Raw genomic sequence first — 251,502 nt, 5'->3', positions numbered from 1 at the left:
ACCTGCATAAGCACCCTGTAGTACAATCACAACCCATACAACCTTAATTTATAATCAGGTTATTGCTATAATAAAATGAAATAAAAAAAAAAAAACACAATCAACTACAAAATAGATAAATACATCCCCACCAAGGCTAAAGGCTTGTCTCTACCCCTTACAGATCCACACACAGGTTCAGTAATGTAATACAATACATGTATATTGTTAAGTCAGTACAGTTAAAGCAGTAACCTCAGATTAAAATGTGACAAGACACAACAGTATCCTTCGCCTCACAGACTAAAATTCCCAGTCCTCCCCCGGGTTTGTGGGTGTTAATTCCCAGACTTTAATAATAGAATTTGTAAAAAATAATAATCGGCGATACTTAAATAGTATGATTTGCTATTTATTGTTAGCAAATATATATTGTATTATTTCCTTTAAAAAACATAATTACTCTTAGAAAGATCATTTGAATGCATCTGTCATAAAAGGTTAACAACAATAAGCATGTACTACTAGTGCAGTTTATAATTATACTTTTTGGTTTGTTTATTTCACTGGGGAGCAGAGGGAAAGGATTGTAGATATTTAACATTAACAGCTGGCGTTATAACACATAAGACAGCAGTGCCATGTTTGCTGTGCAGCACTGAACCAATCCTCAGTTTTAAAAAGCGCGCTCCTGCCTCGGAATGTACGTGCTCGCTCTCGCCACAGAGCGTCGCGACGTTACCCTTCCGTCGAGCGGCGGCCTCACGGTGGGTGACGGGACAATAAAGATGGCGTCGGCAGGATCCCTGTCTATGGATTACCGGAGAAGATGACGACGATGAAGCTGTTATCTCCGTCTGACACCAAAGTGTCCGCCGCGTACACCTTTAAATAACCACCCGAAAGGATCCCCGCATATACAGGGCGTATAACGAGACAGAGAACACACGACGACATCCAGAAATATCCAGCGACCCATGGAGGATATCAACTCCAACATTAACGCAGACTTGGAGGTGCGGAAGCTGCAAGACTTAGTGAAGAAGCTCGAAAGGCAGAATGAGCAGCTCCGGAGCCGGTCCACTCTGCTCACCTCGGTGTCGGCGAGTCCCAGACCACTCAGTGCGGGGTACGAGCAGCCCCAGCCAGCGGGAGCCACCGAAGGGCTGGCCGGGCTCCCTGGGGTGGGGTTCGGTGGGACAAGGGGCTTCGGGGTGCTGGAGCACGTCCGCTGTCTGAGCCCCAAACGCAGGCTGGAGAGCTCGGGCTATGGCAGCGTGTACGAGGCCGAGGAGGCATCCGTGGCCTCGCCCGCTGCCAGCTCGTTATTTGGGGCTGTGGAGGACTGTGTTGAGGAAGGGGAAACTTCTATTTTGGACGAAGTGGACCTCCTCGATCTGGAAGAGTTGGATTGCCTTGAACAAGAGGAGGACAGCTGGTGAGTTCAGCCGGGGTGTGGGGTGATTACATCACTGGGGAAGTAGTTGGGCTCTTGAGTGTGTTGTGAAGCCGGCTTCGTGGGCTGTGGTTGTCTGAGCCAAAGGCATTGTATATGAGATGCAGCCTCAGGATCGTACTGTATGACTTGAAACGTTTTAACTGCTATGGGATTTTCGTATTTTAGATCCCATGCAACTGTAACTGTTGGAAACGGTCTTATTTTATAGCATAGTGCATTGTTGCAGGTATTTGGTAATGCTATTTAAGAGCTGAAAATAGATCAAGCATTGTGCATGTGCATGCAGGGGCTGTCCAAACGTGTTTTAGGATGGAATGGATAAAAGTTTCTGCAAGGGGATAAATACAGAATCACTGCGCAGTGACGCTTTGATGCCAATTTTGGTTTCCAAGTAACCTAAGTGGAGTGTAGTAAGCAGTGACAGCATTTCTTCAGGGATTTATCTATTGTAAACAGTTCAGGGCTTGGCCGGAATAAGATAGCTACAGTTATGGGTATGATCTCACGCATTGTCTCAGGGGATGAAGTCCATTTTACTGTATGGAAGGAATGTTTTGAATATTCAATGCTGGATTGGTTTTGATAAAACAGTAATCTATATATGAAACTGCAACATGAGGTTGTATGCCTATAGTGGAGGGGTGTGTGGCTTGCATTACTTTGATAGCAGAAAGGAATAATGCCACATTTTAAACACCTGAACACCTTGCCTCTTATATTTTTGGGTGATAAACTAATATTTTTGGTTTCAGGTAAAGTATTTTAGTTGCATTAATGCACACTTCTTTAGAAAATGATTGTGCAGACAGTGGAATCAGGTAATTTAGAAGTTAATACAATGAAAATCTTTCCATAATTTTCCTTTTAAAGCATATATCCTTATCGAGGGTGACCTTTGGCATAGTGCACACAAATGTATAGCAATAAGATATAAAATACAATAGACGTCCTAGCTGATGTAAATGCATAAAATGCAGAGCAACATTCCATGAAGGTGTAGTAAAGTAAATCAGAAACCTAGTTTATTAAATCAATAACAATGTATCAGATAATACCTACCTTTTTATTAAAGATATCTTATGTTTTATATGCCTGTTATATAGGGAACAACATTTTAGAATTTTACACATTCTCAATATGAACATTCACTATAAAGCAGGGAAAGGAATTTGCACTTGACTCTGGCTTCATAGGCACTTTTCAACTGTCATTTCTGATCAGGGGCCAATGCCACGGTAGCATTAATGCGGTCCAAAGCCTTCCTAATGTCTCCCAAAAGGTTCCCGTCGTTGTAATGGAATGGCTTACTGTTAAAAGTTTTGCACACCTCCAATCACACTGACCTTGCTGGTCAGAGCTTATTAAGCAAAAACAAATGGATTTAGAACAAAAAGGATAATTCGGAAAGACTGCCGGCTTGCTGTTATATTGAATGTTTTTAAAGGCCTCATAGGTTGACCTTAAACTTTTTTTGAAAGGCTTGGGCATGCGTCAGACTTCTCATGTGTTTAGATGCAGCCAGTAAACATTTGCTTTGATCCTGCATTTGGGGGATCAGCTTGGTACCAATAACCTACACCCCAATGATTTTAATAAGTTGTGTGTTTTCATAAAGATTTGAAAACAATTGATTTTGTACTTTTACTAATACCATTGATTTATCTCTGTTAAGAGTTCTGTTTTAATTCATGCTCTTGATCTACAGGAAAATAGACCCAGTGTATTGAGAGCTGGGAAATAAATCTGTAAACAGCTGGGGAATGGTGCGAGTTAAAGTTAGAATGGCTGGCCAGGAACGCCAAGAAACTTTAACAGCAGCAACTGGCCTGGAGTGGAAAAAGCCAACCTTGCAGTTTGATGCTACTACAGCTGTTTAGTCACTACAAATCAAAACTGCATGACTGATTGATAAAGGAAGCTGTCAGTTTATTGTTTTAGGATTCTAATATAAAGATCAAAACTATTTTCTTTAGGTTACACATTTTAGAAGAAAAGTATATTAAACTGCCTACTGTAAAAATGTAACACAGTAAGCATTGATTTAAAGTTTTTTGTTTAATTGGAAATCAGGATAAACACCTTTACAATAACATCAGCATCAGTGAAACTATTAAACACTGCAACACTTTAATCTTAAATTTAATTCAATAACAATTCAAATGCATATATTGTCACTTTAAAACAGTACCTTCCCAATATATTGAAGTCTCCATTGAGGTTTTGTATCTAGACTTTGTTTTGAAACCTCCTCCCTATGATAGCAGAATGGTGTGTTTGCTAACTCAGGTAATGCAGACTGCCCTTTAATGTTTGTGAACAATAAGTCTACAGAAAAACCTGCTCAGAACAAGGATGCATGAAATCTTCATTATCTAGAGTGTTTTGAAGTGGACATGCAATTTGAAATTCACTGGTTTGTTTCCTTTCCGTTTGTGTTGCAGGTGGCTCAGGATTTACTTGTTTGGAATTGATAATCCTAGTAAAGTACAATACTGGATTGAATCATGTCTGTGAAATGCAGAGAGGGGTACTAAACAGGCTGACCGTGACATCTGATAATTTGCTTAAAGGGGTAGAAAGTGCAGATGAGAGGATCTATCTTGTCTTCAGATCTCCTCATTCATGTCAGGACTTGCAGTGCCAAAGGATAATTGGAATTTCACTTTGGAGGGGAGAAGGAAATCAACAACAAATTAAAAACTTACACAGCTCAGATTTGATAGAATTCCTTGTTGGCAATTTGGAGTACAGGATAAATGTAGTGGTCTGAAATCTACTAGGTGATGTCAAGATCAGTAACAAGCAGAATCAAATAGGCTTTATGGTGCAATTTGTATGGGGGTGCCATTTATAATTCTGGTCCTCAAGGGTAATTCTAAACTTGTGTTGATAATTAGTTGCTTTTAGTATCCATGGTAAAGAGTGGAAGCTTTTGACAAACTTTTTAGGTGCTGTTGCATTGAATGCCTGCATGATGCAAATCGTTCAGGATTTACATAGACTAGCTAGTCTGACTTTGTTTAAACCTATTGATGCAAATGCTTATCATAAACGTATATTCTTCAAATTAATAACGTGTGTATGTGTGTGTGTGTATGTATGTATGTGTGTGTGTGTGTGTGTGTATATATATATATATGTATATATGTATATTATTGTAATTATGTTTTAATATATTCATATTCCTTTAGAAGTTATAAAATATAGGGATTATAGGTCACTGCACTTGGTACAAACAAACAGACACAAGTCAAATCCAGACCTTGGAAAGCATGACTGACTCTTGTTTCATCTGTTTCTTGGCTGAAAAGCACTTTAAATAAATTCCATAAAGAGGAGCAATTGAGAGATTCAATTGCTCTGTGTTAGTTTGTGTTACATTGAAAGTATTCAGCTGATTAGCACATCTTGTCGACATCCCTTGCACAGTCTTGACTTTTCAGCTGACCTGGCTGTGACCCAGTAGCAGCATTGTTCTCTTCCTAGGGCAATACACACTGAGCGTGGACTACACTGCTGGCTGTCAATGGGTGAGGCAGATGGGCATAAAGGAAGCCTTTGAGAGCTGCCAGTTTGAAAGGCCAGGATTCTTTTCAAAGGAATCGATGTGTCCAGATTGAGGAGAATCTAGCAGTGTGACTTGTCTTTCCAAATGTTGTTTACACACAGGAGTCCTTAAACTTTATTGAAGCATAGAGACTGGAGCTCATTTGTTCAGAAACATTGAGATCAGCTGTTCACAAAAGAAAGGTATGTTTAGATCAGGTCTTAATAGTAGCTGAAAAGGCTCTTTTCACATAAAAGTTCTTGCTAGTTTCAGTGGGCTCAATGGTATGGTAACCACTCTAACATGTAGTCTATTCCTCCTGAGCTTTTCACTACTGGGAGCTGGGAGCCACAACTATATTTGAGTCCGCTGTGAAGGCTGGACGGCATGTTGCCTCTAAAGATGCCAACACGTGAGTGAGAGGAAGCTGGGGTGGCAAATTACTTAATTTAGCTCCCTATCATCTAAGGCGCTTTTCCTTGCAGCAACCCCCCCCCCCTAACCCTCTAAAGAGATTACATGGCAACCCTTTTATTCATCCAGTTAAGCTGTAAATTAGCATCAGAAGGGATTTGCTGCCGTCTAGACTTGGAGCATGCACTCCCTTTCCATCTCCAGTATGATTTACATTTTTAGGCAGTTTAGTTTAATTTAAAACAGTGTTTTCTTTGCATGTGCTAAATTTCTCTCTTGAAAGTAAAAAGAAAGCTATTTATATCGTATGCATTCCATGATAAATATAATAGCACCGTGCAGGAGATTTGGGACTAGTTGACAGAGAGCCTTGGGAAATCTTTTTAGTATTTGGAACGTTGCTGAGGTTGAGAGTCAAGCTGCAATCTCTAGAGAGGTAATTATAGAGAGTGCTCAGGAAATAAAATAATGGATCGTGTATCACAGAAATGGTATAGTGATGTCGGCAGCAATCAAGGAGTCGTATTTTAATCCATAACCTTAAGGATGCACATCCTTCAAATTCCTTATCCTTTGTCATCTTAAGTCAAATCAACAAATGGTCCTTAAGCAGTAGAACCATTGTGGTATTGTGTGAATGTTAGTAATGTAATTCACAGGATGTTGGGGATAAGGGCTCCATTTTACCATAATGCTTTCTGGGTTTGCTTTTGTTGCAATAAACCTAAAAACAACAAATATTAATGGGGACGCTCCATGAAACAGAATGGGCATACGTTAATACATCATACATCAAAGATTGAGTTAACTTCTGGAAAACTAAATATTTTTCCTCTGAAATGCTGTCAATATGATACTGTGAATTGCCCTGCTATATGTAAGGGTATAATAATAATAATAATCAGTATTATATGCCAAGTTATGGAATTATACCCTTTGGAAAAAAATGGTATGTCATAACCATTTTTTGAACTTTTGTCTTCCTGATTTTTCACACTGCATGTATTGCACTGTTATGTGTAGTAAAGTTATCCATCTTTATTATTATTAATAATAATAATAATAATATTTTATTTAAATTTGTTTGTTATCCAAAATAAATAAATCTTCATCAATATAGAAATGTTGCTTTGTTAGGCGCGTTTGTCTCATTACTGGCATTACAGTTCTCTGGGTTATTTTCTGAGATTTTGTCCAGACTGTTGAAGCTAGTTAAATCTTCAAACTAAAACGTCTTCTCTGACATTTGGAAAAGAAAAATATGTAGGCCTAGGTCTAAGGAGAAATTACTGGTCTGTCATAGCACTATAGTAACAAGGGGAATTGAATGTAATTGCAAGCTGTTTTTATTTAAAATTCCACTTTTTTTATTTAAAGGGGAAGTTTTTACATTTCTGCACTAAGACCTTTGAAATTTTTTAGTTTTTAAAGTATTTTCTGTTTCTCTTAAAACCCCTGCCAACCCTCACTGGTGCCTGTACTGTAATTCATATTTGCCAACGATCGGACCTCTCGCCCTGTCCCCCTATAGATGTATTTCTTTATGGAATGTGATTAGAATGAATCAATTTATTTATTAGCAGATGCTACCCAATTATTGGGTAACATGGAATATGAGACTTACAGTTTATGGTATGTATGAGTGTATGAGTACTAATTACCTGATATGGCAAAAATAATAGAACAATTAGGGCCTACTTGTCAGTGATAGTGATATTTATAGTACAGTGTACTTTTTGGATTGTATTCGTCTTTGAATGGGTGTGGCTGTTAACGTGGCTTAAAGCTGGGAATAGGTCAATTGTTTAAAGCAGGTTGACTACACCTTTAAAGCCATGTCTTTGTTGTGTTGTACATTTATTTACATTCTCATATTTTAAATTGTATTTAGGGAAAGATTTCCAGATGTTGTCTTCCCCTACATGTATTCCTTTTGTGCCTGCTGTTTATGTTTTCCTGTGGAACCAAATAATATATGCGTAACTCAACCCTGTGTACCAGTCACCGATCACTTATAATCTGAAGGCTGCAGTAATAACCTTGCAGGATTTTCCTTTCCTTATTGCCCAGGGGGGAATTGGAGCAGGTGCTAAATCGCATTTGAGTGTATGCTTGGCGTCCCAGTAGTTTCCAATTTCTCTGGCTTGCTTACCTATTTAGAATAGTTCATTACAGACATAAAGAAAATCTTTTCACATGTCATTTGCTGACTGCTGTTTGGATTGTGTGCATTGGTACTGCTCATTAAAGTCAAATTCCATTTCTGCCTACTGCAGTGATGTATTGAGTATCATCCAGAGTTTGAGACACTTTAACAAAAAAAAACACACAAAAAAAAAAAAAACACACAACAACCTTATTTTGTAACTAATTTTAGCCTTGGAGTAAAGGATTCTAACCGTTGTCAAATTAAGGAATGAATCAAACCCAAACTACAATCTTAAACAGTATTGTTTTAAATGTAATTTTACCACAAGAATGTGTACTGGAAGGATCAGCCTATTAATAATAATAATAATAATAATAATATTATTATTACTTGAATTCTTAGCAGGATATGACATTATTTTTTACATTCACCCGTTTATACAGCTGGGCATTTACTGGAGCAATGTAGGTAAAGTACTTTGCTCAAGGGTACAACAGCAGTGCCCCACTGGAGATTGAACCCACAACCCTGTGCTCCAGAGTGGCAATTCAGATCAGATTGTTGTCTCAGCCTTGTAAGGTACATTTATTCGAGATTGGGTTGCAAGGTTATGTAAACGGGCTTTTTAAATACTTTACTGTTCATACACAACACAAGTCTCGTTCCATAATCAAACAAATAATGTTTCAGAATCCTGAATCATGCTGGCAAAGACTCTATAAAGATAAGAATACAAAGCAAGCCAACTTCATTTCAGGGCTTCAAGCCAGAATGGCAGGCAGCCTACCTTAGCTGGAATTTTTCTTTCATTGTGCCAGATGTTTTCTGTGCAACAGAGTGAGACCCTGTAAAGCTTCTAGTTGAAACTTCATGGGTGTGTTCCGGGTACCCTGATCTAATGCACATCTTCCATTTTGATCTGTGTCTCCATCCACATCTGAGGGTGGTGATCAAGCTACCCAGGTCAGCTCAATGTGGAAGGCACTTACTGCCATTTGAAAAGAGTTTAAGGACAAACACTAGTTACCCTTTTAAGCATTGACAATTATGACCGCAGTAAAAACAATTCCACAGGTTTGACCTATGCTTCCTGTTTGGGGAGGGGGAAACTATCTTATCTGAAACCTTTTATTTAGCCCCACCAAAACATTTTAGCTCACTGACTCATTTTTGTTTGGAGCCCCAGGCTACCCATTGCAGGAGCATTTTACTTGTTTTTTTGCTGTGTCAGTCAATGACTCAATGTTCTGCATAACTGCAGAGAGATGCACACCTTAAAGTGCATTGTTAAAGAAAGGTGTTTCTCCACAATTAAGATTCTTGAAAGACGTGTTTGCACTGATAAAACAGTGTAATGTATTTATTTTTAGTCAGTTAACATTTTGATAGTTATGTAGAGTGGAATTCACGTTAGCAATAATATGACAAATATAAAGGACACAATTTTATTCTATGCATCCTCATCATTTCCAAAAATTCCAACTAGAGTAAAGGGTAAATGTACTTTTTTTCCACTGTATTCTGTGGATTCTTGCTCTGAAATAAAAGCAAGTTCTCCCAGTTTCTTGATTAGCTTTGCATACTAACTACAGTCTGTGTGGCATCAATATGTCAGCTTTGCATTTGTATAAGTGGTACGTTCTCAAGACTGCTGTTTCTGACGTCTCTCACAGCAGCTGGAGAAATGCCATCTGCAGCCACTTGAATCATATCTACAAGACAGTTTGGGAAAAGGTGTTTCTGTAGCAGCTGCACATGACATAATCACAGACAGCAGCTCTGAGGTCACCACCCCTGCAGGAAAGCAACCAGACATCTTGATATTGATAGCATGGCACTTGCATATGTTTCAAATGTAGGAAAAACTGTTGAATATATTACTGTTTTTTTTTTTTAAGCCCACCATTTTTATAAAAGGCTAATGCTTTGAATGTTAAAAAAATATCAATTTGAATAGATTGACTAGAAAGTAACTTATATAGTTATCTATAAAAATCTTAAATTCTTTCTTTTTCCTCCTAGGTTGTATGAAACGACCAAGAAGAGTTACAGTCCTTTGCAGAGAGCTGTCAGTCCCATAGCTTGGTGTAGACAAGTCCTGGATCATCCGTCTCCCGATATAGAATCTGCTAAGAAGTCTTTAATACAAAGGCTTGATCTGACCATGTCAGGTAAATAACATTGTTCTTTACCTCAAGGACAAGATGCTTAACACTAATTTGTATTGTACAACTCTGAAATCAGTGGCTACGTTTCCATTGCAGTGGATTTATTTGATAAAAACTAGTGATTTAAACACAAATGTGCTACAAGGTCCATGGAAATGGGTATAGTTCGAAATGTTTTTGTTCAGTTATGCGAATTTCTAATTCTGTAAACCCTACAGTATTGAAAGTCGACATTCTGTTTCAGTATTACATGATGGATTGTTTTTAGATGACGACAAGTAGCAAAAAGAATCTAAAACATTCAATGTGTATTGCTTGTTATATCTAATTAAGCTAAAGGAATCCAACGGTGGGCTTCTTTAAATAATTCCACAACATTCCGAGGAGCTGAAACGGAGCATCGGATTATTCAACCATGCTCACTAGTGTGGCACTATTTCAGATCCTATAGCTGCAGTTTGAAATCTGCATGTATCGGTTCTTGAAGAATGCATTACATTTCCCATGGTTAATATTGACAAATGAAGAAAGTTATGTCATATTTTATGTTATCAGGGGAAGCTCTAAATTGTAATAAATGTTGTGCTTTGCAATACGGATACATTCCTCAGATTTGTCAGCTGGGAATAATTTGGGTAGTTTCTCATTTGAAATGTATTAAAAAATATAACTAGGAAATACTAACCAAAAGACTGATTCAGGCAGCTTCAGCCCTGGTCTGTGGATGTTGTGTGGAGCAGGGGCCAGATTTCAAGCCCTTTGAACAGTATTATGCAACACCGCGGCTTGTCATTGTTGACGGAGCTGTGTGTTCGTATGGTTGCTAATTTTAGATGATGCTTGAGTCTGGACACGGATCAAATTCAACACGCTCAAATGAAAAGGCCATGGCCATTTCTATTAAGGTATGCTCATGTGATGGAGGTCATGCATGAGGAACAGAGAACATTTAGAGGTCCTCTGTTCAAGGTCCTGTATTTACTGTTAATTGACTGTGCTGTGCAAGAGTGTTGCATTGTCTACTGACCTTTGAAATAGTTTGTCTGAAATAGATGGAATGGGGTTTAGTGACTACAACATCGGTGATCTGTAAGAGACTGTTATTGTACATCTAAATTTCCAATGCTAAATGTAGGCCTGTTTAACTTCTGCTAACTACTTCTACACATGTATCTTTTCTGTCCATTCATATCCAAAGGATACATGTAAATTATATTTGCCAAGAGTCAGCAACTCATTGTTTTTCATTTAAACCATACGTAATTAATCACTTTATTATACGGCTGGTTCCACCTTTGTTCTCTGTATATTTTTAGAGTCTTTGGTAGTGCTCTGAGGCTAGTGGGTTTGTTTTCTAAATGTTTTGCACTGTTTCTATGGAACCGCATTTTTTGTAGAGATACTGCACATTTGTTGTGGCCCTTTGAAGACCGTTGTATAACTTTTTTTCCGCTGTTTGAAAAGTACTGTCATGCTTAAAATTATGCTACTTCTAATCATACTAAACTACATTCATCATAAGGTTATATTTTCAGTTTGTTGAACACTGATTCTGCCTAGAGGGAATGGAATATTTTTTATTGATCTAAATGTCATAAAATATAGTTAAATTGATTTAACAATAGAAGCTCCGACATTTCGAACTACCTACAAGTGCCATAGCTGGTCATTGTAACCAATAGCTCTTTAACAACTGTGATATGATAATCAAAGGCAAACCATTGTATAAAACTCAGAAGTTTTATTCATGAACATCAAATCCAACATTTACATAGCACAAATGCAGTATTTAAATTTAAATATGATCATAAAACATTAATAATAGCTATAAATAACAACACACTTTTTTCTAATTGGGCACACTGCAGTCAAAACATGAATAACTATATAGCCTACAATAAGCAAAAAGCTCAAAAACAGCATACAATAAGAGAATGAAAAAAGTGTAATCGTAAATATTGGAATAATGCTCAAAAGCAATATTTTATAGTTCAAAAATAACTTGCATTTATCAAAACATAATTGTACACTAAAGTAAACATTGTCAACACCATGTAAACTTTGTTTTCAACATACACAGCTTTTATTCACTGTAGTTTATTTCAATAAACTATGTACTATATATTTAGCCTGCATACCTGACAGCTCGTACAGTCCACAGAGGACACGTTTCTGCACTTTCCCTGCATGAGCTCGTACCTCACACTGCATTGTGACAGCCCTCTCCAGGTTTTACTCCATGAATATACAGCATTGCAATGAATGCTCCTCCACTGATTATGTCCGTGTATCATTATTTTGGTGGATGTGCTGCGCTATTGCTGTCTGTACTGTGTAGTAGTGATCGCGTATTGATCAGTAGAGTAAAAGCACTCGGTGCCATTTGGACCTGCGTTTCACTCGCAGTGTTTTCACAGCACTGGCACAAATGATCTGTCATTGCCAGTATCACTGAAGCCCCTGAATCAGTCATATTCATATACATGGCATTTCCAAAATGAGCTCTCTTCAGTCTCCGTTTCCAATCTGTGTTTATTTTGCGGATAATCACTGTATCAGCTCTATCTGAATACAGCTGTAAGAAAACACCTGTAATGCTGTACAATGCGTGTGTTTTTCAAGCACATGAAAGACTGTAGATAGGTAGAGATCAACACTTGAGTGACACTATTGTAAAGGGAAGACAGGATTATGCATTATATTTGTTTTATTATGTATTCAAATGACCAGTCAAAATAAACCGATTTTGGCTATTCTAGGTAAATGTGTTTATAACTTATTTTGTGTTTATGCAGCTAAAACGCTGTAGGCATGTTTAATGCATATATTTAAGAAAAGTCATGAACGGGTATGCGCAGTGTATTTAGGAACACGGAGTAATTCAAATTTTAATTACCAAATCGGTCAAATTGACCGGCTTCGCGCTTCTAGTGTTAAATGAAGTATGTGAATACTTTCAAATTCAACTATAAATATAAAAAATGAAATCCATCTTAAATGATTTATCTGTGATTATCTGTAGTATGTGCTGTAACTCAGCTGCTCTTCCATAAGTTTGTTACAATTGCAAAGCAGACAAATTGGTTGGGTCACTATGCTTTCACCTCTGGAGGTCTGGGTTAAATCCATCTCCGATTACAAGTGAAATGATTCTAGCCAACCAGATACAGCTCCAATGGGAACTGAGCTACTTCACCAAGTCCTAATACCATATGGCACAGATAGATACTTGCTCATGAATTGACCAGAGATTAGTTCAATGGTTGATGAGTATTGAGTGTGAACTCTAATGCCATACAGATCAGTGCTGAGCCATGTTTTCTGGCCAAGAGAAAGCTCACTGTAGGGTTGTTGTTTTTTTTGCTAAAACTTTTAGTGAGACTTATGAATAATTGGTCAATCTGGGACAACTATAGAAGTAACCGCTAATAAAGTCATTTTCACAAAACTTGTATTGCCACCTATTTCACTTATAGTTTGTCAGATGCTGTTAGCATGGCAATGTTGTTCATGTTTTTGTATCATTCATCAGCGATGCATCCCCTCAGCTTTTCCTGTCACCTTGCATGTTGGGAATTGCCCGAGTCTGTGAGAAGTCTGTTGCCATGTTACAGTTTAGGAATCGCATCCCCATCAGAGAATAAATATCACAGAGGAGTGTATCCCACTTTTGGTGTCTGGCTTACTTGTAATTTTAGTTTGCCCTTTTAAAAGAACCGAGCATCTCTGTAGTTTGAGGGGATATTCTCAGCACATGTTTCTGATTTGTGCAATTGCTGTGGTGTTTGAACTCCTATTGTATTTCTCTAATTTCTTTGAATGGTTCTATTGTAAGTAGTCTGCCTTAGGGCGTTAATCAAGGTATTGTATTTCCGTATTATAGAAGGCAATATGTCTACAGTCGCTGCCTTTAGTTATTAACTTACAGCATATTCATTGCTTTGATTTATTTGATTAACTGACTATATTAACCGGAATATCTAAACAAGGAATGCTTGTTGTAATTGAACAGTGAAGTAAACCACCCAGCGTTCAGTGTAATTGTATGATAGAACTGGGTTGTGTTGTGCTGTTAAAATCGGGACGGGTTCAGTGTAGCCCTGCCTGCTAAACCAGCGCAGTGTTTGTGTCTTTGATATGTATCCATAGTAACCAAGCCTTCCCTTTCTTTTCCATGAGGAACTTGGAATAACAAGAGCATAAGTCATAAAGCTCTCATGCTGTGGTTATACTATGCACTGTACAAGACAAGAGACTGTGGGAATACTTTACTGTTCCTAACTGTCCAGGACCAGGTTCCATCCTTGCAGTAGGAAACCCTGTTTCATTAAATTCCTTTATTTTACCCTGTACTAATGAACAGACAGTCCTGTTTATTTTAAACTAAAATCACATCCTCAGTTTTATTCACTTGGCATGTCAAACTTACTGTTGAAGATGTTTTTCTCTAGCAGATATTTGTTTTAATCTCATAATTCCACAGAAATTGCATTTAGTCATTCGGGGGAAAAGGGTTTTGGCATTGTTTGTACACTTGGCGAAGCTAGTGGGAGTATCTGTTGTCTGAATACTAATGTATATAGTTGCATTAATGAGTTTATTTTCCTTTGAGTTGCAAAGAACAATGGTATCGACACAATTGCCTTGCAAATCTGACAAGCTTCCTGATATGAATAAAAGGCAACACCTAAACCTGTTAACAACTCTTTGGATCGCACTTTCCTAACCTGATTCACAGAAAACACTGCAATTTACTAATCTGCTTAAAGGAAATTCACAGAAAATAATGTTTTTTGTCAAATTGCTACAATATTTCTGATTTTACAGCAGGAACAGAATAATCACCAAGTAGATCACTGGTGTTAACTTACAGCTTAATATCTTAAAGTAAACCTTAGGAAAAAACAAATAACTGCTGAGCTACAGACAATGGTGTGTCTGACAGACGGTGACGGATCACCGCAGCTTTCAATGGTTGGAAATGCCATTAGCACACTGCTCGAGTTATCAGTTTATCTCCCTGTCCTGCTTGCTCTTCATTAATGGAGCGTCAGTGTTCATAACACAGTGCTGAACCAACTGTGGCCCTGGGGAGTCACACTTCTGCAGCTTTACAGGTCTATCTACATTTTCAATCACTGTTTACCTTGAACACAGTAATTTTGAATAATGAAGCCAGACCAATAGATACAATCTTTAAGTTCATGGGTTAGATTAACCATTGTTAGCACCACTCGATGAAAGAACCCCATTAAGTTAAGTTAATTTGAGTTTAACTGAATCTGTGAGTGCCGGACACCTCTACGCCAGGGATAGTTAATTATTTTGTGTCAGGGTCCAGAGTTCTTGGTCAAGGTATAGTCGAGGTCCAGACAAAGTACAAAAATAAAACCTTTAAATATAAATATTAGTATTAAAACTTTTAATTTGTTAAAGATTATTGTAGGCATATAGATAAACATAACAGAAACTTTCAAGCGTTTTGTGTATTATTAGATTCAAGTCTTTACCATTCCCCTTTTTCCCCACTGTGCACTACACAAAATTGAATGTTGAAAAATCAACTCGCTAACAGAACACGAGCTCTATATAGGACATCCCATATTAATACGTAACATCCTATTGGCTAATAACCAGGAAGGGCTGCTACTAGGGTCCACACAATAACAAGTGCAACAAACCTCTGTATCATTACATAACTTATTATCATCAAAAAAAAAAAAAAAAAGGTAATTTAAAATTATTCTCGCATTCCAGTCAAAAGCAACTGGCGGTCTGGATTTGGCCCGTGGTGTGCCTATTGACTACCCCTGATCTAGGCTATATTACCTACCTATTTAATGACCATTTATAAATGTCACATTCTAAGAAACGCTGAGAAAATTGTATTTAACAACATAAAGAATATTAACGGAATAAATGTATTAAAAAAATAAATAAAAGAATGCCTAAACACTAATTTAATTAAATTCTTAATTAAGAACAGTGGGAATAATAAGTAATACCTCAGGATTTACACAAACATTTAGAAATTATTTATAATGGAATATCCTTCACAGTCACCTCAGAGTACACTACACAGGTTATACAATCATAAGAAGTATGGGTTAGCTTTCTTGTTTAGTCTACATTTTAAATTGCTTTCTTTCATATATTTTTTATAATTAAACATGAAACCCTCAGCAAGAATTAACAAAGCGTTTCAGATTATTGCTATTATATTTTTAATAGAAAATGTAGTGACCCATAGTATTAATCAATGCCTCTATTCCAGTCAATCTGAAATGTTCCAATGTGTTCACCTTATTCCGCTATGCTGTGTGCCTCTTCATTCAGAAAGCTTGTTTCTGTATCCAGTCGAGTATTCCTGACGACTGTACACTCGCAGAGACCACAACGTCGGGTCTGATGATGCAATACAAATGTTTCTCAGAATGTTTACAGTGTCTTGGTCCCTAGTGCAGCTCAATCTATGAGTAACATTATTAAGAAGTCAGCTAATATTTTTGAAGCTTTCCACCATAGGAGACAAGGAAATAAGCACTTCAGATAATACTATGCCCACACAGAGACTGATGCCTGTGGCAGGCTCTTAGCCAGATTGTGTGTATTTCTCTTTGAATGATCAGTCTTTCAGTGAAGTGTCCATTGCATCCTTACTGCACCAAAGGTATAACGGGAAAAGTAACTCCAATAAGATCTCTCTCTTTCACTTAGCGCTGTTGTGTAAATCATTGTTTACTCAATGTCATGTAAAAATCTATAATAAAATACACTTAAAAGCCTCTCTCTTAGTCTTTATTTTTGCTGTGCTGCCAAAAGACTGGACATTACATGTGGACATGAGTTCTGAAATTCAGTAGCTGTTGACGCATGATGCTGTGATCACACATGCTCTGTCACAGCTCCTGTTTGCTGGGCTTTCCTATTTCAGAGCATTATTTCATGATCTTGGAGCACTGAGAACCATTTAAAGCAGCTGGCAAATGCAAATTGCAGTCATGGCATAGATCACATCTGTGATTTCCATAATGGACCATGGATTTGAGATTGCTTGTGGTTTACTGTCTGCAGGGCAGTATTGCAGGCTCAGTCTGCCTAAAGTGCACTGCTTATGAGTAGTGATGCAGTTTAAAACAAAAATCAATAGCAAAAACCATATGTAACAGACTTTTAAGGACATAAAAAAATCGCTGTTCTTTTTGCATTTATCTTGTAGAAAATAAGTCTTCATGGACACATTTTGTTCTAATATTTCTTCATTCAAGTTTATCATATTTGTCAATTTTAGTTTAGCTTTCATTTTAACAGTTCTTTGTTCACAGTTAAATTTTTTGCGGAATTCCGACATTTGGGATATCCTGCGGTACATTTGAGAGAACTGCAAAGCAAATCCAATGAGAGAAAATATAGGAGGGAGGGACTTACTTTGCATGCATATGTGTATATTTACCACACTTTTACCATTATTTACTATTTGTTACTATTATTTTACCTGATTTCTACCACAATTATACCAAGCTACACCACACTAGCCTTACTATATTTTTACCAGAGTGCACCACACTACAATCTTGTTAGGTGATAAGTGTGAAAGCCTGGCCCATGGTCCTATATGACATTTCTTATTTCCTTATGACACTTTTAATCTGCCTTCTACCACATAATGTTGATCAGGTAGTGTAAGCTGTATAGAGCATAATGCAGAGCAGTGTAAGTATAAACCAGCTAAGGATATGTAATATAAACATATACAGTGGAAGCAGCTATTTGTTGGGTCTCTGAGACCGAGCCGTGTTTTTCAACCTCTGGTCTTCCTTAGGAAGTCAGTGAGTAGGGCAACACAACTGATTTGTTTCCTAAATAATTTAACAGGCCAGAAAGCTTTCAGTGACTTATGCTCCATTTGTCTGTATACTCTTTAAAGTGACTGCACAAATAAGTCTTGTAAAGCCGCCTTCTGGAAAGATTACCCAGGTGCTTTTATTTATTTTTGGTCCTTTCAGTGTTTAGTTGTGCAATTGATAGTATGGTAAAAATAAAAGTTTCAAATTAAAAAGTAAAAGAAAACTACTGACCAGTATGTAAATACTGTGTATAGGTACGGTGTGCCACTGTTCCCGGTTTAAAGACCTCCGTAAAAGACTGGTAACTCTGAGGTTTGCCTTGATGGGAGACAATCATATTATTGTTCCAGAATCCTACACAGTCTCTAGGAAATATGCAATTATCCAAAATGTGATGTTTGCCAAATTAACAAATACTAATCATATAATGTGATCTGAGTAATTCTTCCTAGATTGTTTTTATTGTGTGCATTGCTGCCACATTCTGATAAATCAGTTGAGACATTGCTTCAGTGGATAAGTGAAGGGATGGGTATCATTCAAGTCCATTCATATAACGCATACTTTCAGAAAAATGCTATCGAAAGTATTTTTGACCACCATATTAAAGTTATTAAATGAATGACACTGAATGACAAAAATGCATTGATTCAGCCATTTTTCCACCCACTTAATAATTTGTCGGCCGTCTTGCTTAAACATTTCATTATGGTGCTTGCAGTTTGCTTTCCACACATTTCTGTGGTTGCGGCAATAACATGTTGGCAGAAATCCTCCCTGTCTGATAGCTAACTGTCACATGGATAACTACAGTTATATTTGGATTTTTAGATGAAATCCTTGATGAAAATTCAGCCATTTATCATAATATTGGGTTGTGTTATGTACTGGCTGAGTTTATTTTCTTTTGTCAAAATACAGAATGTCCTGCAGTTTCCTCTTGCAGTCTACAATAAGGTTTTATTGACTTCTGCCGGTCAGCTGCTAGTTGCGCACTACTGTAGCTCCCTGTGAGACTTGCTATGTTTTTGACTGTATTTTTTTTTTTTTTTTTTGTATTATTATAGCGAAGAGGAGAAGTCTCTACAGCAGCCCTTACAACTCCACAGTTGGTTATGGCAGCCCATACAGCCCTAACGCAGGAAACAGTCCCTACAGCAGTGGCTTCAACTCCCCCTCCTCCACCCCGGTGCGAGTGCCCATCGTCAAGCAGCTTGTGCTGCCGACCAGTTCAGGTACCTCAGATCCAGCCTGTTTAAAAGTGAGTTCACATGTACCAGAGGAGATCAGAGTTATGAATCGCTCATCTCATCTCATTTCAGGGCACTACAAAAGCTCCACAGAACGCAACCCTCCCATAAGTCCCCAGTCTTCAGTGGACAGTGAGCTGAGCACCTCTGAGATGGACGAGGACTCGGTGGGGTCAGGGTACAAACTCAACGACGTCACGGACGTGCAGATTCTAGCACGGATGCAGGAGGAGAGTGAGTATTGGGATGGGTCTATGTTTTGAATAGTAGAACCAACCAGACTCTTTGATTCCTCTACATTCTTACTGGACATTGTCAGGGGGGTATTCTCATGTTCAGCCCTGTTCAGTTGCATGTTGTAGTCAACAGACATTTGAATTGTTAGATGTAGAGAGTAATGGATAAATGAGAGATCTCTGGATTGAACATGGAGGTCCATCTGCGCAGTGGTGAAGTTTAAATTCCAAATGAGTTCCTATGAAGGTCTTTGTGCTGCTGTCATTGTGCAGGTCTGAGACAGGAGTATGCGGCTACCGCATCCAGACGCAGTTCGGGCTCTTCCTGTCACTCCCTCCGCCGGGGCACCTTCAGCGACCAGGAGCTGGACGCCCACAGCCTGGAGGACGATGAAGAGGCCGTTCACCCTGCATTCCACCCGCCCATCAACCGCTTCTCGCCCTCTCCCCGGCACTCCCCGCGCCCCTCGCCCCGCCACTCGCCCCGCAACTCCCCGCGCTCCCGCTCTCCGGCCCGCTCCCTGGAGTACAGCCGTGCCTCCCCTCAGCCAGTCATCAGCCGGCTGCAGCAGCCCCGTCTCTCCCTGCAGGGACATGCCCCCGACCTGCAGACCAGCGCTGTCAAGAACGAAGGTAAGGAGCCGGAGTCTGGGCCTTCAGTTACTGCCAGGCGCTGGAGTAATGTCTGAGACTACCTGTCATTAATGATTGCTGTTTTTTTTTTTTTTTTTTTTTTTTTTTTAAACAGATCCTAGAAGATTATTAATACCTTTGCAAAAGTACTTGCCAAATAACCTGCCATATGTGTTTTCACTATAGTGTTGGTAACATGCTACAAAAATCTTTTTGGTCAAATTCGGCTTTTTTTTTTTTTTTATAGTGTGTAGAACATTCAAATAAGCCTAAAATGACTTCTACAGCTCATAAATGTATGACGTGACGATGTTTTCATAGAACAAAAGGCAGAAGAGACTCAAACAGATGCAATACTCATCTTAAAACCTGCTTCACATACACTGCTCAGATAGCATCGCCATATAAACATGACCGTACAGGTTAAGGCTGCAGAAATAAAGGACAGGCATGACAGGGACATGTTGCACCAGGCACATGGTTTTGTAAGCAACATGTTCCTAAGGCTGTTGTAAATGTAAACTTACAAGTTGTCCTTCAGAACCACCAGTTAGACTATTATGTAAAGCAGAGTGCAAGTTTTGTGTGTTCAGAGCCAGTAGTAAAGCCTAGAGATTGTATAGCACCTGTATACCATGGGAGAAGGATGGGTGTCTGTCTGTTGTCATGGCCTGTGTGTGTGTCTGGGCCAATCGGTACAGCAACAGAACCACTGCTGCACCTGTGGTGTGTTAGTTTACAGCGGTCACTCTTTGTTTACTCATGAAAAGGATGTTGTTATTGTTGTTGTTATTATACAGATATTTATTTGAGAAAAGGGGCAGGGAAGAAGAAACTCGAATAGTTTTTATCAGGCAAACTAGGTTTAATCAAAACCAGTAATTTTAATGAAAAGTGTTTTCAGGAAAAGAAAGCATAAAAATGCTGGGATAGACAAGCTAACACCGTATTGCTCTCCTACTGTGTGGAACAGAACGACATAGTACAATACTGCTAGTATCAGTGCTTTGCTGGGCAGTGTCAGGATTGAACCCCAGGTCACCTTTGTTGTTGTTGCCATTTAGTATTCTGATTGCTGGCTGCCACTTTTTCTTGCAAAAATTGAATGGCCATATGTTCACCCATCACAGAGCATTTCGGTCACAGGTCAGGTGGATTGCATTAAGAGCTTGACAGAGATGATGAAAGATAAGCTTGGGAAATATGCAAATATACATTGTATATCCCTCACATACAGTGAGGTTCATAAATATTTGGACAGTGACACAATTGTCATCGTTTTGGCTCTGTACACCACCACAATGGATTTGAAAGGAAACAATAAAGTGCTTTAAGTGTAGACTTTCATCTTTAATTTGAACTGTGTAGAAATTACACACATTTTTATAAGTGGCACTTACAATTTTAGGGGCTTAAAAGCATTTAACTAACATAATCATGAATTAAATTGTGAGTTTCAATACTTGGTTGCAAATCCTTTGCAGTCAATGACTGCCTGAAGTCTGGAACCCATAGACATCACCAGATGCTGGGTTTCTTCCCCGGTGATGCTCTGCCAGGCCTGCACTGCAGCTGTCTTTAGTTCCTACTTGTGAAATGCTGCTCAATTGGATTCAGGTCAGGTGATCGACTTGGCCATTGCAGAACATTCCACTTCTTTACCTTAAAAAAGTCTTGGGTTGCTTTCGCAGTATGCTTTGGGTCATTGTCCATCTGCACTGTGAAGCGCCGTCCAGTGAGTTTTGAAGCATTTGGCTGAATCTGAGCAGATAATATAACCCTAAACACTTTAGAATTCATTCTGCTGCTTTTGTTAGCAGACACATCATCAATAAATACAAGGGAACCAGTTCCCTGGGCAGCCATACATGCCCATGCCATAACATGCTTCACAGATGAGGTGGGATGCTTCGGATCATGAGCAGTTCCTTCCCATCTCCATACTCTTCTCTTCCCATCATTCTGGTACAAGTTGATCTTTGTCAATCTGTCCATAGGATGTTGTTCCAGAACTGTACAGGTTCTTTAGATGTTTTTTGGCAAACTCTAATCTGGTCTTCCTGTTTCCTGTTTACATCTGGTGGTAAACCCTCTGTATTTACTCTGGTGAAGTCTTCTCTTGATTGTTGACTTTGACACAGATATGCCTGCCTCCTGGAGGGTGTTCTTGATCTGGCCAACTGTTATGAAGGGGTTTTCTTCACCAGGGAAATAATTATTCTGTCATCCACCACAGTTGTTTTCTGTGGTCTTCCAGGCCTTTTGGTGTTCCTGAGCGCACCAGTGCATTCTTTCTTTTTAAGAATGTACCAAATAGTTGATTTGGTCACACCTAATGTTTTTGCTGTATCTCTGATTGGTTTGCTTTGATTCCTAAGGCAAAACTGAAGGCACAACACCCCAAGAACAAGCAGGAACTACAGACAGCTGCAGTGCAGGCCTGGCAGAGCATCACCAGGGAAGAAACCCAGCATCTGGTGATGGCTATGGGTTCCACACTTTCAGGCAGTCATTGACTGCAAAGGATTGCAACCAAGTATTGAAACTCACAATTTAATTTATAATTATGTTAGTTTGTCCAATTACCTTTTGAGCCCCTAAAAATGTGTGTGTGTGGGGGGGGGCAATTTATATTAAAGCACATCTTGATTTTATCCTTTCAAAATCCATTGTGGTGGCATACAGAGCCAAAATGACAATTTTGTCACTGTCCAAATTTTTATGGACCTAACTGTATGTCCTGTCATGGTTTTCTTTGTGCTGTATTCACCGCTCCTGTGTATTTTATTAAGCAGTGTGAGGTACTGCACAGGACAAGCACTAATTGATACTGTGCTGCTGCTGTTTGTCCAGTTTTGAATTCTCAATTTGGGCGGTGAAGAACCCAGTAAAGAATTGAAGTCTTAAAGCACAAAGGATAATGTATTTATTTAACATGCCACGACATGGAAGCTCTCCACCTGAGCGGAGTCTCACTGAACAGCAAAATGTAACCGCCTTGATAGAAAGCATGACGTGGTTCTGTGGGCAGGGTCAGTCACATGCTTCCAAGAAGTGTTGCTTTGAGGTCGGGTCTCTGGCCTTTGGATTGTTTGTGGTTGTCTTCTTGGGGAAGGTGTGGGATGCGGAAACCAGATGGCTTGCTTTGATATACTCCAAGAACTTTGGTCCCATGGTCATCATTAACAACTGTCAATCAATCACTATGATGTGACCTCTCCAGCCTTAAGATAAGCTACAGAAAACCATTAAGCAAATGTTGGGAGGGACTTCTGCAGGGTCCGCACACATAACAGCCTTGCTAACATTTGACAAATTAATACAGTTGGCTCTGACACATTAGTATTTCTAATATTAATATAAAATATATAATGCAGCTGTTTTACATATAATGTTTATATAAAACATTATACCGGCTGTTCAGGCAGGATGCTCATTTTAAACCAGTGTGAGAGGCACTAATTAGCCAATTTAAACCTGTTAACTTGTAACCAAACTGGAAAACAATAAGTGACGAAGACCTGCTGGTTTTGTGATCATTCTTACAGGGAATTTGTATTTCAAAGAGCTGGATCTACATGAGATACTTTGAAGTGCAGAAATTGTTCGCCACACATCTGTTCAGTAGCATTTTATATTTGTATTAGTATACTTCCATTATTCGTCTTTATGGTGCTGAAGAGCTTTGCTAGTGATCTGTAATTTCTTGTTAGTTTTCTCTTCTCCTTACCGTATTTGAAAGTTCTAGATTTATGGAGGGAGAGCAGATTGAGGAAGGAGGTTTCTGTGGTTCAGCCCCTTGATTCAACAGTATAATGCAAAACCACCTTTTATTATTTTGAACCCTTTGAATTACAAAGATCTCTCAACATCTGATTGCAAGATTTTGTGTTCTCAAACCACACAGAAATATATATAAATTGCATTTCACATGTCCATGCAATGTAAAAACCATTGCAGATAGTCGGATGCTGCACAATTCTTGAAGCTCAAACTTTTTTCCTAAGGGGAGGAAGCATTTGAGCCTTCAGAATTGAAACCGATATGCAATTCTTTTGATTTAAGATCATTAGTCATGCATTATTGCTTTTTTTTTTTTTTTTTTCAATTTTGTTTTCTTCCATGTTTCAGAAAAGCTCAGACGTAGTCTTCCAAACCTGTCTAGGGCAGCTGGTGTCCAGGCCGCAGAGCCTGTCAAAAACAGCAGAAGCTGCGACTCAAATCTTCAAGTGCCAAACGGAGGAGCGCCTCGGCTGCAGCAGCAATCGGCCAGTGAGTGTCTAGACACAGCGTGCCCCCTGCTCACAGCATCACAGCCCGTAACCAGACTGTGCAGCCCTTTCAGACATGACTCCCTAGACAGGGCTCTCTAACAACTACGCTTTTCTAATATAGGTGTAGAGCGCCTTTGCACCCTACCATCTCTGGCACACCATTGGTCAGGGCAGTAATATGGTAATTATGACAGATTTCAACAGTTATTGTTATATATTAACTAATTTGTCATATTTAGTGTTTCCTTCCCTGTTCTTCACATAAGAAAACCAAGGTGGAAGGGTATTTAAGTATGGCAGAGCTATGGCAGTGTTGAGGGGCATTGCTGAAAGCCCTTTTCAAGCTCTAATGCGAAGTTAATTAGCATGGATTCGTACAGCCATAATACCCACTCATATGTACAAAGACCATGCTGCCACAGATTTCTTGATTTGAATTGCGAAAACCACATTGGGTAACTGTGCTGCTGTGATTAAGGGTTAATCCTCAGAGACGCTCTGAGACAACCTTTCAGAAATGCATCGTATTGTTTGTTTACACGCACACTGTATCCAAGACAAAGGGTCATCATGTGAGTCATGGGAGACCAGAGAAGATTTTTAAAAATAAAATAAATACATTTCTACTCCAACACTACGTTCTGCTGCATCTAGTCTAGGAATTGTAAGGGAGGTTAGGCTCTCACATCGCTGGCACAACCACTCGTCTCTGCCCTCCAGTGCTGGAGCTCATTCTTCTGGTCTTCATTTAGCCACGTATGAAACCTCTGTTTGGAAGAACATTTGGTGAAGATGTCATCAGCAGGGATTTTGAAGAGCTCTGACTCCTGTGATTACATATGCAATCATGCTTCTGTTTGTCAGGGCATTGGCGATTTGTCTTTTTCCTTAGATGGAGAATAAGGAGGTGACCTCAAACACAATGTGTTATTTGACCCCTAGGGGGGCTGCAAGGGCTGCAGCACATAGATATTAATAGCTGACTAGTTGATGCCAGTTGACCAGGTACTAGTGAAGTGTAAAGGCACATTTTCAACAACTAGGTAACTACAGGTGTTCACTATCTTTCTGATTGATTGATTAATTGTCAGCTACTTCTTGTAGTCCTAGTGTCAACTTTTAACTTTTTTTAACTTTGCAAATGAATGGATATGGAAACCCCCCAAACAAAAACAACTGAATGAAACGTAAACTACAACAAATGTATTTCATCCATCGTGGGAATCCATAAGATTAACTTCAGAACTTCACCAAGAAAGTTTTCAGAAAGGCACAAACCTGCGAGATGTCCAGGGCAAACCTAGGAAAAATACGTCAGATCTACTAAACTGCATGACCATTTCCCTGGAGCCACTGTAATGTGACCTGCACTGGTGAAATGAAGAAGGAACTACACATAGCAGGTGTAAAATCAACGAGTCATCCTCAAAACTGTGAAAAAATGCTTTTTTTTATTTTTATTTTTTTAGTTTTTTTAAATGAGATGAATTAATGCCATCCTAAATGTAAACGAAAGATGTAATTTTAAAGTGAATTCAAGAAACATACGAAGTTTACAAAGGAGAGGAGCTGCTGCTAGCTACTTCATGATCAAATATAGAAACCATTGGCATCTTTGTGCTAGAAAACTAGCTTTCAGTCCTTCTAAACAATGTTTTGCAGCACTGATGCTGATAGAACAGCCTCGTCCGCAAGAGAGAGAACTGCCAGCTCAACAGCACTTCACTAAGAGGTTAAAGCAGTGCCACCAGTTACAATAATCAAGTTGCAATATTGAAACCACACAAACGCAACAAACTGTTTAGATGCAGAACCATCCAGGTCTGAAACACACACAATAAATAAAGAAATAAGAAATAAATGTAATACACAGAAACCCATTCTTGCAGGAATACAAAGGTTCTTGGTTACTTGAAACATCAAGAAAAAGCCCATATTTTCTCCCTTTAAAAGTCCTAAAAGTATCTGAACATTCAGGACAATGTAGCGTATTCAGTGATACAATGTTTACATGTTTTTTTCATAATGAAAATTAAATATGCTGTGTGAAAACTCAGATCTTCTGCTTCTAGTTTGGAATCCTGATGGCTTTGGCTGAAAAATCTTTTTTATTATACTTTTTTTTTTAACTTTCCCCTTCTGAGCTTTGACTGCCTTTCATTTGACCTTCACCCTGAATTTTCTTTTGAACAGATATACAATATTAAAGTACACCTGAAATTTAACTGATTGAACAGCTAGAAGATAATAGGAAAGTTTCCATTACATATTGAAAACCATGATAATGTATTCAGAAATACTCCATAAACAATAGTTAAAGATTGTTAATTCTTCATTAACATTGAACAATTATGGCTTCCAGAAGCCATTTTACTGATAATGTTCTATATACTTACACAATAATGAAAGTGTATATAATAATCAGCAGTGAATTATTAATCTTAATTATTAGTCATTCGTTTTTGTAGGCAGTAGTGTATATTTTAGCATGAATACTATTATCTCATGAAGATTTGTAGACATGGAAACCTTTCAGATTTTTTACAAGTCAGTACTTTTGGGATGAAATACATATTGCTACAGATTCCTTACAAGTTTTAAAATAACATTCACTTGATATAATGCATTAAAGAAAAACAGCACTTTTAATGGTGGCATCCTTCCCTCCCTTCCTTTGTTTGCAGTAATAAAGCATGCAGTGCCTTTATTCTGTATTCTCTTTTCATCTGTTCTGTCTTTGAGTTGTAATCGGTATGGTTTCATTTTGAAAAGGTGGTGGATTTTCCCTTGTGGCTGTAATTAAACAAGATGCTTAGAAGTATCTTTTCACCCTTGGCTTTGGTGTTGGAATGAGTTTCACTGTGGCCGGGTTTGAGCGGCATCTGGTGAATTCTTTTGTGTTCTTGGTCCTTTGCCTTCCCCTCTCCTCCCTCCAGTTTCTGTCACTCATCTTGCTGGCTCTTGTAATGATCTCTCTCAGCCTCCTCCTGTCCCTGAATTGGCTGCTTGAAGGCTTTTGAGTCTGCACCTTTAGATACCTATTTCAGTGCGTAATATTTGCTTGTTTTTCTACAGCTCCACAAAGGTATACAAACATGATTCGCTCTTCCCCGAAAACCAAACCACTCCTCCAAAGTCAAGCTTCTTTAAGAGGTAACCCTCTGCCTCTGGCCTTCATCAGGGGCAGTCTTGGTGTTCTCTCCCCTCCTGCATATTATTTATTCTTGCACTGCTCTGTGACCCCTCATCAAATACAGATGTTTCTCCAGCTGCGAGGTTTGCAGGGCTGGTGGACATTGTCAAAAACCAACCCAACACAGAGGGAGGCCATTGCAAAGGCCACATTCTACTGTCACGGTCATATTATTACAGAAATCAATTAGTTAACGCATCTAGATTTTTGAGATTCATCCCCTGGGATGTTCCAGCAAAGATTGCATAGCACCACCCAGCCTAGGATTGCTCTGGTTTCAGGATTTTGTAGTTTCTACATGATTTATCCTTTAAACAGCACGGTTAATTAATCTTTTCAAATGTAAACTATTTATTTATATATATTTTGTAGCTTTCAAATAGTATTTGTGATTGAGGAGAGAAGGTGAAAACAAATACTGGTGTAATATAATGATGAGCCAGTGTGTAACTGAACCCTTCATCCCGAGAGAGTGCTGGTTTCCAGTACGATTCACCGTTATAAATTCACAACATATGTTTGCTAGTGAACAGTGACCTCAAGCGATTGTAGAAACCGCTTCTACTGTTTATTGGTTGAACAAAAGTTGTCACTCATGGCCAGCATTAGGTGTGTAGCGCATGCAGCCACAGTATGAGTTACGGTCACTGTGCTCTAAGGGTGGAGCTGCGTCGGTCTCCCCTGTGTAACCTTGCCTGTGTCAGAGTCACAGTGCCAAAGGAAGCAGTCTGGCTCCTGACATGTTTGTAGGCCACCAAGGTTGGTGTTGAGTGTAGTTCAATACCAATGTGCTGCTTCTGATTGGGTTCAAAAAAGCATAAATATATTTGTATGCATTTGTCGTCCTTCGCATTTTTCACACCTTTTGAGAGCGTGCAGAACCTTAGAAATGTGTGAATTACATAAATCTCAACCTTATAATTATTATTCTTGACAGTGAATCAACAAAAAACCTCAAATGGGTTCTCTTGAATGGGATTCAGCTTAAATTGCTATATTGTGGGAGGTGATGCTCAGAGATGGGACTTTGGGCCTCCTGCAGATGGCCAACTGTAACTGAATTCCAATTGCAGCAGACCGGTGAGATGACTGTATGAGCCGGTCACCTAGCCAGTGTCGCGCGCTGATCTCACCTCTTGAGGTCTGCAGGGTTGGCCTCCAGTACACTCGGCATGAGAGAGATCATCACACTCGGCATCCTCGATCTAAACATGGGGAGAAAATCATGATTAAGTGCATTTCGGTTTAATTCTTTAATTAAAAAAAAAAAAAAAAAAAAATTCTTCTCAAGGTAATCCGTACAGCTGTTTTAATTTTTACACATTCCGTTCACCATATTTGTTTTCTTCCCACCACACATCTGTTATACAATGAAAATGATAGTCATGAATGATGTTACTGGATCACATGGTTTATTAAGCAAAGGCAAAGGCAGATCGAGTACGAAGTCATTGATGCTGTACTGATTGGTTGAGCTGGGTTTTCAAATTCATATTCTGCAGTTCCAGTTCCTGCCATGGCATTATTCTAATTTGTAGTAGGAATATATATTGTAGATGTGTGTATAATATTATTGTACCTACCTAATATGGGATAAGCTAGCAAGACACGAGTATGAGACCAGATGGCTTGTATCAAGTCGATGCACATTGTAAATGAAATGGAAATGATCAGTCATCACTGACTTTGTGTGGGTCTAGAGCACCATACAGTCTTCCTTCTCTGAATAGTGCGACCTGCTTAGCTGTTGAATCTGTGTGCTGGTGATTTTAAATGTGCTCTTTGCAAATCATACCTGCATTTTCTGCAGTTTTATATTTCTGCAGTGAAGCTAAAACCCTCGGTCACGTTCAGAGTGTAACGGCCTGCCTGTGCAGCAGGTACTGCGCTTCCGTTTTTTATTGTTGCTGTTGTGTCAATGTAAAAGAGGGCATGTTCATTCAACATTTTCCTTAATTTCACATTTACACTAGGATATAAGCTATAAGCTGGTTTTAAAGTGACTTTTTATTTCCATTCCTTGCACTACTGTACTGGCATTGGCAGGGCACTTTTCACCACGTTGTCCCCAACACGTTGCCAGATACTTGCAACCTAAATGTTGATCGTAGGATCCAGGTAGTCGCAAGGCAGTGTGAGGCCCTGTATATTGTCACAGGAGGGAAGGCTGGCATTAATCACTGCGCTGAAACTAATATTAAATTATGGGTACAGAGTTAACTCGTTTGATTTTGTTATTTTATTATCGTGCAGAAGAGATGGATCGTGCAGAGCTTATTTTAAAATGCAATTGAATTATCATGAAAATAAGTCGTGAAAAATAACTTGATTGTAATTGAGAAACAATTCTAGCCTCCTTTGCAGCCCTCTGTCCTGAAATCTACCAGTTTACACTCGTGCATGACCCAGACGAGTTCTGCTGTCACACACTGTAGGCTGATTTCTCTCTTTCCATGTGGTTTCAGTACCATCTCCCAGCAAACTGCGTCCCCCGGCAGCCCCTTCCCCACTGGCTCTCCGGCAGCCTATCAAGGCCATCCCCGGCCCTGGCTCGGTGACCGGGATCCCCATCCAGACCTCTGGCTCGCCCACTCCCGCCGCGGGCAGCACTACCCCCACCCGCACCCTGGGGGGGCGCAGCGGCCTCCCGCGCCCCAGCTCCTCTGCAGGAGGGGGGATACCAGTGCCTCGCAGCAAACTGGCACAGCCGGTCCGAAGGTAAGGTTCTGGTACTTTGAAAAGGTGGCTTGGGAGATTACTGCGAATCACGTGGACAGAGGTATCTAACCAATCTGGATTTATACCATGGACACTTTCAGTAATTATGATTGTCAAGCATAGAATACTGAACTTAATCTTACTGTAAACTAGGGTTTTGTTGACCACGCTTCCCCCAGAGGTAATGCGACATAGAATAATTTCACTCACTACCCAGACATGATAAACAATCATTTGCCAGTTTACACCAAATAAAGGAGTAGTGTACACAAAGCATGAATTATAATAATTTGTATTAATGGTTAGAAACATCATGTCATATGCTTTTTTAGGATATTTTCTTTCATAAAGTCCATCTAACTTAAGCTTGACTTTTATTTGTTTTTTCCTCCATTTAAGATCATTGCAAGCTCCCAAGACCTATGGAGGTATGAAAGATGACAGCTGGAAAGAAGGCTGCTACTGATGTCCTCTCCACCCGGAGCCCTGAGCGCTATCTTCCACAGCCTTCCTCACCTGCGGCAGGCGCTCACATGCGACTTGTGAAATCTGAGGGGTGGCTGGGGGTCGAAACCCTGATCTCTGCCATTTAATCAGCACAATGTGGCAGAGGTTGCAATGCAGCACTTTACTGACATTGACATTTATTTTGTTTTAATTCTTTCTCATGCAATCAGTTTTCATGGAAGTCTCGTCTGATCTGTGCTCCTGTGGAACTCGGCATGATGTTCCAGACAATTGAGGCCAATGTCTGGGCTGATCCCCGGTGAATGCCAAAGAAATAAGCTGACCACAAATAGCAGTAAACTACAAGAGCAAAGACTGTTCCTCTGATCCAGCACAGCACAACGGCATCTGACAAAACCATACAAGATTGTGTAAAGAGATCAGAATTGGTGTACTGTTCCATCACGCGCAGTGCAAGTGTCAACAAGGCAAGAGCTTAATATGCAATGTAAACAGTGTGTGGATCTTGAGTAACGAGAAAAGGAGCGAGCAAACACTTAATTTGTGCTTTCAAAGGTAAAGCCAACTGTTATTTCAAAAATATGTTTGTAAAGGTTTCAAATGACATATCATCTGAAAGCGGGGATGCCAAAGGGCTGAGTATTAATTTCGAAGATCTTTTTTCCTGCACTGTATGTTTTGGCTCAGGAACAAGTTGTCAGTGGTGTGCAGCCGACTTCTAAAACGCTTAAGAAACGGGCCAGTGTGTCTGTGTGCGTTTTCAGTGACGCCTCGTCCGCATCTGCTCCATTCAACACCGCCTCAGTGCTTTCAGCGTGGAACTGCGTTAAAACTATGCACTCATTTCATACTGGCACAACACACACGTGTGAAATTAAACCCTGCCTCTCGAACATCCCACAAGCAGGGAGGTATCAATATATGTATAACACATCTGCAGACAAACATCTGTAACTTCAGTGGAACATATCGAGGTACTGTAAATACCTGCATTAGCTGTGTGGTTTAGACGATTTGCCTTGTACAGCCACTTAAGCATCATAAAACAAAAAAAACTTTAGTCTTGGCAGTGCCCCCATCCCATCATGCCTGTAAAGTGCCTGGGTTGATTAATTCAATCGTCTTTATTTTATTTGTGTGACACCCTGTACATGCAGTGTGTAGATACGAGAGAGCAACTGTGCTTGGCTGTAGGAAGGGGGTTGCCTTGAAACCTTAGAAGTGAAGCGTGATGTTCAGAGCACTGCCTGGAGTAAAGCCATAGGATTGACCTGAGACGGGGGATGTTTGTTGTCGATGTAGGTTCCCCCACATGGCACGTTTTTGTCTGATAGCAAACAGCTGCCAAGAGTTAATTTTCACTTCTCGTACAGTGCTTTAAAAATACAAAACAAAGATGCTGTTTGCTTCTCAAATACCTCACCACAGGTAGATCTGAGATTGCCGTTATATTGGTTCTTGACCTTTCATCCTTTAAAAACCCTGAGGTTGAAGATCTAAATATACCTATGTATTGGCAGAGAACGGGTGATTTATCTAATTGGACTTCAGTTAATCTGCTCACTCACAGCTGTCATTTTGCATTCTTTCTTTTAGGTACAATAAAGCCAGAGCTTGACGACATTGAGGGTTATTCTAGTTTATGAACTAGAATGTGTTATTTCAATTTGTAAGATATATTTATTTGAACTTATTTAAGAGATTTCCATCAAATTATTTTCTATTACTAGAATCTGAATTATTCTATTATTTGGTCTGCAAAAATTACAATTTAGAGTATTTTTCCATGGTAAATTAATCTAGTGTATTTATTGTTAGTTGCACTGACCTGCTTTTGTCTTGGGAAATTAATAAAACTTGTTCACAGGAGTAAACCAGTACATCATGATTACAAAAAGCTGTTAATGCATACAGATAACTATAATGCATCAAAATATTTCAGTAATTACTTAATATTTTTGCTTTACTGTATTTGCAAGCTCTATGAATAGTTGTGCTAGGGGGCATTTTTGCATTCTGGGGGGATAGGATGTTCAATATACTATTCATACAGCAGGAGTATCACTGACATCTTATCAAAATATGTTGCTGGTCAGAACTGCATACGCATAGATTTTTAGAAATGAAAATTGCCCAAATGCAAGAAATCTTCCTTTCAATTTCTAGTCCTATTCATACCACATGGTAAAACAACTGGAAAAACACGACCCATTGTGATAAAACTCATTAAGGTAAAAGTAGTCGTTCTTCAACCTTGCGACACCCTTGGTTTAGTAGCCGGTTTTGGAGTACAGGGCTTGTGAGTCACAATGTTATTGATGTATAGTCAAAGTGAGTCACAAATACCTGGTGTCGCAATGTGCACTGCAACCATTTCTACAGATTTCAACTGAATGAATGATCTTCGTTGCTAAGTCAGTCTGGGGTCTGTAAACATGAACACAGACTTTTGCTTTTTGACTGTTAAGCATTTTCAAAAGCTGCACGTTAAGATTTGATCGGAGGCAAGTAGGTTCCCTTTACTGTGGTACCATGTAAAATTGGAGAGCAATGAATACGTTTTTAAAAACTGGCAACACATTTATTTTCTAGTATTCCTTTCCCCAAAGGAAGGGATCCATGTTCATGTTTCAGGTCCAAAGCTCTCAAGGAATTTCAGATGGGTGGTATGATATTGTTTTCGTGTACAATATTATGGTTGATTTTTCTTTGCTGCAAGAACATTTGCTCCCCATTTTCTGAAATTAATGGCAAACATTTAAAGGTGCAAATCTAGCAAGAGACAACATTGGCAAGAAAAAAAATGTAATGTGTATTGATTTGGACTTGTGGAACAAATACTCATGACTTTTATGAAAGGGAATTATTCAAGTGGGAAGCTTCCATACACTGAGACTAAGTGAAATGGTTTTGTGGCTAGCTTTGCGTTTTCCTTTGTGTCATAATTATCATATTACGACTGGTTTGGAGAGAATTAATGCTGGATAACACATCTTCTGTGGGCTAGATGTTCATGCTCCCCAGGACTCCTCACTGTTAAACACATTATGCATAGGAGACTTTTTCACCATTCGGCAGGAAAGATGAGGAACATTAGAGTTTGATGCAACAACCACATATTCCAAGGTTAGCTGGGGGGGCTTTTCCTGTAATATAAAATTACTTCTTGTAGCGAAGCCTTTCCTAATTGGAATCCATAAAGTTGGAAAACTACAATATGCATCTGTAATAATATTCACCTCATTTGCACAAGAGATGCCATGAGCTTTAAATACAAGCTTCAGAAAACATCACTTGTGGGGTTGATTTACTGGAGCTGAATACTATTACAGTACAGATAGATTTCTAACATCGTACAGATATTTGAGCGTCTGTGCTCCCTGTGCTTTAAACTGTGATGTGTGTGTTAGACTCCGCTTATTAAACGGATACCATAAATGTTCAGCTTTTCCGGTGTAGCACATTTCTGTGGTGGAAGAGTGTGTGAGAAGGTGTGTGCGGGTTTCGATACAAAATCTAGTGCCTATGATTTACATGAGTTACACAGTGACTTTTTCTTTTGAATGTGCTTGTTTTGTGCCAACAGCTCGGATTTGCCATTTTATTTATGTAAGCAGTCAGGTTTTACTTTGGTTTGAGTTTTTTCTTAATGTGTTTGTTAGCATTGGTTTGTTTTTTTGCATTCATAAATGAATAATTGCTCTTGTAAGAAGACTGTAGAATATGCGCCTTGGTATTTAAAAATAAACGCTGAATCTGTAACAGTTACTTTATTTACACACGAAAGCAACAACTGCAAATGAAACGTTCTCATTGTGCTGGAGGTGTGGGCCACAAGAAGCTCAAGATATAAAGACCTACCATGAACCTGTAATTATTTTGTTTACAAACTTTTATATAGTCACCTACATTCATTTTTCCCATGTAAATTCACATTTCAAATAAAAGGAAAGAAAGGGGTTTTTGCCTTTTAGTATTTCAAACACGTACTTTCTGGTCTTTATTTTCTGTTGTGTACCAAAACAGTTTCTTAGTTCTATAAGCTGGTCTGCCTGGTCTTTGCTGAAGGCTCTTTTCAGTAGTGGGGCATTTGGTCCCATTTTAACACTTTTTTTTTTCCCCCCCCAAGCTTTTTCACCCATTTGTGAAAATCAATTGATCTCTCAACTAAATTTGCTATAATTTGACAGGATGTTTTGGTATCACATTATATTAACAAGCAACTAACAACTAATGAAAATGACAGTTCTAGTTACAAAATATAAAAGAGTACATTTAAAAATACTATAATGTGTGCACCTGTTAGCTGATTTAGTACATACTGTCCAACATCTAGTATTAGCAATTATGCTCTTTTACAAACATTGCAATACTATCCTTTCAAACTGCATGCACAAAACAATCTGAGACACAACATGTTAATAACTGATTACCACACACATTCTCCATGAAATAGAATGATCAATACATGTATTAAAGCCAGTCTGATGTATAATGTCCTTTCAGAAATGCATCTGGTTTCTAATTGGCTGCACCAGTGATGGGGGTGTTAAAACCACAAAGCAGACGATGGTGACACTTTTGCGAGTTCTCAAGTTCTTGCTCATAAACCACTATGGGGTTTTTATGCAACTTGACAGCCATGACTTTCAATGAGTAGGTCATAGATTTCCAATTCAAAATCTGTGCAATGATGTCTAACACTAATTGAATTTGTTCAAATTAAACCACAATTATGAAAACCTCAATTACTTAAGAACAAGTTTACACAAAACTGCCCCCGTCCTGTAGCTTTGTGTCGAGAGATTTCCAGTTCTGTGTACATGCTGAAGCGGAGAATGTAAATCTTGTCCTTCCGCAGTGCGGTTGTATGCAGACAGTGATGTGTATCCTTAAGAGATGAAAATGATCGTGTTTTCTTCATGAGGATTTGAATACAGACTAGTGTGTGAACACGTGTACACGACAACTTTGTTTTTCAACCAGGATGTCTCCTTGTTAAAAAGACTAAAAGTGCAGCCCAGCTTTTGAAAATAAATAAAAGGAAAAACTCAGGTCAGCGATCAGAGACTGTCTTGTTGCTAAATGCTTTGGGTATCAGCTGTATTAATGAGATGCTGTTACATGTAGTCTGATAACTCTTACCAAAACGAGTGATTTCATACACACTTGAATGTCTTTAATGGATGCCCTACAGCACAGAGATCCAAACACCATTTATTTGAATCAACACCAATAACGCACAAATCCAAGATAAATAACTCTAAAACTATTATTTTGTAAAAAGCCCTGTTTTATTAAACACTTTGATTTCTGCAATGCATTAAAGAGTTGGACAAGCGGACCTACACCGAAGCTGCCACAAGGTGGCGCCAAGAACGCACCGTTTCTACAAGTTGTCCTCATCAAGATACACACATCATTGGCAGTGCGTGTAATTTGTGTTGTTGATGGTGTTTAGCGGCAGTGATTACAGGGGTTGGATGGCTTTACCCCCAATAATGACAGTCCTGCTTTGCTCAGTCCTCGGTACTGTGCCTCAGTAGAGACATCTTACTGTTCAGGTGTTGCGCACTTCTCAACATCAGGACGCACTGACGCAAGGAACCAGCCACTGCAGTGTCGCCATATCAGATCCCCTGCTATAGATCGAGCACACACCTGCCCAGATCAGCAGCAGTGCTCCCAGTGCTCCCAGTGCTCAAATACCGCACTGAAGGAGTTCAAGCATGGTGAACATACCATCATTACAATACACTACACTGGCATGTGTGTGAGCTCCATACATCTGTTTATAATAAACGAGCCCTTACCCATACCGTGCACATGTATTTTTATAGTAAAAGTTTTCAAAGGCCTATGCTATTATAATGAATGCGTTTTTGAATGCTATTACAGCTTTTGTTAAAATTATATATATATATATATTAATTAAATCATGATATCATACAAAATGTGTTATTTTTAAACTACATTAAGTAAAATGATACCACATCTAAAAACTAGATATAGCATCAAAATCTAAACCACCTAGATTGGACTGATTTACAGTAATTCCCTATGAGCGGTAGTGAGTGAAAGTCATGACCAGGCACATTCAAGGGTGGAGGCTTCAGAGATGTGGGCTCCCAGAGGGCTAAACTACAGAAAAAGAAAAAAGCACACGGCAGTAAAAGATACCGCACATCAGACTGCCACACTCGCCTCACAGATGATAACCAGACCCCCCTCCAGCAACACTGCATTTGCTCGACCGACAGTCACTTATCTCCCCGAGAAGCCCCTCCACTGGGTGAAACCATCTCTGTGGACGTGTCTTCAGCGAGACAGCCCTGCCCTGATGTCAATGCTTCCTCCACCCAGTGGGACTGCTATTGTTCCCGGACGCTTGGCGGTGGATCATGAGGAAGAGCCGCTAGGGGACCAGTCTCCTCCGCACGGCCGCACAGGGACACGCCGGACCCCCTCGGGCTCTCAGGGGACACTCTGCCACTGCGATGATGGAGAACTCCAGTGTAGTAGAAACGGGGCAGCTGGCAACGCAGGGCTTCACTGAAGTTTTCAACTGGACGCAAAACGGGATGAACAGCACGCATGGCCCCCCTACGGACCTCCTGGGCAGGTACCCGGCGCCTCTGCTGGCCAGCACGGTGAGGACTACCGCGCCGGGGACCTGGGTGCCCGTGCCCTCCGCATCCCTGCCAGGCTCTGCCCATTTGATGGTGGCCTTCTGGGATTCTCCCCTGAGCCATGGCATCAACGTGTTCGTGGGCATTGTGCTGTGCTTCACCATGCTGGGGCTGGGGTGCACGGTGGAGGTCAACCAGCTGGGCGAGCACATCCGCAGACCCATCGGGGTGCTGCTGGCCCTGGTGTCCCAGTTCGTCATCATGCCGCTGGTGGCCTTCCTGCTGGCGCTCATGTTCTCCCTGGACGACGTGGCGGCGATAGCGGTGCTGCTGTGCGGCTGCTGCCCCGGGGGGAACCTGTCCAACATCCTGTCCCTGCTGGTCAATGGCGAGATGAACCTCAGGTAACAACTGCAATTACCAAACAATCACGCACTATTATGAGATAGCCCTAGACCCTTTTAAAGAGCACTGTGCAGACTAAGTGTGTGTTGGTCTCACCACTATATTATGTTGCAACTGCCTCGAACAACGCATCGTGTATTTTTTCAATATAATTTTGCGATGCTGCAGCTACTAAAAATCCTTAAATGTCTAGTTTACCATACAGGGCTATTTACTGACGAGGGATGTTCAACAATACCAGTTTCATATTAACAATAAATACACAGAAGCACATGTTAAAACACCCGCATGCTAGGTTATACGTAGAAAAGGATATTTGTAGTTATTTTAAAACCCAGGTTATGTCCGACATCCAATCTTTTAACATGCTACAAGGTTAATTGGATAACTGGCATAATTGATGGCAAAGCACAAAATAAATAGAAATAAATAGGTCTTAATATAAAAAGTGAAATATAACCATAACTCATACTAAAATCATACTGTTATACCGTAAACAAAGCTATGATACATGAATAAATATCATTAAATTATGGTTACATTTCACTTTATATTAAGACCTATTTATTAATTATCCTGTGCTTTTACTATTATTATGTATTTTACAAATCAACACCGGCTTGCATTTAATTTTTACATATTGTTAATTATTGCCTCATCCCAAAATTAACAATCCTCATTCCAGTGTGAAATTGTACCTAACAAAACACCACACAGTGAAGGCAGGGCACTAACACAGCCAACGGATCAAGCAGTTTCCCTCTTGTTGGTTGTAACGGGATTAAAAATGAATGCATTCATACATGTATAGCTAGTGGCTGTCATTGGTTTTGATGCTTTGCTATTGAGGTCGCTCACACATTCTGAAGACACCTTTTCTCCTGTGTCCCGTCAGTATCATCATGACCATTTCGTCCACGGTGCTGGCGCTGCTGCTGATGCCCCTGTGCCTGTGGATCTACAGCCGTGCCTGGATCAACACCCCGGTGGTCAACCTGTTGCCTTTCGGGGCCATCATCCTGACTCTGTGCAGCACCCTGATCCCCATCGGTCTGGGGGTCTTCCTGAGGTACCGCTACAACAGGACCGCCGACATCATTTTAAAGGTAATTACGGCTCTGGAAAATGAGCTCAAAACCTGGGTTATATTTGCGTGGGAGCATGTGATTTCTGAGTCTAAGCATCTGGGGACGCATCTCCTGACCAGGACAGTCACCTGATTTGATCTGTCTAGGACCACCTGCCTCACGTCCAGATTAACCACTGGATTCTGGATTGGTTGATTAAAGCCCATGCTAGTTTTTTACATAATAGCACCTTTACCATGGGGACGTTTCTGTCATATAGTCGGACATCTCTTCCTAATCACATTATTCCTAAATGATTGTGCTTTTATTTGAAAATATGCACTTGATAGGCTGTTAATCCACCCCCTCGCCCGTGGTTGTTTTTATGAACTAACACAATTGTTATATTCGCTTATAATTGTATAGTGGTTGTATATGTGTGGTGTCTGTCTACTTTACAAGAAAAACTATAATTTTACCCTTAAACGTTGATAAATTGAATGACTTCTTGATTCAGTAAATGTAAAAACATGTTAAATATAAAACCCTGGTTACAAAACTATAAAAACAGTGTTTCATTTAGTTTGGTTAACTTTTGAGTGTCATTTCCATCTGAACGTCAGACTGGTTGTATAAAAACAATGGGTCCAATATGTTAATCCACCATGAATAGATACAATTTGATCTGAGCTAAAAACAAAAGCAATTTCTGCAACCCAACTCTCAATCACTGTGTGTAATTAATGTTTAGACACTAATTCATGTTGTGTATCGACCCAGAGCTTTAATATAGGGTAGCTGAATGTTGCGCACTTAATACAATGCCAGCCCAGTCGATTCACTCATACACTATGTATACAAAAGCCATACACATACTACCGTGAGCAGTTGTCCCACCTGGCCTGCCTGTGTCTTCCAGGTCTCCCTGTGGTCTCTGCTGGTGACTCTGGTGATGCTCTTCATCCTGACGGGGACCATGCTGGGCCCCGAGCTGCTGGCCAGCATCCCGGCCTCGGTGTACGCGGTGGCGGTGCTCATGCCGCTGGCGGGCTACGCGGCGGGCTACGGCCTGGCCTCCCTGTCCGGCCTGCCGCCCAACTGCCGGCGCAGCGTGGCCCTGGAAACCGGCTGCCAAAACGTGCAGCTCTGCACCGCCATCCTCAAGCTGGCCTTCCCACCGCAGCTGGTGGGCGGCATGTACATGTTCCCGCTGCTCTACGCCCTCTTCCAGGCGGCGGAGGCCGGCATCTTCATCTTAGGGTACAAGATGTACAGGAAAGACGTGCTCCATAAACAAGAGCCCCTGGAGGAGGAGGACGACGACACGGACATTACCTACAAGAAACTGAAAGAGGAGGACGCCGGGGTGGACACAGCGTACGGGTCCGTGACTGTACATGAACCCAACTCCGTCATGATGGAAACCCGGCCAGGCCCCTCTCAAGTATAGGCCGAGACTCAACCCTGCCATCATCACTACATATAGGCTACCTGTGACTTAGAGCAACTCGTTTAATGTAAAGTTATGACGTGACACATCCATACCATCATTTCAACACAGCAAGGCCAAACGATGCACGACTGATTCATCTGCAACGCTGCCTATAATGATGGCGGTCATGTTGCGCAGATTCCTACAGGTCTGCAAGAATCCCACGATCCCATCGGTGGAGCAGGGCAGATCCGTGCAGACCTGCGGACATCAGCGCAACATGAACGCCACCATTGTAGTTCAGGTGTGAGATATAGGCAATATATAGAGAATAACCGGCAATACATAGGGGGTAGGTACGCAAATGCTTTTAAAGTGGTCCAAAATCTACATTGGTGAAGTAAACATGGTGACTACTTAGGTGTACAAGTATATCACTCCGCTATACATCCAATTATATCTTTAGTCATTAGCCATTAGCACGTTTCTCACTGATGGGCATAAGTTTCGGGTCTAGTTGTGAAAAGGAAATGTCAGAACAGCGAAGCAGCTGGACATGGCCCTTACTTTGGTTTGACTTCTGCCTTGTCGGGTTAATGCTGCCCTGCTGGGAGACAGACAGGTGTGGACAGCCCTGCTATGTGGTTGTTTCATTGGATTTTAAACACCCCTCTAATAAAGAAGACATCTTCTAACATGATTTCATAAGTAAATACTGTAAATATATCCCTAATATATAACAAATTATATTAAGTAAATATTGAGCTTTGGGACCATGATGCGCTTGACAGCCCAGGACCCAGTTGGATAATTACAGACCAAATGTATGCGAGTTCTCAGAAAATATAAAATAATAAAAGTGTAGTTATTGTTAAGGTGCTTCACAATTAATAATTGTTATCTCTGATTAAAAATGTCAAATAAACCATGAGTGTTTTAAAATGCAACATACAGCAGATTGCATTCAAATGAAAGGTACTATGCTGGCTGGAATACATGTATCCACAGCACTGAGAAAGTCAGCATATAAACACATTAACCTGAACAGTGAGTGGAAATCTGTGCTGAATGTAAGTCTGAAAGCATCAACGTTACCTGTTCATTTTCGAATGAAATCCATGCTTAATACGGGAGCCCTCCTGAACAAAATGTACATATGTATAAGTTTATGTGTATTATATTATATTCTACAAATAAAACTCGAATAATGTGGAAAGAATCATTTGGTTTGAGTTTTATTGTGTCACAATGGCTCTCACTGCGCTTCCCCCGAGTGCTTTAAGTGCTAAGACGTCCAATGAGCGACTGCTCAAACGGACACACCCACCAATTAACTAATTAGCGCAGCTACGCCTTTGGGGGTATTTAAAGTCCTCAGGGCGGCTGCGTGCGTTGGCTGAACACAATGGCTATGTACAACGATAAGTCAATGGACAACTACCTTTATTCTTCCTACAATCCCTACTCTTACAGATACCTCAATCCTAAACACAAGGGCGGAGGCTGGCGGCAGAAGAGTTACCTGTCCGGCTATGAGGACGCGGAGACGTACTTTGACAACCACCAAAGAGCGCAACTGAAGTCCATCTTGTCTCAGATTAACCCCAACCTGACGCCGAGGCTGCGGAAGGCCAACACCAAGGACGTGGGGATCCAGGTCAACCCTAAAACGGACGCCTCCGTGCAGTGCTCGCTGGGCCCCAGGACTCTCCTGGCGCGGAAACGAGAGGCTCTGCGGAGGAGGAGACAGGAGATCCAGGCCCCTGGGAGCCCCGTCAGCAATATCGCCAAGACGGTGCGCTTTCCGCGGACCCTAGCCCTATACTCTCCCATCGCCTCCAGGAGGCTGACCTCTTTCCTGGAGGAGGAGCCGGACGAAACGAAGTCCCCGGCAGAACCGCCAGGTACCTCCGAGGACGCAGGAGAAGCAGGCCGTGCCCAGGCCGCAGTGGAGGACCGGGCGGACACCGCGGCGGAGGAGAAGCCCAGCCCGGAGGCGGACGAGAGCAGCCGGGAAGCGCCGCCGGACGAAGCCGAGGTCCCTCCGAAAGACGCACCGGAGGCACCCAAGTCCAAAGCCCGAGTGAGGTTCCAGGTGCGTGGGGCTCGGGTGGGGGTTTCTCCGGCAGTCTGACGTCACGGTCAATTTCCAGCGTTTGAAGCGGATGGGATGTCCTTCCACTAGGCGTGATGAGTAAACCCGCATAGTACCACCCATACACCCGCTAGTTCACGATGAAATGCATTCAGTGTCTTTCCTTGTGAAAACGCCCGTTTGTCCCGCAGTTCTTGGAACAGAAGTACGGCTATTACCACTGCAGGGACTGCAATCTGCGATGGGAGAGCGCCTACGTCTGGTGTGTGCAGGGAACTAATAAAGTAAATGACCATACTATATAAATAATGCGTACATAATAGATTGCTCTTGTAAAACTCAAACTAATTACTTTTACTTCTGATTTTCTAAGGTTTATTTCAAGCAATTCTGTAGAACGTGCCAGAAATCCTATAACCCGTACCGCGTGGAGGACATCACCTGCCAGGTGAGCGCCGCTGGAGGGGAGGGGGTTCCCCGTCCGCCCGTCCGCCCCTCCGCTCACTGTGCCATATAAATAGGCGTTTTCCTAGTATAGTGCGTGTCTCCTGCCTCTGTAACTGCTTTATTCCTGTTGCCAGACCTGCAAACAGTCCAGGTGCTCCTGTCCCACGACCATGCGCCACGTCGACCCCAAGAGGCCGCACCGGCAGGACCTGTGCGGGCGGTGCAAGGGCAAGCGCCTCTCCTGCGACAGCACTTTCAGCTTTAAATACATTATTTAGGTTACTTTCATGATGGTTCCTGCAGGACTTGGTTCACTGCTGTTTTCAGAAGACTAGTGCGATGCTGCATTTCTCTCCATTGCTTAAGCTGTATGAAGTTCAAGACTGTGTTGGTCAATGAATGGAGACTTTATTTTTATTTTTTTGGTCCAACTTTTTTTGAAAACATAAGTGTGGGATTTTTGTTTCTTTACATGGAAAGAAGTCGCAGGAACTAAATAAATGGAAATTGGTGCATTTGGTTGGTTCATTTTTGCTTAGATCTCTAAACTGATTCTACTCTTCTCTTCAGTGAGAACTGGAGTATCTTAAGGACACTTGTCTGACGAGCTTCCACTGCGGATGGAGTTCTTTATTGCCACGGTCTACAAGGATCTGGGCCTGAGATGAGTGGTGTAAGGGGTGGCCCTCTAGGGTTTTAGTCTAACGCGAGGGGAGAAAACTCCCCCGCTTCCTACTCCTGATCATTTCCCGAGTGTATCGGCAAGTGCAGTCATGGGTGCGGTGAGTGATTCAGCAGCTAAATGCACATGGCAGCTGAATGATCTTATCTAGGTCATAGGAAGTCTCCTTGTCCTGTTCATTTAGGTGCTTTTGCTTCCCCAGTGCTGTACGTCTTGTCAAGGACCACATCCATGGATGTGGTCCATTTAAAGTACAATTCATTTGGTTCTCCAGCAGTTACTGTGAAGGTATAAGGCTTAATTTTAAAGAAAGTTTTCCAAGTAAAATTACAAATTATGTAACCTTCATTAACCATGAAAATCAAGATGAACTGCCTGCCTAAGAGAGATGTTTTCTGGGATAACTTCCTTTACTGCCTAAATAAATAAAGCCCAAACTTTTTTCCCCATAATCCAATACAATCCAAACCTCTGTTGCATTATGACCTATATATTGTACTGCAGCAGTGTGGAATGGAGACCCTGGTAATGAATGTTTAAATGTCATATTTGCATTGCTTGTATATACAGCTCTGGAAAAAAATGAGACCACTCCAAGTTCAGAAATCAGTGTTAAGTGGTCTCCCTTTTTTCCAGACCTGTATATTAAACTATGACTACTCAAGTTTTCAGAAAGTTAATACTCAAAGGTTAGTCACCTTTTCCCAGTAGTCACAGAAAATGTGATTAAATATAATTCATTAAAAAGTCAATTTTGTCTTGGTTAAAATGTTTTGAGATCTACATAAGATTTAGGTTTTTTTAATCAAAGACATGCTATGAAATGTGCATTATATCACTGCCCATGCACCAGTGTACTACAGCAACAAAAGGCAACAGAAATAATGTGAATCTTCTGGCACAAGGAAATGGCAGGGACTGACACTAAAACCTGGTTTATAAAGAGTTTCTTTTATTTAGTCTCTTTTGCTATCAAATAAACATTGCGTTTAGCCACAAATAAGTCATTATATTTACACCTTTATTTTTGAAGAAATTATTAAATATCATAGGTCTTGATGACTTATACAATTAAAGTCCCAAAGCATCAGTTTCCAGTCCTGCAAATAATAGACTAATTAGTGGACCAAACTCTGCAATAACTGACATTAAATAAAACCTTTATGAATATGGGTGGAAGACCGACATTTAAGGCCAAGAACATAACATGACAAATTATAGTACTGGATCCACAGATCTCAGATTGAAATGTTTTCATAATTAAAATTAATTACCCTGAAAATAAATAATGGCAAGAAACTGAAAGGAAAGAGTCCATGTGAGTGATCCTCTTCAATTGCTCCATTTGCACACGGTTATTGAGAGCGATGAGCCGTGAAAACGGATAGAGAAGAAAAAGGTATTTGCGATGGACCCAGGCATTTTCTGGAGACAAAACTCATCCAAAGTAGGTTTACAATCAATCAATTGCAGTCATTTCAACCCAATCCTTTTTAAATTGCATTTGTTCTCCTGATCTTGTGAAGACAAACCTGTGGGTTTCATTGGTTGACAAAGTATGGTCCTGAGAAAGGATTTAAATAATCAAACATGTTGAGCCCCTAGGTGGGGATTTGAATTCTGAGCCTTTGTGGTTAAATTATTTAAAAATCGATTGCTTGAATAACAGTAAGACTGTTCATAAAAATAACAAAAAGCTTTTATTATTATTACGGACTGTGATGTTTAGTATGATTAATTTAATTTATATGCCAATAGTAATAGAGTCTGCCTAAGTGGCTCTGCTTTAATTAACTGCTTTGCTCCTTAACTTTCCCTAGCAAAGCCTTGATTCTGGTTGGTGCCACACACATTTGCAGAACAAACATGAGCACAGTTTATTCTCCTATACAGGAAGAAGGCTGGTATTTGAGATGATGTGAATTAAAAAAAATAAGTGTAATGCACCTCTAAATAAAACTATTTCCCAGTAAATAATATTCATTAAATAATTAAGAACAGCATTCAAAAGTACCAAACAGCCAATGAAAGAGTTCAAATATCAGATCTGTGGACTTAATACAGTGATTGATAATGTGCCAAGATGGTTTCCTATAGTTCCTATTAGTAAGTAATATCCTGCAGTTGAAGATAGCAGTACATGTTCTGCAGTTGACCTACGTGCACAGTGCCTTCAATCAATAGTTATTGTCATTATTAGCACTTACAGGGACCCTGTCCCCAACTGAATGCAAAGCTAAAGATACATGGAGAACATCCTACGCTCCCGAGTACAGAGCCCAGTGGAAATCACAGTGGAGAGGAAAAGACGAGTCACAGCGCTGGGCCATTCAGAACGATGTGCAGGAAGGGAGGATCTACATTCATGTCTTCCACAAAATGCCATTGTGTGAGATCAGATGCCAGCAGCGTAGTTCGTTCCAGACACAACAAAGTTGATGCCCCTCGCCAAGTGTTCGGGTTATATTGAAATGTTAGAATATTTTGGCTTTTTTGATGAAGTCTTGAATAGATAATAATTAATGAAATTAGTGAATGTTCCTTGTTTTTTTGCATTAGCTTTATACATCTATTCCGCATTAACAGTGCATTGCACAAATATACAAGAAAAAAATACTGGTTTTACACTATACATTTCTAAAATATTTACAGAGTAAAATAAGTTATTGACATTTTCATAATGAAAGTTGCCGGTGTGCAGCAAAAAAAAAAAAAATATATATATGAAGTCTCTAGAGGCAGCTACTTTTTGGTTAGCTATTATCAGTATTCATTAAAGAAATGCTGTCCAGGGAAGCACTCCCGTTAACTGGAGAGCAATTCAATAAAGTTAACAGATATATTAATTCTTTGAGAGCCCTGGGAAAGCCCAGTTTAAAATTACGTTAAATATCCTATCATTTACACACTAGAGGGATGTTCGCTCTAATAAAAATAAATTTATCAAAACAGAGATTCTTGCAGTGCTTTCCTTTCAAGCATGCTTTGATTCCTTATATAAACCAAAGATGGCACGAACAGTCACATCACTCGTACATTCGCTCTCGCGCTCCTGTGACACATTATCCTCAGTGTGGCGCACAGTTCCCTCCCCGTGCCCCAGTGATGCCGTACAGTCAAGTCTGGAGGATGATACGATGTGGACTGTACAAGCGTTGCCATACTTTACCAGTTTATTTTCTATAGCTTAAGCATCTATTTTGGCAGGCCAGGAAGCCTCGCAGGTCATTCCGCCAAAAGCTCCCTATTCAGCATCATTCCACCTGCTTCCTCCACCCTCCAGCTGTTAGTTCACAATATTATTGCGCTTCAATATGCGGTTGGCTTATTGTGAGAGTTAATCAAACAAAAAAAAAAAGTCAAAGAAAATTCCCAAACATCCTTTAGCCCTTATTGATGAAGTCTTTCGTATTGCTGCCACCCCTGCCCCACTGCCGAGAGAGATGTGCTGGAGTCTGCAGGCGGCCAGGACCCCCCCACCTCCCTGCGCCACGTTCCCATCGGACAGGCGGGGGTGAAATGAGATGCAGTCCACTGTCCGTAGGCAGTGTCTGGGAGAGTCGGGGGCTTAGAATCCAGTGCTGACGACGGGGTCCGGGTGCTTGGCCTGGGCCAGGGGCTGGCACGCCTGCACCATGCGCAGAGACTCGCGGATCTCCATGTTGAGCTCCATCAACTTGGAGCTGGCCTGAGACAGGTCCTGGTTCGATCCCACCACCGCGAAGCTGCCGGTCTGACCCAGCGTCTGGTGGCGGAAGTAGATGTGCAGCAGGGTCTGGACAGCGTCGTCCGTGGTGCCTCCGAAGATGTCATTGGGCCACAGGGACCTGCGAGGACAAGACGGGGACAGACCGGCTTGAAATATCTGCTACTCGTTACATATTCATCCCTAATCACAGCACTCGCAGTGTGTACAATCTGACGGGGTCTAAAGAAGCTCTTGTGCTCCCGTACCTGAAGGCCTTGACTTGCGTGAGCGCCGTGCTGAAGTCTTTGTTTCTCAGGGTCTCGATGAGCGAGTGGATGGCGGCCTCAGCGCTGCTCTCTGGTGGGGCAATCTCCTCCTCGCTGCTCCCCGCCGTGGCCTCGGCCTCCTTCAGGCAGCTCTCCAGCACAGCCAGCTCCTCAGACATGTTAATCACCTGGAACACACCCACCGCACGGTCACCACACACCACTCACACTGCGCTTATGTTTCCCCACTGAGAAAAAGAATTTACCTCGCTAAACTGATGTTTTTACTTTAAAGCCAGGGGACACTAAAGGGTTGTGTAATCTCAGTTTACCTTGAGTCTTTTATTAAAAACAAACAAAACGAAGTATGATGGGAGAGGGCAACTGCTGGGCCTATTAAACCCCTCTAAAGCCACAGTCTCTCACTGACTGCTGTCTGAATCCCACTCTGACGGGATAAACTGCGGCCAGTGTAGCGTGACGGTTGTCAGCACAGATATCCCCCTGCTCTGGCGCTGAGATTAATTTGGTGTGCCTGTTGTCGATGTAGGTTTTTTTGCCACACTGTGAAGACCAATTAAAGTTAACAATGGCGGGGATGAGAATCTCTTCTCGAACTCCTGATCATGATCCACGGTGTTGTCCCCGCTGACCTTAAATGATTCAAAACGCTCCATCTAGTGAGTTTGGTTTCCACACTTCTGCACCGGTGATGATTTAGTACAAACGGCAGCTGACAGCGCCACACTTGTGCGTGAATCCTGCCCTGAGACCCGCAGCTCTGCCTCTTGGACAGCCTTACCTCGGCCTCTCGTTTGATGGTGTCCACGCGGCTGATCAGTTTGCAGTAGGCCTGGAACAGCAGCAGCAGCTGGAAGTGTAGCTTATAGAGTCGCCGACACAGCTCCAGCTCCTACAAGCAAACGCCGGTTATTCATATATCAACTCCACACAAACCAAATCACTCTAGGTGTTCCTTTAGTGGGAAATCGAATCAGCAGAATTAAAAGATGGTCACTTGTTAAAAGCAGGGAAAGCAATGGCAGTTATAAAGCAGGTAGAGTAAGAGCTTGATGGGCAACTAGCAACAGCTAATGTGATATGCTAAGGCAGCCACTAACTAGTCAATGCTACTGTTGGTAAAAAATGGAAATTTGCATTTGCAGTGGTGTTTGATCTGGTAGGAATTGCATAGACTGGATTCCAATCTGATACGTAATGAATGACATTCAGAAACAGGGATGAAGGAATGGGCATGCAGAAAAAATGAAATGAAATGAGAAATCTAAATATTTGCCGCATAATCCCAGTTCCAATGAGCATGGCTTCTTAAAATGTGTCAGTGTGTCTATATATACACATTTTAATAATCTGCAAAATCTAGAGAGAGAGCATGCTCTCTGGGGTATTCTACTTTGATTAACGGATTTCCTTGATGACAGATTGTCCTGGAAACTGTGTCATGAGGGATAATGTTAAGGTTTTCCAAAACATTTAAGTTAATGCATTAATAAACGGTAGTCGTTATGTTTTGATATTTTTCCAAACTTACAAAATGTGGTACTGGAGTGAGTTATCAAAAGGAAGGTAAGTGGGTGTTGACAGAAAGGGTCGGAGCTAGGGGCGGGTCTGTGCAGTTTTAACACAGCACAGGGGCGGGGTACGGCATGCCTGAACAGAAGCCAGGCACTGGAGGCTTGGCTGCATTACAGGGATGGACGCGACATAAATGAAGGTCAGTTTGCTGTCTGACATGATTAGAGAGTCCAAAATTCAAGAACCACTTACTGCTAGAATTTCCATTTGCTAAGCAAGAGGATGAGCAGGTCACAAAAACACAAAGAAAGAAGAAGATCAAGAATTAGTGAGCTCACAACATCAAACTAGAACAGACAAGGTCAATGTCAAGAAAGTGGGGGAGGAAAAAAACCCCAAAAATAATTAACTCATTACAGTGAAGTGAAGCCCATACAAGAGAGAAATGAGATCACAGAATTCTCTGTTGACTCTCCAGATGTTCAAGGTATAAATTCAAACTGGTGTGACTGGGAAGGACAACAATACTCTCTCAGTTTTCATGCAATAGCAAATATTACACCTGGAAATGGACATACATGTTTCAGGGGTTCTGATAAATACAGCTCAGAAATAATGCAAGAAGCTGTGGTAAGGGGCAGTGGCTTTTCAGGGTCATAAACATATCAGTCAATAGAGAGAGAACTGCATAATCCAGTTTTCTGTTTTTTTTTTTTTTTTAAACACATCAATGTACCATCATGAACTCTTGTAGCAAAAAAACATTGGCTCCAGGCTATTCTGTATTGCATATAACACCATTAAGTGCCTTGGAGTGAACAGACATCTATAGACTGAAGGCTGTACACCAACCATTGCTGTATGGTCGGTTTTTCAGTCAATTCATAGCAATAACACAATTGCGAAGTAAAGCAGTGGTGCTACAACACTGGAAACAAACTCTGTTGCATCACTTCTCTCTTCTGTGGAAAGACATGCAGCTAGGGTGTCTCGTGCACAGCTCTGTGTGTGGTACCTTTCATCCCCATTAGACATTTAGACATTAATTTCCTTTTTTAAGTGAATTTACTGTTGGCTTAAATTTCATTTTTGTTTTCACTGGTTTACATTCTTCTGAGGGCCACTAATCTTGACTTATCTTCAAGGGAACCATCCCCCTTACCTACACAAGAACTAACAGATAATGTATTGTTATTCTCATCAATGTCATAATCGATTCCTGTAGTTAACCTGCATCTCATCACAGGATTTCTGAGAATGAGACCAATTCCAGGGGTGTTCAGGTTTTACAAATACAAAAGCTACAAAGTTCACCCCCAGTGTGCTTTTCCAATTAATAAACATGAAGTTTCAATAAATCCAATATAAGCCTACTGTTGTCCTGAACATAAATTAATGTTGTTAATCAAGTATAGGGCTTGAGGACAAACATTTCTATTGCAAATCTATATTTTTTTAAACACGATATTGAATAGTCTTATTGAGAATGTCAGGTTCAATCTTTAAGAGGAAAAACAAAAAAAAAAAGCTATAGCTAATACATTCAGCATAGCTTGGAACAAAAGAGCAAGGAAAATAATTGCTTAAGTAATGAAGTAGGCTGGTAACAGTTCCCCTGGATGAAGCAGAAAAAGGCCACATTTTCACAACATGGAATATTGTGATTACACAAGAATTTCTTGACTTGTTTTAGAAGCACCTGATTACAGAATAAAGCTAATCTAATAACTAGCCAATTCAAGTGTAAGGCATAGTGTAAGTGGAGGGCTTTTATATATACACAATACAAATCAACAAACAATACACGGTTACAAAGCTGGGGTTTATAACATCTTCTGACAAGGTGTGTAGTTAGGATCCCCTTTACAGAATAGAAATCTGAAAATGACTGTCAGGTAACTGGACAAGTATGACAGTATGAGGGCAGGGTTGGTCTGAGTGATCTTTTACAGTAATCCAGGCCCAGAGGGTTTTGAATTTGAGGAACTGAAAGGTTCATCCACCGACTAGTAAAAAGGAGAGAATGTCAATTATATCTGCATAAAATGATACACATCAGAGAGTTCTGGACAGGCATCATGCTTTTATTTACATCATGGAAGCTGTATACCCACAGCTCCTAGGCAATCACTAGCATGCTAAATAGTTTTAAATAAACAAATGTGGTTTTAAAACAATTAAAACAACTCAACCTACACTAGTTTAAACAATAACTACCTAAAGAGTCAGTGCAGTGCTGTGGAGTGCGAGGCGTTTGTTATCATTTATATGCTTAATTGAACAAGAGCAGGGAGGGTTAAATATCTACAAGTCATGTATGGGACTCTGCTTACCTGGGCATCTGTGTTGGGTCTCTGGGCAGCGTCCTTCTCCCCGAAGGTCCTTTTACAGTTGTCTAACCACTGAAAGAACACAACAGGCAAGGGGGTGCATCAAACTCTCGGACCGCAATCGATTTCGCCTGTGCAGCACACTTTTCTACTGATTGAAGACATGCAAGATTTGGAGACATGAACTACTTTTCGGGGCGGGCTAAGCCATTCAGATTTGGACGGGTGTCACGACTGCATTGATTTTTATTTCTGAAGGATGCAGCTTGTTGAGGTTTTAAAGCATTGTGCTGGGAAGCTGGGAATGTAGCCTCAGAGGCAGTCCTTTGATCCTGCAGAGCACAAGCCCAGCAAGGCCTAGCAGAGCCAACGTCCCATCATGTGACAGTGGGGAGGAGTGTTCTGTAGTGAACATTATGCCAGAAATACACTAGATGACTATCATAATTCTAACATCACCGAGCCTAGACAATGTGGCACAGACGGGGTTCAAACAGTGCACAATTTATTGGCTGCTGCTGATCACATTTCTGAAAACTTGTCGTTGCGCCGTTCACACTACAAGAGCAATGCAGATTTTGTACCACTATGTTTGAAAATATCGGGATGCCTGCGATGGGTCAGTAACCGGATCGGTAGCCCTTGGATGGCGTCTCTAACCAGCAGACATTAAAAGAGCGTTGGTGACGTCGGCGAGCTCCGAGTAGGCTACAACAAAAACTGTCGGTGACTGCTACAATAAGGGCAAAAATCATATGCCTGGATTAACATAATAAGAATACTTACAAATACTTCTATATACGCAGGCATTCCCGTTATCTTTAAACCACCAAAGGCAAATGCATTTGCTCATCTTGCCCCCTCCAGCAAGGGATTATCTGCTGAAATGCAAGCGAACTGGATATCCGTATAGCAGAGTTTTTATCATTAGTACCTGTAGCATATGAAAGTGCTCTATAAAAATTGCTTAACGTCACCATTGAGAGGGACCAAGTGTAAAGTGTTATTTTAATAACAGGCTGTGCATTTTGCTTCTCTGTACAAGCCACAGTTGGACTAGCCTTTTCTTAACCTTGGTTGCAGTGGAAGCAGAAAAGGGGAGTGGAATGCAATTTCCTTTGCAGTAAATTTAATAAGAGCAGCGTACTTAGTGAATTAGACAGACCTGCATGCGTAAATGGGGAGGAGCCCGATCCCCCAGAGATAGTGCTGTCTGATTCAATTAGTGCCCCGCATGCCAAGGTCTGTTCGAAAGGCAATTTTTCTTCTTTATCTGACAGCTTCCATTTTTGCTGCTGCTCATTTATTTGACAAATCTCATGTAACCAAATTGGAATACAACTCCTAATTTATTTAACTAACTAACTTATAAATTACATATTTATAGTTCTTCCTAGAACTACTGCCTGAGGATGCTGAATGGGACAAAAATATGATACTAGTGGTCCCCAGAAGAGCCCATAGATTTATACAGGAAAAAAAAAAAAAGTGCAATTTAAAATACTGGTGACTAATTGGACTGTCTCTTTACATGGATTAAAGGGCTACTTAGATATTCACATTAAGGGATTACAAATCTGCAATCAAATTCTGTAAGGCTGAAGACTGACAAACAAGTTGTTAAAATAATAACAAATCATTTAACTCACAGAATAGAATAATTATAATTTAATTCCACTAAAATGAACACAACCCAGAGAAACTGAAACCCTATTTCTGGCCTGCCTTGTTGTTTGTAATTGGTGTTCTCTAAATCAATGAAATTATAGACCTCTGTGTTGTACATACTACAGCTGACTGCTCATTTATGCCTGCTATTAAACCAACACTGCCAGGAATAGCATTTTTAACGTACTAAAAGAGCACAGGAAGAAATTAAGGATATCTTTTGTTTAAAAGAACTTTATAGTAAAACAAAATAAGTTGTTAATCTTGTGTAATTTTGCCCTCATTAAAAGGAGTTGAAATCACTAAGATGTTTTCTGAATATGGTATTGTTTTTTTCATGGGATAAAACCCCTAAAATGATTGCAATGTCCCAAGATGTTCTCTACTGGGCCCGTTTGTCTCACCTGTTCGGCAGCCTCTCTCTTGGTGTTGTACGTGTCCAGGTGCTCTTGCAGCTCCAGAACACTGAACTTCAGTGTCTCCAGCAGGCCACATGAAACCAGCTGCCAGAGAAGACCGCCAAATGAGTTTTTGTAATCGTATAGGATTTATTTTCACAAATAAAGGGATTGGCGTGTCCGAGCGCCATCCGCAGCGACTACACTCACCGTTTCAGCGTCAACGAAAACAGTGGGGCACTCTGAGCAGGACATCATCACGTCCAGGGAGCTCCGGAACTTGGACCCAATCCGCTGAAGGCTCTCCCCCAGGAAACTCACTGAATCGTTGGTTATGGCTCCAAATTTCCTCTGCATATTCTGTGGTTGAAGACCGAGATGAGCTCCAATTTCAAGTTTTAAATGTCATCATTACAGATAAGGGCTCTCAAGTCTCAAACTCGCAACATACCTCCTAAAACATAGGTATCATGCATCAAAATACATTTTAATCTGTAAATGTTTGCTCTAACTCCTTAAATAAAGCTTATTCAGATGTACAAATACCTGCACTGTTTGCCTTTGGCATCTGCAGGCTGGCCATTCAGATTATGTAATGTTTCTGTCATTTCAAACCAGCCTCTTTTTGGTCTTTGTATGCAGTACTATAGAGGTTTTGAGAGCCATTGCTGACAGAGCCATTTAGAGGCCAAGCTCTCATCTGAAATTATCAGATTTTGCTTGAATCCATGAAAGTCTCTAAACTGAAATATTAACTAAAACGGCTCTGAGCCATGTGTGTACAATTCCCACAGAGCAGGGCAGCTCCTGGAGGTTGAAAGGTCTGTTTGTTAGCAGGTATCAGAATGTTTTGGAGCCTTCAGATGTTTGTCAAGGCATTCATGCAATACCCGATTTCTTCTCCTTCTTGTAAACCAAATCCGTTTCACAAAGCTTGTACAGTAAATCATATTAAATATATCACTCATTAAAAAAAATTGATACATACTTCCCATTATTTTTATTACATTACTATTTGTGTATGCTTGTGTTATCTAGAGAGTAAACTAACTATTGCATGTACCATATATACAGCTAAATATAGGGAAGTATTTACTGAAATGCCCCAAAAGCCTTTTTTATTTTATTAGTTTGCTTATTTTGTTCATTTCTCAAACAAACCAAAGCAATTTAAATATCAACTGTCACAGCTACAGGCATTAATACAAAATTAAAAAATGAAACTAAACTAAACCGGATTCTTCCTCAGATGCAGTAGCGCCTCTGACCTGAAACAGCTGAGAGAACACATGGAAGGTGTAGACGGCACAGGACCCGTCCGTGTCTGACAGCATCTGGTTGACGTGGCATCGCCAGGCATCCTCTTCATCATCATATGACACTGGCTGGAATGCCGCCAAGATGGCTGACAGAAATGGTGATGGTGGTGGAGAGGCCTGAATTTCTGGAAATCCCTCCTGGTCCCCTTCATCTTGACTAAAAAAATAAATAAAAAAATACCTTATTAAAACAGCAGCTCCACAAATAGCAGAGTAGAGCTCTCAAGATGCTTTATCCCATTTATCCTCTTGTACAACAGAGCTCTGTTCTCTTCACATCAAGCACATGCATGTTTAATAACAATTCCTAGAGAGAAAATTACTACATTCCCTAATCCTGTACTGTATATCTTTTGAATGCCATCAGCCCCTTTCATATTAAATGATCATAAATAAATATAAAACTAGACCCCATTGCATAACGAGGCAAAATACTTACAGGTTAAATTTCCCAAAAATCCTTACAAAACAGACAGAGTAAATGTATTTGAAGCTGGCTGTGCTGAGCAGAGTGGAAGATATCATCTCCCTGCTCCGGCCACGGGGCTGAGATCTGGGGCTGGGAGTCACCAGCATCTGCATTTGCAGTCTAAAGTGGTTACTCTGCTGCAGTACAGGTTTTTTTTTTTTTTTTTTTTACATATAAATTATCTAAAGTAATTTCTATTTTAAGAGAGAAGATAAATTGGAGAATTGCCATTCACACTAGCAATCAATGTAATAGGCTCTCTTCCCTGGTTCAGAGTCTCAGGGATGTGCTCTTTATCATATATCAATACGCTACGACAGTTACTTAGCTGATGCATTAATCAATGTTGCACTGAGAACGGTAACGCTAATTCAACGAGGCCACCACTATGACTCATGTCCTTTACATTGTACCGTCCCACCTTGACAATAATCAAACACTTTACGATTAAAAAAGAAACATTGCGTAGGTGAGGATTATTTAGGAGACATAAAAATGTTCCTACTGGGCTTTTATTTTTCTTGGTTGGTAGGGTGACAAGGAGTTCAGCCAGTATATGAGCCAGCCATGATACAGACTGCAAAATCAGAATGCAGACGAAGGTGGCGAACAGATTAAATGTGACCTTTATTAAACTATTAGTCTCTACTCAATAATACAGTGCATAAAATGACTGTAGGGCTGAAAGAAAAATAAACCCACACCTTGTTCTTTTTCCTGCTAAATCCATATATTTTACAAAAGATAAAAATCTGTCCTACTTGGTGTACTTGTACCCTGGGGACAGGTGGCGGTGGCTGGTTACCTCGAGAGGCCCGAGAAGTCAGCTTCCTCCTCCTCACAGCGCTCATCCAGCTCCTTCAGGGCCAGAGTCACGTCCTCCTCGCAGATGGAGCCGGGGGGACTGTCCGGGGGCGGGGGGGCAGTTTCCAGGCCGTCCTGAGGGTCCTGAGTGTCGGGGAGATCGGGTAATTCCGGGGGGTCGGGGGGCAGTGGGGGGGCACTGCCGAACCCCGTGTCTTCACTCACACTGCTGCTCAGCTCATCCCCCCCGGTGCCGCTGGCATCCTGTACAGAGAACAAATCCGATGTTCAAGACTCCAGTTCACCACCTCACCCTGGCAGTTTGTTATGCGTTTCTGAGGGATTTGTAGGATTTTATTATGACCTTCCTATCACTTTGGCTTGCGCTGTGTTTACTTAACCATTCACCAACCCCTTCCAACAGGGAAAATATGGTTTATACGCCTTTTGACAAAATAGAGGCACATTGTTGCAATATATTACAGAAGTTGTTCTATTGCAAAAGTGAAACTATATAATTCAGCTACAATTTAAAACTTAATAAAAACAAAAATGGCTGGTGAAGACTTTCTAATCTAGTCCATTTGTTTAAATAAATAAATAAATAAATAATAATAATAAAAAAAAAAAACGGAAAAGATGTGTATGTATTATTAAACATCATACACTAAACCTCCATGTGACATACAGCCCCCGGAATAATGGGGACACTGGGAAAAGGCTTTTAACTGAAAATCTCCATTTTGAATATGCATTTGTGGCACGCTGCCAATTTGCTTGTAATGTATGGTATTATCCAGAGCTTTTAGGGCAACATACTAATAGTGAAAGAAGATTAATAATAATATTGATTATTTTAATCTCAACCATTTCTGGAAGTCATTACATTACTGCTTGTCAGAGTGCTCTCCTTGGGTTCACAATCAGAACAGCAACTACACAGAATTAATTATTTTTCCAGCACATTTTGCCTTAAATTAATAAGCGGTAGCAATACATAAATAAATTAAATCCACCATATGAACTGAATGAGAAAAAGCTCAAATGCTTGGTTGTTAAAGGCTGACATTTCTGACCTTCTGCTGAAACAGAACATGATGTTCAAACATGAAGGCAAAATGGCACTCTTAAATAAGGTATACATCAAATAATTACATTATCTATCAAAGGGAATACCTGAAAAATGCATTTGTAAAATGATTCAGATGTTCCAGTGAGAAACACTTTTCTGAATACTGATAACGATGCCACTGAAATCTCTGAAACCAATTGTGCCAATCTGGGTTAAGTAACTTGTCCTCACACAACACAACATTATTTCAATGAGTAGATTAGAGAAACTGAGTAAAAACTGCCAAATCTGATGGTACTGAATTAATCAATAATTGGAATACCAGACATCAAGATTCCTGTTAAATGATGGTTCAATCAATAACATTAACATGGTAAAAAGAATACTCCTTCACCCTTTTTTCAGATCCAATTAATTCAGATATTCAGTTCAGATCTTAAGATTATTACATAGTTTATAGTTTGTATGCGAGTCAGAAGGGTATGGTGTTAGCCCCAGGTAATAGATATCACCACATCTGGAGGAAGTACAGCTACAGACAGAAGGCAGTAGGAACGTTTATTGTGCACCTTAAAAATGATTCCTGTGTGCTTCAGTTCTTGAGAATATGTAGTTTGTTTTTCCCATAACAGATCTATGTTAACCTGCTAAAGGAGGTGTATAGTTGTGAATGTGAATCCACACATCCCAAAACACATCACAGCCTGATCTCAGAGGCGGTCTTCTGCTGGGCTGAACCTTACCCCTGAAGGGTCCGTTACAGATCTGTAATTAAAACCTTTGTATAGAACTGTAGACATACCAGCTAGTAAATTACTATCATTAGCAACATCATTTCATTAAGTTTGTTAGATTTAAGGAACATGTTGATGGGAAATCTGCAGCAAACCCCCCACCTGTAAAGTTATTTGTGTTAGTATATCACAGCACACTGCATGTTAGTAGGTTAAACAGATTCTCACATTCTAATCACAGTCGGGTCTTAGGCCGTATGAAAGTTAAAAATGGGTATAAAAATACTTACAGACTAGGGTCAGCCAAGGAGGTAAGGTTTCTGGTTAGGTCCTTTGGCCTTTTGTCAAAGTAAGTTTTTTTTTTTCTTTTTTAAATCCAAGGCCAATGTATTTCATGCTAGCACAGCTGGCCTGAGGTGTGTTCCCACGATTGCTTTACCAATCTCACAGCAGGCAGTCAAGCAGGCAAAGCCCAGACAAGAAACAGAGCAACAGAACCCAGCTACCAAACCCCAGAGCGGCTGAACAGGTCAAGACTAGCTCACACAGAAAACGCTGCCTTGCCATCGGCATAGAGGGGAAATCAAAATTAGAACTGATAATGTAAACAACAATTATGGTTTAATCTGTGAGGGCACACTGATTTTGCCCAGTGCCTTCACAGCTTAAAGTAAGGGAAAATGCACACCCTCCACAAGGTAATACAAGGGAAATTTGCAAGTTAAGTGGCCAACTAAAACCTCCCAAGAGAAAGCAAAAGGAGACAGAAGAAAAGACTAAAAGGAGCCCATGCACCAGCTTTTATTATGGCTCCCAATTGGTCCCACCTCAGGCAGCTGGCTGTTAGTGCTATCTGGAGGAGTGGGCTCCAGAGAAGGGCTGTCTGCCCGGGGGGGCGGGGCGCTCTCCTCGGTGACGGCGCTGCTGGAGGAATCCTGCGACTGCTGCAGGGAATCCACGTGATTAGATGTGGCGTCATCCGTGGCAGAGTCACTGTTCAGCTGCAGACAGAGAACATAAAACGCCCTGTCAGAAGCGGCACACAGCATCTCCACCGCACGTCAAAGACAAGAATACACGGGTACAGTAGCGAACACTGCAGTAAAGGATGATGCCATCTGCAAAATTACAGGTTCGGTCATAACTAGCATTATGTTCTGAAATTGCAAATTGGATCTAGATGTATAGATGTATACACAAACACACACTAAATGAAATAGCCCATACATAGTAAGCAGATTAAACTACCATTCTCTCTCAAAAACAATTGTTTGAGTGGAAGTTTGCAATCACCATATACATCTTTCACTGACTTGAAACAAATGAAATGCTGTCAATTAAGATGATTCTTTTTCATCTGAACCAACAAGGTAAGCATTTGAATCAGTTTCAACACAGAGGATTTTATGATAAAACCACATCTTTCTGAATCGGAAGGTCCTGGATTTGTACAGGTCTATTTTAACTGCTTTTATAACCCAGATTATCGTGGCACTGTGGTAAAATGCTTTAGATACTGATACAGTTTACACAGTTCTGCAATTTAGGTTGACATTTGCTACACAGCAGCAGAGTTATAATATAGATCGGCATTACAACCACCTTTTCCAGCCACACATTGCATATAATGTTAAAAAGAAAGATTTCACTGTTGCCAAGATGCATTATGAAGCAAGTAGGAAGAAAGAGAAAGTCAAAGGCAAACTCCAAGAAGCTGCGGTTATTGTTTCTCTTAATCATGTTGATCTTTCTATACAAGTTGCATTTTCTGTTGTGTTAGTAGAGTTAAAGAAATACAGGTGATTTCAAGATAGAAAAGATGAGAAAACTGATACAGGATCATGCTGTTAATATTAAGTATTAATACTAAGTTTATTTGTCTTGTTGCAGTTACTTCAGGCATGCTCTTCTGCACATGTGTTATTGGACTATTAATATGATTTGTAACAGATGAACTAGCAGAGAAGTTCCAGTGCTTATTTGCTACAAAAGCCTCCAGGTATAATCAAGTGCATTCATGCAACAGTATTAAAAAACAAAAACTGTGGACAGGTTAGTTCCAGAAGTGGACACCTCTTCCCTGTAGGGGGAGAGTAGCTCATTCCTCCCTGGGCTCTCAGAGGGAGTCAGATGCACACGGATTAGGATTGGTTTAACTAAAAACCTGAACCAATTTAAAGTTTGAAGATCCCAGAACAAGTTAGGATGTAACTTACCTAGAACGCTATTAATTATTAAAAAAAAAAAAAAAAAAAAAAAAAAAAAAGTGTAGGTCTTGATTTTCAAAGGTCCAGTAAATGCAGAAGCAAGCAGCTAGGCCCGTCCATTCAGGGTCACTACACACACCATGCAGGGAGGGCATGCGAGCCCCGACAAGAGAACAGTGACTTACTATATGTGAGCGGGATAGTATCTGGCTAGCAGTCAGTACCTCCTCCTCCGATGACTCGTCCGTGTCCTCCTGGTTGGTGAGGTTGAGGCTGGGCGTGCTGCCCGAGTACTGACACTCCTGCAGGGACGGCGTGTCTCCTTTGTCAATGCTGTCCAGGGACCGCCTGCGCACGCCCCAGTTGAAGTTGTCCATGCTCTCTCCCTAAAGTCACCAAACACACACATTGTATTTAAGACACTTCAGCAGCGATCATTCACTAATTCAGTGCTTTCTCTGAAAACCGTTTCAATCAGAGGAACTTGATGACCATCTGTGTAATGCCTGATGAATATGAACTGCATTTCTTAAACACTGTAGACAGGCTCTTGAGGAGGAGTTGGAGACAAAATGTAACCTGGCCTCTTTTCAGGCGTATGTGGAACCCTGGAGAAGCAATGTGGTTGCCCACTAAGGGTTTCTGTTGTAAATTATATACTTTAAATAAGGGATTTAGAATGACTACAAGGGTCATAACCTAACTCATAACTAAAACTGAACTATTACCATTTGAATTCAGATTTAAACATTTTTAAATATACAACACAGACATGCAAGGTGAATGAAAATGGCAAATAAATTAAAAACGCTACACACAAGAATGTTCTGCTTGCATGGCAGAGCGAACATTCTTTCAGCCCAACTATAGAGATGCGATGCGCAACAAGGAACAAAAAAGCAGAACAATCACAAAGTAGTGGTGGGAGGGAACAATCAACATTTACTACATTTTAATTAATTGATTTAGTTGTTTTGTAACACTTTTGAGTGCCGGAGTTCACATCTGCAGGCAGATCTATAACCCATGACTGACACTCGGCCGATGAAGTGGGAATGACAAGTGTACAATGCACTGCACCAGGCTGCAACTTACCTGCAGCTCCTGGTTAGCCAAAAAAAAAAAGGAAAGAGACAAGTGAATTAGAAAGAATAGAAACAGTGACAGCAGAACAAGGAAGACGCTGTTAGATTCCATTGAAACTTGGGCTGATGCAGACAAACAAAGATGCGGCAAGGCCTCTTCTATCTTCAGGCACTGTCCACATGGCTACACTTTGATTGTCACATGAGAACACCAGTTCTTTCAGGTGATTTTATCGGTTGGCAAACGTCCTCACCCAACACTGATGTGCACAATTATGTCTTCATTACTGGAAAACTCCCACACCTTCTCATCCCTTCAACCCACTAACCAAAACAGTTAGTGAATGATAAAAAAAAGGGAATATCTGACTATACAAAATTTACCATCCTATTTGTGCCAGAAAAATCTATACATTTACAAAGCAGACTTTTATGGGCACTTTTGACATTTCATACAGCTTCTATTGCAGTATATACTGTATATGTATACTACACCATATTACCAAAAGTATTGGGACAATAGAAAACCATTCAGTGTCCAAAATGTGAAGTTGGCCCTCCCTTGGCCTTAATGACTGCTGCAAATTAGGCCCACTTTCCACAAATGTTGGTAATAGGTCAAAGGAATAGTGGACCATTCCTTCTATGAATCTGCAGGGTCAAGTTAATCACAGAGGTGTTCTGCAGGACTGAGGTGAGGAACCTGAGTGGGCAGTGACATGTTTCAATTTCAAACAGTATAACTTTTGCAGACTGACACAAAGAGCTCTGTGCCTTTCTGTGCTCTGGGAGAGTATGAAGCAAACACAGCAGGGGTGTGCTCATGTCCAGGCTTACCCAGAGTCTCTCCTTCACACCCTGCCATGTGCTGGGCTCAGGCCTGCCCCTTGCCACTGTGAGGCCACATCTCACCTCTGCATCTTCAAGCTCCACATCGAGGAAATCAAAGTCTTTGAAGACCCCAAACTGCTGCTCGCTGCTGGTGTCCTCCACTGCGTTGTCCTCCTCACGGATGGCCTCCTCCGTGGTGGAGATAAGGCTAGTCTGCTGGTCGCCTGCGTCCAAGTCCTCGTTAGAGGAAAACACCACCTGAGAGCAATGGAACATGAGGGAAGGAAACTAGTGAAGAGCAATACACAGAAGGGCACAGTTCTGAAATATTCTGGTCAATTTGCATAATAAATAAGTCAAGCTTTTTTGAAGAATATTATTATTTATAAATAAAATAAATAAATAAAACCACAACAATTTAGAAGAAAAAAAACTTACAGAAGGGTTTTTTGGAAGACCAGATTCTGGGCCACACAAGGAAAGGACGTTCATCAGCTTTTCTCTGGTTCTCCTCTGAAACACAAGAGGGGTCAGGACAAGGGTTAAACATCAATACAGCGCTCAGAAGACTGTTGTTAAATGCATGGCCACCGGCTGCCAGGAAAACCCTGAATGAAACATGATCACCTGAGAGAGCTGAGGCCTTTTCCAGCTGACAGGCACCAGGGCGTTGGAGTTGGACCCTGAGGAAGTGGATGAGGTGCTTCTCGTCACAGCAATCACTTTAGGCTTCCCGTTCCTCCCAGCAGCAGTGTGCTGGTCTCCATACTTGTGCCCTATGATGGGCGTCTGAAACATGACAAGGACAACAGTCTATAGGCAGTCTGAGTCTGGTCTTTGTGGATACCATTAATTATGCCCCATAAACATTTTTTTTTTTTTTTTTTCCCCCAAACTCAATTTTTCATGCAATCTTTCTGAAATGAGATGCAGGGTTCAAGCACATTTGCCAGTACCTCGGAGATGTCGAAGTGGAAGTCCAGGGTCTTCCCGGGCAGCTCTTTGGACGAGCTGTTGAAGATGCGAGTGAAGGCGATCTCGGGGGAGCCCGAGGACTCTCCACTGTAGGAGCGGTGCACCTCGTCTGGAACCACCAGGCTGGCTGAGCGAGACACCACCAGCTTCAGGATGTTCTGGGCCTCCTTCCAGTACGGACTCTGGGGAACACAGTTGAGATTATGAGGAATGCATCAGTGCTTTGCTTTGACCATTAGGAACTGTCTGCCACTGCATGTCTGGGATCGTAGACAACTGCAGCACACAAAACACTTTCATGCTGTATAGCAAACAGTTTCTCCAACCACAAGACTGACATTATAGTTGCTTGATATTAGTCATGCACGTGTGGATCTTCTGGGAAAAGTAAAAGTTTCATGAACATTTTTCCTAGATGTCAAACTAAAGGCAATGTAAAAAAAAAAATCATATAATTCACTTTGTTTTTGTTTTCTGACAGGTAGATAGATAATCAGCTATTGTCTCCAGCAGCAGACATTTTAGGCTACAAAAGCATATTAATTACAGTGGTGCTGAAACCTCGGACCTGAAACCAGCCTCCCTGCCCTAACCTTGTGCCCCAGTGCTCTGTGCTTCTCAAAACTTTGCTCCAGTTCCTTCATGCACTGCCAGCAGAGATGTAGTTAAATAAATGGCTTCGATTTCCCCACGCCTCGTTCTAACATGTAAACATTGTGAGGCTGATATCCGACACCACTGACAGCTCGGCTTGCCCCTGCAGGCGGGGGTGCCCCCTCATGTATGAAATGCCTCCTTCTCCGCAGTTCACGAGTACCATCCTGGGCTCTGACAACAAAGGCCTACCACTGTCCTGCCTTCCATCAAACTGGCCGCTTTATTATTCCCAGTGAGACGTGCTGGCTACATGACAGCTAAATTCAATCAGAGTAAAAGGAAAGGCAAGTCCTCCCAGGGTTAAACCTCCCTGGATGATAACCGAGAAACCAAGGACAGCCCTGCATAAAAATGAAGGCAGTATTGAATCATAAAACTCTGTCAGTCGTCCCCTGACTAGAGCACAATAACCAGAGTGCTCAGCTATCAATAATTCTGCCCTCACCACACTTCCCTTCACATTTAATTAAGATTTGAGCCCTTGAACTGCATTAATATAAATACATATACACACAGAAGCAGAGCAGATCCCTTATACAAATGGCAAAGCATTTTAGTGCAGTATTAGCCTAAGGCACAGTAGGGAGGAAAAAAAGATCTCAAGAAATTCAGGTATTTTAAAAATCACCCTTACAAATCACCCTTACAAAATATAGCTGAGTGTATCCTGGGGCTCTGTCTTGTAAATGGCTTATATAAAAGCCAAAGCATATTTTTTTACGGATTAGGATAATCTCATTTCAAATACAATTCCTCAGAAGTGAAAGGCAGCCAGCAGAAATGACTCAATGGTCTCCTTCCTGTACTGCTGAGTGGACACTCAGATGTTGTAGACATAGACATAGACATATTGAAATTATCCCAAGTTAGATATTCCAAATAAGTGGATACATTTTTACCTGGCGACTTTTTATTATCTATTGTTGAAAAGGATGTAGTAATTGAAGAATACAGTAAATAAACTGCATGTTCTTCCTCTAAATGTTACACCAACACAGCACAGAGAAATACAGAAGTGAGGCTCTGATTGTGTAACTGATGGAGCCATAGGATGTGTAAACAGCTGCAGTTACTTTTGTAATGCTGGGTATTCCATATTGTATTTGACTACATTTGCAGAGGTACATACAGAATTAAAGTATTAAAAATATTAAGATGTACAAATATTACATTTTCTGGCTACAGCTTGTACTGTGTGGAATGGGTTCAACGTCTTTGAAATAAGTCTAACCTGTGCACCTATAACCCGGTAGTGATTCTTCTGTTTGCGTGGTGGGGTACAATGGATCTTGTGTAAATTTGATACCATCAACTTCTATGCATCAGGAGAAAGGTTTATCTTTGAACAGAATGAACGGTGAAAAATGGTTTTGAAAGGAGGTCTGTTTCTGCTGCAACACTGAGTCCCGCTATGCCTCACCTGCACGTATTTCCCAATAATTTTCATGATTTCCAAGTTGAACTGCTTGACTGGAGCAGTGGAGAGCTCAATGTGACTCAGGAGGCTGTAGATGATCTGCAGCAGGGACTGCTGCATGCTGGCCAGGCCCTTCTCCAAGAGCTGAAAGACAATGAAGAGGAGATCTCGGATACATGCATGGTGATACTCCACCTATACAACCCCATTTGCACAATTAATAAAATAATATAATGAACAGCACATAATGTGACTGACCTTTCCCACAAGGATCAATAATGACCCATTTCCAGGGATCTCAAGAGCAAATACACATAACATAGGTTATAATCTCTCCCACACATTCATCTTCACTTACACAATATGAGTTTCCATGTCTATTCCATCTTGTTTCACATACATTAAGTAAATGAACACTCAGCAGCTCAAAGCCCCCAGAGGACAATACATTACCTCAGCAAGATAAGTGACCAGGTTGAAGGTGATCTCGGAGAATGAATCGTGGAGGTAACGGCACACCACATTGATCCAGTTGGAACAGTCCCGGGAGTAGCTGTGCGTGCTGTACAAACTCATCATATGGGCCAGGTTGGACAGAGTAGCCGACTTCTCTTCTGCACAGACCTGGGAGAAAAATCAGCTGAGATTTAGTCCGTGTTTAACAGACAATACTTGAAATTATTACAAAGTAAAAATAAAAATAATTTCAAGTTTTTTGTGTGTTTATATTGGGGCTGCAATGATCAGTCTACTTAGTCAACTTATTCGACTAGTAAAATACGTTGACTTCTTTTTCAGCCGTTGAATAGTCATTTAGCTACGATCTTAGCCGTTCTTATTAATACCCTTGATCTGAGCAATTTTGCCAAATATCCTTGGCCCATATTTCTAGCTCTGTGTGAGAACAACGGTTTCATTCCAAACAGCAGTAGGTGGCAATAATGCATCACTTGGTTTGTCATCCACCTGTATGCACCTCACTGGAAAAATGTCTGAACCCACATGTCGCAGCCAGCCACCGCACGAAAAACAAAACTTGGGCGAAAGCATCGAAACTGTGGGTGTATTTATAAGAGAGAGTGATAAGTGTACAGTGCTTTGTGGACTGTGTGAATCAGAATTAGCTTTCCAAAAGAGCACATCAAGCACAACAAGCTTGAGCTTGAGAAACACATGGTAAGTTCTTGCAACATTGCTAGTTAATAGGGCAATTGTGGTGTTAATTATGAAACTGTTGTATTTGCTGTGCTTGCCTCCAATGTAAGCTTTTCTCTCATGCTAATATATGCAAAAGTCTATATCCAAAATTAGACAAATTTGACATACCTAAACATGCACGTAAGCCTACACCTGTCTTCAGTCATGGCGCATGTAGACGCAATTGGTAAATAATGTCCCAGTTAAAATCAATTGGCTCTCTCACCAAAGCTTGTGCCTCCGGCAATCACAGCATTGAAAAAAATAATTGATTTAAGCTGGAAAGTTATGTTGTAGCCACCATGTGGGATATTCCACATACGTACTCCACGATGGAGGACACGTGGATTACGTGCATGTTTCAGACATATTAAAATGTACGTAGAATTTTAGTTATAGACTTTTGAATGACTTGAGTGCTATGGAGGACAACAGGGCTGAGCATTTAACCTCTTCAATACCATGGTGTACACACGCACTTCATATGAAAGCCCTCAGTACCATGTAGTTCCATGTCATTCCCAAAGCCAGTGTTGATCCTGTAGAATGTGAATTGAAAGCCGGGACCTCGATCATGCCATGTTTTTATCCAATCGCATATTGTTCAGAGCCTCCATGTACCTGTGCACGTCTAGAAATCTTCCGTCTATTGTGGCAATCCATTCAACTTTTACAAGTATAGAAATAGTTTTACATTATTATTGCTAGTTTTATTATTAGTTGTAGTTTATGTAGTTTTTTTTAGCAAGAGCTATACAGTGCTGTAGTGAGAGATGTTCAGAAAATAGTGCTGAATAGAAGGCAATGAAGCAGCTCCATCACAATGCTGCGTGAAGCCCTGTAGCGCATTTCTAGCCCATCCTTCCAAGCTTATTGTTGAACATTTCAAAACATTGTACAGAACAAGCCGCTGATGGCACAGGTTTTGAAAGATTGAGTTTTAATTGATAATTACAGTTCATTGTTTTATAGCATTTCAGTGCATTATCTTCATTTGCGTTTCAGTGTATTGCTTCATGTCATATGAGTTCCAGTGTATTGCGTATTATTAGTGTTTCAGTGTATTGTTTAATATTTATTTTCATTTTAGTATATTGTTTATGGTTTTTATTACAAAAGTTTATTTATTATAAAGTATAATATAAAAATGCAGTTGCATTCTTTGTTCAAACATAAGAAAACAACCTTGTACTTATCTCTTATCCCCTCTGAACATGAATATTTAGTACACATAGTAGCATAAAGGGGTAATAAATCATATATATATATATATTTTTTGCATTTCTATCATCTTATATTTAGATTTTAAAGCAATATCTGGCATTAAATCATTATCATTATAGTTGTTTCTTGTCCTTCTCAGGGCAAGCCCATGCTGTGATTTTTTTTTTTCCCCACCAGTAATCAGAGCCCTGTATTTACAAAGTTCGGTGAACTCAAGAATAGGATGCCATGTTGGCACCAGGACCCCATGAGAATGCATTGATAATTTAATGTTGTGATTATTCAAATAATTGATCGTTTTATGTATAGAATAATTGATTATCATAATAAATCGATAGCTGCAGCCCAAGTTTAAATTCAACAAGCTGCAAGTGTAGCTATTTCAATGCAAGTCTTACCTTGGCAATTTTATCAGCAGTTTCTTTACAGAAATGGGTAGGGTTATCAAAATGTTGTATGAGATGAGGCAGAAGGCAGAGGATATTTAATGGGAAACCTGTAATTTGAGAAAACAAATTATTAATAGTAAAACAAAAACATCTTCACTACAGAATACACTATTATTCCAGTCTGCAATTCAATACTTTGAAGACACATCTCACTTGAAATGGCTATGGGTGAATAATTGTCTGCATCAATGGTACATTTATGTTTTTTCTTACTTAAGGAAACAGAAAGCATCTCACTATGAAATACTATAGATGGATTGTTGCTATGAGATTATAATTTTAATTTATTTGTTTAATTAATTTAAGTGCAGTTGCCCGTTTTAGTTCTCAAATGCAGTGCTAATGGAAAATGTCATGAAGAACTATGCTGACAGGAACTATGAATGCAGATTTTAGAGATCAGCAATGGAACTCTACATCCCAAGGCTGTTTCCATTGGGATAAATGGACATTATAACAGATTCATCTTCTAAACATCAGCATCAATAAATATCAGCGTGTGTGGGTCAGCTTACCCGCCACCTGCGAGGGGTCCACCAGGGTGTGCCTGGAGATGCTGATGAGTTTACTCAGCAGGTGGATGGTCAGCTCTTGGGTGGAAGCTGAGGTGAAGCCCTTGAGGAAGAGCTGCTGCAGGCCCGGGAAGTTATACCACTTGAGCTTGCTCTGCACCTTCTCGATCTTCTCCCGGCTCTCCGCCTTGTCCAGGGGCAGCTGGCTCAGCAGCTTGTTCAGGAGCCGCAGGGCCAGGAGGTACTCGAACTCGTAGTCCGACTCCAGCAAGGAGGCAGCGATCCAGAAGATGGTAGCCATCAGGTTACAGGGGTCAATGGTCGGCTGCACATCATAGACCCCTCCCTCCCGCAGAGAGGAGAGGCTTCTAGTCCTTGCCAGACTGCCGTGGCTCATTCGGCCGTCTATAATATCCAGTGTGTTGCTGCGGCGCCGGTCGCCCTTGCGGTCCCCCATGAGGCTGGCCCTGAGCGAGTTGCTCCGCGCGTGGCTGTAGTGGCTGTGGAAAAGCCCACTGCTCATGGGGCTAGTGCTCAGGTTCAGCTGGCCGGTGCTCTTCCGATTGGCGGCAAACTTCGTTCCCAGCAAAGGATCGTGGTATGTACCTCTGTATCACAACACAACAAAGCACACTCGGTAAAACTTAATCCACAAAAAACTACAATTGAACTGCATCAATGGGTTTGTGTGTGTCAAGAATGCATACAATCATTACATTTCCTCTACATATGCATTGCTACTGTTTATATATACTTCAAATGATAATTAGAAAAAGTATCAAATCCAACTGAAAAGTTCAGAATACATCAACATTCTTCCTTTATATGTATTTATCAGTGTGCATGCCCTGTTCTTATTGCTCAGAACAACAAAATAAATTGGCAGCAGTGCTCTTACTGAGAAAGTGCAGTCAACAGGTCGTAACTCTTCATAGTGTCAGCAAGGGTGTCGATGCCTGACTCCAAGGTAAGCAGCAGTTCAATCACAAAGCCCTACAAAACAAGTAATGAAAACAAACAATAAGAGATTCGGACAACATTCTAGACAGGGGATAACTAAATGCTAATGCGGTTGGTGTAAGGAAAGGGATTGTTATTCACTAGAATCCAGCAACAAACCAACATGTGTTGAAAGTGCTAGCAACCTTAAGTTATGCTTCTAGTCTTAATAGTCCCTTCTCTGTTACCCTAAAGTATTGTACTGTTAGGAACAATACAGGATGCTGGGGGGGTTGGGAACCAATTCAAGGAAAAACTGTCATCATCTATCAACGGGGTTAAGTCAGTAAAACCAGTCTGCTACAGCTGTGCAGAATAAAATGAAATTTACACAAAGGACCCACTGAAAGTCTCTGTAGTCAAGCTTATCTTGACAGATCATTTTAAATTCTGGTTCAGAAAAGACACATGCCAAGTGTCAATGTTTATGGGAGATTTTTTTTTTTTTTTTAAGCTTTTCAAGGAGACCCCCCCAGGGCTAAAAGATGTGAAAAACTACAGATTTAATTTGCAGACACACTTGGTGCCCTAGAGATGCATCATATTATGTACACTCATGGCAGCTATAAGTGATAAATACAGAAGTGTTGGTCTGTCCTTGTTCAGTGCCTCAGGATTACAGGGTCTGTGTCAAGTGGCTTTACTGCTGCCTGAGAGTTTTGTGAATCGTGTGTGTTTTGAAGACAGCCTCACCTGAGCTTCTTCTCCGGGGTCTCCCACCGTCTCCACCAGCCGGGAGAGGATGTCTGACAGGGTGCTGGCGGTGAGGGGCTGCTTCAGAGCCCGGAATATCTGGAAGGAGCGGCCGGCATAGTGGCGCGAGGAGCAGGACAGAGCGGTCTGCAGAGCCACTTCGCTGAGGAGCTGCTCCAGCTGGTACCCTGCAAATGGCACGAGACACACAGGCCACTTGAGCTCCTTTATCGAGCAATCAGTGAGCTCCAGCCAGACTCATGGCTTTGCTGCCCCTCAGAGGCCTACCTGATGTTCGCTGCTTTTGAGCTGCAGCAAATTATGCCCATATAGCACCCAAAAAACCCATCTTAAACACTAAAGTATCTTTACAAAACTGAACACAAGTGTAACCTGAGGAATGAAAAGCATACAAGAGGCAGGTCTTCATTAGCCAGAAGTCCCCAAAATAATGTGCCATTGGAGAAAGAGGTCTTTAATGGCAGACAAGCTCAGAAACATGTCGGTCTGTGTCCAAGCACCCACTAAGACTTCATCACTTTCCCACGGTAGACAGAGATCGAGTAACTGAAGATTGAACAAACGGTTTTAATCTTAGCTAGCATTGATGTAATCAAGACAACTTCGGTTTCATACCAAGCAATATCTTTTGTCTTCTATAATTCTGTCTAAATGTCACAGACATGTTACCTGATGGCGACTGTTTAAACACTCCCACCACGTGTCGCAGAAACACGGTCAGTTGCTCAGCACTTTTAATGTTGGGGTTCTTGGGTGAGACATCCTCGTGGTTCCACAGAGGCCCACGCTTCCTGCGGGTGAGGAAGAGAAAACACAATGAGAAATGTCTTCAAGCTTGCAGTGAGAATTAAGATCTGCATCGTTCTACTGTGCCCTATGTTAACTTTTCCCTGGGCTAATAGTCATTATAAAATAGACACAGGAAACTAAATGAGTAATAAGATCATATTTCATTAGTCGAACACGAAGTACAACAGAAAATGGCCATTTTTAAATCAAGCATTTTTAAGCAAACTCCTTGTCTGACACTCAACACAAGCCCCAGAGGAAGACCCCCTCTGACCTTGAGGTGACAAACTCTATGAGCGCCTTGACTTTCTCGTCCTGCTCTGCAGTCAGGTCCACCTCGTTGAGCAGCGAGGCGGCCAGGTGAGGGAGAGCAGTGCTGGTGGTTCCTAAGCTGATGCTAGAAGAGGTAGAACTTGAGCTGAGGCCTGAGTCAGTCATGGGGGAAGGCTGGTAATCGGTCACAAAGTCATAAACACCTGGAGAAACACAAACACAGGTCAGTAAGGACTCTACAGAATCCCTACAGAAGTCTTTCTGATGTTGTGGCTTTAGACAGATCACAAAATTTCAGTATCAGTGAGTGGGGAAATTGCCATGGATCAACGTAGTTGTTTATTTTCCTGAACCAGTTTATAATATTTTAGGGCCTTTTAAAACATGCCTTTTTCCACCTGGAAGTAAACCCAGACTGGAAAAATGCAGAATGCAAGCCTTGCTTATGTTTTACCCCCACCCCCCCAAAAAAAAATATATGGCTAAATCACTAGATTACATCAAATCAGAAGACTGGAGAATATTGAATTTCTGATTACAGTAAATTACAAATAAGGTAAATTGACATTTCAGTTTTGCTGTAAAGGGTCACGTTTTTATATTTACAAACTTTAGTTTTGTGTACTCTGTGCAATTAGAATTTAGAACCAAATTCTGAATTCTAAATTCTAAACTAAAACAAAATTCTAGGTTAAGTTTAGAATTTGATATCCATTCTTTTTATTTGGGTAATTTATACCCAAAGTGAACTTGCCAACTAATCCACAATATGGAGGCCAAACAGGCCGTAATACATTGGATTGCATGCATACTATATTGGTTTGCGTGTGTATCCTATCGGGTGTTCACGTGACTCAAGTGGGCGGGGCAGGACTAGGGATGAAGGGAAATCAAGGAGGAAGCAGCAGTGCGAGCTTTGTCCTAAAGCAACACATTTCTGAAAGACTTAACCATGACTTCCTGCCCCACCCACGTGAGTAACATGAACAACCGATAAGGTACACACACAAACCAATATAGCACATACACAAACTGATGTATTACGGCCTGTTTGGTCCCCCATGCCACAATGAAGAGCCACAGTGCTGCAATGCTTCCACCTGCTGGTATACATCTGACACAGCACACAGCTGCACAACTCCAAAATTGCATCTATGCATACTCCATGTGCAGGAGAATAAGTCTGATAGAGTATGTTCACATGCTTTTTTGAAAATGTGTCCGAATATTCAGAAAGTCAACCTTTTGGAAAACGGCACCAAGAAAGTGAATCCTCTTTTACAAAAGCTAACAAAATGTATGACATTTGGGGGGGGGGGGGGGGCAGTGTAATTTTGGTAAGCGCATGGCTAAATGCTTAGCACTGCCCATCACTCACCAGTGAAGTTATACTCCACGTGCACGGCCTGCTTGACTGTGAGCACTCTGGGCTCGTTGAACTCCCTGTTGCGCAGAAGCACGGATGCCAGTGACTGGACACTGCTGTTGGTTCCTTGGACAACGAGCAGGTGCAGGAGCAGTCTCTTGCAGTGCTCGTACACCTCTGGATGCTGATGATCGAAGCCTAGGGGAGGAGATCAAACTGTCAAACACTGAGCCATTCATTTCAAGACATCTCCTGGCTGAGAAAATGCTCTCTTATAATAAGGAGTACATTTGGTTCCCAGGCTTACCTATGAAGATGGCATGCAGCAGCAGGTGCAGATAGCCGCTCCACTCCACCTTCACCCCGTGGTCCACTATCAGGTCAGTCAGGAGGATAACAGCAATGTTACATCTGGAAAACACAACACTGATATGTTGATGAGAAAGGCAATGAACCTGGAGGCAGAGAGGACAGTGCTGCCGTGCAGACGGAGGCCTTGGTTACCTGTGCAGCGGGATTCCAGGGTTGTTGGTCTCAGGCAGGTAGTCCACCAGGGGAGACCAGCAGCCTCCAGTGGGGGGGAAGGGCAGGGCCTCCGGGCTGTTGTGCTCCATCACCTTCAGCCGCCAGTTGGCATAGAGAGGCATGGAGTCACCTGGAAAACATGTACATGCACGTCTCAATCTTTAGTTTTAGATAGACGGACACATTTTGAAACAGTAACTCGAAAGCAGTTTTTCCAGTTTGAAGCACAATTTCCCTCAACAGCCTCATCTCATCACTTCCACAAATCTTATTCTGTCAGTTGGCTTCAAGCAGCTCTATAAGCTTAGTTTTTGTGTTTTCATATCTATGCAGGCAGTGGATGGCCAATGTTAAGGAGAGCTCTGCTTACTCTTCTCCTCTTCATAGGATCCCCCGGAGCTGCTGCTGTAGCGCGACTCCAGTCGGTGATGCTGTCGGTTCAGATTACTGTTCAGACCGCTGTAGATATCCAGGTGGGTATAGCTGTGGAGGATGCATTAGAGAACAAGGATGTTTCTATTTATACATGTATAGATCACAGAGGATATACAAAATTGTACTCTGATCAAATCGGCTAGTCAAATTCTCTGCATGGCTGAAGAAAACCCATTAATGACAATTATCCCCATGTCTGTTAAGGAACACTGTTCTACAGGAACTGATGGAACTCACTTGTCTTCCATGTTGCTGTCTTTCATCATCTTGGCTTCATGATGCCCTTCAGCTGCAGCCACCATTGTATTGCTACTTGAAGTTGTTCCTGCAGGGAGAAAAGTATAATTGTGAGCTGGAGCGGCGAAACAGACACAGTGACTTATCAATAGATTTTAAAACTTCAATAAAGGAACGTACTATGCCTCAGGAATGAAAATGTTAACTGATCTCTGTAGCCCTTGAGCCATTGCATTTGATCCCAATAAATATTTTCTAAATCCCTTCTTATAGAACTGAGAAATAAACGGACTTGTGCAATGCAACTCAAAACAGGACTTGTGCAACGCTCATAGAACAGCCGTGCGATTGATTTCACAGTGATTAACGGAAAACAATAAATCAGGTAGAAAAATAACCTTGCTCTAATAACCTTGAATTATTAAGTGCACTTTAGCAGCCACAATGTAGGGAAGCACATTCAGTGACAAAGGCTCTCTCTACTAAGAGTTAATTTGATTTTTCTACATTTCGGATTTTGTTTTCTGCTGTATTCAAGTCTCTCAACGTATTCCTGCATTTTAATTAGCTTTGCCTGTAGGCTCTCCATGCGGCAGTCCCCTATAGATTGGCTTCTATCTTGTTCTTTATTTGGTTTTAAGACCTACCTGAGGTAACAGAGGGGATCTTGTAGCTGGAGGTGATGCGGTAGTACGGGGGGTTGTCCATGTGGGTGACCGCAGAGCAGACCGGGTCGGTGAGCCCCAGTTCGGACACCAGCTCCTCCAACAGCTGCATGGTCTTGTCTCGGCCCAGATACACCACCACCTTCTTCACCTGCAACACCGGCCAACAATGAGCCACTGGAACACAAAGTTCTCCAGCACAGGGTCTTCTGATACATCCAAGAACACACAGGAGAACAGTGGGGTACTTACGTATGGCAAGAGGCTGGGTTCACTGTTCACTCCAGACATGCTGATTAAAAAGTGCAGAATAATTTTGAGATTCTTTGGCCAGCTGTCTGCAAGTGTGGTCCATACATTTTCAATCTCCGACCAGGCAAACTCATCACCATACTGCAGAAAGAAACATGCACAACGTTTACCACTTAAATGAACATGTGCAGGTGTGGAGAACAGACAAAAAAAAAATGCATGCAAACCATGACCTCTTGAGTGATTTATTTCTTCACTGACACGCTATTGTTTCTCAGTATATAATGCATATTTTTCTCCTTAGTCTTGGTTCCTTAAAGTGAATAAAGGATAAATCTCCATACTTCTCAATTTATTCTGGTAAAAGCCTGGGTCTGAGACAGAGATCTAAAACCCCTGAAATGCATGACTGAGTTCTGCTTGTGTTTGATCTGCAGCCACTAAAAGCGACCATAAAGCTAATGCCAAAAACGGCATATATATTACAGTACTTTATTGTGATTAAAAGATTATGGCCTCTAAATATTTTATTGCTGCAGTGCTTCCAGGCCAGTGCGCCACACTGGAACCCCAGCAAGACCCAAAACCCAAAGGTTAGTAGAATATCATCGCTAACCGAAAAGCCAGTTCAAGTTCGATGGGACTCTAACCCTAACTGTAGTGCAGACCAAACTTAATTTACAGTGGAAATGGAAAACTAAACTTTTAGTGCGTTCTTTACCAAAACTACTCTACAGAACCTAAATGTAACTACTAGACCATTTATAGCATCATCTCTACCCCTCATTTCAATCTGGCAGCACTCACCTTGGCGGTCATGAACATGAGGTTGTTGAGCACCATAGTGGTGGCGTGTGGGGAGCCCCAGCCTTCGCCCCGCAGCCAGCGCCGGCTGTTCACCATCATCTCCCTGTCCTTCATGTCGTCCTCTTCCTCCTCCCCGGTCTGTGGCTCCTCCTGCCGCCGGGTGGAGGATTTGAAGTCCACCAGCTCGATGTTGTTCATCCAGGGCAGCAGGTAGTGCAGCATGACCTGCCGGCCACCGGGGTGCGCGGTCTGGATTCTCTGGCTCACCTCTTCAGGAAGCAGGGTTGACAAAGAGGGGAGAGCAGGGTACGTTGAAGCAGGGACACAAAATACAGAGTCCTGCTCAACTGTTGCTTAACAAGAACGAGCTGAATAAGTTGCAATAATAAGAACCCAACTACCTTCCAAGGTTCTGATATCAGGTTCTAGATGCATTCATCAATACATGCATCAATAGTAACTAAATGAAGAGAAGAGAAGGGCTGGCATAGTGCCACAGGCATGGACAAGTTTGCTAAGGGCACTGCAGTACCTGAGAAGATGGGCAGGGTGAGCTCAGGGTAGGTCCTGGCCAGCTCCTCCGACAGCTGATAGTAAGAGACAGAGTAGAGATGTGGCAACGGGGAGGGGGGACTCAGTATCCCATCATGCCTCTGGATCTCCAGTTTGTGGGCGTAGCGGAACAGCTTGGGCTCCAGGATCTGAGGCAAAGAGCCATACGTAAGCAATGATTACACACAGGAGGACTGACTATGCAAGAGACACGTTAAGTTCAGTACTGTAATGTCAAACAGTCCATTTGTGATATATTTTGTGATATATTTTTCCTTCACTTGAATTGGACAGAAGCTGGGGTAAATGAGAAACGAACCTGGAGTAGTTGCATTGCCACTTCATAGATATCTCGGGACGAATCAGCTGCTTTAAAGAGGATCAGGTTGAGGAGGATCACTGTGTCAAACTGGTATTCCCTAGAAGAGACATTTTAAAGTTAAAATTCTCATGAAATAATTCTGTTTCTCGCACACACACACACACACACACGCACGCACGCACGTGGTGTATGAGGCCTTGAAGTCAATACCTGTTATGAAACACATTGGCAATAGCTTTAAAGCAGCCTGCAGCCACACGCCTGGACCCAGTGTAACAGCGATCCACAGCCCAGTACATGAGATTGCTCTGGTCTGGGTTGAGCTCCAGCAGCAGCATGACAGCCTCACAACCCAGATGATGGACCTGCAAAGACAAACACATGTACAAGTGACTGCAGATACAGTGCATGGATTACAGTGATACTTTTAGAACCCATTTCGAATGTTTCCCCTCAGGTCTCTTGTACACCAATTATGATCTGACACTTGATGGCGCTGTTGTACAGTGAAGGCAAACCTCATTACTGAATTTCTGTAATGTACATCTACAGTACCTTGTTTGTCAGTATATTATCATGAAATTGGACACAGAGGTCTAGCATAACGTTATGTAGCACGCATTGTATAGCATAAACAAGTCTGTAAATGACAGAACATTTAAAAAAAGCACAACACAAATATGTTCTTACCTTTCTGTCTTGGGAATCCAATATATTATCCAGCCATTTGTACAGATAGCCATCTGAAGACAGCCCAACATTATCAGCTACAGGCCCACAACACAGCACAGCAGACATCGCCTAAACAAGGACACAATGGGTTTGAATTGTGTCAGTGAGGAAAATTAAAAATGGGTCAATAAGAATGTCCAAGTTACATTAAAAAAATTGAAAGCTGTGATGAAGGACCACACCAGACCGTGACCTCTATCCATGTCAGGAATGGCTTGCAAACGTGACATTTTCCAGTGAAAAACTAAAGCTGAAGGTGTGATCAAAGCAGGGCAGATGTACCTTTAACGCACAGTACTGGTGTCTGTTGATCTGCATGTTCCTGTCGCTGTATCTGTCCAGGGGTGTGAACATGATACTAAAGGGCCCGGCCCAGTGGCTGAACAGCATGAAGAGGCTGTGGCGCAGACTCTGCTGGGGGAAGATGGTCCTTCTCTGGTGCACTGGGAAACATGACAAAACCATTAGTCTGAACTCCCAAAACCACACTACCATGACACAATTACAACAGATTTCCATTAGAAGTTGGTGTAATGACCTTTTCTTTTAAATATTCTCTGGAAAATTGTGAACAATTCAGAATATTTTAATGTGTTGATTTTGAAGAGTACTTTTACAGAGTTGATACTTCCCAATATGTTGCCATTGCTCTTCAAATGACCTCCTGGTAATTTTCCTTTTTCATTTAGATAACACTGACATCAAATATAAATACAGTAAAAGGCTGAAGTCTCTCAGTTTGTTTCAAGAGATTTGTTATCATGCACTGTGCTTTCAGTTTGTGCCTCTCGTGCCCTTTAACCCCTTCCACAAGTACAATAAAAAAGTGCTTTGGTTTTCTTATCCCTTTGAAGTTATCGTTCATTTCAACTATGCTACCAGGGGCAATAACAATAAACAAAAGCTCATTTGTTTTTCTAGGTGCACTAAATTATAAAACTAAGGTGCATTAATTATGCAATTCATAAATGTGACCATAACAATGTGCTGAATAAAGCATCCTCCAGGAAACCGAGCTAAAGCTGCATGAAACACATGGAGGATGCGCTGGAGCCATTTGTCATTCTGACAGCTGATGACTGTATAAACCACTGACGGCTAGCTGAATATGCACATCTGTAGAAGCTGTGATTTTAAACATGGTGAAAAGAAAAAGGTCCTTTGTTTCCACAACAGCACAGTGAAGAGACAACTAATTTGCGTGCAAAACATCCAACAGGTCCTGAGGCTACAGGTACTTAAAGAGACTGTTTCATCTCTAGGTATGATGGAGATGAATGCATCTGTAATATATATTCTTCTAAACGATCAAGCATCTAGCCCATCTCAAAACAAAACAAAATCATAATGCAACTTTAACTAGAGGAACCTGAGAACGCTCTTCAACACAGCATTAAATGTTATAGCGTTCATTTTAAAAGCCAAGGAGACTTCTCAAAAACTAGGTTAGATAGTGGTAAAAAAGGATCCTATGGACTTGAGCAGGGTTAATAGTAGTTACTCAATCTCAAGCAATCAGGTCCAGAAATGAATATTTGAATTACCTGGAACATTCTGGATAATGTTTGCCACCAAGGCACTGAAATGACATCGAATATCCTTTAAGGTGTCGGAGTCCTTGTCATTCTCAGCTTCTAGAAGCTGCCTGGTGAGGTCAACATACTCCAACAGAGTGTTATTCAGGGAATGTGTATCACTATCGAGGCCTCCACTCGCACTGAACAGGGAAATAGACATGAGGAAAAAAAGTTAATTAATGCAGCCGAGAAGAAAGTATTTCTAGGTATTTCAGCACCATCCCAACAGCACTTCCTGAAACAACCCCAATTCACACACTTAAAACTGTCCCCAAGATTGAGAATTCAATATAGTTCAATTTCATTGTTGCATTTTATTATCAACATCTATATTTTAATTTGCATAAGATTGGTAATCTCTCCCAGCATGCATAAGGCTTTTTCATCTAATTCGAGCTGACTCCAAAAGCTCTGAAAGGCTTAGTTCCATGAATCCCTAATACAGAGCATTTAAAATCATGCTAGTACCACACACAAACGTGTTTAAGATTTGTCTCGAGAACCACAGTGTCATTGGTTCTGGGTGGGGAAAATAAAATGTACTTATACTAACATTGGGCAAACCAGTTTAGAGGAAGCTCTGTGTGACCTTCGGTAATTCCAACAGAAAAAAAAAGGACGGTGGACAACTGGCAGCAGGGTGCACACAAATCTTGCGTCACTATGCTGGCCAAGCACTTACGTTTGACTGATGACTCCTGCGTCTGCCAACAGTTCAAATATCCTCACAAGCTGCACTCGTAGAATATCCCGACGCCTGCGTCGCTTCATATTCTGAACAGAGAGAAACACAGGCTGAATGCTTACATACAATCTAAAATATTTGAACATTTATTGAAACTTTGCTAAACCAGTAAATAAATAAACCCCTAAATATCACACTTGCATTATTTGACATGCAAAATCAAACAAGGGTAATGGATAATTATGTAAACTAAATAATGCATAGTCATAAAATATCAAGGGAAAGATAATGACTCAAAGGATAAAGAAAAAGTCTACAGTTAGAATCACACTATTAGAAATACAATTTGTTAACCTGCTAATAAAAGTTTGACATTTTTATGGATTAGCAGTACAGGGAGCTATTGTACTTACTTCTGGCCTCCTTTCCAGTGCTTCCTTAATGATGGGATTCAATTCCTCTATGAGTTCTCTGTCACAAACGAAAAGACACCAGGAAAATGTTACCACTCTTTCCCATCCTCTAACTGTGTAAGGAACTACAATGTATTAGAAGGAAGTTGAACTGTTAAGGTACCAATAAGTATAATATATACACATCTTAAAGCATTCTGTATAGTATAGTAGAATATCCCAGTTCAACTTTTAAATCAACAGCATGGTACATAAAATAAACCGTGACTTATAATTGACGAGTGTCCTTCAGTCTAACCTTCCCTCTGCCTGGTTAGTAGTTCCATCTAACTTGGTACGGATTCCAGTTTTAGCTCCTATTAAAATCAACGTGTTTCTGGGCACACCCAAAATTACCTGAAGGCTACGGGGTTGGTCCTGCCAAGCCCGAGGACAAGAGATTCAGTGATGTCCATACTCTCAGAGCGCATCATAGGGACTATGTGCTTAAACAACGAGGAGGGGGACGGAATACCAATGATCTGAAAAACAAATATGACAAAATGAAAACAATCTGTAACTCCACTGAAGGTAGATATTTAAAGAACATCTCCATAGACCCAAACAGTCTTCAGGTTTCTCTAAGAGGACACACCTATGCATTCAGTCCACATTGTAAACAGAAGCAGGGCGGATCATGTGGCATTTAACCTCACCTCTGCTTTGCGTTCAAAGTGAACATGGCATCAACAGGTCACCTTTGTTTTGTCTGATGTGAAGATCAGAGTTATGATTTAAAATGAAAAATCAAGACATCCGCTAGCCAGTCCTATTTATAAAACAGATCAGATTTTAAAGTTAAAGAAAGGATTCATCTCTAGTATCCCTGAGAGATTCAATTAGTCTTCTTCAATGTTACACTGCCTGCTTGATCTCCCTTTAGGAGTCATGACTCACCGCTGAGATGACATCATTTTCTCACTGGGTTTGAACAAGCATCAGAGAAATAACAAGCAAATACGAGGCCCTGCAGCCCATTTCCTTGTTGGCCATCAGATGAATGAAGTACAAGTAACAGCTTTTAAACAAACTGCAGATACTATCCGTGGATTAATCAATAAATGGTTCCTGAAGTAACGGCCCTTAAACCCAAGACTGTTCTCATCAGCAGCTAGATGTTGTTACAGATAATATAAAAAATAATATTGAAAATGTTCAAAATGAATCAATGACCTATTTACAAACCATTTTCTTCACATCAGATAATAACATGTTGCTCTGTACATCAAATACAAAAATGCAGTTATGGCTGATTGCATTTACTATTAAAATACACAAAGTAGGAAGAAATGCACAAAAAGCCAAGGAGCATGTCTTGAATGGGCAGCAGGGCACTGGGCCAGTCCTGACCTTGGAGTCGTAGCTGTACCCGCTGTCGGGAGTGGACGCCAGCGTCTCGGGCGGGGAGCAACGCACGGAGCCGGAGGACGTGGAGGAGGGGGTGGAGGTGGCCGCGCTGCAGCACAGTATCAGGTAGTTCCTCCAGAGGCCGATGTATGAATCACTGCTGCTGGTGGTGTTCACTTTCTTGGCGTTGATGGGACTGCTGTGGGGAGAGTGGAGGGGTGAGCGCTGTTCACTTTGGTACACAGACCAGTGTAAAGGCTAAATATAGGCTGAGCGTTTAGTGTCAATAGTGATCATTCCGGAAACAACAACAACAAAACACAACAACAACAAGCATGTGAAGAACAAAAGGATATGTGCTAAGGTTCTTTGAATGATGTAATTTAAGCGGAATGCAGGTTTCTTTTATTCATTAATAGAAAACCATCCTCCTAAGTGACAGTGCAAATTAACTTAGCATGCAAGATGCCTCTTAGCTCTCCACTCTCTACAATAGCTTTAAAGGTCTAATCGCTCCTTCTGAAATAAAAGGGCTTTTCATTACTGCCATGTTTGGACACTAGCGTCCACTTCACGGGTAAAGTTTATGTCAAATACACGGCAAAACAGAGATCTGCATATTACAAAATACAGGGAAATGCTCTATGATATCTATGGTGCCATGGACCTTAAAATCAACAACACAAAAATAAATAATTGGTGACATGAGTCTGGATACAAAAACCGAAACTATTGTAACATCATAACCAATCGAAATGAAAATCAGGATCAAACGGTAAATAGGGTACATGTAGGCTATACAGTATAGTGTACGTTTGTTCACCCATAATTCAGATAGTGTTTGTTTTCTTGCAAGTACTGGCAACACTGGCAAACCATTTTTGTATCCAGACTAATGACAACAAATAACTTTTATCCACATAGTTTTTATAGTATGCTACACAAACTAGAAGATATTTTATAATATGAATGTTTCTGTTTAGAAGAGGATTTGACAAATTGTAAGCATGAAACAGACGTGTATGTTCAAACATGAGGGTAATGAAAAGCACTTTAATTTCAGAAAGAGACAGCAATTAGACCTTTAATAGTGCCTTTCAGTTTAATTAAATGCCACCTATAAGAAGAGAAAAAAAAAAAAAAAGACAGCTTTTCCCTTCCATTTATTCTGCAGGCCTTTTCAGATATCGTTTCTCATTAACACTTAAGAAGATGCTAGAGGCTGCATTCTTTGTACCATAATTTAAATGCTTTGCTTCTTGGCAATACAGAAACAGCAAAAGCTTCTACTAAAGATATTTGCTCGTAAACTGACAAAGATGCTTTTTCAGCTGCACAAAGCCTCGTGACGGCTGCAGCAGTCTGTGTGGAAGGTTTTTCAAGAAGCTTTTATAAGTCAACTGTCTTCCTGAGACCTCTACAAAAGGTACTACAGCTATTTACTTATTTCCAAAGAATATCCCTTAAACTTAATATTCAAATCCTAGAAAATATTTGCATTATACCTTTCTTAAAATTTAAAGTTGTTGAAAGAACAACTTGTATATCAGGTCTTTCATTTGTTAAACTTAGAGGTTAATATTATACTGCAAGACACTGATAAATACTCTCACTGACAACCTCTCGCCTTTGCATTAACAACTAGAACATGCGGTTAGAGAAGAAACTTTATTTGGGAACAACACACAACTTTCAGAGGTCAATTGTGTACAGTGTTTCCACAAACAATAAGTTTACAACACATACAATAAGAGTTGTTAGAACACTCAATCTTATTGTTGTAAAGTAGAAAATGTTTCAGCACATCTTAAAGCATATTCTGGTTTGGATGAAAGCAAACCAGAAATGGGTTGTGATTTAGTAGTCAATTAATGGTCCAAAGCAAACTCTGTCTTTGCTAGAAACTGTTTTATAAACCACTGTTGGAATTACAAAACAAATCAAAACAGAAACAAAGTTAATACTTAGATTGTGTATGCATCCCACCGAGTTTTATTTGTGTTATTTCACATAAGGAGAGAGATTTAAATTAAGAAGTGTACTTCCTGTTGGGCCAGAGTCTCGCTGACTAAAGGGTGCGTTTCATTTGGTGGAATACAATTTGTTTATACCATGTTCGTAAAAATGCGTCAAACAAAGAAAAACGACTTACTTGATGTCCACCTGTGGGGAGAGCAGCTGCAGCCGAGTGTATGCGAACATCCAGGCGTAGTTCAGTGCTGTGGGACAGTGCTTGGGGAGGTTCTCCTGCCGCAGGTAGCTGGACAGGCTGATCACCCAGGGGTCTTGGCCCTGGGTCACATGTGCAAAAATCCAGATGTGTGAGGGGCTGATCACGTCAAACTGGTGGCTGATGGGAGAGGAGCTCCACTCTGCCAGCGTCTGCAGGTCAATTCCACTGGGGCAGTACAGCAGGTTTGTCTGCAGGGAAACACAAGGCTGGTCACACACAAGAGAGGCCCCTGCGAGTGCCGAAACAATGACGGCAAGTATAAATTTAGGTACGTGCCATTTTCTTCACTCTCTTGCAGGGACACGTTTGCGACGTTTAAGAGTGCAGAAATAGGGTGTTAAATCACCGACTGAATTACTCCCTTGTGAAATGCTCTCCCAAAATGTTGGTTAGTTCCCATGATGAAGTGTTTTATACTATGATACTAGCACATTTATTCTCGCAAATATCCTGTGTCTAAGCAGGCAAAACTATTGCACATAAAAATGTGGGCTAATGCTGCTTTAAAGCTCTCTTTACACTCTTTGTGCTTGTCAGTAAGATGAATGACTTATTATTGAGAATTAATCTTGAAGAGCTTGATTTAATACCTTCCATTTTAAGGTTAAAACTAAAATCCTTGCCAAATTAAGAAGAGAGAAAACCTTCAAGTAGGAGAATGGTTCTTCTTAGTAAATGGGCTTTTATTCACAGGAATCCGCTCATTTATATTTAATGAATCTATATGACAGTGGGAAACTATAGTCCCACGTGTGAGCTGTACCCAAATGTAGTCCGTTTGGCTTGAATAAGTGGAGTATCCGTAGTGACCTCACCTGATCTGCCCCAGTGAGGTGAATAAAGCTTTCCAGCACAGATGCACTCATGCGGTCCATGACATCAATCGCCAGTTCCTCATCTCCCTGGGAGAGCAGGGAAATATCACAGATTACATCACAGCCGCTAGTTAAAAACATCAAGGGCCTTAATTTAATCACAAAGACAAGAACAGAGTTAATGAAACATGCAATGCCATTTTCTGATAACTTCAATCAGACAGATGTCCTTCTTCTGTTCACAATTTAAATTGATATTAATCACCACTAAGGGCAGGGCATTAAAAGTTGTACTTTTTTCCTACGCATTATATAGATATTAAACCTGGTTAACAAAAATACTAGGTATGCTATAAAAATTCAAGATGATTAATTATTTTGCCCTAGCTAGGCGTCTCTGTTAAAAACAACAAATGGAGACTAAGCCACTGTCAACAAATCACAACAAAGGCAAGCAGAGGCATTGGGCTGGAAGTGAAATGGATGAAGAGAATTATCATGAATTAACTTGAGAAAGGTGAGCCGCATACCTTTGAAATGCCCAGAGCCGTGTACAGGGCCCGGACCTCTCGCAGGACGTTCACGGCCAGTCTGCGTGTGGCCGGCCGGCAGCTGCACAGGACCACCAGAGCCAAGCCCTCCACCACATGGAACACACTGGAGCATGGCATCCTCTCGAGGGGCAGGGAGTGGGAGCTGCCGTTCGGGACGCCCCGCTGCTGCAGAACATGGCACACGACTCTCACCGTCATTGTTTTGTGAAGTGCATCTTTCATGATGGCTTCAACTGGATTTCGGTTCTGTCCTGACAAACCTAATACCAATTTTGACTACTAGACTTTTACGTTGAGAACAATTTCTTCTGAATGCAGGAGAGAATATATGCAAGGTAGGTACGAGAACAAAAACTGAAGAAGTCACGTGCATCAGAATAGAAGATCAAACTGAATATTACATTAGCACTTAAGTTGTATGATTTCAGATGAAGCCTGGTCAAATTATGATTCTGTAAAGATTCTGGCCTCGGAGTAGGAGAAGAACAAAAGTATGACTAATTTTAAAAGCTGTTGATAAGAATTTGTCAGATGTGTACTATTCTCCATAGAAATAAAACAAAACAAATTAATGTTAATTCCTCCCTGACCTTCAAAGCATTCCCCACACAGCTCGCACACATTAGTCTAGAGGTTCAAATCTAAACATCCACCCATGGTTACCGGAGAGTCCTGGGTCTTGTTCCCAGACTGCACGGCCTGTCTCCACTGGCTGATCAGCTGCACCAACATCTTCACGGCGTTGTCCAGCAGGGTGGGGTGTACGTCAGTGACCTCGCGCACGATGAAGTAGACAAAGCCGGAGAGCACGTCCTCTCTCCAGTCGGGGAAATCCACCATGAGGGCCTGCAGTGTGGTGAAGGCCAGGCCCCGTAGCTCCTCGTCCATGTGGATGGTCAGCCTGTGATGGAAAATACATTTAAACCATTCAATTTATGTTTTTAGGCTTTAAAACTACTCTAATTCCAGCACTCGATAAATGAAAGGTCAGTCCTTAGACGTCTCGTAATAATTTAATTATCCGTAAATGTTTAAGAAAAATGTCGGCCTTTTTTAGAATCAGCTCAGTTCTTCAGTTGGGATTTTGTCAGCACTTCATTAATGCTTCATTTGTTCTATGGGTCCGACAAGAAAAAAAATTAAAATAAATAATAATAATAAAAAAAAAAAAAAAACAGATGTTCACTCATTGAACACAATAGACACTGAGAGAAGAACACAGGTTCGTACTTAGCCAGCAGCTCAATCAGATCGGAGCGGCTCATGCCATCTGGAATCAGGCGGGGAATAGCAGCCACGCAAGTCCGGAACAGGTCGATTTTCGGTTTCCTCTCACCTCTGAACACAACAAAGAGGGGAAGTGAGGACAGCCCCAAATCGATTTCAATGACGTACTTCTGTAAATAACTAATGTTAACCTAAAAACCATATACAACACACCTGAAAGACAACGGTATTAAAAAAAACAAGACTTACGTAATCATATCCTCAGGTTCCTTATTGGACATCTGCACATTTGTCATACTCATTGACCTGCCAACCTCCTTGTCAAGATGCCGTAGGATATTGTCCAAGGCTTTCCTTACTTGTGGATAGTAGAGTGACATGCCTGGAATGAGAATATCACACCGTTAACTCCCGCAGTCCTTGAAACCTCACTCCGACTCTTTTGTATAGATTCATAAAACACACTGAGGTGGATATCACTGCAATTGTAGATGTAATTTACATTTAAAATACTAATAATACGAAGTCCATCAATTATTTTGACCACTCTTCTGATCAAATAAACAGCTTTTCTTTCAGTAGTGACATTTATACCATAGATGTACTTAACAGATTATTCAATATAGTAAGTGGAATGACTGTAAATAAATATGTATTCCTTAGTATGAAGTGGACACACAGCCACAAAGCCTCTACTGCTTCGAAATGGCTTTGGCTTTGACGGCGTGCCTCGGACATCACCACTGGGACCCTACCTATCACTTTGGCTTCCTCATCTGTTAACGTGGTGTTCAGGAAAATCTTTTTAACACGCAGTGTGTTCCCAGATGGCATGACCACTCCAGTTGTTGGCATTGGAGGTTCCCCGTCCTTTTGCTGTAGACTGTCAGCGATCACCAGGAAAGCCCTCAGGCCGATATTCATCCTCTGGAATAAACCACAGATTTCATAAAAATGTCAAGAGTTACTGCTGTCTAACACCCACTGGGCCATAGCTTATTGCCACCGATTTTACAGCAGGGAAAAGGGGCAGAATGAAAAAGAATCACATATATTCGAAATTGTTTGAAGGTAAAATTGTTAAAAATAGATATACATAATAGAATTATACAATTATAATTAAATAACATTTTCCTTAGGAGCATTTAATGCTATGCTTTAGCCAATTAAATATAAGCTTCAAATTATATAAACTGTGAGTGTATATTTTATTCCCCACAAGTAATAATTAGATCTGAACACTGTGTAACCAACTTGACCTTCATACTATTTGTCACTGCTGGAAAAAAATCTTACCTCTGGATTTATTGTAAATGTCTTATGTGATTTTCCAACACAGAGAAGGTCATATATAATTTCTTTCATTGCAAAATCAAGCCTTTCCTGTTATCGAGGAGACAACATAAAAAAAAGACAAATACAAATGATCATCAAACAAATACCTATTGTTTTCAAGGCATTTCACTACAATGAAAGCATGCATTCTAACACTAATAGATATAGAGGTCTACTGAATGGTCCCAAATACGATATTATAGCAATAATAATTAAAACATGAATATTCAAAAGCATTATTAGACGATAATAACCCAGTAAACAAACAAAATATCTTACGGTCCAGTTTAATCCATGTTATATTAAAAATGAACCCCAGCTTGTGGAAATAAATATGGATTGTTCAGTCAAGTTTAATGGATGAGCGAATCCCTTCTCTGTGAAAGTACCCAACAAAAGATTTGTCATTTTCCCACACATTTGCCCACTGATTAACAGCCCGTGACTTAAAAGGCCGTGGAGGGAAAGCGCTCACCTGAGCAATGAACTGGATGATCTTGACGAAGATGTTGAGGGGGGTGTCTCGGGGGACCACGCTGCGGGAGCCTTTGGGGAAAAGTGCTGAGACGATGCTGAGGAGGCGGCTGGGAGGAGAGACGCAAACATTGCAAATGGAGCATCACTGAGAACAGCATCTGTGAGCAACCCTGTGTCATCATTAAGACTATAATAAGATACCTAAAACAAAGAAGCCACGCACACCCGGCTAGAACAACCTTACTGGCACCGGTACAGACATCTGTTTTCCTGCTTGATTAAACACTTGAAAGTTAAAACTCATCCTCTTTAAAAATCTATATTTATGAGCCTTTAAAACTACATTTAAAAAGTGTATTGTTCTTTACCAATTACCTGGAGGGTGAATTAGGGTATTCAAGACTATTCTGAAATGAAAGTTCATTTCTTCACCTATTTAAACAGGTTCCTTTAAATATTCCCTGTTGCTTTGAAAACCGAGACTGCATCAGAATACTGAATTGAAAGTCAGTGGAGAAAACACAATTTGAATTTTAAAACATTATCTCGATTCCTCAGTCATACTCTTGGGCCAATAGTGCACAAGGTCTGCAATTTAATGGAGCGCCTTTTAACATTCAAAACAAGGTGATTAAGAAAAAACTACTTTTGAGTGTTTTGTGCAAAGATGTGATTATGAAAAGTAACATTTTTAAGTTCAATGTTTTCTTGAAATTGGCATGCTTGCAAGTGATGGCCACACTTATAATGTTACAACTTCGAGCTTTGTTCATTTATTTAGCAACATACTGTATGATTTCTTACAAGCCACAGCAACTCAGATTTGCTTTTATTTCAGTTGAAAAGGGGTTATTTACTGACCTTTGTGTTACAGTGTTGCTTTCACATTTTATTCTGATTACATAAACCCACAGCAATCTGTACAGTGACTCCAGTGCAACTCTTGACATTTTGGGATCCTTGTTCTGTTAAAGAACCAAAAACACATTCATTTGAGACCACACAAGAGCCTTACAGCTGGCTCTGACATCGTGTTACAAAGGCAGGAACCGTCATAATTCAACTCTGATGAATACATGATCACAAAAATGTGTTATTTTCTTTTATTAAAAATAAATAAATAAATGCTGAAACAGAACACTTTACATACGGGTTTGAAACCTTATATACTCTCACAAAGTGGTCAAATCACAAAGCAACATCCTACACAATCACACTATACACTGCATCCCTGCTGTAGAAAAACTGATTTATAACAATACATTTTTTGATATATACCGTATAAAATACACTTGAGTAAATTGTAACATTTTGCCTGGCATTTGTTCTAGACCACAAAGAGCCAGATGCTGGTTTAAGACAATGCAGCTAGGAGGACAAATACACATATTGGGGGTAGACTGAATGAAAACGAGTGGTCCGGCTCCAGTGTGTTGTGCCTTGTGAGGTGGTGGACAGAGAAGAGAAGTCAAGTGGCATGCTGCCCAGCGAGGCACAGCACTCATTCTGGTATGGAAAAACACGAACGAAATCCACAACACGAGAGCACATCAGTAACACACAGTCACACTGACACACAAAGCCTATGCGTTTCAGTAAGGAGGAAAAATCATTTGAAGGGAGTATTTTAACTGTAATGTCCTTAACTAACTCCTCTCAGGCCACAGGTATTTGAAAACAAAAAAACTAAGGGGGAAGAAAAAACTACAACTTATTCCTCATCTCAACTTTTATTCTTTCTAAATCACTGAAAAGGACCTAATATAGTGAAAACATCACACTGAGACACACCTGAGACAAACTGTGGAAACGAGGCAGAACAGGTGAACTTTGATCACCATTTTAATCCAGAAAGTGATTTGAAATAGGAGCTGTGTGCAAAAAGGCTGCTGAACCCCTCCCCCCAAAAAGAGCAAACATGGAATATATAGTTTTTAAGTTTCTAATCAAAAACAAAAAATTACATTAAGAAAACAAAACTATCTATTAACACTTTTAGATTCCCCAAACTGGAAAATATGCGTTTGTGACAGCATGTTCTGTAAATAATTTGCATTTTGAAAGTTGTTTGCTGGTACTCCAGCTGGCATGAATGCAATGCATTTTCTTCTCCTATGCATGAATGTATTGTGCACAGACTATAAAGCAATGCCTTGCAAACTCTCTGGCATTACGTCATTGCATAGCCAGACGGAGCAGCAGATGCAAACTATGAAAGGATAGCAAACAAATTAAACATGCAAAGTACTCTGACATTCGGGCCCAGTCATGGAAGGAATGGGTAAAGCATCACACTAAATGTGCCACACAATTTCAAAATAATAAACGGGAAAGCGACGGCCAAACAGGTGTGCTATGGATAATTGTTTAGGTTAAAGACAGCTTGATTAAGCATCTCTGCTGCAATTAACACAACGGAAAAATGTTGCTTTCAAAACAAGACTTAACTTAAATAAAATTAAAATAAACCTGCTTATGAAAATGCAATCCAGAGTGTGGATTCTACCAACACCTAAATTACTCAAACCTGAATATCATAACTCATCATGTCACACACACAAATGTGTACATGTAAAAGCATGTGGTAGTTTTCAAAAGCCCTTATATTAAACTGTGGAGGGTAATTTTTCTTCACATTAAAATTAAGTGTTTTACTGCCTCCTCCTTGTCTCTGGACAATGCGTTTTGACTGCAGCCCCAGGAGGACACCCACGACTCACTCAGCATTTCTCCCAGATCAAACCCAGTCGCACTACTTAGCCTCTCGCACACCAGACTGCAGAGCTGTAGCAGATGGCGTTTTACAGGGATCTGGTTTGGCCCCCATGGAGTTCCATTGATAAAAACACACACAAAAAAAAAGTACCCAAAAAACAAGGGCTCTGCACCCATAGAGACAACTCCTCAATCAGACCTGGAACTGGGGAACCAGAATACAAAAGTACTGAGGGTTCTTGCTTATATCTGCTTGATCGTCGTCATATTTTGTTTTCCATTGCCTTTCCCTGCTACTACCGCTCAGCATGTAACAACAAGCAAAGTGAACATGATAACTAGATTTAAAAAAAAATAATGAACAAAAAGTTTAAGAATTTTGGTAAACAATAGTGCTTTCTACATTATGATAACATGTAATGTTTATTACATATGATCTGCTCCAGGACACTGATGGCCTCTTTTTTGTTTGGGCATTTATTTGGGCACAGTCAGTGCCTAACATTATTAATGGAGTGTAAGTCTGGTGTGGTTTGTGTAATAAATGCGACTGTATTAATCAAGAGAAATCTAAGGGAAAAAACCCATCGAGTACATGTAACAATAAGGTAACGGAAAACAGTCTGCAAATTACTGACATGAGTTTGCAGGGCGTGTTCAGTACAATTCCACTAAAACCAAAGGACATTCAAACTACAACATCCCAACTGCGTTTAAGTCTTAGAATGAATAACATGAATTCACATCAGAAGACTTAACAACTCACCTGCAGAGTTTCTATTTGTTTTCTGATAGTGTTGTTAGATGGCATCTAGATAAATAAATGTAAGATAGCAGAAAACAAACAAAAAACAACATATAAAGCATGAGAATGGTGTGCACATGCATGTTAGAACAAAGCGCAACAAAAAACAAAATATAAATGACCCGTAAAACAGTGAAAAACTTACTAATGATAAACTGAATCACAGAAGAACAAAAAATATATATATTTTAACAAACTCCTGACATTCCACAGAGGAGTTTAAATGGTGACACTAAATAATGGGAATCATAAATGGCGGTGGAAGTGCTCAGCTTATAAATCAAACAGACACGAAGTAAGTTAGAGGACAGTTAGTACAGAAAGCAGGCATGCAGACAAGGGACAAAAGAAGGAAAAAATAAAATAAATAGCAGGAGGCAATCTAGGCCTACTTCACAAAGACACAGCACACACCACACCTCTGAACTTTGTGGTGCAGAAGGCCCAGCTTTATTCTGGATTATAAATCTACACTACTGATTGGTAGCCATCTCTTTTTCATTAAAGGAGTAAAGGGAAAATAGTATGATTTTGTCTAGATTACTACTCATGTAATTAAGAAATGAGAGCTTGTTTTTCTTGTTTAAACAATGAATTTAAACAAAATGCAACATACAGAACAAAAATTTAAAAAATAAAATACATTTTTATTTTTAAGGGGAAGATTATGCTTAATAGGTGTGAAGGTCAAACCCTTACCAAATATATTTGTGTCAGAAGTTATACATAATTTGCAAGCGATCTGTTTTTGTGAATGAAGAGGACGATGAATGCCTAAACCCACAAGGATGCACAAGGATGTAATGAATGTGAACATGGGGGACTGTGTGCAGTGGATGGTGAAATTATGAAACGTACAGGTTCTGCAAATGCTGTCTGGAATTAAAGCATGTTTGAACTGTGTCCTCAGTAAATGTAGTCTTGTCGTCTTCTGCTCTCTCGGCCCGTTGCATCGCTTTGCCGACGTCATTTGTTTTAGCCTGTGTCAGTGTCGGTCTTTAATTACGGTACGTCTTTCGGAGATGCAGATTTCAAATTGTTGTCACTCTTTGGCTAAGCTTGACCATTCTTCAGTTCAATCGTATTTGAATCATTACATTCAGGTTAAGGTAGTTATTATATTCCATGAAGCACAGAAGAACATGCATCTGCAATAATCAACTTGTGAAGAAAAAAACGAAATTAATGGAAAATGGAGTCAATTGTAAAAATCAAGTTGGTAATCAACAATTTGCCATGAACAGATTAAAAACAAAATACAGAATAAAAAAAGAAGGTTGATTTTGTTTTTGTCATTTGTGTATTGTTAGAACATCAGAGAGGAGGTGGATTGACAGCACTGGAAACTGGAGGAAACACAAGTCATGATCTTTATTCTGTGCTGCTAATGGAGCCCAACCACACCCTGAACTTACCACCTTGACACCAATCTGTCAGCTCAACACTGTGACATTTAGGCGAGAAAATTGCAACTCGGCTAAAACCAGAAGCTAAGAAAACTACCCAAATCCTTAAATGAATACCCTGACTTTAAAATGCATTGTAGGCTTCTAGATCTTATTAAAAATAAAAGGTCTGGACAAAGACATACCTTTAAATGTGACAGACAGTTCTGTAGAAATATGTGCCAGTTGTTCAGAAAGAACTGTTTCTGACTGACACACAGCAGGCACGTGACCAAGGGATAGAGGGCCTGTCGAAAAGAAAGGAAAATACTGCAATTGACAAAACAAAATAATAAAGTTATATTTAGCTTTTCTCCATTGCTTGTTGGAGAGGAAAAGAACAGGATGATTGCCCTCTCGCTGCTAGGCAACAAGACCGGACTATGGGCTGGAGACTCTCAGAAATTGAGTTTAAAAGTCAAAATTCGAATTCTATATTCCCCAGGATGCAACATATACATCTGTAAGTGACTACCATACTTTATGAGAATTTCAAATCCATGAAAAGCACATTAACAGTTAGTAGTTAGGAATAGTCTGCTTACTGTAGCCTCTCATATTTTGACTAGAAACAAAGCTCTTGCAATGTATTGGTTGCAAGTGCGTTTTATGTTGTTGCTGTTATTATCAGAAAATTGACATTTAAATTAAAATATTACCAAAGAATGTTTTTTTCTTGAGCTAAGCTCAAAGGTGGTCTGATAGAGCATCTCCACAAAGTTTTTCAGACATGGCACGTTTACTTCATTTTTCACAGCCTGCAGAGAATCAGAAAAGAAAAAACAAAAACAAAAAAACACCTCAGCATAGAAGTCTTAACAAGAAATGCATTGTATTTATTGAAAATTTAATTAATTGTGGCTTCTGCTCACCCACGCTTATGGGATCTAAAATCACAGGTGTGCGCACTGGGTAAAGGCAAGTTATTAAATCCATAAAGAATTTATCTTGCTGCAGAATCATCACTGTAAACTAGCAGCATGTTCAGCTGGCCTTAATTATCTCTCAAAACAAATGGAGTGTGTGCTTATTCCAGTGGTGTTAATTATCACTCAGTGGACATAATTTATAGCTAAAGATGAACAATTGAAGAAAACAAAGCTGAATTACCAAATTAAGTAGAAGGTAATTGCGTTTGATCCTTTAGAGGCATCATAGTTCATCACTGGCTGCCACACTATTACAGCCATTCTAACTGACGTGGTATTCATCATGTCCTGGCACGTTTAATGTACTCACAGCAGCTACAGGAATCAGGATTTCCACAAACAGACCAGCCAGCGCATGCTTGATGTCCTTGTCCTTAACTTCCAGGAAATACTGGGCACATTCCTGAGGCGAGGCAAAAAAGCAGAAAAGTGTAAGACGAGAGATAGTATCACAAAGACGAACCGCAAAACATGAATCTCACTGAGGTAAACATTACACAATTACATTTGTAGAAACCAGTGTTTTAAAACTATCGATGTAGTGTGAATAATAGATGTAATAGAAAAAATATATAAAAACAATTCTGAAATGAATAATTCTTTCACTTTTATGCATTTTATAAACAAAATGTGAAACAAAGCCCACAAAAGCTAAGCCCTGTTTATTACAACACTTCCATTAGTTTAACATTGCACGTGTTGAAAAACATTTATTTCAAATGGATTTGAAAAGGTGATGTTTTATGGATAATTGAAATGTAACAGCAAATGGATTTGAAAAGGTAATGTTTTATGGTTAATTGAAATGTAACAGCAAATGGATTTGAAAAGGTAATGTTTTATGGTTAATTGAAATGTAACAGCAGATTGATGACTCACAAATTAGCTTTTAAAGTTTGAGAAGCTAATTAACAATCTGCATAAATCTTCGTTTATAAAGCCAGGACAAGGGAAAATAGTTAGCTGACAGTACTAGTGATTATAATGATTCGGCTTACATTATTGATCAAACCGTAAGAATCAAATGTCACCAGCACGTGTCAATGTCAACAACTGTACCAGCACTAGGCCAGATCCAGGGCTTGTTTTCACTATAGTCCCCTTATTCCCTTCACCTCAGTTTTATGACAAATCATTTGGTGAAAAAAAAAAAAAAAAAAAAGTGTAACGTCACTAGCTGTAACAAGTGATCAAAAAAGGCTGACTACTATTAAAAAAGCACTGAGATATGTGAGCAACTCACAAGCAAAAAAAACGTATAAAACTTAAAAATCACACTCGGCATGGATTGATTTATTGGTCTTAAAGTCAGTACACTGGAAACATGTACTGGTGCTTGTTACTAAATAGAAATCTATAATGTAGCTTATATATCCTTTTTAAGAAGGATCTGTCAAAATATACATCCAAAAAATGTATCATGTTGCAATGGAAAAGGGATAATTGCTAACTAACTGTTATAAGCACAATAATCTGAATGTGGTCAAAGAACAAAAGGTCAGAGGTCGGCTGTGCTGCTGCAAACCATACAGCATGCTCCTGTTCTGCCGGTTTTCTGACTAGCTCGAATAGTTTCCGCTGTAATAGTTTGACATTTGCCACTTATAGAAATGTTTTCCTCAAGGCTCTATTTAATTTAATTCACAAACATCCTCAAATGTTTTTGTTTCAACAGTAACAGAACAAGCACACCTTTATCTCAAGGTGAAGCAAGAGTACTTTGATGACAGTTCTTGTTCCTGCCCAGCCTCAAACTCCCAGAGAAGCCTCTGTTAAGCTCTCTGATGTTTCAGAGGAGTGCGCCACCCTTAAAAGAATGCCAATCATTCACTGGCATGGGATCTAGCGACTCGGTCGTCTCAAGTTGCATCGGAGTGTGAATGTTTCGTACAGTGTAAAAAACTAAACTAAACAAAACATGTAAAAATATATATCTATATAATGCATAAAAAGCTTATAGATGGCTTTATATTTATGGGTTATGATGATTTAAAATGATCCGAGATCATAATTCTCAGATGTTGTAACTTGAATGAAGTGTGTGCACATTTACAATGAAAACACCTTATTATAGTTATAAAACAAAGAATGATCAGGTTATATTTAAATGTCTTGCTGCCACAAATACAAGCTTATGGAAATCTAACGAGTGTTTTCACATCTTTCCGCTACATTCCTAGTGAGCGCCACAGATCCAGCAGTGTGAGCGTGTCTAATGAGAAGGGATACATTTAATTGCTCTACATCAATGCATTGAAATAAAAATGGATACAAAAACAATCAAATACGCTGTTAACATAACGGCCTTTCACATTAGAAAAGATCCATACAAATCAAGCACTGAAACCTACAGATGGTTGTTAATGGTATTGGTGTGTTCTATTTTTATATGCATGTACATAGTTCTCTTACCTGCATGAACTGAAATGAAGCCTCGAAATCTTCTACCGGGTACATTTTGACCCTGAAGAACTTCATCCCCATTATTAGGCTTATAATGCTCTGCACCACGTGTGGGCTTTGTTCTTTCTGACGGAGTTCCTTGAGCTCTGTCATAAACTTCTTCCTGACAGCTTGAAATCTGCAAACAAATATATTCTCTTTACAATCTCTTTCCAAAAAGTTAGCAATTCAAGACACTTTTTGATCTTTGATCTTTCATACCACAAATACAGATTTGTTTTTAAAAAGCCACAACAACTTAAACAACTTTACATTTTCAGTTTACAGATGTCTGGAAACGTATGCAAAACAGTGAATAAGAAAGCCTAGTTGGCTAAACATTTAATTGGAAGCAAATGAATAGTGTTTAACAGACAATGTCCACCTCCAACGGTTATGAAGGACAGACTGTTGTGGTATCAAAGGAAACTGCCAACGGCCACGCATGTGATTGAGTTGGAAGAGAAATGTAAATACTATTGGCAGGGCTTCCAGTCAGAACACAGAAAGATTGTTGTTGTTATTTTAGTAAAAAGTGCGGTGTCCTCAAATGACAATGCAGTAGAAATCCTACAGAACTCAAGGAAGTGTCTGCACAGCACTGCAAAGACATTTACATTTGGTATTTCATGGGAAAGTTCAAGCACATTCAGACACATATGGCAATTTGTGTCTTCCCACGTTTGCTAGTTGAACAGGCAGTGCAAACTACTCAGCGGTTACAATAATAATAGTATTTTTGCATGTACAAAATATATATATAATCTTGTGTTACTTGGATTGTGTGAGAACTCCGATGACCTCTGCATACAAGTCTGCAATGATGTGCACATTGCCAGTGTTGGGCCCCGAGTACCTGTCAAAACAGAAAATTACTGGTAACTAATGAATTGCCTTACATGCTTAACATATCAACAATAATGGCATGATACGCTTTCTACAGGCTCAGTATTTCTCAGTATTATCTTGAAAACATCTTCCTATGTGCCAGTAAAGAGCTTTGGGCATATTGCTTCCTCCTGATTTACATCTTGATTTTCATAAACACTTACTATCAATGTTGCCTTCTTATACATGTTACTGATTAGGACAATATACACTAAAACATTTTGAATGCCTTGGTCCCTTAAGGCAAATCACATGTGGTGTAGGCAAGGGGGAACATGATACTCTTCTTATAAAGTGACTTTAAATAGTTGTTCTTGTGTGTTATAATCAATGCACACATTTAAAACAAAGCTACACTAATAACCATACAGCAGCATCCAACTTCAAAAGATTATAGAATCAACAAAATAAGTGAAATAAGAGCTCCTGTTGAATTAATAAGGTTATAACATTGCTAGCCAAGTGGAATTGGAGTTCAAAAGGAATGTGAGGGTCACTGAATCCAAGAGTCATGACTGACTTACCCCTCCTTGTGTTTAAAGTGCTTGAAAGCCAAGTTTAGAACTTCATGTACTAGAGCATCTGGCACTGGATGAAGAGGAATCTGCAGAACAAACATTTCAGCATGTCACCGCTGGTGCGCTCTGTCATTCTCATTAACAGCGCTTAGCTGTGCACTCCACATCTGACTACAGTGCAAAATGCTGGAGATTCAGTAGGTAGCAAACCATGAAAAGAATTTCTGACACCTATCAGGCAACAGTCTGAAAAGCAGCTCATCGCAGCCTTGGGAAGCTGCCTAGACTGCTTTTAAGCAGCACTGCACAGATGTTATGGTCCACCAATAAATAAATTAATAATTTGTTATTTTTTGAGATGATGCAGTGTCCTTTTCATGCTTTCCTTAATGTCCAGCCTTATGCACAGATGCATTTCGGAAACAGAAAACTGATGAATGCTTGCCTTGTAATAACTGTGTTCAATGTTCTCACGTTGCATATCTAAGCATTAATAGAACCACCGACACTGTAAGGACCTGTATAAACATATTTCAGAATCTCTGTTTCTTATTCCCCTGAATAATTTACTTAGCAACATAATTTTATAGAATTTATAGTTGTCATTTCAGCCGATTTTAACTAAGTCCCATTAGGATTAAAACAAATATGTATTGTTCTTGTTTTTTGGTCATTCTGAATTTGCTAATGATTTTTTTCCCTTTTATACCCAGATTTAAAAATTGTTAACCAGCTTGGTTCACTGCTATAAACCTCCTCCCAGCAAAAGAAAGATGAAAGCAACATATAGGTCTATACATCCTGTGAAAGTACACTTTCAGGACATTCGCTTCTTTTCACACTGCCATCCCACAGCCCAAAAAGCTGAGCTTCTACACAGCCAACAAAGCAAACCCTGACCAGCAGTTTTTTCACCACTGTGTCCTGCCCCTTAGGAGCTCATGGTCAAATAAAAATAAAATCGTAAAAGTAAAAATTCGTAGAAGGTAAAATGTTTTGGCTTTGTTCTCGTCTCTATCTTTATTAACTGTTCTAGCAGAATGGAAGGAATTCAAATTCCCTTCAGGGAAAGATAGATATCAGAAAGGGCCTTATGTACCCTGTCGTATGGATGTACAAAGACAACTACTAAAAGATTACTGGTTCTAAAGATTACATTTAACTCTGCCTGAGATCAATGTTACAAGTGGAAAACAGCAGGTTAGAGTATGTTCAGGGCATGTGCTCACCTGTTGCGGCTCAGGACACAGCTTTAGAGACGCGCTTTAGGAATGCACAAAGGGAGTGTTTATCACCACCCAGATACAAAACATCTGAAGCCATGCCAGAGATAATATTTTGGAGACTATTTTCTGTTTATTTATATTCTGAATTCCTCCTTCAGTCTTACTTGCAACAAGAAATCCAATAAAAGTTAAAGCAAGGCCTGTTAGTAACAGAGTTCACGTGCTCACGCATTACAGTTGTCATTACCTTGGAAAAAACCATGATTATGACCTAACGCCAATTTACATCTGCAGAACAAATGGCCACAGAGTGCACGGTCAAAATATTGTTAAGACACTTTTTCCTGACGGCTCTCCGACACACAACATAACACACAGGGAACAAGATTTGAGGAGGCACATTCTTTAGAGCGTTGCTTTTAGTTCTCGGAAAGCAGGTTTGAATAAAATTGTCCTCATTCTAATGAGGGAGCAAAACATATGCAAATGTCCATTCTAAGCCTCCAATCAGATATCATTTCAATTGGCCAAAGAGCCACAGGTCTCAGGTCACAGTTTCCATATGCCACCCTCTCCAAGCCGTTCAGATACCTGAAAACATGACACAGTTGCTAGGCACAATACAAAGCTTTTCCTGCACTGGGAATACTGTTGCATCTTTTCAGCAGAACAAAACCGCTTCATTAACTGTTGATGTGGAGAAGCAAAATCTGAACTTAACATTGTGACAAAGGGCTCAAAGGACAGTTCATCTTTTTAAAAACATACTACGATTAGTAAGGAAAAGATGGATAACCCATGCATCTTACCTGTTTTAAAACTTCTACTAAAACTAAACAAAAAATGAAATCTATAGCCAAGTCTCTCCGCTCCAGCAGATAATCCTTGTCACGATGCTGCTCATCTCTGCAAAGAGAAAAGAAAATGCATACAAGGTTGAGATTTAAAAGCCAATCTATGACAACCATATTCTAATGTACTGTTAAACAAAGCCTTTAAAACTATAAATCTGTAAATCTCTGAGGGAAATTGAATGTAAGGTCTAATAAAATCACCTGCTACAGTAAGTGTCAATGATGTGGATAAATTAACAAGCAATTAATGAATACTGAAACAAAAATCACATTTCCATGTAAACTATTTAAATAAGCCACTTTGCAATCATACATCAAGAAAAAAATCTGTATAAAATATAAAAAATATGGATAACAACATATGGATATACAGATCAAAAATAAATAAATGATTTCAACAGATGTTAGGGAGAACACATTTCCCCTTCATCTATGAATGTATTATGCAAGTTGTTCAAATGAGACTGTTTGTGTCACATATTGGTGAAGGGATCTGGGCCTACCCTTTGGACTTGGTACTGGAGCGAGGCCTGTACTCGTAAGACTCATCCTCGGTGCCGCTCTGACGCCTGTACCAGTCAAACAGGGTGCGCAGCAAGGAGGGTAGACAGTGCTCTGCTATTGAGCTCATAGAGCTTATTAACTGCAAAACAAAGACAAGACACAAACAGGATAAGGCACCAAACAGACAACGATCACATATTTGGAAACTGCTTTACAGCTTTACAGTAATTTATGCACGTCTAATAAGTGGGAATAATAACCCTTCCTTGATGTTGTAAATATACCCTTACAGGGAATCCCTCTACAGAAAAAAAAAAAATTACTACACAAGAATAGCTTGGAAATTGAGTTTAAGGTAAAATAATTTCTATTGCAAAAATACTATTGTAAAACGTTTTAGCCCACAAGACAGCAATACATTATTTTGTGTTCTTGTCATATTAGGTGTTGTAATTAACTTTTAAGAAGTACTGGAAAAACAGAACGGAAAGTAAAACATTTAATGTGTTTTTCATACTATAATAAAAGCAATAGTAAGACCTACCGACTATACTTTAGTACACAAAATATACTAATGCAGACAGCTGAAACTATGATGATTTTTCAAAATGAAAATACAGTTGAAGCGGTGGTAAGTACATTGATATTTACTGTGTTATTGCATCTATTAATGTGTAGTTTGTAGTTACATTAATATTATAACTATACTTCAAAAGAAATATGATAAGCTCTGGTACTTTAAACCTGCTTCAAATTCATTCTTCAGCATTTTCACGAGTTCAGTAAGTTGTTCTAATTACGAGCCCTTGTTTTCATCAAATTCGCATATAATTTTGGCCCAAACAGTGGTCCTCAAAGAACCCTGTATGCGGGGGCATATTTGGCTTTCAATCAGCGGCACGCAACTCAAGCCCTTTATTTGAATTGTAGCTTCTTTTTTTATTTCCTTCCCCCATGTTCAAGTACCATCAGTCAGCTTCCTAGAAATGCAAACAGATAAGCTACTGTGATGAAATCGTAAACCCATGAGAAAACTTCTGACTCTGCCACCCCTGGCTACAATACACCAACAACATGTAAGAGCTGCTGGGGGCACGGCAGCTTCACCTCATAGGCACAGACTTGCCCATTGGCACAGCTTTGATGTCCACTGTGAAAACACTGCCACTGGAAAATCTGTGGAGGGCTATGAATCTTTAACCAAAGCCCTGCATGTCATGAATACCATGTCTGGTTTTGTATAAGCCCATTCCTTTGTCTACAATTGGTAGGAGCTGAGGAAAGTGAGGCAACACATTACTTATTTTTCACCAATACAAACATCATTTGTGCAGCATTCATGTTTTGCATGGCTTTTATTGCTGCTTACATAAACAGTAGTGTAAACATTTTAAACCTGGCTGTCAAGCTTCTTGAGGTCGGCTTTGGGAAACCTGTGCAATGCATGAGGAAGGCAAATGCACAAACCCTCATATGTAATCCTGAAGAATACATTAATGAATAGCAAACTACCCTACTAGAGAATAAACTTCCACTTGACTTACATTAAACCTTGTACTATGCTCCTGAATGATAAAATATAATTTCTTAATAAAGCACTTATTAATTCAATGAGAGGGGAAAGATAATAGTTTATTATTACCGTTTTCCCATTTGAGTTAATTTCATAAGCTGAATGCAGAATGAGTTACTTCATAAATGTGAGTGATGTCATTTGTGAAATATCTGCACTGTGGAATATCCAGAATGCTACTTTTTATCACTGGTAATAAACATACATTTTAAGCAGGTATATAAAAAACAATCACTGTGGGTTGTGATTATATTATTCATATTCTTCTTTTAAGAAAAATAAATTAAATTCTTGTGATGAATCTGGATCCAGTAGTGCGAGATATTCTTGGCAACATCTTCAGATATTTTACCATGTTAATCTAATAGTATAATATTTTAAAGCTGGTACATCACAATGTAATAATGTTAAATTCAAAATAAATTTAAAAATAAACCTAATGTTTTGTAGTAGTCTTTAAAATGTTGTAATTCTTAATTGAAGGTAACTTACACCTTTTATTCTAATCAAACAAACTAATGCAGCAGAAACAAATCTATAAATATGTATTATACAACGACTACGAACTCAAAGAAACACTGTCTAAAACAACCAAACAAACAGCAAAACAAATATTTCATTTTGATGAAGTTCACTTTTGAGCCATGACAGATGTGGGAGTTATGTCAATAAATACCAAGAACAACATCTGACCAGGGCATGGGACTGAGAGCAGTCTAAAGAACAGCGTGGAATTAAGCAAATCTATGGCTCAGTCTATGGAGTCTTAACTTTTGTAATATGAAGATTATCCTAAATGGAGTTTTAACGCAAGTTTAATGCTGCAGTACCAGAACAGGGGCAGAGAGGGCTGCTGTTTCAATCATTTAATAAGGTTTGCTTTTTTTTAAAGCTAGACTGAAATGGCCAATTGTAACCCTTTGCAATACAATCAGAATCAATGCAGGCAGTTGTTGATAAACAATTGTTCAAGACAAACACAGTAGGTTAAAAGGTGCCAGATTCAGAGCTTCCTGATAAGAGCAGGAGTGCAGACTCTGAAGTAGGCAGTTATTGACTGAACATGAGTTGTGCACTATGGCAGAAGGCAGATCTGCTGATTCAACATGCGCGGTGATCCTTCAGGCAAGAAAGGCCTATTCTTCGGTCAATAATTTCCAGCAAAAATTAAAACTCTGCACAAGGGTTATGTAACATCTCGCAGCACCTTCATCTCCATGATTGCTGACCAAAATGCAGACAGATTCAAAGCAGCAGCACTAATTTGCTTTTGGAAATGACACAGCATTTCTGTCTCAATGTTGGCCCTTCTCTCTAGTCCCTTACGTTCTGTAGCAGTGCGAGCGCTGCACAGCCTATAAGCCCTCACACACACAGACAAAAAAACTAAAAATGTGCTGAGGCAGTGTATGCAACATGACTTTTCTGTACTGTCCAGGAGGTCAATGGATTTGGAGGTGATGGTATTTCAGTTTTGTTGAACATATGCTGCAATTGTAGGTCTATTTGTAATATCCTCCAAGAAAACAGACTTAAAAGTGTATAAACTATGCTAATTCTTGGCAAAATATATGCAGTAAATGGGAGTTAAATGCCTCGGGAATATAAAGGAGATGGGAGTACTGACCAAAGGTTGTGGATTCCCATACACAAAAGGTCTAAAACACATATGAATCGAAGTTTACTCAGCTGTCACAGATGCATCCACAGATGCTGAAGATCAGTACATTTGGTGTCATTTTCATTCACAAGGGTTAGCAATTTCAAAAACATTGTTACTTTACTCTAGCAGAAAGTTAATCTGCACAATGTTTGTTTCACAAAGCATGGTTAACCCAAAGAGCACTGTTCATATTTGGAAACTGTCTGTAAATATGTTTACAGAATCTAAGCAAGTATATTAAGATTTATTCCAAAAAATAACTCGGAAGTTATCAGTGCTACTTGTATTTAAATGGAACAACCTTTGATTTAAGCAATCAAAACTGTTATCACTAACCTCCCGAAAGCTGTTTACAAATTCACACCACATGGGAGAAAAACTGTATTTAATCACAAATGGCAACAGTTGATAAAATGCTCTGAATGAGAGTAAATAACCCTTCTGTGATACACACATGAAACTGAAACAAACAAAACCCCACATAACTCAAGGTAAGCAAAGCTGACAGCCCTATGTGCCAGAGCAGTGAAGAAATCAATCTAAAGATAGGGTTGTGACATGAATGAAGTCGGAGACCACTGGCTGTGTGCAGCTCCCAAGCATTGTGGAGCAGCTCCTCTCATTAGCCTGTCCTCAGCTTGTCTGATTCATGTCAGAAACAGCCAGCCCCCTTAATACCTTGCTCTTTCCTCCCCAGAAATAATCATTATATGGAAAGGTTACTGGAAATGTCATAACACTCAGAAACTCACAGGATTCAGCATAATATGAGCAGATACGTCACATCAGTAAAGTCAATCTGATTATAGTTTAATGACAAGTTCTTGTAAGCCTCTTCTGAGCTGCTATGTCAAATATAGAAAATAAACCAGAAGTAGAAAGCACTGGTAGCCTGAACTAGTATTCGCATAAAACAAAACAAAAAAACTCACTTGAAAGCACCAGTGGCTGATGGGTCTCTGCGGCAGAATATTTTACAGACTGCACTGAAATAGTCAATAGTCAATACATCTCCTCTCCCCTGGAATAAGATGTCTGGCAAATTAATACATAGTAAGTGAAAGTTTTACATTTTATGAACAGAAGGCTTAATTTTATCACTAGTGAATCAACCACATTAAGACATTAACCTCTGAAAACCCTTTGACCTTTCTAGAGGTGAAACTAGTCACTGATACATACAATACTCTGTTGGTTCACTTATATACCTTTTCAGCCTTAGAAATGCTGGGGATTCACTGAAGTTACTGCAATGAGAAATTAACTGAAACGGGAGAAACGGCAATTGCCCGGTGAAGTTTGCATCATCGCTGTGCATTCAGGAAAGATACATATACTGTATTTAATGAGGGGCAAGCAAGAACAAGGAAAACAAACTGAAAACTTTACAAAAAGCTGCAAATCACCTAAATGTGATTTTTTTCTAAATAAAAAAAGGAAAATATGCATTGATGTATGCTGGAAATCCATCAAGTGTCTAGATATCAGCGTAGACTGCAGTGCTGCACCCGAAACAGAACAGCAGCCCCCAGCCATATCAAATCCCTGCACTGCCTGTTCTCAGCACAAAACTTGGTCAGGATGCCAGGTATCACAAGGGAAATCTTAATGAGTCTGACGCAAACCAGCACAGTAGAAACAAGCAACGCAATGGATCCTATGAAAAGGCTAATGAATATTATGTGTGAATAAATACAGTCAGTGATCACATTAAAATCCCTTTTCCAAGCTCCGTGTCTGAAAAAAGACTAAACGTCTGACAATGGTTTTCAGTTGATCAAGGGCAAGGAAACCACAATGTCAGATGACCTGAAGAAGAGATGCACTGATGTATGTGATGTACGTCACATTGCCTTTGCATTTGATCCATTATTCACAACTCTGCCTTTCCTAGCAGATGAAAAAAATCATGTCCTGTGGAAAAATGACCACTGATGCATCAAGACTGTGGGGGAAAACAGATACCAAACTTAACAGACTCTGAAAAGTTGATAAATAAATCTCTTAAAAACCCACACAAAAACCTAATTTCAGTTAATTTATTTTAGAATGCAGGTCTTAATTTAGATTCATTACTTTGTGTTTCTCCTTTATGTAACAAATTTTTACTGACTTTTTATTGCAATGCAAGCCTATTTTATTAAAGATCAGCAAGTCTTAAATCATAAATACAAGTGATTATGAAGTTCAACTTTGCAATCAACAAATAAGATTATGAGGGGTATATAATTTGTATGACATGAATTATAATTAAAAGATAAAATCCCTAAGATGAAGGGGTTAAAGAGGTTGTACGAAGTCACTGAAAGATGAGCACTGCTGTCAATTATAAAATGTGTAGAAATGAAAGGTAAAGTAACTGATCTGTGGTTATTAAGGGTGGTAAATATTTTGTATATGTATTGATTATACTTTCCATGTGCAGTTATTTTATCAAGTTAAACTGTGATCACTGAAATACATTTTAGTTTTAGATTTGAAAACAAAACCATGTAGGTTAAGAGGAAACCAATGACTACAGTAGCGTCTTATTTTTTCATTCTATAACCTACAGAAGAGACCAACCATTCAAATATTTTTAGTTATTCACGGAGAAGATTTCTAACTTTCAGTATAGCTGAAAAGATCAAATCAAATTACCATCAATTTAAAAACCCTATGAAGAGTTCTGTTAAGAACTTCATATATAAAATAAATAAAAAGATATACATTTTTTTTTAGATGTTTTTAAATGTTGTGACTATTCTAATTTCTTCCTCAAATCTAATTACAGTAAAAGTATTAAGTTATTTCAGTACACCAAGCACCAAAAAGGCAAGATATATAATAATCATATTCAAACGCATTTAATGTGTGTACAAGAACCAGAAAGACAAAGCACTTTGCTCTATAAAGGGAATTACATTAAATATTACTGGGTCCCATTTGGCGGTAATCCCCCAAACACGTTCAAACATGCTACCAAATGGGCCTGGTTTCTTTGATAGATTAGCCCAATGCACTCGTCTGTTCATGTTTAAAACACATCTCAATGCATAAGGAAGGGACGGAAAATCACTGCTTGAAAGAGGTTCCCCCCCCCCATGTGATGTCATTTCAGTGTGCATTTTAATACTCCTGAGAGGAGAGGCTGCAGCGGGAGAAATTGGAAATACCAAGACGATACAGTGAAAAAAAAAAAAGAAAAGAGCTTAGTGGAAGAGAATAAGACCTCATAAAGAGTTAAAATTACTAGTTCAATTTAAATTTTTTGTATTATTTTTTTAACATCATGGTTATTTTAATAGCTAATACCTTTATGTAAAAGTACGCTGCATCTGTAGTCTTTGCATTTTGACTGGGAAAACGCACGCAGTATCAGTATTCTCCTCCTCTCCTCTGCCTCAGCATAGAATGATCCCCAGAGTACAAGGGCAAACTGTGATGTAACAAGGGCTTACAAGGATAGATTTCTGCATGCTTCCGTCAGCTATACATTTAGCACATCACCATCTTTTGTTAATGATCCCTGGATGTTGCAGGCGCATTACAATTGCACAAGGCACTGAAGAATAAAATGAACAAAAGAAAAGCAACACTGTGGCTACATATGATTTCTGCTCTTCAAATCACCTTCCTCTGTAATTAATGGTGGGTGCAAAAAACAACAAAAGCATCAATAGCCTCACAGGCAGGCATCGTACCTTATAAGGGCATCTGCCAAGAAATAAAAATATTATTAATAATAAAAAGAAGGTGGTAAAAATAGTCTAATTCTACCTCTGTACGGTTGTATTTTTGTGTCTTTTAGAACACAAAACAGTACTGATCTAGAATGATAAGAATTAGAAGTGTTTGTCCTAGTCCTCCAGATGTCCAGTCCAGAGGTGTTTGGAGTAAATAAGATTCATCATGACTAAAATCCTGAAAAGCATCACATTCTCTGCCGTCAACACCTACGTTTATTTACAAAATAAAGCTCTTTGGCTTCCTTTCATATCCGAGAGATGTGTGATTGATATTGCAAATGTGCAGAACAGGAACTGATCTGATTGTAGAAATACTATAGACGGTTTCTGCCAAATGAATTAAGTATCATAAGCGGGCCCTGAACTGTAATGCAAACTAGAAGGCTGAAGTTTTCAGTTATTTGGCAATAATATCCAAAGGCAGCAATCTGAGCCATGCATGTCAGACCTTACCTGATCAAACTGTGAGTCTTCACCTCTTTGAAGAGATCTGGACAACAGCTTCTCCTAAGGACAAGGAAAAAACAAAACAATAGATTATTCCTCAATTCATTTTACACATAAAAAACACATCTCACATAAAAAATGGCTTCTTGTATAAAAACAATCTAATGTGAGAAAACTCTGCACAGCTAAATTAATAACCATACCTATAATATTGCAGCAAGCTGGCAGTCAGCTATTGCCCACAATATATTAAAACATAATAGTGATCACAAAAAAACAATTTTGACAAGCACAAGAGCTCTCGTACAATCCATATCCAGGTTGTCCCATTACATTTGGTAATACAGCATATAAAGTAAATAATTTAATACATGTTCCTTAAAAATATAGGCCTACATTACCACGGTTATAAAACTAGGCTATTAGATGGCACAGTATGATGGTTAAATAATTTTAGATGTCAAAAGGGAAGAACGGAAATGTTTAATTGGTTGCAAACTTTGAAACTGCAATTCATTCTATTATGTCTAGCAGACTATGAAACACATTTAAAGAATGTTGACCTTGGCCAGGTCCTGAGGCCTATGGTAGCAACTTGGTCACCTTTATATCATTCTCATGTTTTAGATACTGCATAATATACCAAGAACATTGTTTTTCTGCCAATGCAGATAAATTAGAATATACACCTACAGTAAAGTGTTATTTATATACATTTCTAGTAAATCAGGTGATCCTGATAAAGAAGGAATTTGATTTGAAAACCTTCCTGCACTGCAAAGCAAAATAAAAATCAGTGGACTAACTTTAAATAGTGGAAATGCATAGCTCATGCATTGAATCATGCAGAAAATGGTGGGGCTTATGACTGTAAATGCCAGAGACTGCTGGTGTTCTTATGATAATAAAGCACCATTTCCAGTCAGAAACCACTCCCATACAAACAGGCTTTTCTGAACGGGAGAACACATATGTTTCAACAGGAATATTGATCAAAGTAAACAAAGTAAATCAGCACCAAATGCATTGAATAATGTGTTATTTGAGCCTAAACATTTATTATTCAAACTAGGATCCCCACACTTTGAAATTGCATTGTCCTCATTCTAAAGTGTTATTTGGGAGAAAACTATCAGGTTTAATCATTTCTAAAGGTGAAAATCGAAAGCAGTACACCTGCCTTGGGATTTTCAGCAAGACAGCCATGCACATACACCCAGCACCATCACTGTGGCTTCAACAAAGCAGCAAAGACAGGCGGCGATTGCACTAATCAAGCAGCAGCACAGAATGTTCTCATTTCAGAACATAAACCTAGATCAAAACATTCTGCAACATCTGAACCCAAGTCAACATTAAATCAAGCAGGCAGAAGCTATTATAAAGACGTATAACAACATAATCTCTCAGAACTGTCTTCAATTTGCCCCTTTCAGAAGTTGGCATGATGGCCCGTAACACTCAATTTATCTACAATGTAATTTATCAGTGTGTACAGCTTTTGCCAGTTACGTGAAGGCTACAAAAAAATAAGAAAAAAAGCTGCATCAAATTTGCCCGCAAAGCAAGACAAAATAAATAAATGAGGCTAGTGGCCAGTTAAGAATAACTCAAATAAAATTTAACAAATGCTTACATTCACATGTCAGTAACTCTTACCTAACTATCCCTTTGATAATGCTCAAATTAAAGTTAATTATTAAAAGTACACTAAATGAACAAGCTCTTAACCATTACCCTTCTATGTGTAACATATAACAGCATTTCAGATAAAGCTAATATTAGTCTTTCGATACCAAGGGACACTCTTAACCTCTGCTCCATGATTTTAAAGTCGTCTTTCTAGGTTATTTCGTTTGTGGTCTATATGAGAGAACGATGGTGCGTTTCTAAATACCTAGCACAGCAGCACAAGTGATACACAAAGGGTCTGCTAAAAGCTATACAGGGACCGGAAACTGCATGGACCACGCCAGCCACAGCAAATCTTAATCAATGGCATAATTTCAATCCCTCCAAGTCATTAGCCATTCACCCCTGGTGGATTTTGTTCTCAACTATCTCCCGAGGACAAAGACGAGGAAGAGGCATTTCCTTTCATCCTCTAAGATTATTCATTAGCATTCCCTGATTAGTGCCAAATGCATCCTGCAAAGACAGCTGTCTTTTGTATTGTGGTCGTCTCTGCTGGACTAATGGTGTACTATGTGCCGTACCCCACCTGATAATCTCTCATCACTCCATTTCTACACGCCTCATAGCCACCTTCCGTCATTCACTTCAACTCCCCCCCCCGATATAATCACCCTCACTCCAGCCCCTTCTCAAAACTAAAGACTGTATGATGAACGTACACAACTGATCAACTTGTAAAAACTCCCAAGTATGCAGAATAAAGGAACAAATGAAGGAATAGTTAAGTTTTTTTTGTTGTTGTTTGCTTATTTTCATAATATTTGTTGATAATAGATGTTGGTTTGTTTCTGCAAACAGTGAGTTGCAGATTTGCAGCAGGACCTCAGACAGCTTCACTACAGCCTCCTAAGATGTCAAGCTGAGATCAAGGCTGTAAATCAATCTCCACAGATCACAGGAGGCATGCCAACTGGCTTTCCTTTATGTGGTGTAAAAGCTGGGGGAAGCAAATGCACAAACCCTGCCGCCAAGCACACAGCTGCCTGGAGAGCAGCAGCCAGAGAGGAGCCTTCAGCTGCCCCTCCACAGCTGCTGGGGAATCGGGACCCTTTCTCCACGTCTGCCTCTCAACCTGGACCTCGGCACCCTGTGCAACCCTTAAGCAAACTGCACACTAATGTATGACAAAGGGTCTGAAAATAACTCTTATTCCTGGAGAATTACTCAATATCAATTGCTATAATTCTGCAGGTCTCGCAAACCCATCGATATTGATGGGAGGCAACAAAACAGGATTTGGAGGAATGTTCTGTAGGAAAAGTATCAAAAGAAGGTCTGTAATTAAATGTAAAGACAAGTTCGTGCATATTATGCATATTAATACCAAAGTAAACACTTCAAGTATACTTCATTGCCAAAAAAAAGGGGGATCCATACTTCACATGACTGTAATTACATTACCTCAATCCTTTCAACATGTTATAGCAAGCTAGGTCTTGTTTGATTAGTCTCTGAACAGATATGAAGGTCGAAGACAGCACTCTGAAATAATAATATACTGTATATTCTTCAAATTTAACAACATGCAAAGCTGCATTATTTTATGTAATGAAATTACATAATCGCGGATTTCACAGCTGGCTGTCGCTCTGCAATGTGCGCAGAGCACAAAGCCTGCCTGTGGCTACTTCTGTCCCTGTGGCTCCTGTTGAGAACCACTTTGAAAATCAAAGAAGTTGTAGCTCAATCCATGATACTTACTTTTTTTTTTATATATATATATATATATATATATATATATATATATATACTAGCAATGTATAGTGAAATAATATTCCACCTAAAAAATGTTCCTCAACTTCAATGCACCAAACACCCACTTCACTGTTATTTCTATATGACAAGAAAGTCATGTGAATCAAATTATAATTTTTTGAAAATCGACCATGCAGGACTGGATGGATTTTTAAAATGATCATCTCAAGTGGCATCCTGTTAGTGGAAGGATGTCCCAAAACGTGTTAATGCAGAATGGAGAGGGGGGGCTAAAAACCTGAAGTAGCAAGAATACAATATTTTTGTGTTGCAAAAAAAGGAAGCAACTGAATAACCAAAATAAACTAAGTAGCCTGTTTTGCAAATGACAAAATGGCCTCAGTTCCTCAACAATTATGTTTTTGGACATGGCTGGATATCAAGAAAAGCCTTCTGCAATGTCCTGCCACAGACAGGGCGTTCTGTAAAAACAGGAAATGCTTGGAATCAAGGGGCCTGCAGTTCACTCCTTTGGAACTATTTATGCATCACAAACCACCGTGTGTTACATCTGCTCAGAAATGCACATTTTTAGTCTACAGCTTATCTGCAATAACTCATAATGCGTCACCTTACTATATTGCAGACAATTTTCAATGATACAGGCACTGTGTGTGGCAATTCCTAAGCGATTCACTTAATAATCCGAAACCTGCATTTCAAATAATTCTGCATTGAAGGACGATGTCTATGTGCAAGACAGTATATTGATATCCTGGTGCCAATTCATCACTACTTAAAAATGGAAAAGGCTTTGAACAATTGAAAAAAGCAAGCACGAACTGCATGTATTCTAGATATTAATTAATTCCTGAATCATTGTGATACTTTCCTTGCAGAAGGAAAGGTTTGCGAACAGAGATCCAGGTGATTTTTGTTTGAATTTGAAATAAGCTTTTGTAAATGTCAGTGCTAAATGCCGGCTCTTGGTGCAGTTAAGGGCAATGGAAATAAATGCACCACCTTTATCTTGGCCATTTCTATTTTTGTTTTTCCATAAAAAGGTCAGTGAAATCTGCTTTAAAAGCAGCAGCCGGGCAGCATAAACTAATTACAATCTTCAATGAGGTAGAGGACTTCCAGCAATACAGTCCTCAGATGACCTCTACCAGCATCTCCGGGCTTCCTGTGTGCTGCCGGTCAGGGACACACAGAGGCCACAGGGAAAGCAGGAACACTGGTAAACAGGAGCCAGCGTGAGAGGATACTTATTGACTGAAATATAATCTCATTGCCGGAACACCCTCTTCTTTATAGACACATTTAATATAGCGTCTCCCTGCTCAGGTTACTCTTCTATAAATACTGACAGTGCACTAAATTGATCTTCTCATTTACATTTGCATTGCCCTGTCTAGAAGGTGCTAGCCTGTTGTCCTGGCTGTCCTTTTCTGATTATTCTGTCCTATCAGCCAAATGTTGCCCACACAGTAGTGGAAAAAAACCAACACACAACATGAATGAACTTGAAACTTCACAGTTATCTGTTGGGTAGTCTGAACTGATGTGTATTACCTAGACATTTGAGTGGTGGAAAATCCACGTGCCAGGACAGCTGACTCACAGCTGGCCATTTTAGATTTGGCAGTTTTCCTTCTTCAGAATCAACTAACTGCTGATTTTTCTCTTTAAGGATATAAGAACGTTTAAAAATGAGAGGAGGCCGTTCGACCCATCGTGCTTGTTTGGTTTCCATGAATAACTAAGTGATCCAAGGATCTTAATCAGAACAGGGCTTTCATGGCTGCAAGTCTTTTTGCTGCAAAGTGTCCTTGAAACTAAGATGTCTGCCATCAACCAATGTTTTTTAATCTGCATTGTCATATTTGTGCACGTTGTGTATTATACATTAATATGTACAAATGTATAGTTGTATTAATTATAAATGTATGAGTGCCTTACTTAAGATGTCTCCATGCTTCATAAAGGAAATAAATAACATTTGGAAGTGGGCAGATATAAATGGTTTGTGTTCATCCAACTCAATATGATGCGGAAGAGAAAATACAATTTGCAGCAGCCCATTGCCAATGACCCCTTGTAAACCACCTCTGGGAGTTAATGTGTGAAACAGTGAGTTTGACAAGGTGCTGACTGAGACTTCAGGTGAAAACTCCAGGCAGCATATTACTGTGGAAAATGAGCTAGGCAGTTTTTACATAAATATTGTACTGAAGCGAGGATAAAATCACGACAAAACTGAAATAAAAGTGTTGCTATCAGCATGATTACATAAGCCTGCAAATAAGGAATGCACATTGGCCAGGGAATGACTGCAAGGACAAATCAAGCAGGTCTTTAGGTGACACATATGGAATAAGACCAGTAAGTCTACCATGCCTTTCACAATAGTCATTACTTTATGTATGACTAATATCTCTGGATTATAGGGATTATATTTGTTTAGCATACGTCTTAAAATAATGTATTATTGCATGCCCTTCAATTTGCCAGGAGAGTTTCCTTCTCTGCTTAGCATAAACTGTTCCATGGAAGCTCTGGCTTGGAATTCAGTTCCTAGCCTATATTTTTGTAAACAAATGTCTCTTTCGCCAGCCATTTCATGTAATTAAATTACAATGATGAAGGTAGACAATAAGAACACATGGTTTCAGGTTCAAATGCAGTTGCCTGCTACTAATTACTTTTGTTGAAGATCAAAACTTTTAAACCCTTAAAAATAGCTAATCGATACATTAAAGATGATGAAATATGCAACTGGCACAAAGAGAATAATATCCACTCGCCTACTGTGCACTCTGAATCAATTTCCCTCCTCATGTGGAGACAGTAATTGCGTGTATATGTAAACCGATGCAGTTTAAATGACAACTATACAATAAAGTTTCCTGCAATGCAGTCCTTGGTTGTGAAAATGCACCCTGCATATTCTTAATGTAATTTGCTTTTATTTTCCATATCTACCTCTACCCTCTATCTAGATCATTCATACATTAGTGATTCTATAGAATTAATTAAAAAAAAAAGAGGGGAGATTAACTAACAGAAACATCACAATGAGATTGCAGTACCGGTAGATATCAAGGTAAATAACTGCTAAAAGAGAGGTCATTGTTGAACTACTAGAGTAAGTACTGTTTACATGAAAATTTCCATTAATTTTATGATAGTATAATTTATATAAATATTTCTGAGTTGCAGTGACTATTATAGCAAGAAACACAGGGGGTTTGACTTTCCTATTGCACATATGAACAGGTGTATACATTACTTGTACACAATATTAAAACTTTCATTACAGCACAGGCACTGGCACTGTAGCACCTGGCGGCCTGCTACAGAAAACCAATTCTAGATTTCATACAGCTTTAGTGTATTTGTATTTCAAATCAATACCAAATATCTGAATGTGAGAAGAACATGAAATATTCAATTACCCGAGACAAATGAAAGGTTAGTGTTCATCTTTAAAGGTCTTTGGTATGTAATCAAAAGTCCTTCAAGGTACCCCTAACAGCATGAGAGGCAGGAGAAGAAAAGACTCGCCCTGCAATGCTGACCTATACGAAGTGAAGACTACTGCAGGACACCTGACAAGCACAGGGCAAGTATAGCTTCTCCAATTCAGTGTGAATGTCACTTCAAACAATGAAGCCTTATACCTCTTTCCGTGTTTCTTTGATCTGAATGCCAGCGACTCGGTGAAAACTGTTTGCCAAGCTTTCCAGGAAAACATGAAATTATTTCTGGGAAAGAAATGGCACATACACACTCTCCCACAAAGTCGAGCCTTCATTACCTTCACAGAATGTGCACCTCACTGTTCTCGCTCCCTAGCCTATCTTAAGTTTATTTCTCCTGGCTCTAATTCTGGCACTCTGACTTCTGACAACAGGAATTGAAAGCCACTATCAAACAGACACTACTCTTCTCATCTGCATACTCTGAAGAGCGCACTTTTTCAGTCCCGAAACTCTGTAGCTGATGAACGTACAGCTCTGATAGGGATTGCTCGAGACAGCTCAGCCCATTAGCTTATGCATTAAAGCCTATATATACTTTGATTTAATTTCTTTTTGGATTCCATTTTACTAGCTCCTCTCACTTGTTTTTCTCCATTTAACACATTTAATCTAAAAGCACTTCTATAAAATCTCCTGAGACATCATTCAGTGTCCCAGATTACAAGCAGTGCAACCGATTACGTAGGTATTTGACCCCTACATTTCTGAAAATAATTTGATTGTGCATTTTCTAATTTCAATGTTTTGGGATGTCTTGGATATAAACGGATAGTTCCGATGCTGGTGATATTTACAGATGAACGTACCTGCCTGTACAACAAGGACAAAATCAAAATCTGCAGACTATTTAAAAGGAGAAATGACAATTGAGCAGTGTGCTGCGAGCCACACAGTAAATGGGCGCAGACAGGATACAGTTTCAGAAAACGTGACTCACCAGCGGCTCTGCCATCACAACCTCGATCTTCTTTTCTGCCTGGACAGCAAACTCGGCGAAGAGGCTCTTGATGACATACTCTCCGGGCTTCAGCTCCGGGTCTATGGTGATGTTGGACATGATGACACTCCTCTTCTCCCACAGGGAGTTGTAACCAGGAGAAACGCGGCGTCTACTCACACTGCTCACTGGGGCCGAGGCTGCAACACAAGAGCAGAGAACTGGTAAACGCAGTGCACATCATTTACATATTAGATTTTGTAAGGGGAAGAGAAAACATTTAGGAATACATATCTAGGCAACATTTTTTTAAATGGCACCATAACATACAAAGCAACCCTCTCCGCCAAAAATGACATGAGTACGGCCTTAATAAATAAATTGAGAAATCGGGCATCAAGTTCTAGCTTGGTGTTGTGTGGAAATTAAGTAACTAGCAATGACCATGAGGAACCCCCAGGGACTGGTGAAGCCAGGAAGGCAATTGGTTGAAAGCCAGACCATTCAATACTTCACATCCACTCAAACAGACTGAAGGTCAGAGGCTCGAACAAACCTTTACTATACTGAAGTATGAGCTAAGGACTGCAACTGGTTTTATATAACACATAGGTACAGAAAGTGCTGAAAGGAATAACCCAGCTAATAATACGCAAGGGTTTGAAAAATGGTGCATTCTTGTTCACTCAGGCAATTCCAGAGATATAAGTTATACAGATACTACATACATGGATTTCTGGGGTTGATTACAAATACTGGTGCAAACTTTATTAGTTGTGAATTCTGTTTATTTTACGGTCACCAACTGTTTTTGGAGTTGCATTTCTTTCCCCCTTTTATATGTTTACAATTAGGAAGAACCAATTGCCAAATCAACTCATGATGACACACATCCTCTACAACATGTGCAGTCAAGCTATTGCACTTCATTCCAGTCATTCCCTGGACACGGCATAAACAGCAGAGCAAGAGCACTGTGGGGAAGACTAATGCAGCTCCCACTGATAACACTAAAGGTAACTGGTAGCCAGTAAGTTACAGGAGTTTGCGGTTGTGCCACAAGCCAAGAAAAGCCTGGCTGACTCAAGTCAACAAAACCCTAATGGTGAACAGGGTGGGGAATCCGGGTGCTAGCTGGCTATGATCTAGTACAGACTGGAACCAGTGTCTGAGTACAGGGCTCACCATGCCGTCCAAGCAGGGGCCTTTACTGGTCGAGCCCCTTGGAAGCCATTCATTTTATATACGTTTGATCATAGGCTAAAGCTGCTTATTAGCCCCACCACATCCTTGTCTATTTAAAGTGCAAGAAGCATAAATGTTTTTACCAGACTACCCCCTGCCCCACCCTTTGAAGTTCATGTCCTTGTTCACATGTTCATTTTCATGTTTTTCGCAGTTAAATAGAACCGATCTTTAAAACTTAAGATCTGTTCCCATAATCATCAGCAAAGGAATTCCTTAGCTTTTCTTCAAGCATATTCAATCCTGTGACTCCCCTCAGCTCTGTAAACAAACATGTACAGTACTATTCACATCTTGTCTGCTCTTTCCCCATGAAGTGCACAAACTGTAATTGCACAGCAACAGTACAGCTAGAGGTGCTTAAAGTCTGTTGCCCAGGAAACACTTGAAAACAAAGGCTCATCCCTTTTAAAAACTTGAAGATTAGCGCAGTACTAGCCTATATCATCATTTCCGGTCCTCCTATAAAAAATGTTTCTGCACACCAACAGATTCAGGCTGGAAGTTACAAAGTTTTGGATTGTATAACATGCTTTTTCATGAGTGAAAGTTATATTTTTTCTAAATAAATTATTTATGGAGATTAACAAAAGAAAATATTTTAAAACGTATATAAATATATAAATGTTTTTTGTTTAGTTGTAATGTGTGATATTTCTGAAAACAAAAACATTAACCATCACTTTTGAGAAGGGAGTCTACATCACTGAGTACTTTCACTCACTAAACAGTACTGAACTGGTGTCTGGAACAGTTATTAAATGAAAGTACTAGTACACTATTCTCAAATTAGCAAAGATCACTAAACAAGATGTTGGTATTACAAGAAAAAGTAGGCCATATACAGGACTCACTTAAGGACTTGTTGCCTGTTTTCTATGGATGAAGTAAAATTGACAGTGCAAGAAAATTCTCTGCAGATATGCTTAATTAAATACTCCAGTGAAGAAGTCAAACTCTTTTGCAAACTTTCCACTAAATTATTAGCAACACACACACTTTCCATTACAGCCTCACTATGTAACTTAATCCATTTGTTAAGAAGGAAGTGTATGAGAAAAATCTAAATGATTAATCATTTTCCAATTAGCTGCTTCCAGATTAGTTCACAATTTATGGCAGCTATAATCTGCTGGATAGACTGTCCTCAATTGACTTCTACATGCTGTTATTTATGAATTTATTACTGCACTTGTCATGCTTATGGCAAGTAAGTTAACAATACAAATGACTTATACAGTCTGTATTATTTTCTTGAATATCCTCAGAGAAGGTGGGGGGGGAGTGTAAATTAACCTTAAGAAGGTTAATTTGCTGTACAAAGTCAGAGGCAGGAGAGCACAGTGCTTTCTATGGCATGGTTTGTCACGCTGATGGATTGTACTGCCAGCATTCTGCTCCCATTTGTTTGCTGTACAAACACCCCTTCAATGACTATCTATGGTGGGGGATAAACAGAACAGTCTTTTTGCACAGCATAATGACTGTATGGTGGACCTGCCTTTATTACACTTTGTTTCTGATTCCAATGACAAACTTCACTGTGAAGATTTTGAAAGCAGCAACAATAAGAGACCCGATTAAATGGGGGGGGAGGCATGAATAATAAATCTACAGACACCGCTATGTAAAAGTCCCCGTATGGCTAAAATGCAAAGGAGAATATAGGCATTGGGACAGCCGCTCAAAGCAGCCAACTGAGAGCAGTGCAGCCACAGCTTCACTAATCCACAAACCAGCAGGAAACTAGAACACAGTTACTCCAAAATAACAATCCAGGCCCACAGTGCTGTTCTGCTGTGGGAATAGCACATGCACAGTTGTTCTGTGCAATATGAATGGAACTGTGTCATAACAGGGGACAGAAAATCATCTCATCTACAGTCAGGAGGCAAATACAGTTGTCTAAAGGCAACTGTAACAGCCCAGCTTGATGATCCAATCCCCAATCCACTCTGGCTTCCAGGTGTCTGTGTATAGCCTAGGAAGTATTGCCATTTTCATTGAACACTGAAAGAATAACATCCAGAGAGAGTGCAACCATTACTGCCCCCCCTGAGACTATACAGTACAGAGGAGCAGTTGGAGTGTCAACAAAAATAAATGAAAAACAAGAGATCATGCTTTTTTCCCCACTCAAAAAGGTGAGAGAGCAAGTTTCTGAGGGACAGGGTAATTCAGCATTTTTCACTGCGGACTCTCTATACAGCAAACAAATGCTTCGTTCCCTTAATATTAATAATGGAAATGTACTACAAAAAATAAGAATTACAGTATTTTAATCAGTTTAACTTTAGGTGTTACAAAGCACTGCCTTAAATTTAACATATTAAAAGGAACTGATTTGCGTGCTTTTGTGCTCATGCACGTCTCTCTAGTTGTTCCATGGAAAGGTGTTATTGTCTTGCTCCATTTGAATTGCAATACTCCTAAACAAACATCTAAGAAAGGCCAGTCTTATTTGCCTGAATGCAGTGGTTGCTTGTGGTGCTGTAAACAATGGCCTGTTTGTTGTGTGCATGATCTCTGATTGTGAGAAACTTTAGGGCTGGTTTCCCTTACTCTGGAATAGGAAACATCTGTGAAGCAGTTTTTGCAGGTTACCAGGGACACCGCAACCTGTTTTAGTGAAACTTAGTAAAATAAACACACAAATAACACTGGCAGTTTGTTTCTTGTTGTGTTTTTTTTTTTTATATATATATATATATGTAAACATTAGGATGTAGAGGAACAAACTACGAAACACACCCAGTACTGATGTAGTATCCCACAGGTACACAGGAACTGGTTCTCAATACGTCTGGCATATTTCAATATGCTTAAAAGTGCAAAATAGTGAAGAGGTAAGTCTGATTACATAGCCTTATACAAAAGTGACCCAAGGGGTTTACCTATGTAATCTTTATTTTTTTATTACATTTGTTTACATTCATATGTTGTTGGATTTATGTTTTTGCTTTTTTAAGAAGTAGCCAATACAAAATGTACAGTTCACATACAGCACCATATATTGTCACATACATTAATGGACAAATGTGCTGGCCAAGCAGAAATAATTGTGCATTGACTTCTATGATCCTCTTAAGAAATCAATCATTCAATTTCACACTGATAGTGTCCCACAAAAAAAAAAAAAAAAAAAGCAGGTAGACCAATTCTTTAGTCAGAATGCCATTCCTAAAACACTAACGGTCACATTCATCACAGCCACAACAGCGGGCAGAAGGAAGCAGTTGTATAAAGGGTGCTGCTGTGCTTTTTATACAGAATGGAGGGAACACTGCAACTCGCTGCTCATTCTGCGAGCGTCTGCTGTTGTTGACTCTGTTCCTGGAACACTCCCCCTCTGTTTACCAGGTTACACAAGCCAACGTCACATAGCCAGCTTTCCCAGGCCAATCACTGGCCTCTCTCCCCTCCCCCTGTCCAGCACTCCTGACTTCTCACAGAAATACGGAGAGAAACCCAACAATATTTGTACTTTTCCACTCAACAACAGAAAAAATGCAAAGCATCCTGTCCCCGTCCAAGATTCTGGCAGTGAAAAACAGCAGGAGCCAACATGAATGTTTCGTAGAGTTAGTTGAAATTTCATTTTCAGTCTGATCCACCCAGCAGCTCCCCTGCTGCCTATGAGTCTCAACAGTAGCAATGCATCAGAAAAATACAGCCTCACATTTTCTTTAGTGAAATTATAACACTGTGGGTAAAGCAGAATGGAACAGAAAATAAATTAAGATTGAACAATTTGGAGATCACTAAACAGAGCACAGCAGGGCCAGAGATACAGTATGCAAATATATTTGAATGGTGAATCAAATATTATGCAGTCATGTGGCTGTACAATGCACTCCTACATAAGCATTTGAAGCACTGAACTCCCAGGGACAACTCACTTTATCAAATTTAGAAATGTGTCATTTTTTGTTATGGACATGTAATTTCTGGAAATGTAGCCTAATCCTGCAGTGCTTCTTGGTTATCTAGAAGCTTCAAGCAAAACATCTCCTGGTTTACAGAAACTACTGGAGGTGGCCTATGAAATCCGTGTCAGTATCATTCGTCATCATGGGCAAAATCATAGAATTGGCTGAAGATCTCAGGCAATAGCTTAATCAACCTTATCAGATCTGGTGAAGACCATGTCAAAAAATATTTCAACCATAGTATCCATCACAAAGACATTTAAAAGGTTATTGAGACCATCACTACACTACCAAAAAGAGGATGCTGGAAATGTTACCAAAAAGCATAGTCAGAAAAGTGATTCTGGTAACCGAGGGGAATGACTGGGGAGACCAGAGGATCATCTTGTTTGGATTTTTAGTCCACAGCCAAGTTTCCAGGGACAAACCCTCCCTAAAGACACACAACATTGGGCTGTCTGGAAAATTCATGCTACTGAGCCCCCTCAGTAATGGCATTTACAGTGTAAATGCACTATTACTATAACTCAATAAGCATGGCATGTATTCACTGATTATTGTTTTAGAGGCAAGTTCTTTGAAGTCATCTATGAAAAAAAGGTATTAAAATGAAATAGTAAGTTAAACAGAGTGCTCAAGTAAGTTAACACGGAGTTCCCTTAAAAACACAACATATAGGCCTATGTAATGGAATAACAAAATCAAATACAGTATAGCGGTATTGTAGGGCACAGTCATTCTACTTTAAGAATATTTTCACAAATATGAATGACTGTGCAAATCTGCATTCCATCTTCTTGCTCTACTTATAGTTGGTTCTACCATTAAATTATGACACTAATACCTAAAGTAACTAGAGCATTCATACTGTATGCTTCATAATCCCAAAAGCTTCATGTAATTAAGTCACATTTATGCAATGCATGTATTCATCTTGTGACAAATATGTAATCTGTATTGCTTATTTAAGATTTTCATCAAAGCTAGGCCTATACATTTTTAAGATTAACACAGGTTCATCATTACAAATACATTTTCAATTGTATTTTCCTTAATCTTGCATATTTGAGATTAAGACAGCAGCTTCATTAAATATTTGTATAGTGTACACAAACTTAAAGTGCCTGCATCTTACACACACACACCCACACCCACCCACCATCACAAACACTGTTAGTTGTCCCATTGAAGAAAAACTGCAGCAATAATTGGACTACTTTGATGTGTACAGATGGGAATAGTTATTTGTAAAGGAGTGCATACTGAGGTCTGGCTATTCCCACAACCACACTCATCAGTACAATAAAGTCAGTGAAGGCAGTTTGGAGGAATTTATGACATTTTCATAATTTCAGTTATAAAACACAAACACAAATGCTCTCTTAATTGCTGTCATTTACTATATATATTTTTAGCAATGGGTATTTAAAACAAGACTATTTACCAATTCAAACAATCACCCATGTTTCTATAGTTTTTAATGTGTGCCATTGAAGTATTTATATTTCGTAGATTCTGCAAAAGATGGAAGGCATTGTCTGATGCAAGTTTTCTATCAATTCCACTGTAATTCATCTGATTATTTGATTGCAGACCCAATGTTGTACCAAACTTATTTAGAATGGCTGCTGATTTTACCATTGCACCTGACAACTGGACTGAAAATGTAAAAAATATCTTGGGTTATGACTTCAGACATGCAACTTGCTCAGGAATAAGAGCTCTATGCAATGTGACATTGTGGAAATCACTGCATTAGACTTAAAACTTAAAAAAGAAGAAACAGGCAAGTAAATAAAAAAATAATCTCAGGCATGTTACTTAAACCATAACAACATAAATGTTATATGCTAGGCTATTCAGTCTGTTACGTCTGTACTTTGTACAAGTACGTTTCGTTTCAGCAAATTCACCCTGAACTCTAACCTTCTTTGACAAAAAGCCTAGAGGGCACGCACAGCTATAGGGTTCGCAACACCCATACTCAGCAGTGTCCACTATTGTTTTTTGTGGACATGCTGGGCTCTGCAGTAAATCACAGCACAGTCAGTTTCCACTTAAAAAGGCCATTTATGCGTTTGTTTATTTATTTATTGGAGTAACAGTATTCAAACTAAAGGATTGGCTTTGACATGGTGTTTGCACAGTTGTGGAAAAGAAAGTACACCTCTCCTAGCTGGAATCCTGATGCTGTCTGCAATAATGGCTTTCAATAGCCAGAGGTGTTCAGGTTAACCTGCAGTCTTTCTTGCTGATAGTGCATTTTAAAGTATGTTTTCATTAAACAGATGGGAGTTGCCAAAGTATGGTAGGGGTTGAACCCATTCAGAAAGCTGCTGAAGCAGGTGTAGCTTACAAGATACTTATTTTCAAAAGCAATAGGATGACATTGCTTCAGTTTTCATACCATGCGTCACTGCCCGTTTAAAAATCTGTGCAAGACTTTAAGCTCAACGTAAAGGAATATTCAAATATAATGTACACAATTCATTGCTCTCCAAAATAGTCCACAGTCTTAATGAAAAAGCAGTAAACCCACAGTGGAAATGATATGACCACTGTATTGCTTCATTTCTTTCATTTGTAAAGAGCTGTCATCCCCTCATAAAATATGGAGAATAATTACACAGTAAGACATGGATTATTTTTCCAGTCAAGAAGAAATGAAGGCATTACAAAACCCTGTAGTCTAATCAGTCATTTGAATTGTCAAGGTAACACAGGTAATACTAATAACCCCACCATATCATCTTTTAGTATTGTAATTTAGGTTACATTTCCACCAGACCTTTCTTAAAGTGTCCATCAGAGGTATTCCCTCCGAGTCTCCGTGATATTGTAAGGAAGGTCAGTCCATGCTGAACTGAAGAGCAGAGGACTTGGCCTGGGGCAAGAAATGAGCAAAGCTTCAGCTTCTGTGGCCAATTCCCAGGCAGCCTCACAAAGCCAACTCTGAGAACAGCAGGGCAACAAAAACAGGCCCTTTGTGAAGTGACGGGTCTCTCCGGAAACCCCATCACAAACGCATCTGAAGAGCAAGACAAGTAAACAAACAAGATGCTTTGGATGTAGATGGCTCCAGCACTCAGTGCCTAGAGCCAGCCTCTGTGACCTGGCTATCTCTTGGCGAGACATGGACCACTGTCATTCGTCACACACAACCAATTGTGTAAATGACTGTGCTGAAGTTCAGTGTGCATACTTGTTTCTGAGTGATTAAGATGACAGTTTGAACAGGCTACCCACGGGGAAAAGGGAAAAGGGACCCCAGGCTGTAGGGGCTGCGGTCTTTCAAATTGCTCTTGTCAGAAGACTGCAGGGGGTTAAAATCTTAAAACAGGAACTGCCTGAATCCTGTTGAAATGGTGTGAAACTGTGCTGAGTGCAAGCAGCTGTAGTGAGGAGTATTTTATCATCAAGGAGTGTGATCACTCGGGTGTCCAAATAAAGTAAATGTAAAGTAAATGCCAAATCCTCCACCATAAACTTGGTGCATTCCTGCAGCTTAAAGCAGGAAGAATCCCCAGCCTCCAAAACCAAACCTATATCATGTTATTCAAATGTACACTTTACATCAAAGGGAAGAAAGCTCAAACAGGACAAACAGAGGAAAACAAAAAGGGGGGACAGTCCCTACAAAGAAAGAAGGGGACTCAGGGAACATGGGGAATGAATAAGAGAAGGGCTGGCAGCCTATTGACAATGACTGCATTTTGTTCAGTGACGACCATATTGACATTTAGGTTCAGCTTGCATCAGAACTATAGAAGCAAATAACCCAGCACTTGTGTAGAAAAATACATGACTGCCATCTTCTAGCGTGGCCTCAGTATAAGTCGTGAGGGACATTTGGACCCCAAGCTCTCCTTCCAAACCCCGCCCTACACAGTGTGATGCATTCTGGACACCACAGCCAGCAGCAGCTGTAGAAATGCTACAATTAAAGTGGCCTTGTTCAGTGTAGGCTTATGTATAAACCCTTGACATTCTAGACGAGCGCTTCTGCCAGTCAGCATTAAGCATACTGTAGTGATCTGCCCACACTTAGAGGCTGCGCATTTGGGAAGACGCTAAATAAGGATGAATGATTGTAAACCTGTGCCATTGTTTATGAGGAAGGTCAACTAGGTGTTACAACAAATTAGCAGCAGGTGTAGAGGGAGAATGGAGTGCTGTGCGAGTTCATTTATTGCACAGGCCAGATATTGCAGGCTCAGTGGTCCATGACAACAGTCTGGTCTCAGGGCAAATAAGTGGCAGAGCGTCTGCCTAAATAGACAGATTAAGATTCCAGGTTTCGGCAATAAATATCCTGCCCAATGTACTATAAATGTCTAAGCTGCAAATGGCAGGCAAAGACACTGTATTAAGGTCAGGTATTTGATCAGAAATGATGATGTTGGTTTAAGCAACTTAAAATAAAGCATTAGCAATAAAAATGCTATACACTCACCTAAAGGATTATTAGGAACACCTGTTCAATTTCTCATTAATGCAATTATCTAATCAACCAATCACATGGCAGTTGCTTCAATGCATTTAGGGGTGTGGTCCTGGTCAAGACAATCTCCTGAACTCCAAACTGAATGTCTGAATGGGAAAGAAAGGTGATTTAAGCAATTTTGAGCGTGGCATGGTTGTTGGTGCCAGACGGGCTGGTCTGAGTATCTGCTCAGTTACTGGGATTTTCACGCACAACCATTTCTAGGGTTTACAAAGAATGGTGTGAAAAGGGAAAAACATCCAGTATGCGGCAGTCCTGTGGGCGAAAATGCCTTGTTGATGCTAGAGGTCAGAGGAGAATGGGCCGACTGATTCAAGCTGATAGAAGAGCAACTTTGACTGAAATAACCACTCGTTACAACTGAGGTATGCAGCAAAGCATTTGTGAAGCCACAACACGTACAACCTTGAGGCGGATGGGCTACAACAGCAGAAGACCCCACCGGGTACCACTCATCTCCACTACAAATAGGAAAAAGAGGCTACAATTTGCACAAGCTCACCAAAATTGGACAGTTGAAGACTGGAAAAATGTTGCCTGGTCTGATGAGTCTCGATTTGAGACATTCAGATGGTAGAGTCAGAATTTGGCGTAAACAGAATGAGAACATGGATCCATCATGCCTTGTTACCACTGTGCAGGCTGGTGGTGGTGGTGTAATGGTGTGGGGGATGTTTTCTTGGCACACTTTAGGCCCCTTAGTGCCAATTGGGCATCGTTTAAATGCCACGGCCTACCTGAGCATTGTTTCTGACCATGTCCATCCCTTTATGACCACCATGTACCCATCCTCTGATGGCTACTTCCAGCAGGATAATGCACCATGTCACAAAGGTCGAATCATTTCAAATTGGTTTCTTGAACATGACAATGAGTTCACTGTACTAAACTGGCCCCCACAGTCACCAGATTTCAACCCAATAGAGCATCTTTGGGATGTGGTGGAACGGGAGCTTCGTGCCCTGGATGTGCATCCCACAAATCTCCATCAACTGCAAGATGCTATCCTATCAATATGGGCCACCATTTCTAAAGAATGCTTTCAGCACCTTGTTGAATCAATGCCATGTAGAATTAAGGCAGTTCTGAAGGCGAAAGGGGGTCAAACACAGTATTAGTATGGTGTTCCTAATAATCCTTTAGGTGAGTGTATATCTTAAGTGAATGGGTTTGAACATCTCTAAATTTATGCAGCACCTGAGGGCATCACAATGGACAGCATCTACTATGTAGACTGTTATACAATGTAAACCATCCTGGCAAGATTATTATGCAAACACTACATAAGCTATTTTTTTTGGATGACTGTGTGTGCTATTTAAAAATTAACATATTAACCATTTTATGTATTATAGAGTATCATTATTATTGTTCCCTTTCTTTCCTGGTAAGGTGTCACAAGGCAGCCTGTCAAGAGACTGTAGGATATGAAAGTGTTTCACTGAAGAATGTGTTTTTCAATTTCAAATCCATAAATGAAGAACAAAATTAAAACTAAACATACTATAGATATTAAGAAAACCCCATGGTGAAGCTACCCACCTTCAGATTATGTGACACTCTTTCCTACAACACAGTACAGCCTGCAATTAAAACTGTCCCCAAGAGGATTATACAACTTCTAAGGCTCTACCTTGTATATATAAATAGATCCAAGTACCTCAGATTGTGATACCATGTGCCAGTTGGACATCCTCTCCTAGACAAAGTATGCACAATAACCCATGTATCATGCATACAATATGCTTTATTGAAGAAGTAGCCTAAATAATCGCTGGCTTCTGGGTTAAATGATTTTCCATCTTAGAAAGATTTGTGCTGTCGGAGCCGATGTAAATTTTGTCAATACAGCTTTCCTTATGTCCGGTGTGCCTGGCTGGATATCCAAAGCACAAGCTAATTGTCATAATCGCCACCGAAGGGAAGACCGGGACGTCAGGAATATCTAGACTGTTTGAGGACACCAGTTTGCCTGTGCCATTTATTTTCTTAAATGGAGACTATCTGCAGGAACATTAGTAGGTAAAACATGTATTTGGCACATCTACCTGTTTAACTATTGACAGCTTTGACACAGTCATAAATATACAGGCCTGCAAGGGATCCATTAAGATTCTAGGGTAAGCAGTGAAATATGACACTTTCAAAATTGGAGAGAACCATCAATTCACACAGATTGTAAGCTGCCAGATGCAGAGTAATGGAAGTAATACCAGATCTCAAGCCTGCTATACTCATTTAATAACTGAAACAAATTGTCATGCTAGCATTTCATTTCAAGGGTGTGGCAAATCATTCAATTCTATACACACAAACAGGTGTTTATAGTTCTGAAATACTATACGTTTACATGTTCCTCTAGAAATGTTGCAGTATTTTTATTTATTTATTTATTTTAAAACAAGTCCATGTAAATTAATTAATTCACAATATTTTCACCATTGCACTAATGGAATATAGAAAATATAGCAACATGTCTAGCTTTGTATCTCAGCCATGATTAAAGGTTTGTGTTCAGTTAACCTGTGTTAAACCATGTTTACAATAAGCTGCCCACTATGCTTTACTGCATATCAGTTTCATTTGCTGAAAATGCTCTGTGACTTCATCTTTATTTCAGCAATTCTTTCTGTTGTCTATTGGTAATACATTTAGTTTAGAATTATTTAGCATGATAGACTCTGTGGGGAGCTTATCAGGAAATAGGGTAATAATACAGAATTATCTATTCTATAATATTGTCAGCAGTGGAACAGCAGAGACCCGTCTGGACTTGTCAATGACTCCACTGAAAAATAAAAATCTTCTGTGCTTCAGCTCAGGTTTCAGAAGAGCTTTACTGAACATCAACACTAGCAATATGATTGTTATGATTCCATCATTAAAGAACACAAACTATGGGGAAGGAGATTAAAAAGTGACATTGCCTTCTACCAAGTGAGTAATTTAATATCATCTTAAGTGGCATCCTAGTGACAACTGAAGAATTGGCTATATTGTATCAAATTACATTGATACATATCCTTCAGTTCAATCCCATAATGCAGTAGTCGAGCATCTATTCTTCAAATTTTGAGGCATTTCTTATTGACACTGCAGTGAGGAGACCAAAAACATCTAGGAGAAGGTATGAATGGATGATTAAATGAATGCATCTACTGATAAATACCCATAAGCAGTTGATTTACTAATCTTCAAAGGGTTCAGTTTGTGCTCAGCCTTTATAAACAAAGTACCACTGAAAACAAATCCAAAATATTTGTACCATACAGCATCTGTAAAACAAGTATGGAAGATGCAAAGGAAATTTGAAACAAGACTTTCTATATAAGGAAAAGTGACCACAAAATGCAGACTTTCAACATGATGTTTATCCCCCCCCCCCCCAGAGAGTCTCAGTTGCCAGTCTTCTAATGGTTAAAAGATAGAGGGTCATATAACACAGCCCTTACGTGTATGAAAGCCTCGGCATCTTGACTGACTAGGCATCTAGTTATTTCAATCTTCAATGAACCCTGATGCTGTCAAAAACACTAAATCTGTTTTTTACGCCAACCTCTTTTGACAGACATGTGCTCTGCTTATAAGGACTTCAACGTACACAGAGGAAGCTTCACTTGTCATCAATGGAGAGAGAGAAAAGAAATATAGAACACTCTGTACATCCACCAATACTTATGCAGTAATGGTTACTTCAGTTGCCAATGAGAAGAAACACAAACCAACAAAAATAAGTAATCATTTAAAAAATAACCTTTGTGATCCAGTAAAAAGTTGGAATCTAGTCAAGGGAATGTAAAAGGTATTGGACAATTTTCTGTATCAAATGTTAGAAAAGGCATAGCAAATGCTCTGGTGATATTTTGTAAAGCTCTTATCTTTTAATTATAAAAAAAAGCATTTATACAGATACCTTGGTTTCTTCCACAAAATGCCTAATAACAGAATTCTTCCTGACGGGGCAAGAAGGGCAGTGTTTAAACTCTTGGCAGGAGCATGGCAGAGCATACTAAAACTGGGCTATATTAATATTACTTCATAGTTGTTGCCTGAAAGATTGAGCCAGAGCATTTTCTTCTTAGCAAGCTTTAAAAGAACAGCAACTTAAACCAGTTAAATTTAAACAAGGTTACGTGCTTCTGCATATAGAATCAGAGTTCCGGGGGCACGGAGACATTTTAGCATACATTTTCACTGTGAGATGTAGAATGTATTTAGAGATAACAGTGTATCTGAAGAAACCTCATTTGCTGCAAGTTGCTGCAAAGGTCCTAGACAGGCTCTTTTATAGAATCAGAAACATTAGTCATCATTGTGTCCCTGCACTTACGTAGTTGAAGTCAGCTGGTGCACCTTGCAGTGATTACTAGTGAGCCATCACAGCGAACGTCAGCTCCTATGAAAGGACAACTGAGGAGGTCAGACCACCTGTACTATTACGCTACTTCTGCAGAACAAACACAGAGGTAGTAAGGATGCTGTATCTCTAAAAGCAGTCCGCCATCATTTAAAAAAAAAAAAATAAGGAACTCACTACACTGACTTTACTTCCTCTACTGTATTTATTCCTAAAGTTTCACTATCAACGAGATGCTTTATAACTACATTTTGGATGGTTTAACAGTACTCTCATCATCTCCCTTTATATCTTATTTGGTTGCTCCTGAATGTTATCTTATCTACTTAGGACTCCACATTATACCTTTTTATGAATGTTGTTTCTATTAGCCTCTCATCAATAAAAGCCAGATCAATAGGAGGAAGCATTAGAGATCCCCCAGGACTCCATTAGAGAGACCTCATCATGAGTGGAGATGTACAGATGTAAAGAGTGGGAGGAGGACACAGACAGCCAACATCCCCAGCGCCAATATTGTGCATATCCAGGAACAGGTGCTGCTGTTCAGCAGGGTACGCTTGCTCTTTCTGATAAGGTCCTTCCTCCTGCAGTGCTACACTCTTAAAACACTATTCTATTGACAACCTTACAAAATAGGAATCTTCCCATTTACTTTTATTTTGCAATCTAGTAATATTAAAAACCAAAAACAGAACTGCCCAAGAATACAGGTAAAGTCACAATAATGCCTCTGTATTTTAAAAGCAAAGAAAATATTATAATTCCTACCACTGACAGGATGAAACTGACAGAAGTTGCATGAAGTCAGAACAAAAAAAGACATTTTAAGCAGAGAGATTTCCAACTGCGTATAGTTTTGGAAGGGGCTGTAACACTATCTCTGGATTAATAGGTATAATTATAGGTTTCCGATTACATTTAAGATTTGTTTAACAATAATACATATATCAACATTACCAAAGTACTTTCTGCAAATCACGAGAACAAGCACAAGCAGTGATTTGGAAATCAAACCCTTGTTAAAATGTAACCTAACCTGTCTTTCCCCTGAAAGAACAGGACATACTTACAGCTGCTGCTCCAAGACTTTAGGAGAGACTTGATGCTGATCTCAAAAAACACAGAATCCTGGAGGCTTAACATGGTAGCTCTTGGATGTTGAAAAGGCACCCAATTTAGAGAAGAAGAAAAAAAAAGTCCTTTGGTACTGGCTCTTTGCAAGCCTAGTGTTGCTTTATTCTTTTTAATACATATATTTTACAACACTATCATCTTCTCTCCTCAAAGGCAGCAATATTTTGGCCTCCAGTGTCGCTGCCTTATTCCCACAGTGTCCGAGTGACGCATGCTTTGAGAACACATACACACACAGAACTGAATGCAGATGAACTACAGTACAGGGAAGGCCCATGAGTCGCAGAGAAAAGCTGCAAGTACGAAAAAAAGAACCAGTCCCTCAGATACACATGTGGCCCGTAACCCAGTCTCTTGTGGGAGGCCCCGAGTCCGGCATTCTGACCACAACAAAGAGAAACAGAGAAGTCCTTGACGGGAGGGAACAGGAGAGTGCTTGAAAGCGGCTGCCAGCATCCAGCCGCTGAGTTGTTAGTAAACAGGAGGGTGGGTCTCAAACTTTATTCCGGGAGCTTCTAACAGAATCGCAGCTGAGGATGGATAGGCTACTCCCAGCAGAGCAAGAGATTTTCCTTCTTGTGCGTTCAGAGTCCCAGTGTTTCACTGCTTCAGAGCCGGTTCCCAGTTACAGCTTCTCTCTCTCGTGCTCTAGCTCTCTCACTCGCTCTCTCGCTCTCTCGCTCGCTCTCAGTGGAGAGAGAGGGCTGGCACAGGCTCCAGTTTTCTTCCAGAATACACACACACAGACACGCACACACAGGCACTCAGACACACACTCATGGAGACGCTCGTTCTCTCATACATTCAGGCACACACCCACAGAGTCGAACTACAGCGCATCACTTAATCCACTGGAGATAATGCTTGCTAATGGAACGGGAGGGTGATGTAATGAATATAGTGGCCTTTAGCCGTGGATGCCAGCCATTTAATTTAAGTCAACTTGCTACAAAGTTATTGCTGTGCTTTGTTTCGTTAGGAATTTTTTTGTGTGTGTTTTTTATATCACAATGATTCGCACAGCTGTTAATGGTTCAAATTTTGATGCATCACTTCCTGATTGCAGAACTCTGAGGAAAGCATAACTGTTTGCTCATACAAGGATAGGCATGAGGGAGGCATGCCAAACAATTTACAGTAAAATACTCATTTAATACAAAATAAAATAAAATAAAATAAATGTAAAGATACTTTGAAAATTGCACAGGTGTCTGAGCTGACCAAATAGGCTAAACAACAAAAAAGGTACATTCAATTAAACAATGAATAATGGTTATCTACTACTGTTAAAAACATAATACAGACAGAACTATCAAATGTATACATTACATTTTAAAGTGCAATTTCTGTGGCAAGTAGTTATTTTTTCTTGCAATAGTACTTGAAATCAATTGCAAAAGCACTGTATACTATTGTAATGCTATAAGCTATGAACTAGCTATAAACAGTCAGACAAACTAAAATCAAAAACAAAAAAAGATGCAACACTGCTTTCACCTAAGTAGCAGCAAACAAACTATTCTTAATACTACCTTAGTGTATTTCTTAATTATGAGATTTTTCCCACATTAAAGAATGATTTTAAAAAAATGGTATATCATCCAAAAACATTAAAAGACAGTAATTTTTCAGCAGACTTAACATAACCTGCAGTATTCTTCTGATCAGTTACAAGAATCTGCTGGTGGCTCCAGAGCACCAATTGATATTTAAAAGATAATGCCTTCACAAGATCACCTTGGTGTTCCCTCAAGACATGTTCAAAACTAGCACTATCAAAAATGAGAAACACCACATTTGAAAAGCTAACCGGTTACTTCAGAGTTTTGTTTAATCAAGCTTGTTTTGCTTTTTTTTTTTTTTTTTTGTCAGGGCTGCATCAAGTTTCAATTACCTTACATAATTTCAAAAAGGCACAGACAAATTGTTCAATGGGTTAATTGTTCATTGTAAAGCAATTACAATTTACACCACCAGACACACTGGAACAGCATAAAGACAGTTTTACCGTTAGAACATGCAATACCTTTAATTATGTTTATTTAGGAGTCTTTGGAACCTCTGACTCATTTAACACCTGGGACAGCAGCACACTGGTTAGAAATGGCTTATGTTCTTTCAAGGAAGTCATAAAATGAATAGTTAACAGATCACACCCCAAAAATTGCCACTTTTCCAACAGGCTTTTGGATTTGTTATTTCTAGCAGGAACAGGAAATTATATTCCAAAAATATACCAAGTTTCGGAAAGGAAAGTTCAGTATATTTAAAAATAAAAAAATAAAAAAAAATAACAAGGAAATTCTATAACAAGTAATCTATTAATATCCCATATCCAGAGAACAAGACAATTCCTAGAGCCGGGATAGAACGCGGCTGTGTCTCAGTCTCCATCTGTGTCTGGGAGCTCTCCTTGGCAAACCAAAAATAGCACTATGCCTCTGGGACAAGGTGGGGCAGAGCCTACGACATAACACACAATTCTGGAATGAGAACAGAGACCTTTTCCCAAATTCACCCAAAATGGTTAAATAAATAAAAGCTTACGATAGGGCACAGAACACGTGGTGAAGGTTTTTGACGGGTTGTAATCCAAACCATCTACTTGCACAGGTATGGACAAGACTTACAGAGCATTAATAGCTGAAATCATGATTAAATCAAAGCAATGGTAATCTCACTCTGATACATGCTGTGCTATAGCTGCAAAATAGAAAGGTTGTTGAATCACTTCCTAAACCTATGTAAACCACAAGACCAGGATTTTCCATGACCTGTTGTATTGTATTTTCAAATCAGACCAGGCACCACACTTTACATATTGCCAATGAGGCTCCAATGAGCAATTTCCATGTTCAACGCTCACCACTCCCTTAACAACTGAAGTTAGTTTGGTGTTTTCTTTAAACATGGAGCCAGCTGAGCTCAGTATAGTAAACTGTCTGTTGTGTCCTCTTTTTCTTTTTGTTAGAAGGACATGACTCCCACACAGAAATAAATCATCCATATGAAAATGTTCAGGTACAGTACCAAGCTGAAGTCATTCATACATGGATGTACGGGAACCGCAGAATCAGAGGCAGTGCAAAACTCACATGATTTTAAAACGTAATTTCCATGGTACACGACTGTTAGTATTAGAAAGTCAACATACCTATTCATATAGTCACACCAGCGATTGTGGGTGTGACCTGTTGCCTGTCAAAATGAAGACTTCTCTACAGTTGCTAGGGAGGGGTGAGGTTCATGGCAATGTTTAAAATGAAAAAATGACTTTTAATCGTTGCAGTGATTTTCATGGCTGCTCAAATTTATAAAGGATATGCATAAATGGGCTACATTTAAGGAATGTTCTTATAATCTTTACTATTGTGTGATTCAGGGATATTTTAATGGACAAATAAGCATTACAGTAATGAGTTGGGCCCAGCATGTTCCTTGGGTGAATTAACTACGACTACAAAGACCTACACTATAGTAATACAGCAATACAGAACAAACAAAAGTGTTTGACTATTCACCATTAATGTGCTAAATGTTTAAGATTAAAGTCTAAATCAGAAATCATTACCAAGGAATTCACTTCATATCTGGATATGAGGAAGTAGTTTAGCATTTCACTTTTTCATATGCTGGAACTCAATAGTTATCAAATTAGAAATGCGTTTGTCCAATTCCAGCCATACTGCTTTTCTACTGTTATCCTAGCTGGGCAATGTAGACCACTGGAATTAAATGTGCTCTGTGATGCAAACCCACAAAATGAACCTTAAAGCAAGTGGTTCTGTTGTACTGTGTCACTGTCTGTTTATTATTTTTTAAATTTGTTTTATTGTACTCAAATGTACCTCTTCAGAGCTGTCATTTTATTTTTTTTTGTCTACCTCAACCTTACTATATAGTGTGTAATTGAGTAAATTGTTTACAACCCTTGGAGGCTATTATTTCCATTAAAAACAAAAAGGCCTACGTAATTTTGTTCCTACTTTCAACTTGCATTATTAAAATCTTGTGGCGTTTGTAAGAGCCATTAGAGAGGCTAATGTTTCACTGTACGCCAAGGCCCTTCGCGCCCTGACTCTTCAGAAGCACAAGACCACTCCCTCCGTGCTGTAGAGCTACGATGGATGTGTGCAATGAAGGTGCAAGTTTTGTGCTGAGGTGAAGGGGAAAAACATCCCTCAACAACCCACAAAGCACTTCAGCTACACAAAAAATATTCTAGAAGAATGCAGAGCCGCACAATATTGTAGTGAATATGCTGCCCTCATGCAATGTTTCCAATTTTGTCTGCTTTGTTACCTGACTAAAAACATTGCCATAATGATCCGTCTCACTTTGAAACCCTATTACTTTGCAAAAGCAATAAATATGAAACAAAAAAATGAAAAAAAAAAAAAAATTATAATAAAATACAACTCTAAAGGCAAGTGTAATATCGTAATTTAGACCGCTTCCCATTATTTAAATAAGTAGGCTGCATCAGAAATAATTCAGTCAGTCACTGTGTATACTGTGGTCCAACCCCCTGCTCTCCAGGCTACATGCATCTCAGTAGTTCCCACTCACACAGGCCTAATACTCTGAGCACACAATTAGGCAGAAGTAAAAGGATACAGAATTACACCAAAATTAAATTGAAAAACATTAGAAGATAATAAAACGCATTGTAAATATTTTTAAAATACTTCAATAATAGCTCAAGGTCAGGATGCTCTCATTTCTTTCCACACAAAATCTTTCCATATTGTATTATGTACCATTAAGAAATAGTTAACCCAGAGAACAATGTCCAGAAACCTGTATATTTCCGCATCAGCCATTTATGATTTAAAACTAACTATATTGAACAAAGGGCACTGTCAAAGTGAAGCTTGCGGTGTTGAAAATAATACTTGAGAGCTGGCATAGATTAAGATTGTTTCTTCCTCAACACGGCACAGTCAAACTGGGGAAGAAAACCAAACATAGCCCTTTGCTCTAGTACGTAATGCCAAGGCAGCTACCCTGGGTTCCTGGGAGGCATTCTCCTACATTGACTCAGATGTCTTAAGCCAGTGTACAGGCCAGACATCTCACCTTAAATGGAGAATGAATAACCTGAACAAATAAGATGGTATGATTAGCAGGAACTGTAGCGGATTCAGCGAAATGTCCTGTAAACAACAGTCTGGTTTTGGGAAATGTCAGATCAGCACAGACTTACATGAGGAAATGTAGCCTTGTGTAAAATAAGGAGATGTATTCAACATCAACATCGTTAGAACATTTACATATCATTTGTTGTCATTAAGATATATTTCATGAAATTACCAGTTTATAGGTGAGGAAAGTTCAGTGTTTAAAACCTTAGTACCTTCCAAGAACCAAGGAGTTTGCGATACATCTCACTGGTCATTGAAACCAGGCCACACATTTGCCTTGTATGGCCTGATGGTCCCGTTATATTAAACAGCAATATTCAGCCCAACAGAGCTTCACTGTGCACAGAAACTCAGCTGCTCTTGGCACTGGTTGGATGAAATGTCTGCTGCGCCTGTTTGAGTCACATGGCTTACAAAACAACACAAGTTATGCAAAACCAGAGCACATCTAAGCAGTCAACAAGAGCTTTTACAATACCCCACATTGTCAAAACACTTCATAGTCCGATTGTTTGACTGGTATTATTTTAAATGTAAAAATGGTCAATGCACACCTAAAATAAAAATACAAATATAGTTCCCTTCATAATAAGATCAATATGACCATGCAAATAAGTAAAACTATTTTAAAGAACATTGTTCATAAAAATGTGGCAACTGAATTTGGCATTATTACAACAGGTCAAAGAAGCAGTACATGGTACAGTAGCCCAGCCTGCACACTGAGGCTTGGGTGCATTCCCACCGCCAGTCATTGCAGAGCCCGAGCCCAGAGAAGTGAAGTCACACGCTGTGGAAGTGGCAAGTCGCGTAGGAATAATAAAGCAAACCATATTGCGATTCATCTAGTGATGCAATTAATTACCTACTACACATTTTTTAAGTATGCTAGAGGGTTCATAATTAACAGATAAACTTCACGTACTATACAGATTTGTAACAGTTAACAGGTGTGAAACATAACACTGAGCAAGCCTGTTGATACATACATAAAGCTCTGGAAAAATGTATGTAAATATATATATATATATATATATATATATATATATATATATATACACACTCACCTAAAGGATTATTAGGAACACCATACTAATACTGTGTTTGACCCCCTTTCGCCTTCAGAACTGCCTTAATTCTACGTGGCATTGATTCAACAAGGTGCTGAAAGCATTCTTTAGAAATGTTGGCCCATATTGATAGGATAGCATCTTGCAGTTGATGGAGATTTGTGGGATGCACATCCAGGGCACGAAGCTCCCGTTCCACCACATCCCAAAGATGCTCTATTGGGTTGAGATCTGGTGACTGTGGGGGCCAGTTTAGTACAGTGAACTCATTGTCATGTTCAAGAAACCTATTTGAAATGATTCGACCTTTGTGACATGGTGCATTATCCTGCTGGAAGTAGCCATCAGAGGATGGGTACATGGTGGTCATAAAGGGATGGACATGGTCAGAAACAATGCTCAGGTAGGCCGTGGCATTTAAACGATGCCCAATTGGCACTAAGGGGCCTAAAGTGTGCCAAGAAAACATCCCCCACACCATTACACCACCACCAGCAGCCTGCACAGTGGTAACAAGGCATGATGGATCCATGTTCTCATTCTGTTTACGCCAAATTCTGACTCTACCATCTGAATGTCTCAACAGAAATCGAGACTCATCAGACCAGGCAACATTTTTCCAGTCTTCAACTGTCCAATGTTGGTGAGCTTGTGCAAATTGTAGCCTCTTTTTCCTATTTGTAGTGGAGATGAGTGGTACCCGGTGGGGTCTTCTGCTGTTGTAGCCCATCCGCCTCAAGGTTGTACGTGTTGTGGCTTCACAAATGCTTTGCTGCATACCTCGGTTGTAACGAGTGGTTATTTCAGTCAAAGTTGCTCTTCTATCAGCTTGAATCAGTCGGCCCATTCTCCTCTGACCTCTAGCATCAACAAGGCATTTTCACCCACAGGACTGCCGCATACTGGATGTTTTTCCCTTTTCACACCATTCTTTGTAAACCCTAGAAATGGTTGTGCGTGAAAATCCCAGTAACTGAGCAGATTGTGAAATACTCAGACCGGCCCGTCTGGCACCAACAACCATGCCACGCTCAAAATTGCTTAAATCACCTTTCTTTCCCATTCAGACATTCAGTTTGGAGTTCAGGAGATTGTCTTGACCAGGACCACACCCCTAAATGCATTGAAGCAACTGCCATGTGATTGGTTGGTTAGATAATTGCATTAATTAGAAATTGAACAGGTGTTCCTAATAATCCTTTAGGTGAGTGTATATATATATATATATATATATATATATATATATATATTTTTTTTAAACCTCTAAGCTTAATCTTTAGGTTACTTATAAATTAAAATGTATCATGACATAGGCGGTAACTGTAGGTCCAAGCTGCTCTTTGCAATCACTCTCATAATCAAATGATAACTTTTTCTTATCCGGCATATCAGTTGCAGAGCTATCTTAAGTTCTCTCCAAACCTTTTGATCACTCTTTCTATAGAGAACCCCCCCCCCCTTCCAATCTAATAAAGAAGTATTATTTTGTTGCACTGAATTATGTGACGACCAATGCAATTCATCTGTGATTGAAATCACAGGTCAGTACTAAAAATAAACTTGTTTTCAAGGGATTCACTTTAAGCCTAGTTGACTGTGAGTTACTAATTAAGGGTCATCTAAATGGTATAATCAGATAGGAGGAAAGGGGTTTTAAATAAACAGCCTATGAAAGCTGCTCTTTAGGACAGGGGTGTCAGACTCCAATCCTGGGGGGTCGCAGTCTCTTCTGGTTTTTGTTCCAAAAGGGGCTTGCAAATATTTAATATCATTATTTACATATGTAGGTAGTTTAACTCTCAAACTTTCATTTTTTTTGTATAGTCAATACCTTATAATTTGTTGATGACTCAAAACATTGAACACACAGAACATTTCAGAGTGTGGAGAAGTTAAATTAATCCAGTAACTTGTTTAATTAGATCAATTAAGGAGCCAAGAGCTGGGCTGGAACAAAACCCAGCAGACACTGTGGCCCTCCAGGACTGGAGTCTGAGACCCCTGCAGATATTCACCAGTACTGGAAAGAGAAGGGTGCAGGAACCAGGGAACCCTCATCTGAATAAGATCAAGATGTATGCCTAATAACCTATCTTATTTAACTAAGTAATACAAAAAGTATTACAAAGAGTACTGAATGTATCCGTGATTTCAGCTCTTTTTCAGATGGTCAGGTATTCGAGAGTTTATACTGAAGATGTACACTCACCTAAAGGATTATTAGGAACACCATACTAATACTGTGTTTGACCCCCTTTCGCCTTCAGAACTGCCTTAATTCTACGTGGCATTGATTCAACAAGGTGCTGAAAGCATTCTTTAGAAATGTTGGCCCATATTGATAGGATAGCATCTTGCAGTTGATGGAGATTTGTGGGATGCACATCCAGGGCACGAAGCTCCCGTTCCACCACATCCCAAAGATGCTCTATTGGGTTGAGATCTGGTGACTGTGGGGGCCAGTTTAGTACAGTGAACTCATTGTCATGTTCAAGAAACCAATTTGAAATGATTCGACCTTTGTGACATGGTGCATTATCCTGCTGGAAGTAGCCATCAGAGGATGGGTACATGGTGGTCATAAAGGGATGGACATGGTCAGAAACAATGCTCAGGTAGGCCGTGGCATTTCAACGATGCCCAATTGGCACTAAGGGGCCTAAAGTGTGCCAAGAAAACATCCCCCACACCATTACACCACCACCACCAGCCTGCACAGTGCTAACAAGGCATGATGGATCCATGTTCTCATTCTGTTTACGCCAAATTCTGACTCTACCATCTGAATGTCTCAACAGAAATCGAGACTCATCAGACCAGGCAACATTTTTCCAGTCTTCAACTGTCCAATTTTGGTGAGCTTGTGCAAATTGTAGCCTCTTTTTCCTATTTGTAGTGGAGATGAGTGGTACCCGGTGGGGTCTTCTGCTGTTGTAGCCCATCCACCTCAAGGTTGTACGTGTTGTGGCTTCACAAATGCTTTGCTGCATACCTCGGTTGTAACGAGTGGTTATTTCAGTCAAAGTTGCTCTTCTATCAGCTTGAATCAGTCGGCCCATTCTCCTCTGACCTCTAGCATCAACAAGGCATTTTCGCCCACAGGACTGCCGCATACTGGATGTTTTTCCCTTTTCACACCATTCTTTGTAAACCCTAGAAATGGTTGTGCGTGAAAATCCCAGTAACTGAGCAGATTGTGAAATACTCAGACCGGCCCGTCTGGCACCAACAACCATGCCACGCTCAAAATTGCTTAAATCACCTTTCTTTCCCATTCAGACATTCAGTTTGGAGTTCAGGAGATTGTCTTGACCAGGACCACACCCCTAAATGCATTGAAGCAACTGCCGTGTGATTGGTTGGTTAGATAATTGCATTAATGAGAAATTGAACAGGTGTTCCTAATAATCCTTTAGGTGAGTGTATATTGCAGGGGTAAGAGATTCATTAATAATAGCTGTTGGGCTACATTACCTATTTATAAATTTACTTTTCACATCATGTATTTTATGTTGCTGCGAGTATGTACAAAGACCTGTAGTGTTCTTTCACTGCCAGGAAATCAAAGATCAAACCTTAATGCATAACTTATTTTTCCATTTATTTATTTTTAAATATAAATACCACAATGTGCTACCATTCATTTGGAATAAAACTTACAGACCACAATCTTGAGATAAAACAATAAAATAAGCTCCACAGTGTGTAATTTGATTGTTTTAAGAATAATTTATTGGCAAAAATAAATATGAAGAAAATATAACCACCCTAAATTGTAAGAGACATTAATTATTATTGAGAATAGAATTTTGATGGGACATTGACTGGGTGACACTCTCATTTACATTATTACTCCCATAAAAACACATCCTTCCTGGATGGGAAACTTCCAAGCAGAAACTTGTAATCCCTGAAGACTGCAATTTCCCAGCTTGATAGCATAGGCAGCATCTTTCAGGGAAAAGCTCAGACAAGCAGTTCTGAATCTATTTTGTTCCTTAAATCAAATCTTCCTTTATGCTGAAGCCCTTAGAATACATATAAAATTAGCTTGTTTCTGGATGAGTTATCCTTAAAGACTGAATCTGCTTAAAATTATGCATTAATGTAATGCTATTTTAGAAAGAGACAAGATGACAAAGCACAATGCTGGAAAGGATTGCATTGACCTTCACTGGCAGTTAAGTCATTCCAAGGTGCGGCTTTTGCAATGTCACTAATAAAACAAAACAAACAGTGAGGGAAAAAAGTATTTGATCCCCTTCTGATTTTGTACGTTTGCCCACTGACAAAGAAATGATCAGTCTATAATTTTAATGGTAGGTGTATTTTAACAGTGAGAGACAGAAAAACGCATTTCAAAAAAAGTTATAAATTGATTTGCATGTTAATGAGGGAAATAAGTATTTGACCCCTTCGACTTAGTACTTGGTGGCAAAACCCTTGTTGGCAATCACAGAGGTCAGACGTTTCTCGTAGTTGGCCACCAGGTTTGCACACATCTCAGGAGGGATTTTGTCCCACTCCTCTTTGCAGATCCTCTCCAAGTCATTAAGGTTTCGAGGCTGATGTTTGGCAACTCGAACCTTCAGCTCCAACCACAGATTTTCTATGGGATTAAGGTCTGGAGACTGGCTAGGCCACTCCAGGACCTTAATGTGCTTCTTCTTGAGCCACTCCTTTGTTGCCTTGGCTGTGTGTTTTGGGTCATTGTCATGCTGGAATACCCATCCACGACCCAATTTTCAATGCCCTGGCTGAGGGAAGGAGGTTCTCACCCGAGATTTGACGGTACATGGCCCCGTCCATCGTCCCTTTGATGCGGTGCAGTTGTCCTGTCCCCTTAGCAGAAAAACACCCCCAAAGCATAATGTTTCCACCTCCATGTTTGACGGTGGGGATGCTGTTCTTGGGGTCATTCCTCCTCCTCCAAACACGGCGAGTTGAGTTGATGCCAAAGAGCTCGATTTTGGTCTCATCTGACCACAACACTTTCACCCAGTTCTCCTCTGAATCATTCAGATGTTCATTGGCAAACTTCAGACGGGCCTGTACATGTGCTTTCTTGAGCAGGGGGCCTTGCGGGCGCTGCAGGATTTCAGTCCTTCACGGCGTAGTGTGTTACCAATTGTTTTCTTGGTGACTATGGTCCCAGCTGCCTTGAGATCATTAACAAGATCCTCCCGTGTAGTTCTGGGCTGATTCCTCACCGTTCTCATGATCATTGAAACTCCACGAGGTGAGATCTTGCATGGAGCCCCAGACCGAGGGAGACTGACAGTTATTTTGTGTTTCTTCCATTTGCGCATAAATCGCACCAACTTTTGTCACCTTCTCACCAAGCTGCTTGGCGATGGTCTTGTAGCCCATTCCAGCCTTGTGTAGGTCTACAATCTTGTCCCTGACATCCTTGGACAGCTCTTTGGTCTTGGCCATGGTGGAGAGTTTGGAATCTCATTGATTGATTGCTTCTGTGGACAGGTGTCTTTTATACAGGTAACGAGCTGAGATTAGGAGCACTCCATTTAAGAGAGTGCTCCTAATCTCAGCTCGTTACCTGTATAAAAGACACCTGGGAGCCAGAAATCTTGCTGATTGATAGGGGATCAAATACTTATTTCCCTCATTAACATGCAAATGTTGTTATTCTGTCTCTCACTGTTAAAATACACCTACCATTAAAATTATAGACTGATCATTTCTTTGTCAGTGGGCAAACGTACAAAATCAGCAGGGGATCAAATACTTTTTCCCTCACTGTACGTTTTTTCTCCCAGAAATGAGCATAGGCAGGGTGTTCAGTTACTGTTTTGTTGAAGGCTAGTGGATCGTTGGATGATAGCGGGGGAGGTGGAGCACGTGCACTGTTGTTTCTATTTTATTTTCGGTAAAATTAATACAATACCAAACCCCACCTTGTACAAACTGCCTTGGTAATCTGCCTCAGCTCTGCCAATGACAGACTTACCACACAGAGCAAGTCAACTCTACAAATATGACCAGTGGTACAGAAACAATAAAGAACAGATGGAAAATCAATACCCTCTTCAACAATCTAGTTTAATCCCATTGTTGTAAAATCCACACATATTGTATTTCACAGTCAGTAGAATATGGAACAAAGTGCTGAAACTTACTCAACACACACCCTGGGCATACTTTTTGGATTTGCACGTTAACCTGCTATTGTGCCAAGAATCTCTCAGTGGGGACTTGCCAGCCAACTAATTGTACAACCAACAGGCTCTCTCAAAACATAGTCTATCTCAGCTGTTTTTCTGCAGAGAGGCCAGCATTCAAGCATATTTTCCTTCTTTTGCCAAGAAATATTATACAACGTTGTTTTATCAACTAGATGGCAACTTTCAAAGTGGTTTTCTTAAACATAGCTGCTCCTTTTCCATCTATTCTCTCAAACTCCAGCTAAAAGGTGGGGGAGGGGGATATTCAAATATTGTAGCTTTTCTGCACTATTTGTTAGATTAAAATCTATAAATATTTATATTTCCAATAGGGAGATCATTTTGCTATGGAGGAAAAAAGCCTAAAAACCACACAGAAAATGTAGTGCCTAGAAAACAAAACCATAAACACAAAATTAAAAAAAGTGGTGTTACAATATTGAAATATCCTTTCTTCCTTTGGACTGACTAACTGTTCGTACTACTAGAGTATTACTAATGTATATTACAACAGAAATAATTGCATTGATTTGAATTGGGGGTGGTTAAGAGACCATGCAAAGGTAGAATCTAACTTCCCAGCATGACAAGGTCAACACATTATCAACCAGCAATTGCAGTTTCAAGGTGAATGCTCTCCAAAGCACAGTACAGATTATTTAATTGACCACCTCTTGTTGACACATGCAGACACTTTCCAGTAAAGGCTGGATACAAGACCAGTGGCTCACCTTTACCTTTCTGCATCATAAACCACAAGTCAACATAGATGACATGTGCAATGTTTAAAATGATCTATTAAATCCTGCAGTGTGTAGGCAACAAATAAGTACTCATTGATGCAGACTGCTTCGACTAATTATATCTCAGAGTTCTCTCTCTCTCTCTCTCTCTCTCTCTCTCTCATTATATATATAAAAAATATTTATTTTTAGTTTTTGTTATTAATCAGAACAGAGAGAGGCTTTTGTTGTTCTATACTTTAATATTAGTCACTGTATATCTCCTCAAAGACTTTAGCAGACAAAGTAAACACCTAAAGAGTTTATGGGGGTATCTACAACAACCAAAAGCAGGACTTGATGAAGCGAGCTAACTGAAAATTAATATTTTGAAAAGTCAAATATGTTTTGCTTGATGCATGTGACTAGACTGCAGCTGGAAAAACCAGAAGCAAAGTCAGCAACCCTTGACACAGATTACAACAGTTCTGCGTGGGAAATTAATTCCTGAAGTGCAGAAGCATCCTCTGCTCTATGATTGCACTTGAAGTTGATGTAAAGACACTAGACTAGAATGTGCACAGAATGCATTTACAATTCAGCAATTAAAGCAAATTATTTTCAACATTTCATCTATTAACAGTCAGCCCTAACTCATCACAGAAGTAGTAGCAAGTGTGGGGATAGAGTAGTGCATTTATGGCAGTGAGAAATTCTCTTTGCAGCAATCAGCAGTTAAGAAATTGTTTAGGAATAATACAAATTGAAAGTAGTTTGAAACTCAACCAGCATAACATTTGTTGGACCGTTTAATTACTTGACCTGATAATGTCCCCACAACCCCAGAAAAAACAAAAGTCTTAAAGACAGACAAAGGAAGAGGAAACAGGCTTCCAAACATACCATGAGCAAGATTACATAAGTCAATACCTGAAATGTGAAAAACGTCTTTCAGTAAAGAACAGGAAATGTCATGCAGAATGCTACGTTTTGTTATAATGTTATCATCCTGAATTCAAATCACTGTTGTTGACCCATGCCCTCTGAAAAGAAAGATGTGTATGCAGCATGCAGACGTGTACAGCCCCTGTCATCCAGTAACTTCAATAGCTCTAGAATCGTAACTCTTAAAATGTAAATCTTAAACGCACAAACAGCATTCGTGATGTGGCCTCGTTCGAGCCGATACCATTCGGTTTCATACAAGCAATAATTAACAACAGCATAAACAAAGCCTACCTGGCCTACCTCTCCTGTGGCTGATGTTTAGCTCCCGAGGCATCCCCATGCGCCAGGGCACTAGCTGCAGAATTCATCTCCGACCACAGCAAATACTTCATTCCATTACCACAGGCCAAAAATAGAAATAAGCAGATAACTACAAAGAGGATTCAGCCACCATGGTTCCTGCCAGAGCCGCATCCCAGACCCAGGTTGTACATCTGTGCTTTCCGGTGACATCAGGATCGTGTGTCTCATGACTACAGACATGTATTTATTTATGCATTTATTTTTTATTTGATTTCCCCCGTCGTGCAGTTTAATTTTTAATCCTTTTCGTTAAAGTGTTTTTAAATTGTAAGCCTGTACTAGAACCAAGGTTCACCTGCCAAGTATACAAAACCACATTAGTTTAAAGAACTGGATTAGACAACATAGAAGGCTATCGATTACTTCTACTGAAAAACAATGGAAACTGCAAGATTTGTATTGACAGTTGATATCTGGATCAAGCATGCTGGATTTTTGCGTCTCTCTCCAAAAGCTTTGAATGAGTATTTTTTTTCCTTCATGGTGAAAATCCATTTGGAGAACACTATGCATCTGACTATGCACATTTGCTTTCAGCTTCAGAGATTTAGAAACAAATTTCAAACAATCCTTTGGGGGGTGGGATTGAGTGCTGTAAATGCAATGGAGAATCAAGTGCTGTGCTTTGTTAATTTAAAGTTTGAGTAAACAAGAGTAAAATCAGAAACACAGAAAATTATGGATTTTTACTTCTTCTCTGCCAATTTACTGCATGTTCAAATAGAAGTAATGGCAAAAACAAACCAGCAACAATATAGGAGTGGAATGATGCCACAGAATTCTACCCACTTTGCAAACCAGCTGATTATTCTTAGTAAATTACTTGATTGATTAACCTTCATGGACATACAAACAGGATTTGTGTAATCAAGTTCTGGTTGCATAGTGTGAGCTGTTTAAGCACAGTATGTTTTACAAAGTTTTCTATTGCATAAACTGGTGGTGGGAGTACGAGAGTGATACAATCTTAGTGTTCAGCCGATTGTACTGTACAGCAGTTTGTCAGTAGGATAATACAGAAAAATAACTTAATATCAGTATATATGGCATCTTTCAAATACAGGGATTAACAGGGATTACTTAAAGCAGTTGACAGACCGTATTCAGAAAGTGAATAATCACGTTTCGGAGATGCCTGTCAACAGTGCAATTGTTCTGAAAGTTTCTCAACTGTACCGGTCTGCCATTTATTCAGCAAGTAGGCCTTGCTTACTGTCAACAGGTCATGAAGGAAAATTGTTTGCTTGCAGAGGTCAAGGCAACATCAATCCTCAGCCATTTTTCTAACACCTTTTCTAGGTCACCACCTGATAAAAGTATTTTCATAACACATAGAACAAAAGAAAAACAAGATGTTTTTTTTCTTCGGTGGCAGTCGTGGAACTGTGTATGACGATACCATCAAGGTAGCCACCCCAGGGATCCCTATAAATATGGCCAACATGACCTTCTGCAACTGGGTGCAGAGCCGAGCCTAAAAGGGACCCTTGTATAACAAAACACCAATGCATGTGTAACGACGGCTATGAGATTCCGAGTCCAGAGGCTCAACGGTGTTAGTGTATTTAGCAGCAGGATCAAGGGTTTGGAAAATGCACTGGACTTCCGCCCTGCAGCCCGAGAGCTGCAAGGTACGTCTCAAAGGATTTCAGGCAGCAAGTCCAAAGGAAAGGAGGCTCGTCGGGTAAAGCAAGGAAGGGAAGACGTGGTGTAAGTGAAAAATCCATCTTCATCACCAACTGTTGTGTTAATAAAAGACGCAACAGCCGTGTACACATGCAACAACTTTTTACTTTTCTATCCCAAATCTCTGACCGCAACAACCAAAAACCGTGAACAGTCACAATGTTTTTACCGTAAAGCAGTACGTCACTGAACAGTCTGAACTGTTGGACATAACAGTTAGGTTTGGTTAGCGGTCGCACAAACTGGATGGCAAGTTATCCTAAATTATATATATATATATATGAGCTGTAGATTTCATTATTGATAATTAACCTTGAAGAGCCTGAATTTAGGAAAGCAGGTCACAAATTAACTGCACTGCATAAGTTTTGTGCCAAAATTAATTGCACAGAAGTATGAAACGTTGCCAGGTCCTGTCTAAACATGCACAATCCTGACAGGCCTCTCGTCTAGCCACTAAACATGCCTGGCTCTGTGCATCATCTGGTCAGCCACCTTCAATATTTCAGATGGAAAAAATAAAAACTACATGGAATTTTGAAGAGAAACATTAAACAAAACAAAAAATCTACAAATCTTTCCCCCTTTTATGGACAATAATATTAGGTATTAAATATTACAGGTATTAAAAGTTAAAGATCTGCTCCCTCCCATGTAATTTGAAATATACAAAGAATTGTCAATTCCTGTTTCAGAGAAACTGGGGAAAATGAAGACACTGGACCATCAGACTGCCTCAAGTTTCTTTACAAGATTCCCTTATATACATTCCTGGCCACGTAGCCTTAACTTAGTAATGTAATCATGATCCTGATTGGCACTGAAGTACCAATCAGAATGCTTAACACAAGTAATTTTTCAATTTTTACTTTTTTTCAAGTAATTGGTCTAACAATACCAGAGCTCGATCTGAGAGAGAGAGAGAGGGGGGGGGGGGGGAAAAAAAAAAACCTGCTCATGGCATCCACTACTGAAACATTGTAAATAGCTTAACATTAAACAAGCAACTACAAGAAAGTTACATCATAACTACACTCTTCCAAGAAAGAGATTGTGAATTAAGGGTTATAGGGGCCAAGTCATTCTCTCTTGATGCAACTGCAGTTTTGGACAGACATTCAAATTCAAATTCAGCCTTTCATTAAGATTAAACCTGGTAAATGTCAACAGTTGGGTTTCACATGGACGCACTAACAAACACAATGCATACCAGAATCTGCCATATTTGATAAGAGACACAAATTGTTAAAAAAAACTCCCATGTCACAATTTAAAAACAATGAAAAGTGCAGACGTAGCGAAGGCATTCAAAGTTATGTTTTTGTGCTGAACACTTGAAGGTAATATGATGAGGCAAAATACTCCAGGAGTCAATAAGCCACTTGTCTAGGCATTAGGTTTAATAAAATGGGAAACCAGGCTAGAGCCAACAGGTCACTTTCAAGCTCATCACAATCTAACTCATTGCCACGTTCCATAATAATGCTGCTTGAAATAAGAAAGAACATAAGTTTACAAACGAGAGGAAGCTATTCGACCCATTGTGCTCCATAAATGCAAGACCTTCAGCAGTTTCTCTGTGTAGCACTAGACATAGCACTAAATAAAAATGCAGAATTCAATGTGAATACATTAACAATGTAACAGCAAGCACTGCTAACAAGTTTGATATGCCATGCATGAGGACTTTACATGCACTCACCATTGCAGAATATTACATTCCGATTCTTCAAACATTATCCCTATTGTAAACATAATACACAAGGACGTTCAATGTAAGATTTTTGTTGAATTAGAAGATTAAGTTATTCTTCAATGTAATGACTTGAAAGAAAGAAATGCAATAGTGTTAGGATTATTTTGTAACAATTTGAGTGAAGTACCATATCAAAAGCAATTTTTGAATATGGAAATGGTGTGCACATAATATTCAACAGTGACATTTTGGAAAAAAAAAAAAAGTCAACCTTTAAGCGGGTACTATAACTTGACAGAAAATCTTACTTCCATACATCCCCCACACCCATAAATCTCCTTCTGAACTACTCCTGATCCTCATAAACCAAAGAGAGTTCATAAGCGTCACTAACTTTTGCACACCCTAGGCAAACTAGCAGGATCCTTACCACTATAGAGAGCATCAATAAAATATTAAAACCGCAAAAAAGTTATATTAAACATATATTATACTTGTTTTAGTAGTAAAGCTTGTTTTAATAGTATTAATCTTTTGGATTAGGATGTTTATTTACATGCATTTTAGGAGCAAACACAGGTTTACTTTCTATTCGTTTCCAGGGTTCCTTAGTCCCTCGTTTTGTGTTCCTGCATTGAGAACTACTCACTTTGAACACGCAGTGGAAAACGAAGCATTATCAAGCGGCCGACAAATCCTCCCCATTCCCACACGAATGATAATTTTCAGACAATACAACTTTCACCTGCATCATGAGAATTTACAGCCCTGAAGAGCAGCTGCTGATAAGGCCTTTGTGGTCGTGTTCATTAGGAGTCTAAAAAAACTTCTGGTCATGAAATAAAATGAAACCTCTCCTTTCTCAAGCCACCACCATAGACACTGAGGTCAAATGCAGCTATGCAGGACAAAAACAAAACAAAACATACTATGGTTCCTGATTAACATCCACAGCCACTTAAGTGCTGACCCAATGTGCTTTAAATCCTGAAGGCCAAACAGCCTGGGTAGACAGTACCTTTCAGTCGACTCCTATTGGCTCTGTGCAGCCTGGACCCCTTGTGTGCCGCTTCTCCGCTCTCATCAATAGTCTGGCCCATGGAGAGCAGGCTGAGGCGCTTCATCCGGAGGAGCCTGGGGGCACTGTCTCGTGTCGCCCCCCCCAAATCCAAAACCACATCCCCAGACATCACTGTAGGCACCACTCTCTTCAGGAAATCCATTTCCTTTCCACACGCTACACATTCCTGCTCCACTCTGATCGTGCAGCACTTGCAGCCATGCCCTAAATGAATAATGTCGGCTCCAGAATACCTGCCTTCAAATCTTCTTTCACAAAGAGAAGAACAAACGCACACCAAAAGAAAAAAAAAAAACAGAACGGTTGTTCAGCTATTGAAGGTGATGTAACTGTGGATATGGGTGGTGCCACGAAAGTGCAGGTCAAGTGCCAAGCGCTATCAGGGCAGGATTAGAACATGTTTCTCTGGCAGCCTGATAGCACACACCTGGGAAAGCAGCCAATCCAAACACAGATGACAACATGAACTCTGCGAGCGTGTACCGTCAGCCTCTCCGCTGATTTGCGGTTTGTCACAAGGAAGAACAGAAACGGGCGTACTCAATTCAAGTTACTTTCATTTGTCCATGGAGCTGAGAAGTTCAGTTTGCTTTAATGGATTCTACGTCTCTTATTTGAGCAAAGAGGGCAGAAGAAAAAGAGGTGTGGTGCTCAGTATTTAGAGCTACAGCACTTCTGCATTTACAGATAACACTTATCACGGAGAGTGCTACAGGCCTAGTAAAGCCTAAAATCAACCCAGAAACACAGCTGCCACATGTCTTCACTTCCACTTTTTCTTACATTTGTTTATAATGGGAACATTTAGAACAGAAAAAAAAAAAACACAATTCAAGTTTTGAGTTCTCCCAGCTGGGTTGTGACTACGAGAAAAGAAATCTGTATTGCCTCACTGGTTTGCTCATGGTTGCATGACAAGCTCAATGGTTATTTTTAGGCAAACTGTAACATTCCAGCTAAGACTAGCAATCTTCCAAAGACAGTTATAATAGCAGTGTTCATGCTTTCCATAAGTGATTGCAGAGCACAAAGAGAAGGCTTGCAAGTGAGAACAGCAGCCATTCTCACAGTTGATAAACACACAAAACACAAACAAAAAACACATATAATTACTGGAAGCCGAGATCGTTTTTCACTTGATTTTTGCTTTTATACAACAGAAGTATTTTACTAATCCCCTGTCCATGTGTACCATGATCTATGTTATAATTGTGGTGCGTTGCAATTATTTAACACTGGTGGAGCTGAGGGTAGATTAAGGGAAATCACAATTTACATAAAACACAAATAAAACTATAATCCTCCTAGTAGTGATAATCCTCCTTCAAATTGCAAACATTTGGTATTTAACATACTTGTATAAGTATTTGTAGTATAGCCTAAGTACTACTTATAATAATAATTATAATACTAATAGTTATATTTATAATAACTATTATAAAAATTATAACAGACAGTTTGTATTCAAATTACTTTGGGGTCTCTTTGGGCAGGAGTATGGCTGCCTGTTACAAATATAATTGTTCTGCAATGGTATGTAAAATATTGGGCAATGAACATGGACAAAATTAAAAGACTATTCCATGCGAGTTACACATGATTGTGTATTCAAACTCTGGTAAAAGGTTTCAATTGACAAAAGTGGCACTGCGCAAATATCGTTAGTATGAAACTTTGACTAGATTTGAATACATTGCTAGTGAACTAACCTTTGCACACATACTACGTATATAGCTGACAGACATTTTAAGATTTAAGTATATTAGTATTATACCTCAAACCTCAAACCATTGATAGTATAGAGCGCTTTTTGCTTTTTATTTAAATGATCAAAAATTGACTTTTAAAGGCCATTACATAATCTCTGTGCTATTTTGCTGACACACCAGTACATTGTATTCAGAAAGCTTAGTTGACAATGTACAATGATAGTGTATTTGACCTTCAGATGACCCCTGCACACTGCAGAAAAAAATCAAGATTCAGCTTTACAGCCACATCCCTGTACCTAATCAAGTTTAATAGCCATGATATTATTGACCTATACCATACGTGTGTCTTTTAATCAAGATCAAGATGTGTTATAAAAAAGATCTTGCCTATCCGAAGGGAATTTAAGACACTGGTTATAGTGGTAGCCACCTGGCTAGGCGATTAAAAAAAAACTTCACAAAAATATTCATATTATTTAATGTGACCTATGATAATATTGCCTACCATATCTGACACATCTGAGACAGTGCTTCACTGTTACTGGTCAATGAAGCACTGCAAACTGCATAGTTATGATGTACTGCTTATACAACTCTGTGCAGATCGTGGAATCAAAAACTAGATCACTGTACAGAAAGTCTTCATTATTGGGCGTGTTTCCATGTTAGTCTGCTTCTTGTGAAATGACCCACTTCCTCACTGCCTTATGCAGTGTCCTGGCCCCTGTTGCTTCCGTGGGAAAATTAAAATCTAATCACTTACCTTTTCCCTAAAGGAACATTACCTGAAACATATTTGAGAGCAAAGTTTAAATTTAACTCTTTGAGCAGTCTTTATATATTATAAGTATTGCGCAGGAGTGTCATTTACCCCATCCCCACCTTGAGCTCAATAAAACCACTCCTTTTCACATTTCCTAGAAAAATGTCCAGCTGTCAGGTTACAGATAGAAAGCTGAAAGTGGTTAGGGTCTTTCAGTTTCAGCTCTCAGGGGTGTCTCCTGTTGGCACAATATTATATATAGAATTCAAGCTTTTGAGACAGACACAGAAACAAAGCACATTTTCAGTAGTATTAACAATACATAAGCTATCAATGGGCACACAGCCCACATCAAGAGATTATTTATTAGCCGTTAGTTTTTTGTAAAACATTTAATTTAATTCATTATCTTACATTGCGAAAAGTGCAAACAGCATCACCTCCACACTGTGGACATGAGTATTCCAATGCAGTGTAATAAAGCATGTTTCAGGCACTGAAATTAATTTGGTATTAGTAATAAGTATTGAGAAACCAGAGATTCCCCCAGTGGGTGTCTATTGTTAGGATGTTGAAATGGATGTAAAAAGACTAAAAACACAGGAAATAAAAAATATACATTTGAAAACATTGATCAGCACAATAGATGCCACAGCTTCACAATTAAGTCTACTAGAATTCATTATACATTTGTGCGAGTGACCTGAAAGTAACCATGGGTTTCCATAATTTCTCAAACCTGTCCAGACATGTCACTTATTTGGGGTTATTTGTGAGATTTTACAATCTTAGTTTAAGCGAGCAGTTATTCTAACATGGCTCCATGGAAAACATTATTCTGACATGTTGTACAAGGATAAATGATGTCTAATATTATGTAGCATCCACTTGAAGCACTTCTGTGCCAAAATATGTGCACACAATCTGTAGAAGGTGGGCTCTGCCGACTGGAATGTCAAAGCTGGAATCTGAGACTTCGAACAGTCCAGAAATCCTAACCAGAAATGCATGTACTGTGTTCATCACTGCCGGAGTATGTGAACCAAAGCTGGAGTTTTAAAGAACTAAAGTAAGAAGCTCTCGCATCAAGTTATTTAGAGGAAGTCAATAAGAAGGAAGTACCAAGTCAGTCACTGGTGGAAAAACAGGCCATATATGATTGAATGAAAGGAGTGGTTCACTAACCTAGATACGTATATTAAATCTGATATCTGCATAGCTAGTGATGGTACTCAATTTCAGAATGACCAAATTCTAATTCTAATAAGACTATCAAATAAATTACCAGTCATGATGTTGTTAAGTTATGGTTAAAAACATTCAAAGTTCGTAAACAGAAAGCAAATCCAATAAAGCAACTAAACTCCAATCCTTGTACTGCTCTTAATCAATATTTTCCCCCATTTCCTTACAATATAATTGAAAGTGTTTTCCATATCTAACACCAAGAACCAGTTTGAAGCTGGGAAGAGAGTATAAATAGCACAAGGTTTGTCAAGGGTGTATATTTCTATTCATCGGTAATGGCCTTCAATAGGGCTCCATATACAATTCCTGTTCCTGCTAGTCATTCTGCAAACAGCTTATGCAGCATTACAACAGCAGTACAATGTACATCTAAACACTGGACAGGCTAAAGCTTAAATGCATCAAATGATCTCAAAACAACAGTTTAGCTGTACTAGTTGAAGGAGAATTACTGGATGGAGAAGAGCTGAGGGATTGTGATGTGAACCAAACAGCTGAATGGCTCTGTACCCTTGCCCATATCTCCCACTGTCAAAAAGCCATACTCACTAAAACAGAAACAGATGTTTAACCGATAGGAACAGACTACCTAGAATTAGAGCTCATATTACATTGAAAGTGGAGCCCATCTGATAAAGGTTTCGATCACACTCAATTTTCAATAAGTTTAAAGAAAAAAGAAAAACATACAGGGCAAAGCTTGTAAAGGGCATAGGGCAAATGTCTATGCTCAAATGCTTCATCTAATGTATTCATTTTTATGTAATTAATCTGTATATGAATTATTTGACTGACCTTGATTGCACACTACATCTAAAACATTTTATTTATTATCAACTACTAAAAGTGACAATGGATTTAGTTGTGATCTTTCAAGTTTTTCCAAGTCATTTGTCAGGGCTATAGGAAGTAAACAAATTCTATGTAATATGGATGCAATGACATCATCCCCTATCAATGCAGACACCTTTAGTGTGTTAAAAGAATTGCATTGATTAGTAGTTTACTCAACTTACACCTACAGAATGCAGGTTAAATTTGCTGAAGCAGCAATGTTCTCTGCGAGTACACAAATGTATTCACAATGTGCTGATTATATTAAAGGAGCTCCAGAGAGCAGCTGCACGCGCCCTCTTGAATTACAAAGAACTGGACCCATTCTTCTCAGATAGGATTGCAAGACAAGGAAGCGGCAGGGTCACAAAACCTTACTCAACATGAATGACCTCAAGAGGATATAAAAATGTTGTGTAAGATAAGGAGATAGTGAAGCCATCTGCTACATTTTTATGGAGGCATTATTTCTAGGGGCAGAAACCCACTGGAAATCTTTTGTCTTTCAGAATGCGCCGGCTGTGACATACTACAACTAGCACACATTTCTAAAAGTACACACTAACTACTACAGTCAGTCCCACAATACTTACATGAAGAGTACTGCCTTTGAAAGAAAGTTACCCAAAAGCACAGATATGATTGTGCAAAGGAACAGCCACTATAAAACGTTCACATTGTAGCTAGGTGCCACAGCAGAGACATTCCTCAAACATGTCAGTAGTGAAACGAAGCTGAACTTAACCTTCAGCATATATTACACTATTCCAAGCATCAGGCAAACTAGGCGCATTCAAATGCACATCAAATGTAGCTCCTTGCTGGCTATCCCAAGATGAAGTGAGTGGCATGTATGCTTGGCCATATTTAAGATGAGGGGATCTCTCCTGGATACAACTAGAACAAGAACAAAGGGAGGAATACAAGGATTCTCACACTGTTGCATTTTATTTGAGGAGAGACAAAGCAAGGATTACCAGTACAACCAGCCTTGAAAGTGTTTCACTAGTATTTTCAAGGTAAATCTGGTTATATTACTTTCAATTTACATTTCTAGATCCATAAGAAAGCCTGGACTTCTAACAAGCATTCATATTTTAGACCAGGGTAAATACAGATATATAATTGTGAATACAGGGAATCTGCCTTTCTATTAAAAACATAACAAACTGTGTTAAAAGCAACAAAGCAGTGGTGTCCACTCTTCAAATCAGAGGACAGACACTGCCCTCTAGGGGAAGGAAAGCACACTGTAGTCATCAAGTAATTAAGACCAAACAAGAAGATTAGCCTTATTTACACCTAAAGTGAAAGGCCTATTCTGCTTAACTTTGTGAACTCCAAGTATCAAACACTTGGTAGTTGGTTACATCACAAACATGTTGGATCTGATTAAGAACATTTACAATATAAAAAAACATCAGCTGTTATGAAAGCAGGGTGCCTAATTAAAAGATTCTTACCTAGAACATGTACTGCTTCTCAGTACAATCCAAAGTACTGTGCCAAAATAAATTAAATTTTGTAAATAAATTACCAAGAAAATATACAATTTGATAAATCCCCTTTATGCAATGTGTCCTGGACTGATTCAATACATAAGGACTGTGGAGAGGTACTAAATGAAAACAAAAACACAGAACACTACAGCCTTCTATTTTACCAATGTAGGCAACCAGAAGGCCAAATAACTGTTAACCTGAGTGGTTGTCAGAGAACTGAGTAAATGGTTAAAAGTTCGTAATCTAACAGGATCACACGGTCTGGCACTAAAGAGGTCTATCGGGCTCAACAGTACAATATCATGAAAGCAAAGTTTTCATAAACATCAGCTAGGGAGAAACCCAACCGAACAAGCAAGAACAATGCACTAAATTAGTCCAGCCAGATCCCAATCTGTACAAAAATGTGGAAGAGGAAATGCTCCAAACAATGCTGCATTTCTGTATCGAGGCTATCAAGCAGACTGCTGCACACAAAAGCATGAGAAAACAGGAAAAATGCTGGTTACTATTAACCACAGCTTTAGCACTAAGTACGTCTAATTATATAAGTGATGGCTCACTTTACGACTAGACCTTATTTTCCATTGCATTCTCACAGATGAATAATCACTTCGGTTAGAAACATGTTTGATAAGCTTCTTCCAATAAAAGAGACTGTGGTAACAAATGCTGTAATGAATGGCACCCTGCCTCCATATACTATACAGGTGCACTGGACAACAGAATTAACTGCTAACTTCACTCATATAAATAGCCTTTTTGCAGACCATCTCCTCCTTCAGCCTGTCTCTGTAGTTTAGCTTTTGCTTGATTGTCTGACATTTAGAGTCACTATTTCAATACGGTTGTCATATTAGCACAGTCCTTTTGCAAGTCATTTGATTATTTTGGGGGGTTTTACAACAAGTCACAGGCTCTTGTGCAAATGGTATTGATAGAGAAACATGCAAATAGGATAGCTATTATTGTAACACCACGTCAATGCAAATGTAATCAAAATAAATACATTGTCTCTGATGTCGTCTACATTCAAGCCTGCAGCTCATGAAACCTCAAGCAACTAAAAAATGCTGCAGAACTATTTCTGTCCCTAAAAGACACAGTTCTTTAAAATCGATGTGTTTAAAGGTCACAGGGCCAAACTTAAAGCCCTAAACATCAACTAATAAATAGTTTCCAAGTTTTCCAATAAGAAGGTCTACATTGTACAATGGACAATTGTCCAGATTTCAATTTGACACAAGGCTAGTATTCTGCAAAGGTGACAGTCACATTTATTTATCCCCAGTCCCACCCCAAACATTACCTATTTTTCCATGTAATTAATAACCATGTTGTAATAGTGTCTGGTGGGGAATTCTGCAGCTCTGATTTGTTTGTTTTTAAAACAGAAAACATATTTTGAGCTAATGTTTCAGGTTAAAACATCTTGTTTAATATAACAATCAGGGAATAAAGCAAAGACTGACAGAAAAAAGCTGATGCTTTTCATATGTAATCTGTTTTTGGAGTACTGCACCTTTAAGTTTAGATGTAGATGGATGGTATTTGGTTTACCAAAGACAAACCTGTGTACTGACAAAACAGTTAGAAGCAACAGGATGTTGCCGACAGAAAAGTTACCAAATGAGATAGACAGCATCACATAATGCATCTCCAGACTTTCGTTTTGTTGTGGACTGTGACTTCCTCTGATAAAGAAATTAAAACAAAACTGCATTTTGTCTTTAGTTTTCTTCTAGTTAAACCACTTACTGCAGTAACTCAAAATTTGCTTTCATGTTTGACTGTGCTCTGCTGTAGATTTCCATTTAAAGTAAATTGTGAACATAAATTATTGTAACCCACAGCTGCACAACCAGAATTCTGATAAAGTATGAGTGTGAAACAATAGGCTGTATTGTTGAAGAAAATAAGAACTTTGGTTTAATAATAACTGCAGACACCAACTGAGTTAACTAGAGTGACACTGCTGACAGGTTGCATACAACACAATATACTTTCATACAGGAATGAATATAGGTGGCTCTTAGAGATGTGAAAGCTAAAAATTTGATTTTTCATTATATTGTTCCACTTGCTAAGCTTCATTTTCAGCCCAATAATGTTCAATAAAGAAATGCCAGTAGACAGCACATTTCTCTTTTTCTTTTCTTTAAGTCAAGGGTGGTTTCATTTTCCATTACTCTGTCACTGCTGCATGAGCCGTGATCAAGAACAATGTCCAGGCAAAATCTACCGTCTGTCCCTCTAATTCAATAGCACAGACCTGGGCCTTGTTGGGAAACAGCCTTTTCACCATTTCCAGGTAACCACAACACTCGGACAACAATGTTCATTGAGGGAATATGTACTAGGAAGGAATCAAATGGTTTCAATTTGCAATTGGAGAAAGAATACTGTGTAAATGCAATGCAGATTTATTTATATATAGTAAAAAAATGAATTAATATATGTTCTACCCTGAAATTCATGTAAATTGACATACTGTGTAGACGGAGACATCTCTCACTAAATTACGTATTAGTCACTTATTTACTTCCTGTATTTAGTCATTGGAAGACAATTTGTTTGATCGGTGCTGCAGCCAATCACCTTTTTGACAATTCTGACCATGACACTGGGAAATTGCCAACCCACACTTCTCATTTTTCCAATAAAGCATAAATATGTCTGATGTACAGAGGCCCTAATGGAAACAAAATTGAGCCTTTATACTGGCAGTTTGCTCAAAATACAAAGATAAATTGCAGGGCATGAGGCATTTTAATGCATCATTCATTATAGGAATATAATGAGACACTTTAGAAGGGACAATGTAAAGCGCTCTCAAACAATGTCATATTGGGTCACAGGAGGTAGGAAGCAGACAGTCTAAAGATATATTGTTAAAAGTAAAGCAGTAGCTAAATGTTGTCTAGGTTTCTCTCAGGGTAACACATTGCTGGTTCCCAATTGCACATCACTGATCTGAGAAATATGGTCAGTGATTTTCTCATACAGTATCTGAATCCACAGGAGGCACCTTGAACAATTAGAATTGAAAGTATTCATGAGTGCAGATGTAAGGTTAAGAGACTTTACTGAAAGATTACTGCAACTGTCCATCCATTGAATAATCAATTTAATTTATGTAATTTAAAAGTCTCCTCTGTTGAAGATAGCTTGTGTATTACAATTTTCAGATTTGTAATCTGGAAATTAAAAGAAATACAAAATATAAATATATTCTAATTTGTGTTCTTGAAATTTGAGGGCCTGCCTTGCTGACCAACATGAACCAAGACCCGATGTAAATATAGCATACATTTGTGTGTTTCTGTGTGTCAGTAATGTTGGAGAAGGAGAGGAGGCACCCAGAATCTCAAAGAAAACAAAAATACCATTGGCAGTCTATTCAAAAGAACCATTATGCTTTTCTGACCACTGCTCGAAAAACCCACTAAATAAAAGGCGGTTTCACTGATGATCCACACAAGTAAGTGACTGTAATGTTGATAGATGTAGCAAAAATGAAAACAAAGGGCCCTTTTTCCACACACTGGCGAATGCAGTTTTTTAATGAACTATTGCCTCTAGAAGCAAAGGGATTCTTGCAATAAGTGACTGTACAATTGTGATTACATTTTAAAGGCCTGAAATGTATTGAGGGGAATCCAACTGGCAATACTTGCGAAGACATGCACCATCTATTATTTTGGATGTAATCTGAATCATACTACAAAAACCAAAGACATAAGTTGAATACTCACTTGGGAATCAAATTTTAAAACCTTTTAAACTTTGAGCCTGTTTAAAAGACTACTGTTCTTATTTGTATAATTATTAGGTTATTTAGGAGACTCCTAGAAACCAGACATGTGCTCAGTCATTAATTATTGATCTAAAAATGCAGATTTGAAGGTCCCAAGTGTAAGAGAAACAGGTTTTTCACAAAGTGTTTAAAAACAAATCATGATTAGGACATGGCCAAATGACGAACACAACTAATATAAAAAGCAGCTTCCCTCTGATTTGATCAGCTCTGCACAGTCACGAGAATAAACTGGTTTCCTCCTCAATGGGAACAATGGGAAAGCAGTAATGCAAGGGAAATGCACTCCCTTTCAAAACTTCTTTTCAAACACAATTGGACTAGCTTCCTAATTATGGCACCCTACCAAATCAGTTTTGAGCAAGACATGAATATGACTATAAAAGGCAAAGGCTTCTACAAATGCAACTGGCTCAAATGTAGCTAGAAAATGTCAAAATCTCCAGGCCTCTGCTGGGACCATCTATTAGAGTCTTTATATTAAATCTGCAGAAGAGAGACCCCACTGCCTACCAAGATGCTGAATATGAATAAGCTTTAAACTGTATTATAGATTCTGGAGAGCAGAAGAAAAATGAATAAATTATGAACATTTAATAATGTTGAGCACCAGTTCCATATAAAAGTATAAAAGAGATACAGAAATATGGTTGAAAGTATATTTAGGAAGTGTTAACATCTTGCATAACAGTAGGCTATTCCTTGCCAAACAAACTGTGTAAACCAGAGATGTATTATTTTACACAAACTACTGTACTGTGTGAAAAGGTACCAACCTTCAATAGTATCTATCCAGTGCTGGAGAACTAATAATAATCCAGAGCATTACCAAACATTCAGCCAATTAAGGGCTTAATTTCAAGATGAGCAACCTATCCTCAGTTCAGCATGTGGAAAAAGGTATTCTTATACCACCACTAGTGTTGCAGGTTTTCCTTGAATATCTTTTCTACTATTAATGTGTGAAGAACAGCTATGGCAAGATGATCTCTATAACCAAAACACAGCTCACAGAGGTGACACTTTCAACTTTGTATGTTAAATGCAGTAAAAATGTATTTCAGGGAGTGCAGGAAAGTGAAGGAAAGTTCCTCGTTTATTACATAACACTTCCATCCCTAAAGTAATTATAAGTACCTCTCCGCAAAGATGTTTTCATCTCCACTGCCTTCAAAAAACCTCAGACATTTAAACTATAAGTACAGCATATAGACGTTCAATGGCATCAGGGTAAATGGGAGCCATGACTGTTCCACCGTGAATAGACTGCAGCCTCCGAAAGGACAGTGAAGTATTTTAATACAGGGTGTATACTAAACCTCTTCAACTGTGCTTCACAAAGAGCCACATTAAGCTGTATCATCTTAAGGCCAGTTAGAGATAAACCCAAAGCAAGAGAAACATTTGCACATTTCACATCATAAACAAGTTGACTGAAAATTGTACATACCTTAGTTCCATAGAGAAGTACCAGAGGCAGGCAAGCACAGAAATCCAGGGAACCAAATACAACAACCTGAAAGGGAGGACAAAACATAAATGTAACACAAATTGTTGAGATCTCGTAACTGGACAGTAAGCATTTCTAGAGTAATTTCTTCAGTATTCAATTAAAAATGCATCACATGTAGAGATGGCAATCCAGCAACTTTAATACAAGGTTTCAGTGATTAAAAGGTTTGCTACAGTGCTACACTCTGAAAACCCTGAGAAAATCACCTCCCTGACAATCTGATTAGGTTACATTGTGCAATCATCACAGAGTAGCCTACATGCTGATTTTTCAACAGTTTACATAATTAAGTCCTTCATAGTAAAATGTATTACAATACAGATTACAAGAAAAAAAAAAAAAACTGTTCCTAAAATGATACTATGCATCGTTAAATGTTGCTGTAGTGCAAGACAACTCTTGCAGGTGGATTATATTATACAAGACACTTTTAAAACTTTAGGCCTAAACCTTACCAAATATTGGTGCTAATTAGTTGAATCTGTTAACCTCTTGCTAATTAAAGAAACTGAAAAAATAAATTACACAATCTTTTTTTTTTTTTTTGGCCATTCAATAAATCAATGCAAGATTAAGAACACATTCCTCTATACATCTTATCTTACTTGCTATGTATTAGTTTGTCCACAAACATTTCTACATTTTCCCCTTGATAATAAATTCAAATAAATACTATGATTTATTGAAATGCAGTATTACTTAAAGATTATTTCAAATAATCATGTATTGCTACTAGTAAGTGTCTATAGAAAATACCATATATTCATTTGCAATACACAGTAAATGGTACTATTTTACTCCTGGCTGATTAAGTGACTGTTTTACATTATGAGTCACTGATGTGGGAAAAGGGGAACACACGAACCAACTACAAATGGCTGCAGGATTGTTATTTTGAGGTCACCAATGATAAAGTCACCATAACAATAGTAATAATTACAATGGAGAAAAAATATTATCTGCAGGGAAACTAGTACTTTGTTTTGAAAAATGGACTTGCTGTAACCCAGATCAATGCAAAAAGAAACCACATTTTCAACCACCACACAACTCTCAGCTGGCAGTAAGGACATTCAACCTACAACTAGTATGTAGTTTGAATTTCAAGCCCTTCCATTAGATTCTATTCTAATACCAAATGCAAAATAAAATAGCAGTGGACTGCCTTTGAATGTATTTTGGGATAAAGTAGTATAATAGTTTCTCAATTTACCACAAAAGGAAAAATGTAGGCCTATTTGTCACTTCAGTTCTGTGGATGCTGAGTAGTAGTAACAGTGATGTTACACTGGGTTAACAACGATCTATGATGAAATTGAGCTAAAGCACTGACATATTTAGTGGGTTTTGAATCTTTATTAGCAATCTCAAATTTTCATCTTTACTCCTTCCCCTAGTTAACTAAACATCTCGTAGCAACAACCATGCACATTGGGTTCAGAAGTGTACAGTAGTTAATAAGGATGGGAAGTACTGTACTGCCGTTAAGTAGCAACAGAACTTGGTAAAGTAATTAAAACATTTATTTCTGTAGATTGTTTCAAAAAAGAGTGACTGATGACGACCCTTTGATGTAGCTAATGTGGTAGAGGCCGAATATCTCCACAATATTTCAAATTAATTAGGGACCTAATTATAGTGCCGATTTTCTTATTTCAGCAATTTCTATATGAAAAAAGGTTTAGGGATCATTGATTGAAATAAGAAATCTTAAATAATAAATAAATAAATAAATAAAACACACAAAACACCTCTTCTGTTGACAAAGATACATGCGATTTGTTCCTGGTACATTGAAGTATTTTAATAATTTAACAGTGAATACCGAACACAACTTGTGACTTACAATGTTACAGTATGTTAATCTGCATAGTAATATTCATACTTTGCCGTAATACAAAGATTAATTGAGATGATTAAAAGGACCACAAATTTAACCATTATTAATGATTGTTCAATAGGTAAATTAATGAGGAGGCTATTAGCATCTTGGGGCTGGAGGACTGCAATACAGTGCAGAGAATATAAGAACCCTTCTATGACATCATTTTTACCCCCGGGTGAATATTCAAATTTGGCAACTTCCATGCATTAATATTGGTCTTGTCCTAACCAATGAAAACCTGGAATGGACATGAAAGGATTAAGTATTTTAGCTATTTGAAGATTAAGAGGGATGCACTGTTTGAATCATGTTTTCTACACTCGATCACAGCGCAACCAGTGTTTAATGTCTTCATATTGTCCGAGAGACCAAAAAAAAAAAAAATAGAAAAAGTTGCCTTCATTTTACCTAAAATAATATAATTACAGAACAATTAAAACAATCCATGGAGACCATAAACAGTTTGTAAAAGGCAGAGATATAAAACACCAAAATAATACCAAGATCAGAAATCACATTACACTCCCATTTAAAAAACAGCAATAGAAGAATCTGTTAAAAATCACATTATAAAAACAGTTTTTCTGAAGTTGAATCCTACTCGCTTGATCCTCTCATTGTCAGGAACAATGCACTCCAGAGCTCTAATTTGCCAGGGCCATATCACTCAGTCATTTTGAAAACGTAGATTAACTGGGAAGCTTTGCAAAAGATAGATGACAAAGCCATCCACTTTGAATCCAGAGCACCACCAGAAGCTATTGTCAAGTGTAACAGCAAATGTTATCGGTGGTTACATTTTATGCCATTGTTTTTTTTTTGTTTTTTTTTTAATTGCATTTCATAAAAAATTGAGGTGTAAACTTTCAAAGAAAAATCTATATTTCAGGGTTGAATCCTTGAATTATGGGATTTTTTTGTGGAACTTGTTAGACTTCGAGTTGCTGCAATGTAGTTAAACATTACCAGGGATTACTGTACTTTGTCCTTTCTTCACTGATTTTGTTTGCATCTAAGAATTAGCACAATCTCATACTTGCTTAAAAACTAAAATCTAGTGAAAGCATATTAACACAGAGGCTTCTTATGGATATCCTAGGAGACTGAAAAGGATCTTCTATCTTACGAAGCACAGTTTATTTCACTCCAGTGACTGGGCATAGGGAATGAATACACTGCAGGATCAGCTGTGAATGGACTCCATTAGCTTTTCTTATGCAAAATCCCTGAGAATTCAAATATGCTTCCTTCCACATCTCTAATCATTTATCTTTGTATAATGAGTCAGATATTTGCATTTGGGTCTCTGCAGTGGGTCTAGGTTTACAATAAACAATAAATTTAGTCTATATTGACAGGCAGTCCATGTCAAAATGGCACTACGTTGTCATTCATTTAAAGGACGATGAAGGGTGTTTCTACTTATTAATTTAATAAATGAACAAATACAACTGTTACCTTCAAGGGTATTTTCAAGATTGATTGTAAAGCAGCATTAGACAAAAACCCAAACCAATAACTTTGCAGTTACATTACTGCACCTTGCCTTGATTCATAGGTTATTTAATAGTTCCTGGGTAAACAATGTACGCAGGCTTATGCATACAAATTCCAGTCAGTTTAGAATTAACATACAAAATTGGACATTAATAACACATACAGCAGGTTTACTACAGTGTACTGACTAAACTGACTTTGATTTCAAGCTGGCTGCAGCACAAATAAATATTTCATTCATAAGGTAAGAATTGTAGGTCAAGTAACATAGTAAAGCCCTGTATTCAAAGAAAATCCTAATAAGAACACATGAAACACCAAATAATTTAGTCTCGCATAGCTGAGGCACAGGGAGGGATAGATCTACCTCAACCTTCATTTGCAATAAATTGCTTGATGAGTGTAATAAAATAGATCAAAGTGTGGAAAGATCAAGCAACAAATGTTAAGCTTAGTCATACTGAGAACCATTTGTCACTCTGTGTGAAACGCAGAGCAAGGCTGGTTCCAGACCCTTATGTAAGCAGAAGGGAATAAGGTACAAATACTGGACCAGAAAGGGAGAGTCTGAACCACTGAACCAGATGAGGTCGAGAAGAGTGGATAATGCATGCAGGCCTGAGATTGCTACTGTGGAAGCTGATGGAACATGAACAATTCCAGTAATTACTCTTAGCTACTGAAAACAAAAACGGAACAAACCTGGGCATAACAGAATGGATATGGTTTCTCAGCTATTAAATGATATTCTTCAACTGTGATCGTGAAATCATAGAAAATGTTACCAATAAAACAGAATCAATCTGGGTCGAACCCATTCCCCTACTATATTTAATACATTTCATTTCCCAGATAATGTATAGCCATTCCTTTCTTGTACTTGCAAAACTAATCATTTGACATAAGAAAATAACTGTGGGATCTGGTTACATACAACTAGGCTATAAGGCTACATATATGCAAAGTAACAATTTATTAATATAAACATACAGCTAAAGAATACATTACAGAGGGTCACAGTCCAAACCATTTGGGGCCAAACAGAGATGAAGACAATTTTGAACAAAATTGGGAAGGTTATCAAAGACCGAGATAAGAAAACGACGTGCGTAATTAGAGCCTTGATGTCCTCGGCACAAAAGGACCACACTAGAATAATGGCACACATTAAATTACTACTTGAGATTCCAATCCAGTTGCTGTAACAGAATACAGAATAAAATGTGTAGCTGCGACTACAAAAACAACACTGGGTGACTGAAATCAAAGAGCAATGTACCGTAAGGACAAATTACGACACTAGGAAATTGCAGGAAACGTGCCATACCATAAATGGATGCTTTTGGAAAAGTACCTTGAAAACTAGCACACAGCACATTGTTCAAATCCACTATGATGATATTATACTAAATAATTAGATTCATGTACACATGCCACCCTACTTTGTTCAACAAAGCCCTAAGTCTCACACACATCGTATGCTTCCACTCACTCATGGTTCGATTTGTTTGCAGTAACAATGATAACACAACAAAAGCCATTCTACCCTTAGGTGAAAGCTGCTATAGTCAAACTGAAGTGCCATGAGCAACATCCTAATATTTATAAAATAATAATAAACAAAACAAAAAAAATACACAAACAATGAACACCATCCAAGTTGGGGCAACAAACAGTTAACCTCTAGGAAGCAAAAAGCATTATCTGATACCATTTAAAGACAAATCTGTATAGCTGAAAGCATAAGCATAAGTCAGCCTTCATTATTCAGAGTCCTTCATTACCAAATACATGCAATAAACAAAATGTTATCATGAATCAATTATGCTCCCAGCATCCGGACAAACATCTGACAAGGGATGATTAAGAATTTCTAGCACAGTGGCACGATAAATGAGGTTAAATAAACTATTATGGAATGGGTTTGCCGATTGGTAAAATGAACAAGAGCAGTTCTATTTTTTTGTACCAAACCACAAATCTAACATTCACAAAGGAAATGAAGAGTCACACTGAACGCACCATCGTTTACACTACACAGCACAACTATGTGAACAGAAAAGGTTGCATTGTCCCATGATCTGAGTGCATTATGGGAAAAAACATTGTTTAAATATTGTTGCATGCTCTCAATATATGCACTGACATTTTCTTTCCAAACAGAAGCTTAATTCTGAAAACATCTGACAAAGCTTATTCTGAAGGATTAGCCAACTGTTTTTGTTTGCACTATGCAGATGTAATACTTTCAATCTTCAGGAATGTCCAAATATTATAAGATGTTAACAGTATTTGTCTATACTAAACATTTCTTGAACTTCAAGTAATTTAGGTAAAATCCTCCCAAACGACTTCAACATACAGGATTTCCTCAAGCCCACAGAAACAGACTACTTCTAACCAAAAGCAAAGGGTGTTTTCTTTTCAGACCGAACCAAGTGAACTCAGCCTTAAACGTTAATTATCCTATGTTCATTCCAGCCAAGAATAATCTGCCTACACAAGGCACAATTATAGACTATTTCCATCCAACTTACGCTGACATTTCCGCATCTAACACAAATATTGCATTTCAATTCCAAAATAGCACGTATTCATAATATTGAAGAAAATGTTGTTTAGCAGAAATATCTAAAAAGCTTGTATGCTGCAAATGAACAAACCTTGATCATCTGGGGGCATGAGCAGCTGGGTGTTTTTGTTTTGTTTAGTGCCAAAACGGAAATCTTTTGTCCCCACTTTCACGTGTGTTCATTAGTAGGTTCGTTATGCTAATGGATATAATTTCAAAACCAACAACGTATTTCCCAAATGTCATGTGAACACAGAGCCTAAACAGTAGGAACCACAATGCAGAAATAGGAAGCATTTCTCTTCCAGAGAGCGGGGTGAATGGATACGAAATCATAAAGCCTCTCTGTGAAAAAGCAGGCTTGAGTCACAGCAAATGATAAGCAGGTGTCATTTTTCCTACTCAAATCCATTAGAAAGGATCAGTGTACACCAGCTGCTGGAGGAAGAATAGCTGGTCAGGACATGGACATGTACAGTTGGAATAGAAAAGGCTAGACATGTGCTTCATCTCTCCGAGCTCAGCAGTCACTACAGTCAATATAGTGTACCCATTGTTGGAGGCAATGGCAAAGTTTCCAACTGTGTGTGTGTGTGTAACTTGTAATTCATTGCCACACAGAAGGTCAAATCTCACTTACGAGTGAGTATGTGATGAAATATGGGGAAATCTGATTTGCTAAGATAAGGGACCATATTTTTCACATATATCAGTGAGCTCTTTGCAGACTACAGAGTTTCACATTTGGAGGTTCCATTTTCAGCTCCCAAAATGACGCAAAAACATCCACTAATCCCAATGCACAGACAGAACATGTCTAGCTCAGATTTACATAATTGTAGGTTTCTGCTGCTTTCCAAGCATAATGATGTGCAATACACATGTACAAGATTTTCACTGTAACCCACAGATTTGTATTTATTGGTTAAAATATTAAATTAGTTTGACGATTATTCACCATTAAAGCCTGCGAGACTGCAAGACAACGCCTTATTTTACATAAGTGAAAACCTCAGCACAGCTTCGTTATACAGGCTAAACCGATATTCACTGAGCAAATCAGAAAAAGCATACACCACAGGACCAATCAGGACAGTTTCACATTTTCAGTAAATTTGGTTACAAAATAGAGCATTTGGTAAGAAAATGTAAATGCGCAGAAAAAAAAAAAATTGTACTTGCACAAAGAAACACAACAAAATCCACCACCAAACCAAAGAAAGACTGATGTAAAACTGTTTTAAAAGAGGAACAGATAGTAGTTCTGCAAGCAGGCGGGTTGAAAGAAAATGTGACCAACACACCTTGCAACTGAAAAGACTAGATGAGCGACAAAAATAAATGCAATTCACAACAGTTCAGAGTCATTTAAAAATATAGATTGTCATAAACAGAGGAAGTCCCTACTGCAGAAAAAGAGAACAGTGACAATACAGAAGAAAATGGTACGGTACAAAGACAGAGATTGTTCTGAGGTGTTTTGAGTTCTTATTTCCAGATACTTGTACTTTCAAATTGAAACTGGAGGAAAGCACACTGACCACAAACGGCATAGCATTAGCATTCATTTTGACCTGACTCAGAGTTATAGGTGCAACGTTTTAATCATTTTAAGGCTCAAAGCAGGAGTATATTGTTTCTACTTTCTTGCAGCCATACGGGGGGGAGGGGGGGGTAGTTTCATACAAATGTAGTAAAATTTAAGATATTGGACTAATTTGTTCACACCAATATTGCTCAATGCTTAAAACATCAGATCACATACATTTATGAGATGTACATGTATTTCATGTTTTCAAGCGAATTGCTGTCAAAAGTTTTTGGTTTACTCTCTCACCAATTGGACAATCAGAAAATAAATGGATTTGTCCTGCCCAGACTAAAATAACATGTCTTGTTTGAGTGTAACTATTTTAAGATTTAAACTTTACCTGACCACCGTGAACTTCCTGGCAAGATTCTATCGTGTAAATGTTCACTGTAGATAGTAATCATGTTTTCATTACTTTTCTGAGAAAACAGTACAAGACCTCAGTCTAAGAGTGGTATCAGTGAACTTCAGTCTTTCCTTTTTTTTGCATGACGTGAGAAGCTGCTCCTCTGGTATAAAATGCACTGAGCCCATGGCATCACAACCTGCTTTCAAGGACTTCATGCATGGTTTTAAAACTAGATACAATACAATGTCATTAACACTACAGCATGGTGATGCTTTTACAGCCTGAACAAGGGTTAGATTGCTGAAAAAAACAATAAAAGAAGCCCAGTTTATACAGTTATTACTCAAACCCTACAATGAAGCATCCTCCTGGACTACTATATGTAAATTGTTTCACAAACAAAATAAACATGGATGCCACATCTGAACTAACCTTTATGAGCCTGTGACAAACTGCGTAAATTAAAGTAAAAGCAAGTAAAAGTAGAGGTGTTAAGGGAACACAATCCATACAAAGATGACAAACAGATTGTCTGCAAAAGTAACCACAACATGTACTTAAAAGGCAAAAACATGAATTATTTATCTCCCTTGTAATGTTCTGTAACAATCAGAATTAGAAAAAAATACCTTTATAATCTCCAGCACATTCCCCTTTTCACTGCAGACATTAAGTGTATGGTCTTAAATTCCTTTCAAACATTCCCTGCAAGACACTGCATGCTCGGTCTTACAAAACTAGTCAGGAAAAACAGGGTCTGTTTAAGTGTGTAATATAAAGTCATTCTGCAGAACGCGCATAACACTTTTCCACCAGTTTAATTCATTTTGGTATTCCGGTCAAACTCATGACGTACAGTATTCAAATCATGCATGTGTTTAAACAGTCATACTTATGATGAGAAGGAAGAACTGTACTTTACCAATTACATGATAACTTGTTACGAATGCACAAATGTATAGTAAGCTAGCAGCTGTGCTAACAGGGATTTCACAGACATACTTACTCCCAGCAATTGTGTGTTTTCCGAAAGCACTGGTAAAGCTCCAGAAAGTGTGATTTAAATAAATTTACAAATTAGGCTACATAGCACTATCGAAACACAAAAAGCTTCCAGGACCAATTCTTCATCCCAAAATTCACTCTTTTCGTTTAGTTGTTTGCAATCATTTTGATTTGGTTTCCGTTCCCAGAAGAACTCTTGACTGACAGCAAGCTTCAAAGCAGGCATCTCATTATCCCCGCAAAACAACAAAGGGTTCTGACAGCACATAGTCCCAAAAATATAAGGATATTTTGCGTGATGTTGTGTATTTTCTAATTATTACTATGACTTTCCGAGAGGTTTCTATGATGGGTCAGCAGTACAACAGTGCAGACAGCAGAGAGTAGTGGGCTTGTTTAGGCATGCCTGTGGAGATGACAAACCAAGGACAAGCACATAGGGGAATCTTACTTTTCAGAAATGCGTCTAGGTTTATGTATTCACATTAATTACAGCACATCAATTATAGCTAAAAGCCATGAATCTTGAAAATATGTAAAATAACCTACTAAATGTAAAAGTATAACATTTTGGTGCTCAACATTTCTTCAACCGCAGAAAACTTCTTATAAACCTTTTTTTCCTAGAACAATACTATTTAGGCCTACTTCAGATTATACCACCACATCAAATATTATGAACAAAAAATTGGGTGTGTTATACTACATTAAATCGTGGTGGTGAATTTGTTTATTGAGCATCAAGGCTGTGAACTCAGTGATTGGATGACAATTTGACAAACCCACCTAGAAATTCAACATAGAAAAACCAAGGAATACGGTTTGTATCAGTCAGCTTGTCTTCTGAACTGAACATCATATAGCATGGGATAATAAAAGGAGAAATCCTCAAATACAGTATAACTTTTTTTTTTTTTTTTTAATGCTAGACTTATATTGTCTTTTGGCCTTTAAATAAGACTAGCTTTTCCAAATTCACAAAACACGGCTCCCTTAAACAGAAATTAAAGACTAGAAGGAGATTATGCAAGGAGTAACTCTAAAAGATTATAACTCCTGGCACATTTATAAAGCTGATTATTTTGCTAAACGATTCCCAGTAAAATACTTCTTCAGCTTCTCATAATTTTCAGTTCAATTACAATGTTAATCAAGTTGTCTAGAGACTTTGATTTTATGCCATTGCAGTATACCACTAAGATGACCAGATTTCAAACTTTATGCACTTCCACTGTGGATTTTTTGCATTTGTATTTGTGCACATTAATTTTAAAATATACACAAGCATATGCCCAAACACCTTTCATAGGGAAGTCAATTTGTCAACAATATTATAAAGTACAGTTTTCATGCAATAGTTTATGAATGTATACGATATGGTCATAACCATTTTGAAAGTTTTCTTGTTTAAAACACATGTAAAAAGTGTTTGTGTAATTTCTGGTGACATGTATCCCAATACACACATGATCTTCAGGTGACAAGTAGTGTTCTAACAGTGATTTAAATTAATAGGGTGTTCTGGTCTATAGGGTGTTTACATTTTGAGATAAAATTAAGTGATCATCTCCCCTAATAGAGCCATAGCTGAAAAATGTCAGTGTGAGAAGTCCTTTGTTATTATTTTTCATGAAAGTATAAAGTATTTCTCAACATAATTACATAACTAATGACATTTATTAACTACTTAAATCTTTCATGAGATCTATAAGTTCCAAGATAAATAAGATATTGTTTTTCTATTCAAAGTATTATTAAGTAAAGGTGAGTAGAATACTTTAGGTGGATAGGTCAGATTCCTTCTAGTTCCTAGATTAGCATCACTATTTCGTAGTTAGGCCTTATGTTATTCATACCAAGTACTGATTGAATATCATTCAGATATAAATGACTGAGTAAATAATACTAAATTGGGCATCGTGGAGAAATATGGAACAGGATTGTTTAGCAGGTGCTCTTCGGCATTTCTTTAATAAGGTAGACTATATAAATCTTCAATAGGGCTTAACACATCTAAATATCGCTATGCATAAGTAGTAAAGGCATAGTAACAACACACTTGTGTTGTGCGTTTTTTTTGGTGTTCGAATGATGTGTACGTTATATATATTGCACCACAAACCATGTTTCCTTTAAATGCAACAATTGTATCCAAGTAGACCGTACACATACCAAATGATAACACAGGCTCATATTGTGAAAATCTAATACTATTTCACACTGCTAAAGAGTATCAACGTATGAATACACCTAGTCTAATCACTTCCCTCCCATTTAATCATTTACTTCAGGAGTTCAAATTTAACCCATCTTTTTCCTAATCCAAGAGGATTAACAACAAGTGGATTTAATTACAACATTCATTAATACCACAGGAGTCTTCCAGATTAAACCAAGCACCTATTTTCAGGGGATATCCTAGGATAATTACAAATAGATTCTCGGTACTGCCTAGGAGGATTCCCCAATGGCCCAACATGCTTTCCTGCAAATTCCAGCTACAGTTTATCCCAGCAGGGTATAGGATCACATCCAATCTTGAATCATCCACAGAAACTAGAGATTATAGTAACAATGTACCACAAAGGGTTTTCTTTCCCTTTGACAAAACACACAGCAAACTTTTCTTGCATCTAATCTTAAAAAAAAAAAAAAAACACATCTGTATAATAAATAAAGACACAAATATGTGGGGCAGACTTTCTGTCATCTGACAATTTGTACATAAGCAAAGCATTCTGAAAAGTGCACTGAATGGTTTGTGTTCTTGCCCTTCCACATGCACATGCCACCAAGCATATTTTGTAAAATTACACAGCAGTGTATTTATCTCAGGACTATTTCTAATCAATCTACATAAGACTATTCATTTAAAATACACTACTTCCAAGAAGTTCAACATCACTCTTACTATGCAGGTGCTTGGTACACTTACTATAAAGTACAACGCTTATTTAGATATACATCACAAGAGAGAGACGCATGAAAAACTATTTGGCAAATATGCAGAAAGGTGTATTTAAAATCACTAACAGGTGAAGATGCAAGCGGACATTTGAGAAAGAAAATGCACTCAACCTTGTGAAATGTATACCATATTAATAAATCCTACGCCTCAAATAGAAAGAGAAAGGACTGAGAGAAATTACAAAAAGACTCCAGACAGCTTGCAAACTATGTAGTCAAAAACACTGAGGTTATGTATAACCTCTTGATACTATTATAAATGATTAAATTATTAAATGCATGCCCCTGGGGGAAATGCATTTCATCACACCTAGTGTTACTGGAGATCATTTTACACAATTCTATACAACATCATGTCCATATTATAAGTGCAATGCAGCTTCAGCAACACAGAACTACCACAGGTAATGTGCATAATGCTGTTCAGAAAATACATCAAAATAAGCAACTCACAATTATAACATGCCAGTTGAAATTACAACAGCATTAAACCAAACCCATTGATGACAACAAAGACAGGATATGAGCCATTGATGGTTCAGGCAGTACCCTTACTGATTATGAATGATTATGATCAGCATAATTGCTGCTGCTGCTGTTGTTGTTGTTGTTGTACATGGTCCATATAGGGATATGCTGAAAGTAAAAAATGCTGACTTCCCTGAATATGGTTAAGTTTCATTGTGAGAGTCTCAAACTACATATTGATGGGAGTGACTGTTAGTCAATGGAAGACAAACAAATGCCATAATGTATCATAATTGTATCACGCGTAACATTCCATTGTATATAGGACTTACATGACTGTACCACATCAATACTAATATTATAATATTGTATTAAAACAGTTAAGCACACAGTGTATCGATCTGCAGGGACAACTCAATTGCATAACGTGTGGGAAACGTCCATTATTAAAAAGTGGCAGAGAGAGAGAGATTTCTCCCAACAATTGGACCCACCAGCGGAGTGCTGGACCGGCACCGTCTGCCTGGATACCGGGTAACTACACACGCCACAGCATGGACACCCGGGCAGCAGGGATGGATGGATGGATGGATGGATGGATAGATAGAGATACACCCCACTTTCACTTGTTTTGTCGCCCAAGTCAATCACAGAAACTGATCAGCTCCCAGTGCAACTTTGGCCAAGTACAAGGAGAAACGGATCAAAGCGGTGCTGAGCAGGGCGAGCACGTCTCTTGTACAACAAAGAAGTGTCTACGGGCAGTAATGCACTACGGGCACGACACACTCCAGCGCCTACTGCCGCAGAAACCCCGTGGAAACGGTCCGAAATCCCGGCGGTTTGTGACTGAGGCACCCCCGCGGAGCCGCACGCCTGCCCCGCCGTCTCGCCAGCACATCCGAAACGCTACAGATCTTTTGACATAACGGAAAAGCAACAAAACAGCGATTCGCGTCTTCCTGCCCTGACAGAAAACAAGCACAGCGGTTCTCCAAACGTGTCCGTGTCGATCAGCCGCGGTTTATTGAAGCATAACGCAAAAATAACCTTCCAACGGGGGCTGAGGGAGAGATCATTCAAAATGCGATCCCTCGCAGTCTTACCTTCCGCGCTGTGCTGTTAAAGTGCAGTTCGCTTCGAGGAAAAGTCCGCGGCTGTGGAGAGTATCTCCTAAAAAGGTATCGCTGCTTTAATTGCAATTGGGGAATTTAACACATTAAACAATAGCACCCTCCTCCTCCTCTTTGTTTTTCTTTTTTTCCCCTCTCTCTCTCTCTTCGTTATTTTAGAATGTTCTTTTTCTTTTTTTTAACACCGAAAACGCGACGGCTCCGAAACGGCCCGCCTCCACGTTCGCCGGATTGGAGGAGGCGGACTTAACGGTATTGACGGGCGGCCTCCGTGATTGGTGGGGAAACCTGTCAATGCGCTTTGGCGTTGTGGCCCGCCTCTCCTGCGCTCCGATTGGCGCGTATGGAACGCCCTCTTTTACAATGTGGTTTCCTATTCGCTCAAGCGCCATCAATCATCCGGGAAGTTGGCGAGAACGAGCTCGGCGATTGGGCCGCGGTTGTGAAACGACAGAGATTCACAGGGCTGATTGGTCTGTCCGTGTTTGTCTGTGGAAGTTTAAAGGTCCTTCCCCTAGTTTTAATGTCTGTTCTTGCGTATACAACAGAAATTCGCATGCACTGGTTTACGGCCAGCACAAAGATACTGAGCTATTTCATAAAGGCAACCGAAGCTTGTGTCTACATCTGCAGTGGAATATTTTGTTGTGTATAGATGTATCAATGTACATGTACTAAATCAATATAGGATGCAAAAGATAACGATTTGGAAAAGGTTACAGCTAAGTAAAGCGCAGTCGTCTAACTTTCCGCATAAGCGAAACCCCTATCCGCTGCCCCAACATGATTACACAATACAGTCAAATGGGAATGAAAGAATGGAGAGCACTTTTCGACCTTTCCGCTAAAATTACAAAGTGACTTCCTGTTTCAGGGGGAACAACTTCCGGGTCAACCGTGTTGTTCCGGGTTCCTCTGGAGGTCGGCAGAGGAGTGCGCGGTGCCGGGCTGTCGCCTGGCTGAGTGTGTGGAGCCCAGGCTAGAGCTCGGGTGTGTGGGTTGTGGAGGTGGACAGCGGTTGAGCTTCAGTTATCATGTCTCAGGCTTCTGCAGGGTTAACAGGCTCCCGACAGCAGCATGGGGGATCCCCTCAGGTAGTGCAAACCAGGCAAACTAAACTTTACTTACCCGTGCATTGCATTGGCATCTTGCAAAACAAGGCAAAAACGTCACTGCCACATTAAGATCTCGTCGATTTTAGGTGTGGGATTTCGAAAGTCCTAAGTAGAATATCTCCCATCCTATGCTTTGGTCTTGATTTTTTTTTAATAAATGGAAAAACAAGTAATCCCACCTAATGGAGTGATTTTACCCTGACGTGTGACCTTCATGGTCTTATACTTAAGTCCCTTTTACTTGAAAGTGGGCTTAAGTATTTAATCCCCCTTGTCAATGTAAATATCATTTCATACGACCTCAGATGTCGTATTCTTATATAATTGTGTTTCTTGATCTGTGTTTGTTCTGACTCATTATTGACAGCAGCAATCCGAAGTTGTAGTTTTTTGTCTTGGACAAGCATCAAGGCAACGTTGCTGCATGTTTTTGTGTTGAATGTGTGAATTGTAGTAGGCCGTATCTTGTGTTAATGCCTTTTTTTTAATTTGCATTCACGAAAGAGTATTTTTGACGACGCTTTTTTAAGCACGTGTTGTAACGGTGATGGAATTCTAGAATGTTTTGGTGATTAATATGATTTCCTGCGAGGCCTTAATTATGTGTGAGTGACGTGTTAATATTGAAACGCGTGTATTTGTTACAACGTATGGATTCCAAAATATGCAGAAGAGTAGTACTACTACATGAATACTACTAGGCTGTCTTTCTTGTCCTGTATACTAGAAATCCTATAAACCAGCAATCGAAATGCCATGAAAGGGTCGAGGGTCGTTTGATGGTCAGAGATGGGCCATTTAAAGTGATTTATAAAATGTGTGTTTGATGTCTTAAGCAGAATCCTCTGGGCGTGTCTTACATTCCTACTGAGGAGGAGAGAAGGGTCTTCAAAGAATGTAACAAAGAGAGCTTGTACTATAGATGTAAGGTGTTTTTTTTTCTACCTACCTATCTCTATAATTTATTTTTGGTATGTATGAAAAGTAATTGAAAAACTGTGATATGCTCGTATAATTTTAATTTTCCTTTATTTAACTGTGCTCACCAAAGAGGCCATTCTTATTGAGTATATTTAACATGCTTGTCAGTGTGGAATGTGAAACCACAGAGAAGTTACATTATTCTTATATTATTTCTTTATTAACAGACACTCTTACCCAGGTGACTTACAGTCTCACAATAATAATTTTGCCAAGCGTTACAATTTGCAGTAAATACCATCAGTACAAAATACAATATTCACACGTCCCAGTATAAAAGATCTAACAAGGTCAAACATAATGACTTAAAAACCCCTATCATTCTAATGTTGAAAATCTGTTTTCATTTTCTGCAAGATTTGAGGTGTTATTATTTACCATTATGACCACTCTGTTGTTCCTCAGCTCTGCCTTTTTCCGCTATAGGAATGGTGGTCACACGGGTGCTCATCTCCAGAGGTGAGTCACAAATTAATAAAAAAAAATGTTAGCATTGCAGTTCCTTCCATTCTTTTTTTCCTAAAATGCTATTCTTTATATTTTTCAAGGAATACTTACCTCCTCGCCACGGTTTGGACCTATGCCCAAAGTAATGAGTGAGTAATATTAATTATGATTTACAATCAAACAAGATCAAATTGGTTAGTATTGTTTTGCCGTTGTGCATCTCATTTCTGAATCTGCTATTATATACTTTGTAATGTATTTGAATGGACCTTGATTTTCAAATGAGGATCCTGTTTTTTTGCTCACAAGCTGACAGATGTCTTGGTGGATGATATGCTCTTGTTGTGTTAAGTCTATTGATATGTTCCCAGTTGCTGGTGTTTGTGGGTTCCTGGCCGGAAAGATGTCCTACATGAGAACATGTCAGGAGAAGTTTAAGAGCCTGGACAATTCCCCGCTGGGAGAAGTACTTCGGCACCGCAGCCTGCCTCCTCAGTCAGTGCCGGGTTTCTGCTTTAAATTAAACTCTCTCTGCCTGTTTTTTCTCTAGTATAGACATCTAGAAATATCTACAAACTCTTTCACTTCAATGTTTCTGCTGTTACCTAGTCAAACACATTAGATATATGAAGACAGTCATATTATAATACAGAAATCTGAAAACAGGAAAGCAATCAGCAATCAGCTGATCAGAGTTGAATTATATGAACTTTTTCTAACTCATTGTTTGCATTTTTTATTTACGTGTTGCTGGTAATTACAAAAATCACGTGCAGTAGACTCTCTGTTGAGGTTCATGTGTTGTCGTGTCCAATTTAGAGCTCAGAGACCAAACCAGGCAGAGGAGACCCGAATGGAGTTGGAGTCAGAGTACACCCTCCCCCAGAGTTCCCACAGCCCGGCCGACTCCTACTCTCCCGATTTCAGTTCCTCACTTCCAGAGTCGTCATACGAGCCCCCCCCATTCAGCTCAACCATGAGTGAGTCTGCGCCCTCGGGGGTGGAGGAACTTGGTACACAAGGTAGCTACATTTACTTCTATCTGTGTAATCACTGGCCAGAAATATAGATAGAGGAAGTCAAGCAGCAGGAAATGAAAAGCCAGTGTGTAAACATCTTATTAAACATAAATACACTTTACAGAATCACTTGCCAAGAAATGTGTTGGAAAAACTGTCACCAGTGCTAAATGTTCTTCATATTACATCCTCTTGAGATTTACCATTTCTGTCAATTACACCACTAATCCGAAGAAACGTTTTGATATGTAGTTGATAATCATTTCAGTGTGGTTGCAGTACACTACTTTTTTTTTAGTATTTTTCCATTTACTTATTAAACAGATTGTTGGGGTATACGGAAAGCGGAGTTAACCAGTGTTGGGTATGATCTCTCTTCTCAGCTCCGCTAGTGTACTTGGACGAAGAGAAGCCTAAAAAGAAATCGATCATGTACGAGCAGCTACGCAGTAAAAACCGGGAGAACTACGAAGTCACGATGACTCAGAAAGCCGAGACGCTTATGAAACCATCCCCGGAAAGAGCTCCTAAAACAGAAGGTAATTGAACTGTGCCAGTGAATGGAAAGGCCAAGCAGACATGGCGGTAGTTAAGACTGTACACATACGGAATTTGTAGAGCTGCAGTGCTTTATTGCAACCTTTTGCTTAAAGCTAATTATTAAAATGCACCGTGAACTATATTTTTACGTTATTTTGTTGAAGAAAATGTGAGTTTTAAATGTTTTTGTTTTTTATTCATATTTTACAGTAAAGAAAAACATATATGGGGATACCTGGGAAGAATGAGACAGATCTGCTGAAGAAAAGGAATTATTACAGCTAAAATAATGATCATGCAACACCAATCTGTGATAGATTTGAACTGCTCCAGACATGGAAGACAGCACAGGATCAATACATGTTGTATTCTAAATGCTCCCATTGAATTCTGTATACTTTGCACTTCATAAATGTTAATGAAGTCAGCTTTTGTTCAGTTTTAGTCACTGTCTCTCTTCTGTCAACTTGACAAACAACAGGGTGTGTTTGGTGTCTGTTTAACTCGACATTTTGATCAGGTTACCACATTAAATCAACATCAACAACAAAATTATAAAAATAGATGGGGAGCTTAAACGATCATCATTTGAGATTATTAGATTGCAAAACTACTTTAGACTCTCTAATAGGAATCTAAACATACTCAGGACTAAATGGGACAATGACTAAAATGGATCAAACACAGACTGAATTTACACTGCTTTATAACATTTAAAATGTAATGAAGTGTCAGCTGAGTATTTCTTTGTAAACATTGTCCTAAATACAACTTTAAATCCAAAGTGCTTTCATAGATGACTGTTTCTAAATGTTTTCTGCTTAACAATAATATAAAAAAAAAAGATCTGTTCAGGACAATTGTTTCTGTCTTGCAGTTCAAAGAGTCTGTATAGTAATTGTAGCTAATCTGGGATAAAGGTGAATCTATATTTTATTTTGTATTGCGTATTTGATTGCCTATGATCGCCAGAGCATTTTAAGTGATGGTTTGTATCATACGGCTGTGGCTTTAATTGAACTTGAGCAATATGGGTTGAGAATGTTGCATCTTGGAATATCCCGTACATTTAAAATCATGACCACTTTATAAATGTCAGTCAATTTACTTTAAAGACCTTGCACTTATTCGTCACAACAATTCGGTATATCATTAACATTTGTTCATCCCAAAAGTAGGTGTTTACACAGAATTCATTCTACCCATGTATCATCCTGTCTTTATTACAAACTGCCATCATGGACTCATTCGTTAGTTTGTTTTTTAATATGATGTGCTTTGCTGTACAAATCTTTGCTAAATCTCCCCCAAGTTCTGTTGAGTTAAATTTAAGTGTAGTGTATTTAATCATTAAGATTGTTAATATTGACTTTATCTATACACTCATGAAGAAGATAAATATTGTGTTGCAAGATGTTAATTTGATTTTAAACCCGGTCCAAGAAGATAAATTATTCAGATTTTCTTTTGTGTTTGCTGACGTCCATTGTGAGCTCATTGCTTTGATGCGTCTCCCTCTTGTAGATGCCTAATTCATATCTATGTAGTGCAGTAAATGTTCACATTAATGCTGCTACAGAACAGGACATAAAAACAGACATTCCCCTACATTTAGTTGCAAAAATGCCTGTAGTAAAATATATCTGAATAAATCACATTAAATTATTTGGTGGCTATTTGAAAAGTTACTGAGATCCTTACTGATCTAAACCTTGTCCCCAGGGGAGATCTGCACAACACAGCACTAGACATTATTTGTACATTTGCCTTTGGAAAGGCCCAGGACTAAATGGCAAAGTTCTTATCCTGATATGTTTCTGTGACGTTCTGGAAACTATTGTATTATAATGTTATTCAGAACACAATTTATACGTGGGAGCCCCAAATCTTTTTGTGTTTATAAATGAGCACTTCTATAAAAACTCAAAAGCCAAGTGCAACTATTCAAGGCTTCACGAGGTGTTGTGTATTTAGGCTTCATTGAAGTCTGTTTTCATAATGTTGTCAGCCGTGAAAAGGAAAAATATTCTTGTCTCTAGTTCACATTGCAAGACTTACTTCCTTGCTTGCTCCCTAAACACTGACTACTTCTGTATTACTTTTTCTCATCTTAAATCTTCTTGAAGGCTCTTAGAATGGCATCACAAGTGTTTCAATGAATTAAATGCATTTTCAGTCAAACTGGGACCTGCTATTGGGTGTAGTTGAAAGCTGAATTACCAGCCTATCGATGCAAACAAGGTCCTGTTTGCACAGGGCAGAGCACATCAAAATTCAAATACTCTTAGTGGAATGGACCGTGACATGTTCAAAGATCACTTAGTTTGCCTGGCTTTCAAGATTTAATTCTGTTTCTTAAAGCAATGTATATGCGAGGCTTGTAAGCTTTCAAAGGAACTGGTATTTTCCTCCCCTAAACCGTGTGCTCTGTGCTTTAAAAACAAGATGAGTTCTGCATTTTGAAAATAATCCGGATTACAGCAGAAACCACTTCCAAATGCTACAATCTCTGAACAACCTTCTTGGTGCCCAATCCATGAGTTTTCATCTGGATAGGGCTCCTTTCATTTTATTTTCCCCCCAACATCGTCCTTTTTAATAACCATCCAAGCCTACTGTAATACAGGGTCAAATAGATCGTTCCAAGCCTTATATGATAAATGGAAGAACATTTCAGTGAAATGCACCCTTCAATTAAGTAAATAGATTTTTAAATTGGAAAATAGTGTGTTTAATGTCTTAAAAACTGGCTGTAATATGTATATTGGTATTCACTGGGGTGTGATATAGTGCTTCCAATGTATATCTTCTGGGATGAAGTGTGATGCATCTGTGAAAGTGTGGTTTGTTGCCCTCTGCACTACACAACTCTGGCAATTTTGCTGGATGACTGGGCCGCAGGAATTTTCTATCACATTAGACACTGAATGTGACATTTATTATGAAGATAAGGCAGAGAAGAACTTGAATATGCAGTTTATTTGTATTAGATTTGTGAATTGAATAAACTGGATCCCATGTATAGTTCATAGTGATTAGCATAAAATATGTATATATTATTTTGGGTTGATATGACAAATGAATTCACTGTCGATACATTTTAATGAAGTGAGAATTTAAAGAAATCACAACATAGAACACAATTACATAAATTAGAATGTTAATGAAATATTAATAATACACGATGTTGTAATCCTATCAAAAAAGTACCAATATGACATATGTTTCTCTGGCCCCAATTTCTGCCCCAGAGAAAAGTGTGCTTCTGTAAGACAAATGGTGTTTAATTAATATTCAATAATGAATGCAAATCCAAAGCCCAGTGTCCATAGTGAAGCCTAATCTTTTCTAAACTTCCTGAAATACATTTATACCCTTTATCAGCGGCGCCCTCTGGTGGAAATCTGAAGTATATGTGCTCACAACTCTTTAACAAAATAAAAGAGGTTTGTCTTATAAATGTATTGAAAGTTATAAATATAACTAAAACAAATCTTGGCAGAGGGCTCTGAAAGGAAACCACAAATAGTACAAGTTAATTTTGTCTCTTTAGAAAAAAAAAAAACGTTCTGTCTTCATTGTTTTTTACGTTCTGCATTGGCAACTTTTATTTGCAACGAGATGTCTTGCTCTGTTGTGGTAGGGAATAACCCTCCAATGGATACAAGATCATTTTCTTTTAAATTTTCCTTAAAATCATACTACTCCAAACCTTGTACAATGATGGATAGTAAAAGCTAAAATACCAGATCAAAATCTACTGTTATATCTAATTTTGAAATTGATATTATCTTGCTTCAGTTTGTATTAAGAATATTCTCTTCATGGTAGGATACCAGTAATATGTCCAGAAGACCATGTTATTTGGGCCACCCTGATTGTACATTTTATGAGGTATGTTGTAAGTTGCCCTGGATAAGGGCGTCTGCCAAGAAATAATAATAATAATAATAATAATAGAAATATAAAGTGACAATATTTCCATCATCATGTTTGGTAGACCCTTTTATTGGAGAAAGGAAGATGTTTCCTTGCCAGCTATTAATCATGTTAATCTCTCAGGAACTAACCAGAATGTCATGACACCCATTTGTGAAGTGGCACCAACATGGATCACAGTAATGATGTATAGGAAATGACTGCACCAGGCACCCGAGAAAACAACAAATGTGCCAGGCAGTGGCAGTGATTAGACTAAGAATACCCTGTAGCTTGTAACAGGTGGGCTGTGCATCATGACTGACAGCTGAGGGTCCCATTGGTATTTTCTGTGCAGGTTTCATGTCGGTTCAGGTAGAAAAATGGCTCCTCAGTAGATCATAATCCAGGACGACATCATCCCGTCTCTGCTGGTCTTCATGAACGCAGTCCTACAGAGAGGTCTGGACACCATTTTATTTCTCTGTGAATGTTAATAGAAGTATAATGCAAATAAATATGTATGAAACAAAATATTGCATGCTTACACAAGAAAGGAGACCAACACTTCTCTACCACTAGCTTGGTCTGATGTATTCTGCAGATGTGGGAATGTTTCTATAGTAGATTTTAAGAAAATAACACCTGGAAAAAACTGCAAAGCAAACATGACGTGTTCATAGGTACTGGGGTGGGTGTTCTCTGAGGAATGCACTGGGACATGTTAAATGCACCTTCAAAAGTTAATCATATACAGTTGACACACGGATTCAAAAAGACTGATCATATTCTGTACTTATGAGCTCATATTTCAGATGCAATAAGCAAAGGAAAGGTAAGAGAACATGCTCAGTACATTGAACGTGCCGTCGTTTCATTATTACGAATTATTTTGTAAAGATACTGTCTTTCAACTTGGAGCGAAAACAAGAGGCTGTGGTTGGAGAGACCACGCATCACAATAAACAAACATGCCAGGAGGACCAATAGCATCCCAGCAGAAACAGATTTACTTTGATAGACTACTTCATCCGCCAATAGCGAGCTCCAGAGGGGCCGCCCCGCAGTGCCGAGGTGACCAATGAGCTGCTGTCGTGGGTGGGCTTTGTGTTGCACGAGGAGACTCTTGTGATTGATCGATGTGGCCAGTTCAGCAGCCAATAGGACACTTCGGGAGGCGGGGCTTCGGCATCACTTTGCCCTGTCACGTCCCTGGGAGGGCGGGTCTTATCCAGTTGCCTACGTTATTGTTGAGTGACACCTCGGCTCACGTATCGCAGACGGGAGTGGGCGTGGCCAGGGTGTCCACCAGCCACCTAAATCATCCGAGGGGCGTGTCTGACGCGGACAGGTCCCGCCCCCTGGCCGGTCTGCAGTTTTACACAGAACAGTTACAGTCACAGTGTGTTTGATAAAAATGCACTCTGATGCGACAAGTAAGTATTTGTGTCTTTTATTCGTTTCATTTTTAAATGACGGTCTCCTGTTTCTATTACAGGAAAACGTGCAAAAGTTGTAGCTTTTATAAATATATTTTTTGCATAGTGCATCCCCCCTACTTTTCGATTTATATTTCGTACGTATCAGTAAATCTCATACACTGTTCTTTGTGTGTGTGTGTTGTGTGTGTGTTGTGTTCATGCGTAGCATTGTGCAAAAGCACTCCTTGTAGAATCGGCTGCAGAGGATGAACATTATATGTATTTGCACTTTTGTGTGCTTTGTGAATTGTGCCATAATACAGGTTCAACGTTTTATTTTTGCTTTCCTGAAAGAATGCAATCGCTTTAGGCAGTGTTTAAGACAACACAATTTCAGCAATGCATGGGCAGTGCACAGAAGAAAACTGGCGGTCTAGATGTATTTTATAGCGTAATTAGGTCAGTTTTCGAGGAAACTGCGGAAAATTACATAGGGGGAAAATTGTGACGCAGTTATGTAAAAATACCATTTTATTTCGACCAGCTGTTCGACATGGCTGTCCGCCTTCCACACAGCAGATGCAGAGCCTGTACAATAAGCTAATAAGTAAGGTTCATTTTACATTGCAACATTTCTGCGATAATTTAAAATTGCATTCATTAGTTGGGGTGAGAATCAGGAGAGGGGGTGTTGAATGAAAGCTCATCCTCCGAGGATGCTGGGAATTGTAGTTCTTACTGCCGCCAGGAGCGTCGGAAGACAAAAGCAGGCGTCGGCGGAGGAACTACAAATCCCAAGTGTCCCTTCACTCTCTTGATACTTTGTAAAACTCGGTGCAACTTGACAGTACTGTTATGTTACAGCTCAGTCGGGCTTGGCCTGACAGAGGGAAATGCTAGTTTGCAATTTTTGTATTGATTCAGTAAAATTCAGATTTAGGTCGTATCTCCAGTAAGAGAGAATGCAATTGTTAGTGCTTTACAAAAATATGTCTGTAATAATTACTATTAATAATCATGCATTATTTGTTATGAGTATTATTAAATCAACGTATTATCAGTACACAATGAATTGATACTGTAAAAGTCCTTGTTGAAAGTAACATTTTATATTCCCCCATACTAATGAATAAGTTGTGAAAACGAGTTCACACTTCTTGCACAGCTCGGGTAGCTGGGCTTTCTTTCTGCACTTGTATAATCCGTGCATCCATAAGAAACAACGATTTGGACTATTGACTCGGGCCTGTTGACTGTAGTAGACACTGTCCTGCTTTATTCATGAGGATGACAGAGAGGGTCCACGGTTATTGTAGAGACATTATGTATATTTCTATAATAATAATGAATTCCATTGTGTGTATCTGTTCCTGTTTTTCCACAATACTGTCTATAACAGAAATAAAATGTGCACAACCGTACTTAAGCATTGAGGGCATATAACACATAATCTTAATTATGCAACAGACTGAACAGCCTACAGGCACTATGGTCTATCATATTGTGGCCCAGTGCCACCATAGCTATAGTATTATCCTGTAAAGTTGTTAGCGATGATTATAAAAAGGTTTCGATTTTCGGTCAACAAACCAGCACCAGCAAGACCCAAGTCATAATTCACCATGAACTCATTTGCAATTTGAAATACACATTTTAGTATCCTTATAGACTGCTGTATTTCAATTGTATTGTATTGAGCTTTTTGAAATGAATATGTAGGTTTTTTGCATTCCTCTTGACTCAACTTTAATTTGAATTTAAGAGCCCATTTGTACATACTGCACTACTTTTTCAACTATCTGTAAAATAGGTAACCGAATAAATAACCATATTGCCTAGAAAGTCAAAGTGCTTTACAAGCCAAACTCAGATGTACGTTTTCATTACCTAAAAAGATTATTCAAATCCAAATCTGCTTATCTTTTATTATTGAGAAGGTAAGTGCTATGTAATGATGAAATTATTCTCAGACCACTGAAAACAAACTGCTTTTTCTTTCTTTGCAGATTTTCAGCTGAGCTCTCATCTTTCTACTCTGGCAAATATTCACAAGATTTACCACACCCTGAACAGGCTGGTAATAAACTGTTATTTCTTGTGTGCTATTCATAATTCATGTAAATTTGAAATCAAAATACATCTGTAGACAACTTATTACTTAGACTTTGGGTTGAAGGTATTCAGTGCACATTGAAGGAGGCTCTTGTAAGTGAACCATTTATGCTTATATACAGAACAGAGTGGGTGCTGTCCAGGAAATTACACAGACTTGCTTTGGGAATTGCTATGGTGTAAATGTACCACTTTAATATATAATTGAATTTTAAGACCGTGGAGTGGCTTGACTGCAAGTATTAACTGTAATTAATAAATGCATGTTTCTGAAGGTATTCTAATCTGGTAAATTATTGCACAAGTTTGTTTAAGACCCAACAGATATTCCATCTCCATGGGCCTGAAATCTGGATCCTCTGCCCTGCTTTGGCCTTGGCTGCCCATCAGTGTTTATCACTAGTAGCACTTCGGCCTTTTAAAAAGCATGACGAGTAGTAATACATTGGAATGTGTGACTGGCAACATCTGCAATATGTATGCATTGGTCATTCTTTGCTTCCTGACTGTTTCAGAGTGATTACTTAGTGCTGAGCTATATTTCCCCAATTAGCATTTCCTGGGGAATAGTGAACTAATATGATGAATGGTGAATGATTGTATATGAATGTATAAGTTCTGATGAGATGAATACGACAGGGCCTAAGACTATGTATTAACTCATAGATGCTATTACACCCAGTTTGACTGAAAGTTTGGAATGCACATCTGTTAAATTATCTACTTTACACTGCAGGTTTGTCTTTGGTACCATATTGTATTTGAGCTGAATTAGGCCTACAGGCAATTTAAGAGGCAGTGTTGAAAAAGTGTTGGATATTATCTCCGTAAAATACCATGTTCCTTCAGTGAGATACTTTTAGTTTAAATCTAAATCATTGATAGATTTTTCTATGAATAGCAAGTCAAGTCTCAATATTATTAGAGATATGTTCAGCCTGTGCCCCTCCCTGCTTTTAGCATTTTTGTCCAGTTTTCATAATCATATCACAATTTTGTAATTTTCTTCAGTACTTTTTACATTTCTGCAACTTAATATATATATATATATATATATACACTCACCTAAAGGATTATTAGGAACACCTGTTCAATTTCTCATTAATGCAATTATCTAATCAACCAATCACATGGCAGTTGCTTCAATGCATTTAGGGGTGTGGTCCTGGTCAAGACAATCTCCTGAACTCCAAACTGAATGTCTGAATGGGAAAGAAAGGTGATTTAAGCAATTTTGAGCGTGGCATGGTTGTTGGTGCCAGACGGGCCGGTCTGAGTATTTCACAATCTGCTCAGTTACTGGGATTTTCACGCACAACCATTTCTAGGGTTTACAAAGAATGGTGTGAAAAGGGAAAAACATCCAGTATGCGGCAGTCCTGTGGGCGAAAATGCCTTGTTGATGCTAGAGGTCAGAGGAGAATGGGCCGACTGATTCAAGCTGATAGAAGAGCAACTTTGACTGAAATAACCACTCGTTACAACCGAGGTATGCAGCAAAGCATTTGTGAAGCCACAACACGTACAACCTTGAGGCGGATGGGCTACAACAGCAGAAGACCCCACCGGGTACCACTCATCTCCACTACAAATAGGAAAAAGAGGCTACAGTTTGCACAAGCTCACCAAAATTGGACAGTTGAAGACTGGAAAAATGTTGCCTGGTCTGATGAGTCTCGATTTCTGTTGAGACATTCAGATGGTAGAGTCAGAATTTGGCGTAAACAGAATGAGAACATGGATCCATCATGCCTTGTTACCACTGTGCAGGCTGGTGGTGGTGGTGTAATGGTGTGGGGGATGTTTTCTTGGCACACTTTAGGCCCCTTAGTGCCAATTGGGCATCGTTTAAATGCCACGGCCTACCTGAGCATTGTTTCTGACCATGTCCATCCCTTTATGACCACCATGTACCCATCCTCTGATGGCTACTTCCAGCAGGATAATGCACCATGTCACAAAGGTTGAATCATTTCAAATTGGTTTCTTGAACATGACAATGAGTTCCCTGTACTAAACTGGCCCCCACAGTCACCAGATCTCAACCCAATAGAGCATCTTTGGGATGTGGTGGAACGGGAGCTTCGTGCCCTGGATGTGCATCCCACAAATCTCCATCAACTGCAAGATGCTATCCTATCAATATGGGCCAACATTTCTAAAGAATGCTTTCAGCACCTTGTTGAATCAATGCCACGTAGAATTAAGGCAGTTCTGAAGGCGAAAGGGGGTCAAACACAGTATTAGTATGGTGTTCCTAATAATCCTTTAGGTGAGTGTATATATATATATATACTGAACAAAGCATTATGGTCCCAGGTTGCTTATTGCTGTTCCCAATTATTGACCTCCAGTGCTCAAATTGTGACTTCGGTAGGCAATTGCTTTATTGGTGTTTTACAAAATTCTTTACCTCCTTGGGCTGCTTTTATGCTCTTATAAAATGTTTATATGAAAGCATCTGTACAACTATTTATGTTGCTAGCTGTTTCTAATTGAATGTGTATTTATTTGTGCTAAAATGTGGTGTTCATTTAATTTGTCCAGTTTATTCAAGGATATCATGTTTCATTATTAATAATATTATGATTTCTAAGTTGCAGTTATTTTAAAAAGGGAAAGGGGCTTGCATGTGCAATATGTCAGAAGTAGAGAAATATTATTCACAATTCACAACATGGCATCCTATCAATTACATCAGAAACAAAAGCCTGGCAAGAGCAGTAAAGCAGCCATGGGACATCTGTTTACAAATTTAAGCATTTGGTCTGTTGGAAATTGTGTAGTTATTGTACATTTGGAAATATATCTGATAAAACTGCTCAGAAAGTAAAATTCTACTAATTACAAAACCAGTATTAAGAACTGTAATGTTCCAGCTTTGTTAGGTGGAAGAGCTTATATTTCTTCCACACCGTAATGTGTCACAACTTGGTGCCATGATTTCCCTGAGAACAAATCGAAGTTCCACCTTTCACAAAGCATAATGTTTCCTGTGCCTTTTCATCCCCTGCGCAAGGTCTTCCAGGAAAATAACTGCATTTCAGAGGCTGTTTTGGCTATTAATTTAAGTCTGTGGTCTTGTCAACAATATTTTTAAAGAATGCTCATGTGTTTCATATTTAGATAAGGAAATGGAATAGTGGAGTCTTGAATCAAGGTTTATTCTACTCTATGCATACATACACAGTGTAGATATTTTTTCTTCTGATATTTTTTATATATACATTTTGGTAACCCATTACAAAAATGTCTACACCTGAATATTTCATGCATTTCCTTCCTACCTCTTGGTTCCTCTATCATAATATCAGTGAACTCAATTCCGTGTCTGCTATGACTGGCCATGTTACACTAATTCTCCGGAGTGGGCTTTAAGCAGTACATTTTCTTAATATTTCAGCTCGAAAATGAAAATACTTCTACTTTTAAACTCATAGAAATTTAAAAGGTTACTGACTTAAATTATAAGCCACTTGCTTCTCAGCGGCTGCATTTTAATGTAGTTGACAGCTTCTGCAAAGCGAGAAACATAATGATCTCTTTCTTCACAGAACCTGACGGAAGAAGTTAGCCAAGACGATCACCAGACAGGTATTACATTCCCTGCAAATTAATGTGTTTTTAAATTATTATTGGGAAATCGTTTAGAATATGCAAATGATGTGTTTTGCTGTGAATGCTAATTTCAGAAAATAGAGAGCCATATGTGAATTGATTGACCTATACATGCTTTAGATTTATTTGCTTATAAAAATACTTGTATTAATATGAGTATTCTTAACATGGAGGTAGGTTTACTATTAACATTAAGCACAAAATGGAGGAGACAAATAAAGCATGGAAGGTGGATATTTCTACAAATGGTGTGTATGATTGGGCTCATGTAGTGATGACATTTAAAGCAAAAATATTTCTTGAAAATATTGTCACAATGGCACCAATCCTAGTGGTATTATAAATCACAATTGTGAAACTAGCCAATCACAGAGCAGCATTTCCAAAAATCCATGTACCTCTTATCTTGTGTATAAATGTCATCCTGTGCAGAGAATTTGCAGTATTTATAACAACTTCATTTACCAACAATGTTTCGGGACACTTAAATACTAGCGGTACACGTTTCCCCCGGATGTACGTTTGGTTAATAATAAATAGTTTTGTTACATTTAACTAGCATGAAAACACAACACAGATCGGCTACTGTAGGTCAGTTTCAGCGGATCTTGGACCAAAACATTTTTAGACGGTGAGAATGGGGGGTTGATTGTCATATTAAGGTTGGATTTATATATATTTTTTTTTCACTGTAAAGATATTTGTGTGTTTAATCCTTGTGTGTGATTTATAATAATTTGAGGTCAGGGTACTGTTTGTGTCAGGCTCATTGTTATGCTGAAAATCTAACCCTTAATTGACAAAAGTGTCTGGCTTTAGTTCATGGTGCTGAAGAAAGTGTAGTGTGTCACTTGTTTGCACACTCGCAAATTAACCCAACTCTTCACATGACTACCTTATAGTCCTGTGTAAGCACCGCACCATGTTTCGACATACGTTCACGTCTTTCCTCTTGGAGAAATTGTGAAATTGTAAATTCAAACACTGTTTAATGTGGCCTTAAAAATAAAACCAGATGGAGAGAGTTATTGATGTTTGGATAGAATAAAGCCCAGACTGGTTCAGTAGGAAAGAAACACTAAGTTTTTAATGTATGCACTTGTCTTTTCAGTCCCCTGCAATTTTCCCTCTTGAAGGCAACAATATACTTGCACTTTATGCACATTACCTGGTCTGAAGTGATGGTAACAAGTGATATCTGAGAGGCATACTGTGATACTTTTAAACACATTGTTGCAAAATGTACTTAAAGGCTTAATCTTTGACAGATCTTTGCAAAAGCATCAAGGTAACCCACTTCCCAGATGTTCCTAATACAGCTTTTGGGTTACAAAGATACCTAATATAAGCACCATATTTTGTGAGTGTGATTTATTGATTAAATAGATGCTCTTTCAAATTTGAGTTTAATTTTCATAGTGTATTTCCTTTTTTTTTTTTTTTTTTTTTTTTTTTTTTTTACTACAATTACAATTGTAAATTATTTACAAATCACCACCCCATACAAACACGTTTGATGTCTGTATTGAGCCTTCATGCAGATGCTTGACACACCAAGTCTTAGTTGTAATGAGTCCTCCTACTCCAGGGCACTTTAAGAACCAGAAATGTATACATGGACCTGTGTTTCTTTAGTTGGTAAGTTATAAATAAATATAGAGAGAGCTTTTGTATATGTGTGTGTCTCCGTGCTTCAGACTTGGGCATGAGCCACAGGCGGCAACACACATGACGTAATTAAATTCCTTTTGTGTCTAAGTGCTGAGTTACAGATTAAAATGAAAAGGCCTTGGAAAGCTATTCAATTAGTCAAATCCAATTTGAACAGGTTACTCCAGTGGATATGAAGGTAGTACTTGGAGAGTCTGTCAAACTGTAGTTTCACACAGTGTTTGTGTAGTGAAGGAATTTAATAGGAAGAGTATAGCTTTGTGTTTTGATTTTTTTTTTTTCTAATTGGATATTATTTGAGCTTGCACTTTTATTCAGGCCAGTGCTTTTTAATCTGATAAATTCATTACTGTAAGGTAGACCTTTTGTCTTGAACAGGTCATATCCGTATTAGACATTTCGAGTGTAGTTATTATGTGGTTATTGCTTATATAGAGTATATATAGAATAGAATATATTGGAATTTAAAAAATGAAAAGTGCATTCCCAAGGAAAAAAATTGGACTTTCATTATTACCTCTGACTGGATATTTCTTCCTTAGCCTCCGACAGTGCTCTGAAGGTTTAATTTTGAGATGTTCTTCAAGCTGGTGTGTTATTTCCTTTGATGAGAATGAAGCCTATTTCAAATGTTTCCCTTATTGCACTTTAATCTTACATTTCTCTGCTTTGTTTTCACTTCTGAGGAACATATATATTTTGTCTTATGGATGCATTCAGATTACTGATGAGATTGTTGTTTCCTTTTAATCCCACAACACTGAACTGCTTTATAGGGAGTCTCCGGTCTTGCAGTTCATCAGACTGCTGTACAAAAGCAATGCCACCAAGAAAAAAGAGGAGGCCTGCTGCTGGAGACGATCTATCTGCAAAGAAAAGTAGACATGACAGGTGAAGACTATATGAACCGCACTTCTGTGTTGTTGTATACGTACAAAAGGTGAAAACTTAAAATAGTGACCCCAGAACAGTTTTCGAGAAATCAGCCTTTTGATTTAACATTGCAAACACCTAATCCTTCTTCCAAACACAATTTGTCACATAGATCACTCTTTTACCTTTTTTAATATCTTGTGGAAATGTGACAATAGGATATGTGATGCTTGTATTACCTTTCTGTTAAATAGTTTAATTTGAGCTGGCACAAAGCAAGAAGAGAACTGGAATTTAGGGCAGCTTCTTATGCTATTGAATCATTTCTATGCTCTCAATAGTCTCTTCTAATATGTTTTATGTTTTGCTCACCCTGCACTTGAGGTTAACTACTGTGTCATATAGTTCCAAGTGCTAAACCTCAAAAAGCCACACCCAGACATATCTGAAAGATGCCCTTCTCTGAATTCATGGAAGAGCAACGGGAGGGTATCTTTTTGTGTGTGTGTGTTTATTTAAGAGTATTTTTCTTACTTCCATTACATTTTAAGGTATTCAATATACAGTACTGTGCAAAAGTTTTAGGCAGGTGTGAAAAAATGCTGTAAAGTAAGAATGCTTTCAAAAATAGACATGTTAATAGATTACATTTATCAATTAACTAAATGCAAAGTGAGTGAACAGAAGAAAAATCTAAATGAAATCCATATTTGGTGTGACCACCCTTTGCCTTCACAACAGCATCAATTCTTCTAGGTACACTTGCACAAGTCAGGGATTTTGTAGGCATATAGTCAAGTGTATGATTAAACAATTATACCAAACAGGTGCTAATGATCATCAATTCAATATGTAGGTTGAATCACAAATTAACTGAAGTAGAAACAGCTGTGTAGGAGGAAAGACAGTTTACTGTCAAAAGTTATACACCATGGCAAGACTGAGCACAGCAGCAAGACACAAGGTAGTTATACTGCATCAGCAAGGTCCCTCCCAGGCAGACAGGGGTTTCCAGATGTGCTGTCCAAGCTCTTCTGAAGAAACGCAAAGAAATGGACAACGTTGAGGACTGTAGACACAGTGGTCGGCCAAGGAAATTTACTGCAGCAGATGAAAGACACATCATGCTTCCTTCCTTTCGCAATCAGAAGAGGTCCAGCAGTGCCATCAGCTCAGAATTGGCAGAAAACAGTGGGACCCTGGTACACCATCTACTGTCTGGAGAAGTCTGGTCAGAAGTGGCCTTCATGGAAGACTTATGGCCAAAAAGCAATACCTCCGACGTGGCAACAAGGCCAAGTGACTCAACTATGCACGAAAACACAGGAACTGGGGTGCAGAAAAATGGCAGCAGGTGCTCTGGACATTTGAGTCAAAATCTGAAATATTTGGCTGTAGCAGAAGGCAGTTTGTTTGCTGAAGGGCTGGAGAGCAGTACACGAATGAGTGTCTGCAGGCAACAGTGAAGCATGGTGGAGGTTCCTTGCAAGTTTGAGGCTGCATTTCTGCAAATATGGTCAGAATTAATGGTCTCCTCAATGCTGAGAAGTACAGGCAGATTCTTATCCATCATGCAATACCATCAGGGAGGCATCTGATTGGCCCCAAATTTATTCTGCAGCATGACAGCGACCCCAAACATACAGCAAGTCATTAAGAACTATCTTCAGCATAAAGAAGAACAAGGAGTCCTGGAAGTGATGGTATGACCCCCACAGAGCCCTGATCTCAACATCATCGAGTCTGTCTGGGATTACACAAAGAGAGAGAAGCAACTGAGGCTGCCTAAATCCACAGAAGAACTGTGGTTAGTTCTACAAGATGTTTTGGCCAACCTACCTACCGACTTCCTTCAAAAACTGTGCAAGTGTACCTAGAAGAATTGATGCTGTTTTGAAGGCAAAGGGTGGTCACACCAAATATGGATTTGATTTAGATTTTTCTTCTGTTCACTCACTTATTTGCATTTAGTTAATTGATAAATATAATCTATTAACATGTCTATTTTTGAAAGCATTCTACTTTACAGCATTTTTTCACACCTGCTTAAAACACAGTTGTGTCTGTCTTCATATTCTAGTGTGTACAGAAAGCACGAAGCCTCTAGGATCAAGAGTGAAGAAATCTTCTCCAGTAAGAGATGCTTGGAGTGGTTTTATGAGTATGCAGGTGAGATAGTGAGAGTGCAGCTTGTTTGTGTTTTCTGTTTTTATAGATTTTTAGCTTGCCATAGCCTTTGAAGTTGTATTTCTCTGTGGGATATATATTATAAAAGACAGTAAGTACACAGTTGTATAAACTTTTTTTTTTTGTGGCCATTAACAGTTTTATTTCTTATATTCTCGTATACCTAGCTATATAGACTTTTTAATACCTGTAGAACAATGCCCTTGTTATTGTACATGCATAGTAGTGCTTACATTAGAACAATAACTATAGGAGTAATTGCATATGATGGATAACTTTTTTAAATAATCTTTCCCCCATTACAATGATAATGTTGAGTGTCCCGCGCTAATCTGTGCTTTGTTAAAATGTGCCATCAGGCCGCCACATGCATCATACAAAGCTGGAAGATGTGGCTTTCAGACATGTTTCAGTACTCCGTGAACTTGTACTAATGAATACATTCCCTCACAAGTGTGTGGCACTTCCCCAGCACCTCTCTACTCGATAAAAAAAATCTGTATTTTCATGAATTTCATTCATTACATTTCTCTGTGCACAACACAATGGAAGAGATATTTTTAAGTTTAAATATGTGCAGTTGCAATTTGAACATACCTTGTTTTATTTTAAGACTCTTGGATAGGGGATGTACAGGTCCTTAAAGTCCTGAGAAATGCTTGAATTTCACATGACGAAATTTAAGTACTGGAATACCTGGAAAATCGATAGGTTTCTGGGAAAGGTCATGAAAAGCCCTTAAAAAAGGTGGTTCCTAATAATACTATAACAGACTACTGTCCTAATAAATCATGTGGATTATAAACATGAGCTTATATCTAAATTCTCCTTGGAAATTGTCCTATTCACATTATTGCATACTCACTTTGAAATCATTAAAAAATCTGAAATGTACCCAATATCCATAGGATATTCACATGCAATAAAATATTTACAATGAAAAACATTACATTACAATAACACGTAGCCTAGTCTGGGAATGACTTGCTTGGGTCTCCATGAACTCTGTTGTTGCACTACTGAGATGATACTGGAAAAAAAAAAAAAAATTAAAAAGCAAAATTGAAATAAAATCCTGCATGGCAGGAGATGGATTTGTATGCCAGTTGCCTAGTACCAGACACCAATAGTATCTATTACACTGCAAAAAATGTGTTAAAGACTTCGACATCAGTAATATGGGAGAAGCTGCTCTCCAGAGCCACATGAAGTCTGCAAAACACGAAGCTTTGATGAAAAGTGGAAAAACTTCACTAAGATTATTTTCCAACAACTTCAAATGCAGCACAGATGACTTCCAGCAACACACATGGCCCAAAATTTCTCTACTATGTTTTAAGGTAACTTTTTATTTTAACTTTAAGACATACCACAGTCTTTACAATACATGATACCAAAAATAATAGTTACAACTATTACAAATTGCACACTACTAACTGTAGTGCACTAATGGCATGTTTTCTGTATGTGGAAATGCATTGTTATTTATATGAAGGTAATAGAAAACTACATTTTGGTCATTGGAAAAGTCCTCAAAAGTCCTTGAATTGTATTTACCATATCCTGTATGAACCCTGCTTGGATAGTTGAACTATGTTAAGTGAAAACTGGGTTGTGTGATTTAACAGTGTTCAGTCTTTTCAAGATGCTCTGTTTGCTATTGATTAATGCAGGGTGTTGTGGAGAGGTAGCTGGTGAGGGTGATCTGTTTGCTGGGCTGGTTAGATCCATATGGGAATTATGGCAGTGGATATGTGGCTTTAACCTTTCATTAGTAACTTTAATAATCAATTTCCTGTTCATCCTTTTTTGTTTTATACATATAGAAAAAGCAGTTTAGATACGAGGTCATAATTGGCATGCTTTTGTGGCATATTTTTGAGGTTATTTCCACATCTAAACAGGGTGTTTGCAGGTCTACAGAAACTAACTGTATTTGGAAAGCTGTGAACTGTGGAGCAATTCACTTTCGTGCACATACCAGTGTGCTTAATGGTCCCACAGACTATTGAATAGTGAATAGGATAAAACTCTACCCTAGTTTGGGAAAATGCATCAGGATTGATTTAATCTTTTAAAATTACTTTATTTGCTTTTTCTCTATAATCACAAAATTGTTTTCACTCAACACATTAGCCAATATACACATGTTCTTGGTTGTATTTTTTTTTTTTTTTTTTTATGGAAGGCATTATTCACTGGTCTGTTTGTTTGCAGTAGCATTACACTTGGTTCAGGCCTGCATCAATGTTTTAATGCAGTAATTGTTTTGCAGGTAATGATGATGTTGTGGGTCCTGAGGGCATGGAAAAATTTTGTGAAGATATTGGAGTCGAACCTGAAAATGTAAGATTTACAAGTTGTTGTATTTTTAGCACACTAGATATGTTAGACTAGGGAGAGAATTTAAGCAACAGTTTTACATGTAATTATTCTGTAGTAATTATTCTTTAGATGGTTCTTGAAAAGTGTATTTAATGTTAATAAGAATTTAAACAATTGGGCTGTCAGAATAAAATTGTTTTGCATAAGGTAAAGGATGGTCTAATGGAAAAACCTAATTTATTCCTGACATTGTCTGTCCTCATCTGTCGATGAACAAAACATATAATTACTAGTATTCCTGTTTTTAATGAAGATTGGCGATTGTATTTCCATTTTTTGATTATCTAAAATGACTTCCGACTTATAAAATGACTATTACACTTGAGTGGGAGGAAAGCAGAACTGATTGAAATTTGTGTATCTGCAATACATGATCTAGATCACTGATAACATGGCCAGCTGGGGAGACTGATCAATTTTCCTTAACTGTGTGTTGCTGTGTAAGGGCTGCATATTTTATACAAATGTTTATCCAACTTCTGTACATATCCACATTGGGAAACCATAGTATTGCCCATTGTGACAATTATGGGTTTGCCTCAGAAGGGAATACAGACTTGCTTTGTATGCATGTATGCTGTCATCAGATAAATTGTGCAGCCTATTAGAAATCTGGATCACTTTGTACTCCACTACTTTTGTTCTCTTCTTACCTAAGATGGAAATAGTATTAACAATGTGATGTTAAATGTACTACACTCTGCTTGAATCTGTTCTGTCTAGGTTGTGATGCTGGTCCTGGCATGGAAGCTGGATGCACAGAACATGGGATACTTCACTCTGCAGGAGTGGTTGAAAGGAATGGGAGCTTTACAGTAAGTTATTACAGACTTTAACTGTACTTGAATTGCATGCAGCATGTAATGTAGATACATTTAAAAGTAGGACATTTTATTGGGGATGTCATTTCTATGGTACTTGTATTTGTGTGCTTGTTCTCCCTTTCATCACTACTGTGATCTGTGCACGGCTGTGTTGCTGATTTCTCTTAACCCTTTACACTCCTGCTCCCATAACTCATATTTTGTGGCATCTACACACGTAAGTTTGAATACTAAATCGAGAGGCTTAGTGTGATTTTATTGAGCTTAGCTGTGTTGCGTTAGCCCTTCAAACACGGAAGCTATAACCTTGTAAGCAATATTTTCAACAAGTAGAAGAGATTTTATTTCAAGCATCTGACAGTGCAGAAGATATTATCTTCAGATGAGAAGCAGCTACCTGAGAAACTGATCCCAGTTGGATTCTTAAGTACATTACTTTTTTCATTATAATATTTGTACATCATGGAATATCGACACAATTCATATTTGTTTGATGAATGAGGCTTTGCATACTGAGTTTAAAGGGTTGATATAGTTTTATTCTAAGGCCACTTGATTGGTAGTGAGAGGTGCTTAATATCAAAATGCTTACCTGTCCAGTGAAAATGAAAACTTCCTTGTTTACCAACTCCAACACTAGTTCAGAGAAAGCGTTTCCAAACTAGAGGCCCTGGCACAGCTCTGGGTGATGAATCTAAAACCTTAGTTTTTTTCCATACCTTTAAGCTGTTGGGACCAAGTTTGACTATATGACTATATGCTATCCTCGGCATTTTTGTGTTGTTTTTTGTTGTACGGCAAAGTGAAGGCCATTAGACTGGAAGTCTAAATCGACCCTAATTCTTTTTCTTCTTTAAATTTGTAGGTGTGACACAACAGAGAAGTTAAGAAATTCTTTAGACTATTTGAGATCGGTTCTGAACGAGTCGACAAATTTTAAGCTTATTTACAGATATGCATTTGATTTTGCACGGGTAAGTAGCAGCAGTGCCAGTAACTTTCAGATCTGCCTTCCTAAACAAGCAAGTTGACCACATGAACGGTGACCCAACAGAAAATGCATGCTACTTTAATGAGACGTTGGGCTGATGTTTAAGTTAGAGCATGGTTACTCACAGTCAAGGCTCTTGTAACAATACATCTTTAAGAATAAGAGTCCAAGTCTGGGTTGGATAAAGTTTTCCCTAGAGTGAACATATTTAATATTCATCCATATTAAAAGTCATGTAATACAGAGGATTTAATGTCAGAGCAGACTGCTTACACACAGTGACTTCACTAAATGGAAAGCAATACGCTGTGAGTTCACACACGGCAACCTTGCAGTCTGTTGAATTAATCTATAAGAAAGACAGATGTTAATGTCTATGCAATAGTGCTGACATTTGGATGCTAGCAGTATCTTAGTCAAAGCTGAGAGGCACACGCTTGTCTCTGTAGACAGAGATTTTCAAGGGTGATATCTTGTGAATAGATTTATACTAATGTAGCATGCAATATAACCCAATCACAGCCATTTATGCTAAATTAAGTAACACACATGTTTTATCGCCCAAGCTTAGTGTACTTTGAAATGTATACCATGTTTAACCTTAACCAGTTCTCCTTTTCCTTAACAGGAGAAGGACCAAAGGAGCTTAGACATTAACACGGCCAAATGTATGTTGGGTCTTCTGTTCGGAAAAACATGGCCTCTTTTCCCTGTATTCAATCAGTTTTTAGAGGTATTTTGTCACTTATACATTTATTTCAGATTCTGTTTAATCTCCAAATGGGTTTGCTTTAACTTTATTGTAAATTGCATTTGTTACTGACGCCCATATTTGTATTGATTGTGGAATTATGTGTAGATTCTCACATTCATTTAGTCGAAGAGTCTTCTGTAACGCATTGATTGAGAGAGGCGTTTCAGCTGCACAATTCCAGTGGGCTGCTTATTTGAAACAAGCTTTTAAAATGTTTACTGATACAACTACAGTTGCCACGGGCAATCAATGCAAAGCAATGTTAATGAAGGACTTCTACTACATCAACAATATGAGTCATTTACTTCTGTTGAATTTTTTGACTAATGATAATAATAATGAAAGAATACATACACACACATTGAACTGCTTGTTTGCCATCCAGTGAAAATGTATGGTTGAAAATGGGCAATATTACACTTGGGCAGTTGACACTCGTATTCTTATTTTTCCCCACACAGCAATCAAAATATAAAGTAATAAACAAGGACCAATGGTGCAACGTTTTGGAGTTTAGCAGAACAATTAACCTCGACCTTAGCAACTACGATGAAGATGGGGCTTGTAAGTGTTACTTCATACGTTTCTAAACACCAGGCCTCTTATTAAATACATCTCCTGAAGTCCACACTCCTATTTCTCATATTACTGCAGTTAGCGATTCAGCAGCTACATATTGCGCTTGCAAAGTAATGAGTGCATATTTTTATTTATGGATGTTTATTATCACTTATTCGTTTCTGTTGTTTTTCCTCTCGTTCCCAGGGCCCGTCTTGCTGGATGAGTTTGTGGAATGGTATAAAGACAGACAGATGTCATAGCACTTAAAGAATGGCCTTTCACAAGCCACTCGAACAACGACTCTCTCATTTCCTCATTGGTTCCTGTCCATCCCAGGGTGCATGCTGCTTCTCTGCACTGTGTTCCACTCACCAGGGACATTGCTGTTCACTGTGCAGCCGGCCATCTCCACTTTAGTGAGACATTTGTTCTTCGACGGCCGTTTAGCATTTTGTATCGACACTACAAGCTAGTGGAGCCGCCAACATTCACACTGTGATGTGTATATTGCTGTCTGTATTTTGTAAATGTGTATAAAGTTGCCTCATATGCAGAACAAGACGTTCAATTTCATGTAATGTTAAAAAAAGCTTACCATTTCAGTGAATCTTTGTTCTAAAACTAGGTCACTTCAACCAGGGCACATTGTCAAAAACCATTTAGTTATTTGTTAAATCTGTGCTTTGAAATTTCTTTTGGCAAAACTTTTTTTTTTTTTGTATTCCTTTTTCTGGATTGCATCTCTTTAAAAATATACTGTACTTATGTCAAATAGTTTTATTTTTTGGAGTGTTTCTTATCATTTTGTGTTTTTTCGATCGTTGCACAAAATTAGATCTCTGCTTGAGACAGGCTGCGCCGTCCCTCGGTGAGAGCCTTGCTTTTGTCTGAATGTAGGAAATGGCCGTTCCAGGCACATGGGATCCCTGTATTGCACTGTATTCAGGGTCAGATGGTCACCTACCAAGCCAGGCTTCACTAAAGTATTTCATACCATGGTCAGGTTGCAGAGCATATGTTCTGTTTTTGGCATTCAGATATGTCCTGGTTTGAAACAAAGATATTGGGCTGCTGGTTGCCTTCTGCTCAGCAGCTTATCATTAAAAGACTGAGTGTTGGCAACATCCTACTGAAGCATAAAATCAACAAAGGGCAAAGTAGTAATTAAGGGAAGGACATTCAATGACAAGTCTTCAATGACTGATGAGGGAAAACCACCACAGGACGTGGTGTGTCTGTTTTGCCACGTTTCGAGTCAAGATGATCAGGACAGTGAAAGCTCAATCAACTTGCTATTCAATTCATGATGGAAAGTACAATTTATTTGCTAATGCTGGGACATGGAAAATATCAAACATCTCAGCAGTAATGCTCTCTCTTTTTCCTTTTAAGTATGAATTGCTTATGTATTGTCATGATCAGTTTTTATTCTCGATTTATGATCCATTATGGTCAGTTACATATTTATTCAATATCCAGTATAATTTATTTTATTTTATAGGATGACATTTTTATCCGAAGTATCCTACTTTTTTTTTTTATAATAAAGATAAAGGATAAAGAACCTTGCTCAAGGGTATAGCAGCATTTCACCTAGGGTTTAAAGTTAAGATTGGATTACATGGTATTTAAATGGTATATATAGACAAAATAATTCACCCTCCTGCATTGACTATGCAGTATAACAAGATGTACGTTATTATGAGTTAATGTACAAAAACTGCTCACATGCACGCACACTTATTCATACAAATGCATGAGACCAGATTTAGTAAATAAAAAATGACCCAACCACATACACCTCGATAGCAGGTTTTCCTAATGGAGAGGGAAGAAGCTGTTGCTACAGAAAAATACATTTCGTATTGGTGAGTTAGTTTTGATTTCGTCCTGGTCACAGTTCACCTCTGCCAAAATGATGGCTAGGTAATCGTTGGCACAAAGCACTGATCATCCCAGGAATAGAGACAGATTATGATCATTTATAGCAGAGTGTCCTGAAATGGTGATTTGGGGGAAAAATAAAAGGTAAAGGAGGGTGGCAGAAACATTTGGTACATGTTTGGTCTAAGTAACCAAGTAACTTCAGAATGATGAGTCTGAATTATTACGACCATACTTGAACAAGTAGAGCATCAATGGATGTAAACTGAGGTCCAACTTAAACCTGAATTATGTATTTTGACTAGAGGTCTGATGAAATGTCCAAAAGTGGTGTTGTTCCTATAGTGGGAACCATAAACTAATGTGAAGATGCAAAGGAGAGCCATGAGTGAAACTCGTGGTGCCTACAGCACTGGGGACCGTTTCACCAAATTGTGGTGCCACCTCAACTCTGCAGGGACTGGAAGCCCTTGTGTGGCTGAGGGAAACCTGAATGCGTAAAAGGATTATGGCGCACCCCTGAATAAAACTGCACAGTTATAGGATCTCTGTGCGTTATCACTATAACAACTGTCTAAAGCTCACAGACAAGTGAATATAGAAGCAGTATCTTGTTTTATGTTATATCTATATTTCAAAATGTGCCCTTAAGTACGCTGTATATTCTTCACTTTGTTTATTCAGGAGAGTGAATTTCCCATGTATGATTTATCACTCATTGTTATGGTTCCGAATGATGTATGTCATTTTAAGTTTTTTTGTTGTTTTGTTTTATGTTCATGTGATGATTGGTGGTGCTAAACTTGGCACGAAGCAGTTACTAATGTGAAGGTGGGAACTCTTAACTTGAACTGATTTCTGTTCAACTGTGTTTTTAAAACTGGAAATTCTTAGTCAATGTTTCATGGTGTGTGGAAGGTTTTAAGTGTACCGGCAATTTCAGCATATTCTATACCCTAGCTAGAACCTGTTAATCATCCTAATTTATTTGCATCGGCTTTTTAAAGTTTTTAAGCTTCAGACTAACTTAATAGTATCTTTTTTCCTGTTTTTGAATTCCGTGTCAAACTCGTATGTGTGGAGAGCTACTTGCAGGTAGCTGTACTGCCGCCACTTGTTATCCTGTGAAGAAGCTGTTACTTTCCACTTTAAAACCCATTTGTGGTGAACCCCCGTGCTTTTGACCTGCTGCAAGATTGTTGCTGTCCTGAAAGGAAGTGCAGAGAAGGCATGTGCAAGTGTTAAATGGATAATGAAGATCTATCACTTTTCTGCCAAACAAAACCAGCTGTTACCTCAGTAAGATCTGTCTTTAATAATGTAGAAAGCTGCTATTACTACACCTTGGGGCTTGTTAATGGTCCCTGCAGTTTTCACACTATCATCTAATCTTACATCTAGAGCCAAGAGAAATTACCAGTGAAACCGCCTCTCTCTGCACCCTCTCAAGACAACCAATACAGCAGAACTGTTGATTTCATTGATAAACTATAGTAGACTGCATAATATATTAACTATTTTTGTGTGTGTTTTTTTATCGAGTCCCTTCCGGGCCAACATGGTGGTAACATGTCTATGGATGCATTCCAAAAGAATAATTCTGTATAATATACTTTTGTATAATACTAAAACCTACCAGGCTTGATTTAATTATTCTGTTATGTATTGCCATTATTTTGCTCAAATTTGTTTTAGTTTTTATGTTTTTTAATACCCCTTTTGTTATATATTTTAGTATACAAGAAAGCAAAATCTGGTAAAATGTAAAAAATATGGTGCTTGCATGTGTTTATATATTCTATATTAACACCATGAGTATCCCACTAATGTTAGGTCTTCCATATTAGGAGTGTAAAAAACATTTTTGTAAGATGTGTACAGTTCTGAAATGCTTCATATGGCTGCTTTTTTTTTGTTATTTTGTTTTTTCATGTAATTGAAATTAAAAGCACTTAATGAATTATATGTTGCAACTTTGGTTCTTGGGGTATACTTACTGTTTTTATAGTCTCAGTGGTGATACCAAATCATGAGACCCACTAATGAATTATTTGAATATGTTACAATACTGTATCTGAACATAGGAATGACTGTGAAGAACAAATGGATAATTATGTTGGAAAACCTGAAGACAAGAAACGCTTCTGTTGCCAGCTGCCCATCTGGGTGGTGTTGGGATTTTTTTTATAAAATCTGAATTCAGGATTGAGGAAGGTATGTGGATTTAGAGTGGACTCTCAAATACTGTGCATAAAGTTAAATGGTTTCTGCAATGTGTAACTAAATGTATCAGTTTGTCATTCACAGGGCATCTTTCAATAAATACGAATAACACAGTGCTTTCTTTTCAGGGGTGGCTTTCATTTGATGGTGCAGAGCACGTTTTTATTTGTATGATGTGTTTAATTTTGTTATGCACCTTTGTCTTGAACCTGGAACAAAAAGTTTGTTTTGGCGTGTGCATATGAGTAAAAACTGCAAATGATATGGGTTCTCTGCACAGATGTTGTACCCAACACACCTATACAAAACAGCTGCTTTACAATGTCAGATAATTACTGTGCACACTATCAAAGATGCTTGGAAAGCCGGCATGATTGTTGTAAGCCAATTTGTTTTTTTCTGTTTTATACAACATTTTTGTGCTATGCTTAACTACTAGATTATCTATTTAATTTGACAATTAATAATGTGTACCATCTTAAATACATCTATTAGTTAATTTAACAGTATTTAACTGGATTTCTAAGTGTTCAAAAGACATTTAAAAATATGTGAGTTAAGCTTAAGAATTGTATTATTTGTATGCATGATTGTACCATTTAAATAGTTGCACAACAAATGTATCCATCTGCCTTGTGCTGATGCCCAGACAATCCAAATACTTATGTCAGTATTTAAAAAAAAAAAAAAAATACATAACAATACACAGTAAATATAATTTCCAGATCCAGGTTAATACTACAGTTTTAGATGTTTTAAGCTTCACTTCCCTCATCTTTGCTGGTTTCTAAAATGACGGGGGGATATTCCATTCCTGTTGGTGACCGAGTAGTCAGAGTTCTATCATTTTGTCTAAATAGCTGTTTTTCCTCTGTGTTTGAAAAGTTAATACTGAGATGATAATCATCAAAATCTTGTTTTCCATCACAACCCTGTTCATCTGAAGAGTCTGAACTCAAACTCTCCCTCCTGTGGGTTGTGTCTGTGTCTGTCGTTTCTTTGTGTAATCGTTGTAAAGAGTTTTGCTCTGTGTCGCTTGCTGTTGACACAGACATGCCGATGAATTGCTCTGTCGAGAACGGTTCAATGTGTTCTGATGTTCCAGCTCCTGATATTCTGGTTGTCATAAATGATTTGTGTTCTGTTGACAATGTGTTCTCCGCCTGATTTTCCTCTGGAGGGTTTTCAGTGTTTTTGGACATGGAAGTGTGGGAGGAGGCAGTGAAGTTATCCATTGCTTTTCTCTTTTGAACAAAAAATCCTCCCTTTGTCCAGTCCAGTTTTTGTTTAGCATGTGAGAGTTTTTTAATGGGTTCTGTCACCTTTTGTGTGTGTGTCAACCATGATGATTCCATCACCTCTTCGTCACAGGACTCTCTATCGATCTGTTGGATTTTGGTTGAATGTATCACTGGCTGCAGATGCTTGGAGACGTCCTCTGCTACAAAGATACCAGAGCTTTTGTATGTAGACGGAGTAAGACTGCTTACCTCGCCCACACCTTCACCTTGAGGTTTACTTTGTGCAGTTTTAAGTGTTTCAGTAATGTTGCTCTTTGTGGGCAGAGTGAAATCAGACAAGTTTTCATCTTCAGGTGACTGAGTGCTTGGGTAACTCACAGGCTGTGGAAAATATCTTGGTGGAAATGCTTCACTGAAGTCTACATCCCGTGCAACCTGGACTTCAGATGACCACTGCTGTGGTTCTTTGGCAGTCACATGGCAATCTTCAAAGACAGTCCACCCCTCAGCTACTACACCATTGTTGTCCTCTGCATTGTCAAGACCTTTATATTTTTCAGAATTTGTCTCTGGCAGCTCTTCCATTTCGGATGTACATAATTTGGCATCTATACCTGTTTCAGATACAGAAACATTATGATCCAGATCTGAAGGGTCAAGTACAGTGCTGCCTATCCCCACTGTAGCTTTTTCAACATCTTCCCCCGATTGCTGTACATGTTCTTTCCCTTTGTTAAAATTATGAGAAGAATTCGGAGGTCTGTATGCCACAGATTCATCATCATCTTCCTGTACATTCCCACTTAATTCTTTGTTTTTTTTAATACTGCCCTGGGATTGAACATTTTCAGCACGATATTCTTCTGAAAAACCTTCCCCACAGAGGCCTGCATATTGTCTCATTGAGTTACTATTCAAAAGCTTAGGGCTGCTGTGAAATACATTTTCCTGTGCTTCCTTTGGTTTATCTGGCATAGATCCATCAAAAGGAGGCCATGCTTCCATCTTTACTTGCTGAGCTGAGTTGAAATCTGAAACCCAGTGGCCTTTCACTTTATCCTCCATATCGGAATCACTGAACTCAAAGCTCATTCCACTTTCTGGACTCCACTGTTGCTGTATTACCTCTGTCAGTTCTTCATTGCCTTTGATATCATGTTCTGCTTCTTTAGTGTTTGAGATAACATTTTGAATGGTTCCTCCAAAGTCCTCATTTTCCCTGAAGGAATCTGGCCTGGGATTCAGGTTGTGGTAGATGTTCAAAGAATCATTCTCTTGCTGTAGCTGGTGTGGAGGTCCACTTCCTTGGGAATCTTCCATTACTTCACATGCCGATCCCTGGGAGACCTGGACAGTGGCTCCTGAGCGATCCAATTCTTGCTCAAAAGTGTCTTCGAGCTCTGCTGCAGAAAAGGCTTCCCAAATAGTTTTTATTGCACCCTTTTTGCTGAATTCAAGGTCCCCTGTGTCCTCCGTATTCACAGAACTGTTTTCTGCCTCACTATAGATGGGTGACAGGGTTGTCGGAGGGGGCTGCTGACATGGGATCCTACTGCCTGTGTTGACGTTGTGCCAGTCATCTTCTTGTGGTTGAAGAGCAGTGCGGACAGAGGTGTTCTCATTCACTACCTTAACGTCAGCAACGTTTTGATAAAGTTCTGAATCCACATTATATCTAGGTTGAGTCTGAGATTGCCCTTGCAAATTAATTGAAGAGTAATAGTCTTCACCCTCACTGCCACTGAAAGAGATGCTTTCTAAATCGGTGTCACGCAGCGAGTGCTCTGAGATGTCAGTGCCGTCAAGCTGTGTTTGGAGCTGGGTTGACAGGCTCTCTTCTTCCTTGATGTGCTGGTTTGGCCCAGCTGTGTGAAAAGGTTGCTTTGGAGGTGTTGATGCAGCAATATTTTCATAAATGTTGTAGTCTCCTGGTTTGTCTCCTGTGGTTTTATTATACGTAACTTGTATACCCTGTGTGCTGCTAATGCTGCTGTTTTTGGATGAGCTTCCCTGCAGGTTGTCTGAGCCGGACTGCTCTGGGAGGACAGTGACATAGTATGGGGTGTTGGTTTGCTGGGTGTGATCAAATGTAAATCTGTTGCACATGGGATGGCTCTCCCCAAATGGTATTCCATCTCTGGTCTGTATACTCTCATTGTCCCCTGAAAATCCTTTATTCTCATGCATACAATCAGTTGCAGTCTTTTTCTGTGGACGAATCCTCTTCCAAAGGACATCCAGGAAAGGTCTGACCACTGCTCCAATACAAAAAGCACAAATGAAGGTGATAAAGACAGACAGGCAGACCGCCAAGATAAATTCGGACTGTGTTCTCTCTTCTGGAAACCCAATGTCCCTGGTCCTTCTAAAGATCTGCACAGGGCTATTTCTGCGCACATGTACATCAAGAACAGAGATACTTCCCTGATCTTCCCCAGCAACACACACATAAAGTCCTTCGTCACTTTCTTTAACATCTGTAATCACCAAGTCTCCTTTGTCATCAAGTCTAAAATAGCTTTGGCTGGTTTTGGAAACTTGTCCATGTGGTGTCCACCAATATGTGTGAGCTGAATCTGGAAGAGAGAAGAGAGATTGCAATTTTCTGGAACAATTGTTATCCCAGAATTAACACAAAGAATTGTGTAACTCCATGAACATTAATAGGATTATTCATTTTAACATTCATAGTTACTTTCATTGTGTTCTATTTTAATGAATAAATTATTAATTTCCATTATTTTATTTAAGGAATTATATTGCCGTGGAACTATTGATATTTTTATATATGTTACTTATAATTTTGTAAATCTTTTTTTTTTTTCTATCAATGGGTTATGGACATATCTTTGTTGGTTACCTTTATCTGAAATCCGACAAGGAAGTACCATTGTTATTCCCATGTCCAGAGTCACCTCTTGGAGTAGGCCAGATGTGCTGGCAGGTGTTTCACAGACCAGCTCAGAGTCTTCCACATTTAATAAATCCTTTCCCGATAAATGTGAAGGTTCTTTACAGATCATATGCCAGGCCTGGTTTGAAACTCCTCCATAAAAGCCCATCCATTTCTTGATGGTCAGAAGATCACAATCACAGATCCAGTTGTTGTTCGTCACATCCACTTTGAGATGAAGATTTCGAAGCGAATGATAGGCAGTTGATGGTATTGTGGTCAGCGCATTGTAACTGAGATTGAGAACCTAGTGTCAAGCAAAACACAGAACTTGGGAGTTATTTGTACTGCATTTACACAGAGACAAGATAACATGGATTCTGTTTTCGTGTAAGGTAAGCGTTTTGCAGTTTTGTGATCTTATCTTTTTGACATTCTATGAAAATAATTAAATAGCAATAAATAACAATATTTGTGAAATTTCTAGTTTCACTGAGATGATTTCTCTTTGCAAAAAGCAGTGGATATGAGCAGAAAACTGCACGTTAGTCTTTCCAGGAGGTATTTATTTGTTAAGAGTAAAGATAATTGTTACCTTTAGTTCTCTCAAATCCTTGAATGCCAGTGGGTCAATGGTGGAAATCATATTGTGCTGCAAGTAAAGAGCGGTTATCTTAGTGCAGCTTTGGAGGTCTTGCATTCGGACTGCAGATATTCTGTTGTGGGACAGCTCTAGCACCTGCAGTGACTGATACCATCCGAGACCTGGAAGACAAAAATGGTCAAATCTATCTGATACAGACACATACATTGCTCTTTTTTGATTACCTCCACTGATGTGGGCCGTGTTATAGTATATGATGTCGAGTCCCCATTTTCAGTCGAACCGCCTAATAATAATCAGGCAAGTAAGCAGAGAAACAAACCAAGCAGAACATAAATGAATCCAGAAGGAAGTATAATGCTTTATCACGACAGAGAATTAAATAGCATATGAGACTGAATGCCTGTATAACAGTAGTAAAGTGTCTAACAAAGGACTAAGTACAAAGGCTCCTGGTAATTTAGAAATCTTTCCATTCAAATCATTAGTCATCTTTGGACTTTACTTTACATAACTTAGACGAGAGCCTCTTCTTTCAAGGCTGTTGTTTTCCCCAGTGACTTTGTACTTCATTTCCTGTTTAAACATTCCACACAAGCCCCTACCTGCAACCCTCTATCATAGCAACAGCGGTGACTAAGGCAGTCACGGTTTACAGTCTCCCACTCTGTACACTGTGTAAAATACCTGAATTCTTTAGATAACAGACTGCATGCCTTCAAAATCAAAACACTACAGATTATAGAGATATAGAGGGATATAGTACTTTAATTACACCAATATCTTGGTACAAAACACAGCGAGGGGGTACTCAAACTATGTGCTCTTAAGTAAGTTGGATGTGAAGAAAACATATCCGTTTATCTTCACCTCCTCTTAATATAGTTATTTCCCGAATCTGGGCTCTGTGCTCTTCAACAGATCTCCAGATTATACCTGAGGATATACCTAAAGCGTAAATTCAATTCCATCACTAGTGTGTCAGTAAAGAGAGGTTAGTTTCCATTTTCTGTTCTGTCAGATTTCAGAGCCAGACTGCCCAGAGTAAAGCAATGACCTACACAGGTGGATTCATACGCCTCACTGTCGGAGCTCCAGGAGAACTTGGCTGTATGTGGAGGATAATATGTAATGGAAAAAGCCCTGAGTCTTTGATTAATGACTCAGCCTCCAGAGTCTGACAGCAGATCATCTCAGGGAAACATCAGGTATGATTATTTTTAAATGTTTATTTTAAGATTACATTAAATTCTCATCATGGTATGTGTTCGGTTTAGATATTTTGTATAGTTTCACAATGCAGGATGTAATTACATTCCAGTATTTCCTTATTGACGTCTTTAATTAGTGTTAATATCTGGAATATCTAGAAATATTTGTATTACTATAGTTTACTTCAAAGCAAAAGGCCTTTACCCTGAGGGATTTCCAGGAGCATAGTACACTATGAGCAAGAAAATGCAATATAGAAGTCTATAATATAGAAGTCATTGTTATTCAGCATTAAAACAACTGTGTTGTGGAATCCTGTGGAATCCTTAATTATTATTTGTTTCAGGTCAATATAAATATAAAAATGAAGACAAATGTTTATCAATTTCTGTACAATGAATGTACAATATTTATATGAAGACGAATATTTTATTTCCTAACTGCTTGGAAAATACCAGTATGAATTTACCTGATAACTTTCAAAAAAATAAGTGTGATTGTTAGGGGGACATTTTTAAAGCCAAAAATAATATATTTATTAAGCTTGCCACTCACCTTCCGGAATAGTGCTCAGCTGGTTTTGTTCAAGTGACAGCAATTGGAGATTGGGAGCCCAAGTCCTACAACGCCCGAGTCTGGTTGGCTGTGAGGGAGCAGGGGCCACCAGGCTGTTGTCTGCTGGAGCCATGGTTCCCACAGCAGGCCTAGTCCCCTCAGCACACAGGGCCAGCCCACGGATCCTGTTGTGTCCAAGCCTGAGCTGGGTGACTCCCCAGCCGCCACCGCTGACCCTGCGTAGCGTCAGAGAAGTGATGCTGTTGTGCGTGAGGTCCAGCAGGGTGACGGAGGGCGGGACGTGCCGGGGAAGTGAGGACAGGCTGGTGGCAGAGCAGTTCATGACTGCCGGTGCCTCACACAGGCAGGGGGCCGGGCAGTGGGATGGAGAGGGGATCTGGAGAGCTGTGGGTGTAGACAGGGCACACAGGAGGAGCAGCAACGCCACCGGGAACATCTTTATGCAAGACTTGATTGCACCTTGTCCTGTGGCAGAGCAAAGAACAGAGTACACCCACACCTCTCAGAAATATTTAATCTTCAAAATCAAATGCAGAAAACTTGTGCCAATAGTGGAATCAATTAATATTGTATAGCTGCTCAGTGGTGAAGCTCTGTGCCTATTGCTGTTGATCAGACAGGTCATGTCTAACAAGAAGAAAAATAATATCCTTTGTTAAAGTGTTTTGAAAATGCATAGGTATTTTTATGTACTTTCATTATTCCATGTTTTATGTCACAAAAACAAACTGTTTCTAACTTGAAAGACAGAATATACAAATGCAATCTCATTAGATTATTCATTACCCCCTGCAGAAAATGTGCCCTTTCAGTTTAACTTTGGGGGAATTTCAAATAAAGAACAATATTTATTTGGTTTAAAAATATAGTAACAGTAACACCATAATCATTGTAATACTGAGATAAACGTATTTCTAACACAAATTAAAATATATTTAAGTGTCTACAATTGTATGTAAACATTCATACACACCTACATCCATATGTAAACCAAGCGTCTCATATGATTTAGTTAGTTGCATGAGTCATAACATTTTTATTTTAAAATGGTTATTATATTTTTAAATTAAATTAAATAGTAAAACACTTACCATGAATTATAATTCCTCAGAGATCAAATTGTCTTGTGACTCCTTCACTGTAATGCTCACTGCCAAAGCACTTTCTTACCTTTAAGCAACCCGAACAACAGATCAAAGTCTACAGAAGTATGCAGTAGTGCAGCAGTTTTTAACAGTATGTCTATTAAATGATTCACACGCTTGAGTTAATATCTTACTACTCTTTCACTCTTAGGATCACTAAAAAATATGATCAGCCTCATAAAAGCCAATTGCATACTTAACCTGCGATTTATTTACATACTAGTGTCCTGAATAATTATTATTATATGTGTGGAAACATGCAATTACATTTTGGCATCAATATGCTCTGGCTAGCTTATACTAAAGGTGGCCACAGTATCGACTGACTGATGCTAATTGATATTGTTTGATTGGAAGTGGGATTCAAAGATTCAGTGTCTGCTGCAATGGGTTATTTATGTCCTACTTAGTGTCTGTGCAAGCATCCTGCTAGGTACTTCAGATAGTATCTTCGATTTCTCCAATTCACTATTAAAGAAATACCCCTGTGAATTTAAGGCAAAATTAATGGACTGGAACATTCATTCTCATCACTCAGACCAAACAAACAAGCAAAGAAATCAAAAAATCAGTTCTATTCTACACCATCTTTTATATCAAGCCAGAGTTTACAAAATTTGTGAAGCAAGTGCAGCAATACATTGCACGGGAACAAAGTATATTGCACCGCAACCGCTGAATTTAAGCACAATAGGAATGCTTAAATTAGAAGTAGATAATAGTTTGATAAACAATATTTAAATTTTAGTGGTGGAGGAAAATATAAAATTAACAGCATGAGCTCCCCTTTTAACTTTCTTTTAAATCACACACCTTTGTAAAGAAGAAAAAAAAATCTTAAGCTATTTTACATAGGTCTGTATTGTATGGATCTGTATCTTATTAAACCAAGTAACTGAAAAGAAATACACCTTTTTAAAATTTCAAACAGCACTGTTCTTTATTATTGCAAACTTAGCAAACATTAGTATCGTCATGTGATGATTTGAGATACAATTTGTGTGGCGCTACACCATGATAATGGATGGACATCCCCAATAGATCCTTTTCACAACATTTGGAGAAAGGCAATTGACAGTCCAAGCACCACACTCTCTCCGTCATGGTTCCTGGACAAGACGGTCAGAAGCCACTGGGTGTCCCGCCTCTCCAGACACAGCCTGCAGTGTCAGAGTCCACTGGACCCCCCTTTAATGCATATTAACAACCTTCAGAGGAAATCAAATTCACTTCATGAAAAAATATTAAAAACAGTATTCTCTTGGATAATCATTAATACATTCTAAGATGATTTTTTCTCATTTGAAAATTCCCATGTAAAAAGTTACAGGTATTGCCATTAGAAAACACACTCAAAATAAATATAGAGATGAATAGCCTTGCTTATTAAACAGCACTATGAAGGTTATATTGCACAATTAATCAAATCTGTCATGAGTTTTGTTTGAATTTGCTTCAGCATAAGCATAACACTGTTTAAAACTAATTTACAGTTTTAGTATCATCAAATGTCAGTGCAAGTTCCTTTTCCACTGAAAATATAAGTATCATAAAATATGATCATATTCAGTAAAGTATGTACTGCAATTTGTAAGTTTAAAAAACAACAGCAACCAAAACATTAAACAAACAAAGAATAAACCGTTTGAGGACGTTTCACTGAATGTCTTTAAGTTAATACTTTTTGGCACTAGAACAAACTGAAGGACACTCAGGGATGCATATCAGTACAAGCGCTACTAATCAAACCTAATGAGGAGTGCACTGACAATCTGGACGGCAATGAAACTTGTTTCCTAGACCTTTAAAAAAAACACTGTTTGATATACAGTTATTCAATAAATTAACTTAAATAAAATACTGATGAATCATGTCACCTATCTTTGAGATGTGACAGGAATACAAAAAAAAAAAACATATACTATAAAAAGTATATATACTTTTGTGTAAAACTCAATGGTATTTGTCACTTTCTGTGAAGTCATGTGAATTAACATAACGGTTTGATTAGAGCAGGGATTCCCAAACCGGTCCTGTAGGAACCCCTGCCCTGCTGATTTTGGTTTCAATCAAGCTCTTAATTACATAATTGAGCTTTATATTGCATTGTTAGTTAAATTAAGGATTCAATTAAGCAATTGAGCTCTCAGCTGGAATAAAAACCAGCAGGACAGGGTGTCCTCCAGGGCCGATTTGGGAAACCCTGGATCAGAGGATAATGCTGACATTTCATATTTTTAAACCAAATAACATAATTTTTTAAAACTAAGCTGATAAGGGGGTTCTGCTCCCTGATCACCACAGTATAACCAGATATTACTGGACACTTTTAAGGACTGTCTTCTAAGAGCCAGCATCTGTTTAATACACATATTTTACAAGAAACATCTGTCACTCAAAACATAATACTGTTCTGGTAATATTTGACATACAAAAACATCCTGCATGCATTTTTTCAAATGTTCAAAGCCCTGTAAAAAGTACAGTAAAATAAAATCCCTATGTCTTTGGTTGCACAAAAGCAAATCGGTATAAAACACAATATATGTATAAAAATGTGTGCCATCCCTAGTGCAGTGTTTCCCTGGGGCCCTTCTGATAGCCCTCAGGCTTCATTTGCCAAGTTATAAAAGAGTATTATGGAAAGACAAAAGGTTTTTTAGTATGCTAGACATGCACTGTACATATTTCCCATAAAGATTGGAGCATGAACCTTTATAAATTGGATGGATCAAAAACCTGGGCTGTCAATAGTCTTCCCAGGTTGAAAATGGGAATCACTGCACTAGAGAAAGTCTTATTCTACTTGTTCTCTTTGAAGGCGGGACTTAATTTGCTCTGGCAGGGCCATCTGAAGCGGCTCATAGCGCGCGTCCGTCCGATCCTCAGTGAGCCACTCCACATGGGTTGTCCGAGGTCTGGCAGCCCATGTTCTTGTTTTTCACCTGAACCCTGAACAGAGTCCCGTCCGCACACATGCAGAGCTTGTAGCGCTCCATGCCCTCGTCAAAGAACAGCTCCCCCCCGGTGGAAGAGTTGGGGATTCGAGATGGGCTGACCATGACGGAGCCGTTCAGGATAATGCTGTTCTCCTAGTAGAAGAAAAATAAATACAGTGCATCAACTACACATCTGCAGCTAAAATGTGTGTATCCGAGTGATACAAGTATGACAAAAGCCAATTAAATTGTGGTACTCACAGCCCTTAGCTCTATATCTCCTCCCATTCTAAACTCGACAGTTTTTCCCATGATGAACACGCCTTCATTGCCACGAATAATGGCTTTGCCGTCGACTTTAATGGTGAGGTCACTGGAGGCATTGCTTGTGATCTGCAAGGACACACATGGGAGCAATGAGGAGAGAACAGCTACTTTAAACAGTGCTACCAAAAACTGTTGTTCCTAGAGAAAGCTTTAATAGAGAAGTGAACAGGTAAAGAAGAAGAACCAAGAGCACACCCTCTCAGTAGAGGCCTTCTGCACGTTGAGTATCTTAACCCCCTTGGGCAGGTGGAACTCATGGTTGTCGAAGTCTGTGCTGAAGAACGTCGTCTGGGTCCGAGGGTCCACAAACGTCATCCCGATATCACTGGTGATGGAGGTCTTCTCTTTCTCCACGCTCAGCTTAGTGGTTCCTTGCTGAAAAACCACCTGGACCAAAATGAAAGCACGTCAGTTCTTGTTCAGACCATGGAAGCTGTATTGGAGAATCATACATACAATGCCATGATTACTTAAATGTACTACGGGATTGAATTAAAAAAAAAAAAAGAAAAAAAAAATAACCTGGAGTTTTCACATGGGCATTATGTAACTTCTTAACAAATCACATTGCAAAAAACTTTCTTGGTTCCATACAGACATGCAAGTGAACCCTATCTGTGTGAATGTGCCAGCTCCGTGTGCCGGTCTGGTGCCCGCTGCTGCCTACTCTCACCGGCTGGTTGTTCCCTGTGATGACGAGGTTCTCGTTCTTCCTGCCCCCCACGGTGCTCTTGTGCAGGGGGTGCACCACGCCCATGTCAGACTTCTGCTTAAACCTCAGTAGGCCGCTGTCGTGGAACTCCATACTGTCACAGCCGTTGGGGCCGATGCGAATCACTGTCCAAATCACGAGCGTGATCTGGAAGGGAGGGAGATGAAGATGAATCATTCACAATCCTAAAAGCTGTACTCACGTGGTTATGGGAATACTTTACATTTTATAGTAAATATGCCAGAGCTAAAACATTTACACAACCTAACAATGGTCCAATGCCAAACTGGGAACTGTTATTTATTTGTAGTTGATAGTTTAAATATTAAATTCCTATGGAATTAATTAAGAGACATTAACCAGCCCCACATGAGATTGTCCTACTCATGACAGCATCAGATAGGAAGTGATGCAAAATCAGAAGCCAGCCTTTTCAAATCTTCTACCCCGATCTCTCCTCGAATACAACATCACACTCACATTGATCACGGAAAACACACAAAAGAACAGCACAGTCAACTCAATGTAGGCCATACGTTTGTAAACACAAAGATACAGAGGAGTGACAAATTAAAGGAAAAAACAATATAAATTGTCTCAGTAAGGTGTTGGGCCACCATGAGCTGCCAGAACAGCTTCAATGCTCTTGGCACAGATTGTACGAGTCTCTGAACTCTACTGGAGGGATGAACACCATTCTTCCAAAAGATATTCCCTCATTTGGGGTTTTGATGATGGTGGTGGAGAGTGCTGTCTAACACGTCGGTCCAAAATCTCCCATAGGTGTTCAATTGGGTTGAGATCTGGTGACTGCGAAGGCCACAGCATATGATTCACATCATTGTCATACTCATCAAACCATTCAGTGACCCTCGTGCCCTGTGGATGGGGGCATTGTCATCCTGGATGAGACCACTCCCATCAGGACAGAAATGTTTCACCATAGGATAAAGGTGATCACTCAGAATAACTTTGTCATGATTTGCAGTGACCCTTCCCTCTAAGGGGACAAGTGGACCCAAACCATGCCAGGAAAATGCCCCCCACAGCATAACAGAGCCTCCGGACCCCCTCACTGTAGGGGTCCAGCAGTCAGGCCTGTACCATTCTCTTGGTGTCCCACACATGCACTCGCCCACTTGTCCAGAACACGAGCCAGTTGAGCGTCTTTGTGACTGAAGCTCCTGCCATTCATGCCCCAATAATGACCCCTCTTTCAAAGCCACTTAGATCCTCTTGCCATCTTGAACCACAATCGAGCTCACCTGGGCATGCTCAGCATTTTTATACATGCCAGAGTATGATAGGATGTTAATTGCTTAATTGTATCATGCAGTACACCTGTTTGGAGGCATCTGCATTCATTATGTTCCTCCACTCATTTATTCAGGTTCTTCCTTTATTTATTTATTTATTTATTTATATAGCGCCTTTAACCAAGGCGGTTAACAATTTTTTAACTAAATGGTTAAATCAAGAGAATTGGCTGAAGGAAGAAGGTACATTTATTGGGCAAGGATGAGAAAGTAGAGATTGGTGCTACAATGAGAACAGAAGTTAGGGCAGGGATAGGCAAACACGCAGGGTCCTGACCGGGGGTTAGGGGCTAGAGCACGCAGTGGGATAGGCCAGGGTGAAAAGATGTGTTATTAGGGAGGAGCGAAAACTGCATAGTGAAGGGGACTGCTTTATATTGAGTGGGAGTTTGCTGGAATGAAGGGGAGCCAGGAGGGAAAAGGAACGAAAACGGGATTGGGCACGGGGGGGGGGGGAGGGTTGGACCGAGAGGGACAACAGGGTTTGAGAGCGTAAGGGACAGGAAGAAACATAGTAAGTGACAAGAGCAGACAGGTAGGGTGGGGTGAGACCATGGAGGGATTTATAAACTAGTGTAAGGAATTAAAATAAGCAGCGACAATAAACAGGGAGCCAGTGCAGCTGGAGGAGAAGAGGGGAGGTATGAGAGGAGCAGGGGAGGTTAAATATGAGATGGGCAGAGTCACCCGTCAGGATCCTCAACAGGGCCCTTGGTTTCACGCATTAAGCGTAACCGAGTAACAGCGCAGTTTGCTTACAATCAAGTTGATGAGAGCCAACAGGAAGAGGACGACGATGATGCAGATGGCCAGGTTGCCTTTCCTGCCCCTCAGGCCAGTCTTGTGCAGCCTCTCCTCCTCGATGGGCACATAGCCAGCCTTGAAGTTACTATTGTGCTCCTTGTTAATGCTCCTGCGCTCTATGGCCTTCTCTCGCATGGACCTCTTCACAGGACCGTTGGAGCTTTCCTGTAACAGCGTGCGTTCCAAGAAGAAAAGCATGTCAAACAAGCGCACTCATAAGCTATTCTTTCGACATCCTGGGAGCAGATGATATAGTTTATCCCCCATGTCCACACAATGCCCTTTTGGTTTTGTTTGGAATAGTATGACTAGAGGAGGGATGTGTAGCGAGTAGACCTAGTCATAATCAAAGAGAATTAGATGTTGTATGTATTGTCTCCAGTAAGCTAATAAAACATTTTCTGCCAAAGCATTAAATAATAATTTTAATTAGGTTAGGCAAATATTAACGACGTATAATATTATTATTATTATTATTATTATTATTATTATTATTATTATTAATAATAATAATAATAATCTTAGATAAAAACAATAAACTCTGAAGGGGTGAAAAAACAACCAGTTAGGCCTAATAACCAATAGGAATTGTATTACCTTAATTGTTTTCAGCAATTTGCATATGCCTTCTCAGTATTTATTTTCAGAACATCCAGCTAGAAATATGCACAGCTACGCGTATTGCTTCAGTAAAACGTATATTTATTTATAGCAGGCCCATATCACAATAAACAGCTTTTATTTCAGACTGTAAATAACCGTTTTAAATGTATGCATCCTATATCATTAGGCAGGCACCCGAGTCAGATTTTCCACTGGGCAGTCTAATTAAAAACACCCAGTCTCTGCAGTTCCAGCCACGCAGCTGCGCAGACACGGGCACCGCGCACAATGGACGTGTTTTCCTCGGTTACATCCCGCAACTGGCAGCCTTCCGTGCGATTAAAGGACATTGATTTAAAAAAAAAAAAAAAAAAGCAAAAGTTAATGTTTTATTCCCATAACAGACCTGCTCGGACGCCATGATGCTCCTTCCCCCTCCGCTCCCGGACGGTTTGACAGCTGGCGACAGACGCCGGACCGCACCATCCCGTCCTCCGCACCAGCCACCCACAGCACCGCGCCACACCAAAGCCCCGTCTCACTGTTAAATTAAGGATTATTTAGAAATATATGATTAAAGAAAAATCAATAGAAATATGCTCTTTATATGTAAATTTGCTCTGAATGCAGAGTGTGCGAGTGTGTGCCCACATGGTACATTCCTGGAGCCGCCTGGCCAATAGGAGCGGCTGGTTCGGGAATGCTGTGGGGACGGTTTCTAAAAAAGAAAAGCCAAAATAAGACCCATTGAGCTTGAGATCCAGTTTTGCATTGTAAATACTTGGCTACTTGGATGTCATTTCCAATCTCCTGTGTGATTATATATTTGAAGATGCATGGGATATTGATTGATGCATTATTCACGGTTACAGTGTGTTAAACCGTGACTTTAAAGGACAGGTACAATTTTGTATAGGCTATTGAGCAAACAAGCAAAAGCCTGCCACTTCAGACGTGTACACATGAACAAGTCTGTTAATCTGTCGATACTTCATGTGCTACAAAAGATGTTTAATGCATGCATTTATTTTTTAACTTGGGTCTATTCATTTAAGATATGTGGATTCACACTGTAGGATCTATTATGTGTATCGCACCTCTCTAGAAAGTTCAGTAAAGATTTATATCCTACCATCAACATTATTAAAAATAAATACATGTGTTTTGGTGGCCAACAAATATGTTTGAAGCTTCTAAATTGTAATATAAGTGTACATGTTAACTGGCCCGTTGGTTTTAAACACCCTTCAAAGTCAATCAATAAGTAATTAAATGAGTTGAGTGAATACATCAATACAAATATAAAAAGTGTGACTTGTAAGGCATGTGAGCAATGGGCATTTTTATGTCACAGAGGTGAATGCAACAGAAGGGACACATGCCTGCAATTGCAAAGCTATAGATATTCAGTGTGCATGAGTATGTATGTGACAGGACTTGGTGCGGCTGCAATCCCAACACTGTGTCTCGGGAACTGGCGTTGCTACAACAGCTGACATTGTGCCCGGCGTCCGTGGCATCAGAGCAAAGCAGACGTCAAAGGTTGCGCTGCCACCCCGGCTATAAATACCAGAGGCGTCTGTCACTGAGCTACTCGGGCAGGATACTTAGTTGCAATCCCACGGAGCATCTGTAACACAACAAAAGCTTCCTAAGAATTAAAGAGGTGACCAGCAATGGCTGACACACTGAGGAGACTGGCGAGCACCGCTCCGTACTCTCTTCTGCAAGACAAACTTGAATCCTGGTACAAAGATTATCATGTAAGTCACAGAGAATGATTTTATTCCAGTTGCATGGTTTTAAATGGTGTTTTTTTTTTAACGACTGTTACACGCGGTATTAAAGTTTCAGCTCTGGCTCAAGTCAAAATACAAGCCGAATTAAAATGCATCTTTCAAAATTCCAGTGCCTAGTCCTGGGGTAAGGGACATTATTACATAACATAATGATGATATATTTTAATACTAAAATAACATGCAGATAGTTCATAGTTTCCATCTGGAGAGGTTTTTTTTTTTTTTTTTAGATTAGAAGTTTCCAATTTGCAAACTAAAGAAATGCAGTGGCAAAATAAAGGGAGGGAAGCATAAAACTGGAGTTTGCGCACTAGTGTGATCAGCACGCACTGATTCACGGAGTTTGGTTTCTATGGACGCTTGTGGCCATGGCGACTGTGATACCCTTCCTTCCGAAAGTGAAACAGTGAAACAGTGCAATCAGTGCAACAGTGAAACAGTGAAACAGTGCAATCAGTGCAACAGTGAAACAGTGAAACAGTGCAATCAGTGCAACAGTGAAACAGTGAAACAGTGCAATCAGTGCAACAGTGAAACAGTGCAATCAGTGAAACAGTGAAACAGTGAAACAGTGCAATCAGTGCAACAGTGAAACAGTGAAACAGTGCAATCAGTGCAACAGTGAAACAGTGCAATCAGTGCAACAGTGAAACAGTGAAACAGTGCAATCAGTGCAACAGTGAAACAGTGAAACAGTGCAATCAGTGCAACAGTGAAACAGTGAAACAGTGCAATCAGTGCAACAGTGAAACAGTGAAACAGTGCAATCAGTGCAACAGTGAAACAGTGCAATCAGTGCAACAGTGAAACAGTGAAACAGTGCAATCAGTGCAACAGTGAAACAGTGCAATCAGTGAAACAGTGAAACAGTGAAACAGTGCAATCAGTGCAACAGTGAAACAGTGCAATCAGTGCAACAGTGAAACAGTGCAATCAGTGCAACAGTGAAACAGTGAAACAGTGCAATCAGTGCAACAGTGAAACAGTGCAATCAGTGCAACAGTGAAACAGTGAAACAGTGCAATCAGTGCAACAGTGAAACAGTGAAACAGTGCAATCAGTGAAACAGTGAAACAGTGAAATCAGTGAAACAGTGAAATCAGTGCAACAGTGCAATCAGTGAAACAGTGCAACAGTGCAATCAGTGAAACAGTGCAATCAGTGCAACAGTGAAACAGTGGAATCAGTGAAACAGTGAAACAGTGCAATCAGTGCAACAGTGAAACAGTGCAATCAGTGCAACAGTGCAACAGTGAAACAGTGCAATCAGTGCAACAGTGAAACAGTGAAACAGTGCAATCAGTGCAACAGTGAAACAGTGCAATCAGTGCAACAGTGAAACAGTGAAACAGTGCAATCAGTGCAACAGTGAAACAGTGCAATCAGTGAAACAGTGAAACAGTGAAATCAGTGAAACAGTGAAATCAGTGCAACAGTGCAATCAGTGAAACAGTGCAACAGTGCAATCAGTGAAACAGTGGAATCAGTGAAACAGTGAAATCAGTGCAACAGTGAAACAGTGGAATCAGTGAAACAGTGAAATCAGTGCAACAGTGAAACAGTGCAATCAGTGAAACAGTGAAACAGTGCAATCAGTGCAACAGTGAAACAGTGCAATCAGTGCAACAGTGCAACAGTGAAACAGTGCAATCAGTGCAACAGTGAAACAGTGCAATCAGTGCAACAGTGCAACAGTGAAACAGTGCAATCAGTGCAACAGTGAAACAGTGCAATCAGTGCAACAGTGCAACAGTGAAACAGTGCAATCAGTGCAACAGTGCAACAGTGCAATCAGTGAAACAGTGCAACAGTGAAACAGTGCAATCAGTGCAACAGTGAAACAGTGAAACAGTGCAATCAGTGCAACAGTGAAACAGTGCAATCAGTGCAATCAGTGCAACAGTGAAACAGTGCAATCAGTGCAACAGTGAAACAGTGAAACAGTGCAATCAATGCAACAGTGAAACAGTGCAATCAGTGCAACAGTGAAACAGTGAAACAGTGCAATCAGTGAAACAGTGAAACAGTGAAATCAGTGAAACAGTGAAATCAGTGCAACAGTGCAATCAGTGAAACAGTGCAACAGTGCAATCAGTGAAACAGTGCAATCAGTGCAACAGTGAAACAGTGGAATCAGTGAAACAGTGAAATCAGTGCAACAGTGAAACAGTGCAATCAGTGAAACAGTGAAACAGTGCAATCAGTGCAACAGTGAAACAGTGCAATCAGTGCAACAGTGCAACAGTGAAACAGTGGAATCAGTGAAACAGTGAAATCAGTGCAACAGTGCAACAGTGAAACAGTGCAATCAGTGCAACAGTGCAATCAGTGCAACAGTGAAACAGTGCAAACAGTGCAACAGTGCAACAGTGCAACAGTGAAACAGTGCAATCAGTGAAACAGTGAAACAGTGCAATCAGTGAAACAGTGAAACAGTGCAACAGTGAAACAGTGCAACCAGTGAAACAGTGAAACAGTGCAACCAGTGAAACAGTGCAACAGTGCAACAGTGCAACAGTGAAACAGTGAAACAGTGCAACCAGTGAAACAGTGAAATCAGTGCAACAGTGAAACAGTGAAACAGTGCAATCAGTGCAACAGTGAAACAGTGCAACCAGTGAAACAGTGAAACAGTGCAATCAGTGAAACAGTGCAACAGTGAAACAGTGAAATCAGTGCAACAGTGAAACAGTGCAACAGTGAAACAGTGAAACAGTGCAATCAGTGAAACAGTGAAACAGTGCAATCAGTGAAACAGTGAAACAGTGAAACAGTGAAACAGTGCAACCAGTGAAACAGTGAAACAGTGCAATCAGTGCAACAGTGAAACAGTGCAATCAGTGCAACAGTGCAACAGTGAAACAGTGCAATCAGTGAAACAGTGAAACAGTGAAACAGTGCAATCAGTGAAACAGTGAAACAGTGCAATCAGTGAAACAGTGAAACAGTGCAACCAGTGAAACAGTGAAACAGTGCAACCAGTGAAACAGTGCAAACAGTGCAATCAGTGCAACAGTGAAACAGTGAAACAGTGCAATCAGTGAAACAGTGAAACAGTGCAACAGTGAAACAGTGCAACCAGTGTAACAGTGTAACAGTGCAACAGTGAAACAGTGAAACAGTGCAATCAGTGCAACAGTGAAACAGTGAAACAGTGCAACCAGTGAAACAGTGCAACAGTGCAATCAGTGAAACAGTGCAACCAGTGCAACCAATGCAATCGGTGCAATCAGTGCAATCAGTGAAACAGTGAAACACTGTAGTTCAGTGCAAACAGTGAATCAGTGCAGTTCAGTGCAACCAATGCAATCAGTGCAATCAGTGCAACCAGTGCAGTTCAGTGCAACCAGTGCAGTTCAGTGCAGTTCAGTGCAATGGTCAAGCTCCTCTCAGTTTGTCGACAGGTCGAGCTGGGAAGTTAAAATTACACATTAAACATTCTGTAGTTTGTTTGCCAGCAATGATAGTAAACTTGTAACTTAATTAAACATTTAGATAATAGGGCTATTTACTTGAAAAGCTACCCCCTTATTTTAAAGCAATAAAAAAACTCTGAAAGATACAATTACAACTGTCTTATTATTTTCTTCAGTATGAAACAGTACAATAGTTGCACTAATCTTAGTACAACCGCCACACCCAGTTTGACTACTAATTACTATTTGAGCTACCACTAGTACTGAAGCTGTGAACACTATTACTGTGGTACAACAACTGTTAAAACTACAATACAATTGCTTTCTGATAATATTTTCCTTTTGCTTCAGGAAACATACAAAATGCTCAAAGACAACAAAGGTATATGTATATTTCATCATCAGCAGCAGCCTATATCAATCCACTGCTGGATGAATGACTGCCCATGATGTTTCCATTTGCTTTGATATAGCTTCCCTTGTCCATGTCATACCTACAAAGTTAATGATTCCATCCTTTATATGGTCATCCTTTTTGAAAGGTACAACTGATCATCCCCCTCTTGTCCTCATGATTATCTTCCTCTGGATGTACCTTCCTCTCTCTCCTACGTTCTGCACTTACCCATTCTCTTTGAAACTCTGCATCTGTGTCTAAAGACATTGCTTTATTTAATTAATCAATTTAATGAATTTATGCAATGGATGTTGGCCATTTTTTCCTTATAGCTCATCTCCTGTGACCAAAATTTGAACCGGTGCTGTGAGCTGGTGGAACTCACCTCAAAGATTCAGGGACAGCTATTCACCATCCTGAACCTCACTGCCAGAGAAGGTCAGACATTTCCTTTGTGCCCTTGTGCTGCAAACTTAGGATGCAGTCCTAGTCCTCAAGCACAGACAAAATCCCCGACAAGCCCTGACAGATCCCTGACCAGGAGAAGTGACGGTCATACTGTACTCGCTGAAAACTCTCATTATAAGCTGTTATTATTCCAAACATCTTGTTAGTGCAGTGTTAGTTCAGGAGCAATGGCTTCCTAAGTAATTCAGATTGATGCAGACAAGGATATTGTTTGTTTCTCTATTGAATTAAGTTGCTGTCGACAAATCAAATGTTGATGTTTTTTGCTTTTAATCTCAGGCGGGCATTATGCGGGGGTTGAAACACTGAAATCTCGTCTCTTGCCGTGGCTGGGCTCTTGTTTCACTATGGCCTCTTCTGGAGTGACCTCGAATACCAGCCTTAATCTGATCCAGGTAATCCAGAGTGTTGTGGTTTATACTTGCAGACTATATTCTTTTGTTGTTCATCCTCATGCAGCAACATTGTTTCAGACAGGAACCATTGATTAGGGTGGACTTCTGAAGTTGTAAGAAATTGCTTGTAAAGGCCGACTGCATTTACTCATTTAACCACTGAGGAAAAAGTTTATATTTATATTTATCTATGCAATCCTGTTTATGTGTATGTGTCTGTGGCTTTTAGGAATCAATGGAGAAAGAAAAGAAGATAAGAGAGCTTTCTCAATCCCACGAACATGAAATACAAAAGATGGAATCACAGCTGAATTCGACACGTTATCAGCTGGACTCTGTAAAGCAGGAGTAAGTTTGTCCTTAAGATATCATTTTAAGAGAAAAAAACCCCTTAAAACCAATGAAAAGCCAACTCAGCTGTTACCCTACCTGGCACTGGAGAAAAGAGTTGTGAATAAAAATGTACATGTTTATGTGAGTGTATGAACTATTATTTTTGTGCAATTGATTAAAATAATAATAATAACAACAACACATGTTTTTCAGATTGGAAGATGCTCAATTTGAACTTGATGATACCAAAAATAAGTCAGCAACGACACTACTAGCTACAGAGGATGAAATACTTCAGCTCAAAGCCGAGTGAGTGATTCCAAGTGTAGTTTAATGTACCTTTAGCATTTATTTTCAGTTAAAAAAGTTAAATAAATGTCAGATGTTGATACTGAGCTCTTTTGACCCTCTCTGATCTCTGACCACATTGCCTTGCAGGCTGCAAGCGGCGTGTGATCAGGCTGACCTGTACAAGCGGAAGGTAGATGTGCTGGATGACTACGAGAGACAGATCCGCATGCTGAAGGAAGAGGTGTCCTTTCTGACTGCGGAGAAGTCATTGCTGCAGGACAGGTAGGCAGTTGTACCTGTGGATATTAGAATTACAATTATACTGAATGGCATGAATGGTAATATACAAAGCAATATAAACAGTTATATTATATGTTGTGATTGTCAGTAAGTAAGGTGGGGGCCTGTAAAGGGTGACAATAGTACCATATTTTTAAATATTTTGCATGACAATGGTATAATTGGACTGTAACTGACCTGTAATTGACCCCAGATCTGTTAAACAGTTATCTCATGCTCAATCCTCTGTTAATATGATAAGGCCAGGGTCACTCTCTTATCCTGAGTATAACCACCACCATCAAAACCACTGAGAACGTTTTACCAGAAGAGATTGGTGTGTCCGACTTACAAGCAGATGCATGTGAGATTGAATCCCTGCCTGGACAGAAAATATTTGTATCATATCCTTGACAAATTTGATAACAATAATGATTTTGAATAGAGAGAACAGCAAACCGAAGAAAAAAAAAAAGCAAATCTTGGTCCCTTAAGGTTGTAAATGTGAAGATTTGATGATTTCCTGGCTGGAAGACACACACATAAGGCTTCTGATGTTGAACAGGATGATCCCTGTTAACGTGTGAATTTAGAGCAAGGGTTTCCAGCTCAATTCCTTTGTGCTCTACCCTGTGTCTGCGTGCTCCAGGCTGACACGGAGCCGCTCCCCCAGCCCCTTGCCTCGCCGCAGCCGCTCCCCCAGCCCCCTGCTGAGGAGCGACTCCCCGACCCGAGCCCAGCTCACCAACTCCTCTCGGCACGCTCGCCTGGTCTCGCGTTTCAGTGACCTGTACACCACCGAGCGCCTGGAGGCCCAGAGCCTCCTCCGCCGCTACATAGAGGACCTGGAGATGGTGCAGAGGATCATATTCATCGCCACTGTGGTAGGAACCTTTTTAGAGACAGACCAGGGAAACGGGGAACCCTGGGGAGTGTTTATGCTGTAGCAAACCCTGTGCCACAGGCTCGTCAGCAGTTTTAGAGGTGCCTTGACTCGCCTTTGTTGATGTTTTAGTGGTCTTCTGCTGCCAGGGTCCAGCGTGTTGCAAGACATGTTGGTTGAGCCCTTAAAAGCCTGTGTGTTGGTTTTAATACTTGAGAAATTTCCACATTGCTGATAATTGGCTTTCTGATCCTGTGAGTTAAGGAGTCCTTCCATGCTGCTAAGATGGCCTTCAGACAGTTCAAACTGCGAGTGAGGAAGACTCTCTCTCCCACACACATGGGCCCAGAGTCACTGGATGATGCTGTGGTGGACTACATTGTTAGAAATCTGGACCTCTATGACGTGCAGTCCAGTGTCAATGTAAGTTACCCCTTCTGACCCGTCTTATCCTGTGGTCAAGGATGTGTCAAGTTACTCGACGACTTTCCGAAAGCTCTCTTTTGGACCTAATTGGACTGCTTTTTCTCTAACGATCTCATCTAGGAGGTGATCAGCGCCATGAACGTGAATCCCAAGATCTCCTTCCCCCCAGAGATTGATTTCATCCTCATCGGCAGCTTCATCCGTGAAGTGTGTCGTGTGGCCTTTTCCATGCAGACCCTGGAGCCCCCCCTGGACCTGGCCTTCACCACAGATGGAGAGCTGTACAGCGACAGCAAGTGAGTCTGCTGAATGTTTACTAACCACAGACAATTATACAAAGAAAGAGACAAATTTATTTAAAATGTCAGTAGTATTATATATTGTATTTTACACTGTATGACTAAATCAAAGTTGCATTCATATGTAACTCTGATATTCACCACTGGGAGTCTCTCTTTCTCTATTGACTGTGAGTATGCAGGCTGTCAGTTCTGGTCAGAATGCGCTAATTTCCCTGGGTGTCGTTGTGCAGGTATCGGCGCAGTTTTGACTCGGAGTACACGGCTCCGTTGGTGGCATACCACGTGTGGCCGACGCTGATGGAGGGAGACACTGTCATAGTAAAAGGAGAGGCCGTTACCAAGAGGGGAGCTCTAGTATGTCCTCTTTTAAACACATGATCCACCTCACTTCACAACCATTGATACTCAAATATAGTATGTAGTACTTCCCTTTTGTGCAATTGATGATCACTCTGTAGGGTTATAATATAAATACTGGACCAGATCATTAAGATACTGTTAGCACTTTCCTTTTTTCAGTGTACATAAGAGAAGGTTTAAATATTGACACTTGTTATTGCCAACCATATGGGACAATTTCCGGTAGCTTGGTTAATTTTAAAATGGATTATATTGCTTCATTTAATGAAGACCCAAGGTTTACTTTATTACGAATTGCCTATTTTGAGCCTGACTTTATTACTAAATTGCTTAATTAAATCTTGAGATGCAATATTAATTTGTGATAAAGAATCTGGACACTTTATTGATTATCAAATTATTGATACGTATAGAACTCAGTTATATTTTATGAGATGGTCCCAAGTGCAAGAGATAAGACTGGATCAGTGAACAAACCAGATGGGGTTTCACAGCACTTACATTTGGCTATAAATATGCATTGCTATGTAATGATTACTTAATAGGCAGAAAATAAATCCTATGCTCTATGAACATGCTTTTCCCACTTCCACATGCTGTAGTCATCACATCATCATAATGCTCACAATGAGGTGGAAAAACAAAATAACATTTATTTTATTGCATCTACTAAATAATAGTGCAGCTCCACAGGGCTATCTAGTGGTTGGAGGCCCCAGGTGACACCTCTCATGCAATATTGAGCCAGCTAGTGGTGGTGTTAGCTAGTTAGTTGATTGGTTGAATGACACAGCCAGTGTAAGGTGCCAGTCGAGGGATGTCACTATGATGTATCACAGTAAGTTTATTTACACCAATAATAATTGTACTACTACTAATAGTAACGATGTGCTTTGTTGCAGTGGTCCCCTCGAAGAAGCCGAAGCAGGAGCTCCAGTCCTCTGCGTTCCCGCACTGGCAGTCCCTGCCGGACCCTAGTAAGTTAATAATAATAATAATAATGATGATGATTATTATTTATTTCTTAGCAGATGCCCTAATCCAGGGTGACTTACAAAATAGAACAGCATTATAAAAGTGCAATAATACTGTACAGCTCAAAACATAATTACAAGTTCAAAATTACACAAGTGCATAGGAAATTATACAGATAATACAAAATACAAGTCTTACATCCGACTGTAAAAGCTAATAAGTCCAGACAAGGTGTGCAGTCATAGTTAAGCGCTAAGGGGAAGGTGGCAGAGGGGAAATCAAAATAACTAGTACTAGTAATGTAAAAGCAAGCAGTATGATAAGCTAAGTCCAATTTCAAGAGCCACACGGAAATAAAATACTAAATTACAGGTACAGTCTGAAAGATGCTATCCTCACCTCAAAGGGAAGGTCATTCCACCAGTTAGGGGCAAGGGATGAAAAGTAGTGGGCTATGGAGGAAGGGGAGTGGAGGGGAGGTCTTCTGGCACCACTGACATGTCTTCTACAAAATAAAATAACACAAATAAAACTCTACCCCTTAACTGGAAACAAATCTCCACTGATCACAGACTGCAATGCAAAATTCAACAAGAAAAAGCTTGTTTTCACTGAGTTACTTATCCCTAAACGTGCCACGGTGAAAGTTTCAAAGGAACCCAGTCATAATAGCCTTCGTGCTGCTCTAGCTATGCAGTGATCCCTGCGTCATACTATAGACTTTCAGAACAAGACTGGCTGCAAAACTGGCCTGCAGCAATATAACTTTAACATAAGTGAACAAATCATGTGTTCAGGGGGCTGAATAAGGCAGCACTGCCAGCTGAAGGAGAGAGGTGACAGGTGTGTGGCTGTACTGACCGCTGCTGTGTTTTGTGTTCCAGGGCTCCAGTCGCAGCCGCAGTCCCTCACCAGGCCGCCTGTCCCCCAGCCGTCTCTAATCACATCTGCATGGGACAGCCTGGGTCCATCTCCCACTCAATGCATTCCTCTCGGTCGATGTATTTTGCTGCAGGCAGGACCTCTGCAGTCACAACAGCATAATGTGACTTTAAAGTAAAAACACTCATATGGGCTCATTGTTGGTATAATTCTTTCATTTTGTAATGCACAATAGCATTCACACAGAGCAGGCCATCACAGAAGCATAAGTTACCTAAGTTGGGTTAGAGTTTACATTGCATCTGTGTTTCTATTTGTTTCTTCATCCCTTGATTTGGTACTGCAGAACAAGGGCACTTTAGTTGTTGCTACCGTTGACCTTGCAATGAATATCATTCACACTTCTCTGTTGTTTGTGTAAACGTTCAAATCCTTTCACTGTTAAAAACATTAATTTATTATCTACAAAAACCATGGAAAGTTCACTGAATCGTGTGAAATACTCAGGGGAACTGTGTAACACCACCTTGCATGGGGCTATCCAGAGTTTTATGTTTTTTAGAAAATTGGTATAACTCTGAACAATCCTCCACATTCATGTCTACTCTAATCCTATTTCAAATTCTTCCAGAAGCCCCCAGTGTGTGCTTATTGATTTACAGTATTACTCAGATGGTGCCGTGGTTGTAGCTGTCTTTGTGGTTTGTGTGATTGTGAGTGTGTTTTTTAAATACTATTTTGATGTTTAGTTTATTACTTGTAAAAAAATAAAAAAGACCTGCACAGTAGCACTTTCAAAAGTGATTAGCTAAATTTGAATTTAGTCTCTCTGACTATAGACAAAGCTGGCAAGGGAGTTCTTCAAATTAAACTAGTCTAGCTAAAGGGGGTGGGAGCTATCTCTTACTGGTGAGCATTCATATGCATTCAGTGTCCAAGCAGAACAGGACTGAACGGGTAAAGATGTTGATGCTATTGTCTCTTACTTATTTTCTTAATTTTGACTCGCTAAATGTTAAATTGCATCCTGAGCTTAAAAATAAGTTCAATTGAGAGACTTTTTAGTTTCTTTAAAGTGAAAATCCTTGTAGAAATGAAAGCTTGATCTAATCATTTGAAATCAGCATGGCCTTGGTGGTAATTCATGAGTCTCATATTAACTCAACTGTAGGCTGTTTTAGTCACGTTGCAGGCATTGGATTTCTGGTATTAAAAGTAATGAGGTCTTTACAATCATTTTAAGAGCTTTAAAAGAGTTTACATACAAATAATATTCATTTTTTTAACATTACCACCTGCTGTATTGTATTGTAGCAATAATGTCTGTCCATTAAACCAGTAATGAGGTGGTGTGCAGGTATTACACAGTAAACATGGGAAAACAGCCCCACCCAGCCTGTCACACTGCTCTGTAGATACATTTACATCGCAGTCTCCAAATTCAAATCGATCTTTGAAAAATTATCCCCATAACTAAATAAAAGACAAACATCTGGTGTTTTGCAACAAACAAGCCAAGTCAGTTATAGCAGGCATTTCCCAGTTTCCCAGAATAAATGCATATGTTTGAAACTTATCAGTATTACACTTTTCCCCTTTTACAATGAAGACATGAAAACTTTAATGTACCTAGTTTATGATTTTACTTTTGTGTCTTTTTAAAAATCATGAACATATGATATTTGATGTGCATTTAATTAATCATCCATTTGCAGCTACACTGAACATACAATACCTTCTTCATACCTTCAAACACACAGACACATAAACACATAAACACACAGACTGTGAGAGTCGTGTGTGATAAACAGGTGCGGAGCTATACATGATTGATACAGCAACAATACTGTTAACAATTACCTCTGACCACAACATACCTGTGTGTGTGTTTGTTTTTTTATACATGGTGCATGTTGTTTTTCTAAATATTTGTTGTGTGCCTTTGTTTTATAATTAACATTTTCAATTACAATAAATAATGATTTTGCAAAATTGCAATGAAAAGTCAACTTGTGTCCTTACCACCCCTAATGTACAGTGGCCTCCAAATGTATTCATAGCCTTGAAGTGTAACTAAGATTTGTCAAACTAATTTAGGAAAACACTGAATTACACATGAATTAAAGAACTGTGCAACTATCAATATTGAATGCATTGAAGCTGATCTATCAAAAACAGTTACATATTTCTAAATTCTGATCTGGAAAATCAGTCGTTTGTAAACTTACCTTGGCTTTGATAACTTCCAGGAGGCTCTTGCATCACCCCTCCATACAAAACCTCTCTCACTCCATCACTTTGTGCAGCTTGTGTGTGTGGATGGCCTTCTTCAGTTCATGCAACGTTTCCTATTGGACTGGGGTCTGGAGATTGTGATGGCCAATAATGAACGCTGATTTTGTGCTCCCTTAGCCATTTGATCAAAGCCAGGTTTTTGGGCCAAAATATCTTGCTTTATTTTGGAAATATAGAAGCAATTTAATATTGGGTTCACCGACTGACTGCGAAAATAAAATGCTGGTACGGCCAACCCATAAAAACTATTATGTCATTTTTAACGATGACCTCTTACTAAGGCTAAGTACAGACCTAACTTACAGGAAACTAACATCTGAAAGGAAAAGTATAATGTACTTAATTTAAGTAGTGTATAAGACTGTATAAATACATGTTAGTTAAGTGTGGAGTGTCCACAATGTACTGACAAAGGCTGAGTGTCCTTATAAAAAAACATGATGTGGTTATTTAATCAATACTGTGGCTTTACGCCACCCAAGCAAGGAACTCAGTGTGTGCACTATAAATCTCTGTAAGAGCCTCAGAAATGAATCGCCAATTGATGGATTATCAATTTTATAGAAAACATAGTAAAGACCACACATCTATTTTCAAACAAGATATTGATGCCATACTAAATATTGGTTTTGATAATAATTGGTTGACCAAAAATGAGTTTGATCCCATTAGACATGTCATTTACACACTTCCTAAAATCCGTAAGAATTTAAATAATCCACCAGGTCGAGCTATTGTATCAGGAATCAGTTCTTTACCTGAACCTATTTCATAATATATTTATTCTTCTCTGGCTCCTTTTGAAGATACGACTGATTTCCTTTATAAACTTCACAATATTTCTAACATTTTGAACACAGATTGGTTGGTAAAATTGTAATATACCTAGCTCTGGTGGTTTAAAGGCTATTGATTTTTATATTAAACAAAGATCCAATTTAAAACCACCTACTGAGTTTCTACTTCAATTAGTGGATTTGGTTTTACATACAATTTTTTTGTTTGTTTCAGCATGACCATCTAGTGACCTATGGCACCAAATTATGCTAATTTATATATGGGCCTTTTATACTAACAACCGTTTTAAGGAACATATTCATCATTGGTATAGATACATTGATGATATTTTCTTTGTATGGTCTGGTTCTAAGGAAAATCTTTTTGTTTTGTAGAATGTCTTAACAATCAAATCTGACATTTAAATTTACTTGCAGCACTGATCAGGGATCTATTAACTATTTGGATGTTACTTTAAAAAAGATTGAGGGATCCCTTAATACAATAATTGTCAGAAAACACTTTTAGAAATAGTTTATTGCATGCCACAAGCTTCCATCCAACCCATTTGAAACGAGCACTTCCTTTGAGTCAAATGTACAGAGTACCTTAGCTTTGCAATCTAGAAAAAGAGTTTGAAGTGAAGTTGTTGGATATGAAAAAATGGATATCCTGTTATGTGGTTGGATGAAGCTGTGGCAAAGGTCAGAGAGACTAATAGATCTGACCATTTCAAACCCCATAACAAACAAAGAAGGCATTTTCAGTTGTTTGTCTACACATAGTGTATCAAAACTTTACAAGATACTTTTTACAAGCATTGGGATATTTAGTTTCCTGACATACGTTTGGGCTCCAAACGTGGAAAAAAGGGTGGCTAGACACTTTAAGAACTTTTCTCACAGTGTTAACTCTTTGACATTAATTGCTATAGACACCATACCTATTGGTTGAAGAGGATGTAATGTTTCAGTTAAATTATTGAAAAGATAAACTTAATGAATATTTTTAAATTGATCACCTTGTTGCCAAAAGGACTCAATGAAGATTTTGAACTATCGCATTTTCTGTAGTTACTGATTATTCATTCCAAATGTTTTTGTTTAATGAAAGTGTTGTTTGTTAATTTGTTGTATGGATTCATTTTTATAATATGTGAGGTTTTGCTGTATTGAGTGCCCTTTGCTTGTACAATTTGGAACTCAGATTAGTCCTCTGTGACATATGGGCAGATTACATGGTATGCGCCTAATTGTCAGATTTGTTTCTTGTTTCTTCACTATGTTGTGTATATAATTGACCATGGTTTTTAACTTTAGTCTCTCTCATTGAAGAACAATTATGACTTAAATGCTGTGTTTGACCTGTTGTAGTTTGCCTATCATGATCTTAATTGATCATGGGTGATAAGTTATTCTGGTTAATTAATTCTCACGTGTTGTATATTATATAAAGAGGCCTTTTCTTATGCCTAATGATGGACATTGATGAAGCCTACAGGTGAAACATGTTTGTTATGTTGTAACTTGTTGCTAATGGCAGCAGTTTGCTTATGATCTTTACAACTTTTTGATAAAGTAGCCACCTGATTGCGGACCCCTTTTCTTGTCGTTTGATTTTAGAGAAGCAACACAGGACCACCCTTGGTTGCACGCCACTGATGAGCACCTCCCCTGCTTCTGGTTCTGGACGTGAATTGCTGGCTTACTAGAACATAATGTGGCTTTAATTCTCAATGTTTTTATGGTGGTCTTGGTTTTTGTTTGTTGCTTTACACCCTAGCCAAGCAGTGGGTGTTTTTATATATACTTTAATTTTACTTAAATAAACCCTATTCTGAATTTTATGTGCAGTCTTGTCTCTGGGTGTTGCTGGTCTCTGGTATTACCTCCCACTGTCACAAAATAAGGGACCTGTGTAATGACCTTATTTGAAAGGTAACTCCACTGAAAAGCCATGTCCGGGTCATTCTATGTCCCAGAAATCAGAGAGTGAAAAATATGCCATGACATCACAGGTGTGCTAACTTTGGAGCTGCTTTGCTGGAAGTCATTGGGGAAAATCAGAAAAGTCACAAAAATCATAAAAAAAAACATTTTATACACGTTTGATTGCCCCATCACCCTATTTTCCTGAAAGATCCATCGGTTTGTAATCATAAAAAGTTTGTCACCACCCACAACTGACACTATTTTACATGATTATTTTATCCAGGTGCTGCCATGTAGGCTACAGCATAGTGCAAATGTATCATATCCTTGTACATACAATTACCCATACAGCTGGGATTTTACTGGAGCAATCAAATACCTTGCTCAAGGGTCCAACAGCAGTGTCCCCCCCAGGATTGAACCCACAACCCTGTGCTCAGAAGTCCAGAGCCCCCTGGACCACTACTCCACACTTAAGGCGATATATATAATTGTAGCTATTTGGACAAACAAATCACTGTAATTGCAATAAGAAATGTATGTTCAATTAACAAACCTGCTGTTACTGGATGTGGGACTTTAATCGTAATTGACCTGCCATGGTCCTTCATATACCAAAAGCAAAGCATACGAAACGGAGTGAGGTAGACATCAACATTTTAGCTACAAAAATACAGGCTTTTCAGTGGAGGAAACTTTACCAAAGTGCCAACAAGACACGTTTGAGAGTATTTTGTATTGATTGATTAAATTTGTATTTACAGTTTTGCAAAACAATGTCAAGGATGTGCTATCATACAGAAAGGCAAGAAAACAAATAAAAGCTCTGTAAATTAATTTAGGGATTTGATCGCTGCTTTTATGCTGTAGATACTCATGTCACCCTTTTTGAAAAATGCTTGTATGCATTTGAGAAACTGTAAATAGGTTTTTTGATGTGGAATTACTATGAAGCATCAGCAAGGGTCATTTGCTTATGTTTTATGATGTTTCTAATTCTTAATGGAAACAAGAACACCATATTAAACCTTCACACATAATTTATACATTATAATTATAAGAATAGATGATACAATGAAGTGACAGTGATTAACCCTTGTTTTGTGGTCAGTTGGTCACTCTTTATCATGGTGGTAATTGCATTGTTATAATATCAGGTCTGTTGTGAATGATCAATAATAACATTTTAAAATGGTCATTTCCAGACAGCATTGCGGCTCATTTTCAGGATCTCCACGGTCATAGGTGGCTTTACTCTCACAGGCTTCTGCTACCAAGGGAATGTCTGAATTCAAGAGCAGTGTGGCTGTGTATGCCAATCCGTTCACACAATCCTGTGTATCGTCTCGGATGTTTTCCTGTGTAGGACTGACAGGTGTGTTGTGTTTTAATTTGAGAGGGTAGGGGCTGTAACAGGGCCGAATAGAAGATGGGAGAACTGGCTACTGCTGCTGTACTGGTTACCCCTGGGAAGAGGCCTTCTGATGAACATGTTATTGTATTAGGCAACCCATCAAACTTCCTGAAATGCATTCTATTTTGCAATTCAATTTAACCAAATACATCTTTTGCTACCCTGTCAATTTGGTCTTTGGAATTATCGGTATATGAAGAAACTTTTAATTCAATTTAATTCATGAATTTTAAAATATGATGTTTTAAATGCATATGAACCAAATAAAAAAATAAAAAAAGCTATATATGTTCGGAGGATATTCCATTTGATACTTTAGTCTTATCAGAAAATTAAAACAGTTTTTCCTGAAGCTGAGTCTGCAGGGACAGGACCCTTTCCTAAATATCCCTTTATTGACTGGCCAAGCTTGCATTTGTATTAATTTTATTAGCATGACTTTTGGTTTAAATCTGGATTGGCTACAGAGACATCTGCAGGGTAACAAATACATTTGTGCAAATGCAGGGCACTAAAATGAATCCTCTCAAATCACCTTGGAGCAGGAATCTGCTGTCTCTGATCATCTTCCCACAGGTTTAACAGGAGGAGTGGATACAAATTCGTGGGGTGTCGTTTATTTGATCTTATTTGTATTGAACAATAATACTAAACTATGTAAACAGACACATCTGATTGAGTAATACAGGTTGGAATCAATAACGGAGCAGAAACTGACACACTGTGTGTCAGTGGGAAAAATGCCACAGTCTGCGCAGGTTTCGTTTTCCTGGGATGGATCCTCATTCCTGTAACTTGTGAAGAAAATCCGTCCTCTATCCACCGCCTCCGTTCTTGGGACAAGGTTTGATTTCCCTTTTAACTGTTATTGACTAATATAAGCGTGAAACATATTCAATTAGCACCTTATGGCATGCAGCAGTAGATATATATATATATATATATATATATATTATAGTGTAATAATGTATGTAAACTCAGAAACTTCACTGAACTTTATCTGCTGTAATGTCTTTGGTGCTCAAAGCTTGTCATTTATTCATGCGTTTTTGTCTGCGTAACTATACTGTATAGCCTGTGTTTGTCTCATGTCCCTCCATCCAGGCTGTCTGTGTCCATCTGTGTCCGTCCCCACTGCAGGTCAGACATACAGTGAAGCTGGTGTTGTCTGTCCTGCTGACAGCTGTGAGTATCTCATTGTACCAGCTTGTGGAAGTGATAAACTAGTGTTACTGATGTTGTGTATTGTTTGTAGGTACAATTAATTAATCAATTAATATGGCCTAAATTCTGTCTTTCTTTGGTGTGCTTGAGTTTCGTGTTACTAGAGATGGTGTATAAATGACTTAAATACTGCTCTGACTCAGTGGCAGTGTCCTGCCGGTTGTCTTTTGTGGTGTGACAGTGAATTATGGTATGAATTTCAGTATATAATTTATGCGTCTCAGTATGTAGTGTATACGTCTCAGTATAGTGTATGTACCACGGGGTGAATTATGTCCCTAACGGCGCCTCATAGATTTTGCTGATTGTGAGTTATAGGCCTGGCGTCTCAGACTGTGTTGAGGCTGTCAGATTGTGTGCAGTACAGGAGAGAGTCCAGTAGGGGGCAGTGTGCTTCTGTTTCAGAAACGTTTTGCATTCATTGACACCAGTGGTTCCCCACCCTGGTCCTGGAGATCCCCTACCCTGCTGCTTTGTGTTCCAGCTGAGCTCTCAATTACTGAATTGAATTAATATGTTCCTACATCAGAGCCTTTTAATGCTTTTAAACAGCAGGGGGGTTAAGTTAAGTATAGAATAGTATACACAACTTATTAAAGAACAAACTATTTTACTACACAATATAGAAAGTCAAATTTAAGCAGGTTGTTACATCAATTAAGGTTCAATTAAGTAATTGAGAGCTCAGGTAGAACAAAACCCAGCAGGGCAGGGGATCCTCCAGGACTGGGAACCCCTGATTTACACCAATCTTTATTTTTTCATTCAGTTGGACCTTTTAAGCAACTTTTGTTTCAGACACTTACAAATGATGAAAGCTGCACCTGACACAGCCCATATACAGCATTGTTGGTTCTGGAAGGAAAGGTCAAACTATTTATTTAATCATTTCGTTATATACATTGAACATTTCATTAATTATGAACTTATCTGAAACGCAAGTCATCATATTACAATAATAATTAATGTGTGTGTGTGTATATATATATATAAAACACACACACATGTGCTATAACATGCACTTCACACATTGTGAATGGGGAAACCCGAGACAGCTGCCCTGTGTCTTGGTGTGTCAGGCAATATCTGGTGATTCACTTGCCCCAGAAAGTGCTGTGGAGGGGGAACGTCACACTGCATGACTGCTCTAACTTCAGCACTTGGGGAGCCCTGCCATCATATCTGTGCTCTCTCTCTCTCTCAGCTGTGTATCACTGTTTCCTCTCTGCTTGTACACACGCACACATCTCTCTCTCTCTCTCTATGCTTCTCTGACTCTGCCACCCGGTCGTTGTGTTGAAATGCTCAGACTCCCTGCTCTCCGCTGCCTCACTGCGAGTCAGAGAACAAGGCGGTCCTTGTGAAGGTGAGCAGTGCAGTGTGAGGATACAGCGTGAAGAGTTGAGCAGGATGAGGAGAGACCCAGGCTGCTCTGTGTGTCTGTGTCAGTGACTCTGTCGCTCTGGGCAGGGTCTCGTTGGTGCTGTCCAGTCCTGGTGAGCTCTGTCTGGAATGGCCCGGCTGTCCTGCTCCCTGGCTTTGCTGTGTCTCTATGGAGTGCTGCTCACAATGGGTGAGTCCCAACATATCCACTTACCATGGTTTTGAGTGACTTATTAACTGAGTGTAATAATGATGTCTGAAAAGCTTGTATTTAATGTTTCACTTCTATAAAACTTCTATTGTGAGTGTGGCCTGATCGAAGAACAGATTTGTACATTTTACTAACTTTTGACAACTGGGATAAATGGGGCAATTTCTGAGCCTCACAAGATGACCAGTGAGGGGAAATAATGACCAGATCAAATAAAACTGCCACAGATTCTGCAAACCTGTAAAATAAAAGCCCTTGAAAAGTAAATCTGCATCAGTGTCTTAAAACCGATGGGAGAGTGGACTGTGATGCATTAGGCATACATTTAGCTTTTAAAATGCTTCAGATGGCTTTTCTGCATACTCACCATGACAGAATAAATGCTCAGATTATTCAATACTGTTGAGATTATGATTAATGTTTATGTTTTCCCCCCTAATTTGCAACTGTGTTCTACGCTGCTGAATTACATGTACAGCTTAGCAAACTCTTTTGGATCCTTTAATTAATGCCTCATCAATTCCTTTCAGGAATACTTCATTAGGAGGCTCCTAAAAAACGTAATGAACTCATTGACTGACTGAACTGGCATGTAAAGAAAGGATCAGTGTGTGTGTCACAACTAAGGAATACTTATTCGATGCTATCAGGTTCAGATGAAAGAAGAACTTATACTGATGGCAGACCTTGTAATTTGCATTACTGGGAGAAATAATTAAGTATCATTATAGCATGACAACCATCTTTCATTTTGATACGTCACAGAATATTAATTAATAGTGGATATATCTATTTTTGACACTCAAAATACAATATTAAATTCCTTTTGTTGGTATTTTTACATTACATTAAGGTCACAGTTTGTGTTTTGTTTACTTTTTAGGTTAATTTGTTCACTTTTTCTAACAATGCTTTTTAAATATTTAACCAACTATTCTACTGATTTCCTATATATTTTACTTCTCTTAATCTCTGTTTAGTTTCTTGATGATTTTTGTTTGTATGTCTGTTTTTTTAACATTTTTTAACATTTAAGTAACATTTTAGACTCTACTTTTAACATTTGAAAATAAACTTGAAAAGATGTTGTGGTTACAGTTCTCTGCTTCCTGTTCATCTTATAACCTCTCGATTTTACAAAAATCTGCTAACATCATCTCTGGCAAGTCTCCCATTATTATGTTGCTATATATATGTCATTGTACCACAAGGTGTTTTTGTAGTTATCCAAGTCTGAATAAATCTGGACAGTAATAAACAGTAATAAAGGAAATGTTAGGGTGAGAGTGCAGCTCCCTTCAGGACTGTCAATGGTGGGTCAAAGCAGGTGGCATTTCTTCAGGAGAAGATTCATTTGTCAATTGATTTGTTTTTAATAAGCTAAGATGCTGTAAGCTTCACCTTGATATTAAGACAGTGACACTAATTTCAGACATTATTTAGATTTTCTACTCAGTGACAGAAAGTTGCAGCTGTAAATGTCTCCTTGTGAATTCCACAAAGTCAAAAACCTCACCGGTTGCTGCTCAAAGCGACAAACCACAAACAATGTGTCAAACGGCAGATTTATGTTTAATGTATATGTTTTTTAAGCTGACTTAAAAAAAAAAGTGCTTTGAAGCATTTATTGGAAGGTACAAAAGAAACAAATGTGGATGATTTTGTATTATTTCACCAATAATTTCAGGGTGGAGAACAATTGAAAACATGCATGGCCGTGATTGTTGGAGTCATCAACACAACCTTCTGAGCCTCAAATTGCAGACTTTTTCCATAAATGCATAAAATAATTAAACTGACGCAAAACGGTGTGAGATGGTCCTCCACATGTGTGAATTGATAGATCTTGACTGATGGACTACTGGAAGTGCTCTGTCTCTGTGTCCTCTCAGGTGTCTGGGCCCAACCCTGCAACCTGACCCTGTCCTCTCTGGACCTGCACAGTGTCCTGCAGTGGGACTGTCCTGGCTTGCCCCCTAACACACGCTATACTGTGCAGACTATGAAAGTAAGGTAAGTGTGGATGGAGAGATAACAAAATATATATTACATTAAAACAAAGTTGGCCTGTTTTTGGTAATTCAGTATAATTTCAAAGGAACTATGCAACAACACCAATAAGTTTTAAACAGAAGATTCTTCATCAATAGTACTAATACATGCACTAAACTGCCAAGCGTCAATATGGAGGCTGATATATTAAACTCTCTAATGTTTAATTTCAGTGCCCTTCTCTTGTAATGTATATTTGGGAAAACTGGTCCATTGTTCTTTGGCAACCTAATATCATACATTGGTCTTCACAACCAGCCCAACAGCTGAGATGGTCCTGAATTGTAAAACTCATTCATTTTAAGATAAGCCTGCAAGGTGTGAGAGAGCAGGCGGTGGGGTTGTGGTTTCACAGAGATCTTCAGAAAGATTGAATCATGGAAATGAAACAGTAGTGATTAATCTATTGTCTACTGTATAACCAGTTTCCACAAAATGCCTTCCCTGCCACCCCCTGTTCTCACTCCACCGTCCTCCTAGTCAAACCATTCAGTCAATTAAGTAACAGAGCGGTGGTGGATATCTGTGGCAAGTTGTTCTTTTTTTAAGCTGGCAAACTGAGATTGTGTCCCTGTTCTGCCCTGTCTCCAGTCAGGGGATGTGGCAAGACGTTGAGGGCTGTTCGAATGTCTCCACCTCTTTCTGTGACCTCTCTCCTGCCTTCTCCAAAACTGACCAGCTCTACTTCACACGGATCAGAGGAGTCTGGGCTGGAGGAGACACCGACTGGACTCAGAGTCCCTTGCAATTCCACCCTGAAAGAGACAGTGAGTGACTGTGTGTGTGAGACTCTACGATGGTAAACATTGTCAAACTCTGCCCTGTGCAGTCACTCTGAATTTCTGACATTCACAAAACAACTGCATTCCCCAGTGCTCTGAAATGAATGTATTGGCAGAGCCCCCTAATGTCAGGGGTGCCACAGTAGGATATGACTTTGGCAGTAGGAACCCTGTAATGAAATACTGAGGGACACAACCAGGACACATGTATTCCTATTTGTAAGATGTAGAGACTGTCCTCCTTCCTGGGTCTGCCATGTAGATTATACAAGTATGCGTGTGTCTTGCTAGACAATATCCCCTTTCAAAAGTGTGACTGAAGTGAATGTCCAATGTCCAACCTGTCTCTTGTTGCCTTGTTTCCCTGCTCCAGCGGCCCTCAGTCCGCCCATCCTCTCTGTGTCTGTGCAGGGAGAGGCGGTGAGTGTGAGTGTGACCCTGCGCTGCTCACCGTACCAGAGAAAGCGACGCTCAAAGTGTCTCAGTGTCCCATCCGTCCTCTCCACAACGACCATCTCCATCAGTTTGTACAGAGATGAGCCATCACCTGTTGTACTAAAGGTACTGCCCGAACCAGTCCTCCCTAAAACTGTCTGGCACGGATATTCCTGTCCCCCCCAGTGTACCCTTCTCTGTACATCCCCCATGTTCGTAGATCACTTTATCTCCTGATCAAGATCACTGGCACAGGATTTGAGATTTGTTATTCTTCATGGTGACGGTGTTTGATACATGATGCTGAATCTCAGTTGTGTAAGGAGTATTGTCCACGAGGGGAAGGGGAGAGCTGAGGTGTGGGTCATACTTAGGTGTATGTGTAGCCCGGGATTCGAGCCGCGCACCACCGGCACCCCTCCGAGCACTCCGCACCGCAGCGGCTCCAGCGCAGTACAGTCTTAAGCCTCCTACGCAAAAAGGCCGGGCCTCCTACCATGGGAGGCTTACGTCACTTTGTAACGGGCTCATTATGACACAAATGAGCCCTGTTACATTTGGATCCATTGAAAGCTACTATAAACAATAATTGAAATAATTGTAGTTCTTTAATTGCATAGATTATTAGGGAGAGTAATAGCATTATAAGATATACAGTTATTTGAGGCCTGGGGTGGCTTTGAAGTTTCAGTCAGTTCCTCAATTTGCATGGAAACCTGTGAGCTGGAAGTTTTATCTATGAGAGTTGCATCAAGTCCCATATGAAAAAAAAAATACATTTATATGGAAGCCATTTGTAGCTTTCAAGTATATGGGTCTTTAATCTATATATTATGCCTTATATTTTGAAAATATAAAATACAGTACGTCTGTGGATTACAGAGTGAATATACACTACCAGTCAAAAGTTTTAGAACACCTCCATTTTTCCAGTTTTTATTGAAATTTAAGTCCAGTTAACAACTTTCAGCTGTTCTGGAACAATGGAAGTAAATTAAGCCTTGAAAGTTGATGCTAACAATTCCTACAGGTGTCCTAAGTTTTGTTTGATTACTTATAAACCCTCTGTCTGTATAAAAGCAGTGTTGGAACAGACTGTGTTACTACACCCTCTTAAGCATTATTTGGACAGTATTGTACTGCAGGAAGTAGTATATTGCTATCCTAATGGTGAGAAAAAGGCAATTAACAAAGGAAGACAGACAGACCCTTAAAAGTGTAGGTCTTTCCTTTAGAGAAATTGCAAAGAAAGCCATGGTGTCAGTGAATACAGTTTCCTACACCATCAAAAGGCACTTGGAAACTGGAGGAAACTCTGACGAGGTCTGGAAGACCCAAAGCCACAACAGAATCAGAAGACAACGTTTCTGATAGTCAACAGCTTGCGTGAAAGGCGGCTCACAGGACAACAACTTCAAGCACAGCTTAACACTGGTTGAAGTAAGCAAGTCTCAGTGTCAAGTGTGAAGACAAGACTTGGAGCTGCAGGTCTGACATGTTGAGTGGCAGTAAGAAAGCCATTGCTAAGATGGCAAAATAAGAAAAAAATGATTGCCATGAAGACTGGAAGAAGGTCTTATGGACCGATGAATCAGAATTTGAAATCTTTGTTTCATCATGCAGGGTTTTTGTAGGCAAAGGGATGGTTCCTCAGTGTGTGACACTAACTGTCAAACATGGAGGAGGTGATGGTCTGAGGCTCTTTTGCTGGATCCAGAGTCAGCAACTTGCACATAGTGAGTGGCACCCTGAACCAAAACGACTACCACAGCATTTTGCAGCGCCATGCAATACCCTCTGGTATACGCCTAGTTGGTCAGGGGTTCATCCTACAGCAAGATAATGACCCAAATCATACCTCTAGGCTATGTCAGAACTACCTTATAAGAAAAGAACAAGACGGTAGACTTCTAATCATGGAATGGCTAGCATAGTCTCCAGACTTAAACCCATTGAGCTGGTTTGGGATGAACTGGACAGAAGGGTATAAGCAAAGCAACCTACAAGTGCAACACATTTGTGGGAACTTCTGCAACAGTGTTGGGAAGAACTTTCCGAACAATATTTGATATTTTAAAGAATGCCACGAGTGTGTTCGGCTGTTATATCAGCAAAAGGTGGCTACTTTGATGAGTAAAACATTGAAAATAAATTGTGTTAAACAAAACGATTCCATGATTTATTTTTTATCGCCAATTGTTTATTTGTTCTATGCTTTAATTTCAGAGTACATTGAGACATTAAACTGCGTTAATTTAAATAAAAACTGGAAAAATTGAGGTGTTCTAAAACTTTTGACTGGTAGTGTATATTTAAACAAATATATATTAATTCCCCACGGGGGCCGTGTCTGAGCTCTGTTCTTTGTTCTGTGGGTGTGCAGCGTAAGGCATATTTTGCAGGATGCCTGTACCATGTGTTGGGACTCCACGCCCGTAGAGTCCCAACACTTGCGTTCATGTTTCCAGCCTACAGTCTGCAGTGCTGTTGTGTTGATCATTGAGTGCCATTACAGCTTCTCAGTGTGTTCTTACAGGATAATGTTGGTGTGATATTACAGACAGTGGTGTGATGTTGTTTCAGACGGTGAGTCTCCGTAAGCCATGGAAATACACGTTTAAGGATCTGCTTCCAGGACAGCGCTACTGTGTGATCGTCAGTATCTCCACTTATAAACATAGCTCCTCCACAGCACCACACTGCGTCTCCATCGCTGGTACAGGTGAGCGACACAGTGCGGCTCACAGGGCAGCACAACCCAGAGCTGCCCCAGACAGCAACACGTAAGGGGGCTTTGTATGTCTTAAGGGAAGATTCTGTGCTTCCAATAGAAATTGACACAAATTAATGTATCAAATCCATCACCAAGCTTCTGATATCGTCTCAGTGTCTTTATACTGTAGGAATATAGTGAGCTGTGAGAACGGACCGGCCTGATCTCAAGGCCAGTGTATCTAATGTTGCATTCTGTGTGGGTGCTCTCTGTCTTCAGTGCCAGCATGGTTGAAGCTGACAGCTGTGTTGTCTGCACTACTCCTGGCCGTATTCGTGGCAGCCGTCTTCCTCAAGATGAGATTACCAAAGGCACCCCTCCCCCGGCCACTGGTACGACATGGATATTGTTTCCTTCTGATGTGAGCTTAATTCCTTGGCTGTGCTTATAAGGTTAATGTAGGGTTTTCAGTTTGTTGGTATTTCTTTTCACTTTTTGCTTTGAAATCCTAATCAGTTGTCGTTAAGATGAATCTGCACCCTAATTATGAAGAAATGTGGGTTTAATTAGCAGTCAGGAACAGCCCTCAATGAGAAAATTGACAAGTTAGAGGGTAAATGAGGCAAAAGATGAGAGAGAAATGTCAGTTAAATTAGGATCAGAAGGAGTGAGGGTGAGGGAATTACTATGATTGCTTAACACTTGTGTTTCAATGACAAAATTGGCAAAGCAGAACAAGAGGCTGTATCAAGACATGACAATACATCAACTTTATTTGGTCATTAAAGCTTTTTCCCGAGTTTAAGGAAGTAAATTAAGTAAAAATATATTTAAAGGGACATCATATGATCACAACTAAATGCCAAGACGCCCTGGGCATAAGTAAGTGAAGACAACAATAATAAAGTGCTGATCGCTGAGCTGTCTGTCTGACTAACTCTGCCCCCTGTGTGCAGGAGATGTTGCATGAGGGGTTTCCTGGGGGGCTGTGTCCAGGGGTGGAAGGAGGGGAGGAGCAGTGGGACCGGCTGTCCATCCTCTCACTATCTATGTCCCACTGCAGCCCCACGCAGTGCCAGCTGGCCCCCGCCACCTTGACACACGAGAACCCCACTTACCACAGCAACGGCATCCCCCAGGACTCCAGGGACAGCGAGGGATACTGGGTAGGGGGGGGATCCCTGGGGGCTCCAGAGGAATCGTCTTGTGGGCCTGACTATTCCCCAACTCTGCCCCAATGCATGCTGGCCTTTTCCTCTGGCTTGTACAGCACAGCCGTGGCCTTTGAGACACCGTGCCCCTCCCAGACTGACGGCACAGTGGAGGCAGAGATGCCACAAGCAGCCTCACGTCCTCTCCTGTGTGGGGGAGGGGACCAGGACATACCACTACACACGGTGAGGCTGAGGGCTGGTGCAGAGGCAGATTGGCAGAGTAATGACTGGAGCCCTTTGGTCCAGCTCCCTCTGGGGCTGGGCAGTGGGGTTTGGCCAATGGTGAGGGACACTGAAGTTCAGGGGGCAGATGATAGGTCTCCCCTGTCCAAGATTGAGGACAGTGACCTGGGTGACCAAAAGGCATTTCCAACATCCCTGTTCTGTCACCAGATACTCTCTTCAGAGAAGGCGCTCTGCCACCCTGGACATACCCCAGATTCTCCTCCTATTTCCAGGAACTTGTATCATGCCTGTCCCCCCGAGGTCCCTCCACTGACATTCACCTGGACTGTACAAAACCGTGAGATTGAAGACAGTTCTGGATCCTTACCTGGGAATGCTGCTTGTGAGACGTGGCCCCCTCAAGGCACTCTCAGTCTGAACAGCCTGCTGCACTGGAGCCCAAACACAGGGGCCTCTGAGTCAATAGACTCGCCAGAGCACTGGAGCACAACGGACATGTACAGGGTAGACTCGGGAGGCCAAGTCAACACAGATGAAGAGAAGCTTTAGATTCCACTGACTGTCAATCTTGTACATTACTTAATCCTCCTCCAATAAAACATGAGTTGAAAGATACCTAATTTGCCTCCTGGAAAATGATAATCCCTACAAACCCATTTATTTGCAAGGCACTTATTTACTGAATGCAAATCTGTCAGGCATTGGTCTGGACATTTTAATACTGCTTGCATGTTAAGTTATGAAACCATTTAAATAGTCCAGCTGAAAGATTATATACAGTGCCATGCAAAAGTATTCACACCCTATCAAACATTTCACATCTAGATGAATTTCAAATAATGTACACCAATTTCTGAAATTAACTTTGTTTTATTATTGTATTAAAAACTCTAATGATAAAACAAAACACTGTTATATGGGATGTTGAATGTCACCAAAACCTGCAAAGTAAATATATTGGTTAAAATGTACTTATTTGCGTAAGTATTCAGCCCCCTAAATCAATACCTGGTGAAGCACCTTTGGCAGCAATTACTGATGTGAGGCTTTTTGGAGAGATTTTCTACCAGCTTTGCACTGTGGGTTGGTGTAATTCTTCCTTTAAAAAAATCTCTAAAAAAGATCTAGTTATGACAAGTATGTTGGGAACCATTGATGGACTGCAATCTTAAAGTCTCACCATAAGATATCTATTGGATTCAAGTTTGGACTTTGACTGGGCCACTCAAGGACCTTCACTTTCTATGTTTTAAACCATTCCATGACTGCAAACTCTGAGATCGCAACAAAATGTGGAAACTTTGCAGGGAGGTGAATACTTTTCCAAGGCACCGTATGTGGTAAAAGTATTGGAAATTGGAGGCATTCCTTAAACCTCTCTCTTCAGGAAATGGCTGGATGACATTTGAGGATCAGTAGCTACCAGCAAGTAAGATAGCAAGGTGGACTGTATGAATCCAATTAATGATTTGGCATTGCTGTGCTACTCAGTAACATAAACAAAACACAAGTTTTACAAGGAAAGTGTGAAGTCCCTGAGAACATTTCACACTGAGGATTTGTCCTTTAATAACTTAGTGCCATTCAGGAATACTGCAATAGAAATAGTGCTGCATTTTATCCCTGTGTCCCGTTGGGGTTCAGAACAGTCTCTCTGTGTTTTACAGCATCAGAAGAAGCATATACATGTATAAAAAAAGAAACATAATAATAGACAATAACTGGTCATAACTGACAACTCCCCAGAAACAGTAAGTAGATAAAAAATTTACAAATACAAATGCATTATAACAATCTCTACAGTCGCTCCCTGGCTTTCTTCATGTCAGCAGGATTCGGCTCCTCTGCTCTAGCACAGCCTCGCAACCTCAGAGCTGTCACAGGTCTCAGACTCTGCCCAGATGATAATTTTCAGTCCTGTGGCTCGGCTGGGGCTCTCTGACATTTCAGCTGCAGTGGAAAATGAAACCAGGCAAGTGTGTACAGAACTTCTGAGAAAACATAAGCAGGAATCTGAGAGCAGACGGAAACTGAGGTGGAGAAGAGCGAAAGGTTTTCACAGACTGGCACAGTGGCTCACACAAACACATAGACAGGCAGATGCGCTTTTACATGCCCATAAGGGCACACACTTGATTAAAACTGAATCTTAAAGGATCCCACAGGACTGTTTTTCGTTGAGTCACCCAGGCAGACTGTTAGCAAGACTGCAGCAAAGTGGAAGTTCCACTGTTTTCAATGACTATTAAAAGACCGCAGTTCAAACCTTGCAGATAAGTGTCTTCCCACAATTACCAGAAGCAGTTGGCTCAATGTCAATCTCTGCCCCACTAAAGGGTTTTGTAGAGTTGTATTTAATAGATAAAGGTGTATAATACCATCAATTAATATACACTTTATATATCTTAACAGATTAGGTAAAATAACTTTAATTACACAATTTGACAGATTCGTCCGTCAACTAATTAAGTGTATGTTATTAACACAAGGTCTGTTGTTCTTGCATTTGTAAATACATTCTTTGTTAAGAGTTTAATTGTTAAAAAATTATAAACAGCCACTGGTGTACCTTAATTTAAAATCTTACCCAGTTCTCTAACTAATAAAGTATTGAGGAGATATTGTATTATTGTGCTTGTGGCAGCAGGTTCAACAATATGCTTTTAGAACTGCTCAGAATATATAAATACTACACACTAATATTACTATATTTATTTCTTTATTTGTCTTTCTCTTTCTTTATGTAGAATGTATATGGAGGAAACTGATACATACCATGGGATAAACAGTTAACATACATCTTATTCTCTCTGTCATTACCAGCATGCTCTTTACAATGCTTCCCCCCCAAGTCCCTCATTTAATCACCTTATAAAAATAATCTGGTTTATCAACATCATCATTTTAGCTGCATAGCCAAGTGGCTAGGTAATTTTTTAAATATCGGAGGCTTAAAACATTAAAAGACAATACAAAGTGAATTAAAGATAGGAAAAGCACATGATAATGAAAGAAAGGGAGAGATCTACAGATCCCCAGTGAGATAAACACTGTTTTTATTTTTTCACTATAACCACAGTGATGAAAACAGGACACGCTGTGACCTACTGACACACTAAAACTCTCTCTCTCACACATACACATTGACAAAACATACTGGCACAGACAAGCAAAGACATACAGGCACAACACAGGTGACCACAGAGAGTATATCACTAATATACTATGTGTGTGAGAGAGGGAGAGAAGGGTGATGGCAAGGTGAAGAACAGTAAGGCTGACGAGAAAAGAGCATGCTGGGTGTTTTAGTAACCGGGGGAGTAAGACAGTAGTCAAAAATATCAGGATCTGATAACAGAGACACCGCTGATCAGATTGAAGCTAGATCTGATGGGGAAAGTGTCTGAGATGAATTACTGTGTGAAAGTGAAACTGACTATGTTACAAAACAGTTTTTCACTTTAATGAGTACAATCCTTGAACTAGAAACTCTCCTACGGCATCAAAGCATCCCTGCTCCTCAGACCGAGACGTCTACTAATAGAGTAAATTAACTTCTTTCCTTTTAAATGTATTCAAACTTGACTTTATGTTTTCAGCTTTCTTTTTATACTAACATATATCATATAATACTTGCACTCATTCAGTAAACCGACACCCTAATGAACCAGATTCTGTAAAAGCTTATACAGTTTCAACTGTTTTTTAGCAGGGTCCTTTTCTAACACTGAAATCCTTGTGCGTCACTGATGGTGGCTTGGTTGTCCCTGTGGTGTGAGCATCCTCTCTGTGTGGGGCCTGGGGCTCTGTACCGCCCTCCCTTTGTCACTCAGGGAGAGCTGTGCCTCAGCGATCCTGCTCTGAGCTTTGTAACGGTTTGTGGTTTTGAAAGTGGTTGAGCAGAGCACATAAATGTCATGTTCTGAGCCTGAAATCGGGGACACTAATAAAAGCAAACAGTAGGCAGGCTAAGAGCAGCGCACTCTGAGGGGCGGAAGGTGAGAACCAATGCAGGAACAATCACAGGATGTGTGACACCTTTGAATGTGACTGCGTTTGGTGGGGAGGGGGGTGGTGGTGGAGGGGGTTTCCATGACTGCCTGCATAGATTAATTGAAAGATGTCAGCAAATTAATAAATAAATACATTAAAACTATTTGTTTTAATTTAGTAGTACACAATGTATGGATTTCAAGAGCAGTTCTAAACACATTCTGTTGAATCTGTTACCCACCCCCCCGTCTCCATCAGCTGCTCTTTTCGAACACAGATGTCATGAGGACGCAGCACTGCTATTCTGTGTGGGAGCGCTGGCACTGTGAGAGAGGCTCCTACGCACAGCGGGCAGAGGAGATGCCAGCGGGGAAAGCCCCAGCGGCAGTGGTCCCTGGTCCCTGTAGTGCCCCTCAGTGGCACAGTGATCACAGAGGACAGGGAACAGCACATTCTCCCCTTCGTTCTTGGCTGTGTTCTGCATAATGCATTTCATCATGGTATCCTCACTGGGTGTTTAGTATTCTGCCAGCATCTGAAGTGCTGTGTGATTTTATTTTCCCATTGTTCCCTGTTTGACTTATTACTCAGGGTGCAGGACATCATGTCTTGGGAATACATGCAGCAAAGTGGACAGCAGTGGCAAGATGTGCTTTTCTTGGCAACGCCAGGTGGTGTTCTGTAACAGTCCGAGCACTTCGTAACGAGTATATGTCGTTCTGCTTCCTAATGCTGCTCACAAAACTGTAGCAAAGAAATCAGTTACAGCAAATCAGCTTTGGCCAATGGCTGACAGTAATCAAAAACACCCGCAGTTCCCCAATGAGCTGAAACAGCCTGGAAAGAACGGGTGATGGATTTGAGCTGAATAAGGAGGTCAGGTTCTTGTTTAGCAAAGGTTTAGTTAAGGCAGTGATGCACCGAGCGGGAGATTGAGTCAAATCTCTCGTGGGTTGCTCGCTCAGCAATGCATCACCGGATCCGGGTCGTAGTGCTAATCGCAAGTTGTGCAAAGTATATAGTGGTGATGATGGTTGTCACGGCCCGCGGGACATGGTAACAGGGGACCCAGTTGCAATGCGTGACAGAGGTTGTCAGACAGGCATGGGTCCTATAGCTACAGAACAGGGCACGGCAAAGACGGGGTCATCGTCACAGGTGTAGCGTAAGGTACACTTATAAATTTCAATTTAAGAAGTGAATTTATAGTATCACCTTATCACGAATCCTGGAATCTTGTAGAACTCAATTTCTGTAATAATTGGACACAGACACCAATTCCAAAGATATAAATTGTCAAATTTATTCAAAAACAAAGACTTAATGTAGCACTACACTAATTATACAAAAGGGAAAAACTAATTAAAATTCAACTCTAGATCAACAAATCAAAGACAAATCACTTCCGTGACCAAATCAAAGACCATGGGATCGCATATGATAACACAAATCGTTAAACAAAAAAGGTTATAAACACATTGACTACAATACCGGTTAGTAAGACGAAGGTGAGTCTCTCATTAGTATTATTAGTCAGACATTAAATATCTACGCAGGTTAGTATTTATGTCAGGTAACTTCTCGTTATATACATCAGTCTCATTTACGTTTAGGTGCTGAGAAAGATCCTATCATTACTTGTTACCACAATTTCCCTTAACTGATTATTATTCAATGATTAAGGATAGGCAGGGCCACCTATAATCTGGTGTCTATTAACTTGTGTCAATTTCAGACTAAACAGTTAAACAGGATTGAGAAGATATTTCTCGGCGTTGACAGATTTTATTTCTAAAATTATCAACAAAACAGTTTAATGCAACACACATTTATATTTAAGAAAACTAAATGATATTACACATTCTAGAGTTATGAATCACAGATTAACATTTCTAATTGATTTCTCAAATGTCATGAATCATGAACTCCAAACTGTTAACTTATCTGAACTTCGTCGCAGA

At 39.3% G+C, this 251,502-nt stretch overlaps 10 protein-coding genes across 27 annotated transcripts; 7 read left to right on the top strand and 3 right to left on the bottom strand.

The window, feature by feature from the left end:
- Positions 1 to 760: 760 nt before the first annotated feature.
- On the top strand, positions 761 to 34,097 carry slain2 (SLAIN motif family, member 2). Of its 3 annotated transcripts, XM_066719957.1 has the most exons (9): positions 761 to 1,417; positions 9,571 to 9,719; positions 18,631 to 18,798; positions 18,886 to 19,047; positions 19,323 to 19,682; positions 23,814 to 23,954; positions 27,032 to 27,109; positions 29,615 to 29,867; positions 30,267 to 34,097. In XM_066719957.1, the coding sequence occupies exons 1-9, from the start codon at positions 957 to 959 to the stop codon at positions 30,331 to 30,333; spliced, it is 1,839 nt and encodes a 612-aa protein (XP_066576054.1). In that variant the 5' UTR covers positions 761 to 956; the 3' UTR covers positions 30,334 to 34,097. The 3 variants fall into 3 exon arrangements, with proteins under 3 accessions (XP_066576054.1, XP_066576055.1, XP_066576056.1); XM_066719958.1 differs by lacking the exon at positions 27,032 to 27,109; XM_066719959.1 differs by lacking the exons at positions 23,814 to 23,954; positions 27,032 to 27,109.
- Positions 34,098 to 36,689: 2,592 nt separating this feature from the next.
- Positions 36,690 to 41,076, top strand: slc10a4 (solute carrier family 10 member 4). The gene is made up of 3 exons (XM_066719960.1): positions 36,690 to 37,368; positions 38,265 to 38,475; positions 39,356 to 41,076. Exons 1-3 carry the CDS (start codon positions 36,833 to 36,835, stop codon positions 39,884 to 39,886), a joined length of 1,278 nt encoding a protein of 425 aa, XP_066576057.1. The 5' UTR covers positions 36,690 to 36,832; the 3' UTR covers positions 39,887 to 41,076.
- A 171-nt stretch (positions 41,077 to 41,247) lies between these two features.
- Positions 41,248 to 42,925, top strand: zar1 (zygote arrest 1). 2 transcript variants are annotated; one of them, XM_066719954.1, is made up of 4 exons: positions 41,248 to 41,963; positions 42,155 to 42,225; positions 42,337 to 42,411; positions 42,545 to 42,925. In XM_066719954.1, exons 1-4 carry the CDS (start codon positions 41,274 to 41,276, stop codon positions 42,699 to 42,701), a joined length of 993 nt encoding a protein of 330 aa, XP_066576051.1. In that variant the 5' UTR covers positions 41,248 to 41,273; the 3' UTR covers positions 42,702 to 42,925. The 2 variants fall into 2 exon arrangements, with proteins under 2 accessions (XP_066576051.1, XP_066576050.1); XM_066719953.1 differs by having other exon boundaries at positions 42,155 to 42,247.
- Positions 42,926 to 44,022: 1,097 nt separating this feature from the next.
- On the bottom strand, positions 44,023 to 173,999 carry fryl (furry homolog, like). Of its 12 annotated transcripts, XM_066719950.1 has the most exons (64): positions 173,803 to 173,999; positions 160,300 to 160,365; positions 114,910 to 115,109; positions 107,044 to 107,097; positions 99,626 to 99,765; positions 99,078 to 99,174; positions 97,049 to 97,128; positions 96,412 to 96,492; positions 95,607 to 95,775; positions 93,505 to 93,597; positions 92,925 to 93,023; positions 92,412 to 92,513; positions 90,782 to 90,826; positions 88,162 to 88,265; positions 87,299 to 87,407; positions 86,785 to 86,871; positions 86,244 to 86,415; positions 85,738 to 85,870; positions 85,492 to 85,599; positions 84,925 to 85,162; positions 84,238 to 84,426; positions 83,708 to 83,794; positions 82,812 to 83,080; positions 80,663 to 80,858; positions 79,670 to 79,794; positions 79,274 to 79,331; positions 78,858 to 78,949; positions 78,143 to 78,315; positions 76,881 to 77,041; positions 76,557 to 76,667; positions 76,077 to 76,231; positions 75,864 to 75,963; positions 75,525 to 75,693; positions 74,993 to 75,261; positions 74,186 to 74,326; positions 73,916 to 74,084; positions 73,269 to 73,356; positions 72,967 to 73,079; positions 72,576 to 72,726; positions 72,379 to 72,497; positions 72,084 to 72,269; positions 70,707 to 70,908; positions 70,313 to 70,434; positions 69,623 to 69,810; positions 68,829 to 68,923; positions 67,934 to 68,538; positions 67,368 to 67,465; positions 65,002 to 65,172; positions 64,552 to 64,692; positions 62,456 to 62,656; positions 62,127 to 62,288; positions 61,938 to 62,012; positions 61,581 to 61,757; positions 59,769 to 59,969; positions 58,204 to 58,377; positions 55,572 to 55,834; positions 54,247 to 54,454; positions 53,189 to 53,338; positions 52,985 to 53,083; positions 50,916 to 50,984; positions 48,835 to 48,852; positions 47,849 to 47,959; positions 47,047 to 47,234; positions 44,023 to 46,919 (listed from the first exon to the last, which is right to left on the bottom strand). In XM_066719950.1, exons 3-64 carry the CDS (start codon positions 115,027 to 115,029, stop codon positions 46,661 to 46,663), a joined length of 9,129 nt encoding a protein of 3,042 aa, XP_066576047.1. In that variant the 5' UTR covers positions 115,030 to 115,109; positions 160,300 to 160,365; positions 173,803 to 173,999; the 3' UTR covers positions 44,023 to 46,660. The 12 variants fall into 12 exon arrangements, 11 of the variants coding, with proteins under 11 accessions (XP_066576047.1, XP_066576042.1, XP_066576038.1 ...); XM_066719945.1 differs by lacking the exons at positions 160,300 to 160,365; positions 173,803 to 173,999 and adding an exon at positions 148,911 to 149,358 and having other exon boundaries at positions 59,808 to 59,969; XM_066719941.1 differs by lacking the exons at positions 160,300 to 160,365; positions 173,803 to 173,999 and adding an exon at positions 148,911 to 149,357.
- A 734-nt stretch (positions 174,000 to 174,733) lies between these two features.
- On the top strand, positions 174,734 to 178,867 carry ociad1 (OCIA domain containing 1). 3 transcript variants are annotated; one of them, XM_066719940.1, is made up of 8 exons: positions 174,734 to 174,923; positions 175,781 to 175,868; positions 176,331 to 176,384; positions 176,474 to 176,521; positions 176,744 to 176,867; positions 177,192 to 177,352; positions 177,775 to 177,930; positions 178,142 to 178,867. In XM_066719940.1, the coding sequence occupies exons 1-8, from the start codon at positions 174,864 to 174,866 to the stop codon at positions 178,177 to 178,179; spliced, it is 729 nt and encodes a 242-aa protein (XP_066576037.1). In that variant the 5' UTR covers positions 174,734 to 174,863; the 3' UTR covers positions 178,180 to 178,867. The 3 variants fall into 3 exon arrangements, with proteins under 3 accessions (XP_066576037.1, XP_066576036.1, XP_066576035.1); XM_066719939.1 differs by having other exon boundaries at positions 174,735 to 174,923; positions 175,784 to 175,868; positions 177,192 to 177,394; XM_066719938.1 differs by having other exon boundaries at positions 174,735 to 174,923; positions 177,192 to 177,394.
- A 4,330-nt stretch (positions 178,868 to 183,197) lies between these two features.
- Positions 183,198 to 200,020, top strand: dcun1d4 (DCN1, defective in cullin neddylation 1, domain containing 4 (S. cerevisiae)). 2 transcript variants are annotated; one of them, XM_066719936.1, is made up of 11 exons: positions 183,198 to 183,285; positions 185,277 to 185,347; positions 188,937 to 188,976; positions 191,448 to 191,562; positions 193,625 to 193,713; positions 196,007 to 196,077; positions 196,840 to 196,931; positions 197,806 to 197,914; positions 198,560 to 198,664; positions 199,147 to 199,249; positions 199,451 to 200,020. In XM_066719936.1, exons 1-11 carry the CDS (start codon positions 183,267 to 183,269, stop codon positions 199,504 to 199,506), a joined length of 870 nt encoding a protein of 289 aa, XP_066576033.1. In that variant the 5' UTR covers positions 183,198 to 183,266; the 3' UTR covers positions 199,507 to 200,020. The 2 variants fall into 2 exon arrangements, with proteins under 2 accessions (XP_066576033.1, XP_066576032.1); XM_066719935.1 differs by lacking the exon at positions 183,198 to 183,285 and adding an exon at positions 183,831 to 183,877.
- Positions 200,021 to 203,488: 3,468 nt separating this feature from the next.
- lrrc66 (leucine rich repeat containing 66) lies at positions 203,489 to 211,068 on the bottom strand. Its single transcript, XM_066719934.1, has 5 exons — positions 210,971 to 211,068; positions 209,859 to 210,344; positions 208,083 to 208,252; positions 207,455 to 207,794; positions 203,489 to 207,170 (listed from the first exon to the last, which is right to left on the bottom strand). Exons 2-5 carry the CDS (start codon positions 210,313 to 210,315, stop codon positions 204,109 to 204,111), a joined length of 4,029 nt encoding a protein of 1,342 aa, XP_066576031.1. The 5' UTR covers positions 210,316 to 210,344; positions 210,971 to 211,068; the 3' UTR covers positions 203,489 to 204,108.
- An 868-nt stretch (positions 211,069 to 211,936) lies between these two features.
- On the bottom strand, positions 211,937 to 218,216 carry sgcb (sarcoglycan, beta (dystrophin-associated glycoprotein)). Its single transcript, XM_066719933.1, has 6 exons — positions 218,132 to 218,216; positions 217,078 to 217,287; positions 214,964 to 215,149; positions 214,486 to 214,677; positions 214,225 to 214,356; positions 211,937 to 214,116 (listed from the first exon to the last, which is right to left on the bottom strand). The coding sequence occupies exons 1-6, from the start codon at positions 218,144 to 218,146 to the stop codon at positions 213,910 to 213,912; spliced, it is 942 nt and encodes a 313-aa protein (XP_066576030.1). The 5' UTR covers positions 218,147 to 218,216; the 3' UTR covers positions 211,937 to 213,909.
- Positions 218,217 to 219,269: 1,053 nt separating this feature from the next.
- Positions 219,270 to 229,335, top strand: spata18 (spermatogenesis associated 18). Its single transcript, XM_066719932.1, has 12 exons — positions 219,270 to 219,488; positions 223,670 to 223,775; positions 224,085 to 224,200; positions 224,430 to 224,548; positions 224,747 to 224,842; positions 224,972 to 225,106; positions 225,753 to 225,987; positions 226,251 to 226,409; positions 226,533 to 226,708; positions 226,945 to 227,068; positions 227,977 to 228,051; positions 228,934 to 229,335. Exons 1-12 carry the CDS (start codon positions 219,402 to 219,404, stop codon positions 228,988 to 228,990), a joined length of 1,485 nt encoding a protein of 494 aa, XP_066576029.1. The 5' UTR covers positions 219,270 to 219,401; the 3' UTR covers positions 228,991 to 229,335.
- Positions 229,336 to 237,725: 8,390 nt separating this feature from the next.
- On the top strand, positions 237,726 to 246,390 carry LOC136767000 (interferon alpha/beta receptor 1b). Its single transcript, XM_066720971.1, has 7 exons — positions 237,726 to 238,145; positions 240,059 to 240,179; positions 240,810 to 240,985; positions 241,374 to 241,561; positions 244,019 to 244,157; positions 244,428 to 244,540; positions 245,105 to 246,390. Exons 1-7 carry the CDS (start codon positions 238,085 to 238,087, stop codon positions 246,095 to 246,097), a joined length of 1,791 nt encoding a protein of 596 aa, XP_066577068.1. The 5' UTR covers positions 237,726 to 238,084; the 3' UTR covers positions 246,098 to 246,390.
- The last annotated feature ends 5,112 nt before the right edge of the window (positions 246,391 to 251,502 follow it).

The sequence above is a fragment of the Amia ocellicauda genome, chromosome 13 (genome assembly GCF_036373705.1).
Source record: "Amia ocellicauda isolate fAmiCal2 chromosome 13, fAmiCal2.hap1, whole genome shotgun sequence".
NCBI lineage: Eukaryota > Metazoa > Chordata > Actinopteri > Amiiformes > Amiidae > Amia > Amia ocellicauda.
This window is presented reverse-complemented; position numbering and strand designations above follow the sequence as displayed.

Excerpts from the sequence above, each read along its gene's own strand:
- slain2 (XM_066719957.1), top strand. The coding sequence starts at position 957 with ATGGAGGATATCAACTCCAACATTAACGCAGACTTGGAGGTGCGGAAG. Across the intron at positions 9,720-18,630 it reads GCTTGATCTGACCATGTCAG|CGAAGAGGAGAAGTCTCTAC; the intron begins GTAAATAACATT and ends GTATTATTATAG. Across the intron at positions 29,868-30,266 it reads CTGGCACAGCCGGTCCGAAG|ATCATTGCAAGCTCCCAAGA; the intron begins GTAAGGTTCTGG and ends CCTCCATTTAAG.
- slc10a4 (XM_066719960.1), top strand. The coding sequence starts at position 36,833 with ATGATGGAGAACTCCAGTGTAGTAGAAACGGGGCAGCTGGCAACGCAG. Across the intron at positions 37,369-38,264 it reads AATGGCGAGATGAACCTCAG|TATCATCATGACCATTTCGT; the intron begins GTAACAACTGCA and ends GTGTCCCGTCAG. Across the intron at positions 38,476-39,355 it reads CCGCCGACATCATTTTAAAG|GTCTCCCTGTGGTCTCTGCT; the intron begins GTAATTACGGCT and ends TGTGTCTTCCAG.
- zar1 (XM_066719953.1), top strand. The coding sequence starts at position 41,274 with ATGGCTATGTACAACGATAAGTCAATGGACAACTACCTTTATTCTTCC. Across the intron at positions 42,248-42,336 it reads GTGTGCAGGGAACTAATAAA|GTTTATTTCAAGCAATTCTG; the intron begins GTAAATGACCAT and ends TGATTTTCTAAG. Across the intron at positions 42,412-42,544 it reads TGGAGGACATCACCTGCCAG|ACCTGCAAACAGTCCAGGTG; the intron begins GTGAGCGCCGCT and ends TCCTGTTGCCAG.
- fryl (XM_066719941.1), bottom strand. The coding sequence starts at position 149,115 with ATGGATTTCCTGAAGAGAGTGGTGCCTACAGTGATGTCTGGGGATGTG. Across the intron at positions 53,084-53,188 it reads TTTTCGTTGACGCTGAAACG|CTGGTTTCATGTGGCCTGCT; the intron begins GTGAGTGTAGTC and ends CTTCTCTGGCAG. Across the intron at positions 50,985-52,984 it reads AGAGAGAGGCTGCCGAACAG|TGGTTAGACAACTGTAAAAG; the intron begins GTGAGACAAACG and ends GTGTTCTTTCAG.
- ociad1 (XM_066719938.1), top strand. The coding sequence starts at position 174,864 with ATGTCTCAGGCTTCTGCAGGGTTAACAGGCTCCCGACAGCAGCATGGG. Across the intron at positions 174,924-175,780 it reads AGCATGGGGGATCCCCTCAG|CAGAATCCTCTGGGCGTGTC; the intron begins GTAGTGCAAACC and ends TGATGTCTTAAG. Across the intron at positions 176,522-176,743 it reads ACCTATGCCCAAAGTAATGA|TTGCTGGTGTTTGTGGGTTC; the intron begins GTGAGTAATATT and ends ATATGTTCCCAG.
- dcun1d4 (XM_066719935.1), top strand. The coding sequence starts at position 183,850 with ATGCAGAGCCTGTACAATAAGCTAATAA. Across the intron at positions 197,915-198,559 it reads ATGCATTTGATTTTGCACGG|GAGAAGGACCAAAGGAGCTT; the intron begins GTAAGTAGCAGC and ends TTTCCTTAACAG. Across the intron at positions 199,250-199,450 it reads CTACGATGAAGATGGGGCTT|GGCCCGTCTTGCTGGATGAG; the intron begins GTAAGTGTTACT and ends TCTCGTTCCCAG.
- lrrc66 (XM_066719934.1), bottom strand. The coding sequence starts at position 210,315 with ATGTTCCCGGTGGCGTTGCTGCTCCTCCTGTGTGCCCTGTCTACACCC. Across the intron at positions 207,795-208,082 it reads AGGATTTGAGAGAACTAAAG|GTTCTCAATCTCAGTTACAA; the intron begins GTAACAATTATC and ends GCTTGACACTAG. Across the intron at positions 207,171-207,454 it reads TTGTCGGATTTCAGATAAAG|ATTCAGCTCACACATATTGG; the intron begins GTAACCAACAAA and ends TCTCTCTTCCAG.
- sgcb (XM_066719933.1), bottom strand. Across the intron at positions 214,678-214,963 it reads TCACAGGGAACAACCAGCCG|GTGGTTTTTCAGCAAGGAAC; the intron begins GTGAGAGTAGGC and ends ATTTTGGTCCAG. Across the intron at positions 214,117-214,224 it reads GAGATATAGAGCTAAGGGCT|GAGAACAGCATTATCCTGAA; the intron begins GTGAGTACCACA and ends TTCTTCTACTAG.
- spata18 (XM_066719932.1), top strand. The coding sequence starts at position 219,402 with ATGGCTGACACACTGAGGAGACTGGCGAGCACCGCTCCGTACTCTCTT. Across the intron at positions 226,410-226,532 it reads ACGTGCAGTCCAGTGTCAAT|GAGGTGATCAGCGCCATGAA; the intron begins GTAAGTTACCCC and ends GATCTCATCTAG. Across the intron at positions 227,069-227,976 it reads TTACCAAGAGGGGAGCTCTA|TGGTCCCCTCGAAGAAGCCG; the intron begins GTATGTCCTCTT and ends GCTTTGTTGCAG.
- LOC136767000 (XM_066720971.1), top strand. The coding sequence starts at position 238,085 with ATGGCCCGGCTGTCCTGCTCCCTGGCTTTGCTGTGTCTCTATGGAGTG. Across the intron at positions 240,180-240,809 it reads GTGCAGACTATGAAAGTAAG|TCAGGGGATGTGGCAAGACG; the intron begins GTAAGTGTGGAT and ends CCCTGTCTCCAG. Across the intron at positions 244,541-245,104 it reads CACCCCTCCCCCGGCCACTG|GAGATGTTGCATGAGGGGTT; the intron begins GTACGACATGGA and ends CCCTGTGTGCAG.